The following is a 235,119-nucleotide window of genomic DNA, read 5'->3' on the forward strand; positions in this document are numbered from 1 at the left end:
ATGCTGGGAAATCAAGAAAAGACCAGCACAGTCATTTGACCTTTTTTCTCTCCTTGACAGAGAAGCCAGCCTCCAAGTCCTAGGAACAAAGTAAGAATTGTCAGGGGAGCTGGTGAGGTTTATTTTTCCACAAACCAAGTGATTACTCTAACCCGAGGTGTTGAAATTTCACCAGAAGCTCTGCTGGTTGTATTTTCCCTTCAGAGTGACAAGAGCCAAAACTCTTGAGACTCAGAAGTTTGATCGTATTTCCCAGCCTTTTCTGATATTCAGAACTGAATTATCTTGGGTGAATTAGATTGATTTCTAGGTACAGCATTCTTGTGTGGCCAGTCAGATGTTCCTGCAATCTCTATCAAGATGTACTGGCCAGAAACCCCGTCGTGAGGCTGTCTATTGTACCTTCAGCTATATTTATATCCAGGAGTCAATGACCCAAAGACAAGAACTGAGTGTACTATTACAAAAGAAGGTCTGTTCCCTGGAAATACACAAGGCTACCGGTGCCTTAAAGACATCAAGTTGAGCATGTGTTTTTAGCCCATGTGGTGTGCCAAGAGATTCCCGCACACGATCTACTTCAGTGTTCCTGGAAGGCCCGTGGTGAGGCGAGACCTCACGGTCATTTGACATGATGAGAAGCTGAGGATCAGAAGAGACCCTGTTAGCGCAGGTTGGCTCTCCGACCCTTTCTCCTCTGTGCCCCGTGCCTCTGGCTTCCAGGAAACCCGGGCGAGCTGCCCTCGAGCCCACTGAATTACCTCTTTTCCCGGTGGCTGCACCGGTTTTCATTCCCAACAGCAACATAGGGCGGTGTTAAAAGATGAGCTTAGGCACGTTTACAACTCTAAAGAGTTGATTTCAGGAGGCAGAGATTCATGATAAGGACAACGTCAGTCCAAGTCACTGTAGGGTGAGAGGCTCTGCTGAAGGCGGGGGAGAGGGGGCTCCAGTTTTTTATCATTTTTTAATTTTTTTATTGGGGCATTGTAGTCATACATCTTAATGGAGTGCAAGATGGTGGAGGCACACATGCGCTCATCACCCAATTAGCCCTTTCCCAGTTCTCGCCCCATTCCCTCTCTCTCCCACCTGGTGTTTGGCTTCGTAATTGGCTTTGATATATTTGTTAATGTACATTAGAGAATTTCCCTTTTCTCCCCTCCCATCCCCTCAGTTAGGCCTCCTTATTTGCTTATCTATAGTATCTCCTTCTTCATCTTGAGTTCCTCCTATGACCCATTTTCTCCCTCAATTTTTCATAGTAGGGAAAGCATCCGATTTCTTATTTTTTGTGACTGACTAATCTCACCAACTTTTATCTATTTATTTATTTTGTGGTACTTGGGATTAAACCCAGGCACATTCTACCTCAAAGCCACACCTCTAGCCCTATTTATTTATTTATTTATTGTGTGTGTGTGTGTGTGTGTGTGTGTTGTGTTGCTGAGAACCTTGTTAAGTTGTTGAGATTGACCTTGAACCTGAGATCCTTCTGTTTTAGCCTCCCAAATACTGAGATCACAGGTGTGTACCACCATGCCTGGTGATGAGGCGATTTTAAACACAGAAACAAGACCAAAAATTTTTTTTTATTATTTTTGTGTGTGTATGGGTCTGGGGATTGAACCCAGAGGCATTTGACCTCTGAGTTATGTATGCCCCCTGCCCTATTTTTATTCTTTATTTTGAAACAGGGTCTCACTAAGTTGCAGAGGGCCTCACTGAGTAGCTGAGGCTGGCCGCAAACCGCGACCCTCCAGTCTCATCCTCCCGAATGCTGGGATTACAAGCATGCAACACCATGCCCGGCTTGATATTTGATTGTTTAAAATGAAGCAGTAGTCCTATTTGGATCATCTGAGTAGAAATTCCTTAGGTGGAGGTCTGCTGACCATTTCTAATTAAGTAAAAGTTTTATTTTACCATTTACATGGATTTGAGTTTTGGCTTACTTACTTACCAACCTAATGATTTCCCAGTTATTATACCAAAGGGTTCCAATTCTCCACATCTTCTTCAACAATTGTCTTTTAAAAATAAATAATGCCCATTTTAGCAGTGAGATTTTATTTCATTGTGATTCTGCCAATGGTTAACCATAGGGCATTTTATTCTTTAAGATATGTGAAAAGAATAGAACCTATGTTAAGTGCTTTTACCTAAGCAAAACCGAACCCTGCAAAGAACACAGGTACATTTTTGGAGGTGGCAAGTGGGTTGTGGATGGTACTATGGTCTCTGCATATGCCTGGCTTTATCAAGATGCATCTACATGGCAGCAGGCATGTTGGAGCCAGGTGTGTGTGTGTGTGTGTGTGTGTGTGTGTGTGTGTGTGTGTGAGAGAGAGAGAGAGAGAGAGAGAGAGAGAGAGAGAGAGTTGTGTGTTTTGTGTGGGGCTTCCCCAAAAATGCTTTCAAGAGGAAAACAGAGTTGGTCCTTCCCAAACTGAACTAGGCACAGGGTAGAAAAGATTCTAGTTTTTTTTTTTTTCTTATTTGATTCACCAAGCCTTCAATTGACTGTAATCCTCCAGATCCCTAGCCCACAGGGTCACTGCCCTTGGCATAAAAATGGAAAGGCTTTAGGCCTTTCTATAATACCCAGTCTCCTCAGACCTCAGCTTTCTTTCCACCCAGAGACATGCCTGAGGATGCTTTGAGCACACATACTCTCCCCAGCAACCTCTGCTGTCTTCCTTGCCCATTTGTATCCCTATTCAGCTCTTCTCCCTTAAGTGTCCACAACAGCCAACAGCAGTGTCTTGGAACACCACTTTCTAAAGGGCAGGGGAGGCCTCACGCCTTGGGCCCCAGGAAAGACAATGTCAAGCTGAAACCAGACGGGCTGCGGCAGGCTTTTGGCCGCCTTTCCTGTAGGGCCTCCTACTCTTCCCAGCAACCCAGCCTCTGTTTTTCTCTCTTTCTCTTTCAATTTCCACAGGCCCCTTCAACCCCATTTCTCCCACTTTCCTCAGTATTTTATGTGGAGCAAACTGGTTCTCCAGCCCCACAAAGGCCTGCCCTAGGCTTTGTCTTCACTTGCTAACTGGTGAGCAAATCCCTCAAACTCCCTGAGCCTTCTTTTCTACAACACAGAACCCACTTGGTGCTCACCTTTGTCTACTAAGTTACATTTACTTGGCATAGGCCAGAAGTATCTTAACTCTTCTAAAAATTAACAACTTGGAAAAAGATCTTGTGCACCCTTAAGAGCAGCATGCTTTGCAGTTCACACGAGGGAGGGCCTCGTGTGAACTGGGAAGAGAAACAAGACGAGATGCCTGAGAAGAGGCAGGAGTCTTAAAGAATAGAAGGAGCTGGCCATGCAGTGCAGTGTGTGGTGCAACATGGTGAGAGAAATGAGTGTTGGGGGATTGCTAACAATGGAGTGAATTCTATCTCTGTCCACAGGGAAGGGATGGAAAAGACTAGGAAGATGCCCTGGGGCAAACCCTGAGACACAGTCACCCTGTGCTGAGAGTGGGGGCCCCTTAAGAATAGGAGATCACTGTGGCCTGCCAGCAAGATACCATCTGTGACCCACTTCTCACCCGAACCACTGACCTCTGCTATCATCTCCCTTTGGCTCAGGATCTTCCAACATGTGGACTCCCAGCACTCAGCCCACGGCTCAACCAAGCTTCCAATGCTTGGCAGGAGCCTACCCTCACCTGCCTAGGTTACCTGCAGCTGGGGTCATGTTCCATAATAAGGGTGAGTAGACCCCAGATGGGTTTTTTGTTGTAGATTTTAGACTTGCGTTCTTTGCTCTGTGTGCTGCAGGATGGTGGGGAGAGAGGGCTTGAAGCCCCGGGCTCTAACTGTGGTCCTAATTTGCCTGGAGTCCCTTACCTGGGCTGCATGCTATCTCCCATCTCTCTCTATGATCAGTTCTTCCTCTGAGACTCTCTTTGGTCTTTGGTCTTTTCTTTTAAGATTTATCACCTGTGTGGTTCAGGATCTTTACTACGTGGCAAGTAGCAGAAAATTCTAAGTGGCAGAGGCATAAACACTGTAGGAGTGTGTGAAAGTCTGGAAGCCAATTGCATCATCAAAAGGAAAAGCCCTACTCTTTTGCCACTGCATCCTCAGAGAACACAGCAACCCCTGTGCGCCAGACAGCTGGTGCCTCCGGGCCTCACCTCCTTGTGTGTGGGGAGAGGGATGGATGGGCAAAAAGCCACAAGATAGGTAGACCAGTTGTCCCACTAGGAAGCCCTCCTGGTTTCACCTGCAGGCTGCATCTTGCATCCTGTGGACCACAAGTGAGCTGCACCTCCTTCCCGGTACCAAAAAGGGCATAGAATACTGCAATTGTAGCCCTCTGAAGGAAGAGGCTAGATGGGGGAGAGGGGACCCTGAGTGACCTGTCCAGGTTAACATTTTGCTTTCTTCCCCATTGGGAACCATCCATTTGTGGCATCGTGGGAGAGGGTCAGGCAGCACCCTCCAGCCAGCATTCTCAGACTGACCAGGACCCCCCTGTGGTGGCTGAAATGTTCATGAGGCCTGGAAAGGGATGTGCCCTGGCTCCCTGACAGTGCTGTGAGCCACTAAGTTACCATCCCTCTATTCACTGCAAGAAGCTGCTGTTCTAAAATAGAACAGAAGCCAGGCACAGTGGCATGCACCAGTAATCCCAGTACTTTGGAGCCTGAGACAGGAGGGCCTCTGGTTCTTGGCCAGCCTTAGCAACTTAGCCAGTCCTGGTTTCAAAATAAAAGAAAAAAATGAAAGGGGCTGGGGTGTAGGAGGGAAACGTTAGAACATATGTGTCAACCCCCATACCTTCAACCTCCTCTGGATCTTCCCTGTCACAAGTCTCCCAGGCTCCTGGATTGCAAGCATGGCCGATGTTGCTGTGCCAGACTGATCCCTGGGCCTAGGAAGCCCCTGAAGGTGAGCTTCTCTGGGCCAAAGCTTACCCTTTCCAAGGTCACCTGGAGGCCTGGGACTCCTCTCAGGTGTGTTGCCCGCTTCCCTCTCTGGCAGCACAGGGCTGTCCCAGGTAGAGCAGGCCAGGACCAGGAAGCACATACTTTACAGGCAAGAGAGACAGATTCCAAAGCCAGCTGTGGCGTCTCCAGGCCTGTGGCCCGGAAGAGCTGCCCGCTTCCTCCTTAGCAACGCCAGGACCCAGACTCTCCTTGCTGCAGAACCTAAAACGAAGGTCTGGGCAAAACAGATGTCAGCAAAGCTTCCTTTCTTTATAAAACTTTGCGTTAAAAATCTGTAATCTGATTTTACTCAGCCATGAAGAAGAATAAAATTATATCATTTTCAGGGAAATGGATGGAACTAGAGAACATCACAAAAAGTAAAAAATTGAATGCTCCTGCTAATATTTGGAAGTCAGGGAGAAAAAGGGTCATAGGAGAAACTCTAGACAAGGAAAAATGAGTGATGTGTGCGTGTCTGCCTCCACCATCTGTTTGTTTGTTTGTTTGTTTGTTTGTTTTTTGGGGGTACTGGGGTTCCTGGAAGCCCTTCTACCTCCGGGCTACACTCCCAGACCTATTTTTACATTTTTATTTGGAAACAGGGTCTCCTAAGCCAGTCGCGCGCGGCTGGCTTCAAACCTGCGCGATCCTCCTGTCTCTGCCTCCCAAGCTCAGGGATTACAAGCATGTGTCACCACACCTGGCCTGCCTCCACCATCTTGTGCCCCATTAAGATGTATGACTACAATGCACTGATAAAAAAAAAATTCTAGGCCGGGCATGGTGGCTCACACTTTTAATCCCTGCAATTGGGAGGCTAAGACAGGAGGATTGCTCAGGTTTGAAGCTAGCCGCAGCTGGCTTAAGAGACCTGTTTCCAAATAAAATATAAAATAGGTCTGGGAGTGTAGCCCGGAGGTAGAAGACCCCTGGGTTCCATCCCCAGTACCACAAAAAAAAAAAATCTGTAATCTGACCAAAATGTGTATAGTGATAGCTATATGGTTGCATTTTTATGTTTAGTCATCAATCACTTTTAAAAATATACACATTATCATATCCTCTTATCCATTGCCTCCAGATGTTTTTTATTTGTTTGGTTTCTAATGGTTATTCTGAAAGTGTTACTATGATTGACCTCTTTTTGTTGATTTTTGGAGGATTTTTTTATAAAAAATAAAGAGAGTCTAGGAAAGTTTCATGTGTCCCAGACTAAGATGCTTTGTTATTTCCAAATTTTTTATTTGTAAATGTGTTTTTTTTTCTTTCCTAAGCTTTTCTCAGGGGGTTACAGCATTCCAGATCTGTCCAGCATTGGGAATAGAATTGAGTTGCACATTAGCATTCTTCTTTAATTATGAAGTTGAAATAAACATTAGGCGATGCCAGATCCAATCACCGTTGGGGACACACTCATCCAGCCAATGGGGAGAGGAGTGTCCGCCTTTTTGTGACTGCTCCGGACATGAAATAAAAATGATGGATCACTCATGTTATCACCCTCGGAAACAAGGACAAGATAGATTCCATTTTGGCAAGTTCTCTGTTTACAAAAAGGCAAGGTGGGAGAGGCTCGGGTTCCTACAAGCACACTCAGTGTTTTGAAACTTCTTTTCAGAGCTGCTGTGGAAGAAAGACGTTTGCTCCCCACTAGTAGGTCCTGAATATCAGGGTCCTGGCATGGCCTAAAAGAGCAGTGCTGAGCTCTGGACTGGCTCTAGGCTGGCACTGGGCTAGTTTGGGGCTAGATTTTGAGTACCAACTAGCACCACATGCACGGATGCTCAGGTTTCCTGACGCTTCTGTAGTCCTATCTGCCACCAGGATACTTGTTTTTGGTTTGTCCATGTTGCAGCACTAAAGGCTCCGCAACATCTGGTCCTCCTGCTTTCCGTCCACCTGACTCCTGCCTTTGTGCTTCGGTACCCAGGGCTACTCTGCTGACACCGTCTCTTCTTCCCTTCCTAGGGGAGAACACAGGCCTCCTTTTCTCCTGCCCATAGGGTCTTCCAGATCCTACATGTATTGCTCCTACATCATAGTGAGTGCCACATCCCTTGATAACTGTTATGTACAGAATCGCATCCCCAACATTGATAGGTGGAAACTCCAGCCCCGTCTGTGGCTGTATCTGGAGAGAGAACCTTTAGAAGGTGATGGAGGTTAAATGAAATCGTGAATGGGCCCCGAGTCCAATAGGACTGGTGAGCTTCGTGGAAAGAAAGACTCAGTGTGTGCATAGGAAAGAGACCATGAGAGGGAACGGGAAGAAGAAGCCAACTACAAGCAGAGGAGGGAATCCACAGGAGAAACTCAACCTGCAGACACTCTGACTTGGGCTCCAGCCTCCAGCCCTGGGAGGTAATAAACACCTGCTGTGTAAGGTGGTGAGTTGTTTCACAGACACCTAGCTGACTGATGTGACCGTCTGCCTTGCCTCCTGGTGACCTCTCCTTGTATCACTAAGGGGTCACCATTTTGAGTCCTCAGTAGAGCATTTGATGCCTAGTAAATCTGTGGCCAGTAGCGATGGTGATGGTGAAACAGTAGCATCCACTGTCCTTGCCGGCTCTCTCTCTACTGCCATCCAGAGGAAAAATAAAATCTGCCTTATCTCTAGGAAGAAGTTTGCTTCCTGAAACCCCCATCCAGTTCCCTTGGACGTTTTCTGGAAGTCTTTGTTGGATGCAACAGAAAACATAATATAGATTGAGAGAGATAAAGAGGATTCAGGGCTTCGAGTTGTCATGGAGTTTCTAAAGCTCTGATCTAGCACTGCCTGCCATCTAGTAAGTGCTCAGTAGAACATGTACATGCAGGCCCTGTGAGCAAGTGTAGCCCACCACCCAGCCCAGAGATGTTTGCAGCAAGTGGAGGCACTACTTACTTGGTCCTTTGGTCAACAAATGTCCACAAGGACCCAGTGTAAGCAGGTCCTGTGCTGGCTTCAGTAGACCATACGCAGTTCACAAAAAGTAAGTAGCAGAAACACGGCTCATGAATAAAAGCGGAGAAATAATTTGTCCTAAAACGGGACTGAACACCCCACAGCAGCCTGCATCCTCTGCTGCAAGGCCTTCCTACCTCGGGTCCGGTGACAGTGTCCCTCCGCTCTAGAAGCCCACCCTTGCCGTGCACATCCTCACACAGACAAACTCACACCCAGGAAGGTCTGGGCCAAAAAGAGACCAGGTCCTGATCCTCAGCCACAGAGCAAGCCCCCTGCCACTTTACAATAGTACATTCCTCTCTGGGTATCCTTTTTTTTTTTTTTTTTTTTTTTTTTTTTGCGAGAGGTACAGGGGATTGAGCCCAGGGGGTTCTGCCTCCAAGCTCTCCCCTGACCACAATTTTATTTTTTATTTTTAAACAGGCTCTCACTAAGTTACTGAGGGTCTTGCTAAATTGCTGAGGCTGGCCTGGAACCCGCGGTTCTCCTGTCTCCAGGCCCAGGCCACCGAGCCGGGGAGTGTGCGCGCTTTAAGTCCACACCTCTTCTTAAGAGTGCCTTTTCTTACTGTTCCTCTGCAGCGCGGGATCGCTGAGCCCCCGGAAGTCAGCAGGTGGCAGGGAGCCCATCGGACCCTTTCCTGGGCAGGGTGCCCAGCGCCTGCGCCCCTCTCTTTGCACACTGTTTGCTCGGTGGGAGGGGTTGCGCATATAAGCGAATTTTGGAGCAGCCCTTGAGCTGGCCACCCGTAAGGCAGTCAGAGGGTTGGGAGCTAGGACGACCCGGGGTCCGGCGGCTCCCATGCAGGGCAGCCACCTCACCCACACTAGGAGTGCACACGGCTGGCCCAGAGGCCGAGCTGGGGGTGAGGCAGAGGAGCTGGGTGCTCAGAAGAGCACTAGACCCGCAGTGCTTAGCGTTTCTGGACCCCGCGCTCGGCCTGGAGGCTGCGACAGGCGACCGGGAAGGGCGCGCGCGCCCTCTGCTGGCCACGCTGGGTACTGCGGCGCTCCGCCGGCCGGCGGGAGGAGATGCTGCAGGACCCGCATCCAGCAGCCTCCTCCACGCGTGTCCACGCGGCGCAGGCGGCCCCCCAGAGAGCTCCGCGTGCGAGCGCTGGCGGGGAGGTTACCTGCATAGGCGTTTTTCTTGGAATAAATAGTTTTAGTAGTGTGGTAGGGTCGGTCTTAAAAATACAGGAAGAAAGGGAGAAAGAGGAGGGAGAAAGAGAAGAGAGAGGAAAAGGAGGAGAGGAGAGGAAAGACAGGAAGGAGAGGAGGGATAGAGGAGAGGAGAGAGAAGGGGGAGAGAAAGAAAAGAGAGAAAGAAACAGGAAGGAAGGAGGAAAGAAAGAAAGAAAAAGATCCTGTTTTTCTCACAGGTCTTCCTGTACTGTATTTGTTCTTCCACTTAAGAACAATAAATAAAGATAAACAAGGACTCCAGGGGTCCGCAAAAAAAAAAAAAAAAAAAACTTTTTTTCTTTGTAAAGCGCAGAAAGGAAAGCGCACACAGACTGTATGCTGAGAAAACTGTGGCTGGCTCATAGCACACACTCAGTGTCCTTTGCGGAAGCTTGGACCCGTCTCTGAGCTTCCGGTATGGTCTCAGCTCCGGGGTGAGCTCGTGTCGTACCCACCTCTGTCGGCTGCTTTGAGGACTTCACAAGATGGTGCCGGCACTCAGCGAATGCACAATAAGGGGTATACATTAACATTGCTCAGGTTATTGTTTTAGCAACCAACCGTATTATTTATTTACTTTATTATTTAGTGATACTGAGGATTGAGCTCAGGGGCATTCTACCTCTGAACGACACCTCCAACCCTACTTTTTATTCTTTATTTTGAAACAGGGTCTCGCTAAGTTGCTGAGAGCCTCACTAAGTAGCTGAGGCTGGCCTCGAACCTGTGGTCCTCCTGTCTCAGCCTCCCAAGCACTGGGACTACCAGCATGCACCACCACACAGGCTAATATTTTATATTTATTTACTAGGCTCCTCCTTGCTTGACTTGGAACAATGCACTCCCCCCCCACACACACACACCATGAGATCACCTTCCTATCTGTTGGTGGATTTCTAATTTCTAAGGTGAGATTAGAAAGCTACACTGGAGTCTTTTGGAGAACTTGTCACCCAGAGCAGGGCCCAGCTCCCAGAGGGCCGTCCTTCATTTTCTCTCACCCCTGATTATCTTCAAGACACTTTGGCTGCTTCCGCTGCCCGAGATTTATCAGATCCCAGATAAAGGTGTGGATTATACGGGCTTATCCGAGGCATGACGCTCGTATTTCTCAGAATCCACACCAGCTAGAAGATGTTTGGTGCGTGAAGTTCACCTCACAAGTGCGGGCTCGGACCTGCGGTGCTTGGACCACAGCCAGCCAGGGTCCCCAGCAATCCGCCTTCCGGATGCTGAGTGTCTGCCTGCACCCCATCCCGGAGACCTCTTCGGCTCATCCTTGATCTTCTTTGAGACCCGCTTCCCACTGTTGTGAAAGCTGTATTTGAGAGAAGATGCTCACAGCCTACAGTCACCACGTGAAGTGAAGACTCCATGACGGGAGCAGATTTTCTTTGATCTTCTGTCACCGTAATTTGGGAATCATTTCACCGTCCCGGGGAGGAAGCATCTTTTGTTGGACCTCCTGGTGTTTGTTTACACTTGTAGTCAGATGGTAAGGACCACAGTGACATGTAGCTCGTGTGTGTGTGTGTGTGTGTGTGTGTGTGTGTGTGTGTGTGTGTGTTTGTGTGTGTGTGTGAGAGAGAGACAGACAGACAGACAGACAGACACACCACAAGGCTGTCTGAATGATGCACTTGGCACTAATGGGTGGAGGCCATTTCTACCCAGTGGGGAGGGCTCTGCCCTCTCATGGGGACATTCGCTGCCCTGTGAGCTGGGTGGTCACAATTATAGAGGTTAGCTATTCACTTCTGGTGAACTAACCTCTCAATTTGGGAGATTTCAATATTTGTCAATACTGTCAATAATCAGCATGGAGACTAAAAACCCCACTCTTAATTTTTTAAAGAATAGCTCTGCTACTTATTATTAAAAAGTGACATCGTTACGGAATGATTCCAAGCACCTGTGCTGGCCTCGCTCCTAATGATCTCATCCTGAAAGCACAATTAGTTTCCCACCTGACCAATAGGAAGGCTGAAGACTGGAGAAGTCAGATAACCAACCAGCAAAGACTCAAGTAGCTCCCGGGGCTGGAGGCAGAAGGTACCTTAATGTATTGGCCAGGTTGCAAGCCGGCCATCTCAGCTACAGTTCACACCACCCACACCTGGTCAGTGGTAGAGTTTGGAGGGTGCCCTGCTGTAGGAAGGGGCGCTGTCCACCAGGGGGCAGGGCAACTTCGCGGTGTTTTTCATGCACCACCACCAAGCATGGGTCAGTGTCAAAATGGAGGGCAGCCTGCAGTGCTGGCTGGCAGGGGGATACAAAGACCCCTCAGCAAGCTCCGGGATGGTGCCAGTCAGTGGGCTTCGGTGCCCTCCCTCAGGCAGAACCTCAGCCGCCGGCAGCTGGCCCTGTCCACGCAGCCAAGGCCACCTCGCTCTTCACAGCACTCACAGGCAGGAGCAGCTGTTGTGCTTCGCAAAAGTTAATGATAAGCCAGTTTCCATGGCAACACAGTGAGGCTGTTTGCAAATTTATCACCTGAGATCATGGGGCAACTCACCTCGACTTATACTTTGGGGCCAATATCCTGGCCAGATGGAGGAAAAATACTCCAACCCACGCCTGTGCTGTGGTTTGTGCTCATGTTCGGGTTCCTGGGGCTCTCCATAGTAGGGAACCGCTTGGGTATACACCTAATGGGGTAGTGCATGCACTGCATTGGGTAACAGCGGGCGCTCCATCAGTGTCTGCTCCACGGACCTCATCTGCCCAGTGTAGTGGCGGAATCCAGGGGGCTTCATATGGCCCATGAAGCCTCGGGGCACTTCCCTAGACCTGCTATACATGGACATGGACACCCGGCGGGCTTCCCTCTGCCCTCTGCAGAGACAGATGAAGAGACTGACACTTTCCCCACCTTGTCCACTGTTCTCAATACAAGCTGGACACATAGTTTGTGTTTTGTTTCCTCTGTGCAGTTTGCCCAGCTGATAGTGCCTTAGACATCAGGTCTCAGTATCTCCTTGTAAAGTGTCCCCAAATATTTCTGAGCCTCCTTAAAAGGTGCCTGAATATAGTTAAAAACAGCAGACTCATCTGAGGTGATGAATCTTACTGCCCCACCTCATCCAAGACACATCCTGTTCTTGACTTGAGCCTTGTCCTCATCTCTAGGATAAACGTTTAGTACTACAAATTTCCCTCTTACCACAGCGTTAGCTGAACCCCATGGATGTTGATGTTACATCTTCCATATATTCTGTTTTGTATGTTTTTAAAATTTCCTGAGACTCCTTTAGACCGTAAGCTATTTTGAAGAAAGTTGTCTAATTTCCATGTGTTTAGAAAAATTTCTCTTTACATTGTTACTGATTTTAAGTCTGGTTCCGTAGGATAAGAGAACATGATCTCCTTTGGCAAATGCTCCACCAATGTTTACAAAAAATAGCATTATTCTGCTATTTTTGTGGGTGGCATTGCATATCTCAATTAAAATCTGCTGGTTGCTTATGGGGTGTTTTCTTCCAGTTTTTCTTTATCCTTTCTGGTTTTCTTCCAGGAGTTTATCAGGGATGCTTTGAGAAAAATACAGAATGGGCAGCTTATAAAAATAATATTTTCCTACAGTTTTTGAGCCCAGGAAATCCAGTATCAAAATGTCAGAGATTCAGTGTCTGGCAAGGGCCCATTTCTCGTGAACTTCAGCTGAGCTGCACACTCTCATTGTGGAAGGAGAAACAGATTCCCATGGTTGTGTGTCTTTTATGAGAGCACTAACCTCAGCCATGAGGAGTTCACTCTCAAGACCTAACCTCCTCCCGACAGGCTCCGCCTCTTAATATCATCACTGTGGTTTTGGGTTTCAAACTATTAAGGGAACATGAACATTCAAACCACAGCATTCCACCCCTGACTCCCAAATTCATGTGCTCCTAATTGGCTAAGTATATTCATTCCATCCCAATAGCACCCATCCCAACAGCACTAAGTCCCTCCGCATCCATTTAAAAGTTCTCACATTCACCTGGAAAACTCCAGTTCATCCAATGTCTCCGTTGTTTATGATTCCCCAAGGCCTGTGGGTAGCTTATCCTGCCTCTTTGGAGGCCACGCGAACCTCTAGGATAACACACGGAAGGCAGGGCTAAGGGAAAGACTGACATCCCTTAGCAGGAGGGTCCAGGGCAAATATTAAACAGCAGATGAGTGACCCTGACAGATGAGCCCATCACTCCCTCCCACAGGAAGTAGCAGGGCTCTGTCCAGCTGAGGCCTCATGGTTGCTAGAAGCCCCCTGGGTGGTTGTAGCCAGGGACATGTGCCCTCTGAGCCCAGCCGTCGTGACGAGCATGACCGTGTTCTTGGAAAGCAGCCAGTGGGTCATCATCATACACGTGCCCCGCACACCTACACACCCTGCTGGGGCGCCATGGAGACCCGGCAGCAGCTGGAGTCGGGGCCCATCGGGAGCCCCCTGTTGGACGAGAGTTAGCCTGCTGCTACCTGCTATTCCCTCCTCCCCGAGCTCCGACCTGGGGCCCATTTCAAGCCCACTTTCCTGACGGAGGAAAATGAGAGGAAAATGAAGTGAGGCCCTGGCCTCCCCAGGTGGAAAGTGAGTACCTCCGGGGTAGGCCCTGGCCTCAGAGAGAGTGGCGGCTACCAGAGGTCAGCATGGGTCCCTCACCACACTGGATCTGATGTATCAGCTCTTTGGGGATTTTGAAGTAGAGGAAGAGATCCGCCTGAGAGGGCACAGAGCCAGCAGGTCTGCCAAAGACCCCCGTGGGAGGGAGGAGCCTCCATGGGGGGCAGAGGGCTCTCCAGCTACTGATGAAGAGACTTTCAGTATTCTGACTCCAGGTAGATGCCACCGTGGGAGAGCACACTCTGGGGGTATCCTGCACACAGGAGGGGGGGATTATTTACAGCAACATCAAAACATATCTGTAGCTATCATCAACCCTGCACATTGCATGTATATATGTAGGTAGGTAGGTAGGTATGTTATATGTGTATTTTTGTGGTCCTGGGGATTGAACCCATGATCATTCTACCTCTGAACTATAGTTCTCCTGTCTCAGCCTCCCACTGTGATTACAAGTATGCACCACTACACTCAGCTTGGAATTAATTCTTAAAATTTTTGAATATAATTTTCCAAGAGTCTCTGGGCAGAGACTTAAAATACAATATTGAAAATCAAACATATGTACATTGGTAACTGAATCCACTGAAGTATAAAACACACAGGCTCAGACTCACACACAGACCGTATATGCACACATGCACAAACACACACACATACCCAACACACCCCGCAGGGCACACCAATGCCCGCCTCACAGAAGCTTACCAAGTTCGTAATTTTTATTATACTCTGAATAGAGATGATATTTGAAGAGCAGAGAAAAATGACTATACAAAGGATTTATAGAACATTCATTTACATAGTGGATATATATTCTTTACAATATCAGAAAAGTAAAAAGATGCGCTAACAGGTAAGGCAGATAAGGAGACATTACAAGGTCTCCAACACCGAGATAAATGCAGTGTGACGACGTGGTGACAGTTAACACTGGAGGAACACGACGCTGTTCCCGTGACTGGGTTAGAGGGCCACGACTGCCCTCAGCTCTGGGCTTCACCACGGGAACCCTCCCACTGACCCCAGCACGGCCGCAGCACTGGGGAATGTTCCTTCCCCTGCGTTTCTGAGTACACAGTACCGTCTGTGGAGACGTAGGCTCTCTTGTTCTGTTTAATGCACACATCATACAAGAAAGAAAGAAGCCCGTGTGCCAGCTGTGGAAACTACTGTTCTTCATAAGGAGCTATTTGCTGATGCCCTCGACCACTTTTACCTTGAGTGAGAATCACACCTAGTCAATCAGTCAATTTAGAGAGCAAATCCGCATCGCTTCTGGGATGTGCCCTGTGAGGACCTCTGTGGCCCTGTGATTCACTGGCCGGCTTTGCTTCTGAACTCTACACCACGTCCTGCTCTGATTTCTAACCAGGCACTCTTCATAGAAAGATAAGAGACTTGGACTGTGGTCTTAGGGTCACACGTGTATAAACCATCACAGGATGTGACACCTCGTGGGAACAGGACGAACCCCAGCTCCCCTCATCTGGATTTTTGCAGTGAATGAAAAGCTGAGGTGCTGGAAACTTCTGTCCAACACATCTGGTCTCCAGGGAATGCTGGCACATTCCAAACTACTGTGTGTCCGGGAAGGAGGTCTCCAATGACCAAGGCAAACATTTGGCACAGTAATGAGGCACTTGCGTTTGGTGCATCAATAGGAGCTAGACAGTGGAATGGCCCACCTGCTCACACACACACACACACACACACACACACACACACACACACACACCGGCTGGTTCCAGCTCTGCTCATAGCTTCTTCTGCCCCTCACTTTAATACAGAGAATCCACCAAGCACATCTCCAAACCCCACCCTGAAGATTGGAGCCTGCATGTGATAGCCATGAGGCGGGGAGATAGGAGTGGACTTTGAAAGTGAAGGAACTTCAGGAGGGGTCGAAATGACAATCAGAGTGCCCATGGGCTTGCTGGACCTGAGGGACGGAGGGGGAGGCCCAGCTCCGTCTCCCTCTGAAAGGGCCCGGCTCATCGGAATCCCCCAGACCTCTCAGCACTGACGGATTCAGGTGGGAAAACCAGTGCGCTGGAAGACAGGCCTGAGCGCGGAACCACACACCGGGCTCGGTGGCTAAGATGAGTCAGTGAAGCGGCACCATACCCATCCTGCAAGTACCAGGCTCCGTGGCCTCGCCCTGTCTCCCTCTGTTGCAGCGAGTCCAGCCGCACAGAGCCCCACCAGGAAGTGAGAGCCGATGAAGGCCGAGATGCGCTCGGTCACCCAGGCCTGGTAGGGCTCCCAGCAAGCCACAAGGGGTGCTTTGTGAGATCAGCCAGGCCTTCCAACCCCTCCTGGGCCTTCCCCTGGGAAAGGAGGTCATCCGTAATGGAAAGACCCATCTACAGTGGCTCCAGCTGTGGCCAGGCCGCCTGAGGCAGCAGCGCAGCTGAGAGTTTCAGGTCACACCGGTCCTTCTGCTTTGGGGCCAGGTGCCTGGCGTTGTGTCTTCCCGGGAGGAACGAGCCTCCTAAAAGCCACAGCTTGGCTGGCTGCAGCACTCGACACCGGTACAGAACAGCAATGGAAAACCGTCATAAATAATTTGGCATAAGTAAAACATAAATTATACATAAGTGGCGACTTTGCTTTTTCTTCTCCTCTCTCTCCTCGGCGTCCTCCTGAGCTCTCTAGGCCCCGCTCACCACACATGCGTGGAAGTTGGGCGTCATCGCCGCGTGCAGGTGGGGGTCTCTGATGTTGCACGCTGGGACTCCAAGACGCCAGAAGGTGACTGTCACCCTCTTCCACACAGTCCACCCCATTTTCCTCTCATTCACAGCCCCAAGTGCACCTGAGGGCCTGTCCTGCACGCACCTCCATCAAACATGCAACCCCCCCAGTTACATCAAGAAAGACCAAGGCGAGGGCAGCGGCGGCCTTGGCAGCCCTGGACAGTGGCACTTGCAAGGTGACCCGTGGTGACGCTGTTGGCTGCTGTTGTTTTTGCAGAGTCGGCAGACCCTCTTTGCCCTCTTGGGCTTGAATGTCAGGATTATCAGTTTGGTACAAAATGGCGGGACCCCCACTCACCCCACAGCTGCCCGGGGGTTGTGCAGGGTGCCTGGGGGGGCCCGGGCTTTAAGGAGCTCTCAGATCTTCTTTGGGGAGCCGATCATGACCTTCGACACAAAATTGACGATGGCGCTGGCAGGTTGTTCGGGGTCGTGCTCCGCAAAAAGGTGGCACACGTTGTCCGTGGCGCTGCCCTGCTTCCGGGCCACGAATCCAAAGACTCTGCAGAATGGAAGTCCAGGTTAGAGCAGTCAGTGCCTTGCAAAGCATGGCACCTGGGCAGGCTTCCACCGTCATGAACAGCAAACACCGAGAGAGGGATGGATGCCCCAGGTGTCAAAAATCCACCACGTGCTAAGTATCGGCTGAATACCTGTCCTCACACCTTCCCCAGCCTCCTCAGCCCTCCAAGTCAGAGGAAGGCAACCTTCCTTGCAGAGGGGCTGGAGTTAGATAAGGGAGCCAAGAACCACATCCTGGATCGATGCAGAGGTCCACAGTATTCCACAAGGCTCCCCGTGCACGGCCGCAGCCCTCCAGGTACTGACCAGATGGACTACTGAGCTCTAGCTCGACATGTGGGACCCCAAGGGGGAGTGGGGCCTCAGGAATTCTTGAGATGGTGCCAGATCCCACCCCCCAGCCCTGCTCATACTCGGACACCCCCATCCTCTGGGGCCAGAGGGCAAATATGCCAAGGATACCTCTCAGGCCTCATAAGCTCGGGGTTGCAAACTATGCCTGGTCCAGGATGCTCTTTAAAAAGAAAAGCCCATCTAATTATTTTTCTAAGAAATGAAGCCGTTATCTTAATAGGCTTTTATAAATCCCACACTTAACACAATAACAACCATTCTCCAATTGAAGTCTCTGGCAAAGATCGCTTTTGGAAAAATGAAGGACTGTTTGTTTCAGCTTGGCAGTTTCCACACCACAGAAGGGACCAGCCAACGATACTCAAGTAACCCAGTGGAGGTTCAGATTCCAAGCTGATGAAAGCCCCATGCTGCCCTGCCAGCCAGAGGGCACTGGGAGCCCAGAGCTGTCCTCTGGGGCCCAGGAGGCCTATAAGCACCAGGGCTTGAAACAGAAATCCCAGGGAAGGAGGCCGGAGGTCATTAAATTAAAGATGCCTGGGTATCTTTCCACAGGGACTGAAATCAGAAGATCCCGCTAATATATGCATACCCATGTTTCTAGCAGCACAATTCACAATAGCCAAATCATGGAACCAACCCAGGTGTCCATCAAGAGATGAATGGGTTACAAAATTGGGATAGCCACACAATGGAATTCTTACTTAGCAATCAAGAACAAAATTATGTCATTTGCAAGAAAATGGAAGGAGCTGGAGAACGTTATGTTAAGCGAGATTAGCCAGTCACGGAATGTGAAGGGGTGCGTGTGTTCTCTCATATGTAGAAGCAGAGGAGATATTGGAACACAAGAGGGACTTCAGATAATAGAAGAGAAACTCCAGTGGAGCCGGAGAGGTGGACTAAGGGAAGGGATCAGTGAAGGAATCACTTCCATGGACATTGTATGTACCAACGTGAGAATACCAATGTCAATCTCAAAGCCCTGTATGGAGAAGAGGGGAAATGGGGAGGGAGCCGGGGAGCTCACCAAGTGGTGGTGCATGCCACCATCACCATGAACCGGGGAGCAAGCCCTTTCACTGCTCCTGCCCCCAATGTCACAGGCCCAGTATAAATAAACACTGCACACCCAGGCCATCTTTCTCCATAACAAAAACGCTTCTTCTTGTTGGTTTTTTTTTTGTTGTCTTTTTGTTGTTGTTGCTGCTACTGTTTTGGTTTGGTTTTAAAGCAGGCCATCCCATGAACATGACTGCATTGTTTCCTTATGATCTGGGACAGAATTCAGCTCTGGACTACAACTTACAAACAAACAGCGAACATAAAGGCATGCTGGTTGGCAACTGACCTGGAGGAAGGGCCGTCTTTGATCCACCTTTTGCATTAAAGAGAAAAGAAATTGTGTTAATTTTTTTAAACGAAAGGGTAAAACAAAGAACATCTTTGCTTAATAAAAATGCAAAATTTCTTACTTCCTGTCTTGCGGGTCCAAGGCACAGAAAATGACACTGCTCACTGGGTAATGCCTCCGGAAAAAGAGTCTGTGGGAGAAGAGGCGGTTCCTGTTACTGGGGGGATGGGGTCATGCTGGGCAAATGCGAAAGCCCCCCCTATGAGATAGAACAAAGCCTGCGCTCATTAACAACCAGCTGAGGGTATGAAGTCCACAAGAAGCGTTCTTGGAACGGCGAACAGAAGGGCATATGTTCAGCTGTGAGATGGGGACTGGACCCAGGAGCCCTAATGCACTGCGGGGTGACCCCTTCCAAGGTCATGTGTGCAAAATTCAGTAGCAGATTCCAGCACTGGTAGGCTCTGCAGATCTGCACCCACACACTGCCCAGCCCTGCAGGGCCTGTGCCCCAGCTCTTTCTATTTGGGTCACTAAATTCTTAGGTAGATACTTTGGTATCGGATGAATATTCTGTTTTCAACCTCTGGAGACAGGTCCTAGAGCAGGCCCTGCAGGGGCTGGGGTGTCCTGTGGTGTGTCTGTCTGCAGTGGATCCTGCTGTCCTGCTGTGCCCATGGTTGGTTACTGCCTTCTTGGTTACTCACACAAGACTGATTCCTTAACTAACACCTATAGTTATATCTGAAATGACCTTGACCCGAAGTTGAGGGCTCTTCCAGGACACTCTAGGAGAGCAAGGGCCAGGACAAATCTATGACCTTCATTCCCTACTCATCTGGGTCTCAGGTAACTGAGACAGGAATCTCCTAGACCAGAGTCCCTTGAACTATGCCACAGGAAATCATATGTATCAAGCGCTGGGCATGGGGGTGCATCGCAGATCACAGCAACCGTCAGCTACTTTGTGAGGCCCTTTGCAACTTAGTAAGACCCTGTTTCAAAATAAAGAATAAAAAATAAGGAAATATAAGGGCCCTGGGTTCCATCCCCAGTATTGCAAAAAAAAAAAAAAAAAAAAAAAAAATCGTATGTATGAAGGTCATTCCCGCAGCTGAAACAAAATGACCCCTGATCAAAAAGATGAAGACGCAGAGACAAACATCAGCAGATTTCAGTCAGCGTCTGGCATTATTTTATTAGTGATGCCAATGATTTTTGTATTCTCAAAGGGTTATGTGTGTGATCCTCAAAGCACCAAATGTCTTTTTTTTAAATTATTTTAATTGACTTCCATGCAAAAAGGCTTTCAGGATAAGTGCTGATTTCTGTATGGCTCCTGAGGCCCATTTAATTGCAGGGAGGAGCCTGGACAGAGCAGATAACTAATGACCTCACAGACCACCCACACCTGGGAAGAGGCAGGAGGTGTAAACACGGTGGCACCAGCAGTCCCTGTGCCCAGCACTCACTTCCTCTGGTTGTCTGTCAGGGTGATGCCCTGGGCTGACACTTTGAAGTGCACCACGGTAGACACGGGGGGTGGCTCCTGGACCAGCGTCATGCTGAAAGCCTTCTGGACCGCCTGGTGGCCGGTGAGGGACTCCATCTCCACGGAGTTCAGGTACCACACGTTGCAGGCTGCAGGACACGGGAACGCACGTTAGCAGTGAGTGTGGGCCAGGCACGCTCTGCCCGCACGCAGTGGGGTGCTGATGTGCAGGCGCTGGGCATATTAAGAACTCACCTGAGTGACTGGCATCCAAGGGAGTGGACAGGGAATGCGTGACCCAAAGACACACTTGCCCCGGGGCTGAGGTGCCAAGAGAGCAGGTTACTGGTGCAAAGCCTGGCCCTGCTTTCCACTCTATTTCTACCACACAGGGACACGGTGAGGCTGTCAACAAGCAGTATGAACCCACCATGCTGGCCTTCTGAACTTGGACTTCCAGCTTCTGGGACTTTGAGGAACAGCTTTCCAATGAAATCCCTTTGAGGGAAATTCCACGGTGCCCTTCAGTCTGCCGTACTTTGATAGGGGAGCATGTGCTAAGACTCCACTCTGCTGTGGCCAGGCAAGACCTTGTAGGGGACCGATGAGCCTGGGTGGTTTACCTATGACCTCCGGGGAAAGAAAACGTCCTCAGAACTGCAACTGCCTGGCTGCCAGTGCTTGCAAGTTCTGCTGAAACAGATGCATTTCGGAAGTGCTGGGGTTTCCCCAGCCAGCCATGGCAGATGATCGTTTACAATATTATTAAGAGGATCCTGCAAAGTCTAGACATAATCTAGAAGTTCTACTTCCAAGAAGAGTCAGAACATAAGTATTCCATACCTATGTGAGACAGCTCATCTATAGAGGAAGATGTTTGTGCCACAGAGTCACTACCTTGGGAAATGCTAGGAAGTGATTACAGTAAAAAACAAGGGAAGGGTTAATACAGTCCACTCAGGGAAATGCCAAGCAACCAGCAAATGGTAATCGTGAAAATTATACAGCAAGATGGAAAAATGGTTAGCAGGTAATTGAAAAAACAGAATAAAAACTATCCCTGCTATGGTTACAACTATAAATAGAAAGCATATATGTCTGTGCACAGGAGCTGGAAGGAGACCTGAGAAATTGAAAACAGATTCCAGGCGGGTGAAGTTTCTTTCTACCTTACGCTTCTCTCATGTTGACCATGCAGTTGCAAAAGAGAAAACAGAATTTGGATCTAACTACTGTGAAATTTCCACAAAGTTGGCAAAGCCCAGATCAGGGTCCCATGGTACCACAGGCAGCGGTGACTCAGACCTGTGCCCTGTAGACTCCACAGAGGGTCTTGTGGGGAGGAACAGGAATAACATTCCTGAAATGTCAGAGCTACGTTGTCATTCCTCAGAGCTGAGAAAGAAACACTGCTGTGTCTCAACGCACATCCAGGGAGGTGGTTCTACCGAGGGCGTGTCCGTGTGCCAACGCCAGCTCTCTCAAAGTCTCTCCAGTCTCTACACTAGTCTCTAGACAAGAGATGGCCTGCAGGGTATTCACAGGCCTAGCCCAGGACTGTCCAATTCTACTTGACCAGTGCTCTGGGTAAGAAATAAAGATTTGGAGGTCTGATGTCCCATGATATGTCAAACAGCAAAGTATTGATGAGACTCCAAACATTGGAGCTTTGGGAAATGCTAGGCTACCCTGGGCCAGCAAGTTGACAACGCAAAGCATCTCAGGACCACACACGCTCTCTCACCCCGTAGCACCCCGATGGGAATGTCTCTTAAGGCTACACATTACGATTCAGAAAAAGGAAATACAGCAGAAAGATCCTCCTCTAAGCCTTGTTTGTAGTATTGAAAACTCAGAGGCAGCCATAAAAAGTTGAATTACCCGCTAGAACATTATATAGCCACTAAAAAACGAGACTTGCAGCACATTTGTGAAAACCACTCATTAGGCAAGGTGTGGAAAGGAATATCAAAGAGTATCCATGTGGTATGATTTTCAAGTCTGAGAGAAAGTGATATGTGAAAGAATCTGGTAGGCATTAAGAATGGACCCTGGCTGAGAGCACATTGGATCTGCAGGGATCCCTCTTTCCATTTTTCAGCAGTCCTATGGGTCAAGAGGTCTATGAGTAATTCATCTTCCTTCTTCTTGTCTATATTTCCCTTTTTAAAAAAAAGTTAAAGACTGCACACAGGTTTTCTAAAGAAATTGCAGTTACAGAATGCTAAGTTAAAAAACTCAACCACTCTATTTCCAGGAAGCCCAGCAGAAGTCTGGTAAAAGCATCTTTCTTTTCAGGATTATTCTACATTCCTCTGCTGCACAAGAAACAATCAAGAACAGAGCTTAAAACACAAATAGAAATTGTTTCAGAGACCGGGGCTTAAAACACAAATAGAAATTGTTTCAGAGACCGGGGCTTAAAACACAAATAGGAATTGTTTTAGAGATTGGAACAAAGTTGTAATGGCTTCAGTTTCTCAATTGAAAAGGGATTAAACTGAAGAGGACTGAAGGTTTATTCCCATCACTGTGAGTTGTCTGACTCTGCTAATATTTCTGGGTCCCAGCTTACTCAGTGAAGAAATTGGACACACAGATCTCAAAGGACTTTTTCAAGTCCTGGAGTCTTGAGTGGAGGATCATGAAGTTCAATTTAGGAAGCAAAACTTGTGTGATCAGAGACTGAAAAGTTCACTGTCTTGATATATATAACAGCTAATTCTTTCCCTCCCTCCTTCCCTTCCTTCCTTCCTTTCTTTTTTGGCACAGGGATTGAAGCCAGGGATATTCTACCTCTGAGATATAGTCCCAGTTATTTTTATTTTAAAACAGGGTCTGGCTAGGTTGCTGAGAGCCTTGCTAAGTTGCTGAGGCTGGCCTCACACCTGTGATCCTTTTGTCTCAGCCTCCCAAGTACTGGAATTACAGGTATGTGTTGTTGCACCTGGTACTGGTGCAGGAACACATACCTGGGGGTTGAACCCATACCGGCTGTACTGGGGATTGAACCCAGGGGCATTCTACCTCTGAGCTACAATGCCAGCACTATTTTTTATTCTTTTTATTTTTGAAACAGGGTCTCACTAAGTTGCAGAAGGCCTCACAAAGTAGCCGAGTCTGTCCTCGAACCGTGATCCTCCTCTCCTGTCTCAGCCTCCCAGGTACTGGGATTACAAGCATGCACCACCATGCCTGGCTTTACAAGAGATAATTCTAAACAACCGCAGGTGATCCCTGGGCAAAGATGGAAGTAACGGAGGAGCAGTCACTGCAAAGGCCTGCTCTTTCCCTCAGATTTGTCTGTAGATGGAATGCAGTCTCAATCAAAATCAAAGCAAGTTATTTTGTAGATATTAGCAAACTGCTTCTGAAGTTTATATGGAAAGGTAAAATACTAGCCATCTCAATCCTGAAGGCGAGAAACAGCTGGAGGACTGGCACTTCCTAATTTTAAGACTTACAGTGAAGCTACAATAATCAAGACAAGGTGGGCATGGTGTCACACGCTTATCATCCCAGGACTTGGGAGGCTGAGACAGGAGGATCCCAGGTTTGCAGCCAGCCTCCACAACTTACTAGGACTCTGTTTCAAAATAAAACAATAAAAAAATAGGGCTGAGGTATACCTCTGAGGTAGAATGCCCCGGGGTTCCATCCTCAGTACCACACATACACAAAGTAATAATAATAATAATAGTAGTAATAATAATAATAATAATAATAGGATGGTCTTGGTGGAAAAATAGACAAATATCAATGAAGGCAAGTATAGCATTTGAAAATAGAACCATATAAATATAGTCAACCTTTGAAAAAAAGCAAAGACAACAGAGTAAAGTAGTAAATAAATAGCGCTATAGCAACTGAATATCCATTTGCAAAAAAATATCTACATGTAGACTTTTTATGCTCTTCACAAAAGTTAATCCAGAATGGATCCGACACCCTAATATTAAATGCAAAATTATGAAGTTCCAGAAGATTACATAGAAGAAAATCTAGAGGAACTTGGATTCGGCGATGACATTTTTAGATATGGTACCAGATGAGTACATGGAGGTCCGAAAAATTTTACACCATCGTCCGTAATTTTTATTAAAATAAAAAATGTTTGCTCTGTGGGAGATACTACCTAAAAAACAAAAAAGGAAGCCGTGAGAGAGAAGACTTCCAAAACACAAAAGTCTGAGAAATGACTGGTACCCAAAATATACAATGAACTCAAAATTCGAGAACAAGAAAGCAGACAGCCCAACTTAAAAAACGGGCAAACACCTTAACACACACACCTCACCAAAGACATATAAATTACAAGGGGCATAGGAAAAGATACTCTCCATCATAAGTCAGCCGGGAACTGCAGGTTAAAATGAGACACCACGGCACACCAGTTAGAACGACCACAATCCTGAACTCAGACAACAACAAAAACTGAGGGAAGTCAGGAGCAGCACAGTCTCATTCATCACTGGTGTGAATGCAGGAGGACAAAGTCCACCTTGGAGGAGAGTTCTGTGTTTATTACAAAACTAAGCGCATGTCACACAATCCAACAAGCATGCTCCAGTATTTATCCAAAGGAGATGGAAGCTTGTATCCACACAAAACCCTGCATATGAATGCACATAACTGGTAAACTTTGCAAGCAACCCGGGTGTCCTTCAGTGGGTAAATGGATAAACTGTGGTATATCCCAACAATGAAATATATCGTCCCAAGCCGGGCGTGGTGGCGCACGCTTGTAATCCCCACGCTTGGGAGTCAGAGACGGGAGGATCGCGCAGGTTCGAAGCCAGCCGCGCGCGCTGGTTTAGGAGACCCTGATTTCCAAATAAAAATGTAAAAATAGGTCTAGGAGTGTAGCCCGGAGGTAGAAGGGCTTCCAGGAACCCCAGTACCACCAAAAAATAAAAAATTAAAAAAAGAAATATATCGTCCCATGATAAAAAGATGTGAGTTATCCAGCCATGAAAAGACACGGAGGAGACTTAAGTGCATATTTCTGAGCACAAGAGGTCAATCTGAAAATGATCCATGCTGTACGATTCTGACTATAAAACATTCTGGGAATGACAGCTATGGAGACAGGAAGAAGATCAGTAGTTTCTAGGGGCTGGGGGGCAGGAAGGAGGGATCAGGTGTAGCATAGGGAGATTTTAAGGTACTAAAAATTCTCAATCCCAAGGTAAACTGCATTTTCGTGAATAATGCACAGATCTTGGCTCACCAATTGTTACCAACTGCGCCATTCGGGTGGGGGGAGACAATTATATGGGCTATCATACCTGTACCTTCCTCACAGTTTGCTGGGAATCTGAAACTGCACCCAAAAGTATAATCAATTAATAAAAATGTTTTCAGCGAGTGGCCCGGGCCGTGGAGGGGCTCTGGTGGCGTCTTCCACCGGCCCATGGCAGGGCTGGTTTCCCTGCTGACTCATGTTCCAGTGACTCCTGAATCACATCTCTGGAGCGTTTCTGCATTAGCAACTGGCGAGGCCCGTCACCCACATCCTGCTTACTACATTTTCCTCCCTTCTAAATTCAGGACCTGACATTTATTCTCCTGAATTTGGTCTTTTTCGATTGTCAATGATATTTCCAGCCTGTGGTGCCCGGGGTTCCGTCTCCCGACAGCTGTACCCCACCCAGCTCTGTGCAAGCTTCTATAAAAGGAAACTTCCTTCAGAGCCCACAGAAAAGAAGGAAACCCGAAGAGAGGGCAAAAGGAAGTCGTGTCAACGAACCCCTTTTCTGAAACGGAGCTGCGACCACTGACCTGCTCCCTGCTTCAGCAGCTCAGCTGCAGAATTGGCCGCTGTCTGCGGGGCGTTCTCTGCTATTTCCTCCATCGGATCTGCAGGAAGGGGTAAGAAAATACAGTAACGAGTGCTCTTCCTAACAGAGAGCCCAGCCCGTGTGACAGAGTCAACTGGATGACACAATTCCCAGAAGGTGACAGGCAACGATGGTTTCACAGACTTGAGAGTTTTTCTCCCGGACCAGAATCAATCCAGCCCATAGATATAATGTCACATTCTAAACAAAGTTAGAGATGACATGTCCTGACAATATTTTTCTGAATTAAATGTTAAAAGCCAGCTGGGAGTAGTGGCCCAGGCCCATAGTCCCAGTACTGGGTAGGCTGAAACAGGAGAATAGCAAGTTCGAGGCCAGCGTCATCAACTTAGCAAGAACCTCAAGAACTTGGTGAGACCCTGTTTCAATAATAATGATAAACACGATATATTATTTTATATATTATATATAATTATAATATTTATAGTATACTATATAATCATAACAACTTTATGTGGTAATATTAATAATTATTATAATATTGATATTAATATTAATGTAGGCATATAATATACTATAATTATTATTATAATAATGGGCTGATAGGTACAATGTCCCTGGGTTAAATCTCTAGTACCAAAATAAATAAATAAATAAATACTAAATCATAATCCCTGTTCATGGCAAGCTGAGATAGGAGGATTCCAGGTTCAAGGCCAGCCTCATCAACTTAACAAGACCCTCAGCAATTTAGGGAGACCTTGTTTCAAAATAAAAAGGGCTAGGGGGTGTGGTTTGGAGAAAGAATGTCCCTGTGTCTAATTCTAAGTACCAATAAAAAAAAAAGAAGAAGCAAAGCCACATTTACCTGTTTTTTAATTAGAGCATCCTTAGGGAAAATCATGTATGTGAAATTGGCACCGCTGAGGAAAGCTGGGACATATGACTAAACCTTTCCTGATATTCTATATCTGTTATTTTGCAAAAAAAAAAAAAAAGTTCCTTCATGTGAATTTCTTTTAATTTTTAATTTTTGTTCCATGGAAATATTTCATCAAATGCATGATGTACAGATATCTGGGGGCTCCAGCTGCCATGGGGCCTCCTCTTTCTCCTTGACTTGGGTGAACTTGGGCCTTCTCTTGGGATTACCCACAGAATTCATGTCATAGAAGAATCCTAGTCTGAGTTTTCTCTGTAGAACTTTACCAATCCCCAAAAGCAGTGAGTCTGGACCGCTCCAGGCAACCCCACACAGCCAGGCTAGCACTGTACCCGACCCTCACCCAAACTCCTACCTCTCTCTGGGATGAGCAGCTTGCAGGGCAAGGCCAGGGGCGTGATGGAATGCTGACACACCAGAGCCGTCAAGCTGCCTGCGGGGAGGACAGACCAAACAGACATCAGTGAGCGCTCCAGCTGGAGCGAAACCTCCGCGAAGGCTGAGCCCGCTCAACGTTTGCAGCCAACGGGGTGCCTTTAATGAAGGCTTGGTTCAAAACTACAAAGAAGGGACATAGTCATTGAGTCAGCCAGGGTAAGTAAAGAGAAGGGCAGCGCATTCCTAGCATAGGTGCGTCATTAGAATGAACCACATCACTTGCTGGTTCTGAACCGAGGAGGGCAAGAAAAAGATCACTAACTCTGGCTTTTACCACTCGCCATTTTGCAGACCATCCCCAGGGCCAGCTGAGGGGCAGGCCCCGAGTCACGCAGCCTGTCCAGGAATCCTGCCCATCAGCAGGGGCCTTCAATTTACAGGGAAGGAAAGATGTTCTGCGGAAGCCCTGGGCTCCTCCTCCTGTCCGTGGGATGGAGTCCCACCTCACCTCACGAGGACTCAACTGTCTGTCAACCAGGATGGTGCCTTGTAGACATCTGCCATTTTTTTAGTTTGGGGTATTGTGCTTCTATTTGTTTGGCGTTGGCAATGCTTATAAGAATTATTGGCATATCTCGTTTATCTTAAAGAATATTTCAGATGAAAGACTCAGAGCAGGGGATAGAAATCTAAGCAAAACACCACAAAGAGGACGGTCTCAAGTCTCGGGTGAGCTGGCAGAGGGAATCCAGGCCTCCTGCAGCCAGGACAGAGAAAGAAAGCTCAAGGAACTCACCGAAATAGGGTTCATTGGAGCACCCTTTCAACCGCACTCCCTTCGGGGTACACTCGATCAAAAAATGTCGGACGAGTTCATTGGACAAATCTCCAACTGAAGCAGAAATAAGAATGAAGAATTGTGAAGAAAGGGAACATGGTTAGATTTGAGAGAAAGGAGACATGAAAGGGAGGAGCTACACCCGAGAAGGCTCCTTCTAACCAAAAGTGCAGCTAGGAAGGGAAGCTGGGTGGACAGCGAGACCCGGGCAGTGTTGGGAGAGGGGCCCTCAAAGACTGTGTGAGAATTCCAGGCCACAGACAGACCACCAAATCCCTCAGGAATCCAAAGGACTAATGGTTCCCAGCATCTCAGATACAGAAAACCTGACCCATAGGAGCTCCCAAATCATGTACAAATGGTGACAAATGCTAAGGACAGTTATCAGTGTTTGGCAGGGCAGTAAAGCTTCAGAATGGGCAGTGATCATAGTCCACAGAAGGCTGCGTTGGATCAAACAGGAAAAGAACACGGGGCCATTCGGCCATGGAAGGGCAATACTGCATGACTTCCAGACCAGCCGGGACACTGGGCTAGGGTCTGGATGCCACCGTGGGAGGCAGTCAGTGGAGATGCTCCTGCTTAAATGGCGGTACCTGTCTACTGCAGGGCAGCCAGATGTGGTGGTGATGCTGGCTCTTTACTAGCTTGGTTAACTCTTCTCTCAAATCTACCCTTGGCCTGTGAACCCCAAATGCCAAGTCCAGCACAGAGGCACACGCCTATAATCCCAGTACTTGGGAGGCTGAGACAGGACGACTGCAGGTTTGAAGACAGCCTCAGTCACTTACAAGATTCTCAGCAACCTAGTGAGACTCTGTTTCAAAATAAAAAAAAATACAAAGGGTGGGGGGCATAGCTTGGGAGGTACAATGCCCCTAGGCTCAATCCCTAGAACCACAAATAAATAAATAAAGCCGCAGACACACTCCATCTTCCAGGTGAACAGATGGGTTCTAGGCACTTACCTTTCTTGTTCATCTGCAGGACAGAAGGCGGGGGCGTGGCCACCTTCATGGCCAGCCCGTAGGCCCCTCGGAAGGAGTGACTGTCGCGCACGATGAATGACCCAGGCTCTTTGTCCTTCAGCATGGCGATGGCTAGAAGGAGGGAACAGGAAGGCGTAAATGACCTCAGGGGGACAAAGCAGGGCTAGTCGTGAGCTTGGGGTGGCTCCTGGTCCATCCCTCTAAACCTCACGTTGAGATGCGATCCCCTGGGCGACGAGTGGATAAACTCAGTCTCTCAGAAGCATTAATTCCTGGGGGACTGGGTTAGTTTTCTTGAGAAAGGGTTATTACAAAGCAAGGTTGCTCATCCTGTCCCTCCTCCTCTGCGCATGCTCACTTCCCTCCTACTTTTCATTTTGATAGGAAGCAGCAAATAACTCCCACTACCATCACCCTCTCGGCCTCTACCAGCCTCCAGAACCGAGACTCAAACTTCTATTCTTTGTAAATCATCCAGTCTCCAGTGTTTTGTTATAGCAGCAGAAAACAGACTGACACAGTCCTCTTTTACAAACTGGATCAGAGAGGACCCAGCCAGGGTCCCCACCTCGACTGAAGAAGCAACATGGGCTCAGAGAATCTCTACCCTGTGCCCAGGCAGCTGATCAGGGAAAAGACAGAGAGAAAGACAGACAGAAGGACACTGGAGCCCTCAGCGTGCATCCGCCACTGGGCCTAGAGCCACCCGCTGCCAGGGCAGGATGAGAGGAAAGGCCTCTAGACCCATAACATTTCATCACTTTGGGGGCAGAACACATTTTGGTTTTTCAAATCAGGGAGAACAGTCCTTTACAGTAGCGTTTCTTTTCAGTTGTGCTGTGCCTGACCAGGGCTTGTTTTTATTACTGAAGTCTTGATTTTGCTGCTTGGTGGTCAGAGGGTGTCACGGCCTGTGGGATTTAAATTCCCACTGAATGTTGACTCTTGTAATACTAACATGTGACAAATTATACTCCAAAGAAGTTATTCTGCTTGTTTTGTTGGGGTTTTTTTGTATCTCCCTGAAATGTCATTCATTGTAGCTTTTCTGGAAAAGTACACCCCAAAGTTAAATGGAAGAGTTCAGCTGAAAAAATCCCCACTTAGAGCCAAGCATGGTAGTACACACTTGTAATCCCATCATTTGGGAGGTATACAGGAGGATTGAGGTTCGCGGCCAGCATCAGCTACTTATAGTGAGGTCCTCTGCAACTTAGTGAGACCGTGTTTCAAAATAAAGAATAAAAATAGGGCTGGGGTGTAGCTCAGAGGTAGAATGTCCCTGGGTTCCATCCCTAGTATTGAAAAAAAAAAAATCCCCACCTAAGATGCGCCTTTGCTGTTTGGAGATGAGATCCACCAAGCAAACCATTTTAAACGTGTGATGGAGGCCAGGCAGCTGATGTCGCTGTGGCTGAGATGTTGAATGTCCTCCTTGGTTCCCAGAGTAAGGCTCAGTTGCAAGGGTATTAATACTGGGAGGTAATAGAAATTTTGAAAAATGGAGCCTGAGGAGGTTTCTAGGTTATTGGAAGGGGGTTCCTTGGAGACCATGGGATCCAGGTCTCTTCCTTGCATTTTCTTGTTGGCTTGTGGTGTAAATGGTTTCGTAAGGAAATACTCCAACCATAATGCACCACCCTTGCAAGAGGCCCAAAGCAATGAGACAACCTGACCTCGGACAGGAACCTCAAGACTATGGGCCGACACAAACCTTTTTTCTTTATAAGCTAATTGCCTCGGTATTTTGTGAGAGTGACAGAAAGCTGACTGATACAGATGGGAGTGGAGACCACCACTTATCACGTATCTGCCAGGTGCCAACGATGGTGAAAACTCCCACTTGATATCTCTCAACAACCCTATGAGGCAGCTGCTCTCTACTCTGCCAAGGAGTTGAGTGATGTGTTCCAACTCTAGACTGTCTGCTTCCGAAGTGCTCTGCCACTGTAACACTGCACAGTGAGAAATGGGGTGGCCCGGGCCAGCACATCATTGTGGTCCAGAGGGCGGTGCCAGCAAAACAAGAGGGTCTGCTCAGAGGTCTACTGAACACGGAGCTGGTAAAGCACCTCTCAGCCCAGCTAGGCTAGTGTCAAGGTGGCAGGGCCACAACCATCCGACGGGGCTGCTGGCAGCAAGAGCACAGCCTCCGGGTGTGTGGAGGCCCCAGGCTGGTTGAGCAACTTCTCCCAAGGACCAATTTAGGAAGTAGAAATCTTCCCAGACCCAGGGCTCCCTCCACACACACATACTTCCATTTAAGAATGTCAATAGCTTCATTGAGCTCATGGGAAGAGATTCACATTCTTACAATTTCGATTAGCTCCGTAATCGGGTGGCAGAATCTCAATGACAAAGTTGTCCAGTGCCATTTCTTTCAGTGATTCAATAATTCATTTCTGGACATTTCTGAGACATGATCCTAAGGAGGGAACACGAGGATTTTTTTCTTCTGAAGTTGAGAAAAACAGGCTCCGAGTAGCCACATGGGCTTCGTGCCAGCTCTGGGAAGCTTGTGACTCCTCACCGATTCCCTTTCCCAGTTCAGCACCCACCAAGTGGCGCCTGGAATTTGTTTCCTAGGGATCCCGACCCTCATTTCCCAGTCGCTGCAGGCATGGCCTTCTCCCTCTACAGTGATCCGCTGAGAAATACCAGGCGCCCTGAGCTCTGCCTGCTGACCAAATCTGATTTCCAGAGGAGTGAGAATAGCATGTCCTTGAAAGCAGAGAGCAGCGGTACCGGACTGTGGGGACCTGTGAGTTCTGCTAAAATAACACCTGTCACTCCAGGGGCTTCCTCCTCACATTTCCTATTTTAAATGTTCCCCAGAGTGCATATGTTGAAGGCTTGGTGCCTGGCCTGTGGCACTGTTGGAGGTGGTGGGATCTTTAAGAGGTGGAGACTTATCGGGAGGAAGTTAGATCATTGGGTTCGCACGCTTGAAGGGGATACTGGAAACCTCTTTCCCTTCCTCACTTCATTTCTGCTTCCTACTACTTGCTTTCACTGTGAGATACAGTCCCAGGCCCCAAAGCAATGGAGACAGACAAACGTGAACTGAAACCGTGAAGCCATGAGCCAAAGCAGACCACTCCTCCTTCCTAGTTGTATACCTTGGGCTTTTTGTCCACACAATTAAAGGCTGGCCACCACTCACCCCCACGAGGAGGGCTGGCTGCTAGAAACAGCTCACTGCCTCCAACCGGGACAGCTATTCAATTCTGGTAAAAAGTGACTCATAACTTAGTTGCTTAAATATATTAATGACTTCATGATAAATATGTCGTAAGATGGAAAAGCTAGCCCTGACTTCATCATCACACATAATATATATATATATATATATATAATATACACACACACACATTTGGCGAATCATCACACAGTACTCCAAACATATAATTGTATGTGTGCCAATTTTAAAAAGAAAAAATAAAGAGGAAGAAATTTAAAATTTTTTTATGATTCCAAACTTTTAAAAACAGCCTTGAAGCTGGACCACACAGAAGGATGCTGATTGGTTTGCCTGTGAGGCAGCTGGTTAAGGTCCTTTCTCAGAGGCAAGTAGCAAACACAGTGTGGCCTGCTCTAACCCAGCCCACGCCACGGTCCTGGTCCTTCGATGTCCCAGGCGGTGGATTAAGCCAACATTCCAGGGTGCCCTGCCCTGGCCCACATACCTTGCTCTCTGGAAATATCCGCCTTGTACCAGAACTTGGAAGTGTCTTGAACAAATTTGACAATCACAAGCTTATCGCTTGGACTATCTATAAAGAAAAAAATTTTAAAACATTGTGAAGAACTTTTTTTTTTTTTTTTTGCACCTGCTCCCTGTGGTAACTCTAAGTCTGTATCTCCTGCCTGGGGTCAAAGGAGGATGAGCTTGCTCTCAGGGGAAGGAACACTCCATCTGAAATGACCAAGTTGCAGGAGATAGGGACTATTCCACAAGACAGAAAAGAGACGATATAATACTTTGGGACTTTGCAGTCTGTGCTCAAAATGTTTAGGAAGTTAGGATGCAGAAAGTAAGGCTGACGTTGAATAATCAGCATCTTATTGCTTCTATAGACTGGAAAGCTTTCATTTGATTCAATTTATTTAATTAAATTCAATTATATTTTGGATGAATTCATTTAATTGGAAAAAAAGAAAGTAATTTTCACAGTGTGGTGTTATGAGTATAAAGATAAGATGTGCCGGTCAGCATTTGATACTACTGGGATGGATGGGAGACAGACAGACACAGAAGCCGTGGAGGATTACTGGGGAGCACCGTGTCTGCATCTGGCTCCTGGCTGCCAAGGTGGGAGGGACCCTCAACAGCTCTGGACTTCTGCAGGGTGCTTGGCACCTGAGATGCACACTCAGGTCAGCTTAAATGGTGAATCCCACACTTCCTTTGCTGGGCCCATAGCCATATGTAATCACATACCTGGCAAAGGTGAGGCTCCTTCCAAAGGCTTGGAAAAGTCTGGAAGGACGTTGGGGAAGGGGATGCTGATAGTGCTCCCGCTGTGGGGACTGGAGAAGCCACTGGAGGAGGGAGAGACTGAGCCCAAGGACCGATCCCCCTCAGAGGCCCGCTTCTTCTCAGGGAGGGGCGGCTGCCCAGGGAGGGTCACTGCTTGGCCCTGCAGACCAGGACTGTGGTGGCCGCTATGTCCAGGTGTCGCCGTGAGAAAGCTGTGGGGCAGAAAGCCATTGTCGGCAGCCCCCGTGGCTGTCAGCGAGATGCCAGAGGCTGGTGATGCCCCATGTGAGTTGGCCAACAAGGCCCCTGGGTCCTCGCCGGGTGGAAGGCCACTTCCCACCACGGCAGTGCTGAAGCCGGGGAAGGCCTGGCTGCTTGGGGGGACCAGAGCGTCTGGTGGCTCCCCCAGGCACAGCTCATGGGTGTGGAAAGAAGCCTGGAGCTCCGAGGATGGGAAGCAGGACAGTCCTTGGGGGTCCTGGCCAGGGCTGGAGAACTCGCTGGTGCCAAGGGGACTTCCAGAGGGCCGGCTGCTCCCCAGCAGAGACAGGGTGGCTTTGGGGCTGCTCTCTACCCACTGGCGTTCAGCAGAAGACAGGCTGTGCAAAAGACAGGGCGGCCACCAGAGAACATAAGTTACACTGAGACACCTGGAAATCACCAGACATGGGGAAGGCAGGCTGCGGGAAATTGGGTGCTCGGGCTCACTGGGCAGCCCAGATAGTATGGGAGTCCTCCTCAATATCTGTTTCAGTTACCCAGGGCCAACCTTGGTCTGAAAATATCAAATGGAAAGTCCCAGAAGTAAACAATGGATACGTTTTATGAGTGCCGTTCAAAGTAGTATGAAGAAATCTTAAGTGGTCTGGCTGCATCTCCCATGGGATGTGAACCATCCCTCTGTGCAATGTTTCTGCCCGGTATATGCTACCTGCACACCAGGCACTCACTGGCTTGCATGATTACAGGATCCACTGACGTAGCATCGGAGTGCCTGTGTTCAAGTGACCCCGATTTGCTTATCATGGCTTCAAGAGGCAAGAGTTTGGCAATTCAGACATGCCCAACAGAAGCCTTATAAGGGCCACTGTTAAACCAAAGGATGAAAATTTATCATGGGTATATATGCATAGAAAAAATCCATAGTATATATAGATTGGTCTCATCCATGGTTTCAGGCCTCCACTGGGAATGTATTTCCTATAAATAATGGAGGGAACACGTGTATTGAATATTACCACACATTTAGGAACATAGAAAGACAGCTAAGACCACAAGGTACTTCACATACACTTATTTAAATTAGCAAACATCAGGTACAAATGGTCCACAGGTGGAGACGAGGCTTTGGCGAGGACTCCCTTTATTTTTATTTTTATTTTTATTTTTATTTTTATTTATTTTTATTTTGCTGTACCAGGGATGAAACCCAGGGGCATTGTACCTCCTAGCTACAACCCCAGCTTTTTTTTTTTTTTAAGTCTTTTTATTTTTTTAAACAGGGTCTCACAGAGTTGCAAAGGGCCTAAGTAGCTGAGGCTATCCTCAAACTGTGATCCTCCCATCTCTGCCTCCCGAATTCTGGGATTACAAGCCTGCGCCACCACTCCCAGCCTGAAGCCCCTCTATTTTAAGGCAAAAAGAGATAACATAGAGCACAGTGCAGAGGAGGAATCAAGTGCACATACAATAAATGTAACTGAACTTGCTTCTACGTGGGGCCACAGGAACAGCCCTGCTCACGGCTCATCTTCAAGCCAGTGACTTTGTAAAGCAGTAAAGACCATTTCTGTCTGTTGCTTTCTTTCTGCCCTGGCAATCTCCCTACCAAATCTCCTGTATTTCCTGTGTGCTTCTCCATTTCTCTACACTCCAGCACATCAACCCCGTCTCCTGAGCAGCACTTCCATCCCCGTACCACACTGACCCCAGGCTTGGGCAGGGGTGCCTTCTTGAGCCCTGCTCCAGTCTCTACACCCCTCTCTACCCCTTAGCTCAGCACTGTCGGCTATCAAGAGAGCTCCTGCAAGTTTAGAAACAAAAATCACATGATCATTTCAATAGATGCTGAAAAAGCATTCGATAAAATCCAACATCCATTTATGCTAAAAGCACTGCAGAGAATCGGAATAGAAGAAACATACCTCAACATCATAAAGGCATTCTACAATAGGCCCACATCCAACATCATATTAAATGGGGGAAAATAAAGAACTCCCCCCCAAAACAGGAACAATACAAGGATGTCCGTTATCACCACTTCTTTTTGATATAGTACTTGAGACTCTAGTCAGAGCAATAAGGCAAGAAAAGGAAATCCAAGGATACAAATAGGAAAGAAAAACTTTCACTATTTGCAGATGACATGATACTCTACTTAGAAGATCCAACAAACTCACCCAAAAGGATTATAGAACTGATCATCAAATAGAGGCCCATCTTCTTACCTCTCTCTCCTCTGGCCGGGGCCGTTGCTTGAAATTGTGCAGGAAGAAGCAAAAGCCTGCTGGAAGCTAGGTGTGGAAGGCGTGTCAGCCCGAAGCATCGGGGGTTTGGGTCCAATGGGGCTCTCTGACATCACCACGGTGTGGCTGAGAACCTCAGGGCAGCCTCGTAGTTCTGCATCAGGGAAACAGAAAGTGGGAGAGGCTTAATGATGCCATCCGAGGGCTCACACCCTCACCCATCTTGCCGGTTCTCTAAGGAAAGGTGCTGGTTTCTCGGTTGTCCAAGGCTACAGCGAGCTGCGATGCCCCCGCTGGGCTGAAGGAGGTGGCTCTGCACCGCTCTGTGCAGGTTCCCTGGTGGCTGGTCTTCCCCATACGCATGGTCCACCAGGCTGGCTACCCCAGCTGCTGGAGTCGCCAACCCTGCGGCCACATGCGTGGAACACAGGGGCCAGCGCCCAGCTGATCCTCCCAGGCTCGACTCCCAACGGTGACCCCCAACGGTAACCGACAGGTTCAGCCCTTCCTGTCCGTGGCTCAGCCATCCTCACTTCAGAGACGGAGAGCTTTTCTTTGAAAACCAGAAGGCAACTTCCCCACAGAAAAACCCACTTCTCTCCCGTAATTGGCCCCACAGCCCTGGCGTCCTTGACCTTCCTGTGTTCTGCCCTGTTGGGTGAGTGACTTGGCTCCTGCCTGGTCAATGACTATGAGGGTGTAAACCTGAGCCATAATCACACTATGTGTGTGTGTGTGTGTGTGTGTGTGTGTGTGTGTGTGTGTGAGAGAGAGAGAGAGAGAGAGAGAGAGAGAGAGAGAGAGAGAGAGAAGAAGAAGAAGAAGAAGAAGAAGAAGAAGAAGAAGAAGAAGAGGAGGAGGAGGAGGAGGAGGAGGAGGAGGAGGAGGAGGAGGAGGAGGAGGGAGGAGGGAGGAGGGAGGAAGGAAAAAGGAGAGGAGAGATGGGGGTTCAGGCCTCCCAATGCAGCCAGGATTGGGAGGGCAGAGATGGCAAGAAAAAAAGGGGGCTTGTAGCAAACTTTCCTGAGTCCTGAGCTGTAGAGATCAGGGCCACAGCCTAGTAGCCAAGACAAAGGTGGCTGCTGAGAATTTAAGAATTTAAGAGGATAAGCCAGGGCTTTGGCAGTCTCTTGGTGGGTGCCAAGTAACAAAAATTAGGAGCGGGAGATACACCTAGGAAGAGCGGCTCTTGCAATAACTGGGTGGGGGGAGACATACCTGAAAGACTGTAACCTAAGAACATGAGTATCGCAGACGGGTCAGCCTGGTGAAGAATTACGTCACTCTCTGGAGAATACCACGCCCTCCCCGCCAACCCCCTCCATCTTCCTGTGATTTTTGACACAATAGCAAATCTTGAATAAAAAAGTCACTTGACAAGTGAAAACCAAGATCACAAGGGAAGAAAGAACAACAACAAAGACACACACACTATTGTGGCTGATGCAAAAATCGGAGTTAAGGGACACCAAATGTAAAACAACTACCCGTTCAAGAACACAGAGGACACAGCAATGCCCACGTCTCCAGAGAACTGAAGTCCTCAAGAAGAATTAAATGGACACCTTAGAATTTAAAAACAAAATGAATGAAATGAGTGTGTAGTCAATGGTGTGTGTGTGTGTGTGTGTGTGTGTGCGCGTGCGCGCACGTTGAGTGTGTTTGTGTGATACATATACACTGGGGAATGAACCCAGGGGAAGTCTACCTCCAAGACACATCCCAGAACTATCTTATTTTTTAGTTTGAAATGGAGTCTCACTCAGTTGCTGAGGGACTCACTAAGCTGCTGAGGCTGGCATCAAACATCTGATTTCCTGTCTTACTCTCCCCAGTGCTGGGCAGGCCTGTGCCACCCACCTGGCTCGGTCAATGGTTTTATCAGTGGACTAGACACCCTACAGGAAATGACCAGTGGACAGGGGAAAAGGTAGGAAAATCCAGACAGCAAGCACCCCAGGGGAAGAAAAGGAAACGCAGAAGAAAGCACAGAGACCCAGGCCACATGGTTAGAAATGGGAGCCCAGGACAAAGTAGAGCCCACGGAGGGACGAGACACTGAATGAAAGAGAAGGAACATTAGGAAAGGTGTTTACTGAGAATATACACAAAGTATATCAAATCACAAGTTAAAAAAAAAACCAAGAAAAATCCATGACACCTATGCAAGAAAAGTTCAAAGAAAACTGCACAGAAGCATTTAATAAGACTTCTGAAAAATCAAAGACAAAAATCTTCAATACAATGTTTTGTCCATTTTGGAGACAAAGAAGAAACACCAATTTTAGTGTTTTTTTTTCAATACTTGATAAATATCTCATTTTATGAAAACAGACCATGAATGTTTTCTTTGTATAAACTCAGTGAGATCCTCGGGAGTGCGCAGCCTCCCACATTCAAAAATAAATACCCCACCATCACCCCAGGGCCAGGGCTGGGCTGCAGTCAGGATAGGACCATGTCTCTTGCTAGGATTATCTGTGAATTCCTGGGGCAGATGCAGCTGTCTTACAACTGTGTGACTGCCCTGTCCTAGTGCGAACCACCGTAAATATCATAAAATAAATGTTCCATACATTAACTGCCTAACCGGATGGTATCCCCAGCCCATCCTGCAATTCTTTAGATTGAAGCTGATTTAGGAGAACGGAGATGTGTAACATTGCGAACCACCCCTTCATACCCTCATTTCTCTTCCTGATGGTAACTTAACTTCATTCAAGTCTGCCTGTATTTCTTCTTCATTGAAGATATGTTTGCTGAGTATCCCTGTCTACAGGAGATACATGGCAGGGCAGGAGAGAGAAACCCAAAAAAGCAATCGAGCAACCTCAGGTCCTGCCCTCCCAACCATTCACCAGGAACAAGACAGGCACTTCAGGAGCAGCCTGTGGGTTCCAGAGAGATCAGCATGGAGGCCTGCTTGTGAAAGCCTCACAGGCTTTCTGGGGGAAGTGACATTTGACAAGACAGAAAGGACGGGCAGAGTTCTGACAGCCCAAACTGGTGCCACAGCCTAAAAGATCTGTAGCCTAAGGGCAGCTCGTGGCACAGGAGCCCACGCACCTGCACTCTGTGCTCTGAACTGGCACCTGCAGGAACTCCAGGGCATGCATGCCATGAATAAACGCATGTGTGAATAATGGGTGGATGGATAAATGAATGGATGGACGAATGGATGGATGGATGGACGGATGGACGGATGGATGGATGGACAGATGAGCACAGGCTTAGAGGCAGAGGCAAAAATGCAGAAATAATGTGGAATTCCTATGCCAGGGCCTGGCTCAGGTGTGGGTAGAAGGAGGTGTAGGAATTGATCCAGTCCCCAGAATTCTCATCCCAAGGAACAGCATAGAACTTTGGGATGAGAAAAGCTGTTTATCAATGAAGTTTATGTGTCTGCCTCAGGATCACACCTGAGGGCGTAGAATAAGCACAGTCCTCGGCACCACTCCCAGGACCACCCTTGGGCTTCCCCTCACGTTGACCTCAGAGATACCCACGCGGCACAGCTCAGGCCAAGACCCAGAAGTCCCAAGCCCATTCCCGTGGCGCCAGAGACTTTCACCAAATGGGGAGAGGCGGGAAGAAAATAAAGTCCTACTTTGTCCCTGTTGTGGCAGTGTTTGTCCCAGAACATAGCAAGCTCAGCGCTTCCGTGAACACAGCTTTGTTTATCCTCCTCCTGGCCCCAGCCAGCGCCAGTGGCTGACCAGTTCCCTTTCGGCATATGGTCCCTGGCCGGGCCACAGGACTCAAGTTGTCCAAGCCCCAAAAGCCATGTTGTGCCAGCCTGCAGAAGGGGAGACCTGGGCATCCTGTACCTTTTGCAGACCCCAGCCCCCGCCTGTGCTCATCAACACAGCCCCCTGCGCTGCCCCACACCACAGCAATCAGCCCCCAACCACAGGTAAGTGGGGCGTGGCCATCGCTCGGGGCAGCAGAGTTACTACCAAATTCAGTGACTGCGTTTGCAGTCTGCAAAGGGGACGTTGGTGGCCTTTTCACTTCACGCGGTGCTTGCATCCTGCAGAAACATATATTTCTGCTGTCTTTGGCTGCAGCCTCTGTTCACTGGTGAGGAGGCACTAACCTAGAAGTACCCTGGAAAATTCCCCCCGACCACAGATAAAAGCCCCATTTAAATAAGACAGACTACAGCCCTTTCTACAGGACTAAATTCATTTGTAGAAATTCACTCATCAGAAGAGCAGACAGAATTGTTAGCAGTACGTGTGCGCGCACGCGCGCACGGAACTTGAGATGGAACCCAGGGCTTTGTACACGACAGACAAGCTCCGCCACCGAGCTCCACCCCCAGCCCTGTTGATGTGGCGGCTGTTTGGTGCATGTGGGGTTCTGGGTTTAACTGCAGAAGGAACCTTAAAAGTGAGGTAGGTGTGCACACTGAGCTCCTTGTCCACTGGGCGCCAGGACTCAGTTTCCCCAACTCTGCTCTTAACTGCAAGCTCCTTCCAACTGCTCCTTCCTAGGACCACAGGCTCGTCCATAAGATGCTTTTGCCAAAGCGTGGGAGGGCCAGGCAGAAACACGGAAAGCCATTGAGACGCGCTCACGCACAGTTAGGGCCCCGCTTCCCAACAGGATTGTCGCAGGCCCCTCACAGATGTCTCTTTTAGCTCGAGAGCCTCCTCAGACACAGCCCCCTTCCTGTTCTTAATTCTCACATTTTCCCTCTGCGGCTCCAACCCGGAGGCAAAGGCTTTACGCTGTCCGCATTTGGAAGCCCAGCCTCATCTAGCTTTCTGGTTTTTGCCCCCTGCTAGCCGGTATCTGCTGGGGTGAGTACCCGCGGAGGCCATCGCGGCCTGGAGCCCTCCCAGGCAGGACCGGAACTCGGGGGCACGTGCCTGGCCTCCTGGGGCCTCCGGAATGCCTGTCCTGGTGTCCTCTCGACTTCCACTTCCTCTACCCAGAGGAGGTGAGAGGGGGTCACTGGCTGTTTTCCAGAGGGTCTATTTTTATGCTTTCTTTCAAGCAACTGAAGCAGGGTTCCGTGGGAAGCTGAAAGCCACTTGTTCTTCATTGGCCCCGATTGACGGGCTCCTATGTTAAAAGGAAGAGGAGAAAACCAGAGCGACAGACGGGGCCTGGCCCTTTTCTGCCCTCCTGAAGCCTGGCCCCAGCCCTCAGCCTGAGTGGGGAGGAAACTGCCAGGCCATTAAACTTATAAGGACCAGCACCCCGGGGCCTGGGGTCCCCTGCCTCCCTCAGAGGAACTGAGACTTGTCAAACAAAGTGCAGGGCTCACAGATGACTACCTGCCTTCTTAATTTGATAGAAATGCTTGTTTACAAAGGAAGAGAAGTTACCCACCTATTTACTAATTAGTTGATATAAGAAATTGCCTTGAAATGTTTCAGATAATCTTTAATGAAAACTAAAATGAATTTAGCTGGGGTCAATATAATAGTCTCCTCCTATTCAAGTAAAGAAACTTGAGTTTTATTTTACTACCTAAAATGTCAGTGTCAATCTCTGGTCTATAAATACACAAGCATAGTCATGGTAAACTTTTAAGAAGTAAGCCTGTCTATCTATCTATCTGCCTATTTATCATCATCTATCAGTTTATCATTCATATTTACCTGCTCATGTTTTATAACCTTTCATCACACAGTTATCTCTATCCTCTATTTATATCTATAGGACTATCTTCTAGCTCTCCTTATATTCTACTTTCATCTCTATCTACCTCTCTTTCAATCTATGTTCATATTTATCAGCCATCTATCACCCATCACGCATTTATCACCTATCAATCTACTTATGTATAATCGATCTATCCATCTAACATGCATCCATTTACTGTATCGTTTATAAATATGAATGTATCATCTATCCATTTATCTACATGTCTCTACATGTCTGTGTGTAATCTTTTATATATCTATCATCTATACATTATCTATTATCTACCTGTCAATTATCTATCATGTTTATCAGTTGTCTATGATCCACCCATCTGTCCTCTATCTATCTATCCATCCATCCATCCATCCATCTATCCATCTATCATTTATCTTTTCTCTTCTAGACATACCCAGGATTTTATGCAGTTAAATAGGAAGTCTCCTCTTGAGAGAGTCATGACAAATGAAACATCAGCACATCTCCATCTTTTTCTTTCCCTGCACATCTCAAAGTGGAGCGGGGCAGCTGGGGAATCTCTGGTCTCAGAGTCCTGATTTAGCTCCTCCACACAAGCCATGGGGTGCTAGGCACACCCTCAACGATCACCAACTCCCATCAACTGGGATCAGATTAGATGATTTCTAGAATCTATTTAGCTCAGCTTCTTAAAATTCAGTTTTGAGAAAGCAAAACTTTGTAGGGTAGGTTTGCCAGCCGTGATGTTTCTAAACAGGCTTCCTAGCGCATAATTCTTCTGTTATTTGCCTATGAATAACAGCCATTTCACCAATTTTCTTGAAAGCAAGAGAGAAATGGGCAGGCAGCCAGCTGTAATGAGGATTAATTAGCAAAAACTTCAACAACTGAAAAAAAAAAAGGAGTGAATTTTTTTTTTAAATGAGAAAACATCCTGGATTTCCAGCCCTACTGACACTCCATACACAGAAACACAGGAATGGCCTCCTAGTGGATATACACGCACTTGCTTATGAAGAGTCTTTTCTCTTTCCTCCTGATGTCAACATCACGTGACAAACTGGCTCCATCTCTCCTCTACAAGCTAGCAAGATCTCATCCCCCCAAGGGGGCCAGGGACTCCCAGCCATCTCTGTAGTCGGAATTCCCATCTGCCAACAGCAAGGTCACCTTTCTGTGACATTCACATCCCAACTGGAATTACCCTCTTCAAAAAGATTCATGCCACAGCCTTCCTTTTAACCAGTAACACAAGAAGAACCAGGAAACGCAAGTAAAATTCTTCATCACAATCAGGGTCCTGTTTTCTCTTGCTCTTTGACGGTGTCCTTTTTATTTTCAGAGGTTTTGATCTGAACAAAAAAACTGGAAGGAAAACACATTCCCCCATTCACGCAGTGTGGTGTGGGGAATTCTAATGTGGAACAGTGAAAGCAGCTCTTGCCTTCACAGTGTGGGTTTCCAAAGCAGTTTTTGCATGCAGGGTGCAGAAAGAGGCCAGTTCCTTCAAGGGACTAGCGAGGCCCCTTAGCAACTTAAAAGACAGGGACATCATTAAAAACTGTGCAGTGCAACGAGTTCTCAGGAAAGCAAAGGCTTCTTTTCCTCTAGACTTTAAAGAAAGATGACTTTGGATAGGCTACCTGGACCCGAGGATGCAGCCAACCCAGAGCCGGGAAACAAGGGGCCAGGGAGTGGAAGAAAATGCAGAGGGAGACCACTTGTCTGAGGACAGAGTGGCCCACCAAACCCAACCTGGGGCCAGAGCCACCCACGATGCTCAGTGCTCAGCTACACCTCCATTATTAATATTTATTTATTTATCTTTGCAGTACTGGGGATTGAACCCAGGGGCGTTCTACCTCCAAGCTGCACCCCAGCCGTATGTTTTCATCTTCATTTGAAACAGAGCTCACTAAGTTGTGGAGGGTCTCATTAAGTAGCTGAGGCTGCCCACGAACCTGTGATCTTCCTGTCTCAGCTTCCCAAGTACTGGGATTACAAGTATCTGCCACCATGCCGGGTTCCATTATTAATATTCTTAAATGATAAAAAGACTTTTAACACAAAATTGACCATCTTCATTTTAAGTGCACTGTTCAGTAGCATTAAGCTCATCCATTTGATATTCAACTATCACTTCCAGACATCTCCAGAATGTTTTCTTCTTGCAAAACTAAAACTCTGACCTCACTAAACAAATCCCTCTTCCCTGTTCTTCCTAGCCTCTTGGAACCCCCATTCTACTTTCTGCCTTTACAAATCCTCCTCCTCTAGAGACCTCATGTAAGTGCAATTATACAGGATTTGTCCATTTACCACTGGCCTATTTAACTTAGTGTAATGTCCCCAAGGTTCATCTATATGGGGGCATGTGTCAGAATTCCCTTCCTTTCTTATTTACTTATTTACTTACTTATTTATTTATTTATTTATTTATTTATTTATTTATTTATTTATTTATTGGTACTGGGGATGGAATCCAGGGCCTTTCTACCTATGAGCTACATCCCCAGCCCTATTTATTATTCTTGATTTTGAAACAGGGTCTCACTGAGTTGCAAAGGACCTAAGTGAACCTTGATTCTCCTGTCTCTGCCTCCGGAATGCTGGGATAACAAGTGTGAGCCACCACGCCCGGCTCCCTTCCTTTTTAAAGATGAATACTATTCCGCTCTATGGACATCCCACATTCTGCCTAGCTATCATCTGTGTAGCTTCTGCCTTCTGACTACTGTGATGGGTTATTCTCTTCCTTATTTAGCCAGTTGGAGTTAAGAATGGTCACTAGCAACAGATAGTAACCTTAGCACCCCTGGGCCCAAGGGGTTTTCATGCAGAGAGAACAGAGGCAGACTCGCATAAATTAGCAGTGGTGGTCAGGCTAAAGAGAGGGTGAGCAGGGGGGCCTGGGAGGCCAAAAAGGGTATGGAGGGATGCTCTCAGGGAAGAGCCTTCCGCATATTGAGCAGAACAGCCCCCACACCAGGAGGAGAGCCTGCCTGATCCCCTCTGGGCACAGTGGCTGACCATGCAGAGACAGCGTCCCCATGGGGATGGCCCAGAGGACAGCATCTGAGCCTACTCAGGCGACCAGGCTGCACCAGCAGGTCCCGACGGTTCAGTCTCCTCTCCCCAGAGTGATTCCAGTTCCACAGCTGCATCTGTCCACCAGGCAGGAAATCTCAGCGCCTTCTGTCCTCAGGGAGAATTCCCACAGAGCCTGGCTTCCCTTCAGAAGCAGGACAGGCCACACATGCTGAACTCTGCCCCAGTTCTTCTGAGGCAAAGCTTATTCCAGCCTGGTGCCAGATGGCAGGTACCGAGCCTGGAGGCATCGGAGTCCAGCGCAAGCATTTGCTCCTGCAATGACTGCACATGGAAGTCTGAATCCTGCTCACACCCAGGATACAGGGAGGAACTTACCCGTGACCTCAGAAGTCTCTGGCCATGGCCGGGGGCCGTTTTCTATGGAATATTTCGCTGAATGTAATGCTTCCCAGTGGAAGTATCCTTAGTGGGCCTTCATCTCTCGCACCCCTGGACTACTTGTAGGATCCGTAGCCCATCCTTAAGGTACCTAGGACCATCAGAGGCTTAGAGAAGGTTTCCCATGAAGTTTTAGAAACTGGAAGACTGCAGCTTTCTAAAGCTGAGTCTCCGACCAGGCAATGCTGCCTTCAGCCGACACTTTTGACACTCTGAGCATCGGTGGATGTAGTATCATGACGTCCTTACTGGAGGGTTCACAGCGCCGCTCCAGTGAGGCATGGTTAACAGCCCACCCCCTGCTGATGAGCTGCAGCTGCGTTTTCACAGTGGAAGCAGAGATTCCAAGTTTTTCATGTTTTTCAGAACATTCTTAAGTTATCAATACATTACTAATAATTGCTATCTCTGGATACTTAATGGGCTGCATGACCCTCAGAACAACACACAAGGTTCACGCTATCATCTGTCTACACTTGCGAGAGGTCGAGGCTCAGGGCCCCTCCTCACCCACACTTGGAGCAGGATGTGAACACAGTTCTTGGGCTTCATCACCTTGATTATCTAACAAACCTTGCTCCTGTCTCTGACAGCACCGTGGGTCGGAATCCTCACAGTTCAGGTACATGGTGTTTCAGTCACCCCAGCCTGCTGTCACAAACACAAACAGACTGGCATTTAAGGTGCATTTCTTTCTCATGGTCCTTAAAGGGGAAGTCCAGGGGCACAGCATCCGCAGGGCTAGTTTCTCTGAAGCCTCCCTCCTGGGTTTGTGGACAGCTTTTTCTCCCCATACATGGTCCCCCTGCTGTGTGTCTCCTAATCTCCTCTTATAATCATGACACCTGTCTGGTCAGGCATGGCGGTGCGCATTTGTAATCCCAGCATTCGGAAGGCTGAGACAAGAGGATCACAGTTGGAGGACAGCCTCAGCTACTTAGTGAGGCCCTTTACAACTCAATGAGTGCCTATTTAGAAATAAAGAATAAAAAATAGGACTGGGGGTGTAGCTCAGAGGTAGAATGCCCCTGGGTTCCATCTCTAGCACCATAAATAAATAAATAAATAAATAAATAAATAAATAAATAAATAAATAAATAAGACACCTGTCTTACTGGATCAGGGCACACTCAAGGAACTCAATCACCCTAACCTAACCCTAAGCCTAACCATATCCAAATGTGGTCACTTCTTGAGTGTCACCTTAGGCCATCAACATGGGAATTCAGACCTCATGCAGGGAGTCTGATCGGGGAGGGGTGGCCTCTGCCAATGGCAGGTGAGGAGGGCCCACCCCAGGGTCATCAGAAGGATTCCCGGTACTGGGACATGAAGCTTGGGTACAGAGTGACCAGCCCCCAACAAGCCCTTTAAAGAAAGGTTGTGAGAAGTAAGAAGACATACTGGCGGGTGCCAAGAAGGAGTGCCAAAAAGGGATGCTGGCAAGATGCATGGTAGAACCTTGGGTCCCTGCGGAGACCACACGGGTGTCTTAAGTGTCCTTCCAGCTCTGGTGGACAGAGACAATTCCGAGCAGACCGAGAGAGAGCTCAGAAGGAGTGAGTCGTGCCAGAGCCTGTGTCCTGGGTGCTGTGGGCCGGGCAGGGGAGCCAGGGGACCTGTCTCGCAGCTCTTTTGCCTTTTGGAGCAGCTGGGAGCCCGGGCAGGTGTTGGAGCTCTCCCAATCGCAGCTGCCTTTGCTTTTGGGTTTCTCACGCAGGTTTCCAGTTCCTCCTCTTTCCAGCAGCAGGCTGCCGGAGCTGGCTGGCGGCAGGGTGTCCTTATGCTGGCCTTGGGGCTGGCCTTTCTTCCTGGTGGGCAGCGTCCAGTCAGCAGCCCTGCAGCCGCACCCTCTGCACCCGTGCACGCACGCGATGTCTCTGGCTTCCGCTGAGACCAGCCGCTGCTGTTCCGTCTGATGCACATGAAGATCCGGGCCACCAGCACTGCTGGTGTGCCACAGGCTGGGCTGGCATCTGATGAGGCTTCCAGAGAAGCACTGAGCATATATATGAAAATTGCTGCACGTGTAACAACAAGTGCTGTTCCAATTAATACGATAACTAGCAGACGCTGCAGCTTCTGCAGAGGCAGCTCGCTCTCCTCCAAGGCCGTTCTGGGACAGAGGATCACACTGGACACCCCTGGCAGCCCACCCCATGAATGACACACTTGTCTTATGGAACTGAATTCAAAAGATGACCACTGTGCTCTGAAGAGGAGAAGGAAGAGGCAGACTGGCCCAAAGACCTGCCCCTCAAATAGACCAAACTGACCTGCTTTTACTGCACACTGTCCCCCTCCAAAAGAGCCAGATTATTAAAGTTCACAGCCAAACGTGACCACCTCCTCACTGGAGATATCCTCAAGTATCACCTAGACAGCAGCTCGGGGTGAGCATCCCTATGTCATCCACCATCCATCCACCAAATTCAGCGACAACTAGTATTCACCGAGAGCTTCCTGCCCCTCTCAGCTCTCCGGGGAAGAAGAACTGTACGGAGCATCCGGCATCCCCAGAACTGGTCCCCTCAGCACACAGAAACACAAAACACCAACACGCAGGGACGAATGAGACGTTGGGGCAGAATGGGCAAAAACCAGTTGCAAAATGGAAATTATCCCCCTCCACCTAGGGAAGAGAATATTATGAAGCGATTGTTGTTACAGATTAGCAGCAACAAACAGAAGACTGTGGCTAAAATACTCTTAAGTTTGCAAAAACATATATGTGAGTTGGGTGCCCAAGCACAAAGTACAGAAGAGATCGCATACACAAGAAGAGACGGCAGCCCTGCAGCCGGCCAGGGGAACTGCTCTGCGCCCGGGTGCCCTGTGGCAAGGCCCCTGCACTCCGGACCCTGTGGATGCCTGAGCTGAGGCTGCTTTGCACGCTCACATCCCAGGCCTCATCAACATAGCTGGCAGGGAGATCATTTGCCGTCGTGGAGGAAACGCCCACAGCCTCCCTCAGCACCTTGGCGACTCAGAATCCTTATGATATGCATTTTGAATCAACTTCTGAAGTTCTACTCAAACACACAAATCTGTTGGTGTTCTATTGGAATTAAGATTCAATGCATAGAATAAATTGGGAAATTCTTATATCTTTAATGACGTGATCTTCCTAGCCCCAAACATACCCTTTCTTTCTATTTATTTATAACTTTTTTGTATGTGGTGCTGGGGATTGAACCCAGAGGCAGTCTACCTTTGAGCTCCACCCCCAGCCTGATATTTAATTCTTTATTTGGAAACAGGGCCTCATTGAGTTGCAGAGGGCCTCACTAAGGCAACTGAGGCTGGCTATGAACCCAGATCCTCCTGTCTCAGCCTCCCAAGTACTGGGATTACAAGTGTGCACCACCACACCTGGCCTATTTATAACTTTTTTTTTTTTTTTTTTTTGCGTTACTGGGGATGGAACCCAGGGGCATTTTATCTCCAAACTACACGCCCAGCTCTATTTTTTAAATTCTTTTATTCTCACTGAGTTGCGGAGGGCCTAATTAAGTGGCTGAGGCTGTCCGCGAACCCCAGTCCTCCTGTCTCAGCCTCCTGAATGCTGGGATTACAAGCATGCACCACCACACCCGGCCTATTTATAGCTTTTTAAACATGCCTTATCAATTAAGTCTGAAGTGTGAGTGTGAGTGTGAGTGTGTGTGTGTGTGTGTGTGTGTGTGTGTAAGAAAAACAATCTGTGGGTACTTTATTCTTCTGGTTTCTCTTCAGTTGAGGATCCTGACTTGACTTCTTCCAGCCAAAGTGTCATATGTGCTACAAAGGCCAGGAGAGACCTTGGTAACGTCAAGAGCTAGCCACTGAGGAAACCGCGTCCTCCTCTGGGGCGCAGCAGCTGGTACCTGTACAGCAGGCTGCTCCTGTAAGCGGGACACAGCTCTCAAGACCAGATCCAGTCTTCAGTAGAAACCCTCCTTTCTCTTACTGTCTCGCCGCTGTGAGGAAGCCCCACAGTATACTACAAGCTTTTCTCTCTACACTCAGTCACTCCAGGAAGCTGGCCATCCCACCATGACCCTGGTGCCCAGGCCAGTGGGGCCCACAGCCCGCTAACACCCGAAGTCTGTAAGTCCTATTCAATGTGGTTTCCCTGTTGGACCGAGTCCTCCCTGTTCCATCCAGCTCTCTGACCCTGAGGCTGATCAAAAACCCAGCATCTCACAGGTGGCCACAGGAAGCTACAGTCATGTGCTCCTACATGGAGGAGCTCCAGGCTGAACTGGCTCTCTGTATTACACCCTAGCAAAGTGACAGTGTCATAGGACCCAAGAGGACACCGTGAGAATGTGGTCCAGGAGGGCCTCCTAGCCTCAACCTTCACTGGCAACCACCACTTGGGCTGCTTCCATCCCAGGGAGACTCAGGGCTGACGCAAAGCCAGCGCGAGTGGGGGGCTTCCCTACAGACCACAAGATCAGAGCCGCTGACCTGCCACCCGATGAATCTGTGACCAGCTGCCCCTATCACAGAGTGCCTGTCCCCCAGTCCTGATCGCAGCCCAGCTGGGCCGCTTTATGCTGTGCATGTGTGCGTGCGTGCATGCGTGCGTGCGTGCGTGCGTGCGTGCGTGTGTGTGTGTGTGTGTGTGTGTGTGCATTTTAAAACCGGGAAGGAAAACTGAAGGGAGAACCAACCAAAAACTATCTCCCTGCATCAATCACTTACCCAGAGCCCGGAGCTAGCATCAATCCCAAACCCCATGCAGTCACACACTTATGGCTTTCCAAGTAGACAGAGATAAGAAAGCTGACAGCTTGCAACCCACGTATCTCTCAGAACTACTGAGAAATCTGGTTCCATATACAGATCAATATTTCTCATAAAAAGAACAGCAGAATTGAGGACAGTGGCTGCCCTTTGCAGAGGGGCGACTCTATATCAGGCACCCCACAGGCCACTTACAGTGCTTGCCCGGTTTAATCTTCTTCATAACCTTTCCACCTGCAGATTATTACTCCTGTCTTGCGGACAAGGAAACAGATTCCGAGAGGTGGCATTAAGAAACCTGTTCAAAAGATGTGGACGAGACAACCCGCCTCTCACCAGTGAGGTCTCAAATTCAGCAGCCTCATTTGCTAAAATTACTCCCCACCAAAGGAGTTACCTTTTGTCCCTGAAATGCAATAAAATATTCTTCTTAGAGAGGGCAAGGAACCTGTTGTACAGGTTTTCCCTGAGTGTGGGGAAGGATACAATTCATTGTATGATTTATAGTCCTGTCACTGTGACCCCCCCACTTCAAAACCCCCAGTGTTACCCAGAAGAGGGCTTGCAGGGCCCCTAGCAGCCAGCTACCTGCCAGCAAAGAGAAAATATAGCCTCTTTGCCAATATAGATGGACCAAGATTCATTCCATCTCACCTGGAGACTTAAGAAAAATTTATTTCCATCCTAACCAGACGATCTCTAATACATTTGGAATTCATGGAAAGTTACGATTCTATATAAATGGATTAAAAGTGTAGGAAGGCTTCCATAAGACACCATCATCTTCGTTTGACTTCAGGAATATCTCACTCCTCTAACGGACAACACAGGAGCCCCCCAGACAGGAAAAGTGGGGTGAACCCTGGCCCGCCCAGGCTGTTGAAGAAGAATTTTGAGTTTTCTTCTCTCTCCTTATCCCCTACACCGGGCCAGCTAAAACACACATACCCAGTGCCATGTCACCCTGGGAACAGCTGAATCCACAAGTCAGCCACGCAGGAGGGACAGATGTCCCCAGAGGCTACACAGGTCCCACCCCCAGCCCCTGCCATTCACGGGGCCCTGAGACCCTTCCTCACAGGGTGCCACTGTAGAAACCAGACAGCACTCTGCCCGGATGCTCTTCTAACAGAATCCGAGCAGGTTATTTCAATGAATGCATGCTTTGCTTCAAAGTCATGGACTTGTTTAGAAATACTGGCTTCTATGACTCCAACCACAAAAGAGGCAATAGCGAATCTCATTTTAACCCCCAGAGTCTGCCTTTACGGCTTGCTCCCAGCCTTGAGGAGAAGCAACTGCTTCCCTGAAGCCCCGCTCACAGCTCCCAAGTGCAGCCCTGGAGGGGCGGGGTGTGGAGGAGCCCCCATCCCGCAAGGCCCCAGAAGGTGAACAGGGACAGCCCTGGGACACAGCTCACTTATCTTCTGCAGAAGAATGTGTCTGCTTTGTCGGGAAGTAGCCCTGCTCCGGAAGAGCCCTGGAGCCGCACATCTGTAAACCAGGCTTTTGTTCGTCAGTAAATCTCAGCCAAGACAAAGCAAGACTTCCCCGGGAAGGAGAAGCCCTCCACACTCAAGGGCTAGGAAAACTGTCCCAAAGCCTTGGGGACTGGGGAGCTGCCACTGAATGGTAAGGGGTCTCCAGGAACAGGCAGCTTTCTTCCCAAACCTGTCCGGGCTTTCTGGCCCCTTGGCTTCTGGCATCTCTCCTCCTCCTCCTCCTCCTCCTCCTCCTCCTCCTCCTCCTCCTCCAGCCCTCCGCTGCCAGCCAGATCAGGTTTCAGCAACTAGACTCCAGCAGAGGTTGGAGCACTGAGTATCTGGGAGCACAACGGACTCCACAGGACTGAGCCACAAGCACCGCTGTCCTGCTTACCTGGGCACCTGGGGGCCGGGTCAGTCCATGGAAGGGTCCGGAGGACGTGGCTTTGGGAAGGCTCTCTGCGGGCCCTGTTCCCCAGCAGCCTGAGCCCGACCACAGTCCCAGAGACTCCTTGCTTCTCAGTGGCAGCGTCCCCCACCCACCCAGGCAGGGCTCTGTGTTCCGGCCTGTCCCGGGGGAGTCAGCAAGGGAGGCGGGGCGGCCACCTCCAAAGAGGCCCATTCAGAGGGCGGCTGGAGAGCTGGTCTGAGGAAAGAATCCGGGATTGTGGGCTGCGCGGGCGGCCTGCCCAGCCAGTGCCTCCAGACGGGGCCCCGCCCGTTCCCGCTGCCTTTCCTTTCCTTTTTCTTTTCCTCTCCTCCTCCTCCCTCTTGAAGCTCTTGATGTCTCCCTGCAGAAACCCACCAGGGCTTGATCTCAGGCTCAGAGTCCCCGCTATCACACAGGGGGGCACACAGACACTGGCCCCAGCCCCGAGTCGGGACTCAGCAGGCAGAGCAACCTGGACCCTCCCTGCTGGAGCACGCACTAGGTCCCTGGATCCAGTACGTGCTCCCATCAACCTCTACCCCCAACCCTGCACATCACCGCCTGCTGGGACCCTACAAACTCTCCTGGCCTGGCTGCACAGGCTCCTATGACAGATGGAGTCTGACCCTCAACACCCAGCCGCCTTCACCTGGCTGCCGCACCCCTCTGCCAACACCAGTGGGCAGTGTCTGTGCCCTGTAGCCCTTTCTTACTCCTCCTGCACAGGTGCTTTCTGAAAGGCCAACCTTTGGGCCCATGCCAATTCATAACCTCCTACACATTCCTCAATGTGTGGCAGAGTTTGGGACACTTTCCCAAGTCAGATAAAAGGGAGGCCTTCTCTGGGCTCTGGAAGCCCAGCACACCACTCCAGGTTGGACTGTGAGGGTACTGCCATGGCAGGTGTTGGCTCTGTGGGCTCTTCAGATGCAAGCGCCAAAATCCCCTATCCTGGAAGCGTCCCTGGGAGACGAGGTCTCACGCTGCCCTGGGACATCAGGTTTGCTGCAGGCACTCAGGCCAGCAGGGCTCTGAGGATGTCCTTGCCCACATTTACGCAATAAGCTTCTAGTGTGGCCTGCGACCACCCTGGCTTGCACAGAAACCTCTGGCACAGAAACACTCCACCAACGTGGAGGATGTAACCAGGTAGACGTCCCTCACAGGAGGGTATTAGACTGCCCAGGACCCGGGCCACACATCTAGGGTCCCGGCCAGGAAGCCCAGGGGCCTCCTCCCACAGGTCGGGCAGGCACTTCCTCCCAGTTGTTTATGAGTCTGCAGGGCAGCCGTTCTGCAAAGGGGGCCGTAGGAAATGTCTGACCACGGATGCAGCGGCCTCTGTGGAGACGGATGGGCCAGCCTTTCCGTGGCAGAGGAAGGCAGCTGGGGCAGCAGAGCCATGGAAGGGCAGCTATGCTCGCCAGGATGACGCTCCCTGGGGCAGCTCGGTTCCCTCTGTGGATGCCGTGGGCTGTGTTGGGGTAAGCCTGCTGGGGTGGGTGGAGGAGGGGGCTCTTGTCAAAGTCTGTGGCCTGAGCAATTCCGAGCAGGCTTCTACAGACTTCTAAGAAGTTCCTAGAGGCTTGCCTAGCCCCACCCCTTCTCTCTGCTCAGCTGCAATACCGGGCACTAGAGTCACGTCAGGATAGAGCTTCAGGTGGCTGCAATTCTGTTGGCAAATTCAGGGGAGAAATAAAACCCTTCCCAGAAACTGTGCTACCCTGCCCAGAGACTGTATTGTGAATGTTCCACACCTGAGCTCTGCACCAGGCAAGACATCCATGGAACGGTAGCAAAGTCCTGAGATCCCTCAGAGGCGCAGACCAGTCTTGCAGGTCAGGAACAGCAGCCCTCACCTCCTGAGCGTGGGTACTAGCCCCACGCCACCCATCCATCGGGTCGTCCTCCAGACTCAGGCTCAGGCCCTTTGCGGGGCTGATACGCCATTCCCCTCCTTCCACTCTGGTCCCGTCTCTGTGTTAGGATGCCATGGGCTCTTCCCTGGGAAGGTTGTTCCCAAGCAAAGGAATTCTCGTTGGCCTGCATCTGGTTTGGGCCAGCTGATTCTTTTGTTCTTCCTCCATATACACAAATACACACAAATGCCACACATTTCTCACACCCAAATTGATGGGTACCCAAATTGGAGCATGACGGTGAGGATACCCATGAGTGGCCCACCCATGAGCCGTGCGAATGTCTGCCTAAATGGCTGCCTCCTCATCTTCAGGTTCCACATCCAAGAACTCAACCAAGGAGGAAAAACACGTCTTTAAACATTGCATCTATCCTGAAGACGTACAGACTTTCTTCTTGTCAGTATTCCCTAAACAATACCGTATAACTATTTGCTTACCACTTACTCTGCATTTACTTATAAGTAATCCAGAGACGACTTAAAGCACATGAGACAGTGTGGCGGCGCACGCTGTAATCCCAGGACATGCGAGGCCCAGACAGGAGGATCTCAGGTTCAAGACTGGCTTAAGCAACTTAGCAAGATTCTCAGCAACCTAGAAAAACCCTATTTCCAAACAAAAAATAATTTTAAAAAGGTGGTTGGGGTGTAGTTTAGAGTTCCTCTGGATTCATCCCTAGTACCCCATATGCACACAAACACACTGATGGGGGGTGGGGGGGTCCTGTGCGAATGCAACACCATTTCCCAAAAGGGACCAGAGTATTTCCAGATATTGATATTCTCAGAGTCCTGGAACCCATCCCCCACTAACACAGAGGAACAACTGTACTCACTAAGCCACGTTAGGACTTAGTCAAAGATGGAATACTTCTGCGCATCACCGTGATGGCCAGGGCACTGCTTCCTTCTTTTGGGGAGGCATCCTAACCTGGGGTACCAATCACTGTTACTAATACTACAAAATTTCTGACCTACAAGCCCTGGCTAGTACCAAACAGAGTGGGCAAACTGAAATGCTTAAATCTCAGGTCCCTCATCAACTCAGGACCATACCCCTTCTTCAAGTCCCATGCTCCCGAGCGCTTTAAGGGGACACTTGGAGAGGACTCCAAAAATTCCAGCCAAGGTGCTGTGGCTGGCCTCGAATCGGCGATCCTCTTGTCTCAGTTATGCAAGCACTAGGATTACAGGTGCGGGCCGCCACGTCCTGTTTCTACCCTTATTTCTAAGAAAGAATCCCCAAATACCATGCATAGTACACACATTCTTGCTTATGTTTAAAGGATGTTTTAAGAAGTTATGCAACTCATGCAAGATAATAGGCACAGGGCTATCTCTCTTTGAGACCCATGGCCATCCTGCGGGGCCGGGAATCGTGATAAGAGCAGAACCGGGTTCACAGCATGTCAATGTTTAAGAATAGTCCACTGGGCGTAATGAATGGAGCTGACAAATGAACTCGACGAAACAAAGATTCCTCTAAGTCCAAAGCCAGCAGATAAAAGAACAGACCCCAAGAGCAAGGAGTCTTCCAGCTCCCGTGGGGTCCCTGGGTGTCTGCAAAGGCGCCAACACCTCATGCTCGCTGAGCTGAATTTCATGCCCTGACTTCCATGTTCTCATCCGCAGTGACTCCCAAGGGCACGTTCACAGGCCAGCGCCTCGCTCCGACCCCCAAGCACTCATCCCGATGTTTACTTTGGAATCTATTTAGAAGCAGTCCACTCTTCTGTTTTCTTGTGCTTTGTCTGGCGTAATGAAGGAAGAGGCTGAGGTGTTTGACAACCCACATGCCAGTTATTCAGGGTCACCATCCACCAAGATGCATTCTTTGAAACAAATCAGAATGCGGAGTGTATCACGGACCTGAGTATGTTAAACATAAACACACGCGGGACTGGGATGTAGCTCAGTGGCAAAGCGCCTACTTTGCAGAGGTGGCGCTCTGGGTTCGATCCCCGGTTCCAAAAAAGACAAAAAAAAAAAGAACCCCTTTAAACATAAACACACGCATTCCAAGTCATAATGAAGGCCCCATAGACCAAGGCTCATTCACAGCAAATACATGCTTCTCTCCCCATTATAAACATTCTCATTAAAAGTTCATAAAATTTCAAAAGAAAAGGAAGTCGGGTACAGGAAGAAAAGAGAACTAGTGGAAACATTTTATTATCTGTCAGGCTTTGAAGCATGACAACTTTAAATAAGTAAATAAACAGATAAATAAATACATAAAGATCTACCTCAAAATAATCTCTTTTCCTCTTGTTCCCTCTGTGTTCGTATATCTCTGTTTCTCTTAGTAAAATATCCCTGGGTTTCTTCTTTCTTCCTCTTTTTGGAAAACATCATCAATTTTTTTAACATTGGAAGCCAATCAAATCCATGAGGTCCCAACGTTACTAAACCCGAACCACGTCCCCTCTCTTGAGCCCTGAGCAAAATCCTCGTCTGGGCTCACTTCCCATCCCATGTGAACGTGCAGAGGGGCCCAGCACCTCCCACCGGCCTTCGCAAGCCGCCCTCTGGTCCACAGTGCAGAGGGGTGGCATGACCAGAAGCCAGGCCTCAGCGAGACCTCGCTCTGCTCCCCGAAACAATTGAGTATAAACTAGGAGTTGCGAAATGCAGAGGGCATTCTCTTGAAGTAACTGTTCGTTAACTGCTAATCATTTCCATGGTAGCCAAAAGTCCTCAGACGCTCTCTAAATACCACTTGCAAACTGCTATGTGACAAGAATGTTCTGGAATACACAGGAGCGTTGGTCATACAAGACTGTGAATGTCCTAAATGCCACCGAAACGTTTGCTAAAATAATTTTAGAGAAGTTTGAAAACTTAGGAATATCGCAAACATAAGGCATATTTCATGAAACAATTCACTAGATAAGAAACAATCTACATCTGAGGGTTCATTATTTTCTCTATTTCGATTTTATGAAGGTTGAAAGCAAATGACCTTGGTACTCAAATTCTTACAAATATTTTCCTTTATGAGCACTTCTCTTTGAGGCTCATGTCTGGAATATGGGGGGCACTGAGGCATACTGCCCCTGTACCCGTGTTTTGGGGGGTACCATGTTACACTCTCTGCCTGCAAAGCTCCCCACTGGAGGGCATCCTGAGGATCTGAATTCCAGGCCCCTGCTCCCGGGCCTGTAGGACCCAGCTGGTTTCTGTCATCAGGAAGCTCAAGGCCCAGCACAGTCAGATAGAAAAGACGTCTCTGGGCCTATAGCTACGCTGCTGTCTCCTGTACCTGCCCCCTTCACATCACAACCACTGTCAAACCATAAGACACTCCTGAGAGAACTCACTGACCCCTGAATTCCTACTGAAATACTAAGTAGGTGATACTTAAGTGCTGTCGCTTCCCTGGAGTGGGTACTGTCTTTCACAAAGGAGCCCGTGGGGCCAGTGTGAGTTTGTCTGGGAAGAGCAGCCTTCCCGGCCCCTCCTGCCCAGGGAGAGGCGCCGGGGTGCTCCGCTGGCCCCATTCACACTCTCTGCTGTGGCTCAAACCCGTCCCCTGAGTTCCATAAGCGAGACTAGCCAGTCACAGAACGTGAAGGACCATATGTTTTCTCTCATATGCAGAAGCTGAGGAATAATCAGGATACTAGAGAGGCTTCAGATTGTAGAGGGGAAATTCCACTGGAGCAATGGAGGGGGTATTGAGAGAGTATAGGGGAGAAGGGAGGCTTAACGAAAGAAACACTTCCACCAATAAAAGTGTGCGTGTGCGTGTGTGTGATAAAAAATAAAAAAAAACAAAACAAAGGAAAACTTAATCCCAATACAATAATGTTGAGGAGGCTGGGCCCCATAAGGGGATGGGGTCACAGCGACTCTGCCCTCATGAATGCCCATGCTATCACCTCAGGGGTAGATTATAACAAGGACAGCTCAGCGCCCTCTGTTCTCTCTCCCTCTCCCACTGCATTTGATGCTTCACCAGATGTGGCTCCTCCAGCTGGGACTTTGCAGACTCCAGGACTGTGAGCCAAATAAACTCGGTCATTTGCTCATTGCAAATTATGCAGTCTGTATTACTCTGTTACAGCAGCAGAACTCAGACTTAAACATGCCCCATGCTACTGCCTAGAGTTATGGCCATTGCTGGTTTTCCTGGCTTTTGACATCACCCCTCTGTTTGGCTATTCACGCTGTGGCTGTGTGAACTGCTGAGGCTGTGTGTTGCTTGCTGGTGTCCATCAGTTCTGAGCAGGAACCCGAGTTACACGTTGTCCTCGGTGTTCACAGAAACCCCACGTGATAGATGATGCCAAAGCTCAGGGAGGGCCTGAGACCTGCCTGATTTTGCTATTAGGAAATGTTAGAGCCAAGGTGCATCTGGCATTGGACGAAAGAGAGAGAACTGTCCAGACAGGACCACTGGACACTATTCTGCCAGGACCACCCAGAATGCCCCATCTGATAAAAGGCACTTTGATGGCTGAGTCATAATTTCTTCCCCTTCCTTCCTCTCTCTCTCTCTCTCTCTCTCTCTTTCTTTCTTTCTTTCTTTCTTTCCTTCCTTTCTGGTATTGGGGATTGAATCCAGGGCCACTCTAACACTGAACTATACCCCAGTCTTATTTTATATTCTTTATTTTTAAACAAGGTCTCTCTCACTAAGTTGCGGAGGGCCTCACTAAGTAGCTGAGGCTGGCCATGAACCCGGATCCTCCTATCTCAGCCTCCCAGATGCTGGGATTACAAGCGTGCACCACCACGCCCAGCCTGGGTAGTGGTTCCTACAGCGGGGTGCTGTGATACAGTCAGTCTGCTTAGACTTGGCAATAGGACTCAAAATGATTCAGATGCTGGATGCCCAAAGCTGTCAAAATATTTAGATGCTCAAGTGCAAAAGATCTGTTTAGTAATTTAGGCTCTGTTCTTCATGACTAATTGTGATTATAATCAAACAGAAAAAAACAGCTAAATTTCTACTGTTTGGGTTGATCGAGAGGCTTGGGATAGGGGAAGGACTAATTTGGAGCATATGCCAAGCACTGCTTTGAAAAAATTCCCGCCCTGGCAATCTCAGGCGGCCCACGTGGTGCCAACTGGCTCGCAGACTCCTCCACTCTCCAAAGTTGGCTCTCAGGTCCAGAAAGTCCTGGCAGGCCTGACTTGGCTATCATCGCCCTTTCCTCTAAGTCTTTTTATTCAATATAGGCTTCTTCTTCTTTCTTTTGGCACTGGGTATCAACCCAGAGGTGATCTGTTTCTGAGCTACAACCCCAGCCATTTTATCTTTCAAACAGGGTCTCACTGCGTTGCTGATTCTGACCTCAAACTTGCAGTCCTTCAGTCCTGTCCCAGTCTCTCAAATACTACACTAAAGGCTTCTTTAACTCACCCAGCTGTGATCGGTCTAGAAGATGCCTTGGCTTTGATTGTTTATTGCAGGGTTGATTATTCCTGGGGAGACTGGGCGCTAAATGCCCAGAGCAGGGAGCAGGCCCAGCCTGTTTCCCAGGACACCTGGTGCTGGAGCCTGGTGGCTGAACAGTGTTCAGAAGACCCAGAGAGATGCAAGGACCTCTGAAACCTAATGTAGACAAGAGCTACGTGCGGAGCGGCCCTAAGTGTTACACTGGGTAGTGGTGGCCCATCCTGCAGAAGTCTCTCCTCTACCGACCCTTAGCTGCCCCCTGGGCCCTCTACTCCATCCACCCTGGACAAGCTCAGCTCCAGCAAGGCTTACTCATCCCCACTTTCTACCTCAGCGCTAGCAAGAATTCTGCTTAATCATCCCCCATTTTACTATCTGATTACCACTGGTATCTGATTAAGTTCTTCAGCCCTGCTTTTTGTATCTGAACTCTTGGCCTTCTGCTGGCAGGAATCCTGCTGGGCCAGACCAGCCAGATGTTCTACCCTGTGTCTCAGGACAGTGTGATTCCAGGCCACCCTGGCCCTGTCTCTCTGTCCCTTGGTCATAAGCCCCCCGCCCCCAAGCTGTCTTTGCTGCATTTGAAGCTGCAACTTCTCCTGACACAGCCCTGAATAAAATGTGCGCCTCCACCTTGAGCTAGTGTCCAGCTCTGATCCCACACCTGCACTTGCAAAGAAACGGCCTCATACAACTGGGCTTATGCTAAGTTGGTACTAAGCGATGTTTTACGGACTAACATGCCGGGAAGAATTTTACGTAGTGTTATACTTACCTCCATCTACAATCAAGAGAAGCCAGAATATGATTGAGATAATGATAACTGCAACAAAATCAGAGTCATCAAACCTTAATCTATCTCTCTGTGTGTGTGTTTGTGTGTGTGTTATTGGGGATGGAACCTAGGGGCATTCTACCTCTGAACTATACCCCCAGCCCTATTTTTTATTCTTTATTTTGAAACAGGGTCTCACTGAGTTACAAAGGGCCTCACTAAGTAGTAGCTGAAGCTGTCCTCAAACCTCAATCCTTCTGGCTCAGCCTCCAAAATGCTGGGATTACAAGCGTGTGCCACCACACCAGGCTTAAATCATCCTTTTTAAGGCCAGTTGGTTGCATCAACAGAATAACCAACACTGAGACTTCTCCCCATCTTTTCTGGAACACTAAGTCCTATACTGCTCTACTGATGGCTGGCTCCCACCAAGCCTCTGCAGCCAGGAGCCACAGGGAGGTGGAAAAGGTAAGAGGGGACGGTCACTTTCCCACCTGGGGGCTGAGTACTGACCTCATGTTGCCTAGGCATAGTCAACCACTGCCTTCTGTGTGCTGAAAAGAAGCCCCTGGCCCGCCCTACCCCCTGCTCGGGCTCCACCACCTCTCCATGCAGACCTTGGTCTCTCCAGTGTGTCCTGGGCTGCCATGCCCCTTCCAGGACACTACATCTGCCATATCTCCATCCCAAATGTCCCCTCTTCTTGCCTTAAAGATCTAGTTTACCCTGCTCATCCTTCAAATCCCCCTGTCGTCTTGAGCAAGTAAACCACCAGGACCCACAGGCCGAGCCCCCAGTGCTGCCCAGGGTCTCCCTCAGACCTAGGATCACGGGATCCCACTGCTCACCTGCTGACTGCACTCCCATGAAGGGGGCTCTCCCAGCCCTGCTGGTCCAGGACAGCACCTGGAACCACGTCCCCGGTATACTACTGGGGATGGCAGTGGGGTGTGTTCACACCAAGGAGTCCTTGTTTCCTATTTTAATGCTTTATCATGGGGAATTCCAAACAAATGTGGAAGACGGCAACATGGCCTAACCTCCCCAGGCTGCTCAGGAACACTCACCCCATGCTGATTTTCAGTGGCACTTTTGAAATTTTAAGCCGTAGCAGATTCACAGGCAGTTATAAGAAATTACAGAGAGACGCTTGGTCTTCTTAATCCCAGTTTCCCCCAATATGACCCCTATGAAATTATACCTGAATATGAACACTGATACAGCTGCAACACAGAGCATTCATCAGCACAGGGATCCTTCCTATACCCCTTCTCTATGCCAGCTTCTTTTTTTTTTTTTTTCCTTGCCATTTTAAGGCTGACTAAACACTGACCAATCCATTCTCCATCTCTGTTTGTTGTTTGTATTTTGCAGTGCTGGGGATGGAACCCATGGGCTTTCTACTTTTGAGCTACATCCCCAGCCCTATTTTTTATTCTTTATTTTGAAACAGGGTCTCACTGAGTTGCAAAGGGCCTCACTAAGTAGCTGAGGCTGTCTTCGAACCGCAATCCTCCTGCCTCAGCCTCCCAAATGCTGGGATTACAAGCATGCACCACCACACCCGACCTCCATTTCTATATTTCTGCTATGTAAGAAAAAATGCAATATAAATGGAACCCTTCATATCTAGACTTTTGAAAATGGCTTTTTTCCCTTAGTCTAGTTCTCTGGAGATCTACCCAGGTAGTTGTGCCAATCAATAGCTCCTTCCTGTTTGCAACTGAGCAATATTCCACAATACCGATGTACTACAATTTGTTCAACCAGTCACCTGGAGGACAATATCCAGGTTGTTTCTGGCTCAGAGCTATTAAAAATAGAGCTGCACTAAACATTTGTGGACAGGTTTCTGTGGGAACATAAGTCTATTTCTCTGGAATAAAAGAGCAGGTGTGCAATCGTTGAATCTGATGACAGATGTGAGTTTCATTTGTATAATTAAGAAACCACCCAAGTACTCTCCACAGTAGCCGCTCCAGCTAACATTTCAGGGGAGTGAGGAGGGACGCAGGTTCTGTGCTCCCTCATCAGCGTCTGGCGTTTTCGCTGGTTTTTAATTTAGCCCTTTTCATGGGAGGGTAGTGATGTCTTCTGACAGTGGAAGGGGCATGATTTCACGTGCTTGGTGGCCCTGTGTACATCCTCCTTAGCGATGGGTTGCTTCCTGCTTTCTGCCTACTTGTTTATTTTTTTCCTGCAAAGAGTTGGGGTTCTTTATATATTCTAGAAGGCACTCCTTTCTTGGACAGATAGTTTGAAAATACCTTCTCCTGCTTTGAGAATAGTCTTTGTATCCTCTTAACAGGTTCTTACCCTAGCACAAGTGTTCAGTTTTGATGAAGTCTAATTTATCAGCTTCTCCTTTTATGGCTCATGCTTTGAATACAAAGTCTATTATTATTATTTTTTTTTTGCCTAACCCTGGATCCCAAAGACTTTCTCTTATTTTTTTCCCTAACAGTGTTATAGTTTTATATTTTTCATTTGATCCATTTTAACCTGACAAGTCCCAGGTTTTTTCTTCTGTGAACATTTCAGTGAAATTGCTTGACATTGATGCATTTAAACAGCATAAGTTATTACATTACAATATTCTTTTATAAGTATATATTTTATAATAGTAGGTTACAATCTAATTTTTATAGGTATTCCACATCTGGGACAATGGGACAATATTAATTTGTGTATAAAGTGTGGCACTCTGGGTAGTTTAAAAGCTATACAGTGTGGCTAACAGATGAATACATGTTCCTGAAACTATTCAGGAAATTTCAAGAGAAAGATGGCCCTGTTATCAAAAGATCCACAGACTTGGAGAAAAAATGGAGTTCATTGGTATAGCTGCAATTCCTGGGAAAGGGGCCAGAATTAAATACAATCAAGGGGAAATACTTCTCAAGTAAAATTCCTAAAACCATGAACCTCACCGTGATAGAAAAGCTGCTCCATGCAGAATAAAAAATCACGGAGGGTGGTTTTGAAATGTGCATGGGACTTCCAGTGACCCCCTCTCTCCACCTGCCCAAACTTGGCCTATCCCGGGCTGCCAAAGCACCTGCATAAAGTCCACCGGGAAGAAGTCCCGAGTCGCTCCCCTGAACGCCTGCTCCGTTGATCTGCCCTCCAAGAGCCAGCTGTGCAGGTGGACAGGACAGATAAAAAAAAGGTGTCCCTGGGCTCCACCAGAGTGATCAAGGGACAAGGGCCATGGACCAAGAGACAGGAGAAGCAGCGGGCATCCAGTGAGGATCTCAACAGAACGTTGAGACGTCCACGCAGCAGGATGCATGCAGAGAATTCACCCTTTGCTCAGACCTACTTTATCAGTAGAGGGGCCAGCGTTCCAGTTTCCTCTTTCAAACTCCATGCTGGGCATGCACACTGCTGAAAGCTTAAAGCACTCGCCCGGAGTTGCCAACAGACACCACTAACCTTGCCACAAACAACCATCTCAGCAGACACATGAGAGTTTGCGTATCAGGAAGAGGTTGCTGTCCCATCTCCAACTCCGTCTCAGCATCTCAGCCAAGGCTCTTGAGATGGGACACGCATGGAGATACCTCTTCACAGGAGGACATTTTTGTGAAAATGGCAGAGGGCTTCTTACCGTGGACTCCTTTGTGTAGACTGGCCGGGCTGCTCATCTGGGGCTCGGGAGGGCTGAATGGAGGGTAGCGTGGGGGTGTTTTCACTGAAAAGAGAGTACAGGGCACGGTCACTCTCCCTCCTGCAGCAGAAAGTTGCACACAGCTAGCTGACCTCGTTCTTACCATATGGTGTTTCTGGAGACACAGGAAATGCTGGGGTCGTACACATCGACTCCTTACTGTTCAAAATCCTGCCATCGATCATATCGAGGTCTGGGGGATACGTGGTGATCATTGTCTGAAACAGGTACAAGGAGGAGAATATGAGAAAGGGGATCAGGGGACGGACACGCCATGCAGCTCGGCCCTCAGGACAGCTCACTGCCCCAGCCCCCAGGGAGACAGAAACCAGCCCCGGCCTCTCCCAGACACAGAAGCAGGGGAAGGCTTTCATGATCAATGGTAAAGGGAGAGGGAAATATTTTATGGTTCATCCTTTTTTTTTATTGGTGGTACTGGGGTTCCTGAAAGCCCTTCTACCTCCGGGCTATACTCCCAGACCTATTGTATACTTTTTATTTGGAAACAGGGTCTCCTAAGCCAGCGAGGCTGGCTTCGAACCTGTGCAATCCTCCTGTCTCCACCTCCCAAACACAGGGATTACAAGCATGCACCACCAAGCCCATTTTATCCAGCTAATGGATGAAGTTGACAGAGAGTCTGAGCAGTCAAGGAAATGAGCGCCACAGAATTGACTGAGAAGGTAGGATCAAATAAGCCTGAGCTTATTTACACATAGAGCGCAGGCAGCTCAGGAAGAAGGCTGGGAGGCGACACCCCAAATATTAACAGCGGCTTTGCTTGTGAGTTAGGATGATGAGTGACCGTTCCTTCCCATCTAGTTCCAACTTTTTTCAACTGGAGAATAAATAAAACCCATATTTTAAAAATGTTCATCAGTTAGACACGCTGACCTGTCCTACTCCGATTCTGATCAAAAGTCTTAACTATATTTCTCAAAAGAGGCAGAGATGGCCGGGCGTGGGGGCGCAGGCTTGTCATCCCAGTACTTGGGAGGCTGAGACAGGAGAATCATGGTTCGCGGACAGCCTCAGCTACTTAGGCCCTCTGTAACTCAGTGAGACCCTGTTTCAAGATAAAGAATAAAAAATAGGGCCAGGAGTGGTGGTGCACGCTTGTAATCCCTGCGCTTGGGAGGCAGAGCAGAAGGATCGCACAGGTTCGAAGCCAGCCGCGCTGGCTTAAAAGACCCTGTTTCCAAATAAAAAGTATAAAATAGGTCTGGGAGTGTAGCCTGGAGGTAGAAGGGCTTCCAGGAACCCCAGTACCAGTACCACCACCACCACCACCGCCACCACCACCACCAGCACCACAACAACAACAACAAAAGAATAAAAAACAGGGCTGGGAGTGCAGCTCAGAGGTAGAATGCCCCTAGATTCCATCCCCAGTACCCCCCCACACACACAAAACAATAAATAAATAAAAAGAGAAGAGGCAAAGATGCTCTTGTGCATGGACCCTGGATGGAACATTTGGAGTCCTATATGATTTTTTCCCCCATTGGCTGTGCCATCTACAAAGTCCTGCATAGGTCAGGCCTGTACCACCACTCTGACCCACTGGGCTACCTAGCCACATACACCCAACCCAATCACCTGCCGCTCGCTGGGGAGTCACGGCTGATGACTGGGAGCATCAGTGCAGGAAGGTGACGAGGTTGTATGCAGGAGCCAGGCCCAGCGCTCACCCTTAGCCCCATGGCAGAACGACAGCAGAAAGGAGCCCAGCACATACCTCTTTGATGTCTGCTGGAGAGGGAAAGGGCGCCAGGTTCAGGGCAGAGTCCAGGCTGGCCTTGCCCCATCCACACTTGGAGAAGGAGAGCTGCGCCACGGCTGCATCGTTATCGTACTGCCCGAGGCTGAGCTTCCGGAGCCGTCCGCCCAGGGGCTCATCCCCGGAGGAGCCTGGGAAGAGAGACACGGTGTTTCTGTCACAGCAGTGCACGAGACCTTGCTGAAAACCCAACTTGAAACCTCGGAAAGCCATTGGAAAGCACCACTCTGGGCAGGCACCAGGGATGCTAGACAGACGTGAAACCCACAGGCGCCTTCAGGCTCTCAGAAAAGCCAGGAGGCAGCCCCGAGGCTTGCAGCTCCTAGGAACCGGCATGCTCCTTCCAGAAGAGGCCATGCTGGGACAGGGCAGAGCTGGAGGGACAGACATAGCCCAACTAGAAGAGCCTGGCAGGTGCCAGCGCCAGGGGCCCCGGTGTAAGAGCCCAGGTCACAACACAGCTGCCGGGGCTCCAGGCGGAGCGTGGTGCTACCGTGATAGTCAAAATGGTCACAATAAGAAACTCTGCAGGGGAAAACACTTGGATTGGGTGATGTGTGCATGTGCGCCTCCACCATCTTGTACTCCATCAAGATGTATGACTACAATGCACCAATAAAAAATTTTAAAAATGAAAATACCTAGATAAAGCACCAGCAATAAACATACAGCATGGAAACATGCCTGCCAGCATCCCTTATTTCTCCCCCACCCTGGGCAAGGACAAAGTCAGGTTAAATGATGTACTGAGTCCTGCTCCCATTACGGCCCCTGTACCGTGTCAGCACCACGTGGCCCTGGTCCTCATTTCCAGCTCACTGTCCCCACATAATATGCAACCCAGTGAGGGTCCTGGGTCTCACCCTCAATGTGCACCTGTAGCTGCTCAAGGAGGGCTCTAGGGACCCGTGAGGTCGCAAGGAAGCCGGCCCAGAGCCTGCATGGCACTCAGCTCAGATATGACACATTGGCCCGAGAAATCCAACGCCAGATGGTGGCCATGGTGCTAGGGCCAGACAGGAAGTGCCGGGGCTACGGGCAAGTGACTGGCCCTGGTCCTTCCCTGAGAGGGGAGCCAAGTGCCACCCGAGGCTCCTGTGGAGATGAAGCAGTGAGTAGGTCATGGCGGGGCGTCTGTCTGTGGCTGGCCTGGGGGTCGGGCACCTTGACTCACATCTACAGTTTGCTCACAGCTTTGAAACCCAGAGACCACGTGCACCGGGCCTTGCAGAGAGACAGGGCTTATTGCAAAGGTCACATGCCCTGATGCCACTGTGCGGAGCTGCAGGGCGGTGTGGGTGGGGAGGCCAACGGTTCCATTCTACCCGGGGCAGGCGGCCCCAGAGCTCAGGTGCCTTGACCTCCACCCAGGTCGGCTCCTGGCTTCAGGTCTGAAGCCATCTTGCCTCAGAACCTGAGGCCCTAGGAGCACTAGTTGCACGCCAGCTGGCAGGACCCCTCGGGGAGCTCTGCAGGTCTCTGGGCCAGGTAGGTCACAAGGGAACAGGGTCTGAGAAGGAAATGTGTGTTACTGAAGCCTGAGTGACAGAGCAGGAGGCTTAGATGTTCTTAGAACTTTCCTCCAAGTTTCCTTTAACAGTCTTGCCTCAGAGCAGCTGGGGACCTGGGTCCGTGTTATCAGCCAGGGCGGAGCCCACAGTGGCCTCTGTCCTGGGTTTTCCCAGCTCCCTCCCAGGAGGCTCCAAAACAGGTGTTCATGAACTGGCCCTGGCTGTCCTTGCTGAACATACAGACCTGGGATCCTCTGCCCATTATCCCTCTCTCTAGTCCCAGGTTAAGATAAGAGAATTGTCTTCATTCAGAGGTACCTTATGAAACTCTTCCACAGATGCCTACACTAAAATCTGGAGGTATCAGAGCTTAGCAGAGTTATCGCCCCATCTGCCATGGAGCGATACTTCCCAATATCCTACTACTGTGACACTCAGGAGGGGAAGACTGTTTGCATCTGTGAGACTGCAGAGACAGGCAGTGCCTGAAGGTCTGAAGCTCAAACAGGGCCCTGAAAATGCAGAGAAGAGCAGGACCCAGGGACCCCTAAATGCCAGCTCTCACATCGAGCTGGAGCTATAGAGTGCATCCTCAGGCCTGCGGCACACAGCGTCATCCCGCCTCAGCCTCTGGGCAACACATCCCACCTTCCACTTGCACTGAAATCAGAAAGAGGGGCAGATGGTGGCTGCTGTGGTCCGGGCCTGAGCACATGCAGTCTTTCAGAAAAGGCCATGACCAGTTAAGGTGGCGTGCTAAGTCTTTTTTGCACAGGAATTGGGGTTTTGTGTCCAGCAACTGCCCCTGCGCTGCACAGCACGGGATCACACATGAGCACTTGTGTTCCTTGAACACTGCTGTCTTCCTGAGCATGGGGTAGATCTCTGCCAGGAGGCAGGAAGGGGGTCAGCCAGGAGGAGCGAGGGCTGAGTGCCTAGGGCAGACACCATATGGTCCTTGCTAACATTTTTAGATCACTAAGTCCCCTCCGGGATGAGGTCACACAACCGCTCGGGGGTAGTGAAGTAACCCCCCCCCCCCGACACAGTGCAAGACAGCTCCCAGGTGATAGGTGACCACTGGTTGTCCTCCGCATTAGACAGCTGAGCGGTCACACATTCTGGTCCTATCAGAACCACCTGGGAGAACATTCCAGACTCAACACTTCAGGTGACCCGGACACCTGCCCAAGTTAAAAACCACAAGCCAGGCACAGCAATGCATGTCTGTAATCCCAGTACTTGGGAGGCTGAGAAGGAAGATGGCAGGTTTAAGGGTTGCCTCAAGCAACTTAGCAAGACTTTCAGGAACTCACAGAGACCCTGTTTCAAAGAAAAAAAAATACTAGGTCTGGGGGTGTAGCCTGGAGGCAGAATGCTCCTGGTGAAGTCCCCAGTACCATACACACACACACACACACACACACACACACACACGCACACACACACACACACACACACAAATAAGACACCATGGTTCTTGCTGGTGCCCTCTCTCAGTACAGCTCTAAACATACAGCTTAGTCCTTGCTCCAGTGGCTTGGAGAAAAAGAAATGCCTTTCTGGGTGGGCCTCATGGCCAGCATTTGATAAAATCCAGAAGGGTTTCCAATTTGCAACCTCACCATAGCAGGTCTCAGCCCTGGGTCCTCACACACTGGAGTCACTGGGGAGGATTTAAATAATCCCGAGCCCCAGGCCCCCTGCCAGGCAGTCACTCTGCACTCACTGGAGGCCTACACTGGCCTCCCCCATTTTTGGCATATGCATTTTTTTTTTTTTTTTTGGTTCTTTTGCGGGTCTGGGGATGGAACCCAGGGGTATTCTACCGACGAACTACATCCCCAGCCCAATTTTTTATTTTTTACTTTGAAACAGGGTCTCACTAAGTTACAAAGGGCCTCACTAAGTAGCTGAGGCTGGCTGTGAACCGCCATCCTCCTGTCTCAGCCTCCCAAATGCTGGGATTACAAGCGTGTGCCACTACGCCTGGCTGGCATTGTTAGTTCTAAATGATACATCAAGGCCGATGGTGGACAGAGCCTTCCCCACACAGGTGGCCTCCCTCTGCTGTCTCCCTTCCCTGTTTCTAACCCTGGTCCTAAGAGAATAGAGGGGCAGGGTCTGCAAAGTTGCCACAAGAGACAGAGAAAGGGAATCCTATACTTCAGATTTCAAAATCGACAATGCTTTCCACTAAGAAATCCAAAAGTGGTTGGGTACGTGGTAGCATTTTTTTAAAAAAAGAAAAGACATATGTAAAGGGCATATATCCAGACACACCCGAGAAATGCCAGCCATGGTTCTGAGTTTAAGGAGCCCAACAGAATTCCAAGTTCAGGCACCAAGAGCCACAGACAAGGGATTCGCTCACTTCACACACCAGCCTCGCCTGATGCCCCAGCAGCAGGCTTCAGAGTGGGGCTGCAGGTCCTTTCTGTTTATCACTGTTTCTTTGCCTGTTACTTTCCCCCACTCACCCAAATCTACTGATGCTACTTGCTTCCTTCCCATTCAAACTGCCCTGTCCGCCACAGTGGCCTTAGGATGGACACTGGGACTGGTTTCAGGGTCTCAGGGCTGCGCTGCGGGTCAAGGAGGCCCCGGGTTTGACCAATCAATGGGTTCCAAGCAGCAGGGGTGTGTGACTTCTGGCATAAGCTATGGGAGCCTGAAGCGACTCCCAGCCCCAGCCCCAGCCCCACGTAAGCCTTGCTGGGTACACAAAGAGGGCAGGGTGCATTCCTCTGCTCAGGTCCTGGCCCTCAGCTCTGTCAAGCTATGATGCAGACAGAGGACATGTGGCTGATTAGACAGGAGATCAGTCGGGCATGGTGGCCCACACTTGTAATCCCAGCATTTGGGAGGCTGAGACAGGAGGATCTGGGTTCATGGCCAGCCTCAGCTACTTAGTGAGGCCCTTTGCAACTCAGTAAGACCCTGTTTCAAAATAAAGAGTAAAAATATAAGGCTGGGGTGTAGCTTGGAGGTAGAATTCCTCTGGGTTCCATCCCCCAGTGCCACAAAAAAAATTTTTTTTAAATAGAAAGGAGACCACGTTGCTATGGGTCCCTAAACCTATGGAGTTGTCTGGACTGTTCCATCATGATGAAGAGAGAGTTTTATAACACTGTCTTCATAAGATTCAATAAAATAGCAGTTATTCTTGGGTGATGGTGGACTTCCTCCCAAGACATGGGTCCCTCCCAGGATCTAACAGACTGAGCTGTTTCTGCTATGCATAAGGCGTGTCTTCTGGAGAAAAGCTGTCCACATCAGAGGCCAGGCAGGCTCCAAAGTGATTTTACACATCTAAGAGGTAGTTTGTCACAAGCTCAACAAGAGCCACCCTGCAGCTCCAGGGAAAGGTCCCTAAAGTGCTCAGAGCTGCACTGTTTACAACAGCCAAGAGGCAGGTGTAACCCAACTGCCTACTGACAGACCAAGGGATAAACTGTGGTCCATCCATGTCATGGAACAGGAATGGGTCTCTGATGGTCACAGATGAGCCTGGAAAACAATCATGTCAAGTAAGAGAAGCTGCCACGAGGGCCCACACAGCAGTGTCTGACTGTATTTTTATGAGCAGTCCAGTGTAAGCTGATATTTAGGGAGAGAAAATGGTGAGTGGCCACCAGGTGCCAATGGGGGTGTGGGGCCTTATAATGCCACATTTACTCTCCTGAAATAAAACTCACATCTAATGGAAACCTTTAACCATATATTTTAAAAGTAAATCTAAGCCGAGCATGGCAGCGCACACTTGTAATCCCAGTACTTAGGAAGCTGGGACAGGAGAATTCTTATTTTCATGCAATAAAACAAGGTACAGTCATTCCTCCATAGATGTGGGTTTCACAACCACAGGTTCAACCAACCTCGGCTGGAAAATAATACTCAAAATTGATTGCATCTCTTCTGGAAACGTACCGATTTTTTTATCATTATTTTTTACATGATGCAAAACGACTTCTGAGTAAATTGCATGAAACATTATGAGTGATCTAGATGTGATTTACAGTATGCAGGCACATGTATGTAGGCTGTATACCAAAACTATGCCATTTTAGAAGAGACTTGAGCACCAGCAGATTCTGATAGCTGCAGGGATCCTGGAACCAAACCTCTAATGGCTACCTAGATTTGACCACAGTTGCCACAACTATCTCCCAGGGCAGAAGGTACAGATCTAATTCTAAATCATTTTCCAAACTAGGAATGCACAGAGCTCTCTGCAGTGCAGGGAGTCATTCCCGACTCTACTACACTCCCCCATGGCTTGTCAAAACAGTCCAGAAGGATCAGGTCTAAAGATCAGAGAGAAGCAGGGCCAGTCCTGGCCTCCAGGAGGGAAACATTTTAAAGCTGTCATGGTACATAAACAGTCATCTCCCTCAAACACCTTCAGTGACTGAACTTCTCATTAATGGAAACCAAGCCTATAGGTCCTTCATGGAATGAGCCAGTGCCCTTGGCTGTGGGATCTGATCCCAGCCTCACCCAGCTTCTGGGAGGGAACAGGGATTGGTAGCCTCTTTCAGAAGAGGTGGCCTTGACCCAACAGACAGTTTCTGCAAGGCTGGGGCACTACCGTAAGCAGAGGTCCTCTTTAGTTCTCCACAAGCTCTGGGGCGCCTCCTCCTTGACTGTAGCGATCTGCGCCTATCCCCCACAGGCCGTGCATTCTACTGTATCTCTGTGCTCAGCGGGCCTCCACAGCCAGAGACTGCTCGGCTATCCCACATGGCACGCACACAACCACACGTGTAGATTTGGAGTCTCTGCAGAGGCTCAGAGTCCCCAGCACAGCTGAGCTCCCACAGAGAGCCAAAGCCAGCAAGGACTCTCATTTCTCCCAATGCCAGCTGCCCTGGCACAGGCCCAGTGGCCCGCTCAGCAGAGGTGTGAGTAAGCCCAAGTCTGCCACAAGAGCTTGTGAGGCCAGTGTGCTTCGCCGCTTGCTGAGATCCCAAGTGTTCGTGGTGCCTTTGGTAGAAATTTACCAAAATAAGCCGGGCGTGGTGGCGCACGCTTGTAATCCCAGCATTTGGGAGGCTGAGACCAGAGGATCGCGGTTCACAGACAGCCTCAGCTACTTAGTGAGGTCCTCTGCAACTCAGTGAGACCCGGTTTCAAAATAAAGAATAAAAAATAGGGCAGGGGGTGTATCTTGGAGGTTGAATGCCCCTGGGCTCCATCCCTAGACCCGCAAAAGAATACAAAAAAAGTTACCAAAATAAAATCAGTTGTTAATCAAAACCGCTGCTTCAAGGGCTCTGAACTGTCTTCAGTATAAACAGGGCGCCCAATCTGCGTCGGGGCTAATGAAGCAGACACCCGTGTCAGGTATGCGGAAAATGCTGGCAGGGAGGTAGGGGCGCATCTGCAAGAACTTGCGCCTGCCGGTTCCTGTCAGCAGAGGGCTGAGGTTCATGGAACATGAATAAAATATCTTGACAACACAGAGCAAGAAGCCCTGGAGGTGTGAGAGAGACAGCCGGCTTTGCCATCCATGGAATGATAAACTTTACAGGTGGAGTCACAGCTCCTTACTCAGGTACCAGCAGTTGGAATCCCCCCCCCAAAGGATGTGACCCAGGAAACCCACCCTTATGCAGGGGGCGTGGGGCTAGAGCACTGCCACAGCAGCCAGGGGAGACCTCTGCCCTCTGATAAACTTGACCCCAGGGCCTGTGCAGCAGAGTGACCCTGGGAGGGGGGTCCCTGCTTTGCTCTCTGTCCCGTGGGCCTCTACTCACAAGCATTTGTCAAGCTTGTACAACATGCCACGGAATGGTAAGTCATGGGCTCTGTCCTCAAGATGCTATCTAGCTGGGGGAAGGATGGGCATGTAGAAGAATAAGGGCACCACCATGGTGGCAGAGCCAGACAGAGGGGAGCTGTGTCCCTCTGGAGTCCTGGTGCCTGGAGGGTGCTGGAGCAGGAAGGCTCTCAGAGAGGCATCCTCACCACCACCATCCTCGCCGCCATCACCATCACCGTATTAGTCAGCTATGCGTCGCATAACAAATAGCTGGCAGGTCAATGCAGAGAGGGGAAGGTTTGTTTTGGTTTCTATAACCAGTTGGCCCTGTTATATGAACAGGGCCTGTGGAAAGGTAACATGTCATGGTGGGAGGATGGGAGAGGGCAAAACTACCCTTCATGGCCAGGGAGCAAAAACAGAGGAAAAAGAAGAGAAGGAGGTTCCACTTTTTCCTTCAAAGGCATACCCCCAAACACCTAACAGCCTCTCACTAGGCCCTACTTTCCAAGGTTTTACCACCTCCCAGGCACCTTCCTGGGAGCAAACTTTACCACATGGACCTTTGGGGAATACTCAATACACAATCTACTTCAATCACCATCACCGTCCTCAGCATCAGGCCCAGGGTGGGAGTGCTGCTGCCTGCGGAGGTGTGATGGGGAGCTGCACAGGTTGCTGGGAGGAGCCCTTGGTGACGTTCTTCCCAACTCCCTAGGACAACAGGTGGTCTTTCTTGTATTAGAGATACTAGCTGCAGAGAATGAAGAACTTTTTACTAACTGTAAGAGGTGAGGTCTCTGTCCCAAGCCTTTCTCTACAGTCAGAATTAAGACAGCCTGGCAGCAAGCAAGTCTGGGTGAAAGGCATGCTGGGAAGGAGAGGAAAACAAAGACCACACTCTGAGAACTTGGCAGCCAGGTGCTCGCTGAGTACACGAGACCCAGGTGGGCTGCGGTCAGGCGCTGCTGCACTGCTAGTGAGGCAGGTCGCCTGCAGGCTGGCTGGTGTGAGGACGATGTGCTGGCATCTTCCTGAGCACACCGTGAAGCCTTTCAGCCCGCCTGGGCTCTTCCGGTTCAGCACTCTGGAACTGAGAGCAACTAGTAGAGGATGCCAGCCAGACAGCCCTTGCCTGCTGTCGATCAAGAGGATGGGTTTGGTTCAGAGAGCCAGAAACAAAGTTCAGCATCCCAACCCCTGAGGACGTTCCAGCGACGTGGCACCACTGCTTAACCGCCACATTTTCCTGCGTTCCCCTGCTGGTATCCAGGGGACTTTTGTTCTCTGTGGTTCATCAATCTAACCGTCTCCAACTGAGAGATGTAAATGCTTGTACTGAAATTTCAAATTCAAGAGGGTTCTAGTGTTCTCTCTACCTGCAAGGGAGGAGGGAGGGAACATTCCCTTCCCCACCCAGCTGGAATAGCAACCGATGAACGCATTCTTTTGATAGAATTCTATCAAAACAAGCTGTCCTCCAATGAGATCCAAAAGCTGGCTGTACAGGCTGTACCCTGCCCGGCCTCGTTCCATGATTCTCAAGACTCGCCCGCTCCCCTAGCTGGGTGCAGACTTCAGACAGGAAGCTTGTGCAGGAAGAGAGAGCCAGCTCAGGGGGGCCATGGCAGGCTCCGCCTGCCCCCAGTGATGGGTCCTCCAGGGCTCATTATTGCTTCAAGTTGCCAAGCAGCTCATTTGTAGCGAGTTCCTACAAGAAAGTCATTTCCAAGTTTCAAGAAGACCTCAAAGGCTAGTATCTAGTTTGCACATATATGATCTTCAGAAACCTATGGGGGGGAAATGGAGCAATGACCCCAAATGCCCACCCAACTTGAATGCGTTAACAACTTTAAACCTGGATGACCACTGAATTTTACTAATCTAGTGCTGAAATAGGAAAGGCCCTTAATTCCAAAATTATAAGTGCTTTTAAAACAAAAGGAATTAAAGAACCAAAATCAAAACGCCAGCCACTGAAAATGAGATAAATTTATCAAGGCATTTATGAACAGCCAATGAGAAAGAGGAAGAGAGGAGGCGGCTTTCTCAAACCCCAGGTTTTATACCTGACTCGCTATAGCAGGAATGAGGAATCCCTAAGGACTCAATTTAGTCCCCTGGAAAACACACTAAGCCACAGAGCCTACTGCCTGGTAACCTGAGCCTTAGACTCCTTTTTCCGTATAGACTCAGGTGCCTGAAACCTCTTCCTCATCTCAGAAGAGACTCTAACCCCTGAGGGGGGGTTAAAAAAATCTTCTGAATATTAATTTTTCCAAGCAATTTCTTTTAAGAAGGCTGGTTACAGTAAGTTGGGTGCAGTAATGCACTTTGGTCCCCACTGATACTGCTTCCGAAACCCAGAACTTCCTGAATGTATTGGATGGAACAGGCCACGACATCTAAACACTTGGGCCTGGATGGAGTTCTCGGCCATTGCTATTGGCTACCGTGTGGATGTGATTGTAATTGGAAAGTCTAGAGAACTCCGCTCCTTCCACATCCTAGGTGTGGGACACATGGTCTCAATCACTCAGGGTGCCTGAAATAGCCCACTCTCTTCTCACTGGTGACCCCAGTACTGGAGAGGTGCTGTAACCTGGTATTTCCTCTCACCTCCTCTCACCCAAACTTGTCCTGATGGTGTAGGAGTCTTTGCTGCTGAAGCTGCAGTCACCAGCAGCCCAGCTCAGCCCTGCAGCTGGGAGCTGAGTCTGCAAAGAACACACTCCTGCCTTGGAGGGCGGGGGTCCCAGAGCTTAACGAGGCTGCAATCCTCTCGCCTGCCTCCAACAAGGGCAGTGGCTCGGGGTCCACACTGCAGGGCCTGTATGAACTGGGAGGATCAGGCCCCCACCTGACTCCTCAGCAAATATGAAAGTAACTGGGGATCGGCACCTCCAGCGGGGGACCCTGGAAGACGAAGCAAGTCGCAGGTCCCAGATGGATGCATGGCATGGATCCCTCGCCACTATTGCTATCCAGGTGCTAAGGTGACACCCGTGGCCCCGCTCAAGAGCGCCAGCAGAGATGGAGGCAAGCAGTGATGGGCACTGCTTTCTAACGCCACTTTTTCATCTCTGCTAAAAGAGACGACCCTGAGTGCACCCACACGTGCTCAGGAAGCCCTGGCGCCACGGGGATGCACACTCTCAAGCCCAAGCTGTCCTCCAGTCCTGAGCCTTCCTGTCTTGTACACACACACACACACACACACACACACACACACACACACACACCAGGCCGCTGCTCAGAGCTTCCAGTAGAAACCCTCATCCTCACAACTCCGGTTCAGGATGCCCCTGCTCCATCTCTGTACCCTCTGTCTGCTGAGCAACCTCCCAAGCCAGGGGACCACTGCCAGCTCCCAGGCCCCTTTTGGTCTTTCTGCTTTCTGGACGCAGGGAGTGTTGGATAGTAGTGGCCCCTATGCAAGCCCCAATGTATCAATGCAGTTAGCAGACACTGCCCCTGCAGGCCTGGGCAGAGGTTGCTGTATGTTCACAACCGTCAACTCTTCCAGCCCCCCAAGCTGGGCAAGAAGGCCCTACCCTGATTCCAAAATCCTCCAGTCTGAGAGGAAAGGGCTTACATAGACCCAGTCTCCCTGCAGCTGGCTCAGCCCCACCTGCTTTGGGGTAGGGGGAGTGTGTAGACAGCCCCCGCTGTGCCTGGCCTCTTGATCTGGCTACAGCACTCAATCCCCAGGCTCCTGATCTCAGTGCTCAGCCCCCAGGGTCCCAATCTCGGTATTCAGTCCCCAGGCTCCAGCTTCCTCTGAGCCCCTGCTGGGTCCCTCTCCTTGAGCCTTCCAGACACACCAAGCTACTGTGCACTGTAGGAGCCCCTCAGTGACCCTGCCCCCCATGAGCGGTCTGCCCACATGAAGCATAGTGAACTCAGGGCATTTCCTATACCCTGTTTAATCACTCCCCTGACCCACAAGGCTGCCTCGAGTTGCTAGGATGAAGTTCCTCTTTGTTCTCCAATCTCTAGACCCACTGAGGTGTCTGGCACTGTCCCAAAACGCCACAGTAGGGCGAGATAAAGGCCAGGACCGAGAGCTGGCTGTGGCCACCATGGCCTGGAGGAGGCTGAGCAGACAAAGGGCACAGGGACGGACCTCTGATTTACAGATGTGTAAGCCCGCTTCCTCCATTAAGCTAGCAGCATGCTCCGAGGGAGAAAGGTTTCATTGCTAAGCCCGTGCTGCGGATGTGGAAACCGGGGCTCAGAGAAGAGAAGCGCTGGCCCCAGACTGCACAGCCAGGGGGTGCAGAGGGGCCTCTGCATGGCTTGTCGGCTGCCTGCTTAGCTCTCCCCATGGCCTGGCTGCACTGCCAAAGATTAAACAAGCATGTGTGAAATGAAATGAAAGCCCAGCTGTCCCTCCGCATGGCCCAAGCCTGCCCCGTGCTGACTTCAGCAGCAGTTTTTGGGTGCTGCACCTCCACACCCCCAAATCTCCTACCAGGGGCCCGGGGATGGTAGCCTTTTGGTCAATTTCTCATCAAATGTCCACACCCTGCAAACACCAGCTCACCTTGCTGCCCAGGGCTCCTGCCAGGGACCTCCACTGTGTTGGGGAGTCGGCTGCTCACTCGGAGCCCGCCTCCCATGCCGTCCAAGCACACGGGGCCATTGGCCAGACCGTCCAGGGTGTTGATGTGGGTGGGGTAGGGCTCAAAGGTGGGGTCCAGCTCCAAGATCAGCTTGTTGAGTTGCTCAATGGACTGGTCAATGTCCAGCGTGGGGGACCCCGGGACGGGACCTGAGTTCAGATCCGAGCTGGTTCCATTCACCACTTTCTCGTCTGCAAACCTGGGCTGGAAGGCCTTGTTGGGACAGTCTGGCTGTGGGTCGAGGGGGTGTGGCCCATTGCTGATACCCCTCTGGACGGCCACTCTGCTACTGTTTCCACGGGCGGGGGTGACTGGGACCCTGGGCTGGGTCTGGATGAGGCCGGGGCCATCCGCTGCGCCCTGGCTGCCCAGCCTGGCCTCTGCATCAGGAGCAAAGCTGTACTGATGCGCAGCCACCATTTGCTGCTGACGGACCCAGGTCTGGGTGGAGTAGGCGCTCTGCCCATAGGCCTGCGTTGGGGTAGGCACTGAGGGCTTCCTCAGCAGGGGCTGCTTAGGCTCTCGGCCCCCCAACGTCCGCTCCCGCTCGTAGAGAGTGTCCACACCAAGGCCCAGGTCCGGAGCCAGGGCGCTGTGCGAGTCCTCGCCAGCGCTGCTGCCGAAGCCGTCAGACAGGAGCGAGTTCTGGCTGTTCTTGTGGCAGGCGAAGGGGCCCAGGTGGGCTGACTGCGGCCCTTCCGAGGAGGAGAGAGTGCCCAAGCTGTCCACGCTGTGCAGATCGTGGTGGGGCATCTCGTCATCCAGAATGTCCGTTTCCCGGTCCTTCAGTGCGGTGTCTCCGTTCACGTGGACCTGGGCTGGCACCACGTGGCGCGTACCACTGTATTTACTGCCAGCATCACTCATGTCCTTGCTGACGCTGCCGGAATCTTCCAAGCCAAAGCCACTGAGCAGCTGGTCCAGCTCAGCCTTCTCCTGAGGACTCAGGCCCCGGCGGGCTCCCAGGGCCGGGCGTTCCTCTGTCTTATCAGTCCTGGCTGAGGCGGTAGAGTGGCCAGAGTCGCTGCTGACAGACAGGGTGTGGTCACTGTGGTCGGGGCTACTGGTGGCCGGAACGGTCTGGGGGCTGCCAGGGATGCCGGGATCCGAGGAGCTCTTCTTCCTCACCTTGGCATAGAGGCTGCCGTCAACAGGGCCTTGCATGTGCAGCACTGGGGGAGAAAGCAGGAGACAGCAGGTGAGCCAGGGGGGAAGGGGGATGTCACTGCTTACCGGGGGCACCTGAGCTTGGATCCCAGTACAGCCTGCAATAAACAGGGGCAAAGACTCCTCTAAGATCCCCCATTCTGCATATTCTCTGCAGAACAAATGCACATGAAAAGGAGTCCAATTAATCTTCTGGTGTGAATATCATTTTTGCCTTTGATACACATACTACCATCCTTCAAAGAAGCTACGGGAATCGCCACCCTCTGCATTAGCTTGCCTGAGTGCTCATGATTAACATTGTTATCCAGAATGCGGAGCCCAGCTCAGCGCATAAACACCCAAGCGCTGACTGTTTGCCTATGACAGGACAACTCCCGCTCATACATCTACAGGCAGGATAATCAACTTTTTGTTAAATCAGTACCTCATTAACAGACCCGCCATCCTCGCAACATCCTAGGAACTGTCAAAATTGAGATATGCCCTTCCCCAAGGGCTACATGAGTGATGTGCGCAAGTGTGCCTCTACCATCCTGTACTCCATTAAGAGTCTGGTTACAGCCGGGCGTGGTGGCGCACGCTTGTAATCCCAGCATTCCGGGGGCTGAGACGGGAAGATGGCGGTTCACTGACAGCCTCAGCTACTTAGTGAGGCCCTTTGCAACTTTGTGAGACCTTGTTTCAAAAACAGAAAGACTAAGCCGGGTGTGGCAGCACATGCTTGTAATCCCAGCATTTGGGAGGCTGAGACAGGAGGATCATGGTTAGCGGACAACCTCAGCTACTACTTAGTGACGGTCCTTTACAACTCGGTGAGACCCTGTTTCAAAAAAAGAATAAAAGTAGGGCTGGAGGTGTAGTTCAGAGGTAGAATGCCCCTGAGTTCCATCCCTAGTACCGCACATAAACAAATAAATAAATAGACTAAAAAATAGGGCTGAAGGTATAGCTCAGAGGTAGAATTCCCTTGGGTTCCATCCCCAGTACCGCAAAAAAAAAAAAAAAAAAAAAAGAAATCTGATTACAATACGCCAATAAAAAAAATTAAAAAAATTTTTAAATGATTTTTAAAACCTAAGAAGGAAGGAAGGAAGGAAGGAAAGAAAGAAAGAAAGAAAGAAAGAAAGAAAGAAAGAAAGAAAAAATATTCTGTGCATGGTGGTGCATGCTTGTAATCCCAGTACATGCGAGGCTAAGACCGGAGGATCACAGGTTCTAGGACAGTATCAACAATTTAGTGAGGTCCTCTGCAACTTAGTAAGATACTGTTTCAAAATTTAAAAATAAATAAATAAAACCAAGCTGGAAGTATAGCTCAGAGATAGAATGCCCAGTACCCAAAAATAAAAAATAAAAAATATGGTACTCAATGAAAAGGCACGGTGGAGAGGACCTTGGCCTTCCTGGGTAGCACAGCTTCTTCAGACCGCACAGGCATCTGCTGACCATGCTGCAGCTCACCTGCAAACAGCGCCCTCCATACACAGAAGTGCAGAAAAACAAAGCTCAGGCCTGCAACACGAGGGGGAAGAGCTCATCTCTGCCCTGCTGTTATTAGTCAGGGCCTTGGCAGGGGTATTCAGACACTCCCCAGCCACAGTCTGCTGACTGGCAGCTGCTCGCAGCCCTGGCCACACATGGTGCGTCATGGCCGCAGCCTCCCAAAATAAGCCGAAGATTGTAGTCAGCAAATCCCACCCGCAGGCCTCTCCACCTCCCTCCGCTGTGAAATCACAGGGGTTCCACCACAGGGGAGCTACTGATGGCCAGAAACCTGAGCTGTTCACACAGCTGGAATTCGAGAGACTGGAGCTGCTACTGCCTGATAGCAACTGAGTCGACACAGTAGTCGTGCTGGAGGGACCTAGCCTCAGCGAGTGCTTCCCGGTCTCGGCTGCAGACTGGACACGTGGCCATGGTCGGTGGCTGCTGGCTTGTTTTGCAGACACGGGGAAGCGTGCTGGGTGCCATGCCAAGAGTGAGAACAGCCCCAGGAGCACAGCCCCGGAGAATGTGCATAGCCCTGGGATTCCGTCCTGTTTCAACTGCGCTGAGAGGCAATGGGCAGAGAAGAGGGATGGGGATGGAGGACACCAGGGCACAGTCCAGTCTGGAATGACCAGTCCTCATCTGAGAGGGGCGGGCCTGGAGGGTAAAATGATGTGCTAAGTGCTGTCAATAAACCAAGACTTCGGGACCAGGCAGCCATTGACAGGAGCGCTTGCTGGGTCAAGCCAAGGGATGCACTTGAGGTTAAGGGTGTCCATGACAGGTACTGAACACTGAAGCAGGAATGTGGCACTTTTTCTCTGTCTTAAGCTGCGACCTAATGAGTAAACTGGATGTTGTTAGCCCTTGTTTATCTAGAATACACTAGAAGGGATCAAATACCATCAAGCATTTGCCTAAGGTCAAGTGGTTGTCAGGAGGCAGAGGTGATTAGCATCCCTGCCAATACACGCCACCGCCCTGTGGGGACAGCGCCAGGAGGGTGCACACTGACCCCCGTGGGCCTGCCCATGAGGTCCCAGGGCTCTGACCAGGGACAGCAAGTGAGCCTGGCCAGGGTTCAGCACAGACTCCTGCGGTACCCAACTCTGTGCGAACCAAAAGAGACTCCTGGAAAGAAGGCTTAATTTAAAAGTCACCCGCAACCGGAGCATGGTGCTGTGTGCTTGTATTCCCAGCATTTGGGAGGCTGAGACCAGAGGATCGCAGTGTGTGGACAGCCTCAGCTACTTAGTGAGGCCCTCTGCAACTCAGTGAGACCCTGTTTGAAAATAAAGATTAAAAACAGGGCTGCGGATGTAGCTTGGAGGTAGAATGCACCTGGGTTCCATCCCCAGTACCGCAAAAAAAAAAAAAAAAGTCACACCTGCAAATGTCACCTGTACATAGTCACAAGGAACAGTGTAACCCGTCACTTGGGCCGTGCAGTACAATGGCCCCTTGAAGCTCTGCCATCAGATGGACACGAGTTCAAATCCAGTCTTGGTCTTGGACTCACCCTCGGGGTTTTGCCAACCAGGGTTTCACCTTGACCTCCAACTTCCCAGGTATAAAATGGGTAGGTGGAGCCAAGCACAGTGCTGCGCACGCCTGATAAGCTGAGTACTTGGGAGTCTGAGACAGGAGGATCACAGGCTCAAGGCCAGCCAGCCTCAGCAACTTAATGAAACTCTGTCTCCAAATAAAAAATAAAATTGGCTGGAAGTGTAGCTCAGAGGCAGAAGCTCCTGGGCTCAATCCCTAGTACCACAAAATCCAAACAAACAGGTAAACAAACAACAAAAAGACAACCGCGTGAATGGCTCTGGGTGAAAGCTGTTATCGGCCCTGAGTACCCACCAGTTTCATTTGGCTTCTGTCAGGGTGTTCTTTTGCCAGAAAAATTCAACTACAGGAGACCTGCTCAGTGGTCTTGCAAGATCCAGGGCGTGAGCAGGAGAAAAGAGGCGCTTTGATAGGTGGCCTCTGCTCTGTAAGAACCACGGAGATCCCTGCATGCTGGCCAATGAAGTCACAGATATGGCTTCCCCCTCTAACCAAATTAAATGGTACAATGACTAAAAAAACAAAACAAAACTGAAATCCAAGAACAAATCGCAAAAATAATCTTCCAATGTAAACTGCAAATGCAGCTCCCCCAAAGGGCCTGCTCATCTTCTGAGGCAGAACCCGAATCGTCTGGCTAGTTCTACGCTAAGAACAGAATAGAAAGAAGGACCTGCAGATGCTCAGGAGCCGGCGATTCCATAGGCTGAGAGGTCATAAATAATCCTATACTATTTTCACTAGTAGGAGGAAACTTTACAATGATAATAAACATATAGGGGCACCATTTCATCCACTGGCCATGTACTGGCTCTATGGCAGGCCAAAGCATCCTGGGAGAGTCTCGTCAACACAAAAGTCCAGGAGGGATTACAGCCACATCCCCAGAAGCTAGCAGCCACCACACAGAGTGGGGACATCACGCCCCATCCTGAAAGCCACCTGGAGCTCCGGGGAGGCTGCCCCAGGGTTTCTGAGCACCCGCCTGCACAGCAGGCCTCGGGACCAATGGAAGAGGACCCGGCATGCCCCGTTCCCAGGCTGTGTGCTGGTAAAGGGCTAACACTTTGCAAGAGGACAGACCTAGACTTTTGCTTTAGGCCAGTGAGGCACCCACACTTTCCTTTGTTCTTGAAGACGGGATTCCTCTCCCGCCATCTCTGCAAGCGCTCCTGGTCATGGCATTTAGATTTTTTGAGCCCCTGCTTCTTCGATGATAACATGGGGTAATTATTCCTATCTTTCAATAAAGTTCTAAGAACTGGAGAATATATACATTTAAGTCCCCAGCTCACAGGCCCCTAAGATATTCATAATACATTAAAAGCCCTTTCCCCACTGGACAAAGCCTGGTGTCCCCTCCCTGGACACATTTCCTCCTTGCCTGCTCTCTCCTGTCCAGAGTGCAAAGGCAAGTGCCTGTCCCAGGCCTTGGCTCCTGCCACTCTGCTCCCAGGGACCCCCACCTCCCTGCCTGTGCCCTGACCATCCTTCCTTGCCGGCTTCTCACCTGTAGCAGGCACCAACTGCACGGTCTCCCTGCACTATGAACCGCCTGGCTTGACACTGGGACACAAATCCTCTTTGCCAGCTCTGGCTCCCAGGTGAGAGAGAGCAGCCTGGCGCCCCGTGGACATTGAGTAATCGATACACCAGACATCCCGGCTTGTTCTTACGAGACGCTGGATGTCTCAGCTTGTTCTTACATGACAAAACCTGGGAGCTATTGTGAAAAGGAGCGTGGCTGCCTTTGCAGGCAAAAACAATAATAATCATTACTATTAAAGAATTCTCTCCCCCCCCCCAAAAAAAAGCCTCAAACCAGCATACAACCAATGAGGGTGGAGGACAGAGGTCCCCCTCCTGCAGCCCTTGGCCTCCTGCAGTTCTGGGTCCCATTCTCTGGGCATCCAAACACCCCTCCCAGGTAACAGAGCTGAGTCTGGCCTGGGCCCGCCATATGAGCTGAAATCTCTCTCACCTGGCTGGTCTTCAAATGACACAGACCAAAATGGAAAAGTACTAGAAGCCACCCCATCTCAGACTTCCGAAATTTCAAAGGCAGCAAAAGTCACAGCCCTAAAGATGAGTCTGAAGCGCCCATGAATTGGAAAGCAGGGGCCGGAGGACTCCAAGATGCATGAACACCATCTGGCCACGGTGTGCTCAGAACCCAGAAGGGAGCTGGTTAGCAAAGTGGAGCCCCAGCAAACAGAAGCCCATCGAAAACCACACCCTTCTCTCCACCTGTGAGGGGCCATTCCTTGTTCAGAGCCATGCAGGTCTGAGAGCGGGGCTGTGCACAGGCCTGGCACCTCACCTACATACAGCTATCTTCATACCAGGAAGCCCAGTGCTACCCGGCTGCACCGGCAGCCTCATCTAACTGCTTCCTAAGAACAGATGTAAAAACTTAAAAGCAACTCAAAGAGCATCATAGCTAGAGAGGAGTCTTGGGCGTGGGGGGCTCTGCATCTAGACCAAAGAAACAATGTGGCCAGTCACTTTCCATCTATGTCCCTGGGCACAGGCTATGGCCAGGTTCCTCCTGCCCTGAAGGGCCCAAGGGTCAGCGCCTGTGAGCCCTACCCTACCTCCCGCCATCCCGGGCAGAGGGAGACTGCAGGGCTCTGTGCTGTAACAACTGGGTGTGCTAGGAAAGCTTCCAGGCTGAGGGGCCCAGAGGAGGGAGTCCCGTCAATCAACTGACCCTGGCATCTTTTCCTATTGGCTGTCCCTCAGCATCCATGGAGGGTGGTTCCAGCACCACCCCCATTCATCCCCAAACCCACAATTAAAAAATTGCTCAAGCCCCCATTAAAAAAAAAAAAAGCTTGGTATTTGTATATAACCTATTGATGTCCACCCATATGTTTTATATCATCCACACGCTGCGTATAATACTTAATCCAATGTCAGTGCTATGAAAATAGTTGTTATATCATTTAGGAAGGGACTAATAACTAGAAAAAAGATCTATATACATTGAGCACAGATATAACTCCTTATTTTAGAATATTTTTGATCCTAGGTTGGCTAAATACTCGGTTGCTGAATTTGAGAACCCAGGGCCAATTTAAACGGCATGTTTGAAGTGTTTGTTGTGCTAGCCAGATGTGGTGGGACATGTTTGTAATCCCAGTATTTGGGAGGCTGAGACAGGAGGATCGTGGTTCACGGGCAACCTCGGCTACTTAATGAGGCCCTTCGCAACACAGTGAGACCCTGTTTCAAAATAAAGAATAATAAATGGGGCTGGAGGTGTAGCTCGAAGGTGAAATGCCCCTGGGTTCCATCCCCAGTACTGCCAAAAAAAAAAAAAAAAAAAAAAAAAAAACACACACACAAAAAGGTTTGCTATTGCCCAAAAGCAGTATGGCAAGTCTAAACCTACTCTCATCCTGCAGAAGGAGAGCCTGCTTCTAGAGCAGAGAATGACCTTGTCAGGAACCAATAGCTTTTCCACTGCTGACAGAAGCAAGATAAGAACCTTAACACACCCTCCCCAGTGCAAGCCCCCAGCCCTGACCAACCAGACTGAGGTCCACCCTCTCAGAGGCAGCCCTTGCACAGCCCAGCAAAGGGCTCCCTGCAGCCGGGGCCAATTCAAATTCACACACACGTACATTAGGCACTGAATCCCCGCCGTGTGACACACCAGTGAGGTTTATGGTCTGAAGAAAAAACAGAAGAAAGAAAAGCTAGAGAGGACATTGTCGTCTCTTTAGAAGATAGGTCCAGATGCCACAGACTCCTACCACCTCTACCTGCGGATGGCCACGCCCTACCCGCCTTACTTGTAACTTGTGGCTTGACCTTGCAATGGGCAAGAGCAACTCACAAAATATTTCAAAAGCAATAAAGAAGAGGAAGGCCTTCACCCCAGAAAAAAGATGAAACCATTCCCTCCTATCTCAGCTGAAGGCAGATGGACGAATGCCCACTTGTGCTCGCAGGTGTACCAAGTACTGGCCAGCCCAAGGGAGGCTGCAGAAGGCTTCCTGAAATCTCCACTGCCTCTACATGCTGACCTTCGGAATCTCATGTTCTATTTCCACAGGTCTGCTTCAAAAGCAACTTTTCATTTCAAATGACTCACTTTGGGGCCACACGGCTGAATCGAGTCCCACATCCAAAGAGGGTGATAGGCAGAAATGGTCACAGGTCCCCAGAATAAAAGCTTGACAGCCACCGCCCTCCCTGGAAGAGAGTCACGGAGGAAAGTACTCCTTGTTAAGACCAAAGAGCATCCACAGGCAGCCTCTAGCCCGGGGCCTAGTGAGCACGGCCAGGTTCCGAGGCTTCGAGTGCCGTGACATCATGCGGATGAGGATGCTCCTACACTTGAAGGGTCAGGACGCAGGTGGGCTTGGTGAGGGGAACAGGCAGGCATGGTCAGGATGCAGGTGGGCTTGGTGAGGGGTTCACATTGTCCCACAGCCATTTTCCTAACCGCCCACCCTGTGTGGTTCTACGGGAAGCTGCCGAGCTCCAGCCCTTACCAGCTGTCAACTCTTCCCCAGTGGACTGTACCCTCTCCTCCTGCTGCTCCCTCAGTGGCTGATAACAGAGTGCATCGGCACAGTCCGAAGCCAGCATCACTATCACTGGCCCAGCTCTTCATGCCTGCTGCCTCCTTTGAGGCTCACAGCCAGCCCAGAAGGGGCGGCTGCTTTCCTCTGCTGGCCCCAGGAGGCCATAGGCCGCGGGCTTTGGTGGGCCAGCCCTGGGTCCTGGGGGGCAGGAACAGGGTGAGCCGGCAGAGCATACATAGACACCTGGGGTCCTGTCTCCATCGCTGATCTCAGCTCAGCTTTTAGCAAGTGTTTCTGCTGGACCGAAGCATGAGGCGCTGTGACGGACCTGCGTGTTTCCCAGCAAACCATGAGGCTGGTTGGGCTAGAAGAGCAGGGCTTGGTGAGGACATGATGGAGGAAAAAGCATTCATCACTGAGCCAGGAGGGCTGAGAACTCAGCCACGGCGCACAGCACAAGACGAGGTGAGAAGGATTAGCCATGGGTCTTCTGGCTAACCCTTCAGCTGAGTGAGATGCGGGGTGTCCCAAAGGTGCCTGCTCCCTCCTGACCTGGGGCTCCCTCCTGAAGGGGCTGCAGTGCCAAAGGACCTGCCCTGTCCCCTCAGGAGAAGCCCTGAGGGGATGCTGTCATCACCACTGATCATCTAGGCGTGAGCTACTATCTCTCTCTTCCTCCATGCAGACATTTATAATTAGAGCATTTTAACCTCAGAGGGAAACAAGGTCGGCTTTTATTTTTTTGCAATAGGATTGTGCCTCTGTGCTAATTAAAGATTTCCCCAGTGTGTACTGAGTCCTTTACCATTCCAGAGAAAAATCAAGACCGAAGAATTGATGCCTTTGCCTGGGCCTTCAAGACTCTCGCTTTTCATCTGTACAATCAATCAGAACCTCCTCGCTGGCCTCCATTTATTACAGGGTGGGATGAAATGGGCCTTTTTCCCCTCTCTCTCTCTCTCTCTCTCTCTCTCTCTCTCTCTCTCTCTCTCTCTCTCTCTCTCTTTTAACCACAAGATGGTAATAAACTGCTCTGTAGAAAGCAACCTCTATTTCTCTCCCTAGGCAGAGTTCCAGAAATAACTACCATTGAAGACACAGTGCTCTGGGTGCGTTGGCCTCACCTTCCCGGGCCCCAGACACAAACAGCCCTCTGAGCTAAGCTAACGGGGGAAGCAGGGCGCCAGTGGCTGGTGGCGGGCACAGCTGGAGAACAGGCAGGCGGGAGAGCCCTCAGATGAGCTCTGCACCCATGCCCGCTAAAGCCAGGCAGGCTAGACGTACTTCAGAGATGTGGAAAAAGAAAAATTAAATAAATAGTGAAAGCAAGAACAGGAGCAGGCCTTCTATGCCAGCATGCCCAACCGGCCATAAGCTGCTCTGGAAAAGAACAAGCCCCATACCCCACTTCAGCCCACACCCCGCTCCAGCCAAGAGTGGCAAGAGCCTACAGCTTCCAGACACTCTGTGGGCTCCTGGGCGAGGCTCTGGAATGTGTTGATAAAGGAGATCTGAGGTTCTCAGTGGGGCTGTGACGGCCCAGCACAGGCTGTTCCCGGTGCCCCCAGCCGCACACAGATGAAGGCTGCCAGGGCAGACGCCCCTTCCTGACACCCAGCTCCTGTCCTGGCAGCCTTCTGAACCTGCAGCCCAGCTCTCGGGGGACACTTCCAACTGAGAAACACATTCCGGCCACCCCAAGAGGAAGACAGGAGGCCCTTCAGCCTCACAAGAGGCCACCTGAGCTGGCCAGACAGGGAGCTAGCCAGAAAATCCACACACCCCACTGAGCCATCTGTTTCAAGGAGAAGCAGGAAAATCGGACTCCGGCAGCTTGCAAAGAGATAACGGCATCCCTGGCTGGTCCAGAGGGGCATGCCCGCTTAAAGCACCTGTTCTGATCTGCACTATTTCACGCCATGACCTGATCCGTCCCCAGCCGACACTCTCTCTCTCTCTCTGCTCCTCCAGGAGTCTTGGTGTGCTGGCAAGTCTCAGAGAGCACATGGCTGTGTTTCAGGCATCTGGAGCTTACAGAAGGCGTGCACGCACACACACGCGCGCGCGCACTTACACACACACACACACACACACACACACACACACACAAATGTACCCAGGCTCGCAGCTTACCTTCCTTCCTTGCACCCAGGGGCTCTTTCAGCCTGTGGCACTCATCCCCAATTCCCCTTGAGGAGAGCCCCTAGCAACATCTCTGAGAGGCGGAGGGGGCCTGCCTCCCGGGCTCCGCCCGCCACTGCAGCTCCTACAAGGTGAGAGAACCTGTAGACTGAGCAGGGACTTTGATTCTGCCAAAAAGCGCCTGAGCTATGTAAACAGGAAGGCGGGGCTTGGTGCAATCAGGTTTAGTGTAATTTGAACTCTGGCAGTGGAGGAGGCAGAGAAAGAATTCCTCCAAAGAGCCCTCAGCCAGACTTCTGCGTTCACTCCTCCACCTTCCACTGGCCGTCATCCAGAGCCAGCGCCGACCAGCTGCTTTTTCAAAAACCTCAGCTTCAGCGTCTACCTACTTTTTTCAAAATATCCAGCCAGAAAAATCTTTGCAGGACCTCTTCGGGGTCTTGGAGCGGTCCTGTGTCTTGTGTTTGAGGAGCGTGGGGGCTTTGTCAGTACTCATTGCACACAGCAGCACATTTTCTGCGCTGTCTGTAGCAGCTCCTTCTCTTCTCGGACCTAGCTGAGCTTCAGCCCGTGGCTGCCTGAGCATCAGCCCTGGCGCACACGCTTTTACTCTTTAAGTGAACAGCATCCACTACAACACACAAGGGAGGCCCTTTATATGTTGTCAGATCCACAGGGCACAATGAAGCTCCCTGTACATGTCACCTCTGAATCAGGAAGCAGAGGAGACACAATAGGCCTGGGACCTGAGCACAGGCGGAGGGTAACACACACCAGAGACAAAGCTGCAGCTCTCTTACAGAGCTGCACACAGCTTACAAGATATCAAGATAAGCTCAGTTCACCTTCGGGCGCAAGGATCTCTTTTATGATACGACAGAATGTCTTTCTTGTGCAAGCGGTGCTATTAAATCCGCTATTCTGTGAAGGGTATTGACTAACCCACCTTCCCATTCAAGGAAGCAGCAGTCTTGTTCCCCTCCTGCAAAAAATGTGGTCACCCCAGCAAAGGAAGGGGCCAGCTTATCTGATTATATTTTCTCTCCAAAGAACACATCTTTTTTCAAAGGAAAAGAGATTAGAAAAGATATTTGAATAATCTAGTTTAAGGGCTGAAATGAATGTCTATGCCTTTCCTAGACAACCGGATTACAGTGACAACCAGGAGCCCAGCCTTCCACAGCACTCAGATCTTACACACAAACGCATCACAAAACTTTACAAGGAAAAAAAAAAGCTAAGAAATCAATAACACGTAAGAGAACAAAACTATGTGTGCACTGACAGGTGGTGTCTTTTCTCCATTTCCAGAAGAAAAAAGTTCCAGGATGAGTTCTGTGTTGAAAAGGGTATTTTCTTGAGTGTGGCTCTGGGCTGGTTTAGTTTAGGGTTCAGATTTGGTCTTTGTGAATTTTCTTCGTGTTGACGCCAGCTTTATGAATGAGGTGCTATACATCTTCATGAACTATATGGTAACTAACGGCCCTTGGGTCCTCAGATCTTGCCGTTTGTGTGGCTGGGGCCAGTGAGCAGGCACAGCGAGATGCTTTCATTGTCCGCATGCTCCCTACCAGTGGGTTTTGGATTGCATGAGGCCTGCTCAGAATGTTAGTATTAAGTTCTCATGAAACAACATGGTCTTTTGAAGCTTTCCCAAAGGCAATTCTGTGACTCAGAGGGTTTTTGAAAGGCCCCAAACATTTTAAGCCTGAGAAGTTCTAATTTTGTATGCACATCTAATGAAGAACAGTGGGCCATCTAGCTTGGCTCTATGCGGCTCTCCCACCCTGTGCAGCAACCAGGAGGAGAAATGATGTGGCTTTTACCCACCACATTGGTCCAAGTTGCTCATTCCCACAATAAACATGGGCAGGTCTAAAGATTCCTCAAAGCTCACTTCACTTACATAATGTCACACACTGCCACTAAAGTGACCCTGATTAAAAAAAAAAAATGCCCTCTACAATCTGTGCTGGATATGTTAAATATTTCCAGTGAGGAACATTCACTTGGACTTTACTCAAGGGCCAGTTCTTCATGACATCTTAGAAAACAATAATGGGATAAAACTACTTCTAGTGTCTCTGTCCTTGGGCCTATGGAGAGAGCACCAGACTGTCTGCATGCAGCAGTGCGAGTTTAACATCAAAGGCTGTGAGAACGGCCACACAATTTTAATTACCTAGAGTCCGGGAATACCCACATAAGACAGTGGTTCCTGACTTTCAGTGGCTGACCTTGACTTCAAATAAGCTTTATATGGGAACCTAATATGAAGAATATAAGGAATAAAGCTGGGGACGGTGGCTGAGAGGCTTTTAGCAGGGGTAGATGGGGAGAAGGTGAGCCATTCTCTAAGCTTCAACTTGGAATCCAGAAGCTGCAGAAAGACGTGAAGTTAACTGACCCCAAAATATCACTATACCAAGACAGGCCCACTGTAAAGGGAAGGAGAAGCTGTTCCTCATAGGAACGTGTGTGTGTGTGTGTGTGTGTGTGTGTGTGTGTGTGTGTGTGTGTGTGGTTTCTCCTCTGTCCTGACAGCCCACGTGGGCTGGAGACATGGGTGTGAGGTTCACCTAGGGGTGCAGGATACCTGTCTCAAAAGAAACAAAGGACCCAAGACAAAGGGACAGCCTCAGCTTCGCCTCTGCCCTTAATGCTCTGGCCACCTTCCTTCCCCGTAAACTCCTGGCTCCTCTCTACTTGGAGACACTTTCCAAAGGGAAGAGTATTTGACAGTCACATACACATGCTCTAAACCCCACCACCACCCAGGCACTTCTAAGCCTGAAAGAGAGGAAAGACTTGTATGCACGCAGTCTTCCTCTTCAAGCGACAGGTGGAGACACAAGGTGAGGATGCTCCAGGGTGTTGGGATACGGAGGAAAATGGTGCCAAAATTCCTTGAATCTCACCAGCTGTGTTACCCATGCACTGGGTTACTGCTTCCTTCCTTCCTTCCTCTCCCTTCCTTCCTTCCTTCCTTCCTTCCTTTCCTTCCTTCCTCTCTCTTCCTTCCTTCCTTCCTTCCTTTCTCTCTTTCTTTCTTTCTTTCTTCCTTCCTTCCTTCCTTCCTTCCTTCCTTTCCTTCCTTCCTCTCTCTTCCTTCCTTCCTTCCTTTCTCTTTCTTTCTTTCTTTCTTTCTTCCTTCCTTCCTTCCTTCCTTTCTTTTCCTTCCTTCTCTCTCTCTCTCTCTCTCTCTCTCTCTCTCTCTCTCTCCCTCTTTTTGTGGTACTGGGGATGGACCTCAGAGCTTTGTACCTCCAAGATACCCCTAACCCTAGTTTTTAGTCTTTTTTATTTTTTGAAACAGGGTCTCACTGAGTTGCCAAGGGCCTCGATAAGTAGATGAGGCTGTCCATGAACCGCGATCCTCCGGTCTCAGCCTCCCGAATGTGGGTTACATTTTTAAAAGTCGGAGTTGGCAGAAATGAGAAATGCAATCGCAGAAGGGAATGCAGTGGTAATCCTGCCTGGCCTCTTCCTGGCGATGGGGAGAGAGGATCTCTCCACAGAAGTCACAGAAGCAAAGGGAAAGCGTGATTGGGAGTCATCATCGGACAACAAGTGCCAGGCCACACCAGAAGATGAGAAGCTCACCCAGAAGAGGGATCGGCTGACAGATGTTGGCAGAAGGGTGTGGCCAGAGCTGTTAAAGGAGCCAAGCAGCAAAGGGTCCCAGCACCAGGCTTTCCATGTGTCCACTGGAGCTCACACTGATGTGACCCTGTGTGATCAGGCTCACAAAGCCTTAACGCAGTGGGACCCCCTTTTTCCACACTCGTGTCTCGGTTAACCCCCCAGCAGAGCAGTAACTAGGCTGCTCGGCTCCAAGGGTGTGCCTCAGAGTCCAAAGATTCGCAGCCCAGGGGACTGGATGTGGGGCAGGAGCCTGAGTCATCGCGCGTGTGTTGGTTAAGTGGGCACGGCCATCAGAGAGCACGAGAGAAACTGGACCTAAGTTCAGAGAGGAAAATGAGAAGAGAAAGGCTGCCTGGCTCGTTTCCTTCCAAGACATGTGTGTGTCTGTAGCGATGCAGACAAGCCACCCGCCTTTCATCCCCGCTGCAGCACAGGACACCGTGCAGGAGGTGTCGGGGCTCCTGAGGGCAAGCTCGGGTGCTGGGTTTTATATGGGGGTCCAACCTGTCAGTGGCAGTACCTCATGGGACAAAGCTACTTACTCTGGGGCTCACCACTGGTGCCTCATTTAAGGGCACCAGCACATGATAACACATGTTTTCAGGTAATTTTTTCTGACACCACTTAGGTAAAGTAACGGACCCTTAATGAAATGGCAGCTGGGGCCTGCAGGAATCCATTGATTGCTGGTATCACGCGTACACTGAATACTTGCTCAGGTGACATTCTGGAAGACTCGTCATTAGGGTCACTGGATCGCTGGAAAGCGACCTTTTGGTTTTGGGGACCAGAGGTGCACAGCCTTAACTTAAAATTCACAGAGGAAAGGGGAGGAGATTTCTGAGCCCAGAGCAGGGCTGGATGCCCATCTGGCCCTCAGCCTCATGCCTAAAGCCAGTAATACTTAGAAAAGCTTGGTTCAAGGGTGTAAGCATCACTGTGACTAAAGATTATTGTTTCAAAATATGTTATGTACTCCACTTCATTTTGCTTTTAAAAATGTCCCCTTGAGCCAAGCCTGGTGGCACACACCTGTAATCCCAGGACTTTGGAGGCTAAGACAGGAGGAGGATCACAAGTTTGAGGACAGCCTCTGCAAGTAATGAGACTCTCATCAACCTAGGAAAACCCTGTTTCAAAACAAAAATAAAATAGGAGTGGGATAGTTTGAAAGTAAAGTGCCCCTGGGTTCAATCCTCAGTGCCACACACACAAAAAAAAATCCCTGGTCTTAACCTCAAATCCACTGAAGATATGCTATTTCTATGACGAGACCATTCTTTTCCCAAATATGCATCATTATTCTTTGGAGACATTCTCCAACTGTTACTTAGACCAACAGGAGCAAGATCTAAAGAAATTTTCCTCGGGGTGGGGCAGAGTCAAAACATTCACTAGTGGCCACCGTGAGCAAACGCCACAGACGACAGCTAGACTTTGGATGCCCAGCTCCCAGGAGGATGGAGCAGGGGCGCCGGGGGCTGTGCAGTCGGCAGAGAGCAGAGCCGGGCTCAAGGCTTAGCCCTCTGGTTCCGCCAGCCCCTCCTCTCACCACGTTGTCAAAACCCGCTTTGTTTTTCCAAATCTTATACCCCTACAACAATTTCTTGGAAGAAGAGCTTTCAAATCTGCTTTCAAAACGGCAATACCTGAATGGTCGCAACTTGATAGGGCATGTCGGCCGCCGGCTCTGCGCACCGTGACCAGCACACTTCCTGACCCGGCTTGTCCTAATCGGCCATCCCTGGGAGCTTGGCGGAGTGTCCAGAGCGGAGGGCACAGCTGTTTCCAAACTGCACCTTACTCTACAGGGTGTGGGGAAATCTGAGTCCTCTGCAGACTGTCTACTCCAGCAGCTGCTGCCTGCGGGAGCTCAGAACCAATTGTGGTTGTCTGGGAAGCCAAGCCTAAGCACCGGGAATGAACTTAAAGGTATCTGCTTAAAGCGGCAGAGCCCAGCCCTGGCAGTGCGGAAACTCTCTTGACGCTCACCTGGGACTGCCTGGAGAAAGCCCAGGGCCAGCAACCGAGCGCAAAGGAGCAGCCTGGCAAAACTCATGACCAACTCTGTCCTAATCCTGGCTTTATTCATGTCTTATTCCTCCACCTTCCAAGCACCTGAAGCCAGCACCGTCCATCTCCAGAGCTGCCCTACATATAGGCCTGGCTGTACTGAAAAGCCTGTATTGAAAAGCCAGAAGCCCCTTTACAAGCCCGCTGCTCCAGACTCTAACACGTGCAGAGTGTTCTCTGGTCCTGTATTACACTTCCAGATCATCCAGCCATGTGGTTTCTGGGACCCTCGCAGTCAACCAACCAAGGAGATGGGATTCTGCAGAATGAGGCTCCCTGGTTGGCCGTGAGCCCAGCACCCCATTACCCCATTACCCAGGCCTGCAGCTTCCATCCACACAGGCCACGCTCTAGCTAGAACGAGGCCCTCCTGCTGGGGAAAGGCATCCTGCAGGCCCTCCCCTTCCCACAGCCGGGCGTGTCCAGCGTCCTCACGGCATGGCCACTGCTGCCTCATCTCAGGGTAATCTTCTGTGCACACCACTAGACAATATAGGTAGTGTAGCTGTTCCTTTGCAATTCTTTCCCAATTCTCGACATGCCACTCAGGACCCGGCGTGCAGCCTGTGGGGACTGTTGATGTGTCAGGAATGCACCGTCGGCCTGCCATATTGCAGGTTCTGCACCATAGAATCAACCAACAGTGGCCCAAACCAAACATATTTTCTAAAATGTGTCTGTATTGAAAAGCCGGGCGTGGTGGCGCACGCTTGTCATCCCAGCATTTGGGAGGCCAAGACAGGAGGCTGAGTTTGAGGACAGCCTCAGCTACTACTTAGTGAGGCCCTTTGCAATTCAGTAAGACTCTGTTTCAAAATAAAGAATAAAAAATAAGGCTAGGGGTGTAGCTCCGAGGTAGAATTCCCCTGAGTTGCATCCCACTGCAAAAAAAAAAAAAAAAAAAAAAAAAAAAAAAAGTCTGTATCAAGCACAGAGACTTTCTGGCCATGATTCCCTAAAAAGTACAATAAAAAAAGATATGTCTCGGGCACAGCAACTATATCCTGCCAGGGTACGAGACCCCCCATTCTCTGGACACCAAGGTGTGGTATCCAGTGAGAACCAGCAGCTCCAGTGAGAGAAGGCAGTGGTCAGAGCCCCTGCCCCCGTGTGGTCTCATACCAACAGCCGGCTACCTGATGCTGCCCTTGTTTGCAAATCTCTTTCTGATAGAACAGAAAACACATCTAATACATCTATTTATTTATTTGTTTATTTATTTGAGACTGGCTGTCCTCTCTTAGTACAGTATTCTTGAGTTCCATCCATTTTCCTGCAAAAGGCAAGATTTTGTTCTTCTTTCTGACTCAATAAAACTGTGTGTGTATGCCAAAGCAGAGAGTCCCAGGGAGTGATGGAGGGGGATCAGAGACAGGAGGTGAAGACATAGTGTTAATAATAGAAATGATGCTATGAAGGAATGCAAAACTACCAATTCCAGCAGCAAAAACATGAGTGGGGAGGGAGAGAGGAGGAAAGACCCGGTGGGAGGGCACCAAGGATTACATACATGCGAGCTGGGCATGGTGGTGCACGCTTGTATCCCCGCACTTGGGAGGCTGACATAGGAGGATCTGGTGAGTGGACAGCCTCAGCTACTTAGCAAGGCCCTTTGTAACTCAATGAAACCTTGTTTCAGAATAAAGAATAAAACAAAAATATATAGGGCAGGGGTGTAGCTCAGAGGTAGAATGCCCCTGGGTTCCATCCCCAATACCGTAAAAAAAAGAAGAATTATATACGTGCATCTCTTTAACATTCTATACCCCAATATGTGTAAAATTTATAATGCAGAAAAAAAAATCACAAAAAGCACAAAATAAAACAACAACAAACCAATAACCCAGCAAGGGCCAGGGAGGCTCTGTGGCCCTGGCCAGCTCCTAGCTTCTGATTTCTCCTGGGAATGGCTTCCTTCCTCTCTGTCATTTGTCCACAGCTTCTTGAAAGAATCAAGAGGCTCTTGGAGGCCTCCAGGGAAGGACTCACTCCCTGGGAGTCTCTGCTTTGGCATACACACACAGTGGAGTTTTACTGAGTCAGAAAGAACAAAATCTTACCTTTTGCGGGAAAATGGATGGAACTCAAGAATATTGTACAGCCAGTCTCAAAAAAAAAAAAAAAAAAAGAAACCAAAAAAAAACCAGTAGGTGGTTTTCTCCTTCTCTTCCCCACGGGATAACACAGGTCCCAGGGCCTCTAGGCAGAGCGGGAAGATCACAGGGTGACCAGGACAGAAACGACCGTGACTCCGTGCGCATCTCCACACTGGAGACAGCACGTTTGTGATTACTTAGCTCCTTTCTTAGCATAGAAAGCACAGTGCTGGGCGACATAAAAGGCAGCTCTTTCCCAACAGAGCCCCAACCAAAGGCAGCCGTGGAGGGCCCCGTTCCAAAACACGAGGTTTCTCTAGATAAATGCACTTTAAGTCAACATTTTCTGGGATTTTTTTTTTTTAAGCCTGTAAGAACCAGAGGCAGGAGTAGAGGGGTAGAAAGGGGTGCTGTAATACATCATTTTCCAGCTAAAAGAAAATGTTTTAAAGGCTGCCAAACCTCCCTCTCCTCAAAGCTCCCGACAGCTCAGAGGACGTGTGCTGCACAGGGTTTGTCCTGGCAAGAATCGCATCTGAGGCCCCACTTTCTGTCTGACAGGGCCAAGACGTGGTCCAGGGCCCTCAGGGCACGAGCGGGACACAGTGGCTAGCCCCACCAGCCGAGGATGGAGAGTGGGAGGAGGCGGAAACCTCAGAAAGCCAGGTTTCCCAGCTGGGAAGGAGGACAAGGATACAGTGTAGACAAGGGGCGGGGCAGAGGAGAAGGTGCAAAGATGCCCACAGATGCTCAGATGGGTGAGTGGAGTACACACTAGGCTGGGGCTGGACCACAGGGCTTTTAGGAATCGCACCTGATGTACATCAGTGGCAGGCTGCGTCTCCAGATAAAACACATCACGGGCTGGGAGTGGTGGCGCACACTTGTAATCCCAACACATAGGAGGTTGAGACCAGAGGATCACAGGTTCACAGTCAGCCCCTCAGCTGCTTAGTGAGGCCCCTCTGCAACTTACTGAGACTCTGTTTCAAAATAAAGAATAAAAATAGGGCCCGGGGTGTAGTTGAGAGGTAGAATGTCCCTGGGTTCCATCCCCAGTACCGCAAAAAAAAAAAAAAAAAAAAAAAAAAAAAAAAAAACCCACAAGCCAGAGTAGGTTGAGCTTCTTTTCTTCTCCTCTGTCTGGACTTTCAAAAAAAATACTGATATATAAGTATGAACTGATTTACAAGTAGCACAAAACTCACACCGCAGCCAGGCGTGGTGGCCCACACTTGTAAACTCAGTACTTTGGGGGCTGAGACAGGAGGATCGCGGTTCACGGCAAGCCTCAGCTATTTAGTGAGGTCCTCTGCAACTTAGTGAGACCCTATTTCCAAATAAAGAATAAAAAAATCAGGCTGGGGGTATAGCTCAGAAGTAGAATGCCCCTGGGTTCAATCACCAGACACACACACACACACACACACACACACACACACACACACACTGAACGTCTTTCTTTCCACCTATTTCCTGAAGTTGCTTTACATTAATATAGCCATAGAAGCTGTGGCCACCATGCCAAGAGCTCAGAGCCAGCTCCAGCACAGCCAGCCTGCAGTGCCCTGGTGAGAATCAGTAGGAACCCCAAGGAGCCGTACACGGAGCCAGAGAGGCGGGACGAATGAGCGAGGCTGACACTGGCCCGGGAGAACACGGGAGCCCACAAGGCAGGGCGACTTTGTACACTGCACCTCGCCCTTCATCAGCCCCCTGACCAGACGATGCTCCTGTGGCATGCACCCACACCCTGGTCTACTACAGACTCCATTTGTGTCTGTGGTCCCATAAGCTATATCGCCTGGCCAAATCATGGCCATTTAGTGTGTGTGAATATACTCTACATCTGTTGTACAAGAGTCGTTCAACGATGCTTGACCATTATGTTCTGGAGCAGTCAGTCCATGGGAAAGCTGAGATTTAAAGTGTAGACATGGGACTTTCCAAATCTCTCCACTCACTTGTCAGCAAGACTAGGAACCTAGCTGCAGGCTGCCTGGCCCACTCCTGTACACCAGCCCCCTCCTCTGTGGGGTGATGCTGGCCCCTCTCTGCTCACTCCCAGCCCTAATGCGTGCTGACCGCCTGCTGCCCAGACAGTCCCTCTGCACAGCCCGGGACCTCCAACCCCATCAACTACAGCACTGGCCGTCTCCCTCCTGCCCATATTGTCTGGTGAAAATCATGTCACATAGGCAGGCTACAACTACAGTGCCTTAGATATTTGAAGCTTAAATTGTTTCTCTAATCATTCATTCAGTAAGCATGTATTAAATATCTGCTGTGATGTATCTGTGTCACTCTCAAATTCTTAGGTTGAAGCCTCATCCCCAGTGGGAAGGTATGAAGAGGTGGGGGTCTCTGGAGAGACAACTAGATCAGGAAGGCGGAGCCCAAAGAAAGCTCTTTCAGCCTTTCTACCACTGAGAACCCAGCAAGAAGTCAGTACTTGGCAACCAGCAGGGATACCTCATCTGGATAAGACCCCACTGGCATCTTGATCTTGGGATTCCAGCCTCCGGAACTGTAGAAAACAAATTCCTGCTGTTTAAGCCACCCAGGCTGTGGTATCCTGCTACCCTACCCAAACACACTGACAGTATCCCGTACGGTCTATCTTCCCAGGAGAGACATATCGATGTCCCTTGTGGTCATGGGTGTTGATACTGGAACCCGCTCTCTCTGGTTCTCTGACTACTTCAGCTGGGCATGGTGGCGAGCCCTCCATAATTACATATCTGCTATAGTTCAGATCTGGGAGGTCCCCCAGAGGGTCATGATTTGAAAGCATGGTCCTGAGGGGAGCCCTACTAGGAGGGGGTGGAGCCTCCGGAGGCGGGGCTTGGTGGAAGGAAGTTAGGCCATTGGTGCATGCTCCCTCTCTGCTTCCCAGGGGCCGGAGCTGAGCAGCGTGTTCTGCCACAGGCTCCCTACCATGGTGTTTGCCTTACACACTCAAAGGCAAAGTGTCCAAGGGACTGTGGGCTAACTCCTGGGGAACGATGAGCCAAAATAAGCCTTCCCTCCCTGTACGCTGTTACAAAGCTGACTAACACAGTACATGGAGACACACACAGCTGTTTCTATTTTTTCCCCATTAAGTTCCTGCCGGTAATGACCACTCAGTCGCTTCGTCTGCTCCATTCTGCCCTTTCCACATGAAAGCGATGTAGCTCCTTCTCTAAATCTGCTACTACGGACCCTGTTGGCTCAGCTACAAAATAAGAATCAAAGGACAGGGCTGAGTGCTTGTCCTCAGCAGCAAACCCCTCCTCACTCAGGCCTGGGGGCCACACTGCCCACTGGTTTTGCACTGCTCTCCTCATAGGACACTTGACACAGGGCATCTGCCCAGGTTCTGTGATTCAAAAGACCCCCTCCCCATTGTCTCTGGACTCTAGGTCCACCCCGCCCTCATCAATAGAGAACTGTCACCGTCAAGAGGAGATCACACTCCCACCACTCACAGGAGTAACATGCACATGCTCTGGACCTCGGTGGGATTGAACAGTCACTCACTTGCCATCTAGCCCTGGGGCACCATGGGTTTCTCCAGTCAACCATCCTCCGGGGCTGACAGTCAGGAATCTGAGGTCCTCGGGGGCCTGCCTGGCTCTCCAACCTGCCCCTGTTCTTTTACCTTGGGCCATTAACGCGTTTGCTCGGAAACCAAACCCTCAGTGTTTTCTTCTCTAGTGGAAGACAGCCCAGCACATGGACAGAGGAGTTATGCTGCCTGCTAATAAACACCACTGGCACCGGGCATGATGGCGCATGCTTGTAATCCCCGCACTTGGGAGGCTGAGACAGGAGGATCGCACAGGTTCGAAGCTAGCCTCCCTACTCAGTGAGGCTCTCAGCAACTTAGTGAGACGCTGTTTCCAAATAAAATATAATGGCACTTTCCCACTCGGGACCCCCTCCCCTTTTGGGGAGCTGTTCTCTCTCTCGCAGGTCGTGTTGGCCCTGAGAGAAGGCAGAGTGCATCTGAGGGCACGTGGCTCGGGCGACTCTCGAGTAGGGACCTGAAGGCCTCTGCTGGACATCATGGCTGACCAGCCCCTAGGGGTGACCTGTACCTCTTTTCTGGCAGATCGCGTGGACTCTGGGAGAAAGTAGTTTGCAACTGATGGGCACTTGGCTCGGGCGACACTCGGGTAGTGACCCTGAAGGCAGCTATTGGACCCCGGAGTTCCGACCGCCCCTATGGGGTGTTCGGCCACTTTTCTCTATTCCCTTCTGGCAGATCCCGTGGGCTCTGGATGAAAGCAGCCTGCACCTGAAGGCAATTCGGCTTGGGCTACTCTCAAGTATTGTCCTGAAGGCAGCTGCTGGACCCAGAGTTCCAGACCCTTTGGGGGTGTTCAGCCACCCTTGCCCCATTCCCTGCTGCTTCCAATAAACCTTTTACTCCCCTTAAAAATAAAAAAAAATTAAAAAAACAAATAAAATATAAAAATAAATAGGTCTGGGAGTGTAGCCCAGAGGTAGAAAGTCTCTGGGTTTCACACTACTACTACTACTACTACTACTACTAAAAATAATAATAATAATAATAATAAATAAACACCACTGGCAAAGGGCTCTGTGGTCAAAAGTCTAAAACACTGAAGAAAGATGACATGTACCTGTCTCACAGCCACTCTGCTTCCTAAAGATTCTACATGCACTGTGGATCAGCTTTAATTGTTTATAGTATGCTGGTATATTTTAAGGAATGGGGTTCTGAACAATTCATACCAGTAAAGAATTCACATTTAGCACACAAACTAAGTTCATATATATATTAATTAAAAAATAAAAATAAATAAAAATAAATTTACCCACTTGATCCTCATTAACTCTTTCAAAACTTGAAACTGAGTCACACACAGGTGTGGCCTCTGGGCCCCTGGGAGTGCCCGAAGATCTTAGTCTTCCGTGCACCCACAGAGTTCCTCTGATCCGTGAGCGGGGTCCGCTCCCCGCGCCCCCGGTTCGGCACTGCACGCGAGCAGAACACACGCACCTTCTCCGTCAGCGCTCAGGTTCTCGTAGGAGTCCCAGCGGATCAGCGGGTCTGCCGTGTTGTAGTCCACGACCACTCCCCGGTCACTGTGCAGATGCTCGGAGCCTGCAGGGCACAGCAGGAGCGTCAGTCTCAGCAAAGCCCAGCATCTCTGTGTCCACCTGACCCGAGGGATGGGCGGCCAGCTGCAAATTTCAGCATGAAAGCAGTGCCCCCCCGCCATGTCACAGCACTAGTGAGACACAGCAGGCACATTTTTGACAAACTGAACAACAGTTGAAAGTGCAGAGGAGAAAGTCAAAGTGAATGTTGGTTAATCATGCTCTGTGCCAGGCGCTGAGAACCACTTCTACAAAACAGGGGCCCTTGGATCACCTTAAAGGCAAGGACAGAGGTGATTGCGGGCCATCACCCAGGTTCAGAGAAGATGGATTTGAGGTTCTGGGCTCTCATATATATATACTCCTGCCTTTAATGATCTAAGAACACCATGGGCATTTTTAGCACACAAGCCTTTCCGTTTTTTTTTTTTTTTTTTTTTGTGGGTGTGGGTCTGGGGATGAAACCCAGGGGCATTCAACCTCCGAGCTACACTGCCTGCCCTATTTTTTCTATTTTATTTAAAAACAGGGCCTCACTAAGTTGTGGAGGGCCTCACTAAGTAACTGAGGCTGTCCGTGAACCCGTGATCCTCCTGTCTCAACCTCCCAGATGCTAGGATTACAAGCGTGTACCACCACCACACCTGGCTTATAGTTCCTACCTAAATATATGCCAATGCTCCTAGAAAAAGAGTGATTATGGGTGGACACCAAGCATAGTCTAAATGTATACCATTTTCAATATATTCCACATATAAATAAAATTTTAAAAATGAAGAAAAAAACATAAAAAAGAGTGATTATTTTCCAAACTACTAAATGGGATTAATACTTTCATGCATGTGGGCCCAGATGATGGGACCAACCAATTCACCTCTATGATAAAGGGGTTGATTTCTTTTTAGATGTTTTTCGGAGATAGGCGAATTTGTTTTGCACATAGAAAGGTATAACCTACTGAACTTAAAATCCTCTTTTAAAGTGTTGGTTGTTTGCTGAAGAGAGAAATGAACAGCACAGTCTCACAGAAATAGTGGTGGGGACCCCCAGCTCTGCAGAGCCCCCACCCTCCTTGGCAGAGGCTCTGAGTGGGTAGCACCGTGTCTGGGTCCTACTGACCCAAGCCGACTTTACTGTCTTCAAGCTGCCTCCTCCTCACTCTCCAATATCTGATTTTTAACAACACTTAGTCACAAAATTTTCCAAGTATGCACAAAGTTGGAAGACCAGGACTGCAGCCCCAGGATGTCCCCCACCCCACTCCTGTCTCCAGCCCAGCGCCCTGCGCCCTGCCGGCTCCTTACCCTGGATCTTCTCAGGCGTGGCGGAGAACACCAACTCTACCTTCCCGTAGTCAGGGAAACGGTCATCTGACGAAAAGGAAACAACAAAAAAAAAAAAAAACCCAGTTTCAACATCAGTAGCTGACACAGCTCAGCACAACCACAGACTGGATTCACCCTGCGTCCCAGCCAGCCCAGCGCCATTCCCAAGTCTGCGGTGAATCCCCCGAAGAATGTGGCGTAGAAAAGAAAGACCTACAGCGTCACTCTTTCTAGACCGTTCTTTCCTCCCCCAATCAACTGTCACTTTTCCTAGAAAGGGGTCATAATCTTGCCCGAGCCTGCTCTGGTGACCTGGTCCACACACACCACTGCCGTTCACCTCACCTTTACAGGCGCTGTCCAGATCCTCCTTCCCAAACACCAGCCCGCAGCCCTGCACACACCCCGTGTGGAACTGCAGTCGGAAGATGACGTCGCGGGTGGCTGAGCGGTACTTCTTGTGGTAGCACTTCACCTGGGTGGAGAGGGAAAGAGAAAACAGACAGTGGCTGAGCGGGAGAGCTGGACTCCGGAGGCCAGCCTCTGTGGTGGGGGGTGGCTGAGTCCACGGACAGCAGTCTGACCCTGCAATGGGTGTCAGAAGGTGTCGCGGTGGCGGACAGGGACCACGCTGCTGCTGGGACAAATTCCCAGTACGCTCCCTCGTGGTCTCCATTCTGTCTCAACAGAACCATAATTCCCAAACACCAGGGTGTTCAGCCCTTGGCAGCCCCACTCAAACCCTTTCAGAATGCAGAGATGTGCTATTTGGGGAGGTTGTTAAAGAAAGAAACTCTGATGCCTATTTTTCCCAGATTTTTAACAATTTTTTTTACTTTTTATTGGTGCATTATAGTCATACATCTTTTTTTTTTTTTGTGTGTGTGTGTGTGTGGTACGGGGGTGGAACACAGAGTCTTTCTACCTCTGGGCTATACTCCCAGACCTTTTATATATTTTATTTGGAAACAGAGTCTTGCTAAGTTGCTGGAAGCCTCACTGAGTAGCTGAAGCTGGCTTCGAACCCATGTGATCCTCCTGTCTCAGCCTCCCAAGTGCAGGGATTACAAGCGTGCGCCACCACGCCCAGCTAGTCATACATCTTAATAGAGTACAAGATGGTATAGGCAGATATGCACACATCACTCATTTCGTGATTTGTGGGGTGAGGGGCCTGGGGATGGAACTCAGCAGGGGCATTTGACCTCTAAGCTACACCCCCTGCTCTACTTTGTATTTTAATTTGAAGACAGGTCTCACTAAGTTGCAGGAGGCCTCACTAAGTAGTGGAGGCTGTCCGCGAACCGCGATCCTCTGGTCTCAGCCTCCCGAATGCTGGGATTACAAGTGTGTTGGCCGGGCGTGGTGGCGCATGCTTGTCATCCCCGCACTTGGGAGGTGGAGACAGGAGGATCGCGCATGTTCAAAGCCAGCCTCGCTGGCTTAAGAGACCCTCTTTCCAAATAAAAAGAATATAATAGGTCTGGGAGTGTAGCCTGGAGGTAGAAGGGTTCCATCCCAAGCACCACCAAACAACAACAAGTGTGCGCCACCACGCCCGGCGCATTTAGCAATTTTGAACAACTGATTATGCTGAAGTTTTTCTTTCATCTGAACTCTTCATGTTTGGACTTAATGCCCTACAGCTTCCACTGGTCATTAGAGTGTGTGATGTGCCATACAGGGTGCATGCTAGAACTTGGGGTGTGAGGGAGAGGCAGGCAGAGGGCAGGTGGAGGGGCTACTGGGGACAGTAGACAGGGTAGGTAACTTGGACATCAAGACTCGTCTTGACGTGGGGCTTCCCAGCATCCACGGCGGAGCCTGCTGTAGGCAGCTGGCAGGGATACCTCATTCGGATTGCAGGAGTAGGGTGCCCAGGGACCCACGGTGACCGGGCTCTAGACCACCCAGTATGCAGTGGGCACCTCGTCCTACAGGAAGCTGAGGCTACAGGACAGCCACTATTACTAAAGGAGTATTTTGTGGTGAGAGATGACTTTTTTTTTTTCAGAGTGGGGAGGGAACCCAGGGGCATGCTACCTCTGAGCTACACCCCCAACCCTATTTTTTATTCTTTTTGAAACAGGTTCTCACTAAGTTGCAGAGGGCCTCACTAAGTAGCTGAGGCTGGCCGCAAAACTCCAATCCTCCTGTCTCGGCACGGGTTTTCCAAATCTGAATGGCAAGCAGTGTAGAAGTGTCCTGTAGCCAGCACTGCAGGAGAGCATGCAGGCAGGCAATACTCCAGCACAGAGTCGAAGGTGGAACCACCCTACAGGAGCTATAGAAAACCAAGCTCGACCCCTTGCACAGACCCAGAAGTTGTTTACTCTTCTGCTATCTACAAGGAAACCCTCTTCTAAATGTATGAGAACTTATAAATAAGACCTTGAGAGATGTTCCCTATTGACAAACACAAGCTGAGGATTTATTTCCTGAAGGGTCTGGCGCCACCAGGGTTGCTGTAAATTCAGGGATGGCCTCCAGGGACAGGACTTGGGGAGTCCCAAAAAGAACTGGGAAGGAATGTGAAGACTGCAATTTGCTTTCCTATCAGGACCTTAATTTGCTTCCCAATAGCCAATGGCATGTTGGCCCCAGGTCTCCCTCCCACACCCACACACCCCATGTCTTGGAATCTTTGGCTTTTCATAGGTCTGCTATCAAAGACCTCGCTTGCAGAAATATTTCCAGAATGTTGTAAGAGCTTCCTTATACCCTCTCCTGAACCCTCATGCTTGCCACACTGACCATCCATCAAATACAGAAATACATCAGCCTGCCAATAAGAGACCCTCCCAACTGGTAGAGAGCAAATCCAGATTTATCCTAAGGATAACTGTCTGTCTGTCTGTCTGTCTGTCTGTCTGTCTGTCTGTCTCTGTCTGTCTGTCTCTCTCTCTCTCTCTCTCTCTCTGTAGCCTTCTCCCCCTGGTTGTCTTTAAAGTTAGAAATGACCAAAGGAGATTAGACTAGGAGAAGGAAAAGAGAGACTAGATTGAAGCCAGTCTTGCTCTCAAATTCTATAAATACTTAGGGGAACCATAGATTAGAAAAACCATGAGGTCTCAGGAAGCTGAGCCGTAGAGGCAGGCAGACCCTTCTCAGGGTGGGGGCCAGGGAGGATACCCTGGAGCAGGTGCCGGGGGTGGGACCAAGACACAAGGGTCATCATGAGCTTCTGGCAGAGTTGTGTAGGGGGCAGCTGTAGAATGTCCGCCTGGCCACAGCTCATGTGTCAGGAAGCGCTGCTTCTCTTCCAGGTTTTCAGCAAGTTCACCTGCAGCCACCTCCCTGGCCCACCCCTCCCAGCCCTCCTGGCACCTTCCAAGCCCAAACGAACCCCCTGCCAGGCTTGTGCCTGCACCTCCCTAGGGCCTACAGTGCCCTGCAGTTACACATAAACAAAAACAGGATGACTCATCAGACAGCTATCCCAGTTACCCGCACCTGCCAGGGAGGGCAGGAGAGGGTCCCAAGGTGCGGTCCCAAGGTGAGCAAGGGAATCAGCCATCCCTAGCTCAGCCCCAGCTCTGCAGCTCCCAGTCACCCTCTGGCACAGCGTCCTTGGCCTGTGTAAGTGTCTTCTTTGGAGATTCTTAAATAGGCTGATCCTTATTACAGTACATACCCTGGACTCATACAGCTCACAGAGCAACACCCAGTATCCTAGGCCCTCCTGGGGATTTCTGTGGGCTTTCTAGCAATGCTACATCTTACTCACTCCCTTTTACCGTGGAACTTCTCCCCATCAACCCAGGGAGTCCGCAAAAGCCCTTTCATACTCCTGACCAACTAGGGGAAGACTCTGAATCTGAGGAATTTTCCCTATCTGGGGGCCCTGAGCAGTCACCACCAACACAGCAGGTCAGAGCTCGAAGGAAACTCACCCAGAAACCAGGACCCCTCTCTGGCCATCTGCCCAGGATCACCTCTAGCCAGTCCAGTAAGTATCCATTATCAATATAAACAAGTATCTGTAGCCCAGGAGGCCAGATTTGTGTCCAGAATCCTGTTCTTAACTCTTTAACAGAAAGAACAGCATCGTCTTGCCATGTGGCTTCAATGCCCTGCCTTGAAGATAGACAGTGAGGCAAGCATCTCGTGGAGACTCCAGTGTGGGAGGAAGGTCTGAAATGTCCCCTTCAGGCCCCCGGCTCTAGGTTTATTTATTTACTTGGGTCTGCCCAGAATATTTCTGGAATACATTGATTCTTTAGATTTTAGAACGCCTGCATTTGAAAAAAAAAAAAAACTACATCTGTATTGGACATACATGGAGTAATTTTTTCTTGTCATTGTTCCCTAAAATAACAACTATTAAAATCAAATTTACATATGTGCTACCATGCCTGCAATCCCAGTCACTTGGGAGGCCGAGACAGGAAAATTGCAGCCTCAATAATTTCGTGAGATCCTTAGAAACCTAGCAAGACTCTTCTTCAAAATAAAAAGATAAACCAGGCATGGTCGTGCACACTTGCAATCCCAGCATTTGGGAGACTGAGACTGAAGGTTGGAGGACAGCCTTAGCTACCTAGCGAGGCCCTCTGCAACTTAGTAAGACCCTGTTTTAAAATAAAGAATAAAAAATAGGGCAGGGAGTGTAGCTCGGAGGTAGACTGCCCCTGGGTTCCATCCCCAGACCCGCAATAAATAAATAAATAAATAAAATAAAAAGATAAAAAGGTCTGGGGGTGTGGCTCAGAGATAGAATGTCCCAGGGTTCAATGCCCAGTACCCCCCAATTTTTTATAACATACCAGGTATTGTACGTAATCTAATGATGACTTAAAGTATATGAGAGGGTACGCATAGGTAATATGCAAATCTTATCCCATTTTGTAGGACACTGGAACATTGTCAGATTTTGTCATGTGCATAGGTTCTAGAATCAATCCTCTGTGGACCGGAAAGGACTCCATATACTTACAGGAAAGAGGGGCCCTGGTTACCAAGACCGCCACATGAGTCCTGACCACCATGCAGAGTTCTGCACAACCCTTGCTCTCTGTTTCTCTAGTGAAATGATTCAGGAGTCTTGGCCTAATCTTATCCTCAAGCAGCTACATGAAGATATACCTGTGCCCTCAACCAGAGGCCACAAGCACAGTGAGCAGACTCCAAGCCCTGCTCTGCCCTGTCTGCCCTGGGAGTCCACCAAGTCCAAAGGCAGGCACATGGAATTCTCAAGCAGAGAAGGAATCCACCAGAGAGGTGTTCAAAGACAGCCGAGAGGCCAATAGCCTTGCTTAATACATAAGCCATGCAGATGTTTCTCACTACAAACTCTCCAACAGCAGGAGAAATGGCACCTTGAAACCTTTGGACTCAGGGCACCAAAGAGAAGGCAATGGTGCCAGGAATGCGCGGCTCAAGTTCAGAGGACAGCTCTCAAATGCAACCGTACCCACCATGACAGCCGTTGTCAAGGGCAATGTCTATTCAGATCCAAGTTCTCTAAGCTAGCTTGCTTGCTTGCCTCTGTGTGTGTGTGTGTGTGTGTGTGAGTATGTATGTTACTGGGTATTAAATATTAAATCCAGGGGTGTTCTACCTCTGAGCTACACTCCTTACATCTTTAAAATTTTGAAACAGCATCTCTCTAAGTTGCCAAAGTTGGCCTCAAACCTTAGATCCTCATGTCTCAGCCTCTGAATTATTACTATTACAGGTGTGTGCTGCTGAGCCTGGCCCTAAGTTTTCTAAGCAAATACGAGCGTCCCTCAAAGTCCCACTTCGATTTTATCAGAAATGAAAATCACATTCTAGTTCAACTCTGCTGGTGGGTGGAATTGTCCTGACGGGCCTCAATGAATCTGTGTCCTCGGGGAATGAGCTCTAGCCAGATTTGATGACTGAAGATAGCTAAGCCATCAGTCAAAGCGCCTACATAAGTCAGGACGACATGAACCAGTCTCCCTCAAGGCTGACAATGACTTCAGAGGGTTGAAATATTGAAATTGATGTAGTTGGAAAACAAAAATACAAAAACAAAACAAAACAAAACAAACAAAAAAAATAATCCTCTGGCCCAGGTCTAGAAGATTCATGGTGTACTAAGAGAAAGATAATCAGAAAATAGTTCAGCAGAGACATGGCGGGGCCCTGCCTGGGAAGGTCTCAGCAGGATTACCACCTCCCCTGCTCTTCTACCAATGTGGCGGTTTGTTCCTGAGACGTCACGAGAAGCCCCCCTGTGTTGACACATCATCTGGCCACTCAAGCAAGGTCACAGAACAGTGACCAGGACAACACAGTACAAGTGGCCGTGGCTTTGCCCAGGCAGGGACAGCTAGACAGAGCTCAGGGTCAGAGAAGTGTTTACACGCCCTGGACTCGAGCTCAGGGACCCCTTCTTGAGACCAGGCAGGTCAGATCAGGCCTCAACTCCCTGCCAGGTTCCTGCCGGGCCCGCTGCCCACAAATTCCTGAGCAGCTTACATAAGGACCAAGCTACCTCGCCAAGGCCGCCTCGCACCTGACCACGGCACATTTACGGAGCCCCTTGAGGCCCTGCACTGTTGCAGGGGTAGATTGAAAATTCCAACCTCTCATAAAAAGCATGTTGCAAAGATGGGGGGCTTGGTTGTGAGGCTGAGAAGAGTGGTGGGGGCGAATGGCCACGTGGATGTCAGATGGCCATGGCAGATGGCCGGGGTCACTTCACTGTCACCACTAACAGCAGGGTCCACTGATGCCAGGGCCAAAGGAGGAACAGGATTCCACCTTCCCAAGGGATTTCCCCAGCCAGTTAGATTCTCTTGGGTCCTTCCTTGTTTGTGAACTTGACCCCTGTTATCTTTGCCAACATACTTCATCCCTCATGAGGAAGGACTGCAAATTTAGCTGCAAGAGAGGCAGATGTGTCCCAAGATCAAGGACCCAAATAACCAAAGAGGACAGGTGCTTTTGGAAGGAAAGCTTGAGGGTGGTGACACTGGCTGGAGAGACTTCCCACCTCTTACTACACGGGGGCAGCCTGAGGAAGCACGAGAGAGGGCCGGCTGTGCCATCTGCGGCCTTCGGGGTAGAACATCGAGACACACTTTTTCTGATTCTTAGAGCTCTTTCCAAGTCACGGCTGTTGTCAAATTCTTCATGAAAAATGAAACCACCTGCTCACTTGAACTTTACACAGAAAAGTCCCTGTAACTGATTCCCCCACCCACAGCCTGGAGGTTCACACACTGAACACTGGGGGTGCACGCCAAGCGATCCCAGGCTGGCGCAGAGAAAGCAGGGTGGGCTGCCTGAGCCCTGTGCGGCCGCTGGGCTCAGCTGGACCCAGGCAAAGCTGAGGAGGAGCAATGTGCAAATCCTGCTTTAAGCAACCTTAGGCCACCTCAGGACACCACAAGTGGTTCAGGCAGGTGGGGAAGGGGTGGCCCCCGCCACTGTCTAGGGAGTTCTGCCAGCAGGGGACATGCTGCAGCAGGTATTTCCGTGCACTGACCCCTAAAATCGTTTCCATGTGGGTAAGCCAGCACTGGAGTTTTCAGCTTCACACAACACAGCTCTATCAGATTATGACCGGGAGTTGGACTGTGATGGCCGGGCTCTGCCCTCCAACCCCCTCTGCTGTGAAGCCATGTCGTATCTGACTTGGTGGAAAAGTTCTCTCCCATCTCAGTGTGACTTCAACTCTCCCCGGGGATAGTGACCTGCCCGCTGCGCTCCCTGAACACTTGTTAGCTGAACTCTTGGGAGCATGGCTTGTTCTTGTGCCGGCTGCATCCTTGTTCAGGCCAAGAGCTTCAGGTGCTTGGTTACCGATGAATCCTAGTGACCCACCAGGGCCAAAGATGCCAGGGGACCTAAGGCACTTGCTTCCACTCTAAGCCTATTCAACATCGTAGAACAGGCTTAGTTAACCACTCAGGTGCTATGAGCTGAGCTGGGTCTTTCCTGATTCACAGATTGAAGGTCTCAGGACCTCAGTGTGTGACTGTATTTGGAGATAGAGTTTTTATAAAGGTGATTTAATAAAGATAAGATCACTGAGCCCTCATAAATTATAACTGTGTCCTCATAAAGAGAGAAGACTAGGAGCCATGCATACAGGGGATGACCGTGTGGAAATAGTGAGAAGAGGCATCTATAAGCCAAGAAGACCTCGGGAACCCACCTGAGGGAACTTGCAGTTTCCAGACTGAAGTTCGGCTGTGTAAGCTACCAGGTCTGCACTGCTTCACTTGACAGCCCCAGAATGCAACATGTTAAAAGTACTTTTAAGTTTCGTAGACATAGGCAAATCACTAAACGACTTAGCTAACCACTTCTATCGACGGCCCAAGGAAAAATTACTGTCCTTGATGGAAAAACACTCTTCTCAGCTGTCACCCACATCTCCACCTCCCATCTGATAACGCTGAGCTACAGAAAACAGGCGCACAGTGTACCAAAAGGAGCCGTAAACACAGGAAGCATAAATCAAATCACAGTGCGTGCCTAAAAATATTCCATGCCAGGAATGAGAAGGGGTGCAGGAAGGAAACTCTTATCCAAAGTATCATCCATGGAAAGATCTAGAATCTCCCTTTTGCTGGCATTTCTACTGGAAGCAAACCCTCCATGGATGAGGTGCCCAGCGCATGAAGCGTTCACCTCCAGAGACCCCGGCTACCCTCACCCATGAATTCCTGTGCTCATGCCTCCAGGCTTCAGGGTTATCTGGCCCCTCCTCTGACCCAGACACACCTAAGAGGCCCTTCTGTGCCCATTTTGCCCACACGGCCACTCCCGAGGAGACCCGTAGTCAGTGGCTGGATGGTTCTCAGGGAGCCTGGCTCAGCCACCTTCCTGAGATGGGGCTGGCCTGGTGTCTCTGTGCCCGGGTCACAGGGTCCTGGCGTATGAGGTAGATGACCATGGTAGGGCACAGCTCCTGCCCCTGCCTGCACTCAGTAATTGCAGGCTGATGCTTCCTCTCTTTTGCACTTCTCAGACATCTCCCTGAGTGTCCCTCTGCCCTCTGAGGAGCACACTGACAGAGTCCAGAGTCAGTCACTCAAGTAAGAACAGAGTCCCTGTCTGGAGTCCCTGGGGGCCATGGTACAAATCTGCACAGCTGGTGGGTGTGTGTGTGTGTGTGTGTGTGTGTGTGTGTGTGTGTGTGTGTAGGGAGGTGTTAAGAATAAGCCTGAGGTTAGGGTTGAGGGTTGGGGTGAGAGGGGAGTCCCAGGAGCCTGCAGGGCTCAGTGAACGGCGGGTTGGTTGAGGGCAGCTTGGTTGGGGAAGCTGGAGGGACATGGGGAACAGTGGCTCTGGGCCAGTCACAAGGCAGCTGGGAGGCTCACAGGCTGCAGAATGGAAGCCAAGGGAAGAGAGCGTGATGCCAAAGACCAGGGCCCGTGGACAAGCATGAAGAACAGCCACCCTGGCCACTCGTCAACACAGAGAGCAGGCAGCAACTGAGCCATGCAAGGAGCTGGGATGGGATGTCTGGGCACGCTGTCCCTTCCTGACCCCTGGGGAAGAAGGAGAGTGAGGCTTAGAGGTCCACAGAAGAAGCCCCAGCAAGGCACAGAGGAGAGCTGGTAAAACCTGGGACAGGACGGGCATGGGGAGCCAAGGACAGGCGGAGAAGAGAGGGGTCAGCCTGCTCTGTAGAATAAATGCCTGTGGCCCCCAAGACCCATCTGCTGGAATCCTCACCCCAGGATCACAATATTAGGGGGTGGGGCTGTGGGAGGCTATTGGGTCAGGAGGTTTGGTCCCTGAGGAATGATAGTACCCCTTCCCCCTCTGCCATGTAAGGGACACAGAGAGAAGGAGGCATCTGGAGCCAGAGAGTGGATCCTCCCCCCGACGGGGAGCCTGTGAGAAACAAATTCCTGCCGTTCCCAAGTCACCCAGGCTGAGGGCTTCTCTAAGGGTCGCCTGAACAGACTGAGCTAGGCTGGGTCCTAATTTCTGCTCTCTAAAATGCACTAGAGTCAGCTAGTCCCAGGTCTCAAGCAAACGCCCTCACTAGGGCCTGGTTCTACACCCTGCCCTGCTCCCTCTGGGAAGCAGGCCCTCCCCTGAAGGCCCTTCTGCACTTCTGCAGACAATGGCAGCTTCAAAGACCACTCCTCACACTGCCTGGGACCTCACACCACAAGTGCCATTAAGAAGGACATCTGTGCATCGTGGAGACAGCCTGGACGGGACCCTAGCCAGAGTCATGCCTCTGCCTGCTGACCAAGAGCTCCCGCTAAGGAGACATTAGCGCTTGCTGACCTGGGCCCCTGGCCACAGCTTGCTTGGTAAGGGATCCCTGCTCCACACCAATCGGGCTCACTAGTTTGAGTCAGCAACTGAATCTAAGGGAAAGGTTTTTTTGTTTGTTTGCTTTTGTTGTGGTACTGGGGTTGGAACCCAGGGGCATTCTACCTCCAAGCTACACCCTTGGCGCGATTTTTTATTCTTTATTTTAAAACAAGGTCTCACTGAGTTGCAAAGGGCCTCACAAAGTAGCTGAGGCTGGCTGCAAACCAGAGCTTCCTGTCTCAGCCTCCCTAATGCTGGAATTTCAAGCACGCACCACCATGCCTGGCGGAAGTTTCTGATCATCATTTTTTCCAGAAGAGCTTCAGACCCTACAGTAAATGGCTTCCATCGATGATGGCTGTCACACTACTTATGAACATCCCCAAACAGCCATGGACCACCAACACAAGACCAGGGCCACCGTGCTTCAGACCTTGGGTGCCCAGCAAAGATAACCTGGCACCCAGGACTGTGCTTTCCTGAGCCTGAGAGCACCAGACTCCACGAGCTCCTGGACACCCCAAGGATTTCAGGTGGGGCCCAGCCAGGTGCCGCCGCCAGTGCATGCCTCCCTCGCCCAGTCTCTGCTCCCTCTTCTTCCCTGCACCACCCAGTCTATTCCTGGATCCGCCTTAGTGCTCAAGTGCCAACCGCCGCCTCCCACCCAGGCCCCTCCAAGCTGCCCCCACGCCGCCCGCTCAAAAAGCATTCCAGCAGCCCCAGCCAGGCACACGTGATGCTTACTGCGCCTCTCTGCCAGCCACGGTGCCCATGGGGCGGGACCAGGCTGGAATGCAGCACAGTGGGGCACGGCATGTGGGGAGCAACCTGCCGGGGGCGCGTCAAGAGAGGGGCTAAGGGCAAGCCACCAGCTGCCTGGCGGAGACAGCGCCTTACAGTCCTGCCTCTCAAGGGCATGGCCTTCGCCCTCCATCATGAGCCATCCTGGAAGATTTATGTAAGTTCCATTTTTCCATCCCCGCATACTCTTATCGAGCATTCCTTTCTAGGAGGATGGGTTTCCTCACAAGGCACCACGCTCCACTGAGCACAGAGGCCAGGATGCTGTGCCCTCTGCAGGCAACACCCTTCCAGCCCTGCACCTCATTGTCCAGGTCCCTGCTCACGCCACCTGAATCCTCGCCCAACCTGTCCTGCTCCTCCTGGCCTGGCCCCCTGGGCTACACTGCATCTGCAAGTCTTGGTCTGCAGAAAAGCCCATGTCTCCAGCAGGGACCTCCAGAACAAAGAAGTCCCTCTCCCTTCCTTCCTTCCTCTCCCTACGGCCAAGCTCATGGATCTAGAAAAGCAGAGAACGTTCCAAAAAGACTAGTGGGTAAAAATGATGGAAAAAAGCTGGGCATGGTGGTGTGTGCCTGTAATCCCAGGACTTGGGAGGCTGAGACTGGAGGATTCAGGGTTGCGGCCAGCCTCAGCTACTTAGTGAGGCCCTCAGCAAACTGTTTCAAAATAAAGAATAAAAAAAACGGGTTGAAGGTGTAGCTCAGAGGTAGAATGCCCCTGGGTTCCTTAATACTGCAATCAAATAAAACACAATAAAACAAAGTAAAATAAAGCTGGGGGTGCAAGCATAAAAGAGTCAACAACAAATGCTGACGAGGATGTGGGGAAACAGGAACTTTTCTACACTGTTGGTGGGAGTACAGACTAGTTCAGCTGCTAAGGAGATCAGTGTGGGGATTCCTTAGAAAACTGGAAATGGATCCACCATATGATCCAGCTCTACCACTCCTGGGTATCTTTCCAAAGGAGATAAAATCAGAGAACTACAGTAACATACGCACACCCATGTTCACAGCAGCACAATTCGCAATAGGCAAAGTATGGAACCAACCTAGGTGTCCATCAACAGATGAATGGACGACAAACTTATGGGAAAAACACACAATGGAATTCTACTCCGCAATAAAGAAGAGCATAATCATATCATCTGCAAGAAGATGGAAAGACCTGGAGACCATTATGCTAAGTGAGATCGGCCAGGCACAGAAAGAGAAGAGACATATGTTTTCTCTAATATCCCCAAACTAGGGAGCATTGGGGATACCAGAGGGAATCCAGATAATGGAGGGGAAATCTCAGCAAAGCCAGAAAGGAAGGGTAGGGGAGAAAGAAGGCTGAGATTCATTAATGGAAAACATACATTCAAATATGTGTATACATGTAAATATAACATTGTTAACCTGGACACTCAGTATCAGGAGGGAGGAAATAGGTGAAGGGGGAGGGCACCGAGGACTGTGTGACTGTATGCCAGTGTCAAGATGATCCATTTTGACGTGAGACTATAGAGCACCAATAAAAAAAAAAAAAAAATACAAAAGCCGGGGGTGCATCTCAGAGGTAGAAAGCCCCTGGGTTCAATCCCCAGTACTGAAAATATATATATATATATGGAAAAGAAAAGAGAGAAAGGGAAGAAAGAGAATAAAGTGAGGGAGAGTGAGAGTGAGTGAGAGAGAGAGAGAGAGAGAGAGAGAGAGAGAGAGCAAGAGAGGGAGGGAGGGAGAGAGAGATGCAGTGGAAATTCTGGAGGCTGGCCTCTAGCCGGCCCCCACCCTCTGGTCTCAGAAGACCCTGCAGCCACCAGCCCAGGTGGAGAAGTGGGGGTCTGTCCTTGTTCTTCTGGGGTGTAGGGGGGCAGAATCCCTGCATCCTAACAGAGTCACCTACATGTCGCATTTTTTGATCACCTCCCAGGAGTTACAAAAAGCTGTGGCCCTCACTGCTCACCCCTGATGACAAGATGCTGCCCACCCTGGAGAAGCCAACTCCAAAGCCGCCCTCCCACAGCAGCCAGAGCACAGAGGGAGAGGACAGCCAGGTGCGAGTCCTACCAGCACCGCCAACAGCCAGTCCTGGCCTTGACTTTAAAGCCTGGACCGCCAGGCCCCATCCCAGGGCTGATGGTGGGTTAAAGCCAAGCTACATAAAACTCTATAGTCAGTGCTGAAATACAGCAGGCGCTCAATACAAGCTTAGCCCTGCTGGGCACAGTGGCACATGCCTGTATTCTCAGCTATCTTGGTGGCTGAGGCAGGAGGATCACAGGTTCGAGGCCAAGCTGGCCAACGTAATGAATCCCTGTCCAAAAATAAAAAGGGGCTGGAAGTGTGGTTTGGTGGTAAAGTGCCCTTGGGTTCAATTCCCAGTACTGGGAAATAAACAAAGAAGCCAATAAAAAGCTCAGATCCTTTAACCAACCATTGCCAGTGCTTCATGCCTGGGCAAAAGGGGCAAAGTAAGACCCAACCCCTCGCAGCTAACCAAACGGATGCAAGGGGCACAGCTACACTGTACACTAACCCCAGGCACCGAGTCCTTCCTCACTGGGCAGTAAGAGACAGAGGCTGAATAATGAGCCCGGATGGAGGATTAACCACCCCCACGTGTGCCTCCTCATTTATGGGCACTGCAGCTCTCTCATCTGGAGGTTGTCTTCAGGGTGGGAGATGAGGTTTTTGGTGCCTGGGAGGTACTTAGCAGCATCAGGGCTCAGCCGCAGGCAGCTCTCCTAACTAAGCTCACTCCCCATGAGAGCCAGCTCCCCTGCACAATCCCGCCCTCTGGAGGGAACACTGAGCCTGCCAGGTGTGAGTGTGTCCCTAGGTGCCCATCATCATGAGCTGGATTTTCTTTTATCGGTGCTGGGATCCAACTTAGGGCCAAGCACGGGCTAAGTGCAGGATCTACCACTGACCTACATCTCTAGCCCTGATATTTTTGAGAATCTGACAAGGGTAAGGTGGGGATTTCCCCATCCATTAACAAAGAGTTTTAAAATCTGAGCTTCCAGGGAAAATTAATTAAGACCCTCAAAGACTCTGGATGAACCATTTTATACTACGATACAAAACAAACTCATGACTTGCCATCTTATCAAAGTGGAGCCCAAGCCAAGATTATATCTAAGTTACTCTATGCGCACTGGCAGCGATACATATGCCTTAAAGGCTTTCCTTAGTTCAGACAAAATCTTTACTAAAATTATTTTGCATGTGCAAATTCTTTAGTATTTAAGATAGATAACAGACCAAAAAAAGAATAAAAAAAAAAAGGAAAAGTTCATCTCTTCCAAAAATCAACACACTCAAGGAACGAAAGTATCTGGAGAAATCACTGTTTTGATCTTTACCAGCTGCACTTCATGTCACGACTTTTAATGCTAAACACTCATTCTATTTGTGCTTCTGCCCCCTGGGAGGCCAGTGATTGGGTTAGGATCATTCCTTGTGGTCAGGACATGGGATGTGCAGCAGGGCAGTTGCGGGGTTAGGACCTTATTTCCAAGTTTAGATATAGCGGGTGAATCTACAATGAAAGACGACCACGGACAAAACGGTTCTGTCTCTTTAATTAAAATGCCTTTACTCAGAAAACTAACCCAATGTCTTGAGTTAAAAACTACTTTTCATTCTCCCTCCTGGCTCTTTGTGGGAGCTGGGGGAATGAAGGTGCTATTGTTTTAAGTAGAATCACTTCTTCCTTTTGTGTCCTTACTGCTGTGGCGGTGGCACTCACCATGATGTCCCCCTTCAGCAGCTGGGCCGGCTCGATGACAATGCAGATCCTGCTGGGGTTTTCTGGACCAACGTTGCTTGGGGAGAGACAGGAAGGTAAATCAGTATGCAATGTCACAATTTCACAGACAGACAACACGTCGAGACAAGAACACGTACTGAAAACTCAGAAATGACACAAAATGTTCCCATTAGCTCAGAATCCAGTCCCTCAAAATCTACCCTTCAGAAAAGAGTCAGAAGTGTTCAGGAGAGCCAGACCTGGTAGTGCATTTCTGTAACCCTGTAGTAGTTGAGAGGCTGAGACAGGATGATTGCATTTTTGAGGACAGCCTCAGCAAGTAGTGAGACTCTCATCAACCTAGTGACACCCTGTTTCAAAATAAAAATAAAATAGACCTGGAAGTGTAGCTTGGAGGTAGAATAAAATTGGTTCTATCCCCAAATACTACCCCCCAAAAATTGTCCAGGTGTGATGGCGCACTCTTGTAATCACGGAATTTAGGAGGCCGACAGGAGGATCACGGTTCTCAGACAGCCTCAGCTATTTAGTGAGGCCCTTTGCAACTCAGTGAGACCCTGTTTCAAAATAAAGAATAAAACAAATAGGGCTGTGGGTGTGTAGCTTGGAGGGACAATGTCCCTGGGTTCCATCCCCAGTACCACACACACACACACACACACACACACACACACACACACACACACAAACGTTTTCAAGAAAGCTCCAGTCTTGGGAGGGTCCTAAGGGCACTGTCAGAGTCAGGGAGTGACCCGAGAGGGCTGAGTCCCTCTCCACCCATGGTGTCCCCACAGACTACACCATTGAAGGCCAAGCTGAGGGGCAGCTGGTACAGCTTCCAATACAAGCTGAGAGCACAATTTCCAAGATGTCACTGCATATGTGGGGCCCAGCCTGGAGCCAGGAGCAGTACTAGGGGCAAAACCCTCGGTCCCTTTGCTTATTTTACATTAACACCCACAAGATGCCATCCACACACCAAAAGCGAAAAATCAACAAAAATCCCCAGGGTTATACAAATTCCAAGATGTACATTGGCTACCCTTTGTGCAAAACGCAAAGGAGAAGAATGAACCGTAAGGGAGCACTGTCCTAGGCTCCTTCCAGGATGCCCACCTACAGCCAGCCCCTCAATGGAGCCGACCTGGGCGGCAGCACAGGGGGCCTGTGCAGAGTGGAGCATGGGCTACCCAGGGCCACCCTTCTGTGACTCCTGGGATCCCCAGACATTCATCACCCCTCTGCCGCCACAGGAGAGGCATCTCAGCTCTGCTTCCACCCCTGGACCATCTATCATGCCAAGGACAAGCTCAGACACTTACTAGATCCCGGATGTGTACACAGGCTGCATGGCTTGGTAGAGCTTCAGGAAGGGCCGGCATACTGCAAGAGAGACACAGTCCGTGGAAAGGCAGCGCGGCGCACGTGAGCTGGTCAACAAAGAGCGAGGGCGCAGGGAGACCAAGAGACCACCGGGGCTGCGGGGAGCTAAGAAAGTGGCACCCACATTCACCGAGCACCAGGAGCCACTGGCTGCTGCAAGAAATGGCAGATCTCACCTGGAGACCAGCCCCAGCCTTAGCGCGTGATCCTGGGAGTGACCCAGGCTGTAAGCAGTGAGAGAAGGAGGCATCATGACCAGCTGGCAGTGCAGCAAGGTCCCTTTGATCCGATAAGCAGAGGACTAGAAAGATCAGACACACTTTAAAACAGAAGAAACTAAGCCAGGCACAGTGCTACAAACCTGTAGTCCCAGTGTCTTGGGAGGCTGAGGCAGGAGGTTCACAAGTTTGAGGCCAGCCCTCAGCAACTTAGTGAGACCTTGTCTTAAAACAAAATATAAATGGTCTTGGAGCCAGGCGTGGTGGTGCCTGCTTGTAATCTCAGTGCTTGGGAGGCTGAGAGAGGAGGGTTTCATGTTCAAGGCCAGCTCAGAAACTTAGTGAGATTCCTCAGCAATATGGTAAGACCCTGTTTCAAAAAAAAAAAAAAAAAAAAAAGCCGGGTGTGGTGGTGCACGCTTATAATCTCAGCATTTGGGAAACTGAGACAGGAGGATCATGGTTTGCGGACAGCCTCAGTTACTTAGTGAGGCCCTTTGCAACTCAGTGAGACCCTGTTTCAAAATAAAAGAATAAAAAATAGGGCTGGGGTATAGCTCAGAGGTAGAATGCCCCTGGGTTCCATCCCCAGTACCACATAAAGAAAAGAAAAAAAAAGGGGGTGTAGGAAGCTTGGAGGTAGAATGCCTCTGGGTTCAAACTCCAATATTAAAAAGGAGAAAGGGAGCCGGGCGTGGTGGCGCACGCTTGTAATCCCCGTGCTTGGGAGGCAGAAACAGGAGGATCGCGCAGGTTCGAAGCCAGCCCCGCGCGCTGGTTTAGGAGACCCTGTTTCCAAATAAAAATGTAAAAATAGGTCTGGGAGTGTAGCCCGGAGGTACAAGGGCTTCCAGGAACCCCAGTACCACCAAAAAAATAAATAAATAAATAAATAAAAATAAAAAGGAGAAAGGGAGATTAGATGTAGCTTAGGGGCAAAGGGCTTGCCTACCATGCCAGAGACCATGAGTTCAAATCCCAGGGAAGGAAGAAGAGAAAGAGCAGGAGGAAGAGGAGGGAAAAGAGGAGAAATGGGTGAGTAAGCATCTATCCAGATGAGACCAGAGAGGAGAGAACAGGTCTCTACACCAGCCACATGCTGTGTGCTTAAGCTGGGGATCCTTCTAAGGAGGAGGGAGAAGATGGGCTCCTAAGACAGCCTGAGGAGCCTCTCTCCTGAGGGCTTCTCCTGCACTGTGTGACTCTTTAGGTCAAGTCAGAGTCACAACGGAAGGGCACAGGGCATGAATGATGCCTTTTCTGGCCAGTTGTCCTTCCCCTGATCACTGTTCAGTCCAGTCCCATGAAACTGCAGCTCTGTCCTCAAGAAAAGTTTATATCTATGACCAGGGAGTTGAGGCACAGGCCAGGACACCACAGAAAGAAGGGGGGCTTGCTTATCTCAAGGGGACCAGAGGAAGCCCCAAGTCTGGGGCAGCAAATCACAGGCACCATGCTACGGAAGCCACTCACCTCCTCCGGTGTCAAAGTTGGGGATGCCATGCAGGATGACAAAATGCAGGAACAGGGGAGAGGCATTCATCTTCACTGACCCCGACAGGAGCCCGCTGAGAAACTGCACGTACCTGCAAGGGCCAAAGGCTTAGACTCCACAGCAGCACCCCCAGAAATATGTTAAACCCAAGCATCCTGGGTCACACCCAGGATCACGCGCCAAGGCTGGGGCTGGTCTCCAGGTACCAAAAAAAGGTGACTCTCAGCCCATACCCCACAGTGTCGCAGCCCTAATGGGGGCTCCATCCATACCTCTAGGAACCACCTGCGAAGACCCTGTGCCGGACTGCGGGGACACAGAGGCACGAGCAGCTCCTATGCATAGGCGCCCACATGCCCGGAGGCCTCCCCACCTGTTCGCTGAGCCCCACGGGGCCACATAATGCAGGCCTAGCAACTCCATACCCACGGCTTCCTGTTCCTGCACAGGAACAGTGTGGCCTACACTCCATCCTACACTGGACCTTCCACCGCACAGCACACAGGAGAAACTCTAGGACTTCAAAGGCCCTGAATGGCTCTGCCCTCGTGTCCTCTCTTGGGCCCTCTCTTCCTACTCAGTTCCAAGGTGAAGGCCACCAGGAGTATCTATCCTGGCCTGTGAGACGTGGCAGGCACTCCCCTTGTATACACAGGATGGCAGCACATTATCTTCGTATGCACATGGGGCTCAAGAGGGACATGTCAACTCTAGGAGTATGTGGTGGCCAGTGTCCTCATGAGGTAAGACAAGGTGGTAGTTAGTGGCCTGTGCGCTGGCCCCTCAGCAAGCTCTGGTATTCCTTTGGCCCTGGGTCTCCCACGTGAGGCCTGGCACGGCAGCCCCTGTTTCCATGGAGCTGAGAGCCCAGAGTCAGCCCTTGTCCCAAGGCCCCTCCCAGAGCCTTACTGTTTACCCACACAACCTCCTTCATGGCCCGCTCACCTCTCTAGTATGTCTCCACCAAAGAACTGCAATCTTTGCAAGGAAGAAAAACAAAACCGAACCCAAACCGAAGACCCCAAAGTATCAGCCCCTTTGTACATATCTGATGCTCACAGCAGAACCAGTCAGGAGACAGCAAGTTCCACTCACCAGCGTGGGGGCCTCACGCCTCAAATCCCTGCAGGGACCAAGACCATCTGTCCCGGGACAGAAACAGTCGTAGGCTCCACCCACTCACAGGAAGACAAATTCTCTAGTGCACATCAGAATTCAAAGCCGGCCATCACTCAAGAAGCTGAATTTATATACAAAGCCAACTGGATGATAGGAAGTCTCTGATAAACATTCAAAAACATACAGCCCCAGCCGGGCGTGGTGGCGCACCCTTGTAATCCCCATGCTGGGGAGGTGGAGACAGGAGGATCACGCAGGTTCAAAGCCAGCCTTGCTGGCCTAAGAGACTATGTTTTTAAATAAAATATAAAATAAATAGGTCTGGGAGTGTAGCCCGGAGGTAGAAGGGTTCCATCCCCAGTACCACCAAAAAAAAAAAAAAAAAAAAAACCATAAAGCCCCATAGTCCATCCTGGAGGAAAGCCTCAGTAAAGAATATCATCTTGGGTTTAGGTGTTTGCAAAGCAGTAGACTTATAGGTTTTAGGCAGCAGGGAAAGTGCATTAGTATCATAAACCATCTAGAGATTATCTGAAGTCTCATCTAGAAATTATCTGAAGCATACAGGAGACTGTGTAGGTTTCATGCAAACATCAGCCATTTTAGGGAAGGGATTTGAGCACATGCAGATCTTAGAATCCCTGAGCACATGCAGATCTTAGAATCCCTGAGCGGCCTGCAACCAACCCCGTGCAGACATGGCAGGAACCCCGGTAGTTATCAATGCCCACAAGGTTCTGAGGCTGTGCATTCTCTTTCTGCCAGTGACTGCGTTCCCAGCCTTAAATTAATTCACTCTCAAGAGTAGTAGGAGCTTCAAAATGATTTCTTGGCCTTTGTCTTAAAATAGCCTGTAAAGCAGCTCTAGTCCCCAGAGCATCCCGGTGATGGAGAAGGCTCTCTACTCCATAAAAGCTACCTCCGCACGTTATCCTGGTATCAGCCTCCCCCAGCCGTCTCACACAGGCACGCAGTTGTTCACCAACTCAATCATTATTTGGTGAACATTATCTAATACAGGCACTGAGCAAGGTAGCCAAAATGGCTCCAGGAACAGAGCGTTCTGGGTGCAAAGAGTTAGCCTGGGGTTGCAAAGTTCAACCCGGCTGTTATCACAAGATGTAAGGGCTTTGAGTGCACGAGAGCTGTGGGCATGTTCAAATGAGAAGCGCCCTTCCCCTGCCCGGCACTCTTTTAATGTTTTTAAAAAGATGCTTGTTCAGGAGGTAACAAGGATGAGAAGGACAGATAAGGGGAGTCATGCCTCTGGGGCACGTTCTGGACTTTCCGTGTGGGTGACAGTCTCGTTTCCACCGCATCTTCTACGCAGTAGGTCGGAAGACTATTCCCATTTGGAGAACTGTTCAGTGGAGAAATAGTACTTCATGGTTCAAAATAGAACAAGGGGCTATTTAGCTATAATGCTAATAATATGCTGGGTTTGCACCATGATTTGCATTCCTCTTGGGGTCTGTTGCTCAGAGCAGGACACAGGCTTCAACATACAAACACTCCTGTCCAAGCAGAGACAAGCCCAGGACACTGGAGCAGCCGCAACAAAAGAAGGCGCCTTAATGTCCCAGAAATCCCTTTCCAGATCTGCGGACGCAGCCAGCCCTCGGCTGCACTACAAACAGCAGATGTGGACCATCGAGGCTCACGTGCAAAGGTCAGGGCACAACTATCCCATCTCCATGGTCGAAAGCTGTTCATCAACTGCCTTGGCAATTCTTGAACACATTCCTTGCTAAATGATTGGCTTAATACTGCACTGGAGTTGCATGGGGGCAGGGTGGTCTTCGTGGCCCTGATCTGCCAACAAGGCTCATCTGGAAAGAGCAAAGTTGTGGGCCAGCTCACTGCCAGATCCTCTGGACTTCAGCCAGACAGGGCCAGCCACAAAAGGAGAAAGCTCTGCTCCACCACGGTGGGCCATGCTGATCAGGAAGGGGTCACAGGAGACAGAAATCCCTCCCCAAACCCCTGCTTCAAAGGCACAGCATCAAGCAGCTGACCGCAGGAATCAAAATACATTTGCCTATTCCTATGCTGTCTACAGTTGCCTTTGTGCTAGAACAGGAGTGAAGGAGACCACTCAGCCTGCAATGAATGAGACATCCACCCATCAGCCTGTCAAAGCGCAAGGTCACTGACCCTGGGCCTAGCAGACAGAAACAAGTTTTGGCTGGATCATAAACATCAAAGTGGCCAATGCCGGAGAGAAAGACCATAAGTGAGAAAGGTCCTGGTCTGCCCTCCCAGAGCTGCAGCCTGGAGGCTCAGAGACATAGAGGGTGGCTCTTCTCACCCAAGGACACTGCACCAGGCATGACTTTTCTGCCCTCGTTTGTTTAAAGGTAACATCCTCTTTGCCTCTCCCCTCTGAGCTCCAGGGATGGATACGTACCGTTTCTGGGATGGCTGCATTAACGCCAAAACTTTGTCATCATAAAACTTCTTCATTGCAAATCTGTCCAGGGCCTGGTCTGCACTGAGGAAGCAAAGGAAAAAGAGAAAGGGTGTGAAGTGGATGGAGTCCCACCCGCCGCGTGGCTGGGGGCTTGGGTCACGCACCCTGTGGCTGCTCCAGGCACTCAGCTTCCACTAGGGGCTTCATTCTTGGCCACCCCCCACACATACTCACGCCAACTACCTCTCCTTGGATTGCGATTCCCTGTGGGGTATGCTCCGTTCAAAGTGGGAGTCAAGCCCCCCAGAATAGAGCACCTTGAAGGGTTGACGCTAAGACTGAGGAGTGTCGGCTCGTGCTCCTCCGGGTGCACTCTTAGCTAGGACATGCAGTCCCAAGAGGAAACAGTGGGGGACACTCAGCTCAAGCCACTTCTAGGAAATGACGCATGGGGTCGGGAAGGGGCAGCCCAGGGCGGGGATGCTGGAGAAGTACCTGAGGCCTGAGGGCTGCGGGACTGTGTTCTGTTTTATCATCATCATCATCATCATCATCATCATCATCATCACTACTACTATTACTGCAGTACTGGGGATGGAACCCAGGGACATTCTACCTCTGAGTTACACCCCTACTCCTATTTTCTTTTTCTTTATTTTGAAACAGGGCTTCACTGAGTTGCAAAGGGCCTCACTAAGTAGCTGGGGCTGGCCTTGAACCATGATCCTCCTGTCTCAGCCTTCCCGAGTGCTGGATGAAAAGCCTGCGCCACCACACCTGGCTATGTTTGCATTCTTGAAGTGGCTGCTATGCAAGGGAGCCCTGCTTTCTAGCACCGAGGTTTCGACCCCATGGTGCTCACCAGCAGCAGTTACACAGCCTTCCAAGACCCGCAGTGGGGCGTGGCTGGGTTTTGTGAGCTGGCCTCGGGATGAATTGGGGAACAGAACTGCAGTGAGACTTAACAACTCAGACTTGTGTGAGCCAAACGTTTCCCTGAAAATCTCACAGAGAGGTGGGCCCGCTCCTTAGGAAAATGTGTATGTCCTTCTAAGAAAAACAAAACTATGTATATAATGTATATTTATTATTCATTCCTTCCATATATATAAATATATGGAATGGCGGGCACCTTAAAGACCATGAAAAACTGCAGCAAGACAGGCTGAAGAACAAAGGAAAAGCATTGGAAATCATCATGCATGGGTCCAACTCCCCTTGAATGCTCAGTAACAGCGGGCCTGCTGCTGGTTTGGACTATACCAAGGTCTGGCTGGTGGGGTCCTCACCAACAGAAAGGTCCAGCTGAGCACTGGATATTTCCCTTAATGAGTAAAGGGAGATGAATATCGAGTTACATAGGCACCCATTCGCCTTTCTGGAATTCACCTGTTCAGCTCAGTGCTGAGCATAGATTCTGGCCAATATTTCAGTTCAGTATTAATAGCATTCCCAGGATTTTTTCTTTTTTTTTTTTTTTTTTTTTGGCGGTACTAGGGATTGAGCCCAGGGTCATTCTACCTGTGAATGACACCTTCAACTCTGTTTTTTATTCTTTATTTTGAAACAGGGTCTCACTGAGTTGCACAGGGCCTCACTAAGTAGCTGAGGCTGTCCATGAACCGCGATCCTCCTGTCTCAGCCTCCCAAATGCTGAGATTACAAGTGTGAACCACCATACCCGACTAGACCATTTAATTTAAAAGCACTTAATCATGTTGCTTTTATTAAAAACAGCAGCATCAGCGACCACTCAAGTTTGAGCACAGACACGGTCCTAAGCGCTTTGTGGGCAGCGGCATACAGAACCTCAGGACACCTGGGCAGTCCAGCTATAACTCCCTTTACCCTGGTGATTCTTTGCCATATGGCTGGGACCCGTCTTCACCATCAGGACAGTATTTAAATGTGCACCGGGGATGGGCCCTTATTTCTCCCCAGTTCCCCAAAGCTCCCGCATTAGCCAGAGCACAGAACGGCACTGTGGGGACAGAAATGCTCGGGCAGCTCGCCAGTCTCCGACCAGATGCCTCGGGCATGACTGAGGGGCCTCTGTGTGGACCGGGAGTCTCTGTGCGTCCGGCTCACACAGAGATGCTTATTGTCGCCCAGAGAGCTCTGGTTTTCTTGTGGGGTAAGTTTCCGCCCTGGCAGGCACCACCAGCTCCCCAATTCGTGTCCAGAGAAAACAATCTGAAACTCAAACTTCACTCCTTTTGGCTAGAAAGGGAAAGGTCCATCGGCTAACAGGAGCAGTGTCTCTTTGCTCAGATCAGGCTACACAAGGTAGCCATTGAGAAGACACGGCAGGCACAGCTGTCAGAGCCATACAGAAGGCTACTTTCTGTTTCTTTTTGTTTTTTCTTTCTCCTTTTGCAGTGCTAGGGATGAAATCTTGGGCCTTGTACGCGTTAGGCAAAGTTCTACTGACCTACAGCCTCAGCCTAAGAGTGACTCTTCTAAACCGAATTGTAGCAGGAGGGGAGATTTGTCCCTCATCAAGTAGATCATGGTACAACACACTACAGGTGGCCAGCAGGACCGGACCCAGGCTGGAGTTCCTGTGACCCCACAGTGTCTTTGCACCAGGTATAGGGTACCTGGTGGCTCCTTTAAAGTCCCCACAATTACTGCCCCACCTCCTGAGACCTGGCGTGGACCGGATTCCCATTTGGAGACTAGACAAGCTGCTAAACTTCTCTGAGCCTCAGTTCTGCATCTGTTCAAAGGGACCGATGATTGCCTCGTGGGTTTAGTTGGAAGGATTCAGGGAGAACAGGGGAACATCTGGTCTACTTCTCTGGCCTAAGTAGCTGTCGCCATCATTATTTACAAGGTATGACCTAAACAGAGATGTTCTGCTATTTTTTGTTTTGTTTTGTTTTTTAGTACTGGGGATGGAACCCAGGGGCATTCTACCTCCCAGCTACACCCCCAGCCCTATTTTTTATTCTTTATTATTTTTTTTGTGTGTGTGGTACTGGGGTTCCTGGAAACCCTTTTACCTCCGGGCTACACTCCCAGACCTATTTTATATTTTATTTGGAAACAGGGTCTTTTAAGCCAGTGAGGCTGGCTTCGAACCTGCACAATCCTCCTATCTCCGCCTCCCAAGTGCGGGGATTACAAGCGTGCGCCACCACGCCCGGCTTTATTCTTCATTTTGAAACAAGATCTCACTAAGTTGTGGAGGGTCTCATTAAATAACTGAGGCTGTCCTCAAACTCAGATCTCCTGCCCAGCCAACTAAATGCTAGGATTGCAAGCGTGAGCCCCCACACCCAGCTTCAGCTCTGCTTTTAATAATAACATTTACCTCTTATTATTTTCACTAAAGAATGTCTGAGCTCAGATTTTTCATGCCTCTGTGTAAGCCCTCATGTCAATCGCCGGGGTCCCAAACAGGCACAGATGGCCCTGGTACTGGGGACAAGAGATCTGTCCTGCATTGCTCCCAGGAAGCCTACCTACCATCCAGCCCACACAGTCTCTACACCCAACACCCCCGGCAGCCATCCTACCTGGCGGAGACGTTGGTGAAGTGCATGTAGGACGATATGACCACGCCGATGCGTCCTTTCCCACCCTGCAGGAGAGAAAAGGTGAAGAAGGAATGTTCTCTGGGCTCCCACAGCAGAGATGCGACTAGACGTAACGCCCAACGGTGAATAGAATAAAGGAGAGCTTGCTTGGTGGCTTGGCCAGCTTGACGGCCTCTGCCTCTCTGTTAGGGAAGAGCCAGCACCCAACACAAGCAGCCTCCACAGCAGGGAACCGCACCCACGGGCCCACACCAAGGACAGGTGTCAATGGGCAGACCCACCCAGCGGCAGCCAGACATTTCACCACCTCCCAATTAGGCTGGACAAAACTGTGCCAGGAATGATAGCAATTAGCATGTCCTAATTACCCAGGTGAAACGGGAGTAAGCACCTGCTCACGGGGCAGCGACCAGGGCTGCACACCCACTAGACAGCAGAGCCCAGGGAGCCAGGAGCAGCGCTACACTGGCCCAGGCAGCACCCAGCTCCCGGGAACCCCCGTACACAAAGAGGGCTCCCGTGCCACACAGGCACCATGGAGATGAGACAGCAGCCAACATAACAAAGACATGCACAGACCATTGTGCATGCGGGTCCACATCACCAACAGCAGATAGCAGACCAAGGGGAAGCTATGCGACAGGCCACCCCCACCCAGAACCATGGACCACACCTTTCAGAAAACGCTGCCAGGACCTACTAATGGTAGTCAGCAAATCAGCTCACAAGCCAGTTCTGCTACCATCGCATTCCTTAAAACCTGTGAGCTAACAGTCAGGCTTAACACTTTTATACCACTAAACCGGGCATGACAGTTCATGGCTGTAATCCCAGTACTTGGGAGGTTGAGACAAGATGAATCACAGGTGCAAGGCCAGCCTCAGCAATTTATTAAGATCCTCAGCAACCTAGCAAGATTCTATTGCAAAGTTAAAAATTAAAAAGGGGTCAGGAGCCAGGCGTGGTGGCGCATGCTTGTAATCCCCGCACTTGGGAAGCTGAGACAGGAGGATCGTGCAGGTTTGAAGCCAGCCGCACTGGCTTAAGAGACCCTGTTTCCAAATAAAATATAAAATGGGTCTGGGAGTGTAGCCTGGAGGTAGAAGGGTTCCATCCCCAGTATCACCAAAAAAAAAAAAAAAAAAGGGTCAGGGATGTATGTAGCTCAGAGGTAGAATGCCCCAGGTATCCCCAGTACCACAATAAAAACAAAAGCCACACACTGAAGAAAAAAGTCCAAAAAGAATGAAATTCTGAGGCATGTGAAGATTACATGAAATTCAAATGTCATCATCCATCCACAAGTCAGATGGGACAAGGCTCCTCCATTTCTTTATTTCCAACCACAGAGCAGCAGCAGTTTGAGGAACTGCAGCAGCACCATATTACCCAAGTGCTTACTTAAAAAAAAAAAAAAAAAAGATTACCTGGCCCTGATCTAGAATCACATGAAGCAGAAATGGCAGAGCCACCACTATGTAGCTCCTTAACTCTATTCTTCAAAAGGAATGAATGAACAAGTTGAAATCAAACTTTCGATCAATCAACAATCCTATGTGCGTGTCACCCAGGATCAGTCTGCTCTCTGTCCTGTGAAAGTCAAAGGTGTTTCTAATAGTTATTCAACGCAGGCACTTGACAAGCCCTTTGCAGCTGAATCTTGGCATATGCACTTACTGACTAAAAAGCTACTAACATGCTCCTTGCATAGAAATTTTATTAGTTTTATGAACAAAAATTTACCTAAAAGAAAACATCAACACCTTGGCCAAAACCTAGTATGCAAATGTGCACATTCATTGTTGATATCCTCAATCAGTTATTTTTTGTGACACTAGTTATACACAAAGTAAATGTTAAGAGATCTGAGGGGAGAGGTGGACAGAAATACAGTAATACCAAGGACTTCCTTACCCCACTTCAACAACGGGAAGATTATCCAGATAGAAAATCAATAAGGACCAAACGGACCTCTCACACATATACAAAACCTCCCATCCAAGAGCAAAAAGAATCCACATTCTTCTCAAGTCCACACAGAACATTCTCCAAGACAGATCTTATGTTAGCCCATGAAACAAGTCTTAACAGATTTAAGAAGAATGAAATCATATCAAATATCTTTTCTGACCACCACAGTATGAAGCTTTACATCAGTAACAGGAGGAATCTTGGAAAGTTTACAAATATGTGAAGGTTACATAACATGCTCCTGAACAACTCCTGGGTCAAGGAAGAAATTATAAGGGACATTTAAAAATATCTTGAGAAAAAAACAAAAATGGAAACACAACAAACTATGAGATACAGCAAAAGCAGTTCCAGGAGGGAAGCTTAACAGCCTACATCCAAACAGAAGAAAGGCTTCAAATAAGCAACTAGCACTCATCTCAAAGAAGTAGAAAAAGAAGAGCGAAGCCACCGTTAGTCGAAGGAAGGAAACAGCGGAGATCTTAGCAGAACAAAGTAGAGACCTACAAAACAATAGGAAGGGTTGATGAAACTGAGAGGTGTTGATTTATTTCATTTTTTGAAAAAGGAAACTGACAAAGCTTTAGTTAGATTAGCTAAGATAAAACAAAAGAAAAAGACTCAAGCAAAAACAAAGGAAAGAGAAGACATCACAACTGATAGCACAGAAATACAAAAGGTCACAAGAGACAACTATGGGCAACCATGTGCTTACAATAAATTGGATAACCTAGAAGAAAAGTACAGATTCCTAGAAATATGCCACCTGCCAAGACAAACTCATGAACAAATAGGAAATCTAAACAGACTTAGAAAGAGGGAAGAGACTGAAGCCATAATAATAGTGTCTTTCAAAGGATAACCCAGGACCAAATGGCCACTTGCAATTCTACCCAAAATATAAAGAACTTGTGTTGGTCCTTCTAAAATTCTCCCACAAAATTAGAGAGAAGGGAATATTTTCAAATGCAGCTCATAAAGCCAGCCTTATCCTAATATAAAATCATTTTTATTTTACTTTTATATATATTACTAGGAATTAAGATGATCCCCTTTCATATATTACTAGGGAGATATATATATATATATATATATATATATATATATATATATACACACACACACACACACATATATATATATATACTTTTTTTACATGTATATATACATATGTATATGTTACTAGGGATATATGTATATATTACTAAGAGTTAAGCCCAGGGATGCTTTGCCTCTGAGCTATGCCTCCAGCTCTTTTGAAACAGGGCCTCACTAAGTTACTGAGGGCCTCCCTACATTGCTGAGGCTGGCCTCAAACCTGTAAGCATCCTGTTTCAGCCTCCCAAGTACTGGGATCACAGGCATGCACCACTATACTCAGCTATAACATATTTTCTTGAAAGAGCCTGATAGTAAGATTTTAGGTTTCATGGGCTGCACGGCTTTGGTGCACATCCTCAACCCCGTCACTGCAGCGTGCATGGATTTGCATAAAGAGAGGGGTGGTTATGTTCCAAACTATTCTATAATTTGAACCTCCTACAGCTGTCACAGAAAAACAACTCTTAGCTCACAGGTTGTGGGTAAACAGGTGGAAGGCAGACTCATCTTGTGGCGACAGTCTTGTAGGGCGGGCAACAATCGATGGAACTTTGAACAATAATGGCCTGATAGTAACCAAAAGCTGCAGGGTTTCTGGCTATGCTAAACGTGCTGTTGATACACTTTCAAAACAGAGTCTGACATGGGGGAAATCTCCCCAAATAAGTGCAGCCTCACTCTGCCCAAACAGCATCAGGGAGGTTGGACACAGGCACAATGTACCAACCTGTCGTGGGGAAGGAGGGCGGGCTGTGGCTGACCCGCACGGTGCCCCTGCCCAGGCCGGGACAGGCCCAGGCTATGCCAGTCATTTCTGGCATGTAAGGAATGATGTGCCTTCTGCAGAGCTGGCAGATTGGGGCCAGTGTCAGGGATTCCACCCCCGCAGCGAGGAAGACGCTGAACTTCAGCTAAGTGGGACCTCAGCAATTTCACACTAAAAGGGGCTTTATCTCTGATGGCATATTTTCAGAGCGTTTTGAGAAGGGTTTGTGGGACCCCAGAGCAGAATAAGCACAGAGGACATCACACTGTGCTGCTAGGAATCCTACCAGAGAGCTCAGGGTCGCTTGGGGAAAGCACACATTTTAGAGATGTCCTGTGGTCATTTCGCCCCTGGGGATCCATATGCTTAAGTAATATTATAGTTTGTTTCAGCTTCATTTAAAACAAAAAAACTGAGCAGGGCATGGTTGCACACACTTGGAATCACAGCATTTGGGAGGCTGAGACCAGAAGATCGCAGTTTAGATCGTGGTTCACGGACAGCCTCAGCTACTTAGTAGGGCTCTCTGCAACTTAATGAGACCCTGTTTCAAAATAAAATTTAAAAATAGGGCTGGGGCTGTAGCTCGGAGGTAGAATACCTCTGGGTTCTACCCTTAGTACTGAAAAAGAAACTGATTATGATGAGACTATAATGCACCAATAGAAGCATAAAAATAAATAACTTGTTAAATTGAACGACTAGAAGGAAGGGCTGAGAGCACTGCTTTTCCAACAACACCACTGGAGACCTCAATCCTGTGAATTCTCAGGCTGAACTCTGCAGGTGGCATCAGTCTTCCTGTCCATCTTCTTAAGGAGAAATAAGTAAACCTAACTGCACAGCAGGCGGGGCAGGTCACACGCACTGAAATAGCTCTTAGACACGGCTCAGCTCCCCACCTGACCAGCATTGTCTCCACCCTGTGAGCCCCCAGCGCCACAGGGCGGCACTCACCCTGCAGTGGATGACCACCACGTGCTGGGGGTCGCTGTTGAGCCAGGACTCCTGCGCCTTGCAGATGGTGCAAATCTTGTTCAGGGGCGGTGCGTGCAGCTCCGGCCAGCCCACATCCAAGATCTGCAAGGAGAGAGAAAGGCCGCCTCAGTGTCCATCTCTTGAAGCCTTCTGAGGCCATCTCGTGCTGACTGCTTTCATTTTCCAAAACGAATCATTTGAGGATAAAGCACGATAGTGCAAAATTCTTCTCTGATAAGTAAGGGGCGTTATGACCAGTCTCCTTTACCAGAGAGGATATGATTAAGCTCCATCATATTCCCCCGGGGGAAGGGCTGCTCCTTTGCAGCTGGGTGACAATTCTAGGAAGGCTTTTCAGAGGTGCTGGTGGTGCAGTATTCTGTGGAAGGAACCAAGGATCTTCAAGAGCTAAAACAGTGTTTGGCCAAAGCCTCTGCCAAGATTTTTCCCTGCAGACTATAAACTAGAGTGCGTGGAGGAGGAAGAGCCAGCCAAGCCCCAGCACCACAGGAACAAATGCCTATCCTGCAGGCTGGGGACACAGGCAAGCTCCTCCAAAGACAAGAATCTGCCCGTGAGGGAGGAAGCACCTTGGAGTCTCCATTCCATCCAGTTTGATGCAAAGAACCCAGAAAAATAACCGATGGGGCCATTGTGCAAAAGATCCTCAGCTCTGAGCAGAAATCCAACCCTAAAGCCCAGTGTGGCCACAGGGTGGTGTTGCTTTTCCTTTTATTTCCTTTCATAAAGGGAAGGGAAGGCAGAGCTCTAGCTTGGTCTAAAAGTGGTATAGTGTTCAATGGGTTAGAAAGTTCAGAAAACCGCCAGGAAGCAGGAAAAGTGACCCCCCCCCCGCCACCCATGCAGACACAAAGACCAGGCCCTTTATTGAATTCCTGGGCCTCCTTTTGAATGTGTATTCAGTATAGCCCGAATACTATTTTACATAAAGTCTGTATTCTACTTTGCTAAATAGTGTGAAACTAGGCATGGTACCATGTTGTTACAGGTTTGGGGGTCCCGCATTCAAAATGCTTGGGACTGGAAATGTTTCAGACTTCCATTTTAAAATATTTGCATGGACTTTGACCAGTTGAGTGAGTATCCCTAATCTCAAAACGCAAAATCTAAAATGCTCAGAAATTCAGAACTAGCCACCCATAGTGGTATGCCTGTCATCCCAGTACTTGGGAGACTGAGTCAGAAGGATCACTGGTTTGAGATCAGGCTCAGCAACTTAGGAGGAATCTCAGCAATTCAGTAAGCCCCAGTTTCAAAATGAAAAAATATAGAGGGCTGGAGTGTAGCTCAAAGGTAGGATGCTCTTGGGTTCAATCTTCAGTACCATGAAGGAAGGAAGGAAAGGAGGAAGGGAGGGAGGGAAAGAAAAAAAGAAATCCAGAACTTTTTGCCATTCAGATTTGGGGCCTGGAGATAAGGGATGCTCAACTTGTACTTATGTTTATTTTGATGGCTAAAATATTCTAACATTGAATATACATGTGTGTGTATCAGCATGTAGCCAACATAACTTATATTTACACCATCTTAAAATTTCCTTTACATGTTTGCTGTTAAAAATAATTATGGTTGAGGGTGATGGTTATGACTACAAAGAGGTGGAAACAGAAAGCCAAAGAACAGCAGGGGAGACATCTTCGTGATTAGAGCGTTCTGTATTCTGGTTGAAGTGACGATATAAACCTATACATGCATATAATGACGGAATGTACGTACACACACACACACACACACACACACACACAGCCTTGAGACTTCTCTGCAAGTTGATGTTCCTTGTCCAAAAGTCTTAGAGTCAGATGAGTTTTGGATTTGGGGTTGTATTTTTAGATTTTGCAATATTCACAGCCATAAAACCCTTGGGTTTTGTTTGGACCCAGGTCTAAACATGAAATTCATTTGTGTTTCATATACACCTTATCCTTATAGCCCAAGTATAATTTTATGCAATGTTTTCAATAAGTTTGTACAGGAAACAAAGTTTCGTGGTGTGGATTTTCCACTTGGACCATGGGGCCAAGGAAACAGAACTTCAGAATTGGGAGCATTTGGGACTTCAGACTTTGAGAATGGAATGCTCAAACCGTGGTAGTTTTGCGAGATGCCACCAGAGGGTCGTGGAGTGAAGGGTTTATGGGATCGCTCTGTATTACTGCTGCTATTTCCTATGAATCCGTAATCATTTCAGATCTCCCCAAAAACAATTTTAATGAAAAAATAACAGGTATGAACAGTTCCCAATAGCCCTCATCAAGCCACATTCCACAAAGCCCCATAACATACGACTTTAGCACAAGCAAAGCAAGCTACACTCACACTTACATGTAATAAAACTCAGAACAGAAAGGATGAAAGCCCATACCTTTGGGTTAAGCTTCGTAAGATCATATCTCTTTTCTGAAAGGTTTAATACCTACAAAAGAGAAGAAAAAAAACTTTTAGAAAAACCATGTATCTCAATGAGAGGAGGAAGCACAACTGCATTTTACACACTGTCTCTGAGATATTGAGGGTTGATAAAGATAAAAACGTGCAAGTATATATGTTATTACAGAATTTTAAAAAAAGAAATTAAATAGACAAGGACAGCAAAATAAATCCTTAAACGTCCTACATAAATTCTATATTTCACTTTGTTTAACTATTCTGAAAACAGTCAATTTACTATATTGCTATTTTTTTAAATTCTAATGGATGCAAAATATTTCAATACATAAGATATGTCTACACAAATATCTACATATATTAATGTCTGTAGCACAGCTTGCCGGGTCCAGCTCTGAGAGGCAGGCTTGCTGGGAAGGGTACCCTGGGAGGCAGGCTTGCTGAGAGGGTACCCTGGGAGGCAGGCTTGCTGGGAGGGTACCCTGGGAGGCAGGCTTGCTGGGAGGGTACCCTGGGAGGCAGGCTTGCTGGGAGGGTACCCTGGGAGGCAGGCTTGCTGGGAGGGTACCCTGGGAGGCAGGCTTGCTGGGAGGGTACCCTGGAAGGCAGGCTTGCTGGGAAAGGTACACTGGAAGGCAGGCTTGCTGGGAGGGTACCCTGGGAGGCAGGCTTGCTGGGAGGGTACCCTGGGAGGCAGGCTTGCTGGGAGGGTACCCTGGGAGGCAGGCTTGCTGGGAGGGTACCCTGGGAGGCAGGCTTGCTGGGAGGGTACCCTGGAAGGCAGGCTTGCTGGGAAAGGTACCCTGGAAGGCAGGCTTGCTGGGAGGGTACCCTGGGAGGCAGGCTTGCTGGGAGGGTACCCTGGGAGGCAGGCTTGCTGGGAGGGTACCCTGGGAGGCAGGCTTGCTGGGAGGGTACACTGGAGCAGATCAGTACTCTCTACAGTGAGTGGCCCTGGTGTGTGAAGGGCAGGCAGCTTGTGCATGACCTGTCTGTGGGTTCTTGTGCAGAGCTCTCTGTGGGCTCTTATACATGCTCAAGTAAAGCAAAACAATAAAAAGAGAATGTTTCCGCAGTGAGAGGTCTTCAAAAGTAACTAAAGGAACCTGGTGGGGTGATGCATCCCTGTAATCCCGGTTACTTGGGAGGCTGAAGCAGGAGGACTGAAACTTTAGGAGGACTGAAACTTCAGGCCAGAGCACAATGACTTAGTGAGACCCTGCTTCAAAACAATAAAGGAAAAAAGGGCTGGGGATGTATCTCAGTGGTAGAAGGCTCAATCCCCAGGACCACAAGAAAGGGAGTGAGGGAGAAAGGAAAAGAGAGAGAATGTAAAAGTCCCTCTCACTTCAGAGAGCAGGTGGGAGGGAAAGAGAGAGGACCGCCTTGTCCAGGTCAACCGGGGTCCCGCCCATGGGGGAGGGGGCCCCTTTGCCCTGACTTCAGACACAGCTCATTTTAACCCTGCCAGCTGTCTCCCGGGTCCACTCCGCCTTGTCCCCCAGCAGCCCCAGCCCTGCCAGAATCATCAGGACTAAGCTGGCCTTCCTAAGAAGGTCCAGGATGCTCCCACATCACCAGCCCCATCGCAGTGGATGTCCGCCATTGGTGATTCTTAGATTCAGGGACTGTTTTGTTTTCAAATCCAATCCTCAAAATATAAGGCTGCCCTTTGGTTCTTAATTGGGGGTCTGTACAACACACACACACACACACACACACACACACACACACATGAATGAGTTTTTCTTCAGGCTCTTCAAAAAAGTCCTTGTCCAAAAACAAGTAAGAGGGCCGGGCATGGTGGTGCACACTTGTAATCCCAGCATTTAGGAGGTGGAGACCAGAGGATCCCAGTTCGCAGCCAGTCTCAGCTACTTAGCAAGGCCCTTCGCAACTTAGTGAGACCCTGTTTCCAAAATAAAGAGACTAAAAAATAGGTCTGGGGGTGTATCTCAGAGGTAGAATGTCCCTGGGTTCCATCCCCAGAACCACACAAAAAAAGAAAGATCCCCCCCCCTCATGCACACTGGCCAGCTTGCAGGGGGCTCTGCCCCTGACCGAGCCCCACAGGGCAGAAGGAGAATGGACCCCAGACCCAACCAATGCCATCCACACCCTGGGCCCTGCGCACTGTCTCTTTAGGGAGTGCAAGCTGGGCAGGAAAAGTGACAGAAGTTGGGACAAAATGACCAGCTTGGGTCTGCTTCTCATGCAGGGAGTCTAGGTCCACAGATACCATCTCTGGGACAGAGGAGTCTGGACAGGAGGAGCCCTTAGGATTGTGCCGTCCTGGGCACTTGGGGACCAGCTCCTTGTCCACACCAGGTCAGAGCTAGGCCAGACTTCAGGCAGAGGTGGGGCCTCGGGGGCCTCGGGGCTAGGAGGGGTCCTCGCACGTTCCTATGGAAGAGAGCGGAAGAGAGCGGTCTAGAAGCCAAGGACAGCAGTGAAGCTGCACAGGCAGCTTCTGCTCCGTGGCCCAGGCGCACTGCTAGCCCAATCCTAGGTATGAAGGGGGAGAAGACTTTAATGGTGGTAGGAACCTCCCTGCGGCCCTCAGTGGGCTAGATTATAGTCGATAAGGCCGCAGATTAAGAGGAGGTCACCATGCTGGAATTTAATCACCAAGATGATTACAACAGCAGAAAGGAGAAGACTCCATGTGTGTGTGATGTCTGAGCCGTCTACCTGGCCATGTACAGCCCTTATTTCTCACCCGCTGTCATCCTAGCTCACTGGTCAGAAGAGACATAGCCAGGATGCTTTTTGATACCAGGGAGGACGCATAGAACTGGCCAAAGGAGGCTTGCAGGGGTGCCCTGAGGCACCAGGGCACCAAAGTGAGTCAGAACCCTTGGTGTACAACAAAGGAGCATCCATCCCTGGGGTCAGCTGTAAACAGTCCAGACCCGGACTCGTCCTCTTGTAGATGAGGGTTCTGCAATGCCTGCTCTTCCCACAGCGCCCTGCAGGACAAGTGCCCAAAGCCCCGTAGCACCATGCCCTGGGCACAGAGGGCCCCACCGCTCACCAGGTAATTGTCCCCGTGCTTAGACTTGAGCATGCGCGTGACCTCCTGCAGGCTGAGCAAGTAGGACTCCTCGGAGCAGCCAATGGGGAAGGACACAGCGATAATCCGCTCAGTGATGTAGGTGAGGTCCAGCTCATGGCCGTCCTCCATGGCGGGGCTCAGGGCTGTGGGCCTGTTGAAAAGGAGGAGGCCAGTCAGCAAGCAGAAGAGGGAAAGTGGGCCACATTCACTCTTAGGTTTTTACCAAAGAGCAGCAGGCATCCCAGGAATGTGACTGTTACATCTTGAACACCTTGCTCTGCTCAAGGGAGGAACCGGATCTAAAATCCCTGGGATCTAAAATCCCCTGCAGGGCACAACTGGGTTGGTACAAGCCAGGAGCAGGAATAAGCAGAGAATGAGATGCTCCGGGCGGCAGTGCAGGGGCTTGGGTAGAAAGCACACTGGCCACAGGGAATGGTGGGGCAGGGGAGCCTCTTAAAGGGGGGGCCTCAACTCTGCCCTGAGCTCTCAGGGCCAGCATGGGGCAGCTGCAGGGGGGGCACTTTATGCAGCAGGAATGATGTTGGCAGAGGCCAAGGCTGCAGACGGCAACTCCTGTCTGCATGCAGCCTCCAAGGAGACACTGATCCATGGAAGAGGTTGGGTGGAGAGGTAAAGTACTGGGGACCAAGACTCCCCCACACCATAGCTTCTCCATGGTCCTATAAGGCCCCCAGGAAGCCCTGAGCCCCACACTCACGGCGGGGGGTGAGGGGCTCCTAACAACATTAGGGCTGAGGCCAGAGCCCAGGAAAGATGGAACCAGGTTGGACCCAAAAGACGATAATGATACCAAGAGGTGAACCCAGACACAGAGTGGTCATGGGACATGAGCCCTCTGATTTGGGAGTTTCAGTACTGGACCTGGGCTATAGCTGCTGCTCTTGGTCCTCCCCTGTTCCTATTATATCTATGAGTCGGTCTCTCTTCTCTCTCTCTCTCTCTCTCTCTCTCTCTCTCTCTCTCTCTCTCTCTCTCTCTCTCTCTTACTTTTCATTTATTTATTTTTGTAATACTGGAGATTGAACCCAAAGGCATTCTTCCTCTGAGCTACCCCCCTACACCTCCTGTTCTTTGTTTTTTTAAATAGTCTTGCTAAGTTGCTATGGTTGACTTAGAACCCGTGATCCTCATGTCTCAGCCTCCCAAATATTGAGATTATAGGTGTGTGCCACCACACCAGGCTTTCTCTTTACTTCCTGAAATATTAAGAAAAAAATTTTTAGCAACCTTCATGTACCATCACCCAATAACTTCAAAGTGACCAACACAGGGCTAACCCTTTTCTGCCAATATTTCTCTCTCTTACACTTCTTTAATTACTTGGAAGAACATCAGATATTACTTCATTTAAAAGTAGTAGCAAGCTAGGCATGATGGTGCATACCTGTAATCCCAGGAGGCTGAGACAGGAGGATGTCAGGTTCAAAGCCAGCCTTGGCAAATTAGCAAGGTTCTCAGCAGACTAGTGAGATCCTGTTTCCAAATAAAAAATAAAATTGGGCCGAGGATGTAGCTTGGAGGTAGAATGCCTCTGAGTTCAATCCCCAATACCAGAAAAAAAAAAAGATAAAAATAAAAGTAGTAGCAACTTCTAAAAGATTAAAAAAATTCATTATTTTGAAACAGGGTCTCATTAAGTTGCAGAAGGTCTCACTAAGTAGCTGAGGCTGGTGGCAAATCTGCACTCCTCCTATTTAAAGATTAAAAAAAAACTTACTAAAATACTATAACGCTATTATCATACCAAAAAATGTATAACATCAAATAGCTAATATTGTAATTTGTTTTTATCTGCTGAAAGCAGAATCCAAACATCTCCTAGGGGCTTTTGTCTTTTCTGCTGTATACATCAGATACAGATGTAAAAATTGTTCATTGTTTTTAAAAGTCAAATCTGATTTTCTTGGACACTCATTTTAAAACAATCGCATGTCTCCTATGGCAAGCACCATCTACAGAGAGGGAGCCACGTCGGTCTCTACAGCCACAGGCTGAGGGGGGCCTGCAGGCGCTGTCCCTTCAGCACACCTTAATCAGTGAGAGTGAATCCTCATTCAACCAGACCATGGCAATCGAATTCTCTCCTGAAAAACCATCACAGCTGGGCAGAGTTGTGCCCATGAGCCTGAGGCAGGAGGATTGCAAGTTCAAGACCAGACTGAGAAACTTCGCAAGACCCTGCCTCAAAATAAAGGGGGGGGGGCAGAATTGGGGATGTAGCTCAGTGGAGAAGCACCCTAGACTCCATCCAGTACCACAAAAATACATTTAGAAAAAGAAGAAAGAGGGTCATAATGTTTCCATAATCTGGCATCCTAAAGTCAGAATATGTGTTCAGAAAATGGACATAAAAAGCCAAGCATGGCGGTGCATACTTGTAATCCCAAGTGTGGAATTGGGAGGCCGAGACAGGAGGATCATTATTCGCAGCCAGCCTCACTACTTAGCGAGGCTTTTTGCCCCTCAGTGAGATCCTGTTTCAAAATAAAGAATAAAAAATAGGCCAGGCATGGTAGTGCATGCTTGTAATCCCAGCACTTGGGAGGCTGAGAAAGGATTGCACAAGTTCAAAGCCAGCCTCAGCTACTTAGTGAGGCTCTCAACAACTTAGTGAGACCCTGTTTCCAAATAAAGCATAAAATAGGTCTGGGAGAATAACTTGGAGGTAGAATGCCCCTGGGTTCCACCCCGGTGCCACTAAATTAATAATAATAATAATTAATAATAATAATAATAGAAAGTGGACATAAAACTGCTATGTATCATCCCTGATTATTACCTTAAAAAACCAAACAACATCAACAAGAAAAAAAAAAACCCAAAGACGTGCCTATTTCCTCTCTTGACCGACCCACAGCCAGTGCACCGCCCACGGGGACACTCACCGAGAAGGCTTGTCACAGTGAAGAGCAGTGGATGGTGCGGAGCTTCCTGGAGCCTGCAGACGACAAGACAGAATCGTATTGTAGTGGCCTCCCCTGCTGGCCACACGGGCGCTTACAGCACCCAGCAGGAACCAGGGCCGCACGTCGGGCATCGGGGCCAACCAAGTGTCCTCTGTTGCCTCATCACTGCCGTAGCAGGACCCTTCCTGATGCCGCTCCATCAGCCAGCAGGACCACGCTTGCCCAGGGAACAGGAGAGGCCCCTCCAGCAAGGGCAGCGCAGCAGAGCTGGTGAACACACACAGAGGCTATGCCAGCCTTCACCATCCATGATGGGCTTTACATCAAAGAACCGAGTAATTTAATCAATGACTTCCAGAAATTCACAATTGCATCTACTCTATTTTTTCCCCCCCTGGTACTGGAAATCAAGCCCAGGGGTTGAATTCTACCCCTGAGCTACACTTCCCAGCCCTTCTAATATTTTGCTTGGAAATAATGTGTCACCAAGTCGCTAAGTTGTTGAGTCTCAACAACTGCGATCAATCTTCCTGTCTCAGCCTCCCAAGTACTGGAATTACACACCCCATCACACTTGGCGTTCTTCTACTCCTGCTAAAAGCACCTGTTCAAGCTGGGCGTGGTGGTGCACACTTGTAATCCCAGCATTCGGGAGGCTGAGACAGGAGGATCGTGGTTTGCAGACACCCTCAGCTACTTAGCGAGGCCCTTTGCAACTCAGGGAGACGCTGTTTCAAAACAAATAATAAAAATAATAGGGCTTGGGGTAAAGCTCAGAGGCAGAATGCCCCTGGGTCCCATCCCCAGTATTGCAAAAAAAAAAAAAGAAAGGAAGAAAAGAGAGGGGGGAGAGAGGGAGGAAGGGAAAGGAAGGAAGGAAGGAAGGAAGGAAGGAAGGAAGGAAGGAAGGAAGGAAGGAAGGAAGGAAGGGGAAAAGAAAATGCTCTGAGTGCACCTGACAAAGCATTCCCTCGAGGACACAGCACGCTGTAAGAGACAGCCGTGTCCCTGGTGACATGTGTCTGTCTGCCTGGGAGCAGTCGTGGCTGGCACCACCCAGTGACATCACAACAGATGATTGTAACACATGTCGCTAGCCCAGAAAAAAACCCAAATTCAAACTTCCAAATAAAGCTTCTACTGAATGCATATGACTTTCCAAGCATAACATAAAAAAAAAATAGGAAGTCCAACCATTGTAAACCAGGTACTATCTAAATATGGTGTACACACACACACACACACACACACACACACACACGCACGCACACACACGCACGTGTAGACGTGTGGCCAGCACGCAGGCTGAATCAGTGGTAGTCTATTTCTGGAACTTATTATTATATCATTTCGATATATTATATCATTTCCTTCCCATTCTTCTGTATGCATTTTTTACTTTTTCTACCAAAAGCACATATTATGTCTCAAGGTGGAGAGTCAAAGTCACTGGCTGCAGCGAGCTTGGAGCGCTGCCAGCTCCCAGGCTGGACCCAGGTCCCACCCCCACCACCCTAGTGGCTGCGTCCGGCCTAGGTCCCAAATTAGATGCCTGCAAGCCTAGGAAAGTGGACCCCAAGGCTCCAGGAAGCTGCACCCACCCCTGTGCAGCCTCCCTTAGCCTCCACAGGAGGGGCTCAGTGCAGCCCGGCACAGAGCCAAATCCTTTAAGTCTACACCCACTCAATGAGTCACTAATGTGCTGGCAATTTATTAAAGAAGCACACTGGCTCTAGAGAAATCTGACTCCCGATCTTAAATAATAAGTTCAGAAGCCAGGGCATGGTGGTGCACTTGTAATTCCTGTACTTGGGAGACTGAGACTGGAGGATCACGGGTTTGCAACCAGCCTCAGCTACTTAGTAAGACCAACTTAGTAAGACCCTGTTTCAAAATAAAGAATAAAAAAATAGGGCTGGGAGTATAGCTCAGAGATAGAATGCCCCTGGGTTCAATCCCCAGTAACACCCAAATAAATAAAACAAGTTCAGAAAATTGCCCATTGGTAGACACCGATAGGGCAAACCCACTTTCTTTTGGTGTCTTTGCAAAGAGGGCTGCCTTCTCGCATCCTTAGAAGACTCGCCGAGGGTAAGCTGCTCTTTATCTAGACAGTGAACAGAGACAAGCCCCTCCGGAGCAGAGTTCCCGGGACAGGGAAACACAGGTTACTCCCTGCCTAAGGGTGCGCTGCCTACTGCAGCCCTACCAGAGTACTGATCACAGGCTTCAAGTTTCAAGGACGCTTAGAGGAAGAGAAGGGGAGGGGTGGTGTGTTAAGGTCTCAGCTGGAAGACAACCCTGCCCAGTCCGCCCAACTCCAGACTTCAACTGCCTGATACAGGAGTCACAGGGCCTGGGAGCTCAGCCCACAGGAGGCTGGAGTTGCCAATCTCCTGATCATCTCTCTCCTCTGATAAAAACCACCGAGGTGGATCAAGCACGTGGGGGACATCCTGGGCCTGGAATCCACAAGTTCATGGTGTCCAAAGAGGAGTGGCCATCAGAGAAGGAACTAGAAGAACTGCCCAGAGAGTCTCTGTGTAAGAATTTAAAAATCATTAATTTTCAGCCTGGCCACAGTAGCACACACCTGTAATCCCAGCACTACGGAGAAGGCTCATGCAAGAGGAACACGGGTTCAAGACCAGCTTCCTTGGCAACTTAGTGAGATCTTGTTTCAGAATTAGAAAAAAAAAAACAATTGGGTTATGGGTATAGCTCAGGGGTAGAATGCCCTTGGGTTCAATCCCCAGTGTCACACCAAAACACTTACTAATTTTTTAAGTTATTAATACTCATTTTCTTGGCTATTTATGTTTTTTTTTTTCCTTGAAATACTGGGATTGGAACCCAGGGGCATTCTACCTATGAGCTACACCCCCAACCCTATTTTTTATTCTTTATTTTAAAGCAGGGTCTCACTAATTTGCAAAAGGCCTCACTAAGTAGCTGAGGCTGGCTGTGAACCATGATCCTCCTGTCTCAGCCTCTCAAGTGCTGGGATTACAAGTGTGTGCCACTGTCCCAGCCACATATGTTATTTTTGTTGTTGTTTATAATGACATAAGTTTGCAACCTTGAGATATAAACTCAGGTGGCTCTCTCTCAAGAAAAGACAATGTGTCTCCCACCCACACAGCAGCATGAAATTCTGTATGGACACTCTGCGTTTTTAAGAGGACAGAATCCTTTGTACCCCTTGTATATTATAAGCAGCAGGGTCAGGGGAGAAACCAGGCTAGACAGCATGAACACAGAGACACCCAGCCTTCCTTGGGAGAAACTAGGAAGGCCTATGTCCAAGGACACAAGGTCCATGTCAAACTCTCAGGGCCTGACCTAGCCACTGTGCACCTGCAGCCCTGGGAGAGGTGTGCGGCCTGCTTCAGAGTTGTGCCCATCCTTGCAGAGACATGCCCACCCCTCCCTCACCTTGGGCCAGGAATCCAGGCAGGGTGGGGGGAGCTTGCTGCTCCCAGAGTGACCCTGCAGCACACCCCCTGGCAATGGGATGTCCCCTGGTGTGCGCTGCCCCTCAGCACGGCACCCTTGGGTGAAGGGTTCTGCAGTAGCCCATCCCAGCACTCCATCTGCCAGACCAGCAGGCTCCACAACCCTGAAGGAGCCCAGCGCAAGCCCTTCTCTGTGGGGACAGCGGTTCCCCTTGTGGGAGGCGGCTTCTTTCTCAGAAGGGCAGAGCCTGCCAGCGGAAGGCATGGGCTTCAGACACTGCTGTGCCTATCTGGGCACAGACCTCAGGGTGCTTGGAGAACTAAGCACATCGTGTCAAAAGGAAGAGGACTGTGAGCCCCCCCAACCCCTCGACTGAGGGGAGGCACTGCTGGAGATTCCCCTGGGGAAACACAGCCAGAAAATGTTTCTGGAACAGTGTGTGTCAGAGCTGCTCTCCTGCCTGGGCCATCCACACCCTGTTGACCACCACTGGCCAGGGGAGACACACACACTCTGGCCAAAATACCCAGCAGCCTCCATAGCACACACACGCAGGGGTGCAGGGTACGGAGGGATGGGGTGAAGGACGGGCTCTGCATTCCCTCTGCAGTGAGAACACCCAGGAAATTAGTCTTGCAGAGGTCCTCCGGGCCCGGGCCCTGAGAAGCAGGCTAGTGCTGAGACTGGCTCCTCACCAGAGAGAGCCTGCCCGGCTCTGGCAGGGGCTGGGTTAAGCTTTTACCTCTTTCCTTTTTGACTGTTGTGACAAATGGCAAGCTTTCCCAAACCTCCCAGGTGAGAGCAGGACTTGGTAGCAGGAAGACCTGAGTCTGATTGAGCATCCTCCAGCCTGCCGGCTGCAGAATCTGGGGTCAGGGTGTTTCTGAGCTGGGGCCTTTGCACAGGCTGCATCCAGCCTAGAATGTTCCACGTCCACACACCCAGGCTTCAACGGTCGCTCCAAAGACCCCTGAGCTCTCAGTGCAGTGAATCTCCTCCAGCAAAGCAGTGGCTAATTCCCCTGACCTCAGGAGCCACACCCCTGGTCCATATCTTACATCTACCTTGGTCTTTTGTATCACGCCGACTGCAAGTCCATGAAATTAACTAATGGCGTAATTTGGAAGAGGTACCAGAGATGGGACCCAAGGCCTCACACATGCCAAACACGTGCTGCACCACTGAACAACACTCTACCCAACCGTGTGGATTCTTTACGGAGCTGCCCGTGCTAACCCCACGCAGGTGCTGGCTGTGCGGCTCCCAGATGCAGTTCCATCCCTTGGGGCAGCACCGCGCACTCAGCACAGGCATAGCAGGGTGGGCTGCGGGACTAGGGGAGGAAGACAAAAGCTGCTAACGCCAGATGTGTACGGAGGTATCTGGCATCGTGAGAACCCAGAGGGCTCTGCACTGACATTTCAGTGATGGACAGCTGGCTAGCTTTCCAACAGAACTTAACCTACCCAAGCAATTTTTAACAAACCCGACACCTAAAGGACAAGGAATATGGGAAGCACCCACTCCTGGTATAGCAGCCACACATGGTTGGCAGCTCTGAACTCTCCGTGGATGGAGCCGGGCTCAGCATCCTGTGCGCACCCATATACTGGCTGCCCGCTCTTTTTTTGTGTGTGAGTGGTACTAGGGATGGAACCCAGGGGCATTCTACCTCCGAGCCACACCCCCTGCCCTAATTTTTATTCTTTATTTTGAAACAATCTTACTGAGTTGCAAAGGGCCTCCCTAAATAGTAGCTGAGGCTGTCCTCGAACCGCAATCCTCCCGTCTCAGCCTCCCAAATGCTGGGATTACAAGCATGCGCCACCTCGCCCGGCTTGGGAAGATTCCTGACAACCTTGGGGCACAGGTCTCCACTCTCCTGGGCTGGCTGAAGGGATGCCCACCCGCCAGCACTGCTCTGATGCTACTCACACAGAGCCAATGGAGGCTCAGGGCAGCCGGGCCCCATCTGAAGCACCAGATGGGGCACAGCATCCCTGCTCCCAGCCTCCCTTATCCCTGAAGGCCTCAGGGAAGAGTAAAGAAAGAGAGCTCTTTGTGAATGTCATGCTGGAAATCTGGGCAAAGCCCAGCCCTGTGTATGAACGCTGGCGCCCCCCAGTGGCCGGGCCCTGCACTGTTCCAGTGACAGCATCCACAAGGGCTAAACCTGGGAGGAAGCAGGGCTTCAGAGCGCTGCAGGTGGCAACAGCTGGCTAGACAGGCCGAAACCCCTCAACACACCCTTCCACTTGTCTTCCTGGACAAACGAAGAACCTGCGGTGTCAAGTCCACGGCAGCCACCACCCGTGGATATACTTAGAGCATTCATTTGTTCACCCATTCATTTATTCAGTCCCTCCTCCTACTTCTCAGCCAGCAGCCTAACCTTGGGAACTAATGCACCTGTGCGCTCTGTGACTTGGTGTCCTCATCTGGAGAGGAGAGATAATGGCAGCTTTATTGGTAGGCTTAAAGAAGAAAATGCGTGTGAAGGCTGAGAACGGCACGCTTGCCGGTAATAAGTGCTGAATAAATATTAGCGACTTCGCCAAGCCTTTTATTTGTGTGCTCGGCAGGTGCCGGCCCCCGGAGCGAGTTTTCCCACCAATGGTCAGGGCTAGAGCAGATCAGATCGGCACCGCATATCAGCCATGGCTGCAGCCCCGTTGGTGCAGGGAGGGAGAAAGCTCCCAGAAGGGTTTTCAGAACTCACATAGCAGGAAGACTCTCTATTCCTCTCCAGGAGGAGACTAGGGGAAAGAATGATCAGGATTGCCCAACTGTAGAAACAGCAGGACAGGACACACTGCACGTGAGGGTGAAACACGCCAGTAGCATCCCTCCGCCGCTGACCCCACCGAGGGGCAGCAATGTCTTGTCAACACTGAGATTCTATCTATGAGTATTTTTAACCCGATGTTTGCAGAATCCTGCCTCCCTGGACAGAGGCCGCCAAGGTTTAGAGCCATATGGAACGAGAGGGGCTGAGACCAACAGATGAGCAGGGCGAGGTGAGCCACAGAGACGAAATACCATAAAATCAGCGGCTCTCGTCTGTGCCTTACAAAATGCACTTCCCTGGCAGGGCTGGTGGCGCCTCTCTCCACCAGGTAGCCCAGGGAGTTGGGAACTCACCGTGTTCTCAGCAGTGGCCAGGGCTGCTCCTCCTTCCAGACACGGCTGCTCCTATGGCACTCACTCGCAGCCAGAGCCCCCTGCTCTGGGTAATGTCCCAGCTCTGAGCGTGGGAGAGGCGGGCAGCTGCAGAGGCGCCCCGGTGAGAGCCCCGGAGCGTGGGAAGCTCGGGCACAGCCAGGAGCTGGAGCAGGTGCAGGTGCGCCGGCCCCAGGCTGAGCACGCATGCTTGCTCACAGGCAAGGGCGACGTTAGCCTGGGGCTCGGGGCCAGCCTGCCAAGGACCTGCAGAACAAGGGCAGTGCTGTCCCAGGGAGCTGTCGGACCAGGAAGCTGAGCTGTGTCATGGTGGCGCCCGCCCCCACCCCACACAGGTGCAGAAACAGCAGGCAGGGCTCTGGCTCCTCTCCCCAGAAGGAAACCTTCCCTGCAGGGTCCCAGGGGCCAAGGCTCACCTCTGCACCCTCCCCTCCCCCTGCTCTTCTTCTTCCCCGACACGGGGTCTCTCCCTGGACTTCTTTCCTTAGTTCATATTTTGCTCCACCTCCTTTGAACAGATTTGGAGATGACTCATCAATGAATTCTATACAATTGGCCACAAATTTTAAAATAAAAGAAACCCACAAGCAAAGATGCAAAGCTAAGGCCAAAGAGTACAGGGTTATATGGTTAGACAGGAGAGGAAAGAAAAGAAAAAAGAAAAAGAGAGGAGAGGAGAGAGGGAAGAGGAGGAGAAAGAAGACAGGAGGAGGAAAGGAAGAGAAGAAAAAGAAGGAGAAGGAGGAGAAGGAGAAGGAGAAGGAGGAGAAGGAGAAGGAGAAGAAGAAGAAGAAGAAGAAGAAGAAGAAGAAGAAGAAGAAGAAGAAGAAGAAGAAGAAGAAGAAGAAGAAGAGAAAAAGGGCGAGAAGGAGGAGGAAGAGAAGGTGTTGGTGGAGGAGAAGGAGGAAAGAGAAAAGAAGAAAAAGAAAGGGCGACCTAGTCACAAAGGGAGGTCAGCGCCTCCTTAGGTGCTCGACCGGTTCTGAGTTTCCTGGAGGCCACGACAAAAAGCAGATTGTAGCTGGACTCAGGGCTGATCCTGGTGACAGTGGGGACTGTAAAGGTCATGCAGCCCGACTGAGCTGGCTTTAATCTGGCGCTTAACACTCAGGCTGAGAGCAAGGCAGCCCTCAGGGGCAGCCCTCAGCCCACACCCAAGCTCCCAGAGGCGCTGTGGCAGCTATTTAAACTGGACTTCGTGATGTCCACTGTGCCCTTAAACTGCATGAGCCTCACGCTATCATTACCCCCTCTGCATTGTATCAATTCACACAGAAAGAAGCGGCAGGCAGGGGAAGGCGAGCGGCGGCACTGGGGCGCTGGCTTCCAAAGGTCACGTGTGCCTCCTTCAGGCCAGATCCGGGCACCCAAGCTGACTATCGCCCGGCATGAGAAGGCAGAGAGAGTGGGCCTGGGGGCCGAAAAGTGTCCTATTTAGATGACCAACCACAGTCATCAGACTTGGGGGCACCAGCAGGACTTGGCACCACCTGTCAGTCACCTCGGCAAGGGGCTGATCCCACCAGCCTCACGGGACAGGGCTGACGTGGCCAGGCACCAAGACCCAGGCCAGCAGCAGGCGTCCACTGCTACCTGTCCGGCCTGCGGAGCAACAGTTCTCAGCTCTGTCCAAGCTGGACAGCTGTGTGTTACTTCAGATATTCCTGGCCCGACTTCCTGCCCACCACGCAAGGCTCCAAGGCTTACAGTGACCTGATGTGAAGCCAAGGGAGATGCCGTTCTTAACCGGACGTGAGGAGACATATGCCCTGCGGCCACCCCCTCGATTGTGACAACAAAGGCCTCTCAGGATCAGGGCTGAACCCAGCGGTTCCATTATGAGGGCTCTGAAAGGGTCATGGTTCACAGAGAGCCTCAGCTACTCAGTGAGGCCTTCTGCAAGTTAGTGAGACCCCGTTTCAAAATTTAAAAAATATACAAAATAGGGCAGGAGGTGTAGCTCTGAGGTCAAATGCCCCTGGGTGCCATCCCCAGACACACACACACACACACACACACACACACACACACACACACACACACTAAATAAAAGGGGGCAATTTTATTATTTATTTATTTGTTTTATAGTACTAGGAATTGAACCCAGAGGCATTCTACCTCCGAGGTACACCTCCAGCCCTATTTTATTTTATTTTGAAACAGGGTTTTGCTAAGTTGATGAGAGTCTCACTGCTTACTGAGGCTGTCCTTGAACCTGTAATCCTCCTGCCCCAGCCTCCCACGTACTAGAATTACATACACCAAGTACTGGGACCACAGGTGTGTGCCAGCACACCTACCAAAGGGCAATATTTTAACTCTATTACTTTTTCAATGTTTGTAGCTAGAATTTCTTTTTCAGTAAAACTTACCCTCTTTGTCCATTTGGAAATCAGTTTATAAAAGAAAGAAAGGTTAGGCGGCTGGGCAGGGTGGTGCACACTTGTAAACCCAGGACTTAGGAGACAGAGACAGGAGAATCACAGGTTCAAGAAAGACTAGCTTCCGCAACTTAGTGAAACCCTATTCAAAACGAAAGAATAAAATAGGGCTGGGGGTATAGCTCAGAGGTAGAATACCTCTGGGTTCCATGCCCAGCACCACACAAAAAAAGATGGTTAGCTGGGGGTGTGGCTCAGACTTGCCTATCATGTGCAAAAAACCCAGCACAGAGGAAAAAAAAAAAATGGGGAGGAGGGCTTAAATGCTTGGATGCTTAGCAGCTTATTTTTATAATTTATTTATTTATTTATTTATTTATTTATTTATTTATTTATTTATTTATTGGGTCCGGGGGTGGAACCCAGGGGCATTCGACCTTCAAGCTATACCCCCTGCCCTATTTTTTATTCTTTATTTTGAAACAGGGTCTCATTGAGTTGCAGAGAGCTGAGCTGAGGCTGTCTGCGAACCCCAATCCTCCGGTCCCAGCCCCCCGAATGCTGGGATTACAAGCATGCACCACCACTCCCGGCTTCAGCTTCTTCTTTATTGACTTTTTATTTTTTTTATTTTTTGCGGGTCTGGGGATGAAACCTAGGGGCATTCAACACCCTGCATCCTATTTTTATTCTTTATTCTGAAACAGGGTATCACTAAGTTGCGGAGGGCCTCACTAAATAGCTGAGGTTGTTTAGAATGATCTGGCTCCCAGGCATCCCCCCAAAGTAACTAAAGATTGTCAAGAAGTACTTCTTAAAGTCTACTGCACAAGCCGGGCGTGGTGGCGCACGCTTGTCATCCCAGCATTTGGGAGGCTGAGACAGGAGGATCGCGGTTCACGAACAGCCTCAGCTATTTAGTGAGGCCCTCTGCAACTCAGTGAGACCTGGTTTCAAAATAAAGAATAAAAAATAGGCCAGGGGGTGTAGCTTGGAGGTTGAATACCCCTGGGTTCCAATCCCAGACCTACCAAAAAAAAAAAAAAAAATCTCTATGGGAAGAGATAAGAGATTTTGCATAAAGTCAACTGCACAAATCAAAACTTTGCCCCACTCCAAATAAAGCTGACAATCATTACAACCTTGACCGAGGCCCATCCTGTCTGCCTGCACACAGTCCCTGATCCTGCAACACCCATCCTTCTCACCAAGCCCAGTTCATTCTGGAAAGCCATGCCAGGGCTTCTCCACTGGCCTGAGGCCCAGCGGAAGACCAGGGTGGGGGAGTGTCATGGTCACCATGCTAGGAAACAGAGTTAGCTAAGTGGAATATGCCTTTCTTCCTTCCTTCCTTTCTTTCTTTCCTCCTTTTTTTTTTTTTTTTTTTTTTTGGCAGTACTGAGGATGGAATCCAGGGACATTCTACCTCTGAGCTTATACTCCTAACCCTATTTTTTAATTCTTCATTTGGAAACAAAGTCTCACTAAGCTGCAAAATGCCTCACTAAGTAGCTGAGGATGGCCATGCCCCTGTGATCCTACTGTCTCAGCCTCCTAAGTACCAGGATTACAAGCATGTGCCACCACCCCCGGTTTGGGGGACCACTTTTCACGTAACTGGAAAGGACCTATGTGATGGAACACGATTCTCCTTAACCTTTCTGTATAATGGAGGCTCCAAAGATGACACAATTTCCGATCAATACAAAAATCCCAAAACTCCTTTTCATGCCTATGTAAGGGTATTCTCAAATATTCTAGGCAAAGTAAACATTCTAAACAACATTGGGTGTGTCACACGGGTGCCACAGTGAGGACAGACCCGTGACCCTCTCAAGGCTGAGTCTGAGAACACAGGTGCTCTGCAGCTGGCAGGGAGACATTTAAGGTGTGCCAACATGAAGGCAGTCACCTGCCAGCCAGCTCAAAGGTGCTTGGGGGACACCGGGAAACCGCCACGGGCACCTGCTCCTCTGAACAGAGACTTTTTGAACACAAGAGACCACAATCAGTGACCCACACCCACAGGAGAAGATAAAAAGGTGGAAGGCTGTAAGACAAAGTCACATACAAACAAGGGAGGTACCCCAATGCTAGAGGGGGCCCCACTCCCAGGCAGCCAAACTACACACTCCCTCCTGAAGGTGAATGTGGCCTTGGGTGAGGGTGGCTTTTGTGCTGATTTCCTCTTGCAAGTGAAACACACTACTGGTCCAAGAGAATGCCTCCCAACCTAGGATACAAGATCATCCTGTCCGGTTACCATCTCTCCAATCCCCAGCATTAAAAGTAAATAAGCAGTCGGACATGGCGGCGCACGTCTGTGATCCCAGTCTTTTGGAGGCTGAGATGGGAGGACGAGAACCGCAAGTTCAAGGCTAACTCTGGGAACATAGTGAAGTCCTCAGCAACTTAGTGAGACCCTGTTTCAAAATTTAAAAATAAGCCAGGCGTGGTGGCTGGCGCACGCTTGTAGTCCCAGGACTTGGGAGGATGAGACAGGAGGTTTACAGATGGCCTCAGCTCCTTAGTGAGGCTCTCTGCAACTCAGTGAGACCTTGTTTTGAAATAAAGAATAAAAAATAGGGCTGAGCCGGGCGTGGTGGCGCACGCTTGTAATCCCCGCGCTTGGGAGGCAGAGACAGGAGGATCGCGCAGGTTCGAAGCCAGCCGCGTGCGCTGGCTTAGGAGACCCTGTTTCCAAATAAAAATGTAAAAATAGGTCTGGGAGTGTAGCCCGGAGGTAGAAGGGCTTCCAGGAACCCCAGTACCACCAAAAAAAAAAAAAAAAAAAAAAGGTAAAAAATGGGGCTGAAAGGTAGCTCAGAAGTAGGATGCCCCTGGGACTGTAGCTCAGAGAGAGAATGTCCCTGAATCCAATCCACAGCACCACACAGAAATAAAAATAAAAATATATAAGCACTTGATTTTCGAAATCACTCAGTAGTTGTAGCTCTTTTCCCCGCTATGCCCCCAGGGCCACTCTCTTTCAGGGCCTCTTTGCACTGAAACATGTGCTACTTTAGAGAATCTGTGCTATAAAAGAGATGCCTCAGCCAGGCGTGGTGGCGCACGCTCATAATCCCAGCATTGGAGAGGCTGAGACAGGAGGATCTCGGGTCGCAGACAGCCTCAGCTACTTAGCGAGGCCCTTTGCATCTCAGTGAGACCCTGTTTCAAAATAAAGAACAAAAAATAGCATTTGAGCCTGTCGTGGTGTCCCACGCTTGTAATCCCAGCATTTGGGAGGCTAAGACAGGAGGATCACGGTTTATGGTCAGCCTCAGCTACTTAGTGAGGCCCTTTGCAACTCTGTGAGACCCTGTTTCAAAAAAATAAATAGGGCTGGAGTGTAGCTCAGAGGTAGAATGCCCCTGAGATCCACCCCCAGTACCAAAGAAAGAAAGAAAGAGAGGGGGGGGGGAGGGAGAGAGGGAGGGAGGGCGGGAGGGAGGGGGGAAGGAAGGAAGGAAGGAAGGAAGGAAGGAAGGAAGGAAGGAAGTGAGGGGGGAAGGAAGGAAGGAAGGAAGGAAAGAAGGAAGGAAGGAAGGCAGGAAGGCAGGCAGGCAGGCAGGCAGGCAGGCAAGCAAAGCCTCTTCAGTGAATTTTTCTCTTCCATGGCAGACTTCAGCCAGAACATTGGGCGGCACACATTTGTTGAAATCACAACTTCCGGTGGGTCCCTGGGAGAGAGGCTGCTGGCAGCAAGGAGGGACAGCAGCTCAGTGCCCCCGTGTGTGGTGATAGAGTGGCCGCCAGTCTCTCCCAGAGGGGCTGGAGCCGAGGGTGGCTGGCCCAGACAGGGTGGCCTCTCACTTTAGAATGAAGGTCCTGCAGCCCAGCGAGGAGATCATCCCCGCAGCCCGGGGTGCGGCAGGTGGAGCCCGGCTCAGGCCTGTGCCACAGACTTAAACAACCACGACAGGTGCGACCTGCAGCCCAGTGCAAGGGTTTAATCATTAGCAAAGGCTTCATGCTCCCGTGATACAGTGGGCCCTCCTCTGCAGGGTGGGCCAACCAGCTTCCTGGCCCAACCCATACTCTGGTTTCCAAATGGCAGCCTGAGGCAGCCCCCGCTGTGGGAGGCTCCAGGCTGTGCAGTGTGTTTACTTAAATTTGTTGAGAGTTTTTGCTGTTTCTCAATTTATCAGTGAACTGAGACCCAGAGGGGTGAGGAAGTTCCACAGGGGTTGATGGAAAGCTTTCTCACTAGGGCAGGCTTTCCCAGAAATCCAGACAACCCCACCCCCATGTTGGAAACTGCCCAAAGCTGGAGGTTATCTTAGGTGTGGGACAGGATGGAGAAATCAGAAAAGTGTGCACAGATGTTTAGCCCCTGGCTGGAAGGGTCAGGGTTGGAGCCACAGGCATCCCACGAAGTTGGAGCCCACGGAGTCACCATGGCCGGGAGCCAGCATGTCTGACATGCTTCAGGTAACAGCTGGAAACAAGAACTGGTTGTAAAGGTCTGAAACCTTCTAGAATCCTCCATGAAGATGAGCCCGGCTCTGAGTGGCTGCCCATCTTGTGTGCGCATACCTAGCAGCTCAAAGGAAAAGTTACACTGGGCCTGCTGGCACACACCTGTAATCCCAGAATTTGGGAGGCCAAGACAAGCAGATCAGAGGTTTGAAGCCAGCCTCGGCAACTCAGCAGGGCCCTCAGTACCTTATTAAGACCCTGGTTTTTCAAAATAGAAGAGGGGTATCCAGGCATCGTGGTGCACACTTGTAATCCCAGCACTTGGGAGGCTGAGACAGGAGGATCGTGGTTCATGGACAGCCTCAGCTACTATTTAGCGAGGCCCTCAGCAACTCAGTGAGACCGTGTTTTAAAACAAAGAATTAAAAAAAAAAAATAGGGCCAGGTGTGGTGGCGCACGCTTGTAATCCCTGCGCTTGGGAGGCTGAGACAGGAGGATCGCACTGGTTCGAAGCCAGCCTCAGCTATTTAGTGAGGCTTTCAGCAACTTAGTGAGACCCTGTTTCCAAATAAAATATAAAAAAAGGGTCTGGGAGTATAGCCCAGAAGTAGAAAGCCTCTGTGTTCCACCCCTAGTACCACCACCAAAAAAAAAAAAAAAAATTAGGGCTGGAGGTATAGCTCAGAGGTAGAATGCCCCTGGGTTCAATCCCCAGTACTACAAAAAAGAACAAACAGCAGCAGCAAACAGGTACTTATTCTCTCTCAGATTTGAGGCCTAGAAACCCAGATTCAAGGCTTGGGCAGGCCACACTCCCAGGAGAACTCTAGGGAGGAAGCCAGGAGCCGTCCCGCCTCCTCCATCCTCCCAAGGCCAGGGCAGCCCTGGGCTCTGAGGCACAGCCCTCTGGCCTCTGCCTCATCCTCTCCTGGCCTTCTCCCTATGTGTCTCTGAGTCCTCTCCTTTTTGTAAGGACTCAGCCCACTGGATTTAGACCCCTCCTAATCCAGTGTGACCTTGTTTCCAAATGAGGCCACAGGGTCTTTAGTGATGTAAATTCCAGGAAAACATCTCTCTTCTCTTCCCTTCCCTTCCCTTCCCTTCCCTTCCCTTCCCTTCCCTTCCCTTCCCTTCCCTTCTCTTCTCTTCTCTTCTCTCTCTCTTCTCTCTCCCCCCCTCTCTCTCACCTCTCTCTCTCCCTCCCTCCCTCCCTCCCTCTCTCTCTCAGCATCTCCTGGGGCCCAGGAGAAGTGGAAGTGGCTCCCATACTGTCTGCCAGCCCGACTCTCTTTTTATCTTAAAAAGCCAGGTGTGAGTCCATGGGAGAACACGCCATGGCCTGGCTGCCCTCACCAATGCACGTCTTGCTCTCATCAGGCTCGGCACGCATGTAGGAAACAGAAGGAACCCAGAGCTGTGCAGATGAGAATCTGAGGGCTGTTCAGGCCGTGGCTATTGGATAGCCCCAGCTTTTAATCCAATACCCTAATGCTGGCTGGACCAGAGCCTTCTCAAAGGGACCTGTGAGCCGAGAGGGAGAGAGAAAGGGGGGGCTCGAGAGAGAAGTATGCTGGATACAACAGTGCATTCCTGTAACCCCAGGCCGAGACAGGTGGGTCGCAGGTTCAAGGCCAGCCTGGGTAACCTAGACAGAGCCTGTCTCAAACTAGAAGACAAAAAAGGCTGGCTGTGTAGTTCAGAGTGGACTGTCCATGGGTTCAATCTCCAGAACCATGGAGGAAGAGAGGGAGGGAGGGAGGGAGGGAGGGAGGAAGGAAGGAAGGAAGGAAGGAAGGAAGGAAGGAAGGAAGGAAGGAAGGAAGGGTCTACATAGTACAACCCAGGGATCAGAGCCTGCACTGGCCACCTGGGGAGCCGCTGGTGTTCTGACCCAGTGGTACAAATGCTAAGGTAAGATGGAGCCCGTCCCCCACCCCGGGCAAGTGCGCCTGGCCCCCTAACCTCCGCTCCTCCCCTGCAATGAATCCTGACCACCTCGGCCACCACCTGCACCTGCTCTGAGGAGACAGAACCAGCTGGCACCAGCACCCACACCTTCCCCAGGGAGGCTGGGTGACAGGCAGTGAGTGGCCTGGGCTGCTAAGGCCACAGCAGCCTGGGCTCAGGCTCACACCGGCCCTGGTTCTCCCGGGACTGCTGAGCTGGAAAGGCAGCAGGGTTCACACCACCCCATCATCCAGTCCCTGGGCCTAAGGAGCTTCGCCACCTCATGGATCTGATTACGCCCACCCTGGTTTCCCTTCTAAGGGGGCCCTCTGACTTCCTTCCCACACCCCAACACCGTGCAGATTAACCCTGCCGCCACTCTGAGATAACTGAGTGTTGAGGTGGAATCACTGTTTGTTTTTGCTAGCTCTCACTTGGCTTTTGCCAGAGCCAGCTGTGGAGTTTATTTCTGTTGACCAAATGGGAATCCTGAGCCTTTTCCCTCTGCTCCCAGGAGATCAGAGAAATGACACATCACAGATGTCTGCCCATCTCCAATGGTGCCTTTCATTTTCACTCTGGTCCAGTGCATTCATATGAAGACTTGGATGAGACAAGCAGAATCCAACAGGGACAGCAGACGGTCCCGAGAGGCGCCTGCGCGCGTTGGGCATGTACGGAGGTGATTCACAAAAATCGTTGGTAATCGCACAGGTAGACTCAGTCTCGGTGCCTCGATCAGTGTCTTCATGTCTCTGAAGTTGCTGAAGATCCCCAAGAGGAAAATAACCAGTGTCCCATGAGGACCAGAAATTCAAAGAGATTTCTATGAAATTGCTGGTGAAAAATTCATGTACATAGGCTTGTGCAGAAGAGACCTACCCGGCCCTTGAGCTCAAGGTCTCCTGGTCCACCATGCTGGATCGCTGGATGCTCCGCACTCCTCACAAACCCCTACCCAGTACTCGGCAGATGGAAAACCTGGGTGTTTTGCTTAAAACTTGCTGCGCTAAATTCACCATAAAATATAAAGGGGAGCCACGAACATTAAGTTCTTTTCGTCCATCTGAAGTTTCTACGCGTCCATTTGGTGTGCATTTCTTCTGAAATGCCGCAGGTCCTTTGAGAAACTGTCCTAGGCCTCTGGGAGAGACAAGTTCCTGAGGAGGTTTTCTAGTGGGCTGGCATCCCTCTGGGCGGCTTGCTCTGTGTGGTTTTGTGAATTTAAGCAGAGCTTAGTGGACAAGATGCCAACACACACATACACACATTCTATCTCTGTCTCTCTTACATATACACACAACACACACACATTTTCTCTCTGTCTCACACATGCACACTGTGGATGCATGTACACAACACACACACACACACACACACACACACACACACACACAATGCATGCCCACCAATAATACAAGGTACCGCTGATAAAACCAAGTGTGAAAACTCCAGCCTCAGGCTGTACAACTTGGCCCCTGAGGTCACCTTTAACGGGAACGGCTCATGGCTTTACTTTTACTAAACAAAGTGACGCCATTATGACTCAGAAGCTCTCCTTACACAACCTCTTCCCAGCCTGCAGACGTGCTCCCCTGCTGCACTGAGCAGCCTGTGGGCGCTGCACCTGCCCATTCCCCTGCCTCCCACAGGCAGCCGTGAAAGGCCACCGGAAGGCGGGACGCGGTCCAGGTTTCCTTCAAGGGTGGCGGCCACTGTGTAAAGAGTATGGCTCCCGCGGGGCTGGTTGCTTCAGGCCCCTCCCTAACAGGAACTAGGTCATGCCAGGGACCTCACGCCCCCTATAGAAGGGCACGCACACACCGGCCCCTGCCAGGATTCCTTGGTGGGTGATAGAGACCAGCTCCCATGGCTGGTGCCTGGCAGAGAAAATAAGGTAAGCAAAAGCAAACACTGTGCCCTTGGGCGCTGACAAAAAGCTGTCAGGCCAGGTGTAGACCACAGCCAGGCAGCTACTGGGGAAACAAGTCTGCAAGCCAGCGCCAACCAAATAGAGACACACACAGCTCGCGCTCTGGCCACAGGCACTCACCCCCTTGGACTCCCCGCCCTCAGTGTTCACGCCAGTGGTCACCAGGTTCCAGGATCACTAGCATCTGACCCCCAGCCCTGGCCCTCAGGAAGCAGAGGACATGATCTGCAGCTCATCAGACTGTTTCGCTGCCATTAGATGGTGCGAGGGCAAGATAAAAAAGGCCAAGCAGCAACAGCAAAGCCTGCACACAGCTACAAGGACTGCACGTCCTCTCAGACACGAGGTGCAGCGAGCCGGGCCTTGCCCCAGGGCTCAGACTGAGGTCACATGGCTGTGGCAGCGCATAGCCTTGTAAGAGGCCAGCCCTGACACACTCATGAGTTCTACTGCGTTCTGTGTCTGTGTGCACATATGTACACACACACACACACACACACACACACACACACACACACACACGGAGATGTACAGAGCAGGCCAGCACTCAGCCATGACGACCCTAACACCTAGGACAGCGTGGTGTGGTTTAAGTAGATGGCACCGCCGCCACCATCCCTCCGTATTTCCGAAAGCAGGATCACAGGCCTTGGTCACATACAGCAAGAGTCTTAATGAGGTTATATCATCACTTTGTTTCCGAAATAACTGTCTCTAAAATAATAACTGCTAGCCGGGCGTGGTGGCACATGCTTGTAATCCCAGCATTTGGGAGGCTGAGACCTGGAGAATCAGGGTTCGCGGACAGCCTCAGCTATTTAGTGAGGCCCTCTGCAACTCAGCAAGACCCGGTTTCAAAATAAAGAATAAGCCGAGCATGGTGGCGCATGCTTGTAATCCCCGCACTTGGGAGGCGGAGACAGGAGGATCGCGCAGGTTCGAAGCCAGCCGCGCTGGTGTAAGAGACCCTGTTTCAAAAATATAAAATAGGTCTGGGAGTGTAGCCCGGAGGTAGGAGGGCTTCCAGGAACCCCAGTAACACCAAAAAAAAAAAAAGAATAAAAAATAGGGCAGGGGGTGTAGCTCAGAGGTCAAATGCCCCTGGGTTCCATCCCCAGACCCGCAAAAAAATAAAAATAAAAAAATAAAATAAAATAATCACTGTTCTGCACCTCTGAACGAGCCGGGTATTATGGTCTGACTACAGAATGTCTCCTGGAAAAGTTCACACGCTGGCAATGCATGGAACTCAGGGTGAAGTCACTGAGCCAGGGCGCTAATCTCATTGGCGATCAACCCACTGGAGGGTTAACAATCTGAATGGATTTCCGGGGTGTTAACAGGCAGGTGAGGGAGGTCACGGGGGTGTGGCCCTGGGATGGCTCCTCCCTTGGTGACTTCCTGCTGCTCTGAGCGCAGGGCCGCTGGTCCAGGACATGCTGCAGCAGTGTCTGCCTTTGCCTCAGCCAGCCGTGGACTGTACCTCAGGAACTGGAGCACAATAATCTTACCTCGTCTGTACTGTTCCTGTCCAGCATTGTGGTCCCAGCAAAGAAAAAGAAAGACTTACACACAAGAGCACCTGTTGTCAGAGCACCTGGGTTCAGGGGGACAGTGCCGGTCAGGCCAGAGGGCAAGACACAGAGGCCCAGTGGGGTCTTTCACAACTCAGGAACAGCAGGGGCCCCCGGCGCCAACCACCAGCCCCAGCCCAGAGGGAACCTCAGAAAAGCAAAGTCCTCTGTCCCCAACCGGAAGGCTGAGCAGCCCTGGAGCTGAGGACGAGACAGCGTGTCGGGTAGACAAGGGCGGCGGGCAGAGAGACCTGGGGAGACCACGTGCCTCAGCCCAGGCAGCACTGAGACCAGGGAGAGTTAACGAGGCCCAAAGAACTCCTCCCCTGAAGCCAGAGCCTTCACGTCCCTGTCCACCATGGGCGACACGGCCTTGGAGAAGGTTCTTAGCAACTGCTTCCTAGATGTGTAGCTCTCAGAACCCTTCTGAGAAGTCTCAAGGAATCAAGAACCAGGAACACCAAGCCTGGGCCCCAGAGAGAGGCATGGAAGACTCTTCCTCTCGAGTCCTGCACACCGAGGGTAAGATTCCCCTCCCCATCCCAATACCACACATCCTGATTTACAAATGTGTCATATCAAAAAGTTAGACCTGAGCCGGGCATGGTGGCTCAGGTACTCAGTGAGGCCCTTTGCAACTCAGTGAGACCCTGTTTCAAAATAAAGAATAAAAATAGGGCTAAGGGTGTAGCTCAGAGGTAGAATGCCCCTGGGTTCCATCGCTAGTGCTGGGAAAAAAAAAAAAAGAAAGAAAGAAAAAAGGTTATACCTGGTACCAGTAAAACACATCCTGCCTCTGAACATGTACAACACAAACAAACTCCAGCAAGCCAGAAGGCCAAAGCCAGGCCTGCCGCTCCTCTCTGCCTGCTGGGCGACTCCGGGGAGTTTCTTTACTTTTCTGAGCCCGGCAGGCAGCCTCCTGTGCAGAGCATCAGAAACAGAGAGAAAAGAGAAATCACTCTGGCAGTCTGGTCAGGATCACAGAGGCCCAGCAGTGCCCCCGGTGGCAGAGGAGGACCTGGGTGTTATCTGAAGGTGTGCTTCTGTGAACCCAACACAGCTGGGACCCCGTTCCACAAGGGTCTCAGCCCAAACAGGGCAGAAGACAGAAAGGAAAGGAAAGGAAAGGGAAGGGAAGAGGGAAGGGGAGAGGAGAGGAAAAGAGAAAAGAACTGTGTGCTTCCTTTCCTTCTCAGAAGTGTCACGAAAGAGGTGCCACCTGAATACCAGACAGAGAATCTGCCTCCACAACACCGCACAGCGCATGGCCAGCCTTCCACTTACGCATTCCAGCCAGAAGAAAGAAAGCACTTCACTTCCTTGCCTCGGGGACAAAGCCACACACAGACAAGAGGGAGCTGGGTGGGCCTCCCACCCGCACCACAGCCATGGAACAGCGCACGTCAACGCCAGGGCCGTGCCTGGCTGGCACGCCCACCCCACCCCCCAGTGCTGCACCTGCTCCACTTCACACACGACTCTCACCCTGAGCCACGCCGACCTTGCCAAGGGCGAGTTTGAGCAGCTCCCTGGGCTCCAGCCCCAGGTCCTGATTCAGCAGGATGGGTTGGCCTGGGAGCAAATTTCTTTTTTTGTTTAATTTATTTTTATTGGTGCATTGTAATCATATATCACATTGGAATACAAGTCTTGAGAGGATATACAATCACACATCATCCAATTAGCCCTCATCCAGTCCCCATCCCATTCCCTCCCTCTCCCTAGATCCCATGCTTGTTTGGTGATTAACTTTGATACATATGTTTATGTACCTCCTGCTTTTTAAAGAGGCTCCATCCTCCCCTATTCCATACCCTCTGATTGGTCACCTTAGTTGCTTCACTATAGGGCCCTTTCTATAGCTCGACCACTTCCTGTTGCCCCTTTCCTCCTAGTTATTGCTGATTAGGGGAAGCATCTGGTTTTAATTTTCTGCGATCTTTCTCTGTGCATGCCACGTTGCAAATACCGATTCCCACTCTTAATGGCCCCAGTTGTGGCCTGGCTACCCAGTGGACTGATCCAGACCTTGCTGGCTCAAGCAGCGGCCTTGCCTCGTGGGAGGCCCCGATTCTGGTCTCGCTGGCCCTGACACTGGCCTAACCCCTCAGCTGGCTCCGATCCTGGCCTCAGAGGCCCCAGCACCAGCCTTCCTCACGGCAGGCTCCGATGCTAGCCGATGGCTCTGGCATTGGCCTAACCCCTTGGCAGGCTCTGATCCAGGCCTCGGAGGCCTCAGTAATAGCCTTGCTTCATGGAAGGCTCTGGGAGCAAATTTCTAACAGGTACCCAGGCAATGCGGAGGCTGCTGGCCCAGGCCCAGGCTCAGGTGGAAAAGGGCACAGAGAGCTCAGGTCAGAGTGGACTTGTACATGGTCATCTCAGGGAAACACACACACACACACACACACACAGTCACATACCGCACAGTGACATTTGGGATACAGCAGTGTTCCTGTGGGATTCTAATGGAGCGGAAAGATTCCTATCACTTGGTAACGTGGTGGCCACGCTATTGTGGTGGTGCAACACGTCACCCACACATTTGTGGTGATGCTGGTGTAAACAAACTACTGTGCCATCAGTTTCACGCTAAAAGCATAACACATATCATTATATCAAGTATAGTATAAAATAGCCAAGCCAGAAACGGGCGTGGTGGGCACGCTTGTCATCCCAGCATTTGGGAGGCTGAGACAGGAGGATGGCGGTTCACAGCCAGCCTCAGCTACTTAGTGAGGCCCTTTGCAACTTAGTGAGACCCTGTTACAAAATAAAGAATAAAAAATAGAGCTGGGGTGTAGCTCAAAGGTAGAGTGCCCCTGGGTTCCATCATCGGTACCACCAAAAAAAAAAAAAAAAGTTAACATCCCAGCCTGGTGATGCACATCTGTAATCCCAGCCCTTCGGAGGCTGAGAGAAGAGGCTCGCAGGTTCGAGGCCAGCCTCAGCTACTTAGTGAGACCCTGTTTCCAAATATAAAATAGGGTTGGGGTTGTAGCTGAGAGGTAGAATGCCCCCAGGTTCGATCTCAAGCAGCGGGTCCTCAGAGGGGATCCCACAAGAAGGCAGGAGGTGACAGCTCGTGTGCGTTATGGCCTCTGAGGACCTTTCGGGGCAAGATGTAGAGATGAAGGACAGGACATTGATGATCCCGCTCTGTGTGGGCCTAGGCTCATGTATTTCTCGTCTTTGTGTTTGAACAACAACAAAATGAAACATTAACAAATAATAACAATAATAGGCGTTATTGCAGGGTAGGCTCTCCCACCTGGGTTGGGTAAGTAATTCCAAGATGTTAGCAAGATGAAACAGACCACAGATGCTCTTCTCAGAAACTGTCCTTACTGTGGCATGTGATCAAGTATATGTTCACATGCGCGAAAAGTCACAGATGCAACACACACACGTGGACAAGTATACATGTAACTGCTACATGCATAATACATGTGTACCCATGCACGTGATGCCTACGCACTACAGACAGAATTTTCTTTTCACCTAATAAGCCAAGGTAAGGGAATTCCGGCTCAGGAAATGAGGCCCTGACGGAAATGTTCACTGATCCCAAGCAACTCCGTACAAAAACTTCATACAAAAAAGTACAAGCTTTCTCTCCTCTTAAGGAAAACAAGCAGTAAGAACAAGGATCTCAGCGGTCCCTCCAGAGCCTCGGATAGAAAACTCCCCCAAGATGGTGCGGCTCCCAGGGACAGCTCACCTCGAAGAATCTGAGGGACCTACCTGATCCAGGTGGACTTGCACGCCGCAGGGAATCACGACCTGAAAGGGAGAAGGAACGGGTGAGCAAATGGATTCTCAGTACAACAACTTGCCAAAATCGTCAGACCAGAGTCCCAAAGGCTGAAACTGTCTCTAGCCACTTTCTTTTTTATTTAATGTAATTAATTTATTTATTTATTTTGGTACTAGGGATAGAACCCAGGGGCATTCTACCTCCGAGCTACACCCCCAGCCCTATATTTTGAGACAGGGTCTCACTGAGTTGCAAAGGGCCTCACTAAGTAGCCGAGGCTGTCCTGAACCGCGATCCTCCTGTCTCAGCCTCCCGAGTGCTAGGATTACAAGCGTGCCCACATGCCCGACTCCTAACCACTTTCATAGTCACAAAGGTGCAGCGTCTTAAGACCGACAGGACCTGGAGTGAATCAAACCAGGGTTATTTTTAAATTTTGGAAAGTCTGTGTACTTTTTAGAAATTTCAAAATAAACCACAGGGGCCGGGCGTGGTGGCGCACGCTTGTAATCCCTGCGCTTGGGAGGCTGAGACAGGAGGATCGCACGGGTTCGAAGCCAGCCTCTGCTACTTAGTGAGGCTCTCAGCAACTTAGTGAGACCCTGTTTCCATATAAAATATAAAAAAGGTCTGGGAGTGTAGCCTGAAGGTAGAAAGCCTCTGGGTTCCACCTCCAGTACCACCAAAATAAATAAATAAATAAATAAATAAATAAAATTTTAAAAATAAACCACAGGGGGGAATAAAAAAATATATATCTATGATTTGTACAGGCAGGATTTTTTTCATTGGTACATTGTAGTCATACATCTTAATGAAATATAAGATGGTAGAGGCATACAAGCGCACATCACACATGCATGCATGCACATACATGTATCACATGGGAATTAAGCCCGTCCTTAATTCCCACCACATTCCGTCTACAGACAAGATTTCGCCTTCAGTGTTAAAAGAACTGCCGGACCCCCAGGACAGAAACTTTGGAGCTACCTGAGCCCTTCCTCACTGTGGAGCTGTGCCCAGAGAATGAAGGGCGCAGGGCGCTTCCTCAGAGCCAGAGAGCTCTGCAGGGTGACCTGGGAGCTGTCCCAGTGCTCACACCACACCCAGAGGCATGTCTCGCTACAAAATGGGCTGCCCTTTCTAGAGTGATCTCTACCCAGGGGAACTCAAAACAGAGCCTACGTGCGCCAAGTCAGTGATAACTCCATCCTGCACGAAACAACGGAAGGCAGCTTCCTCGGGCTTCTCACAGTCCTCTGGAGAACAGAAAACGCACGAAAAAAGACATCCGCACGGCAAAATACAAGACCACAGCTAAAACCCAGGCGGGAGAGGCGGAGGCTCCATGCCTGGGAATTAGGATGAGGACCTCTAATCTCCCTGAGCCTCGGGGTTTTCCACCTGCAGACTTCCAAGCAGTAATAGTGCCTTCCTCACGGGGCAGCCGTGAAGATGATGAGGGGGCTGGGGTGCTCAGCAGAGGGCCTGGCATGGCGCAGGTGTCTCCGCTTCCAGGAACAGTTCTGCCTGAGCAGGCGGCCGGGGGTGCACTAGAGAATCGGACTTGCTTACTTCTCTGGAAGGCTGGTCAGGATGCTGACACCTGCGAACAGTCTTTCAATCCCCATCCTCCGGGATCTCCTACCTCCAGACTCCTTTGAGAGTTCCCCTCTCAAAGAGTTTTCTGAAAATGTGGAAAATCCCAGATATCTGACTAATGGTCCTTGCAGTGTGGAGTGGGCGGCGGCGTGACCTTGGTACTTACCATGGCAACTATTTATAGCCTTCCTACTAATCTTAGTAAATTCCTCAAAGAAAATGTGACGCACGGTCATTCATTTGTCTGGGGCATGTCATTACTCCACCAGCATTCTGACTCACACTCTTGTCAGGGCCGGGGGTATTCACTCCTGGAACTGATCCTCCCCCGGGTCTGGCAGACCTTTCTGCACATGCGCACACAGTCGCGGGTGTGCAAGAACACATCTTTTCATCTGTGTGTCCTCAGCTCCACCTGGGCACACTAAAGCTTGGTGAATGGATAGGGACTAAGAATACAAATAAATGTAAAGCAAAAACAAATGGCTCTAAAAATAGGGAGTTATAGAAAGAACCTCAAAAGATGCTAGTAAGCCTCGGACAAGGGGAATGTATGAGTAATGGGGCTCAGTGATTCATGTGACCCCCAAGAACGGTATCTGTCCAGTGCACACAAGCATCCTGGGAACGCACACGTGTGTGACGTGCTGTTAAGAAATGCACAGAGCCGGGCATGGTGGCGCACGCTTGTAATCCCAGCCTTTGGGAGCCTAAGACAGGAGGAACACGGTTCAAGGACAACCTCAGCTTCTACTTAGTGAGACTCTTTGCAACTCAGTGAGACCCCGTTTCAAAATAAAGAATAAAAAAATAGGGCTGGGGGTGCAGCTTGGAGGTAAAATGCTCCCGGATTCCATTCCCAATTCCGCAAAAAAAATAAAATAAAAATAAATTAAAAAGCACAAAGAATCAGAGGCCCTGCCTCAAAAAGCCATCATCTATACTCTACGCAAGGGAATACTATTCAATGATAAACAACAAATGCTCTCTCTAGGTGTGAAAAGGCTACGCACACACTATATGATTCCAACCACACCACATGCTCAAAAAGGCAGAGCTCTGGAGACAGTAAAAAGATCAGCTGCTGCCAACAGTTGGTGGAGGGCGAGGAGAAGAGGCGGGGCATAATCCATCATTAAGGCATATCTATTATAATATCTATATCTATTATAGATTATCTATAGGCTATTTATAATGATAGATAAACCTAACCTATTAACATTTGTCTAAATCCACAGAATGAACACCACCCAGTGGGAACCCCAGTACAAACGAGGGCCTGTAGTTAATATAAAGTATTAATATCAGCTCATCAAGTAAGGGATGCAAGATGTTAATAAAACAGAGGTGCAGCAGGGCGTGGTGGGCACGCTTGTAATCCCCGCGCTTGGGAGGAGACAGGAGGATCTCCCAGGTTCGAAGCCAGCCGTGCTGGCTTAAGAGACCCTGTTTCCAAACAAAAATATATAAAATAGGTCTGGGAGTGTAGCCCAGAGGTAGAAGGGTTTCCAGGAACCCCAGTACCACATACACACACACACACACACACACAAAAAAAAAAAAAAAAAAAACACTTCTTGCCAGGCGTGGTGGTGCAGGCTTGTAATCCCCGCCCTTGGGAGGCTGAGACAGGAGGATTGCACAGGTTCAAAGCCAGCCTCAGCTACTGAGTGAGGCTCTCAGTAACTTAGTAAGACTCTGTTTCCAAATAAAATATAAAATAGGTCTGGGAGTATAGCCAAAAAACTCTCCTTAAAAAAGAATGCCTAGGGCCAGGAGTGGTGATGCATTTGTGCTTGGGAGGTGGAGACAGGAGGGGCGTGGTGGCACAAATAATGTAATGTCATGCTAGGGAAGCAGAGACAGTAGGATCGAGCAGGTTCGAAGCCAGCCGCGCGCTGGCTTTAAGAGACCCTCTTTCCAAATAAAAATATAAAAAAAAGGTCTGGGAGTGTAGCCCTGAGGTAGAAGGGTTTCCAGGAACCCCAGCACCACCAAATAATAATAATAATAATTAATAATAATAATAATAATAATAATAATAATGCCTAGAAAGTATTTCAGTCATTGTCTAGAAACATGTGTTTTTTGATAGAACAGCTCTATTCAGTATCAAAACACTCGATTTTTTTTGTTGTTTTTGTTTTTGTTTTTTGCAGTACTGGGGATGAAACCCAGAGGCATTCTAACTCCAGCTACACCCCCAGCCCTATTTTTATTCTTTATTTTAAAACAGTGTTTACTGGGTTGCAAAGGGCCTCACTAAGTAGCTGAGGCTGTCTGCATAGCACGATCCTCCCGTCTCAGCCTCCCAAATGCTGGGATTACAAGCGTGCACCATCATGCCCGGCTAAAACTTGAGTTTTTAAAACAGCAGCCACAGAGGGATTCAGTCCAGAAGCCAGGAGTGTTCTGTGCATCCTACATCCTCTTCTGGCTGAATGGAATGCAACGTACTGCCCTCCTGGCCTGGCCCAGGCTGCCCTCCAACAAACAGGACAGGAGCTCTATGAGCCGAGGTCCCCGGCCCCACCTTGCCTACGACCATCCGTGATTTGTTCCTTAAGTGTGGCTGAAACCAGCTTCCAGGACAGGAACCTCCGGCTTCACTTTTCCTCTTAGAATAGAGAGCAGCTGACCACATGTCCTGGAGGGATGCTGCCTGGGGTCCAGGTCTCCTCGTCCTCTCTCTGCAGACCCGTCTGCTCAGGACTAAGAAACTCACAGAGACCAAACAGCCTTGCAATCAGTCCTGAAGTCGGCCAGAAGGAGCCGGCACCTCCTGAGCACTTAAGTTCCAGTCCAGGGACAGATGTGGAAACTGAGCAGCACCGGCCAGCACGGCAGGCTGGGGAAGGGCCCACGCCGCTGCCTCCCCAGGAGCCGCAATGGCTACACCAGGCCCCACTCCATCCATGCACAGCCGCGTCCATGTGCAAACCTGTGGTCAGCCATCCATGATCCATGATCCATGATCGATTACTTTGGCTGCGAGTCTTTCTCCTGAGTCCTCAGGACCACCCAGAAAGCCAGTGCTCACCCCATCCTGTGCAGAAGCTGAGCCTCAGAAAGGGCCCCTGTGTACCAGCCAGGTCCCAAGTGCCACTCTTCTGACAGGAGCTACTTCCCCCTCCCCACAGGAAGGTCCCTCAGAAGACAGAGTCACAAGAGGCGACAGGATTCGAGTGGGGTAGGAAGCCCAGCAGCGCCCAGAAACCCCAGGAGTCAGCCATGGGCTGCGGGCTGTGGCACCCCAGGTCCTGTCCATTCCCTGACCGCGGCCCTTGTGAGAGGCCCTTGTGAGAGCCACTTTATGACTTCTCTCTGCTCTCTCTGAGGCTTAATCATGGTTACCAAGGACAACCACAAACAAACAAGGCTGCTCCCTGCCCACACCTGGCTACAAGGGCGCCGGAGCCCGTGTATGACACAAGGTATTATCGATAACTTGTCTCCAAGCCAGCAGGTGGACAGGATGGAGCAGGAGGGGCCCAGGGCTTCCGCTCAGACAGGACCATGTCCCCTGGTGTGCAGGTGAGTACAAGTGTGCAGATGTGGTGTTCAAATGTGTGAGAGTTTATAGCCAAGCATGGTGGTGCACACTTGTAATCTCAGTACTTGGGAGGCTGAGACAAGAGGATCATGCAGGTTTGAAGCCAGCCTCAACAACTTAGTGAGGCTCCCAGCAATTTAGTGAGACCCTGTTTTCAAATAAAATATAAAAATAGGTCTTGGAGTGTAGCCTGGAGGTAGAAAAGCCCCTGGGTTCCATCTCCAGTACCACCACAAAAAAAAAAAAAGTGGACAAGTGTGCAGAAAGTGTGTGTGGGGTGCTGGCATAGAGCTCAGTAAGAGAAGGTCCCTGGGTTCAATCATAGCACCAAAAAAAAGAAAAAAGGAAAAAAGGAAAAAATGTGAGCTTGTGTGACAGTGTGTGCCTTGTGGGCATGTGTGCATACAATTAAATTGTATGTTTGCCAGTGTGTCTGTATGAGTGTGTGTTGTGTGTATGCAGTGTGCCTCTTGAGTACAAGTACACACACACTCGGTCGTGCAGTTCACCACCCGCGTACCAGGCAGTTTTGGCACACAGGTGCATCCCACCTTGGGAAGCACTTTCCCCCTGACTGCCCCTATGTCCTCACCCCAGGGCCGGCCGGAAGCCTAGGCTCAGGTGCAGATCCTTCTAGAAAGGCCCCATCTTCCTGCCTCCTGGCTCCTCTGGGAGATCAAGGTCCCAAGGAGAGATAGGACAATTAAGTTGACACTTGCTTTGCAGGCTTGTTGCTGAGATTACCACACTCGTCTGCGAACTCAGCTTTTGGGGCTGCACCCAAATACATTTTACTTTGGATAAAACCACACAGAGAGAGTGACATTTTTTCTACCAGCTCCTCTGAAAACACGCGGCTATTGCCAACGCACAGCCTGTTAACTGTATAGAGAGAATGAAGGTAAATCCAGTGCTGAAAATGATAATACTGCTGGGTCCCATGAATGAGCTCCCGAGAGCGCCACAGAAACCTGGACCAAGAACAGAACCGAGGAGACTCAAGCTCCCAGCATGTTCGTATGCATTTGCTACAAGGAAGCTTGGGTGCTTGTTTGCTCTCTCTGACACCAATTTTTCTTTCCCTGCCTGTTTTCCAGACAATTCTGCCCATAGGGGACGTCTTCCCCACGCTGGCATCAAGCAGGCACAGGCGAATCCTGCTCATGCCTGGACTCTGGAAGAACAAATCAACACCATCAGCCACGCTATTAAAATGCATTCAATAAACGCACACGCACACAGAAAACAAATCCGCTGGCCATTATTCGGGAGCAAAACAAGTGTGAATGGGGAGGGCAGGAGGGTCAGCCAACAGCCAGCCAGAGCCTTGCAGATGGAGAGAAAGCAATTCGCTAAGTCCAGCAAAGGGGCACCTCTTCTGCGCACGTTCTACCGTGGCGTAAAATTGCTATCGTCATCATGTGATTATAAGATTAACTGCACAAAATTTGAGGTGATCTCTACTTTTATTTTTTTCATCTTTATGAAGAAACTCCATCATGATAGTAACCCTTGAAAGCAAGGCCATCCATCACCTGCCTTCCCTGTCTGAGCTGGGCCTGGGAGAAGCCGACCCAGGCAAGTTTTGGCGCCCACCAGGCCCTGCAGAGTAACTGGGCTTGGGTCCTGTAGAGTAACTGGGCTTGGGTCCTGTTAACTATAGAACAACCCCTGAAGAGCTCCTGTATTATTGTTCACAGTTGATGCAATTAAGTCCTGGAGGTTGTAATCTCATCAGTGGAGGAATCCATTGTGAGGGATTTACTGCGTGGTCACCTGGGCAAGGGGTGTGGTTGGAGAAGGTGGGTCCCTGGGGGTGTGGTCTTAAGGACTGCTTTTTTCTTTGGGTCCCCTAGCTTGCCTGCTCTTCCTTGCTTCTGACCTCCGTGATATGAAGCCAGAGCCTTGCTCGCTCCCTCTCTCTTCTGCCTGCTGCCAAGTCCTAAGACCCCCATACCTCAGCCTCACTGGACTGAACTAGACATCTCCAAAGCCTGTGGGAAGATAAGGCTTCCTTCCTCTATTTGCATGGCCAGTTGTTTTTGGATTACAGCAGTGAGAATGTTGACCGAGACAGGTCACCTCCCTCCTCTGGACACAGAGCAGCACTCTCAGTAGAAGACAGGTGGGGGCTCTTGAGAAGAGACACCCATATTATTTCACAGGTTTTACTTCCTCTGTTGTATGCTACTGAAAAAAACAGCAAGTTGCCTTTGTCCGCCCACCATACATGATTGAAACTAGAGGAGTTCACCGGACGGCACCAGACCAACGCACTCAACAGCCCACCAAGCTCCAGAGAGGAGCGGCGGACAGCGAGCCGAGGTGAGCCGCTGTGGAACAGCCAGGCGGGATTCGGCAGATTTCTCGGCACTGGGAGCATCTAAAGCTCCCAGGGGCTGGGCTCAGCGCACCCTGCAGGGACTCAGAGTGCAGTTCAAAACCAGAAAAGAAATACGCCAGCCTCACAGCCGAGGGCGCAGCAGCGGCGCCATATTGCTACCGGCGGCAGCAGCAGCGAATTCACCGAGTCCACGACAGCTCCATCTGCGCACTCAACAGTGAGTCAAATTGGGGCCCCTAGAGGAGAAATCCCAGTACTGTACTCCCAGGGACTTGACCCAGTGGGGGAGTGGTGGTGACAGAGATATTACACCATAGAACACCCAACCTGGCACCCCCCATGGTCTAAAGCAGCCTCGATTGACTCCCAGGGTCTGAGACTCTGCGATACAACCCAGTAAAGGAGTAGTGGGAACTGAGATACCACAGACTCGAGATCCACAGCACCTTAAGTGAAGTCGTAGTGACCCAGGGAAGAACCCAGAGAAGGCACAAACTTCCGAAATCATGGGAAAGAGGAATAACAATGGAGCAATGAATGCCCACAACCCCACAACATCAGAACCTGATAAAACAGAAATTCAGAGATTTATAGAAGATCAAATCAGGAAAATAACTGTAGAAATAATAGAGGTGTTTTGAAAAGAATTCAGAGAGAGCCAAAGAGAGATAAAGGATGCAATTAATGAAGTAAAGGCCTCAATTCAAAGTACAAACAACCGATTAGACCACATGGAGAATAGAATCTCACTCCTAGAAGATGATCATTCAAAAAATGAACGCAGTTTCGCCGGGCATGGTGGCGCACGCTTGTAATCCACACGCTTGGGAGGTAGAGACAGGAGGATCACGCAGGTTCGAAGCCAGCCACGCGCGCTGGTTTAGGAGACCCTGTTTCCAAATAAAAATGTAAAAATAGGTCTGGGAGTGTAGCCCAGAGGTAGAAAGGCTTCCAGGAACCCCAGTACCACAAAAAAAAAAAAAAAATGAACGCAGTTTCTAATTTAGAAAAAAATATCCGACAGCAGGAATCTGACATTGAAGAAATATGGGCCCATTTTAAGAGAGCTAACCTAAGAATAATTGGAATAGAGGAGAGAAAAGAAGGTGAAACCAAAAGGATTAACAATCTTTTCAAGGAAATAATAGCAGAAAATTTTCCAAACATAGAGTAAGAGGTCGATACACAGGTCCAGGAAACTTATAGAACTCCCGTTAGAGAGGATCAGAGAAGAGGATCCCCACGCCACATAATTGTCAAAATGACCACTGTGGAAGCCAAGCAGAGAATCTTAAAGGCAACAAAAACAAAGGGCCAAGTGACATTCAGAGGCAAACCAATTAGAATCACTCCAGACTTCCCAAACCAAGTCATGAGAGCCAGAAGAGCTTGGAGTAACATATTCCAAACTCTGAGAGAAAACAACTTCCAGCCAAAAATTTCCTACCCAGCAAAACTTTCTATCAAATTAGATGGGGAAATAAGAAGCTTCCACGACAAACAGAAACTGAAGGAATTTATGTCTTCAAAACCAGCACTAGAGAAAATACTCAAAGAGATTAACTACAAAGAAGAAATAGGTAACACACACCAGAACCAGAGCAACAAGATTTTCCATTCAACAGACAACTAAGATTGGTTATCTGTGGAGATTCATTATTTATGTTAGTCTTTTACCTATCTCTAAATTGTATTGTTTGCTTTTATTGTTGCTAATTTTTAGGATTTCTAGTTGGAATATTAATATACCTTCAGATATAGCATTTGGAAATGTTTTATCCCATTCTATCAGTAACTTTTAACTCTGTTTACATTGTCTTTGGATATACAACTTTTTTTATTTTTTAAGGAGTTTATTTACCCTTTTGTTGACTGTACCATTGAAATCATATCCAAGAAATCACTGCCAATTTCAATGTTGTGAGGTTTTATGACCCAGATTTTCTTCTAAAAGTTTATAGTATTAAGATTTATACTTGGGTCTTTTATCTATTTTGAGTTAATATTTGTATATATGTTAGGTAAGGGTCCAATTTTATTATTTTTCATGTAATTATTATTTTTCAACAATATTTAGTTAAAAGATTAGTATTTCCTCCACCAAATGTTCGTGGAAACCTTGTCAAAAATAACTTGACAATATATGGAAGAATTTATCTCTAGGCTTTTATTTAACTCCAATGGTTTATATATCTACCTCTGGAACAGTACTACACTGTTTCAATTATTGTAGCTTTATATGGTTTGAAATCAGAAAATGTACATCTTCTAGCTTTGTTCTTCTTTGAGATTGTTTTGGGTATCTAGAGTCCCATATTCCGTATCAGGATAGATTTTTTCTGAAAAATAAATAAATAAATGTATGATAGCTTCACCTAAAAAAAAAAAAAAAGAAAAAAAGAAAAAATATTCTCTGGTAAGAAAGAAAGCAAAAAGAAATATTGAACTGTTATCTTTTAGTCATCAAAAGCTTGGTATCAGACAAATGAAACTGTTTTGTGAGATTATCATCGTTAATATTGGATAAATTGCTATAAAACTAGATGTCAACCACTAAACCAAGCATTGGAAGGAGGGATGGGGAGGGAATGGGGTGGGGATCGGGTAGGGGCTAACTGGGCGATGTGTGCATGTATGTCTACAAAAGTATTTTCTTTATACCATTATGATGTATGAATACATTGCACCAATAAAAAATAAAATAAAAAAAAGAAAATAGATAAATCGCTTGACTGTTTTTATTACTGCTATTATCATCATTATAAATGGGATGGGAGAAAATGCAGACAGGACACCCCTACCCAGAGGGGCACATCTGCTCAAAGCCCTACCGTACAGGACTGCAGAGGCTGCCCCAATAAAGTGCCAAAGGAGGTCCTGGAAGAGCAGGAGTTACCACCCCAGGCCTAGAGGCTGAAGGCCTGTGAACAGGTGCGGGCAGGGTTGGCTTCTTTCTCCTTGTCTTAGGGGTGGCATCTTCTCCCATGGTGCTCACAGGGTTGTTCCTCTCTGTCTATGCCCTAATCTCCTCTTATTATGCAGACATCAGTCATATGGGATTAAAACCCACCCTAATGTGAAGTGAGGTGGTGCAAATTTGTAATCCCAGTACTTGGTAGGCCGAGACAGGGGAACGACAGGGTCAAGGCCAGCCTGGGCAACTCAGTGAGGCCCCCAGAAATTTAGTGAGATCCCGTTTCACAATAAAAATAAAACAGCTCTGGGGGTATCAGAGGTAGAACATCCCTGGGTCCAATTCTCTCTCTCTCTCTCTCTCTCTCTCTCTCTCTCTCTCTCTCTCTCTCTCTCTCTCTCACACACACACACACACACACACACCACACAATAATAATAATAAATTTCATTTTAACTTTAAAACCTCTTTGAAAGGCCCTATCCCCAAATACGGGGACATCTGAGGTTCAGGACTTTAGTATTACAGATTCAAGGGGACAAATTCAGCCCCTAACATTGTGAGGTCTGATTGTTCAGACCCATGGAGACCTAAGGTTGGGACACAGGGTCTCCTTGAGAACTAGTGGGATGGGTCCCCAGACAGGCCGAGGAGGCCGCCAGAGACACATAAAGGCAGAAATACCCCGCATCTCCACATCCAAAGCTGCCCTTAACATGCCCCTGGGGTGGGGAGCTGAGCAGAGGGAGCCTGCAGACCACAAGGACTTATACAATGGAGGAAGACACAAAACGCAGGCGCCTGAGTCTCCGCTGACCTCCTTTGCGTCCTTCAAGAGCTCTTCCTAATGTAGCATCTGTGTCCTCTTTATCAGCCATGGCTCTGGAATCCCCTAATTAAATTCACATTCCTCGGGAAGCGCTGTTCTCCCCCAGTGCAAGAGAGCTAATCACCAGGAGAGAACACTGCAAAAGCGTGTGCAAACACAGTCAGCCCTTCTCACCCTGCTAACCACGAGCAAGGGCCACGGAAGCGGGAGCAGGACACTGCTGTGAGAGCGCCAGCCGGCCTGGGAAGCAATGCCTCTGTGGCGGCGTAGAGCACACAGCCAGCCTTCTCAATTCTATACCCGCCTCCCTTCGCTTCTTGGAGTTTGGGGTTCCTCTTTCAACCCAGCTCTGTGATTCTAATCATTTTTAGGGGAAAAAAAGAAAGGGATTATACACCTATCACAGACAGGATGAGCTGATCCCTGGAACCCTCCTTTTCATACGTTGAATCAATCGGATCGTGACTCTTCTTGCCTAACAGAGACAGGCGCCCAATTCACCACTCTGGCGCCAGCACCAGTATGGATCTCTGATCAGAAATGTAATGTGAGTCTATGGTTGGAGCTAGGTCCTGGGAATTCTTCTTAAGGGGGCTAAAAAGTACAGTCTAAGGACTCCCACATCAGGCAAAGACCACATCACAGGACGGTTGTCCAGTGATCAGCCAGCCACCCAGTGTGCCCCCAAGACCAGGGGAAGGCAGGAAGGCTGAGCCTGGCCAGACACTAAGCAAACAGCACAGGAAGCCGGGGCCCACAAGGGAGGGAGGCCTGCACAAGATCCCAGTCACTAGGCCAGAGCTGAGCCAAGGTCTGTAACCCCCGGGGCCAACACTCATGCGATTACTGAGTCTTATAAGAGAAACAAAGATTGCATGTGTTGATGGACAAAACGCTACCGGCTTGCCACATAACCAGAAGAAAACCCCATAAATCCAACATCACTGCGGAAAGATTAAGAAGTGATATTTAGGTTCCGTCTCGTAAAAGTCGTCTTTGGCCAGGCATGGTGGCGCCTGCCTGTAATCCCAGCTACTCAAGAGACTGAAGCAGAGGATCACAAGTTCAAGGGCAACCTCAGTCATTTGGAAAGCCCTATCTCAATTTTTTTTTCCCCCAGTACTGGAAATAAAATCTAGGTGAATTCTACCTCCAAGCTACATCCCCAGACCTATTTTTTTATTCTTTATTTTGAAACAGGCTCTCACTAAGTTGCAGAGGGCCTAAGTAGCTGAGGCTGGCCGCAAACCACAATCCTCCTGTCATAGCCTCCCAAGTACTGAGATTACAAGTGTGGGCCACCACGCGGGGCTCAAAATATTTCTTTAAAAAAAAAAAAAAAAGTACCAATGGTATAACTCAATGATAAAGTGTTTGCCTAGCACGTGAGAGGTTCCGGGTTCAATCCCCACAGCTAAAAGAAAAAGAACAAGAAAAAAATGTTTTTATCACTTAAAATTCAAAGGATGGAGACATGCTAGATTAAAATGACTAGATCCATACCCTCCCTAGTCTGCGTGGAAACATCACCCTCGGCTAGCAATTGCTAATACAGTCCCGCACTGATGCCGGCATTTTACATCTTAATTAGAGCACAGTGCCCGCCGTAAAGGGCTACCTTTACCACAGCCCACCTGCGCCCTCTCTCCAACCTTCCCCGCAGGTTGTGTTTTAAATATGGAAGCTCGATCCAAATACCACCTGTAACTTCGCAGCACCCCCACCAAGGGGTAGTCTCTCCTCTCCTTTTTTTTTTTTTTTTTTTTTTTTTTTGGTGGTACTGGGGTTCCTGGAAAGCCCTTCTACCTCTGGGCTACACTCCCAGACACACACACACACACACACACACACACACACACACACACACACACATATATATATAATTTTTTTTTTAAGTTTGGAAACAGGGTCTCTTAAGCTAGCGCGGCTGGCTTCGAACCTGCGTGATCCTCCTGTCTCCGCCTCCCAAGCGCGGATATTACAAGCGTGCGCCACCAGGCCCGGCTCTCCTCTCCTCTTGAGTCTGGGCTTGTCCTAAATTTTCCCTGTGACATGATACAACCACTGAATATGGAAGACCTTCTGAACTTGTACCCCAGAGGGCTGCAGGTACAGCCTTTGCTGGGAATCTGTTCTTGGATGCAGACGCCATACTGTGTGGACAGGCGTCCGAGAGAACACCAGGGCATCAGCCCATCCAGTGCCCGTTGTCGGGATCAGGCCTGAGGGCATTCGGGACCCTCTGCCAACCCTGCACCCCACCTCTTCCCCCTGCCAAGTCCCCTCTTCTGTCCCTCTTTGCCTTGTTGGTGTGGCTATTGCTGTACGTGCAGTACCTCTTTTAACACCTGTAGGTAAGAAAGTTTTTTATTATTATTTATTTATATATTTATTTATATTTATAGAGCCCTGGGGCATTCTACCTCCGAGCTACACCCCAGGCCTATTTTTTTTTATTCTTTATTTTGAAACAGGGTCTCACTGAGTTGCAAAGGGCCTCACTAAGTAGCTGAAGCTGTCCTCGAATTGTGATCCTCCTGTCTCAGCCTCCCAAATGCTGGGATGACAAGCGTGCACCACCACGCCTGGCTTAGTATGGTAGTTTTTTAAATCTCCCTAGTTATGGTGCGTACTCTCCACACAACAGCGCTTGCTGGCAGGCCACCTCTGCAGACAGGGAGACAGGGGTGTGGACCTAGGGGTGTGGACCTTCTCCCTCAGGCATTTCACAGACACAACTGGAACCTTCAACCAGATGTGGCCTAAATAAACAACTTCCATGTTCAGGGCTAGCCACCCAGTAGGAAGCCAAGAACGGGCAGCCCCAAGTCCCAGGGCAAAGGAACGAAAGCACGCAGAAGCCGGGCGTGGTGGCGCACGCTTGTAATCCTAGTATTCGGGAGGCTGAGACCAGAGCATTGGGGTTCTCAGAGAGCCTCAGCTACTTAGTGAGGCTCTTTGCAACTCAGTGAGACCCTGTTTCAAAATAAAGAATAAAAAAATAGGGCTGGGGTGTAGCTCGGAGATAGAATGACCCTGGGTTCTATCCCTAGTACTGGAAAAATAATAAATAAATAAATAAATAAATAAATAAATAAATAAATAAATAAATAAATAAATAGAGAGGCACACAGAAATGCCATGGCACTCATCTCATGATGCCCTCCTCCTGGATACCCAGAAAGCTCTAGAGAGGCACCAACCTTCAAATAAAGCATGCTCAGAGGCTCTGGCATGGCAGGGCACCTACCCGAGCACATCCGCATACCTCCAGTCCTGCTGGCCTTGCACTCACACAAGGGGGCTCCTGGCCCTGGGGCTCCTGGCAGGAAAGGGTCCCTCTGTGAGCAAGGTCTAAGGCCCTGCTGCAAGGGCAGTTCACCTAAGTCATGCTGCCCCACCCTGAAACCAGCAACAGGCACCTTGGCTCAAATCTGGTTTCCACTGGCCTTTTGCTAATGAAAATACTGAGAAAATGCACATTCCCAGAGAGCAGACCACAGGGTCTCATATACAAAATGGCCCTTCTTCAGTGACTGCAGCTGCCTCACAGTCACCGTTTGGTGGGCGCTGGTAAAGACAAAAAAACAGCAAAAATGAATGAGCTAGAGCCAGGCAGAGCAGGCCTGTTAAGCCCAGCTATTTGGGAGTCCAAAGCAGGAGGATCCCAAGTTCAAGGCCAGCCTAGGAAACTTAGACCTTGTTTCAAAATAAACTTTATAAAGGACTGGGGATGTAGTTTAGTAATAGAGCTTGCTTAGCATGCATGGGGTCCTGGATTTGATCTCTAGCACTGTAAAAATTTAATTTAATCTTAAGAGTCTAGGCATGGTAGTACACACTTGTAATCAAGGCCGAGACTGGAGGATCATGGTTCGCAGACAGCCTCAGCTACTTTAGTAAGGTCCTCGGGAACTTAGTGAGACCCTGTTTCAAAATAAAGAATAAAAAGTAGGAGGTCGAATGCCACTCGGTTCCATCCCCAGACCCACGAAAAGAAAAGAAAAGAAAAGAAAAGAAAAGAAAAGAAAAGAAAAGAAAAGAAAAAAAGAAAGAAAGAAGGAATGGGCTGGCCACTTTCTGAACCATTCTCAGGTCAGTATGGCCAACTCGTTTTAATTCATTCATTTATGAATTCATTCATTCACAAGGACCAAGGGAATATTTCACACACAGGGCAGTCAACGGCGAGGAAGAAGAGATTGTTATCTTCAGGAATTCAGTTTAATGAAGAAGAAAAGGCCCAACATACAGCAGTAACTCAAGAAGATCTGAAATGATGACCGTCAAAAAGGGAAGAGACAGAGGAAATGTCCTTCAAAGCCGTCCTGCCAGAGGACCCAAGGTGCACACAATGGATGCTGTGGTTTGCATGACTGACCTGTGCTCTGGGAAAGGCCAGCAAGAAAGGACAACCCAAGAGAAGATGACAGGTCACAAGGTCTCATCAAATCCCAAAGCATGTCAACTGTCAGGCTGGGATGTAGGTCAGCGACGGAGTGCCTGCCTAGCATGTGCTCCTATAGGCAAAAAATTAATGAATTAGCTAATTAATTGAGCAGCAGGCTGCATATGGCTAACTGGCTGATTCTGAACGTCCACCTGAACACACTCCATGAGACTCCAGCACTGCACGCCACAAGAGGCAAACCGCCCACTCCCGTCATACAAGTCGGCTCCCACCATGGTTCCTGCCCCGTATCCCAAACCGTACAGCTAAGAGTTGCCCACAAGCCACCTCTGCCCACCTCGGCCTGCGAGTCAGTCGTCACAGGTCTCTCTTTTAAACTCCCCTGAGATTGCTTCTCCTGACCCCTTCAAGGTCTAGGACCCCTTCAAGGATTATTTCTTGCTAGGCTGAAAGAAGCTTCCAAAAGGTCTCTCAAGGGCCAGACAAATCCCTCAACCCGCCCACTCCCAGTCTTTTTAAATGTAAAGCTAAGAAACCAAAGTGGAGGTGAGGGAGGGGGGGATGACTATAAGCCAGGGACCTAGTGACTCTGCCTGAAATCCCCATACCTGGGAGGCTGAGATAGGAGGAACGCAGGCTGTAGGCCAACCAAGCCTCTGAAACTTAGCAAGACCCTGAGCCACTTAGGAAGACCCTGTATCAAAATTTTCAAAAATAAAAAAGGGCTAATCCAAGCTGGGCATAGGGGCACATGCTTATAATCCCAGTATTTGGAGGCTGAGAGAGGAGGACCACAGGTCGAAAGCCAGCCTTAATGAGAGACCCTGTTTCCAAATAAGAAATAAAATAGGTCTGAGGGTATAACTTGGAAGTAGAATGCCTCTGGGCTCAATCTTCAATATCACAAAAAAATTAAATAAATATTTTAAAAGGGCCAAGGGAGTAACTCCAAGGTAAATTGCCTCTGGGTTCAAACTCCAGGACAAAAAAAAGAAAAGAAAAAAAGTTTTACGTTAAGATTCTGAAATCGAAGCCGGGCGTGGTGGTGCACACTTGTAATCCCAGCATTCGGGAGGCTGAGACAGGAGGATCATGGTTTGCGGCCAGCCTCAGCTACTTAGTGAGGCCCTTTGCAATTCAGTGAGACCCTGTTTCAAAATAAAGAATAAAAAATAGGGCTGGGGGGTGTAGCTCAGAGGTAGAATTCCCCTGGGTTCCACCCCAGAACTGCCAAAAAAAAAAAAATTTCTGAAATCGGAAATTCTGACTATACAGCATGTTTTATTTATGTAGCCTCTCTATTCTCCCTTCCTCCCTCCTTCCCCAAAAAAGACTGCTGTGTGTTTATTGTTTTAAAGACTTTTTGAGCAAGGGGAATGCTCTCAGTGACAGACAAGGGCTAACAGCCCAGACCCTGCGCAGGCTTCACCAGGAGCAGAGGGACGCCTGCCAGCTTTGGAAAGCTCTGGAGAGGGCGGGGTGGGGCGAATGTGTGGTTCAATGTCTGCGGGCAAGTGTAGAAAGCAGAGTCAAAAAAAAAGGCCTGGAAACTCCAAAATGAACTCTGAGGCTGCTCTTGGAAGGCCAGGAGAGGAGAGGGCGCCTTTGAGCTATTTCCGTGCTCTGTGGAAAAATGGGGGTGGGCGTTTCCTGAATCCCTGCCTAAAATTAACAGCTTTCCAGAGGGGGATGGGCTGCAGAAACACAAGTTTCATTTTACAGCTTAAAAGTGGGAGGTTTTTAAGAAAGCTTAGTTCTGTTTCGGTCCTTTTTTTCCAGCTCTGTGGCTGGATGAGGGGGGCAGGCCTCCCAAAACAGGACTAAAGCCAGCAAGGGCGACCAGACATTCCCGTAGCAGAGAACACTGCCGGTTTCCAGGAGAGGCCGGAGGAGCAGGCATGGAGACCACCGGGACACAGCACAGGCACGCGGGTACTGCCAGAGCATGCAACCGTGTGGCATTCATGATCAAGGAGATGCTCGAGCCGGGCGTGGTGGGCACGCTTGTCATCCCATCATTTGGGAGGCTGAGACAGGAGGATTGCAGATTCACGCCAGCCTCAGCTACTTAGTGAGGCCCTTTGCAACTCACTGAGACGCTGTTTCAAAATGAAGAAAAATAGGGCTGGGAGCCAGGCGTAGTGGCGCACGCTTGTAATCCCCAAGGTTGGGAGGTGGAGACAGGAGGATGGCGCAGGTTCGAAGTTAGCCATGCTGGCTAAAGAGACCCTGTTTCCAAATAAAAAAAAGTATAAAAAAAATTAGGTCTGGGAATGTAGCCTGGAGATACAAGGGCTTCCAGGAACCCCAATACCACCAAAAAAAATAGGGCTGGGGATGTCACTTGGAGGTACAATGCCCCCTGGGTTTCATCCCCAGTACGGAAAAAAATAAATAAATAAACAAATAAACAAACAAACAACAAACATTCACATTTGCTCAAAAGCAGAACCCATTCCTGGGAAGAGAATTTAGAAAATGACACCATGCATCCCTGCAGCTTAGCAGTAAAATGCATCCTGGCAACGTAAAAACGGAGTCAGATGCAAATGCTAGATGTGACCTGAAAGAGCCTGGCAGCGAATCTCACCACTGTGGGAGAAATGGTTCCCAGCAATGAAAACTGCTGGTGCCCAGGGCGACTCTCAGGATAAATGACTTGAATGAGCCAAACACTCAGAAAGAGAGCACGCTCCTGCAGAGGAAGCCCGTGCGAGGCAGGGGAGCTGCTCCGTGTTTCAGAGGGAGACCCTGAGCCCCAGGTCTTCATGTGGCTGATAAGATCAGAATCAGACCCAAGTCTGCGACTTACAGACCTGCAACCCCTAGGGGCTGATTCCAGCAGCTGCACCACCACCCCTTGACTGACCCCTTCGAAGCCAGGACATATACTTTTGTTCTCATTGTTTATTGTTTTTTGGGTTTTGGGTTTTTTTTTTTGTTTTGGTGGTACTAGGGTTCCTGGAAGCCCTTCTACCTCCGGGCTACACTCCCAAACCTATTTTTATACTTTTATTTGGAAACAGGGTCTCTTATTAAGCCAGCGCGGCCGGCTTCAAACCAGCGCGATCCTCCTGTCTCCACCTCCAAGCATGGGGATTAGAAGCCTGCGCTACCACGCCTGGCCTTATGTTTTCATTGTAAAAGTGACATTCATTTTTATTCAGAGGTCTCATATTTCAGAGTCCTGACTGTCCTCAAAGCCTGCCTACCATGATCAGATGATACCTGTTCTCCCTCCTGAGGCTCTGGTGGGCTGACACCCCATAGATGTCTTCCTCCAGGAGAGGGGGCCCCAGTCTGCAAACAAATCTGCTCACGTTATGTTTCAGCAGTGGGCATCTGAGCAGATCTTCCTCAGTTAGAACTGGTGTGGCGAAGCCGGGCGTGGTGTGTTAGAAACAGATTGCAATACAAATCCTACCTTCTACCTATGCTTACCTAAACAGACATACAGGAGCCGGGCGTGGTGCACGCTTGTAATCTCAGCATTCGGGAGGCTGAGACAGGAGGATCACGGTTCGCGGACAGCCCTAGCTACTTAACGAGGCCCTTCGCAACTCAGTGAGACCCTTTTTAAAAATTAAGAATAAATAAATAGGGCTGGGGGTGTAGCTCAAAGGTAGAATGCCCCTGGGTTCCATTCCCATTACTGCAAAAACAGATAGATAGATAGATGATAGATAGATAGATAGATAGATAGATAGATAGATAGATAGATAGATGATAGATAGATGATAGACAGATGATTGATAGAAAGATAAATAGATAAAAGAAGAAGAAAAAGAAATGACCTGTCAAGTTCATTCAAGGTAACTTCAGTGCCTCTCACTGAGTGATTCTGGAAGAGACACAGTCTTGTGCTCTGGTTCCAACTATATCCCATTCTAGAAAACACAGAACTGCGGAGGCAGTGGTAAGATTGAGGGTCAGGGAATTAATACCCAGGGGTTGGGGTCAGAAGGGTGAACCCACAGAGCTGCCTTTAGCAGAGTGATACTAAGATGGCGGATACAATTTATGATACATTTGTCCAAACTCATAGAACACCCAGTGCCCAGAGTGCACCCGGATCCTCAAGTGTAGATGTGGGTTCATCCAGATGTGCTGCTGTTTGGGGAAACATTGTGTAGTGTGTGGCCAGCTCCCTGTACTTTCCCCTCTGTTTTGCTGTGAACCTACAACTGCTCTAAACATAACATCAATTAATTTGAAAAACAACTTTAAAAGTCAGCTGCCAAACATTAAACATACAAACACACATGTTTGGCAAACATCCGTGAGGGAGCCGCAGGGTCTGGCGGAGCGAGAGCTTCCCGCTTGGTCTTGGGCCCAGGGACTGGGGGCCAGGAACCCCCAGGACAGTGAGCTGCCCCCTCCTGCCCAGCTCCACCTCTTGGCTGGAGCAGAACAAGAGAAATGTTTGCAGATGGGTCAGCCTAGCTGCCTTAAAATCAGCCACCTCCGCCAGCCAGGAGTGGCAGAGCCAGGCAGAAGAACACCAAGGCGGTTGGCAGGACACGGGCAGGGAGGGGTGACCACTTGGTCCTGGATCTGTTGCCCCCAAGACAATCAAGAACAGGGAGCCATGCGTGGAGGCGCACACTCGTCATCCCAGCACTTGGGAGGCTGAGACAGGAGGATCACAGTTCACGGACAGCCTCAGCTACTTAGTGAGACCCTTTGCAACTCAGTGAGACCCTGTTTCGAAATAAAGAATAAAAATAGGGCTGGGGGTGTAGCTCGGAGGTAGAATGCCCCTGGGTTCCATCTCCAGGACCGCAAAAAAAAAAAAAAAAAAAAAAAAAAAGAACAGGACCTGCAGAGACTGCCTGAGGAGGACACAGCACAGTGGCCCACACTCTTGCAAACTTGCAGCCATGCTGGCTGTGCCTCAGCCTCTGTGCCCTCAGGAGGCAGCCACAGGACAGACCTCGGACCCTGCCTCCTGTCACCCCCCCCAAACACCCTGCTGAACTATGATGGCCTGTCCCACCTTCAGATGAAGCAGCTGAGCCTCACGGAGATCGTACTGCCAGAACCACAGAGGCCAGGTGAGGCTGGACACAAGAACTCTGTGCTCACAGGGGCCAGGTTTTTATGAAAAACTTGTTGATCTTTTTTTTTTTTTTTTTTTTTTTTTTCTGTACTGGGGAGAGCCCGGGGGCATTCTACCTCCAAGCTATACCTTTTTTTTTTTTTTTAATTCTCTATTTTGAAACAGAGGCTCACTGAATTACAAAGGGTCTCACTATGTAGCTGAGGCTATCCACAAACCACAATCCTCCTGTCTCAGCCTCTCAGATGCTTGGATTACAAGCGTGCGCCACCACGCCCAGCTTTGATCTTTCCTTTTTAAACCAGTGACTTAGGAAGATAAAAAAAATGAGTTAGCAGAAAAGGATCATTTATTCCTAAGAAAAGCTTTGAGTCCATGTAAATAAAGCCCGCCACTTAAGAGCCATTGGGAAGGTCTAGGAGCACATGATGATCTAAGTGTCCCACCCTGGGCACCAAGTTCATTCCTTCACAAGTGCCAGCACAGGGCCCAACTGGGGCTAAGAGGATGTGGCACCTGGCTGCCCACCTGTGGGCCCTCGGGACGCTGCCCCAAGAGAGCAGAGCCGCGTGCGACTTTCCGGGACTTTGAGGAATTGGGTTCGGACCCAGCAGAGCAGAGCGGGCCGCGGCCAACAGCGCAGCTCTCTGCAAAGCAGGAGTTCATTCCAGTCCTCTTCCTGGACACACCTTACACCAGCCAGGCGATGGCAAGGACAAGGACGTTCAATGCAGAAACACAAGCGTGTGTCCCACGGCAGATGACAACCACAAGAGGGAGAGATGCGATCTCTGCCCAGGGTCTCTGCAGAGAGCTGAACTTCTCAGAGATGTCACCAATAAGAGATGCCAGGTCACAGAGGCAGGCCGAGGGCACCCTCACCCCAGGGAGCCAGAAGCAGAGTCCTGCCCTGGATCGAGTGGGTGCCGAGTTGAGAACTTCTATGAGCTGTTCAACACTGGCCCAAGAGAATGCTCCGGCTCCACTGACCCACGTGTTCAGTTCCCCGGTGAGGTCTTAAAGTTTGCAAAAATTTACCTGGAGGTCTATATGGCCTCTGATGATTTGGGTCATAGACTTCGTACCCTAAACAAAATGCATCTCTATGGAGCAGGGGAGCCGAGGTTAGGAAGGACCGACGCCCGGGGAACCCACAGGTGGCCGGAGAGGGACTCCCGTGTCATGGGCTCCACCTGCTGTCCAGCTCCAAGAGCCCCACCCTACGCACTCCCAGGGCAGCAATTAGCATCTCTACCCCCTTTGCTCAGCACTGGCATCTGCCTTCTTAAAACTGCTGTACTTCTTCTACTTCCTTCTCCCCTCGTGTCAATGAGTCAACCGACCAAAGGAAAAGAAAAACCAAGTCACGAGGCCCACACAGCTCAAGGGGCCCAAATGAGGAAGCACAGCTCCCCAGGAGGCAGAACTTCTGAAAGTCCACACTGCGAAGTGATTTTACATCGATGATTTGCCTTCTCTAGAGCAAAGAATCGTCTCAGCTATTTCCCAGGTCAGAGGCTGAGGCACTGGGCTGGTGTAGCCTGTGTGGGCCGCCTTCCCAAAGGACCTTAGACGGGCACTTACACAGCGGACTCAAGGGCTTCTCACGGCTCCAGGGTCTGCAGCATCCAAGACCAAGGTGCCGGCAGATGTGGGGTCGGGTGAGGACACCTCACTGTGTCCTCACGTGGTAGAGAGAAAGGGAAACTCTCCGATGTCTCTCTTACAAGAGCACTCATCCCATGCATGAGGCTCCACCCACATGACCTGGTCACCTCTCAGGGACCCCACCTCTTAGACCACCACATTAGGGATTGGGTTTCACCTTGAACTTGAGGGACGAGACCTCAAGCAAAAGTCCCCTTGCAGATGAAAGCCCAAGTCTCTGTCTCCAACTGTACCCACTGAGCCATCGGCCCAGCCTGCGGTACACACTGTCCAGTGACTTAGGAAGATGGTAACTCCAACCCAGCAGGGCTTTAAATGTTCCATTTGAGCCAGGTGTGGTGGCACACGCTTGTAAACCCCAGCATTCGGGACGCTAAGACCAGAGGATCGCGGTTCGTGGATAGCCTCAGCTACTTAGTGAGGCCCTCTGCAACTCAGTGAGGCCTGGTTTCAAAATAAAGAATAAAAAATAGGGCAGGGGGTATAGCTCGGAGGTCAAATGCCCCTGGGTTCCTTCCCCAGACCCACAAAAAAAAAAAAAAGTTCCATTTGTGGCTCAGGGATGCCTGGGTCCACACTCCTGCAACACAATCTCCACACCCTCAGTGCTAGTGGGTTATGGCAGGCCTGGACTGGAGCCTGTGACGGTGGCACTGACCACACAGATCAATGACCACGGTCATCAGCTCCACTACCCACCAGTCACACACTCCAGGAAGAGCGCGAGCCCCGGGACCACTGACGAGGGAGCAGGGCGCACGTGCCGTCATCGTGGCCCATGGGTAAGAGGTCAAACCCAAGCCCCCATTCCCAATCAAAGCTGCTCGTCTCCCAAAAGGAGGACACATAGCATTCAGAAAGCCTGGCAGTAACACACATACACCCAGCAGTTAAGAATCCAGATCCCAAATGTGATTTATATACACATAGTAATCAAGGTCCCAAAACCCAAGCACAAAAATGTAGGAGAAACCACATTCCAATTCCTGGAAGACTAAGCCATTTCCCCAGCTGCCCAGCTCAGCAAAGCTGCCAAGAATTTATGGCCTTCATATCCCTAACAACACCGGCATTATGCTTTGGGGATGAGAAGGTGCTTTGTTAATCTGGGAGGCATTCTCTCCTGCTACTGAAAGCTGTATTATCCAAAAAAAAAAAAAAAAAAAATTAATGCAGAAATGTTCCCCCCTACCAAGATCTGATAGGAGTAAAGTTTATCCATCCCTCAGCAAACTACCAAAGTCTGTGGCTAGAAATGCCAGAGCCAGTGATTGTTAAGGCTTCGAGAATATTCTTTGAACCCAAGAATTTGACCTCCTAACTAGTCAGAAACAGAAGGAGCAGCCACAGGTTCATATCCGCAGCTTGGGTAAGAGGCAGCCAGCCGGGCAATGCAGCCAGGTGCAGGAGGACCGGGACAGAGGGACAGCTCGCCCCTAATCCCGCCCCACACTGGTGACAAGACTCAGGATGCAGGTCACCAGGACAGAAGCCCCAGAGGCAAGGGGCGTACCTAGGTCCTCCAAGTCTAAGATACACCCCAAATGCGGGATGTCTCACACTCACCTCGCATTTGGGCGCTCTGCTGTGACACGATCTCTCAATCCCAAGGTGTACAGCACCCCCAAAAGAAGCCTGTCTATGCGCAGGAAGCCTAGATAAGCCACAGTCAGAATCAGCCCTGCCCATCGGGGTGTGTGGACAAGAATGCTTGCCAGGCTGGAAAGAGGAAGCCTCCTCAGAGCGGCCGAGTGGGCGGAAAGGGAGAGCAAGGGCTCCCTGCGGCCTTCCACCCCACGCGGGAGAAGCACACCCACTGACCTGGGGCGAGGAGTGGCCGGGTGCTGCCTGTGCTCCAGTCAGAGCTGCCCCAGCCACGCTGAGCCAGCCTCTCTGCCTCGGCTCACAAGTCTCCATAAAGAAATGTCGAGCCAGGCGTGCTGGCGCACACCTGTACTCCCAGCATTTGGGAGGCTGAGACAGGAGCCTCACCCAGCCTCAGCTACTTAGTGAGGCCCTTTGCAACTCAGTGAGACCCTGTTTCAAAAATAAAGAATAAAAAATAGGGCTGGGGGTATAGCTCAGAGGTACAATGCCCCTGGGTTCCCTCCCCAGTAACACGAAAAAGAAAAAAAAGAAAAAAAAAAGAAATGTTGAAAGGTTATTTGTCTCTTCAAAGAACTAGACCAGTCTAGTTCTTCCAACCATGTGCGGCTGCACATGCACATGTGTATAAGAAAATGTGCACACATCTGTGCTTGTGTGCACAATGTGTTTATGTGTGCATGTTTGTGCATGTGCATTTGTGCACATATGTACAAATTTGTGTGCTTATGTGTGTGCACGTGTGTTTGTGCACACACGTGCTCAGATCTATTTGTGTGCATGCATGAGTGTGCACAGGTTTATGCTTGAGTGTAAGTGTGCATGCATTTGTGTGTACATGGAAGTTTTGCTTGAGTACGTACACGTGTATGTTTGTTCATGAGTATGTGGGCATGTGTTTGTGCATGACATGTGCATGTGTATATGTGCATGAGTGTGTGTGCACATGAGTATAGTGTTTGTGCATAAGTGCTTGTGTGTGCATGTGGTGGACAGGGTGGAGGAAACCAGTCCCCTTGTCCCCACTTGCCCACAGAACCTGTTCATGGCACCCTGAATCCTGCTTCCGAAGCAGCATTCCGCTGGGACACAGGAGAGGGTGGGGTTCTCAGGAACGCTGACCCATGGGGTCCTAACAACAGCTAAACCCCAAGACTCGGAAATTGTGTTTCCTGGGCCTACATCACAGGAGCAACCTGCCAGGACACTGCACACCCCTGTACACGCCCTGTGGGTGTGACAATCAATAGGGACCCCACACCTACAACATGCCTAGGAAATTTTGGGGTGCATGCACATGACTGGAGGGAAACACAAGATCCTTCCCCAGGGTCCCCCAAATCCAGGCTACTCCCTCACCACAGTACTGAACCCGACCAGGTACGGCTTCGGGGCAACCGCACCTCTCCAGGGACACCAAGCTCAGCGCAGCCTCTTCCTGGCTCGGGTTCCCAGGGTCTTGGGGCAACTCTAAGAGCCCAACCAAGTGCACAAATATCCTCAAAGAGGCCGGACGGGTCCTCAGGACCAGGTGCACGCCGGGGCCCCCACTCCCCACCCCCTCTCTGTTCTCACATCAGCACGCCAGCGCCAGGAGACACCGGGGTCACTTGTCACCCAGAAAGAGCTAGTGGCACAGCCAAGCGAAACATCACTGAGATCAAATTATCAAGAATGGATTTCGGTCATTAAAAACACGAATCTCAAAGCTCTTCAGTTTATCCTGGAGATGAAATGTATACACCCCATAACCACATCTCCAGCAGCACCCGCCTTTCCCGAAGTCTCCTTTCTGTGGCCACGAGCCAAAGAGGCCCCCTGCTCTACGACTCATTCAGCGAAGGCCAAGTCAGCCCGAGAAAGTCCCACGGGAAAGTCACGGAATGCTTACCTGGGCTTCACATTTCTTATGGCAGGAATACTTGCAGGCTGAAGGAGATAAAAAAAAAAAAAAAAAACAGAAAGAATGTGAGTGTCTCAGCAAGCTGAGCAGCGATGCTTTCTCCAACTTCTTCAGAGAGCCCGGCTGAGGCCAGGTGAAGCCTCCCCCTCACCAGGGGCCTATGCACCTGGGACCCAAGGCAGCGAGCGTATAGGCAGAAATCCGTGTGGGCTTGTGGCAGGTAAGAACCGAGTAATAGGGTTGGGATGCAGCTCAAATGTAGGGTGTATGTTTAGCGTTCACCAGGTCCTGGGTTCAGTCCCCAGGCACTAAAAAAAGAAAAAAGAACTAAGCTGAGTGTGGAGGCGCACACTTGTAATCTTAGCATTTGGGAGGCTGAGACAGGAGGATCGCAGTTTGTGGCCAGTCTCAGCTACTTAGTGAGGTCCTCTGCAGCTCAGTGAGACCGTTTCAGAATAAAAAATAAAATATAGGGCTGAGGGTATTGCTGGGAGGTAGAATGCCCCTGGGTTATATCCCCAGTACTGCAGGAAAAAAAGGATTAAATTAAAAGAATTAAATTGCAACAAGTCTCTGTTAGCAATCGCTCAGATGGTCCACGTGGACGTTTCTTTGAAAGTAGGGTCATAAGCTGATTGGTTTTTCAAGGGATCCGTCCATACAGGTTAGAACCCAATAGAAGACAGGCAGTGGATCTGAGCAATAAAGAACATTCGCATGCACGTGCCTAGAAAATATAGCTGACCTCTGATGACAAGAAGAGAAATTTGAAAAGGAGCCCTGAGAGTCCACATCGGAGCCTCGGCGAGAGTGAGAAGGTCACGCATTTGATTTCCGCGCTGTCCCACTTCCGGACAACCTAAGGACGAGCTGTCAGAATAAATCCATGTCTAAATTCCTACAGGGGAATCCCTCAACAGGGGCCATTGTGTGAACTGAGAGAGGCCTGTGTCATCGGAGGCTGGAACCAATGTAGATTTCACAGGCCCTCCGCCCCGCACAGCAGCTGTTCGGCTGAGCCTTAAAAGGCCGGGCGCATCTCCACGGGGCGCAGGGGCAGGCGGCAAGGTGGAGAGACTCAGAAGCCAGGCAATCAATCCTACAAGCCACCCCATCACAGTCGCCCTGGGGGCATCAGACGCCTCCTTCACTTCCCCCAAGTTAGCCAGCCCATGGGGGAGCCTCCTGGGCTTCCTGTCTGGGCTCTGCTCCCTCCAGCCGGGCTGCGGTGCACAAGTCCCCCAAGGCTCTGAGCTCCTTTCTGAGCCATCCCGGTGTCAAATGGAATCCTTCACGGGACCCTGCTTTCAAACTACAAAGTGATGTCCGCCTGACTGTGGAGCCCTAAAGCACACATCTTTCAGGCGTCAGGAGGTGAGCCCCAGATTCCAGCGGGGTGCTTTGAGGTTTTGGGAGCTTAGGAAATCCCTGGCTTTCACCCTGCCCCTGTCGTCTGTGAAACACTGAAGTCACAAAAGTGTCCTGTAGGGCTGGGTGAGGACCTCTCAGAGAAGCTCACCAGGGACCAGCGGTTAGTCGTACCCCAGTTATTAGTTCGATTGGCATCTGTGCAAGATCTGTTTTTTTTTTTATTTTTTTTTTTTTAAGCTGTCTTTCTGGGTCTCTGAGGTCTTTGAGATTATTGACTGACCAAATGTTTATTCATCTCCTTTTTTTGGCAGTACTAGGGATGGAACCCAGGAGCATTCTACCTCTGAACGTCACCCCAGACCTATTTTTTATTCTTTATTTTGAAACAGGTTCTCACTGAGTTGCAGAGGGCCTAAGTAGCTGAGGCCGTCCTCAAACCACGATCCTTCTGTCTCAGCCTCCCAAATACTGGGATTACCAGCGTGTGCCACCACGCCTGGCTATATATTCTTCATCTTCTAATGGGTATAACGTGCACATGTGGCGAGAAATCTTCTGATCAAAATAAACTCCACTGAAAAAAACGTAAGACCCAAATCAAAGCCAGCCAATTCCACCCCCCTATACACATACACACACACAGAAAGAAAGAAAAATGATTCTGGCCCACGGAAGGGTGAGTGGCGTATACGTTCACAGTGATGGCTTGTGTGGCTGCCAAGACAGCCAAGGGCCAGTGCAGGGATGAATCAGGAAACGTAACTACAGTGAGGTCACATATACCACCCTCAGGCAGGTGCTATGACCAGCCCTCTGCTTTGGAAATGTGGGCAGGGGCCCTTCTCAAGCTAATGGACGCATGGGCTTTGTACCCAGGCACCAGCAGCCTGGACGGCCCGTAGGTGGTCGTGGCTGCCCACCACAGCAGCACAGCCCCACTCAGCCCCGCCCCGCGTCCTGCACAAGGCAATGTCCTGCGTTAACAATTTCTGATCCTCAGGAACACCCCTCAGGGCACACCGTGGGGGTGGCAGCCAGCCATGCCCCTTGAAGGTCAGTGTTTCCCCTGGTGGCACACTTGAGTCTTTCTAACACATTACAAAGCAGAGTCTGACAGCCAGGTTTCAAGTCTTGCCCCCTCAGGAGGATGCCCAGATTCCAGATCCCCCAGGGGGCCCCAGGCTGACAGTTCTCCCGCCTCCCCAGGCTAACTCCAGCTGCTTGGTCTAAACATCCTGTTTTCACCTCCTGGGAGAAATGTCTAGCATCCCTTGAGAACCACCATGCCTGTCAGGAAAAGCCTGACTTCTCCACTGTGAGATATACTGGGTGCTCTTGACTGCGAGATATACTGAGCGTTCTTTTTTTGGTGGTATTGGGGGTACCTTATATGTCTGGGCTATGTGTGTGTGTGTGTGTGTGTGTGTGTGTGTGTGTGTGTGTGTGTGTATGTATATATATAATTTTTTTTAATTTGGAAACACGGTCTCTTAAGACAGCGAGGCTGGGCATTCTTCACTCTGAGATATACTGGGCTCTCATCACTGTGAGATATACTGGGCACTGGTCCTGCCCACTCAGCGTTCATTTCACACACCCTTTTCCCGCAGAATTTTAGTCTAGCTTTTCCCAACACCCTTGCTGAGCCACAGGAAGGTCAGCCCCAGACGGGGGGTTAGGTCCTGCCATGAATAGCCCAGGGGCTCTGCGGGCCTCTCAGGTCCCCAAGACCTGACACGGATTATGAGGTCAAAATTATTCTTACAGTTATACTAAGGTATTTCTTTCCTTTTCTCTCAGTGACCCAGTGGGTAAAACTGACCGCACCCTGCTGTCATTACATACACACCAGTGTGTACTGGCCGCCCTGCTTCTCATCACTACCACCCACCGGCAGCGTTTGTACAAATGCCAGCTAAGAACGTCCTAATGAAGCAGCAAGAATGATTAGTTTTACCAAATCAGGAATCCTGAGGAAAGCTCTCTTCTTGACTCAGCAGGCAAAGGGGAAGTCCACCGGAAGAGCTTCTCAGCATGAGACCAGAGATCAGGATCTGCGCAGTTGTGCTTATCAGCTAAACTAGCTGTCTCCTAGGGAACTTTGTGAGGGTTTTTTTTTTTTTTTCTTTTTTTGGTTTTTTGTTCTGTCTTGCTTTGGTTTGGTTTTGGTGTTTGTATTAGAAACTAAACCCAGGGTATCCCACCTCCAAGCTACAACCTCAACGACTTTTTTTTTTTTTTTTTTTTAAATAGGGTCTCAGTATGTTGTGGAGTCTCACTAAATTGCAGACACTGGCCTTAAAATTGCAGTCTTCCTGTCTCAGCCTTCTAAGTACTAGGATTACAGGTGTGTGCCACCATGCCCAGCTAGGGAGCACTGTGAGCACTGTTTTTATCTGAAAGATTCTTGGCAGGCAGAATGTGATTATTCAGAAGTGCTTGTCAGTTTCTCAGAAGTGAACACAATTAAGCCTGTCACAACACACCAGTGGGAAAATGTGAGATTTCCAGTGGAATTCAACTTTTTGAAGACTTGTATAATGACTGAAACAGGAGCTTGACAACTCCTACTTTTCTGATAAAAAGCATCAGTGGTATTAACAAATGTGGGGGTTTTCTTGAGATTATATAGTCAATGTCTGAATACTGACATGTATGGGTAAGTCAGTGGGCCATAATTTCCAAGTGACTGGTGCATAATGTTTCCTGATGGGTAAAATGTCCATTCAGTGTGTATGACAGGCCGGTGTATTCTAATAAAAGAGTAAGAAAAAATTACTGAATGCTATGTTAGATTCACAAGGAAACCAAACTTTAGCAAACTATCAGTTGAGTTTGGGTATGGAATCAAAACAGAATACCTATGACAATCTGAAAAGACTATTAGAATACCCCTGAGTTCCATCCCCAGTACTGCAAAAAAAGAAAGAAAGAAAGAAAGAAAGAAAGAAAGAAAGAAAGAAAGAAAGACTGAACACAGAAGCAGGCAGGAGGGACCAGCCTCTCTACTAAGACTGCAAAACAGAATCACAAAAGATACAGCAGTGCTACTTTTTTCAACCTTTTGTTCTGAAAAATACGATCATTTCTCATTTAAAAGGGTGTTTACATTATTATAAACTGGGTTCATCACAGTTTCTTTTAAATGCACTAAGTACTTTAAATATGCATCAGTTTCTGTTTGTAGTATGTTAAGTACTGATGGGTACAGGCCATATTCATATAAGATCTCCTTGGGGTCTTCTACAAGCCTAGCGGTGACGTGAGACCCAGTGTGAGGATGTCCAGCTCACATCAGTGACGACAGCCCCATTCATTCTCCTTGCCCAAGTCTCTTGGAATGGGGGAAGAACCTCTATCTGACCAATAGAAAGTTCTCCCAGAAGTCCTGGTAAAGGTCCCTCCAATTCCTACAAAAGGCATATTCCCATGGAAAGACCTCCTCTGTGCTGCTCACCGAGTGTGGAACCAGACCCAAAAGGAGGGAGCTGGATGCCTTGTTAAGGAGTCAGAGTCCGGGCACGCTCCTGGTCCAGGAGAGACCAACGCCCTGCTGGGGGTGGGCAGCCCCATAACCGAATGCCAGTTATGCCATCCCATGCTTTATACAGCTTGCCCACCTGCTCCAACAGTGACCACGGAGAAAAGCGCGTTCTAATGCCACTTTACCAACTACCCACCAAAGCGCAGCCTGAGGCCACCTGCCCCAGGAGGCAGAAGAGGGACATGGTATGCAGGATTCGGGAAGCAGGAATTGGCCACCAGCTGAGGCTCTTTGCTGGCAGCTCACACTTCACAGAGCTGAAGGCAGACACCCAGAGATGCTGTGGGCAAAGGCTTCCATGTGCCTGGTGTGTTCACTGGTCTCCACCCCTGCTGGGCTAATAAAGCAAACTCATGCCAAGAGCTAATCCAGTGCTGATGCCAACCAGCCCTCCCTGAGGACCCAGGTCCAGACAGTGTGAGTGGGCACCGCAGCGCCCGGGATCAGCAATAGATTAGAGTGATCGCAAAGCTTCCTTTCTGCCATGAAATTAAAAAAATATATATCTAGACTGCACAAAGGAAAAAATACAAACAAACATATTAGATACCAACAAAGTATTAGGTAGCTATTAAAAAATAATGATCTCTAAGCCAGACATGGTGATGCATGCCTATAATCCCAGTACTTGATAGGCTGAGACAGGAGGATAGCAGGTTTGAGGCCGGCCTCAGAAATTTAACAAGGCCCTGTTTCAAAATAAAAATTAAAATGGGGCTGGAGGTATAGCTTGGAGGCAGAAAGCCTCTGAGTTCAATCTCTAGTACCACAAAATAATAATAATAATAATAATAATAATAATAATAATCTCTAAAGATTTTATATGGAAAAATGGCAGAGAAGCTAGAAAGCTCTGCAGACAGGAAACAAACTTTAAAACACACCACAAACAAATTTAGACAAAAACAACTGACAGGAATGTTTGTAATGTATATGTTGCAAAAAGGCAAGAAATGTTACTAGTTTTGGAGCGCAAAAACCATCAGAAATTGGCAAAGGCTTGACCTATTTTGATATTTTTAAAAGACTTAGCATCCCTCGAGTAATAAAAAAAAGTAATTGTTTAACAAGCAATAAATCAAAAAGTGAGTTTTCTTAATAAACAGGAAGTTTACAGATGTCAACCTCATGAAAGAACGAAAAATATAGTAACAAGGAGACACTAGTTGTGACCAAATGACTTGCACTGATGAAAAGCTGCGAAGCTTCCTTCAAGGCCGCATGCAAGTCGTGCTAAGAACATCTCCGCCTGCTCTTCATCCAGCCCTGTGTAACCCCCGAGAGGCAGGCGGCAGCCATTTCTCATTTTGTCTGGACCCCACAGCTTGCGGGTCCTGTCTTCCTGAGGCCTGGCTCCACAGCCACGGGTCCGCACACCACACGTCAGTCCCTTGGTTGCAGGGGCTTCCAGAGCCATGTTTAAGAAACCTGGCTCCCACGCCGGGCGTGGTGGCGCACGCTTGTAATCCCCGCACTTGGGAGGCGGAGACAGGAGGATCGCGCAGGTTCGAAGCCAGCCGTGCTGGCGTAAGAGACCCTGTTTCAAAAATATAAAATAGGTCTGGGAGTGTAGCCCGGAGGTAGAATGGCTTCCAGAAACCCCAGTACCACCAAAAAAAAAAAAAAAAAAAAAAAAAAAGAAAGAAAGAAAAGAAACCTGGCTCCCAACACAGCTCTCATCATCAGAGCCGTCTGGCTAGGGGAGGCCAGACATTGTTATATGTTGTCTTGGAACTGCTATTCTTCAAAATGTCTCCATGGGCCTTGGGAATCCAGGCTGTGGTCCGACGAGGTTGTCAGAATCTTTTATACGACACTCTACACATATTTACCAAGTTATAAATGAGCATGTAAGCCCCCCTCTGCTTCTCAAACATCTCTGTGTCCCAGGAACCTCGTAAGACAGTGAATGCCCACCTCCCCAAGCCCCGTTGCAGTCCAAATGAGCCAGAGGAAGAAGGGGCCCCGCACTGAAACCTCACACCCCGCTAGTGCACAGCGCACATGCCTGTCGTCAGCCAAGACCAGCAAGCCAACGGCCGGCATATATATAAGTTACAAGTGGGGAACAAGAGAAAATTCTGCATTTTTGTTATAGTTTCTGCACAGGGTACTAAGAAAAGAAGCAGTGCGTGGTGGCGCACCTTGGGAGGCTAAGACAGGAAGATCACAGCTCATGGCCAGCCTCAGCTATTTAGTGAAACCCTTTGCAACGCAGTGAGACCCTGTTTCGAAATGAAGAATAAAAAACAGGGATGGGGGTGGAGCTCAGAGGTAGAATGCTCCTGGGTTCCATCCCCAGTACTGCAAAGAAGAAGAAGAAGAAGGAGGAGGAGGAGGAGGAGGAGGAGGAGGAGGAGGAGGAGGAGGAGGAGGAGGAGGAGGAGAAGGAGAAGAAGATGATCCTATAGATAACCTCCTTGACCTGCAAGCTTTAACATTCACACCTCCTCGACCTGCAAGCTTTAACATGCACAACACAGAGGAACAGAAAAAGGATGTAACCGTCCAGGGTGCAGGGCCTCGGCTTCTTAGGAGAGGCCAATGCTGGACTGCCAGGCTCCCATCCATCCACTTTAACTGTCAAGACCCTGACTCCAACTCTGAGCATCCCACCCCTGCCCTGTCTACACCTAGGTCCCGTACCCAGCGGTGCCGGTCCACACACAGGTCATAGTGCAAGTGGAAGGCTGCACAGATCAACCTCCCTCCTCACTTAGCTTGTGGCCAAGAGCTGCGCCCAAATAGCTTCCTGTGAAGCTGTGCACAAGCACATGTGCACACACACACACACACACACACACACACACACACACGTGTGCGCGCGAGCATGCGTGCGCGCGCTAAAAATCCAGCTCAATGTTTGACCTGCTTAGACTGACCCGCATCCAGGGCTCCGTTCCCGTCCTACGTCCCCAGGCATGGTGATTCTGTGGCCCCGTTGGAGTCTGCAAATGGTCCCCAGACAAGAAAGCCCAGCTTTGCAATACCAGCCCTGCTGTACCACTCTCTTGAGTCATGCTCCTCCCACCAAGGGCCATCGGCCACACTGTCCTGCAGACCTACTGTGGGCCACGGGAACCTGGAGGAGAGCCATCATATTACTGACTTCCCTGGGAAACACAGTCACATCAGGACACTGTCTTTCAAGCCACATCAGGGAGTTCAATAGGAGGCAAGGGTGAGGGACCTTCACCCTCACCACCACACCAGATGGTTTTGTTGTGCTTTGTGGCACTGGGGATCGAACCCAGGAGAAGTCTACCTCCAAGCTACACCTCCAGCCCTGTTTTCTTTTTATTTTGAAACAGGGTCTTTCCAGGTTGATGAGAGTTTCATTGCTTGCTGAGGCTGCCCTGGAACCTGTGATCCTCCTGTCTCAGCCTCCCAAGTACTGGGATTATATGCATGTGCCACCAAGCCTGGCTAAACCAAACGTTTATTTATTTGTTTGTTTCGTGCTAGAGGTAGAATCCAGGGGCTTTCTACCTCACAGCTACATCCCAGCCCTATTTTATTTTTTTATTTGAAAACAGGGTCTCACTAAGTTGGAGGGCCTAAGTAGCTGAGGCTGGCCACAAACTTGCGATCCCTGTCTCAGCCTCCCAAGTACTGGGATTACAAGCATACACCACCACACCTGGCCTTGCCAGATGTTTTTAAAGGCCAACGCTAGCCCCCAGTTAGAGCCCAGCATGGTAAACATGTGCGACCTTTCATTCACTCATTATTAATTCAATAGGGACTCGCTGACATCTGTAACCGAAGCATCCTGTACTGGTTCTACTCCTAGTGCTGGAGGGACTGCGCTGGACCTGGGTGCAACCAGAAACCAGGAGCATGTGCACAGAGCGTACAGTGCGAGCAAGAGGAGAGGCAGGAAGCGGGGAGTGTGGATCAGAGCAGGATGTGATGAGCCAGGAGAAGAAAGCCAGGCAAGGCGGTAGGAGCCTCAGGGAAGGAGGAGCCCAGGCTCATGTTCTGCATCCAGCACAGAAAAAAATCTAAAACAAGAGTTAGAATAGCACTGAAATAACAAGGAGGTACCGTGGGCTGGCTCACACAGACCCAGTGGCTGCCTCCCAGGAGAGCCATGCTATTGGGGTATTAACCAAATCAGTCAACAACCAATCCATCAACGTGGTCACTACTCACAAACCCTCCTGTCCAAGGGCCTTTATGGCTGATCAGTTTGGGGTGTGGAGGCTCTTGCTGAGCCCAGCTAGACCCTCGGGATATCACTGACTCTCAAGGTACCTTTACCAAGGGAAGCTACCAACTGCATCCAGCTGCACCTGTGGTCAAGGGTGGGTGAGGCTGGGGATGTTCTTAATTTCAGCCACCCCCTCACAAGCCTTTTGTGCACCTCTCTCCCCAAGCACAGGCTGCAGGAGACGGCTGCCTCACCATCAGATATCACAGGGTGGCTGTCCGTAGACTAGAACCTGTATGCTGTTCCCATGCTCCACAGAGGATGCTCACCTCCTGAAAGACCTTCCCAAGAACACAGAAACATTCTTCAACAAGAGATCATCTGAAGCCAGGCGTGGTGGCGCACGCTTGTCATCTCAGCATTCGGGAGGCTGAGACAGGAGGATCGCGGTTTGCAGACAGCCTCAGCTACTTAGTTAGGCCTTTTGCAAGTCAGTGAGACCCTGTTTCAAAATAAAGAATAAAACAGTAGGGCTGGGGGTGTAGCTTAATGTAGAATGCCCCTGGCTTCCATCCCCAGTACTGCACAACAACAACAAATAATAATAATAATAATAATAATAATAATAATAATAATAACAACAACCACCACCACCACCACCACCACCACCACCACCACCAAATAAACAGTCAGAGGTGGCCTTAATCAAACAGGCCACTTGCTCAGCTACACATTGACTCTTGTTTACTTAGGGCTGAAGCATCCACCCAGCTTCTTTATGGCCGTGATTCACACCTGTGCCTCGCCTCGTGGGCAAAGCCAGCCGCACCCACTGCCTGTGTGACAGTCCGGCTGAGGCTCTGGGACACGGTGGCCCACAGGGTTCCCTCCACTGCCGGTGGGTAGCCTTGCACCCTGGGACCAGCTCAGGTACTTCACAAAAAACACTGAGAATGAAAGCAGACAATAAGCTGGGCGTGGTGGCGCACGCTTGTAATCCCAGCATTCGGGAGGCTGAGACCTGGAGGATCACGGTTCACGGACAGCCTCAGCTACTTAGTGAGGCCCTCTACAACTCAGTGAGACCCAGTTTCAAAATAAAGAATAAAAAATAGGGCAGGGGGTATAGCTCGGAGGTCAAATGCCCCTGGGTTCCATCCCCAGACCCGCAAAAAAAAAAAAAAAAAAAAAAAAAAAAAAAAAAAAAGCGGACAATATCCCATCCAAGAACCCAAAGCCTACCCCACTAGGTCATGCCCATGCAAACGCATGTTTGCAAACTGGAGAAGCAAGCCTCACCTCTCCCTGGGCAGAAACGGACCAGCATGCCTGTAGATATTGCTCATCACCACTTTAATACCAGATGGCCAGAAAGGGCCAAGGGGTGTCCTTCCAAGAGGTTCGGCCCCCACCCTCCCACATGGCTGTGACCACCCATGATGCCTCTGTCTCCTGCTGGCCCAGGAGCCCTGTGGCAGGCATCCATCACACGTAGGTGCCCAGCTGGAACATATCGGCTTGCTAAGCACAGGGGGCCAGCTGGAGGATGATCAAGGACAAGGGAGACCGGTTCAGCCACCCTCAGCCCAGCCAGTGGACACCTGGATACTCCCAGAGACCAGAGACTCCGACCCTGTCCTCTGGAACGGGCTCCCCATGAAGTTCCAGGGTGATGGTGCTCACGTGCATTCCATGAGCCCAACACTCCCTTCCCTGGCTGAAAGGCCATGGGTTTGGAAGCTGCCTGTGCCCCCTGAACACAGAGCCCTTTGGGGTGTCAGCACATCTTAGTCTAATAGGACAGTATCACAGATGTAAGAAGTGCTCAGATATTCTGGAGCAAGTCTGACGCAGAGAGATGCCACTCTGAAGGCAGCGGGGCCTCATCTCACCCCCAAGTCTGCAAATGGGAAGGACCCTGCGCTGCGGTTGGCATGGCCTCCTGCACTGGGTGGCTACATAGTAAAGGTTGTGACACGCCACCATCCTCACAGGGCAGCATGCAACACAGCTCTGTTTAAAAACACAAGCCATAAGGGCTGGATTCCTGCCGGGCGTGGTGGTGCATGCTTATAATCCTAGTACTTGGGAGGCCAAGACTAGAGGATCACGGTTCACAGCCAGCCTCAGCTACTTAGTGAGGCCCTTCACAACATAATGAGACCCTGTTTCAAAATAAAAAATAAAAATAGGGCTTAGGGTGTAGCTCAGAGGTAGAATGCCCCTGGGTTCCATCCCCAGTGTCACCAAATAGTAAAAAAAAAGTCTTGAATCACTAATGTCTCACCAGTTGGCTCTGAGTAAACCATACACGCTGGTAGACCTAAGTGAATTCCTCTAAAGGCCTCCAGCCTGACTTCTGGTTGGATGCAGCCCTGGGGGAGCTTCAGAGAAAAGCCCAGACATCCAGTACAGCAAGGTCGCCCCGACACACAAAGTCGCCTCTCTGGGCCACCACAGGCCCCTGTTCTCCAGACCACCCCTCACTGCCTGGCTCCTTCTCCTCTATTCTAGCCCAGGTGGGAGCCGTTGTCTGCTCCTCAGGGCAGCAGCTACACATCCAGTGGTTGCCCGAGGCCCACTGCCTGTGTGAAGATAGAACTAGACCCTGTCCACCAAAGGAATAGCTTGACTAAGGCTCCATTTTGTAGAACGGCCACTGTGCAACCTCGTGGGCACTGGCATTTTTTGTAAAGATAGCATTTCCTGGAGGTGTGAGTGTCGACCCCTCCCTCAACATCCCTTTCAGCCAGTGGCATAAAGATCATCAGGCCACCCACCAATAAGAGAAAAGCACAGAAGCCCCACTCTAGAAATAACATACCCTGCAGTTTTCTAAGTGTTTTTTTTTTTTTTTTCCTTTGCAATACTGGGGTGGAACCCAGGGGCATTCTACCTCTGAGCAACACCCTTAGTCCTATTTTTCATTCTTTATTTTGAAACAGTGTCTCACTGAGTTGCAAAGGGCCTCACTAAGTAGCTGAGGCTGGCTGCAAATCCATCCTCCTGTCTCAGCCTCCCAAATGCTGGGATTACAAGCGTGCGCCACCACACGCGGCTGCCACCTATTCTTGCCTATCTAAGTTTACCAGTGGCGGGATCTCTTTTTGCAAAGAAATAAAATTTGTCTTGCCAAGCCACTTTCAAATATGTGTCTTTTCTTCCAACACCATGGAAATTTATTTCTAATACCCACAACCAGCCCCTTCCACCCCCAGTGGGCTCTTCTGGTGCATGCCACAGGCCAGGAAAGTCAACGTGGGAATAAGAACTCTCCTTCCAGCCACCTGGATCCTGGGGAAAGAACAAACCAGGTGCCCAGTAGGATCCCAGGAGGCTGGGAGACTCAGGGGTCAAGTGCTCGTAGGAAGGGGGAGCTCGGCAGACCTGGGGTTAAAGGAGACACAGGGTCTCAGGTAGGGAGCAGAGCACCCAGTAGGCCTGTGGGTTGGGAGCCGCAGGGAAGCGGTCAGGAAAGGAGAGACAGAAGTGAATGAGCTACCATCAGCGGGCAGAGCAAATTTTTTCAGCACTGAGTGCTAAAGGGCATCCAGAGAGGAACGCCAGCCTTGCTTGGGCTTTTAAACTTGGAAAGCATCCCGAGAGCCCCCTTGCAGGCCCCCAGCCCATCCTCAGCCCCTTAAAATCTGCCTGGTGTGCACTTCCTGTCTACCTGTGGGCAGGCAGCAGGTGGCTAGGGAGGAAGGAGCTGAGTGTCTCACACCACAGAAGCCCCCCAGCCTGGCCCCTGCAAATGTCCCACCAGGGAAATCCCAAGCCTCAGAAAGAAGGCAAAGCCAACGAGGGCCCCCAGCAGGCCCCCCACTCACCCCATGTGTGAGCACATGCCAGGGACCCACCCAGCCTACACCCACTATACAGACTTATTAATATGCAGTCATAAAATAATTCGTCAATGCCACCAACTGCATAAGCTTCAAGGCCAAAACTGGGGGCTCTGCTTAGAGACAGGAACGAGGTCTTACAAAACAGGACAAAAGAGCCCACCTGCCCCAATGGACCCTAATTCTGCAGGACAGAAAACGTTCACTTGAAGACTTTGGAAAGAGATCTAGAAGTCAGGCTGAATAAAGGGACTTCCACATACTGCAGAAGAGATCAGAGAGCAAATCATGAATTATCAAGGACTTCTCCTTTCCCATGAGAATAGCTATGCTCTTTCTGGAAAAATTTCCCAAATACGGTGGGTCTCCTCAAAGATAGGTGGAGGGTGAACACAGGCGGAAAGGGGAAATTCCATGATTTAACCTTTGGAAACTCCCGAAAGGTTTTGATTTCACTATCTGTTTTGCATTGGTGTAATGGGCGGCAGAACAATCCCAAGTATGGGCTAACCTCGGCACGAAATCCCTTGACCGTCGATGGCTTGTTTGCAAACTTCGCAGACTCTGGATCTTCTAAAGACCTTTTTCTTAAAGCTGTGCAGACTCGCAGTAAATTCTTCGGGCTGAAAAGGTAAAGGAAGATACAGTCAGCACTTCGCTTCCCAGCTTCTTTCTTTTCTTTTTTTCCTTCTCAGGAGATAATAAATCTAGCAGAGTTTGTAAAGAGCTGAAACAGAAACTATACCAAGCAAACAAAGAATGAGAAGCCATTGCAGCAATGCTGGAATTGCCCAGACGAGCCCAGAATACTCTGTCACTGTTCTGGGTCCCAGAGTTTCTATGACAGGTCTCTCTCTCAACTCCAACATCCCACGATGGAGCCCAGCCAGGGCGCGAGGCTACCCCACACTGCCGATGTGTAACTGGAGGCACACATCACCCACATCTACAGCCAAATAATCCATACACACTCAGAGTCTTTTTTTTTTCTGAAGGAACAATTAGCAGACAGAACAATGATGTCAAGAGGCAGACGACTGGCTTTCTGCTCAGAAGTATTCAAACGTGCCACAGAATCAACACTAAGTGTCCATCAGGGGTGCTCTTCTGCAGAACATATGATCATAAGGCCAGCTATGACACCTTGTGCTTCCTCCTTAAACATGGGTACAGACATCAGCACTAGGAGGAAATTAGTTTCTTATCTACCAAATCATGTCTGCAGAGAGCTGAGGCGCAGAGCTACAGCCAATGATCTCAAAAGAATGCCACAGCTCAGTGGCAGGGCATTTGCTTAGCATTCACAAAGCCCCGGTACCCCAAAAAAAGAAAGAGTGGTGGCAGTTAAATAAGCTAATAAGGGCTCTACTCTAGTATGATTGGTATCTTTATAAAACAAGGACAAGACATCAGGAATATATGATTGCAGAGGCAAGATCTTGTAAGGTTATGGGGAAGATGACCGTCCACATGAGAAGGTCTCAGAGAAGAAACCCACCCTTTCCACGCCAGGAGCTTGGGCTCCCTGCCTCCAAAACCATGAGAGAAGGAATTTCTGCTGTTTAAGCCACCCTGCCTGTGGTATTTTATTTTGGCAGCCCTAAAAATCGAACACATCCTTCTCTCAATAATCTATAGAACAAGTAGTTGATTTGAACATTATCAAACAATGTGACCTAGTGGGTGTTTATAGAACAATCAACTCAATAAGGTACACATACTTTTTAAATGCATATGAAGTGTTTACCAAGGCGAGCCATATTCTGGGACATAAATCAAGTAAGTCTAAATAAATCTGAACATGTCAAGTCCTACTAAAAATGTTCTCTGGCCTAGAAAATAGAAACCTCTCTGAAAAAAAAAACCCAAATATTTGCAAACCTTACAACATATTCCTAAATATATGTTATTCTATACAATACCTGGTATAATACATTATGACAAGCTGGAATCCCAGGAATGCAAGGTTGGTTTGATAGTCAAAAATCAACCAATAAAAATGAAAATGCATGATCTTCTCAATCAGAGCAGAAAAGCCACTCACAAAATTCAATATCTATATCATGATAAAAACTAAAGACAGATAGGAAGATGCTTCCTCAACTTTGATAAGATATACCTCTGTAAAAACCTACAGTAAACATCATTCCTTATGATAAAAGGCTGAAAACTTTCCTTTTAAACTCTGGACCAACACAAAGATGTCTGCAACCAATGCTCATATTTGACATGATTGTGGAGATCCTACACAACAGAATAAGGCAATCAAAGAAATAAAAGCCATGCAGTTTGGAAGGGAGGAGAAAAAACTCTTGTTACTGACAATATGACTATCTATGTAGAGAAATCTAAAAGAGCTTTTAAAGGGGTTTTTTTTTTTTTTTTTTTTTTTTTGTGTGTGTGTGTGTGTGTGTCTTTTTTTAAAATCAATGATCAAACCCAGAGCGCCACACCTGCAAAACAGATGCTTTGCCACTGAGCTACACCCCGGCCCCTAAAAGAGCTTTTAGAATAAGCAAGTTTAGCAAAGTTGAAAAACACAAGATCAACATACTAATTCACTGTGCTTCTAATGAGTTTAGAAATACTAACAATGAACTTCAGAAATTGAAATTGAGAAAATATTGCCACTTACAATAGCAATAAAAATATTTAGGAATAAGTCTGAGCATGTATTTCAAAAACCTAAAAAATACAAAACTGTTGAATAATTGGAGAGTTATATAGTGTGTGTAGTCACAATATTCAATAATCAGCAGACAATTCTTCTCCAATAACCTATAAATTCAACATAATCTCAATCAGAATCTCAGCAGGCTTTTGTTTTTTTTAAAAAATGGAGAAATGATTTTAAAATGCATGCATTAATGCAAATTATTAGAATTGCCAAAACAACTATAAAGACTACACACATTTAAACAAACAATTTGGTTACCTTCCCTACTATATTTTGAAAATATATCTTCAGTTTAAAAACATTAAACTGCATTTCAGTTGCAATGTGCTCTTAGGGTACTGCAAAACCTAGGGCTCTTGTCACCCTGGATTCTGATTTTCAACACAATAAATTCTTCCCTGAGACCTTATTACTCTCTCAAAAGAAAAACACGTACCCAGCACACGATCACAACTCCTTACTCCTTCACCAAAGGCAGACAGCACTAATCGATCACAGCTACCGTACCAGATGGCCTCGGGATCCCTCTCCATGGAGGACCCCAGGAGGCACAATACCAAAGGGCTGACTCCACGCTGTCAATCCGAGGTGTTATCTGGGGCAATCCCTCTGTTTCCTTGCTTGTAGTTATCAGCAATGAGCGTGTCTAGCCTCCTCCAAGCCCTTCCCGACCACGCTGGGTTCCTCCACAGTCTTGTCAGTGGTGCATCTCCTTGTGTTTATGTTAGTGTAGGCTAGACTGTTGAAAGGAGAAAGTGCCTCCAACCTAGCAGAAGCTTTTGCACTGGCTCTGCTGTCTTTGGTATGGCTCAGTGTCCTGGGCAAACCACTGCCTCTCTTAAATGGAGAGGGTCCCATCTCCTGCATCTTAGCAGAGCTACCCTATATGACCAAATACTATGCCATGCATCAGTGCACAAGAATAACTTAGGGCCTTTTTTATTTTCATTTTTTTGGTACTGGGTATTGAGCCTACCATAAATGACCAAATACTATACCATGTATCAGTGCACAAGAGTAACTCAGGGTCATTTATTTATTGGTATTGGGGGTTGAACCCAAGGATTCTACCTCTGAGCTACACCCAGCCCTTTTCATTTTTTATTTTGAAAAAAGGTCTCCCTGTGTTGTTGAAGCTCTTGCTAAGTTGCCCAGAGAAGCCTTGAACCTGCCATCCTTCTGTCTCACCCTCCCCAGGACTGAAATTACATGCTCCATTACACTAAGTGGTAATTTTTTAAACAGCTAGGCTGTTCTAACCAAATGAATTCAGATTGGCGGCCAGGCCCCTGGAATGTTTACAAAGTTAACCAGGACTAAGAACTACCACTCTACATAACAGATTGTACTAAAAGAATTTATATTCCTGTAAGGCATTGTTACTTTGAACTCCTCTCTGTGTTTGTTTCCAAAGAGATTAATTTATAGCCTTTCTGAGAGCAGATGCCATGTATCCATTGCCCTGCTAATGGATAATAGTGCTGCTAATCCCAAAATTCACTCCGCAGAGCACTTCTGTGGTTACATAATCACCAAAACATAGTCATGCTGAGCCCCAAGAGCCAGATCCCACAGCCAAGAGATGAGGGACAGGGTGCTGGGCCCAGCGTCACCCCGGTGTCAGGCTCAGACAGGAGCCAGCCGCCAAGCATTTAACAAACGTCCCTCTTAGTAATGGCCCAGCTGGCAGGGACGTTCTCTCCCTGGACTTGCAGTTCTTTGTTTATATATGTACGCCTTCTCTCCTGTGGCCATTGCAGTTTTCTATATATGAGATTCCAGGCTCTTTCTCCTTCATCCTCTGTGTGCCCTGCCCAGCTGGTAGACAGTGGACCATGGACCCTCCATTAATATGTGTGGGCCAAATGAATTAGCCACAGTCTAAGGGCCAAGGAGGGATACTGTGACCTTTCATTCCTTACAAATACCTTTATTCCAAGCGGGGAGAAAGAGGCACTGTTTTTTTTTTTGTTGTTTGTTTTGTTTTTTGTTTTTTGTTTTGTTTTGTTTTGTTTCCTGCAACTCTGTCTCAGACTGGGCCACAGCAGGAAGCCTCCAAGAAAGACACTGCAGAGGCACCATGGTGTCCTGAGGAGTTTCTTTAAGATACTGTAACAACATCTGCACACCCGCCCATAAGATACTGTAACAACATCTGCACCGGCCCATCTGTGATTTCTCTCTGGTGAACTAAGACTAGACAGGATTAGGCTGCCCCTGTCTTCACCTGATACAGAGGAGGGGAGAGACAGCCACTGCCGTCTAGCAGCTCGATTCAAGAATCTAAATTGCATTTAATTGTCAGGAGCCAAACCTCTAAAGGGCAGTGAGCAAGGCTGCTGGTTCCACAAAATCTCCCTGAGGAGGGCATGGTCATTAGTGCTGGTCCTGGTGGGGAAATTTCTTTGCAGAAAGAAACATTTCTACACAACTGGGCAGGGAGGCACTCCACATATGGGCTCCGCTCTGGGAAAATGCAGACCTGGGAAAATGCAGACCGTAGTTGAGGGCACCTCTCAGCTAGGTTTCCCTAGCTAAAGGTCCCCGCTGCAAGAGAGCCACACAAGAGAAGCTGCCAAAACTGCAGCAGCAAAGTTGCAGCTACATTCTGCTTGCAGAAGACATCCCGCCCCATCACAGGAAGATTTTGGTGGGCTTTAGGGACCTGGGAAGCCTTCAGAGTTCTGCAAAGGCAGACATTGATTAAAACCACATTTCCAGCTCCACTTTAAAACTAAACAGACTCCAGCCCTCCCTACATCTGCAGAGCCGACCCCAGACTTCAGAGAGGTCCCTACCCCGCGGAGGGTGGGTACCTAGGGCAGGAGGGGCCTCTCCATCAACGGCACACATTGTTTCCACACTTCAGAGCAACATTGGCTGCTCAACTGGAAGTTCAGAACGCAGCACAAACTCAGAGTAAACTCGCTGACATGTTGACAACTTTTCAGCCTCGGAACCTTATAAAGTTTCCAGAAAAACAAACACTTAAGATTCTGAGAAAGGGGGGCTGAATCTCATGGGGAGTCACAGGGACTCGGACCCCTCTAATCCAAACACTGCGGGGCGGGGCGGGGCGGTTCGGTTCCGTGGCCCACTGGGCGTCTGCACCGCTTAGACCTGGGAACTTGTCCTAATCCTAGGTCCCAGCGCATGCCGGGAGGCGCATCCCCAAAGCTGAGGCGCCCTTTACCTAGCGAGTCTGCGCATAGCTGGGTGTCCCACTTACAAAGCAGCAAAAGGAATCCAGAGAATGTTTTCAAGAGGTAATTGGATTAGAAAGAGTGAGTGGAGCCCGAATAGTGCCCCCTTCATATGCCCTCGCCAGGGGCGGCCCCCAGGGCCAGGCCCCACTGGCCCTCCGGCCCATCCTGCGCACTCTGCCCAAAGCGCACGGCCGGGCGCACACGCTGACAAGGGCACACGGGCGCACAGGCACACGCACCCGCACCTGCAAGTCCCCGCACCCCCTGTCTGCGGCACTCACCTGGCGCCGTCGCCCCCGCGCCCCGTTCTCGCGCGTGAACCTGCCGGGCGGCCCCGGAGTCAGAACCCGCAGCCGCATGGCCGGTGCTGGAGTCCGGTGCTGGAGTCCGCAGGGGCCCTGGCTGAGCGACGACCTTCCCGGCTGAGATCCAGGCAGAGGATGCCTCCCGGGCTCCTTGCGTGTGCAGGTCCCCCAAAATGCCCAAGCCCAGGGCTCTGCTGGCCGCCTGCGCGGGGAGCCAACACCTCTACCCGTCAGAAGTCAGAAGTCAGACGCGGGGAACAAAAGCCAGGCGCGCCCCAGCCCCGCGCGTCGCCCCTGCATCTGACACGAATTAGCCAGCCCTTCCTCTCCAGCTCCGACCGCAGCAGCAGCTCCGAGAGAGCCCGGGCGGCGAGGACTGCGCAGCCGGCACCGGAGAAATGGGCGAAGAAACGCCCTCCAGGCTGGGGGCGGGAGCGCCTGCCAACCGCCTTCGGACTGAATTACCCAGGCTTGGCTCGGGGTCCGGCTTGACTAGGATTTCAAACCCCTCCAAGCCCGCTGCCCGAGGGGCTTAAAAGAATCCAAACGCGGCAGGCACTTGGGCTTTGGGAATTTGAAAATCTTGACTATCATCCAGTAAACCTTGCATCCAGAATAGGCAGTATCTCCCCGTAATCTACACTACCCCAAAGTGGAAAGGCTGAGAGCTTTGTTTTTGTTTTGGGGGGCTTAAGGGGGATGGAGCTCCCTCCAGTCTGCCTGTCCAACTAAGAAAAAAAAAAGAAGGCTGGCCCTGCTGGAGGAGGTCCACGCCAGGAGGGATTTCATGAAGAACTCAAAGCAACTTTTTTCTTTTTTTCGGTACTAGGGATGGAACCCAGGAGCATTCTATTCTACCTCCAAGCTATGCCTCCAGCCCTGTTTTTTAGTCTTTATTTTGAAACAGGGTCTAACTGGTTGCAAAGGACCTCACCGAGTAGCTGAGGCTGTCTGCAAACCTGGCAAACCATGATCCTCCCGTCTCAGCCTCCCAAATGATGAGATTACAAGTGTGCACCACCACGCCCAGCTTCAGAGCAAATGACAGCCCAGACCTTGCTGCTCTGGGGCTGAGCTGCCCCCTCCCCATCCCAGTGCCAGCCTGCTTCTGGAAAATCTTGACAAATTGGTAAGTTAAGTCCCAGCTTCCATCCTGGGCCTGGGATTTTAGAAGAAAATTAGAAAACCCGAATGCTGCTGGAGTTGGAGGCACTGGGTGAGGAGAAGGAAGCCAAGAATTTGGAGAGCTGCAGGGTCACTTAGAAAAGCCAGGAGGGGAGACCGAGCAAGGCCCCTGGGAGGCCACAGCGCTGTGTGCTCCCGACCCCTTTCATGGAGCAGCGTATCTTGACTTTCCAGGAGGAGAAGGGCCAAAGCAAGTCTCACTCCTCAGAAAATCAAAAGATTGCTTTGCAGAGAGAAAGGCTGAAGCCACTGCCTGGGGTCTGTGGGGTACAGCTGAGGAGAGCCCTGAATGGGGAGCCTTCCTGTGCAGCCCTAGCAACAGGACCCACGTGCAGTTCTAATGACCCGGGATGTACTGCAGCCCAGCCTCTGGGAGTCTAATGCTGACTTCAGATCTGCAGGCTCAAATGCCTTCGATTGGGGGAGCAGTCTGGGTGGGCCAGGCAGGGCCTTTATGGCTACCACATGTGTAAATTCCAGGCACCAACCTCTCAGGTTCTGGCTTAAATAGCCATCTTTCCGTTTCTGCGGTAGAATGGCAAAGCTCTTCAAGTATATTTAAAAAAAAAAAAAGCCAAAAAAAGTTCTCTTGCCTCGAATGTGCCCTTCTGGGTTCTGACTCCTCCTGGGAATCATTCCAGGGCAGAAACGCATGCTGAGATCATCCTGCCTCTTCCTCCCCTCCATTCCCGCGCTCAGCTTCCTGTCTTCACTCAGCAGCACTCACCTGCTTGGGCATACCCCGACTCACGCACCTCTGTCCCCTAGATGGATGGACGGAGTCCTGAGAACACATCTGGACTGCATTTGTTTTCGATTGCCCACATCTATCTGAAGATAGGGTGCACAGCAGCGTCTGCACATGGAGCTCAAGGCACATGATTCTAGCATCTATCGGGGGCCACTTCCTGCACAAGTCAGCGGGGTCTGCCACCACCCTTACTTACTGCAGTGCCCGTGGGAACCAACTGAACAGGGTACCAGGCTCTGTGTTCCCCGGGTCTACTCAGGAACTGTGACCAAGAACTGGGTACTGTGCTGCCCACACGCACCACGCTGGAAGGCAAATTCACCCAAGGCTCTCTGAAGCTGCTCACACTTCATGCAAGGAGCATGCCACTCCAAAAATCCCTGCTTTTTATTACTAGTAATAAACTGCATGCATGGGATCCACCTCCCAGCTGACAACAAACTGCTCTCGGGACTGCTCAGTCCCAGGGAGAACCAGCAATCACAGCCAAAGTCCAGCACAGCAAAGCCCGGGCGGACTTGTCCGGTCCCCAGCTGGAGCTCCTCCAGCTCCTTCTCCCTGCCCCCAGTGCCCGCCAGCCAGGCTCACAGCCTGTCTCTTACACTACAAATTTTTCCTGCCGTGTGCCCTGGGGCTCACTCCAGGCTCCTGGGGCATTTTCCTGTTGTTCTTCCTGGCTGAAAAACGTGGCTTTTCTGGACACAGCTGAAGAGCCACCTCCTGCCTGCCCCCTCCCTCCCTGGACTGGTTAATCATCCCCATCCCTGAGCCATAACCCTAACCCTTCGGTGTGGTCATCAGTCTTGTGTCTCTGCGCTGTGAGCCCTAACCTTCGTCTGGGATTTTTCCACACACAGCACCCAGTCAGGAGCATGGGCTGCTGCGGGAACACAGACTTCCTGCCCTGCTCTGTTTCCCCTCCATTCGCCCTGATCACCACCACCTGACTCAGGCTGCGCCCTTCTGGGACTCTGAGAAGCAAACAGGAGCACGGGGTTCAGGGAGCAGCTTCTGCAGAAGTAGGGGGGCCGGGGCCGAGGCAGGCACGCAGCCCTAAACTCCGCTAGGGGCAGGCAGATTCTTGCCCAAAACTTGAATGGCAGACTTGCTCTACAGGGGGCAGGGAGCACCGAGTTTCTGCCCAGCTACCAGTTTTCCTTCTTTGATACTGTTCTCTGTGCTTCTCACTGGTTGGATCATCTCACCTGGCTTCTGCAATTGCCCTTGGTCCCCAAGAACAAACGAAGTTCTTCCTACAGAGGATGGAGCCTAGATATTAGCAAATCGGGCTTCGGGGCCAGAGGCTGCATCGCCGCCCTAGGGGTGAAAACCCAGACTGACCTGGGGATGTGTACACCCTGAAATGACAGACTGTGACATCAAACAGGGCTCCCTGGGGATGGGCAAAAGGGCTGCTAGGGAGCCTCGAGCCTCGGGTTCACGGGAAACTCGAAGCTGCTCCTAACCATCCATCCCTCGCCTGCTCCCTCATGCACTCCAGTGTGCTAAGCAGTGTGCAGCTCAGCGCTGGAGGGAGAGAGAGAGGCCGCCTCCTGCTCCATCACTCGGCCGTGAGGGATGCTCGTGGATGGCACAACGTGGGCACAGGGGCAGCCCGAGGCCAGCCCGCTGGCCAAACACTCATAATAACATCGCAAGTCACTGGCCACAGCGGATCCTGAGACCCTGCTTAGAAGAGTGAACACATTTACGTGGTGTCAGAGAACCGGGGGAGGATCCAGAGGGGACTCGGTGCTGGGCAGGGCTCTTAAGGGGAAGTAAAGCCCAGCTTCCATTCATCCTAGAGAAGGACACTTGGGGTCATGGGCAGAGGAAGATACACTCTGCCTGCCTCACTATAAAGGGGGGAAGGGTAAGTCCACGGCACAGAGGCCAGCAGCCCCTGCTTCATCCAGAGACCAGGGCGACCATGACCTTGGACGTGACCAGCCCAGATGGCTGCTACTTTCAACTCCACGGTGAAAACGAGACATCCCCAAGGGGTATTCCTGCAGAGAGGCATAACCTGACCTGAATTGTGAGCGCAGGTTGGCTGAGCCCACCTGAGGGTACGGAGCCCGAATCCTTGGTCCCCCAAGCTGAGCTGAGAGCCCCTCTGCTGGCTGGCTGGAGCCCCCAGTGCTGAGGCCCAGGGTCACTCCAGGGAAAGGAGTCTTGCCTGTTCGCCATCCCCCACACCCCCATGGATGTCCTCCTCCGACAGCAGCTGGCCACGCTTCCCCGAAGCTGGAGGAGGCGGAGTGAGAGGGGTCTGGCGCCTTTGCACACTTCCTAGCACTCTGCCTCTGCTACTGATTCCATGCAGGGAGGACCAGGGATTCGAGGATTGGCAGAGCCACGGGAGCCAGGAAGCTGCCTCGGCTTCTTCCCTCACCGAAGACACATTCCCTAGCTCAGGACCTCCTAGGGCAGCGCGCCCACCTCCCAGGCAACATGGAGGATGACTGGTGCTGTCTATAAAGTGCCTGGCCCTCAAAGGGGGTTCCCAAGGCAGAAGCTAGGCACTCAGAGGGATGTGGGCCTGCGGCTCAGCTGTCCCCACACACCGCCATGCCCCTCACACACGTCACCATGGGCAACCAAGGAACCTTTGACGGATCAGAGCCCCGCGGCTTCACACGGAAGGTGTGTGTTCCCCCAGTTACACCAACTGTCTTTACTGGCTGCAAAGTTCAGCACATCCCAGGGTGATCAGCTCGTGCCGATTGTCAGTCTGCGGCGGTCACGTCTCTGGGCCTCTTTTAAGGACCAGATGGCGACCTCTGACCTCCCTAGCCCAGGGTTGTGCATCGCTGGCCGAGCAGACACGTGCTGGCTCACCATTTCCCCTCTGCTCTGGCCCGTGGTATATTTCCTTCCCCTGACTTTGAGAAGCAGAGAGAAACTGCTTTCCCTACAAAACTTCTCCCCACCCCTCGCTCCAAAACAGCAACTGTGTTTGTGTTTTTCAAGAAAGAGTAAAGTCAAGTGCACCTCTTCCCAGCCTCCAGGCCCCATACATCTAGACCCCTAGGTCCAGCCCCATCCTCCTGCCAGAGGGGGTTAGAGGGGCTGGTGGAGACAGAAGCCAAGACAGGCAGGGCTTAAGGGGCTCCTGCAACCTTGGGTTTTAAGCTCCTGGTCCACAACCTCAAGCCCCAAACTGAAAAGAAGCACTGGGGAATTGAACCCAGGAGTGTTCTACCTCTGATCTACACCGCCAGAATATGTGTGTGTGTGTGTGTGTGTGTGTGTGTGTGTGTGTGTGTGTGTGTGTCCCAACAGCCTGATTGCTGGCTCAGCTTCGAAGCTGGAGACATTAGCCAAGAAATAGAATCTCCCTGGGTGTCCAACGACATGTAGAGGTAAGAAAAATGTGGTTCCTATGCAGGATGGAATACTCCTCAGCCATTGAGAGGGTGAAAGCCCATCACCTGTGACACTGTGCATCTAACTGGAGGCGATTAAGTAAAATAAGCCAAGTAGCAGATGATCTCACTCATTTTGTAGAATTATTTTTTTTTAATGCTGATTTCATAGAGGAGCAGAACAGAATGGGAGGCTTGGGAAGAGGTTGATTAATAAGTACTAAATTAGTTAGACAGGAACAAGAAGTTCCAGTGCTGTACTGCCCAGTAAACTGCAGTCAAGAATAATAGGCTGCATCACACACACACACACACACACACAATCACATTGTGCCCCATGAATGTTTACAATTACAGCTATTATATGTGAATCAAACACAATTTTTTATCTTAGAAAATGAAAACAAACTGAAAATATAAAATAAATAAATAAATAAAAATCTGTTTCCCAGGCAGGGTGTGACCCCAACGCCCTGGTCAGCACCGTGGTCCCCAACACAGCCATGTAGCCTGCTGACAGCATCCGTAGGAAGCCCTAGCCCTTCATGCCTCCCCAGGACTGGACTGAAGGTGTCCAACATTCCCCGCTGAGGCCGGCAATGACCGCTGGCCACATCTGGAGCCCAGGTAAAATTGGCTGCCAATCAAAACACAGCCAGCGTGCGGTGTACTCTAGGACGGGGTAGGCTGTCCCCGCTGCTGCCCCTCAGTAGTTCCTGGGGGGGCTGGTTAGAAACATCCTGACAGGGAGCCAATACCGCCCCACTACTCACAGCCCGTGCTGGGGTGCTCCTGGCTCCTTGTTTCCTGGGCAGCTCCAGGGGCTCTCCTCCAAGCTGAACTTGGAAGCCAGGGGACAGAGGCAAAGAGCCGGGGGATACACCCCCGGAGGCCAGGCACACTGCAAAAACACCCTGACACTGTGTATCTTGAATCTTGCAGGCTTACTGTGAATCTCTCTGGGCCCATTTCTTCCTCTGTTAATGGGGAGGGTAAAACTGCAACAACCTCAAAGACTTGGTGAGAGGCTTTAGCCAGATAAGCATGGAGAGACTCCTCCCCTGCACAGGGGAGCGTGGGGAAAGGGCAGGAGGCCCTTCTCAGACCACAGAAAACAGCGTCTGGCTTCTGACTATATTGCCTGATTTCATCAAGAGTGACAAGTTTCAGCTACTTAATTAGAGAGGTTTTTTTTTTTTTTTTAAAGCAAAAGTTTTGTTGCCATGGCTACTAGGAATCTGCACTTTTATTCCCAGGATGGAACAGGGAGGGCAGGGCTGGGGGTCAGGCCCACGCTGGAGAAGGGCTTTGGGGGCGACTGCCGCTGGAGAAGGGCCCTTCCAAACTCCATTTTCCCACCCAGAGGGATGCTGCAGCCTGGCTCCTGGAAAAGCCAAACCCTGGCCCTGGTCCCATCCAAGTCGCTGTCCCAGGGAGCTATGACCACACGCCTCCAGTTTGAACTTCAAAAAGAAGAAGCCCCATCCTGACATGCCAAAGGGATGCCTTGGTCCCCAGCTAAGCAGGACCCCGGAGCCTTGAAGTAACCCCTATACTACAACCCTATCCTCAGGACATTTCTAAGACCTGGAAGCATCCCTCTGGTAGACAACACACATGCACTAACTCAGGAAAACCCAAACTCTCCACCATACCCATGGTGCAGCTGGAAAGCAGCCAGAGTCCGGCTCGGAGCCAGCTTCCCTGAGCCTCAGTCTCCCTGGGTTTCAAAGATGATCCCACTAGGAGGAACTGTCATAATGATACAGGATGGAGTCTGCAGAAGGGTAGCTGGGCACTCGAACTTCAGAGGCTCCCCCACCCCGAGGTGTGCCAGACTGGAGAAGTGACCCATCCAAGCCCTCAAGGGGCACAGAAGGAAAGGGCAGCGGTGCCCAAGATCACACCCCCTGAAATCCACATTGGTTCTTCCATTCATGCAGCATTTATTTTCAAAGGCAGCCCACTGCCCTCTGTACCCCAGAGGCGTTCACAGACACGGTTCAGACCCACAAGCAGGGCACTTTACTTGCCTAGGGAGCTGAGGATCAGACTCAAAGCATCCTACCTGAGCCCCCTGTCTGGCACAGTTCACATCAGGCATGCCCAATAGCGAGGGCCTGGCACCTGCCCTGAGCACAACCACACAGTCGAACCCAGAGAGCCCTCCCCACACAGCACAGCACAGAGTAGGGGGCTGCAGATAACATCCCAGTGCATGTGCCCAATACCCCAAAAGGTGCGCCATGCTGCTTTTACAGTTTCTTTTCTTTTTTTTTTTTTTTTTTTTTTGGCAGTACTGGGAATGGAACCCAAGCGCATTCTACCTCCGAGCTATACTCCCAGTCCTTTTTTTTTTTTTTTTTTTTGAGGCACTGGGGATGAAACCCAGGGGTGTTCTATCTCTGAGCTATACTCCCAGCCCTATTTTTTATTCTTTATTTTGAAACAAGGTCTCATTGAGTTGCAAAGAGTCTCACTAAGTAGCTGGGGCTGTTCTTGAACTGCGATCCTCCTGTCTCAGCCTCCCAAATGCTGGGATTACAAGCAAGAACCACCACGCTCAGCCTTTTATAGTTTCTAATAAATCATAGTACACCTACAGCACAGTACTGGCCCTCCCATTAATCCTTTATTTAAAAAAGAAAAAGAAAAGAGCCGGGTGTGGTGGCACACACTTGTAATCCCTGCACTTGGGAGGCAGAGACAGGGGGATCACAGGTTCAAAGCCAGCCTTGCTGGCTTAAGAGACCCTGTTTTAAAAAAATTATAAATATATATATATATATGTATGTATGTATGTATGTCTGGGAGTGTAGCCCAGAGGCAGAAGGATTTCCAGGAACCCCAGTACCACAGAAAGAAAGAAAGAAAGAAAGAAAGAAAGAAAGAAAGAAAGAAAGAAAGAAAGAAAGAAAGAAAGAAAGAAAGAAAGAGAGAGAGAAAAGGAAGGCAGGCTGGGCATGTGCCTGTGATCACGATACTTGGGAGGCTGAGACAGAAGGATGGCAGGTTTGAGGGCAGCCTCAGCAAGTAGTTAGAGTCTCATCAACCTGCCAAGATCCTATTTCCAAATAAGAAATAAAAATATGACTGCAGGTGTAGCTAAAAGCAGAATGTCTCTATAGTCAATCCCCAGTGACAAAAAAAATAGAAAATAAAAAATAAAAGTTATACAAGCAAAGAGAAGGTCACCCTTTCAGCCACCACCGTCTCCTGGGTTAGAAGGAAAGGGGGTGCTGGCCTGAGGTACATCCCCTGCACCTGCTGTCCAGTCTAAGTCTCTGCTCATGCTCTAAGCCACCTGTAAGCTCACCACCTTGAGCTCCAGGAGACAATGGTGGTGGGGGGGGGGGGGTTCTGGGTTGCACCCGTGTGTAAGCAAATCCACAAAGGCAGGGCCAAGGTTTAAGGGACAGTGACTAGGAGGCCACGCCCCTCGGCCACACCTCTGGCCGCACCCCAGGGCTGGCCCTCTGGAATGCAGGCCTCCTATCTGCTGCCCTTTGAATGTCTGATTAGCTGGCTACCAGATCTCCTTCTACTTAAGCATTCCAGAGTTTATTGGGAGGGAGGGGGCAGGGACCAAATAAGCTGAGGGGGCAGGTCTCCCTCAGGGACCGGAGAGGGAAGGGGCCGATGAGAGCCAAGTGGGACCCTTGGAACCTGGAGAGGTGCTCAGCTGATCTGGGAGCTAGAAAGGTAGGGCTGGGGACCTCCAGGGTGATAGTATTCCTGGAGCACCAGGTGGCAGGACTTCGGATGTGCAAGCCTGCCTCTGCAGACATGGCGGGTGGGCAGGAAATGAGGACACAAATGAGGACACAGGAGGACCTAGGACCAGAGTGCCCCCTCCCAGCTCCAGCCTGTCCTCTGTTAGGAGCACAGGGCCACAGTGGGGTAGCACTGGGGTCATGCAAGTGAAGGTCAAGGGGACAGAAGCCAAGGTGGCTGCCAGCCAGAGGTTCTCTGCACAGCCCTAAGTCCCTTTGGGTCTGTGGAGTCATTCAACAGAAAACTGTGCAGCCCTTAAAACAGAATCCTCAGAAACCAGGCATGGTGGTGCATGCTTATAATCCTAGTACTTGGGAGGCTGAGACAGGAGGATTGTGGGTTTGCCGCCAGCCTCAGCTACTTGTGAGGTCCTCTGCAAATTAGTGAGACCTTGTTTCAAATAAAAGAATAAAAAATGGGGCTGGGGTGTAGCTCAGAGGTAGAATGTCCCCGAGTTCAATCCTTAGTGACACACACACACACACACACACACACACACACACACACACACATCCCCATAGTATAACAGGAAAGTTGCAAAAGAAAACAACTAAAAGTTTGCATCATTTCTGAACATCTTATCCAGTACCAAGAAGAGGCCCCTTTGCTACTCCCAAGTCTGTACCAGCTGCGGAGGAAGGACCCACTTAGCAAGGGGCCTGGGAGCCAGTTCACCTCTTGGAAACCTGAGAGACAGGGATTCACCAGACAAGCTCCAAGCATTGAGAAATTCTCCAAGCACCCAGTGCCAGGCCAGCATCCAAATAGGACCTTAAGGTCGCTCTGTGAGACACTGAAAAGTCACTGGACAACCAGGAGTGGGGGCTGTAGCCAGCCGTTCATGCCACAGACCTGGCTTATTTCACATCCATGACTCTCCAGCAAGGAGTTATGTGTCCGCACAGGCTGGTACCCACGCAGTACCAAGTGACAGGCCGAGTCCTCTCCCACTCCCCTCACAGGAGCCTGCAGCTGGGACAGGAGACCCCGGAGCCCGGGAAGCCAGAAGCGGAGGCAGGGCAGACTCCAGATGTTTCAGGGTAGACTCCCCTCACTGGACCCCACCCTCAGACCCCAGCTACCTAAATACCTGCATTTCCTCTCTCAGGTGTGACTCTGCTGACCCATCAGCCTCCCTATATCAGTACACAAACCTTGCCCCAGAACACAAATTAAAAAGTGCCTGGTCTCACGCTCCTTTGCTGGGTTTTGTCTCCCTTGCGACCCCCCACTCAATTTCAAGGATACAGCAAGGAGAGATGGAAGCCACACCCAGCAGTCGGAAGGTTGAGTGAGTGGACTGAGATCGCATCCACACACATGGTAGACGTGCAGCGGGATACTCTAGAACCGCTACTCCTCACGTTTGCAGAGACCAGGAATAACACGGGCTGTTTTCTGCTCAAGCATGTGAGAGAGAGGAAGAGTCAAAAACAGCACGTCCGCAACGGAGCAAAGAAATTCAATACTGAGCCTCTGTGCGTAACACCTGTGAGCCCAGCTGGGATGAGCAGCCGGCTGGGGGCTGGTGGCTGGGACATCCTCGCCTCCTGCACATGCACATGAATGCGCTGTGTGTTTTTATAAGGAAAGGACGGCATTGTTACCCTACATGCTCACCAGCACTGGGCTGTCACATTCTCCCGACACACCTAAGTCAATTTCTTTTTCATTATTTTTCTCCTGAGGCTATTTTGGCTGCAAGATAGACTCTAACAAAATAATAGGGATTTGACGAATAAAAGGAATGCTTAAGGATGCGTTAACAGTCATCTTGCCAAGCCAGGAAGCTGTCTAGAGTTCAGCACGGGAGTAAGATTGAGAAACAATTTGCCTGGAGAAACAAGAAAAAATATCCAAAACAACTCCCTGTCTCCATTTCAGAAATCAACAAGACACACACATACATGCACACACATCTACGCATACATGTGTATACACGTACATACACATACACATGTGTGCTGAAATGAACACATCTGTGCATTCACAGGCAAGGCACACAAGCACGTGTGTACATGTACCTGTGTGTACACACACTTACACACAGAAATGTGCGTGTAGCGCATTTAGCGTAGTGCCTGTAAGAATACACATCTATGCCGGGAGTGGTGGCGCATGTTTGTAATCCCAGCCTTTAGGAGGCTGAGACAGGAGGATCGTGGTTCTTGGACAGCCTAGGCACTTAGTGAGGCCTTTTACAACTCAGTGAGACCCTGTTTCAAAAATAAAGAATACAAAAAAAGGTTAGAAGTGTAGTTCAGAGGTGGAACGCCCCGGGTTCTATCCCAGTACTGAAAAAAAAAAAAAGAAGAAGAAGGAGGAGGAGGAGAAGGAGGAAGAGGAAGAAGAGGAGGAAGAGGAGGAGGAGGAGGAAGAGAAGGAGGAAGAGGAGGAAAAGGGGGGAGGAGGAGGAGGGGGAGGAGGAGGAGGAGGAGGAGGAGGAGGAGGAAGATAGAAAGAGAATACATGTCCATGGTTCATGAGCCTGATATCACAGAATGCTCCAGAGCACATCTACAAACTGAAAGGAGTCTAAGTGAGAGTTGCATAGAAAGCAAGCCAGCCCCAGGACATCTCCCTCATCCATCCATCCATCCATCCATCCAACTGGAGCCTCTGGACCACTCCCAACGCCCTCCACCTGGCACAGGAGCAAGGCCTCCTGAAGACAGGAGGGAGCTGCCTCCAGTGCGAAATCCCCGTGTGGGTTCCCAACATAAAAAGCAAAAGGGAGTTTGCCGTCCCATGGCAGCAAGCTGAGGCAAGCCTGGTGCCCAGGAGGATCAAAGGGACTGAGCCACCGCCCAGGTAATCCCCGCCAGGCCGCCAGGAATGCTTCCTCCCCAGGACTTGGTTTTCTTTTCTTTTCTCTCCCACCAGCAAGAAGGAGGCTGACACTGGGCAGAGGGTCCTGGTGGGCGTAGGTGCCCACAGGGCCCCAAGCAGTCCATCAGCCAGACTTCAAAAGAACCAGCCCAGCACCCGTCCTGAGGCAGGGACAGGAAGGCATCCTTTCCACTCTGAGTGGAGGCCTGATTTGCAAATTCCAGCTGGCTCCTGTTTCTTTAAATAAAAAAAAAAAAAAACTAGGACAAAATAATTCCAGCCTCCTTAGGCCTGGGCCAAGGACAGGGAGGGGCAGACACAGATGGCCCTCTGCCCTCTCCAGGGACCCATGGCATTCCTCCCACCTCCACAGGACCAGCTCTTCCTCCCAGGCCTGCTGTGCCCTCGGTGGACCTTCTGGGAACACCTGTGCACGCCTGCAGGGAAGCCCAGCTCTCGGCACCAGACCCAGCCCTCTGTATGGGACTGAGGTTATGTCCAAAATGATGGGCAGGAGCGAACTGGGCACGACTCTGGTGACCTCCAGGCCTGGAAATCCCCTACAGCAAACCTCCCAGGACACACAGCTCCCAGGGGAGCCCAGAGGAAAGCCCTGGGGAAGAAGGAATTCAGAAACTTCCACATACATGGGCTTTTCATGTCTCTCAAGTCCCACGTACTTACTTACACAAATATATGGACACAGAGACAAATGCTCAGGTTTTTGGGGTTTTTTTTGGGGGGGGATGGAACCCAGAGGCATTCTACCTCCGAGCTACACCCCCAGCCCTATTTTTGATTCTTTATTTTGAAACAGAGTCTCACTGCAAAGGGATTTTTAATAATGGGGTAGGAGCCTTCCCCAGGGGACGCAGCAGAAGGGACTCTGTGACATTCCGTCTTAAAAGCATCCATCCCTGACGAACTCCCTGGACTTCCTAGTGTGGAGCAGCAGCTTGGCTGCCTGACTTCACCCTAAGCTGCCTTGGGGTTGGTTCAGAGAAGAGAGAAACACAGGCAGGAACCGGAAGCTGCTGCCTCCTTCAAAGTGGAGGGGTCCCACAGACCAGCCACTTCCAAGGGGCTCCCCTCCTGCTGAGCAGCGGCTTCTCCCACTGCCCATCCCAGGGCCTCATTGAGGGAAGTTGGAGGGATGGGGCAGGGCCGCTGGGGGCCTTGTCAAGACCCTGATGGCACCAATCACCTCTCATCTACAGCTCTGATCCACACGACGGCTACTGGGCCATGGCATCCATGAGTTGCTGTCGAGGCTCGGGGCCCGGAAGGCACTGTGCTTAGGTCAGCAGCATCTATTTTCTAGAAAGTTCGCACACCTAAGTAGGTAATGTGACAAGACAGGCTGTCTGTGATTGTCGCCGGGATGGAGAAATTAAGGAGGAATAAAAAGAGGAACAGAAGGAGGGATGGAGGGAGCAAGCGAGGGAGGTGGGGACGCAGCGCCTGGCAAGATCTCCATCAAGACGGAATCTGTGTGAGGACGGGCTTCTCTACCAAGCTCCTCCTTGCACCGCAAGGGATGTGGCGGTGTTGGGGCACAGGGCCTGTGTGGGGTGATCAGGGCTTTGAGAGGGGGCCCTAGCTTAGCCAGTGCCTGTCTTAAATTAAAAAAAAAAAAAAACACAGGGAGATGGGTGTGGTGGTACACACTTGTAATCAGTACTTGGGAGGCTGAAACAGGAGGATCTTAGGTTCAAGGCCAGCCTCAGCAAGACCTTGTTTCAAAACAACGAATAAAAAATGGGTTTGCGGTTGTAGCTTGGAGGTAGACTGCTCTGGGTTCCATCCGCAGTAACACACACACACACACACACACACACACACACACACACACGCGTGCAATAAATAATACAAATAAATAATAAATAAAATAAAAAATAACTTTTAAAAATGGGAATGGGGGTATAGCTCAGGGTAGAATGCCCCTGGAATCAATTCCCAGTATCAAAAAAAAATAATGAAATAAAATGAAAATCAGTAAATTTGAGTAAAGCAAATGACACTCCCATAATGTGAGTGGGCCTCACCAATCAGGTGAAAGCTTTACAAGAAAAGACCGAGGTCTCCAGGAAAGGAGGGTCTCTGTTCCAGATGACTCCAGATTCCAGACTTCAACCTGAAGACCTGCTGGAAGTCCAGCCTTCCCAGAAGATCTCAGACTTGCCAGGCCTCAAAATCATGTGAGCTAATTTCCTCACACATATTACTGTATATGTATATGAACAGTTCCCAGCACAAAATGTTTCCACTTACATTTTTTTTTTTACTTATAATAGCGTGTAAGTAAGCTGGGCGTGGTGGCACACGCTTGTAATCCCCGAGCTTGGGAGGCTGAGACAGGAGGATCTCACGGGTTCGAAGCCAGCCTCAGCTACTTAGTGAGGCTCTCAGCAACTTAGTGAGACCGTTTCCAAATAAAATATAAAAAAGGTCTGGGAGTATAGCCCAGAGGTAGAAAGCCTCTGGGTTCCACCCCCAGTACCACCAAAATAATAATAATAATAATAATAATAATAATAATAATAATAACAACAACAACAACAACAACATGTAAGTAAAAGCTGAAGATTTTTTTTGGGGGGAGGAATGGAACCCAGGGGCATCCTACCTTTGAGCTCCACCCCCAGCCCTATGTTTCATTATTTATTTTGGTGGTACTGGGATTCCTGGAAGCCCTTCTACCTCCGGGCTACACTCCCAGACCTATTTTATACTTTTTTTATTTTTGGAAACAGGGTCTCTTAAGCCAGTGAGTCTGGCTTTGAACCTGCGTGACCCTCCTGTCTCCGCCTCCTCCCAAGCGTGGGGATTACAAGCATGTGCCACCACGCCCGGCTTTCATTCTTTATTTTGAAACAGGGTCTCACTGAGTTGCAAAAGGCCTCACTAAGTAGGTGAGGCTGTCCGCGAACTGTGATCTTCCTGTCTCAGCTTCCCAAATGGCCTCACTAAGTAGGTGAGGCTGTCTGCAAACCACGATCATCCTGTCTCAGCCTCCCAAGTGCTGGGATGAAAACCGCGCATCACGCCTGGCTGAAAAGCTGCATTTTGAATTACGGGTTTTTATCTGTTCCTGGACTAGTGATGTATGACACAGATCTCTTTCCCTCCCCACCTCTCTAGCTGGGCCATAGCTCAGGGTCAAATCCCAAGGGGGCCCACCAATCACCTACAGCGTCCTGGGACCCTAAGCTACAGCGCCCAGCAGGTTGGGTAGGCTCAAGACATTCCAGCATACAATACTTCCAAGGTACTCTGTGGTGGATCAGGAGTCACTCCATTATGTGGGGGGCATAAATACCCCCCTGGTTCTGTGGCTCTAGAGAGCCCTGGCTAATCAGGCCTGCTCACTGGGCTCTGGGCCACCTTCCCCCATGGTAGGTGCCTTCTGCTCTCAGCGCGGCCCAGGTGTCCAGCTGTGCCCATGGCTTTCCACCACATCTGCCATCTCAGCGACCTGACTCCTCTTCCTAAGAAAAGCTCGCTGTCCCTACACAAAAAACAGCTCAGTCAAAGCAGGCATGGTGAAGAGATGTGAGGCCCGGCCAGCTGAGCCGACTCTGGAGCCTCTGACCTCCAGAAACGTTGATTGTTTTTCTTTTTTTTTTTTTTTTTAAACTCTGGAGAGCAATAAGCCAGCCAATGGAAGACAAAAAGAAATAGGAACAAATGCATACATTTTAAAAATGCATAAATTTTCACTTGTTAGCATGGATCTCACTCTCCAAGCTGGGTTTTCTAATCTTCAGTAGAAATTCAAATTGGAAGCCAGGCATGTTGGCGCATGCATGAAAACCCCAACACTGGGAGGCTGAGACAGGAGAACCTCGGTTTGTGGACAGCCTGGGCTATTCAGTGAGGCCCTCTGCAACCCAGTGAGACCCTGTTTCAAACTAAAGAATAAAAATAGGGCTGGGGTATAGCTCAGAGGTAGAAGCCCGTGGGTTCCATCCCCAGTACCACAAAAAAGAAATTCAAATTGGGAGTTTGGGGAACTACAAGGAGTTTCCCTAAGTAAGAGAGAGGTAAGATGGAGCTCTTCCCATACGTGGTCCCAGAGAGGCTTCGGAGGAGCACTGGCCAGTGTGGTAGGATGTTAAGTACAGATGACTGCAAAGCCAAACAGACCTTTAAAGCTATCTGCCCTAACCACTTCACTGCGGTTTCCGACTAGCATCACGTGTTGGAAAAAGGATTAACCTGGATGAGCGGCTCTAGGCCCTGTCAAGCCAACCTGGAACAGTGATGCAGGTGGCCTGAGGTGGAGCACGGAGCTGGCATGGCTTTTTCCTTTTTCTTTTTTTCTTTTTTTTTTTTTTTTTTTTTTTTTGCGCAGTACTGGGTATGGAACTACACCCCCAGCCCTATTTTATTTTATTTTATTTATTTATTTATTTATTTATTTATTTATTTATTTATTGTGGCACTGGAGATGGAACCCAGGGGCATTCTACCTCGGAGCTCCTCCCCCAGCCCTATTTTTTTATTCTTTATTTTGAAACAGGATCTCACTGAGTTGCAAAGGGCCTCACTAAGTAGCCGAGACTGTCTGTGAACCACGATCCTCCTGTCTCAGCCTCCCAAATGCTGGGATTACAAGCGTGCGCCACTACGCCCGGCCCAGAGCTGTCATTTCTAACAGTTTCCACTCTGATGCTGGACTAGCCCTTACTTTGGCAACCACTAAATGAGCCAAATATCCAAAAAGATGGACTTCTTCTCACCAGAGTTATCCAGACAGTTGTCATATGTGGCCTGTGAGCCCTGAACAGGTATCAGCATGTGGCTCTATGTGGAAGCAGGAACAGTAACACGTCCGTGGCAGTCACACATGATGCTACCTGAAGTACTTCAGAGAACTATTATTACAGGGTGATGGTGCAAAGGAAGGCAGGCAGACAGCCAGGCATTGTGGTACAGCCCTATAACCCCAGCAACTCTGGAGGCTGAGGCAGGAGAAGGACAAGTTCAAGGCCAGCCTGGGAAACTTAGCAAAACCCTGTTTCAAAATAAAATAAATTAAATAAGGGCTGAGCATGTGCTCCAGCTAAATAAATTAAATAAGGGCTGAGCATGTGCTCCAGTTACTCATAGGCAAACCTCTGGGTTCAATCCCCAGCAACACAAAGTAGGAGGAAAGGAGGGAGGGTAAGAAAGGAAGGAAGGAAGGAAGGAAGGAAGGAAGGAAGGAAGGAAGGAAGGCAGGCAGGCAGGCAGGCAGGCAGGCAGGCAGGCAGAGGCAGGCAGGCAGGCAAACTGAAGGGGATTCCTGTTTATCCAGATTTGTAAACCATCTAAGGGAAAAAAACAAAAAATGAAATTATTTCCTAATCTACAGTCTTTCCTACAGAAGAGCTCACTATCCAGATAAAGAGACTGGTAAACAACCATCTATCTGTTTGCAAGATAATGTGTTTCTAAAGTGCTTAAAAACAGTTAAAGGCTACAGCTCTATAACCTCCAGTACAATGAGAGATTACAATGAGAATCATCCTAGGATGTTAAAACTGAGGGGTAAAAGTTGTTAGGAAACCGGATACCCAGGGTCTCAAGAGTGCAAAGGAAAAAATGTACCGTGACATGGAAGAATCTGGAAGCCTTGGCCTGCCAACTGTGAGACAGACAGACAAGCAGAGGTACTTCATATTAAATCATTTTGCAAAAACCGCTTCCTAGAAATCAAAAAAAAAAAAATCAGACCAATCCAGACTATATAACTACCTGCCAGAAAACTGGCTGAACCCTACAAAAAAACATTGTCAAGGAAGAAAAAAAATTGCGCTGTTTTTTTACATGACATGATTACTAACATGGAAAACCTCAGGAAATCTATAAACTCCCCAGAACTTGTAAGTAAGGATCACAGAAAACAAAATAAACATACAAAAGTTAATTTTATGTCTACGCGCTATCAATGAACACATGGAAATAAGATTTAAAATGCAATGTCATTTACAATCATTAAAAAAAAATGAAATACTTGGGTGTAAATCTTAACAAAATATACAGGGAACACATACATATGCTGAAAACAATGTGACGCTGATAAAAGAAATCATAGATGATCTAAAAACTGAAGAGACATACCATGTTCATGGATTGGAAAACATAATATAATAAAAATGTCCTTTGACAGGTGAGCAGTGAAACAAAGTATCTTATCTCCAAAAGTGGGAATACCGCTCAGTCACAAATAGGAACAAACTGATTCAACAATCTAATGAGCTTCTAGACAATAATGCTGAGGGGAAAACACCGCTCCCAGATGGGCGTGGTGGTACACACTTGTAATCCCAGTATTTGGGAGGCTGAGACAGAAGGATCACAGGTTTACAGACAGTCTCAGTTACTTGTGAGGCCCTCTGCAACTTAGTGACACCCTGATTCAAAATAAAGGATGAGCTGGGCATGGTGGTACATCCTTGTAATCCCAGCATTTGGGAGGCTGAGACAGGAGGATCGCAGTTCAAGGACAGCCTCAGTTACTTAGTGAGGCCCTTTGCAATTCAGCGAGACCCTGTCTCAAAATAAAAAATAAAAAATAGAGGTAGAGGTGTAGCTTGGAGATAGAATGCCCCCCAGGTTCTATCCCAATACTGGAAAATAAAAATTAAAATAATAATAATAATAATAACAATAACAATGTTCCGTACTATATGATTCCATACTTACTCCTGAAATAAAAAACTATAAAAAAGACGATGAGATCAGTGGTTGCAGTGTTAAGGAGGAGTAAGGATGGGAGAGCAGTGATCATGAATCTACAGTGCAATACCAGGGCTACTTGTGGTAATGGATGTTTTGTGTCTTGACTGTTTCTGAGTCAATGCCTCAGTTGTGACCTTGAACTTGAGCTTTTCAAAAGGTTACCTTTAGAAAAAAATTAGTAAAGGGCACCTGAGATTTGTCTGTATTATTTCTCAGAACCATCATAAATTGTCTCCAAAAAAATTTAATTCAAGAAGTTGATATCACAAAAAATGATAGTATTTAAGTAAAGAAAGTATGGAACAAGCTTCAGATTTCAGAGTACAGATATACAGTCGGTGCAACATGTAAACCGTGATGGGCCGGCGTGGTGGCCCACACTTGGAATCCTAGTCAGTACTTGGAAGGCTAAAAAAGGAAGATCATAAGTTTTCAGCTAGCCTCAGCAACTTAGTGAGGTACTTTGCAACTTACTGAAGCCCTGTTTCAAAAGAATAAAAGAAAAATAGGACTGTGGTCATATCTCAGAGGTAAAATGCCCCTAAATTCAATCCCCAATACCACCAAAGAGAAAATAAATGTGGGATTCTGGGTAGATAAAGGCATAGCTATAGACCACTTTGGGTACAACTGAGAAATTTGGGGTAAGGACCAGCTGATATCATGCCATCAATATTAAATTTCTCAGTGTGCTCATAGCCTTGGGGTTGCAGGATATGGAAAAATGTCCTTGTCCCTAGGGAATGCAGGCTAAAGTGTTCATGGCGCACACCTTAATCCCAATATTTGGAAAACTGACACAGGAGGATCACAGGTTCCAGATCATCCTCCACCATTAGAGAAACCCTGTTTCAAAATAAAGGATAAAAAAGAGCTAGAGGTACAGCTCAGGGGTAGAGTGCTACATCCCCAGCACCAAAATAAATAAGTAAATGAATGAATAGTATTTTGGGGTGCAGTTCATAATATATACAACTGGTTTTCTTAAGATCAAGATGAGTAGATCAAAATGAAGATTATACAAGATTACAGCATCTAATTTGTTCAACTTTCCTTTAAAAAAAAAAAAAAAAAAACAGCCAGGCGTGGTGGCACACTCTTGTAATCCCAGCATTCGGGAGGTTGGGACAGGAAGATAGCGGTTCATGGACAGCCTCAGCTATTTAGTGAGCCCCTTTGCAACTCAGCTATTTAGTGAGACCCTGTTTCAAAATAAAGACTAAAAAATAGGGCTAAGGGTATAGCTCAGAGGTAGAATGTCCCTGGGTTCCATCCCCAGTACTGAAAAAAAAAAAAAAAAAGTTGGATTGTTAAAAGTTTTCCTTAAGTCAACAACCATTCACCAGTTATTGTTGGTCTTTATCTGCAGTGTCCTTTCCACTTTATGCCAAAGCACAGATCCAGAGAATGCTAAATTCTTAAAATGAAGCCAAAGGCCTGAAACGCTGGATCCCAGAACCCAGTTTGCCCAGGAGAGCCAACCTCTAGTACCGGGGCATCCACCACAGTGACCAGCCAAAGGAAGTGGCAATTGGTGTGATGACAGGGACAGAGGGACCCCACGCCGGACCTTCAGAAACGCCCTGGCCCCTGGGGTGGTGGAGGGACCCTACCTGGACTGGGGGATGGACAGACCCTATCCCCAGGCCTTAGGATGCTGCTGACTCTCCATGAGGCAGAGACCCTCCACCCTTGGGTCTCATGGTGGAAGGACCCCTACCCCTGGGTAGTGGAGGCATCTCCACCACCCTCAGCACTCACTGCCCTGGCCTTCCTGCTCAGAACAGACCCTCCATGGCTGGCCTCGGAACAGCAGGCGACAGGCCTCTGCTGGGCAGCTGAGGATGAGACACACCCAAGACAGGACCCAGAGTCAGCAGCCGGACTGAGTCCAAGGGGAACCAGAGCAGCAAGAAGTGGGCTGCCAACAAGCTGCCTAAACCTCTCCCTAAGGCTCCCTGCTGCCATCCGCCCCCACGGCGCCTCAGCAAAGCTGCATCCCCAGAGGCCTCTGGACCATCTACCAGGCCACTCTTGGTCCCTGGAGGAATACCAGCGGCTGCCTGAATGGGGGGTGGCTGAGGTCAGAGCGGGGGTTGTGTCCGCCCTCACTCAAGCCCTTGACAGGTTGGTGCAGGCTGCGACCTCACTCAAAGGAAAGGCTAGTTATCAGATAACCTAAGCTTTGGACTTCAGAGGCTGGGATTTGAGACTCCAGAGAGCGGAGGCAGGCAGCCAGAGGGGGGCATGGCCACAGACAGCATCCCAGGGAGATCCGCCAGGGCCAAGCAGGCAAGCCTGTGAAGAGTGGCCGGCAGGGCCAGGCGCTGTGCAGGAACATGCTGCAACCGAGGGGACTCGGATCTGCAAGGTGGAGCCTCACACAGTCAGCAATTCACGACAGCTGCGTTCACGCACACTTCTGCCGCCCTGGATGCCCACCTCCTATTCAGGGCAACAAACCCAGGCTTGTGAGCTGCCACGGCTCCACACTGACTCTCACAGCTGGAAACAGAACAGCGTGTTCTGGAAATCCAGGCAGATGTGGGGGCTGCAGCCTGTGGCGCCGTCCGGCGTGCCTTTCCCAGGCCAAGGCCAAACGCCCACTGGCTGATCTGATCACATGACTCTTGAGTGGGCCACAGCCCTTCTGAGGAGGGCAGGGAGCAGCTGGCACCGGACACGCCATCTCCCACCATGGGGCTAGAGAGTTCAGCCCCCACTAGGACCCCACCCACTTCTCATGTCACCGGCCAGCTGGTCTCCTTCCAGGGATCAAGTTTATTTACTGCTCAGCTCCAAACACCTCTCCCACATTTGACAGGTTTCTTAAGTGCATTCAGTCCCAAGGACAGGATCTGCAAACACCGCCGAGGCAGCTTGAGTGGAGAACAGATAAGTATGCAAGGAGACTCCTTCCCAAGACGGGTCTGAGGGACGCCCGTGAGAACAAAACCACTCTGAAATCCCCGGCGAGAGATCACAGACCGCTGCCGGGTGCTTATCAAGCCCGTCATGCATTTGGACAGCAAGACAGAAGAAATAAATCCTGCCATTTTGACTGTGTGGATTTCATAGAAACTGCACCACACATTGTCCAGAAAGAAGATTCCTTGGTGCCACAGCACACGCTGTGTTGGCCAGGGTCATCAGGGCACCGGCCGCGGCTCCAGCCCTGGTCCTTGGCCATCGCTAAGATGGTAGCTGGAAACATGGTTAATTTCCAAGAATAGAACACGAAGCTAGACTTCCAGACCTGTAAGCAGAGGTGTGAATGGCTCTCTCCCAAAAGTTAAAGGGGTTTATTGGAAAGCCAACTCCAAGAAAGAAATGGTGACCTGAAACCCAGGAAATATGCAAGCATCTCCTCTCTCTCTTTCTCCTCTCTCTCTCTCTCTCTCTCTTCTCTTCTCTTCTCTTCTCTTCTCTCTCTCTCTCTCTCTCTCTCTCTCTCTCTCTCTCTCTCTCTCATTTAGACATAGACCATTTAGTAAAGTTCACGTTCTAGAATGTTCCCAGCCTGCCGTGGAATTGTCCTCTTCCCCTGCAGGTGAAGCATTCTGCACAGCACACTAGATGGCAAAGCTAGTTCCCTGGGCATCTGGAGGCTCTGACTGCGGAAATACCTTACCCAAGGACACACAGCTATCTCCCAAACTCTTATCATGTTGAAAAAAGAAAAAGAAATCAAGCCAAGGCCTTGTCTTCTGTCCTTGGAGTTCAGGGAAGAGAGAGATACAGATGTGAATTACACAATTGGGTGCAGAGTGTGGGGGAGGAAGGGCATGGCTGATGGAGTCTCAGGATGGGGAGTGTGGTCCCATGATGGGTGACGGCCAATGGCCCAGGCCCTCTCAGGCCACTGGGAGGAGACAAGGGCTTTGGAAGTCATACAGAACTAGACCCATCTTTTTCTTTTTTTGTGGTGCTGGGGATGGAACCCAGGGGCATTCTACCTCCAAGCTACACACTCAGTCCTATTTTTTATTCTTCATTTTGAAATAAGGTCTCACTGAGTTGCAAAGGGCCTCACTAAGTAGCTGAGGCTATCTGCAAACTGTGATCCTCCTTTTTCGCCCTCCCAAATGTTGGGATTACAAGCATCCGCACTATACCTGGCCCTTTATTTTATTATTTACTTACTTATTTTTTGTTTTCCTGGGATGGAACCCACAGGCATTCTACCTCCGATCTACATTCCCCAGCCCTATTTTTTTTTTTATTCTTTATTTTGCAACAGGGTCTCACTAAGTTGCCAAGGGCCTCACTAAGTAGCTGAGGCTGTCCTCAAACAGCAATCCTCCTGTCTCAGCCTCCCAAGTACAGGAATTACAAGTGTGCGCCATCACGCCTGGTGAACTAGACCCATCTTAGCCTCTGTTTGGGGCTGGCATCATGGCACTGGGGCCCGTCTACAAAACGCTTCCTTTGGGCTCCAGGCTCCTCTACAGGGTGAATAACGACGGATGGAATAAAAGCAGCAGCAAGGAGCCCTCGTTTTTACCCAGCCCCGCAGTGACTGGGCACCTGCACCCGCTCAGTGAGGTCCCTGCAGTTGACACCCATCTTCAATCAATTCACTAATGGGGCCCGTCCCAGATCCCCCTGGGAGCACACACAAAGCAGGTGAAAGCATCCCCATTGTCCAGAAGCCTGCTTCCCTCTCCTGTCTACCCCAGCATGACCCATGTGTTCCTGGCCACTTCTCTTATTTGCACAAAACCACCTGTCACTATGGGAGATGGAAGAGTTGCTATCCCCAGAGCTATCCACAGGTCAGATCACAGGTGGATCCTGGCAGAAAGAATCCGTGTGTAGAAACAGAAGGCCGGGCAGTAGTTCCAGGGGTCAAGGGGCCTCAGGACCATGGAGGTGACAGTCGGCCGACAGGCTCCAATCAGCCCCACACATTTGTTCAGCCCATCTCCCTAAGTTGCTGAGGGCCTCGCTAAGTTACTGAGGCTGGCTTCGAACCTACCATCCTCCTGTCTCAGCCTCCAGAATACTGAGATTATAGGCATGCGCCACCACACCCAGCTAGTTATTCCTATTTATTTGTGTATTTATTTATTTTGGCACTGGGGATGGAACCCAGGGGCATTCTACCTCCAAGCTACACCCCCAGCCCTATTTTTTATTCTTTTTTTTTTTTTTTTTGGTGGTACTGGGAATGGAACCCATGGGCCTTCTACCTCCAGGCTACACTCCCAGACCTTTTTTTTTAAATATATTTTTTATTTGGAAACAGGGTCTCTTTAGCCAGCTGAGGCTGCCTTCGAACCTGCACTATCCTCCTGTCTCAGCCTCCCAAGCACGGGGGATTACAAGTGTGCGCCACCACGCCCAGGTACTCTTTTTTTTTTTTTTTTTTTTTTTTTTTTTGGTGGTACTGCGGTGGAGCCCAGAGGCTTTCTACCTCTGGGCTATACTCCCAGACCCCAGACCTTTTTTAAATATTTTATTTGGAAACAGGGTCTCACTAAGTTGCTGAAAGCCTAAGTAGCTGAGGCTGGTTTTGAACCTGTGTGATCCTCCTGTCTCAGCCTCCCAAGCACGGGGATTATAAGCGTGTGCCACCATGCCCGGCTTATTATTTATTTTTTTGAAACAGGGTTTCACTGAGTTGCAAATAGCCTCACTAAATTGGAGCAAGCCTCCTGTCTCAGCCTCCCAAATGCTGGGATTACAAGCATATGCCGCCATGCCGGGCTCAAGTCATTCTTGATGCTAATAATTCCCCCTCCCTATGGCCCAGGGCAGGGGACAGCTACCCTGGCTCTCTGCAAGACAGCAGGATAGCACCTCCTAGCTCCACAATTCTTCTATGGTCTCATAGAGCAGCCCTGTTCTTCTGCAGCACCCTGCCTCCCACTCTGGGGATGCCCTCTGACCTCTCCCGAGCCCTTTGGACCAGTGTGCACTGGTGCAGCTCTGCAAACCACTATTCCAAACAGCACAGAGCCTGCCTGAGCCCTGACTCGGCATCCTGAGCTTAAAGTGTAGAGCCACCCCTTCCCTTCATGTCTTTGCTTTCTGCAAATCCCGTGCTACCCAAGGAACACCCCAGGGGCTGGGTGCTCGCTGTCCCTAGGCCCAGATGGCTCTTTCCCCATGGTGCCCCAGGGGCTACCCCCTGACTCCTTTTAAATCTCCTACAAACACTTGGGAAGAAACTCCAGCCCCAAGCAGAGCAGCCTCTGCTCCCTCCCAGGGCCTGCAGCCCTGACTGGCCCCAGCCAGGAGGAATTTCACAGAATGCTGTGTGCGTCTCCTCCCTCCTCCACATCAGACCAATCCTGCAAATACCCATGTTGGAAAAAGACACCGGCAATTCCGGTCCAAGGTGTTGCAGGGGGAGGAGGGAGTGGGCCTGAATGTTGACATTCCCGACTTAGAACTGTGAACACATTCTTGGAGGTAAAAATTAACCAGCACCAGCCCCGGAGGGTGCTGGGGCCAAGCTCCCCACTGGTCCCGGAAGCTGCCCGGGCTGATCAGAAAGGCCTTGAGCTCCCGGGGCCCAGGGGCCTCCAGGGCAAGCCGGCAGCCTGAGGCAGGCCGGCCTGGCCAGCCCCAAATCACGGTGAGGAAACCCTGAGTAATTGTACTCCTAGATCATAGGCTCTGGTGTGGGGCTCCCAGACTGAACCATTTACCCAAATGAAAACCATACCGCTGAAACAAAGTCAGACCCTTTTAATTGAAAATAAAGCCAAGCAGCCCCCGAAGGCTTTTTCTTTTCTTTTCTTTTTTTTTTTTTTTTTTTTTTAATGAAAGACATTCTTCCTGCTTTCTCGTTCCATTAATCTCCGAGTTTACACAATCTGTCAGAAGAGCTCGGTAAGCAGTCTCTCCCTTTTCCTGCAGGCCTGGCTTTTACCCTGCAGACACCGGCCCAGACCAGAGTAGGTGTACGCTCTGCGGAGCCCGTGAGCATGCTAGGTATCCGATGCAGTTTGAACATGCTCGTGGTCACTTCCGGGCATCTGTCCAGCAGACTCAAGAGCAGGGACTTGCTCTCCATGCTGACCACAGACAAAAGGTGCTGGACACCAGGGCACCACCACCTGAGCAATAGGTCAAGAAAACAGCCATACCACGCAACGGAATAGTATTCAGCCTTTAAAAGGAAGGAGATTCTGAGACATGCTATGACATGGGTGAACTTGGAAGACATTATGTCAAGCGAAACCAGGCAGTTGAAACTGCCTGTGTGAAACTGACCCTGTGTGATCCCACTTACATGGCCCATGGAGTAGTCAGATTCGGAGGCAAGAATAGAATGGGCTTTGCTGGGAGAGGGGGACGAGGCGTTAACTTTTGTGTGCAGTGCTGGGAATGGAACCCAGGGGTATTTGACCTCTGAGCTACACCCCCAGCCCTATTTTTTATTCCATATTTTGAAACAGGGTCTCACTGAGTTGCAAAGGGCCTCACTAAGTAGCTGAGGCTGTCACCAAACCGCAATCTTCCTGCCTCAGCCTCCCAGAGGCTGGGATTACAAACTTGGCAGGTGTTACCTTTTTTTTTTTTTTTTTTTTTTTTTGCAGTGCTGGGGATGGAACCCAGGGGCATTCTACCCCCCACCCCTATTTTTTTATTCTTTATTTTGAAACAGGGTCTCGCTGAGTTGCAAAGGACCTGCTAAGTTGCTGAGGCGGTCCTCGAGCCTCGACCCTCCTACGCTGGCCTCCCAAATGCTGGATTACAAGCCTGGCTAGGCGGTACCTTTTAATCTGTACTCAGTTAAAGTTTTGCAATATGTAAAGGGTTCTGAGGACAGGCGGAGATGGAAGACTGGCGGATCAACAGGAATGCACTTCATATGATCAAGGATCCTTGTTGTCATGTATCAACACCAATGCACTTCATATGATTGTAGATCACTATTCTCGTATACCAGCGACATCATATATTATCACGCACACATCATATATCATTCATACATCAGTGCAAGACACTGAAACACACACTCGGAATGCTTAAACTGTTCAACTTTATACTATGAGTACTTTTCCACAATTAGAAAAGGCTTGTGTTCTTTGGTCGCCAACAATCCCCTAGAAATCTTCCCAAGAACATGAAGAGCTGGGACCTGCCCGTAAACTTACGGGCAGCGGTCAACCCAGGACACAGGTGACCAGGGCACAGACAACCTAAGAAGTCACAGCGCTGCAGCCGCATCCTGCCGCCCACAGGCACGTGGCGCACAGTTGTCTGG

The 235,119-nt window shown here is 49.7% G+C and overlaps 1 protein-coding gene across 2 annotated transcripts; it reads right to left on the reverse strand.

The window, feature by feature from the left end:
* Positions 1-16,796: 16,796 nt before the first annotated feature.
* On the reverse strand, positions 16,797-208,319 carry TNS3 (tensin 3; the record flags this gene model as incomplete). Of its 2 annotated transcripts, XM_080701412.1 has the most annotated exons (31): positions 16,797-16,941; positions 18,667-18,693; positions 18,791-18,859; positions 20,142-20,310; positions 25,943-26,020; positions 27,261-27,338; positions 28,080-28,175; positions 29,090-29,221; positions 32,797-32,883; positions 33,552-34,189; positions 36,038-36,209; positions 63,534-63,617; positions 63,697-63,811; positions 65,332-65,504; positions 77,195-78,445; positions 101,000-101,104; positions 102,405-102,470; positions 102,771-102,900; positions 117,225-117,300; positions 118,568-118,628; positions 120,320-120,432; positions 123,868-123,951; positions 127,392-127,456; positions 132,208-132,330; positions 134,612-134,662; positions 137,669-137,840; positions 140,599-140,651; positions 163,261-163,299; positions 189,153-189,190; positions 202,589-202,700; positions 208,242-208,319. In XM_080701412.1, the coding sequence occupies 31 exons, from the start codon at positions 208,317-208,319 to the stop codon at positions 16,797-16,799; spliced, it is 4,680 nt and encodes a 1,559-aa protein (XP_080557538.1). The 2 variants fall into 2 exon arrangements, with proteins under 2 accessions (XP_080557538.1, XP_080557539.1); XM_080701413.1 differs by lacking the exons at positions 140,599-140,651; positions 163,261-163,299; positions 189,153-189,190; positions 202,589-202,700; positions 208,242-208,319 and having other exon boundaries at positions 65,332-65,487; positions 77,187-78,445; positions 137,669-137,818.
* Between the last annotated feature and the right edge of the window lie 26,800 nt (positions 208,320-235,119).

The sequence above is a fragment of the Muscardinus avellanarius genome (assembly GCF_963383645.1).
Source record: "Muscardinus avellanarius genome assembly, chromosome: 9".
Lineage (NCBI taxonomy): Eukaryota > Metazoa > Chordata > Mammalia > Rodentia > Gliridae > Muscardinus > Muscardinus avellanarius.